This window comes from Lutra lutra, chromosome 5 (assembly GCF_902655055.1).
Source record: "Lutra lutra chromosome 5, mLutLut1.2, whole genome shotgun sequence".
Classification (NCBI taxonomy): domain Eukaryota; kingdom Metazoa; phylum Chordata; class Mammalia; order Carnivora; family Mustelidae; genus Lutra; species Lutra lutra.
The window spans coordinates 139,497,202-139,718,656 of NC_062282.1; the positions used below are offsets into that span (position 1 = coordinate 139,497,202).

General features: G+C 43.3%; 2 protein-coding genes across 5 annotated transcripts; one reads left to right on the forward strand and one right to left on the reverse strand.

Annotated features, from left to right (window-relative positions):
• The first annotated feature begins 24,482 nt into the window (after positions 1-24,482).
• Positions 24,483-41,679, forward strand: PPIC (peptidylprolyl isomerase C). The gene is made up of 5 exons (XM_047730884.1): positions 24,483-24,692; positions 33,536-33,649; positions 34,152-34,245; positions 36,779-36,963; positions 41,007-41,679. The coding sequence occupies exons 1-5, from the start codon at positions 24,576-24,578 to the stop codon at positions 41,133-41,135; spliced, it is 639 nt and encodes a 212-aa protein (XP_047586840.1). The 5' UTR covers positions 24,483-24,575; the 3' UTR covers positions 41,136-41,679.
• A 14,195-nt stretch (positions 41,680-55,874) lies between these two features.
• On the reverse strand, positions 55,875-213,417 carry SNX24 (sorting nexin 24). Of its 4 annotated transcripts, none has more exons than XM_047730771.1 (8): positions 213,302-213,417; positions 125,708-125,791; positions 111,740-111,844; positions 65,011-65,105; positions 63,351-63,383; positions 62,791-62,855; positions 57,338-57,401; positions 55,875-56,569 (listed from the first exon to the last, which is right to left on the reverse strand). In XM_047730771.1, exons 1-8 carry the CDS (start codon positions 213,359-213,361, stop codon positions 56,479-56,481), a joined length of 597 nt encoding a protein of 198 aa, XP_047586727.1. In that variant the 5' UTR covers positions 213,362-213,417; the 3' UTR covers positions 55,875-56,478. The 4 variants fall into 4 exon arrangements, with proteins under 4 accessions (XP_047586727.1, XP_047586728.1, XP_047586730.1 ...); XM_047730772.1 differs by having other exon boundaries at positions 55,875-56,909; XM_047730774.1 differs by having other exon boundaries at positions 55,875-56,909; positions 57,287-57,401.
• Positions 213,418-221,455: the final 8,038 nt, after the last annotated feature.

Sequence of the window (221,455 nt, forward strand, 5' to 3'; positions counted from 1 at the left end):
TGTATTTTCTCTATGTAATTGCACACTGATAGAATATGAAGGTAAACTTTCCAAGGGACCGAGTATGGAATTTTAATGGAGAAAGAATGCTTTTTTAAAGAGAAATACAGAAGTAACCCAAGTCAAAAATGGGCAAAGGACTTGATAAACTTTTCCCCACAAAAGATAGGCAAATGGCCAATAAGCATGTGAAAAGATGCTCCACATTATTAGTCAAGGAAAATGCAAATCAAAACTACAATGAGATGGGGCGCCTGGGTGGCTCAGTGGGTTAAAGCCTCTGCCTTCAGCTCAGGTTGTGATCCCAGGGTCCTGGGATCTAGCCCAGCGTTGGGCTCTCTGCTCAGCGGAGAGCCTGCTTCCCTTCCTCTCTCTGCCTGCCTCTCTGCCTACTTGTGATCTCTGTCAAATAAATGAATAAATAATCTTAAAAAAAAAACTAAACTAAAATGAGATACTACTAGGTCCTCATTTAGACCCGCTAGGACAGGTATAATTAACACACACACACACACACACACACACACACACACACAGAGTAACAAGTGTTAGTGAGAATGTGGATAAATTCAAATCTTCCCACGTTTCTGGTGGACATGTAAAATGGTACAGCAACCGAAGAATATGGTTTGGCAGCTGCTCAAAAAGTTAAACATAGAATGATCACAGCATTTCCACTCCTAGGTATGCACACAAAAGACGTGAAAATATATGCCCACACAAAAATCTGCCCACAAAAGTTCATAGCATTATTCATAACAGTCAAAACTTGGAAACAATCCAAACAGCCATTAGTAACGGTTAACATAATTTAAACAAATGTCCAAATGTTCTTAGCTCTATGGACAAAAACTAAAAAGTAGGGCAGCGCCTGGGTGGCTCGGTCAGTTAAGCATCTGCCTTCGGCTCAGGTCATGATCCCAGCATCCTCGGACTGAGTCCCACATCAGGCTCCCTGCTCAGCAGGGAGTTTGCTTCTCCCTCTCTCTCTGCCCCTCTCCCCCCTTGTGCTCACTCTCTTTTGCTTGCTCACTCTCTCAAATAAATGAATAAAATCTTTAAAAGAAAAAAAAACCTAAAAAATCAAAACAATCCAAACATGCATCAGGGAATCAAGAAACTAGAATAAACATCACATGGAACATTACTCATCCCTCAACAGGAATGGACTACTGATGCGTGCTGCAACGTGACCAAACCTTGGGAACATGCTCAGTGAAAGCCAGACACAAAAGGTCACATACTATATGATTTCATTTATATGAAATACCCAGAAGAGGTACACCCACAGAGACAGAAGGCAGGTGGGTGATTGGAAGAGGTTGAGCATGACTGCTTAATGGGTACAGAGTTTACTTTGGGGGTGATGAAAATGTTTTGAAACCAGATAGAAGTACTGATCGATTATTATGAATGTACTAAATGCTACTCAACCGTACTCTTTAAAGGTGTTAATTTCATGCTATTTGAATTTCACCTCATTTTAAAAAAAGATTTTATTTATTTGTCAGAGAGAGAGAGCACAAACAGGGAGAAAGGGAGAGGGAGACGCGGGCTCCCCGCTAAGCAGGAAGCCCAACAAAGGACTTGATCCCAGGACCCGGGATAGTATTTCCTGACTTCTCTAATAGATGGATGATTTTTTTATGCTATTTTGTATTTTTAAGTCAAATTTCATTTCAAATGATTCTGGTTTGAAATGACTGAAGCCAGAATGAAATTGGGGGGAGGACTTTTTTTTTTTTTTTATGAACAGAGGAAATAAAAATTAAGCCACTGCAACCACGAGATAAACCCTTATATGTGTTTTCTTAAACCAAAGATGTATTTACTGTCCCCTTCCCATATTTTTATCACTACTTTGCTGATACAATGAAAACCTGCCCCAAGGAAGACCATGTGTTGTTTGTGCCTGTTGGGCATATAAAGTGACTCACACTTCTGTCACCTGCCCCAAAAGAATGTGTGCCATGTGTTTTACCTTCCCCCTGAGGGTCAATTCCATGATGAGGCTTGATATCCCAGAGTAAATCTTGAAGATGTTGCCTGCTTATTTGGATAAAAACTGTCTCTTTTAATCTTTTGCTCACAGGATACAAAATAATTAAAAATAGCATGTTGTGAGTACAATTACCACAACTTGGATCTTGCAAAAGTATGAAAGGAAGCTCTCGATTTTCATACCGGTGTACATTTTAATGGCTAATATTTCAGTAATAATATCTAGCACCTCATAATACTGCTCTAAGATATTCATATGTCACAAATAATATCTCGTTTTATGGGGCGCCTGGGTGGCTCAGTGGGTTAAGCCGCTGCCTTCGGCTCAGGTCATGATCCCAGGTCCTGGGTTCGAGCCCCACATCGGGCTTTCTGCTCAGCAGGGAGCCTGCTTCCTCCTCTCTCTCTGCCTGCCTCTCTGCCTGCTTGTGATTTCTCTCTGTCAAATAAATAAATAAAAAATCTTAAAAAAAAAAATATCTCGTTTTATTCCCACAATAACCCCATGATGTAGGTGGTACAAATATGATGAGTGTCACATTACAGATGAGGAAACCATTGCTCAAAGGGAATTTAAGTTACGTGCCAGTAGTGAAATGACCAGTAGGTAGTAAATCCCAAGTCAGGCTCTGGTCCTCTTACTCGTCCTTTTGTATTTCTTTATCCTCTTTAGAAGAAAAAAAAAAAAAAGAGGTGAGGGGCAGTGCCTGGGTGGCTCTATCGGTTAAACGTCTGCCTTCATTCAGCTCAGGTCATGATCTCAGGGTCCTGGGATGGAGCCCCACGTTGTGCTCTTGCTCAGTGGGGAGTCTGCTTCTCCCTCTCCTTCTGCCCCATCCCCTGCTCACGTTCCTGCTCTCTTTATCTCTCAAATAAACAAAATCTTTTTTTAAAAAAATCTCTTCCTCCCTCTTTTGCTTTTTTTTTTCCCCATGCCATAAACAGTCCCATTGGAATTTGGTAATAAACAAGTAAACAGGTGAAGTCTGATGAAATCATTAGGATTTTTACAGAGTATTCAGGAGGCCGGTAAATAGTAACTCTTCTTTGATTTTATATCTTTATGCTATCTTCCCCCAAGTATTCTTGCTGGTAATTTCTAAAACATTTTAAAGAATAAAATGCAACAGAGTTGAGGGTTTTCCAGGATTGCACAAATAATCTGGACTATTTAAATATACTCTATTTTTCTTTAGAATGCCATAGTCATTTCATTCTGCTGTGAGATTCGGGCCATCTGATAATAAAAGCCTGTGGTAAAATGATTCATCATACACTATTAGTGATTTGAGATAAAATCCTCTAACAAAAATTAGACCTATGCAGTTGTTACGAGCTCTGGGCAAAATTATACTCGCTTCATCTAGTCAGAATATGTGTTCTTATTTTTGTAAAACTGGCTTAGTTTTATGACTAAATATTTTCAAAGTGAACACTTGGTCCCCCCAATTCTGTAAGTCCATTATAATTACAGAGTTAAAGCCAGGCCCAAAAAAATAGGTGGTTCTGAATAACCAAAGGTCCAAGTTCCAAGAACCAAGGATATTTCATAAATTTTGAGTTTTTATTCTTTTAAAGATTTTATCTTTTTATTTACTTTAGAGACAGAGCATGTGCATGCCCATCCATGCAAGTGGGTGGGGAGAGAGGATGAAGGAAGGGGAGAGAATCTCAAGCAAACTCTGCTGTGTGTGGAGCCAGATGTGGGGCTGGATCTCATGACCCTGAGATCATGACCTGAGCTGAAATCAAGAGTCAGATACTCAACTGGCTGAGCCACCCAGGCGTCCCAATTTTGAGCTTTTACATTCTAAGTTACATCTATGAATAGTTCATTTGTAATTAATCTGAGACATCTATGTACCAAGAAAGATTACCATGAGACAGTAAGTTGATACATTTTCCCTAAAAAGCATAACATTTTTGTTACTATCATAAGTCATTGTAACGAGTCTGTAAGTCTTTCTGAGCTATTAAAAAGTCTGCAGCCCCGTCTTACTACTTGTAAGTTCTACTGATCGGTTACCTGATCTGTGAACAGGAAAGATCTAGCATTATTGAGTACTTATGACGTACTAGATTCTATCCCAGACCATCCTAGATATATAATTTCACTAAACTCTCACCAAAATGTTGGGAAGGTTATCACCTCCTTTTTAGAGCTGAAGACACTGAAGCTGAGAGAGTTTAAGGAAATGGTCTGAGGTCCCAGAATTAATGGGTCAAGCTAGGGCTCAAACCCACAGAATTTTCGCTCCAGGGGCAAGGCTTCCAAACCCAAGTTAATGAGTTAACTAAGGAACCTAGGATCCTGACAACCAACAAGCCTCCTGGGTGATAGGAATACAAAGACAGATCCAAACCTGTTCCTCTAACAAGTATTTTTCCAGCACCTGCTAGGTGCCTTGTGAAGAGTAAATTAGCAGACATGGTCCCTGCCTTCATACTCTAGAGATGAGGTAAGCAACCTCTAGAGCCAGTGTGACTCAGTGACTCAAAAGAACTACATAAGTGGCCATGATAACATGACACAGGAGATGGACCTTCTGGTTCCCAAGCAGACTCACAGGATGAGGGGGAGGAGGTGAAAAGAAATAAATCTTTTAACTGTGTCAAATGTAGTAAGTCTAACATGAAACCTTCGATTGATTTAACAAGCATTTGCTGGAACACCCAACGGAGTCCAAGGCACCAAGTTAAGCCTTCCTTTTCACGAGGTATTCCAAAATTTCACGCATCTCTAGTTTCCCACCTACAGGCATCTCCGCAGAGAAGGCTGTGCTTCCACTGAAAGATCACCAGCACTTCTTAAAGATCTCATTGATTATCATAAAAGTGGTACGGTGCTAAGAGTCTCTGCCATGTGGGGAAACTGGTCAAACCCAAGGATACAAGGGCAGGGCGTTCCAGACCATATGACATGCAGATGACCAGAGAATTGAAGCATTCAGGTCGTGTCTCCCTCCAATGCATCCAACCGTGGAAACTCAATCAGGTCCAGAAATGAATCAATTTCCTTTGCCTGTGTCCTTAAATTTGATGAATAGAGCCTTTGCTTAGAGCTACTGAAGCTGCTATTCATCTCAGTTAGTTGCTAAATAAAACGTTGTTCTTGGATGTAATTCTGGCGAATATGACTTTGGAGATTTTTTCATTTAACTATGTAAGTCCAAATTATCCCCCGAGTGATTCTACATTTGAGCTATTTTTGTTCCACATGCTTCATATTTTTTTCCACGTTAAACACTGGGAATGTAGGAAGACCAGGTTTTCTTGTTGACGGTAAAGATGATCAACAGGTACAAGTGCCAATTTTTGTGACGAACAACTGAAGTCATCACTGTTGAGAATTACTTTTCAATTCAATGAGAATGGATAATTGGGAAAGAGTTTTGGACCTCTAGAAATACAAAATTTGAAGTAATGAAGAAAGACAACATTTAAATAAACAAACAAGCTGTAACTGATGAGAGTAGTGGCGGTTCTGACTTGAAGTAAGAGGCTAGTTGAACTTCACAGAACAGTTCAAAATGCTTCCGTCTTCTGCGGTTAAGGACTTGCCCAGTCATATAACTAGTAGTGGTAGAATGTAATTGGACTGTGAGTCCTTTTTTCCTTTAAAATTCTTATTTTTATCTAAGAGAAGCGTGCTCATCGTTCACAAGGTCAGAAAGTAATAACGAAAAGGGTTCTCACAGAAAAACCCTACTGGTCCCTAACTTACCCCTTTACCACACCTCTGGTCTCTGTCTTCAGAGACTACCACTTTAAGTTGTCACGTCCAGCATTTATACATCTTTTTCTATATCATATATTTTTATTTGTAAATTTTTATTATGAAAAAATTATAAAGTATACACATATGCATATAAAAGTATATAAAATTCTATATCTATCTATATATCTCCATGTAGTTACACTCATATTTTTGATGAATTCTTTAATAAGTTAAAACCATCATGATACCTCAGTCCTAAATACTATATGTAAATTATGCTATCTTTCCTTCCTCTTTTAGACATTATCATGCATCTTTATGTTTATGGGAATTGAGGATTGAGGTGTTCTGTTTTGTTTTGTTTTGCTTTACATCACCAACCATCTGTTTCACTTCCCCCCTCCTCCCAGTATCATTATAATACAATTTTTGGTTAAATACATTCAATGTTGTATACTCCTTGTTTTTACCGAAATTAATAATTGCCTTGATGTTTTTCATTTGCTTACTGCCTTTGCTTGGTTTTTATTAATCCTTCCCATACCATCATCAGCCTTTTAAAACACTTCAAACAGACCAATTTCAATGATATATACACATAAGTGCATATATTAAAGAAACCTATGTATATATATATATATATATATATATATATATATATATATATATACATATATATGTATGTGTGTGTGTGTGTATATCCTAGAAAAAAAAAATATATAGGAGATATATATAGATAGATAGACCTCTATCTATATATATCATAGAAAACTCTCTCCTTGGCTGCCATCCTTGAACTGCCTTTGCCTATCTCCAAGTTTAGATTCCTTGTCTCCTGATTCTCATGCTTGGTACACGCCCTTGTGTTGGCAGAACACTGCCTCTAATAGGTTCGTGAGGAGAAAAGGGAGCATCAGGGACTACGTCTATCTCTTGACTCACGCTGTTCCAGTCAGGACTGGTTGCCCTCCTCACCTGTTGTGCCACTGTCATCTGGCATTCTGCTCCCGGTTATGCTAGGACTGCTGTCACCGTGCTCCTGTGTTCCAGCTCCGCACACCGCATACTGTGTCTTCCTCTTTCATGGCTTATTTACTCCCTTGCCTTGGGAGGGCACAATCTCCAGGAGCTTCCTGAGAAAGGGTGCCCAGAAGGTAAGATTTTTCGAGCGTTCACATCTGAAAATGTTTTTATTCTACACTTGATTGACATTTCAGCTGGCAACGCATTCTAGGCTGGAAATAACTTCGCTTCAGAATTTGGAGTCATTCGCCTATTGCCTTCTGGCTTCCTGTGACACAGTTGAGAAATGTGAATTCTGATTCCTGCACCTTTGTATATGACTCTTTTTTCCCTTTTTTTTATAACTTGAAGATTCTTCCTCCTATTCTGATGTTTTAAAATGACACACTTTGCTGTGGATCACCTGCGTTCATGGTGCTGGATATCTATCTACTGGCTCCTTCAGTTGGGACACATGTTCCTCAGTTCTGGGAAACTTTTTATAAAACTTTAAAAAAATGGTTTTGTTTATTTTTAATTATTTATTTCTTTTCAGCGTAACAGTATTCATTGTTTTTGCACCACACCCAGTGTTCCAAGCGATACGTGCCCTCCTTAATACCCACCACCTGGTTCCCCCAACCTCCCACCCCCGCCCCTTCAAAACCCTCAGGTTGTTTTTCAGAGTCCATAGTCTCTCATGGTTCACCTCCCCTTCCAATTTCCTTCAACTCCCTTCTCTTCTCCATCTCCCCATGTCCTCCATGTTATTTGTTATGCTCCACAAATAAGTGAAACCATATGATAATTGACTCTCTCTGCTTGACTTATTTCACTCAGCATAATCTCTTCCAGTCCCGTCCATGTTGCTACAAAACTTGGGTATTCATCCTTTCTGATGGAGGCATCATACTCCATAGTGTATATGGACCACATCTTCTTTATCCATTCGTCCGTTGAAGGGCATCTTGGTTCTTTCCACAGTTTGGCGACCGTGGCCATTGCTGCTATGAACATTGGGGTACAGATGGCCCTTCTTTTCACTACATCTGTATCTTTGGGGTAAATACACAGTTTTGATGATTTTTTCCTTTTTTTTTTCTAGCTTTTCTCTCCTTTTACTGAAACGTTTATATTTGTTGACTAACTTTACTGTCTTTCATCTTTTAGCATCCACTTATCTTTTTTTTTCTCTGTTTCCTGGAAAATTTATTCAACTTTCTTTTTCAATGTTTTTTTTTTTTTTAAAGATTTTATTTATTTATTTGACAGACAGAGATCACAAGTAGGCAGAGAGGCAGGCAGAGAGAGAGGAAGGGAAGCAGGCTCCCCGCTGAGCAGAGAGCCCGACTCGGGGCTCCATCCCAGGACCCTGAGACCACGACCTGAGCCGAAGGCAGAGGCTTAACCCACTGAGCCACCCAGGCGCCCCTCTTTTTCAATGTTTCTAATCCCAACCCTATTATCTCTTGTTATTATGCTTTTAGTTTCTGAAAATTATTCCTTGTTCTTTGGAAGTCCTTGGGTTTTCATTTTATTGGGTTGTTTCACTTTTTGTTTTATTCTTTTGATCAATTGTTCTTTGGCATTTGTTCCCTAAATGCAGTACCTTCCCTTAAGTCTTTGAGGATAGTCATGACTTGGGGTGTGTTTTGTTGCCGTTTTCTTCTCTCCGCACTGCTTCTAATGTCTCCAAGTTGCTTTTCTCCCCATGGGTTGATTTTAGCTTCTATCTTCTGAGTTAGCAACATCCCTCGGATGTTTGGCAATCCTTGGCTGTCTGCTTACATTTAACATGGGGAACCCAAAAGCTGATTGGAAGTTTTGAGATGTTTGGTTTGGGCTTATCCATGTTGAGCTTCACCACTGAATGATCTGGTTTACTGTGTGTTGGGGGGACTCCTGATTTCCATAGCTGTATGTGTTTCCTCTAGGGCCAGTCAGTTTCCAGCTGGAATACTTTTCTTTCTCTCCCTCCTAGAACATAAAAGACTGGCTTCCTGTATTCAGAGAGCTAAAGAGCAGAAGAGGCCGAGAGGAAGTGCACAAACATTTGCTTAATTTTGCTGTTTTCATATGGTAGCTCCCTTCCCCGCCCTCTTGCTTAGCACCACTGGCATCTCCAAGTCCAGACTTCACAGGGACTAAACCTTCAGGGCTCTGCCAGACTGGAAAAGGGCTGATGCCCAGCATGAAGAGGGCAGCGATGAGGGGTCTGCTCACTGCCATAACAACTCATCAGGCATCCTGATTTTGCTCTGCATCCCAGTTCTCCCCCTCTGGTTCCAGAAGCCCCATGTGCTGCCAGTTCTTAGCCTCTGAGCATTATGCAGAGAAGGGAGTTTGTGTCTCAGCCTGCCTGGCTCCAGGTTGAGAGTCTGGTTTCCTGCATTTTGCTAAGATGCCTCCTGTCCGTTTTGCAGTTTACAATGTTATTATCTCCTTGCAGCGACCCTGCCCCTGGCAAGTTTATCTTTTATTTTAAATCTCTTTACTGTAGTTTTCATAGGGCTTCAGGAGGCAGCAAAATTAGACAAGAGTGTTCAATCTCTCATGTCATCTAGAAAGCTCTGTTACTTTTTTTTCCTACTCCATTATAAATATTTGTGCTAACTGTGTAAAGTGTGTAATCCAAGATTATATGATAAAGATAACTGTGATTCTTGTATGAATAACCATCTTCGCGAGCTAGAGTAACAGTATCAGATAAAACCATGAAGGAAGGACCAGAGTTTGTGAGTTTTAAAAGCAAGCAATAGTTGAAAAGGAGGAAGGAAGAGAAAGAATTTTAATGTATTATACATGATGTTTCAAGTTCCAACTTCCAACGGGGAAAATAGAAATGACTAGCTAAAAAAAAGATAAACGTAGACTAAATCCCCTTTAACCACTAAGGAGAGAGGAAGCTCCAGGAAAAAACCTGACAACTGATCAATGTTACCTTATTGAGTATTTGATATAAACAAACCCCAATCAGTCCCCATTCATGTATTTTACGTTAAAAAACAAAAGTCTTTATTACAATATTGGAATATTATAAAATTGCAATACTGAATTACAATATTGAAATAAAGTCACTATTATAATATTGAAATCTATAGCCCTGTGGTTAGCACAGATGTCTCCTCATGAGGACAACTGAAGGAAGATGGGCCATCAAAGCAACGATTTTTTCAGTACTTGTTCATTAAAATAGTAGGAATTTGTGTTGGAAGTGCCAAACAACTGGTATCTCCTATGATAGGTCACATTTCCTCTCACGTCTCCCCCTAAGTTTGGCAAAGACACCTGCCAGAAAGTCAGTGTCAGACACCTGGGCCACAGGGCCTGCCAGATGGAATCTCTAGAAGAATTTGGACAAGTGGAAAGAGTTTATGAAAAACTGTCAGTCAATATTATAATAGTGACTTTATTTCAATACTGTAATGGCATTAATACTCAATATTTAAGGGAAAAAAAAAACCCTTGGGGCATCTGGGCAGCTCAGTCAGTTAGGGGTCAGAATCTTGATTTCAGTTCGGGTCATGGTCTTGGGGTCATGGGATTGAGCCCCACGTCAGATTCTGCCCACAGCGGGGAGTCTGCTTGGGATTCTCTCTCCCTCTGCCCCTCCCTCTACTCGCAGTCTCTCAAATAAATAAATAAATCTTTAAAAAGGAAGGAAGGAAGGAAAACAACCTCAATGTATTCAGTGCATTGCTGGGGGCAAAAAGGATAAAGGCGAAGCCCTAAGGAATGACATTCTCCCGATGCCAGGCAGGATGGAGAGATCCTTTCCTGCTGGTTAGCTGCCTGGGCTTGTCCCAAGGTGGATGACGTGGAGACTGCAGCTGGGGCTCAAAGCGCCACCTAGACAAGCAAGCTGTGTTCTGCAGCACTACCCTCCTTCCCCTCATAAGGCTTCCTCCCCTCTAAAAGGGCCCCCCACCACCACCTGTCAGTCAGAGGAAGGGCTGGTTCTTCACACTTCCTCTGGACATGGTTTGCCTCATCGGAAGCAATATCTTCACTTTGGTTTGCTTTTGTTTCTTCCCATGGACTATACTTGATCTTACAAAGACAAATTAAAGAACGCTGGAAAACATTTTTTTGATGACACTCTGGCTGAGTCAAATCCCTTCTGATTCATTTGACATCTTAAACCAAAATATATTCACCATCTGATGTTAGCTTATTGAGTATGAAATTTCCTTCATTCATCCAAAGAATAATCTCTAAAAAAAAAAAATCTCTCTGATGTCTGGGTGGGAGATATCATTTCCTCTTTCCCTTATGCCACAGGGAAAATGGTCAGTAATTACACTTTAAGATGTATCCTATCTCTTATGCCACTAAGATTAATACATGCAAGCCTGTAATAGGGGGATTGGATTCTTCATAAAGGGCTCCTGACTCAGCCAAGGTCTGCCCATGAAACGATGTAGATCTGGTATCCTGGCTTTACTTCTCCAACCAACATGATCTTGCTCATTCTTTTGTCCATTTTTGCTAAGAGGTGCATCTCTTCTTCATCTTACTAAGTCCTGAGGTCTCTCTGGGTTTGATATCATCGCCTCAGCCTATTCCCAACCCAACATTTGCGATTTGAATCATTTTGTGGCCCCATTCCTGTTCTCCTCAGTATGGCCTCTGAATTTCCACCATTACAGTGGACCTGGCAGGTGGAAAGTGGACTCAAAAGGAAATGGCCTTGAAATTACTTATATGGACACTGGGCTACTGCATTTCAACAGGCTTCATTTGTAGGGCATATTCCTGTGGTTGGGGGTTTTGTATAACCTTATATTGGTCAGATCTTTTTTGATTGCAGGCAACAGATTTTATGTTAGTTTTAGCAGAGAAGAGTTTATTAAGAGGTATAAAGTAGTTTATAGAATTTCTGGAAAGGTTAGAGAACTGGGCTTGTGGGTGGCTCAGCCAGTTTCAAAGCAGCCACGGGAAATGGCCAACCGCTCTACTGGATTGTTCTAGTGAAACTTCCCTACTACTGCCATCGACCACACCCCAGACACTGGGGACAGACTCCAAGGACGGACTCCAACACAGGTGAACCAGAAAATCCAGGAGTCTTACTCCTGGCACTTGCCAGATCTGAGCTCTCCCTAAAGGGACTACAACTCAGGTTTGTCATCTCTGTCCTTAATCCTAAAAGGCGTGTCTTGTTGGCAAACGCCAGGTCACATGTGGACACTCGCCACAAGGAATTCTTGGGGAATGCAGTTTCAGCATTCCAGCCTTCTCAGCACCAGAAGGAAAATGGACAGGGATGCCAGCGAGGAAGAGAGTGAGGCATTTAGGTTATCCTGCCCGGGAGGGCAGGTATTCCCAACATCACTCAGCTGGGATGAAGACGCTCCCACTCTGGGGCCTGGGCTGCAGCAGGAGGGGAGCTCCTAGGTGGTGGAGGGCATGTCTGGCCAGGCAGACAGGCCGGGGCATAGCTAAGGAGCTAGTACAGAAGGAAATTCACTAGAGTGGGTGGTGTGCACCCCAGGGTACCCCAGAAAGCCAAGATAGGCATATCTAGGAGCCACCGCACAGGACCCCTTGCTGCCGTGGAGCATCGTGTTGTTGTTGGGGCGGGTGTTGGTGTCCAGTTTCCCCTGAGGAAGGGTCTGAATCCATGCCAGGCTGGTGATACTGAGACCAGAGAACAGGAACAGCCCTTCCTATAAGACAGTCTCTCCCTATTACTTAACCTGGGAAGGCTGGCGTATTCTTTTAGTGAGAAGTGAACAGGAGCACCTGGGGGGCTACGGATTAAGCATCCACCTTCGGCTGGGGGTCATGAGCCTGGGGTCCTGGAAGGGAGCCCGCCATGGGGCTTCCTGATCTGCCGGGAGTCTGCCTCTCCCCCCGCCCCCTTCCTCTCCCTGCCCCTCCCCCTGCCCATGCTCGCTCTCGCTCTCTCTCTCTCTCAAATAAATAAAATCTTTAAAAAAAAAAAAAGTAAGAAAGTTGAACAGGTTTCCTTACACAGAGTCTATCTCTCCGCCTGAGGAATAATGGAAGACTGCGCAGAAATGGCACAGGATTCTTTGAAACCAATCAGCTGTGATATGATCATCACAGATCCAAGGCTGTGACAGGGTGTAGCTCTTATCAATTGCTACAGGACACATGACCCCCCAAAACTTACCGTCTTCAAATAATGACAACTCACCGCGGTCTCACAGGACCAGCTGGGCAGCTCCATGGCGAGTTTGCGCTGCGCCTGCGCACTAGCTGCGGGTGCCGAGGCTGGGGGCGGGGCTAGAGCTCTCCGCTGGCTCCGCCCCTTCCCCCACCCCGCCCCCACCCGGCCCTTGGTTCTGGTGGTGGTGCCTGATTCTGCCCCACGTGGCCGCTCAGCGTCCTGTGGCAGTGTCTCTCGGTGCCCCCAGACAGGAGGGCAGAAGTAAGTGCAAGGCCACTTGAGCTCAAGCCTCGGGGGACCATCTCACTTCCACCACATTCCGCTGGAGAAAGCAAACAAGGCCAGCCCGCCTTCAAGAGACGCAGAAATGGACCCCGTGCCTGGAGGAGATGAGCCGCTGAGGGCCATTACGGACCGGGATGGGGGCTGGGATTTGTCCTCATTAAACTATCTGTCACACGTGGGTAAGTTAAACTGACCTGTTTCGGCATTCAGTGCCAGTACAGAAATTCCACCCTCCTCCTACCAAGGCAAATACACCCATCAGTGTGACTACTGATGTCCCACTGGTTGTTGAGGAGTTCAGAAGACTTGAAATACTATTTTTGTAATAATTGCCATGGAAGACAGGAATGTTAGTGACCTCTGAGGATGGAATTAACCACCTCCTTGGTTTCTTGTGAACTGGAGCTTAGAAGTCATCCGCTCCTATCAAGAAGGTCACAGAAAAAAGCTCCTCCAAGCCACAAGAGTCTAGAACTCCAGCACCTACATCGAGCCCTGAGGCACTTTATTGGGTCCTGTTATTGAAAATGTCATCATGTCCAAGTTTCTCTGGCACGTTCCCTCGGTGAATGGAAACTCGAGAGGCTCTTCAGAATCATTCCCAATAGCTTCCCATGTGCCCTTGGTAGAAAGAGAGTTAACAAGCCTCCTTCTCCCGGATTTCAAACTTTTTGTCTGGGCTGACTCCAGCAGACAGGCTGACTGTGGCCCCAAGTGCTGGGACATGGTCGATGGGGTCAGCCAGGGACTCAGAGCAGCTGTGGGGGGGGGGACACCCGACCCTGCAGTGGCAGAGCCAGCCCCTCACTGATGTCCTAGTCCAGACCTTACATTCTTATCTGTCAAACCCCAGGCAGAGATGAAAGGCTTTCCTGCTGTGATATGGGAAGACTCTAGGAGCCAGGCAGATGGGACAGGGCGTTTCCACCAGCCCCAGGCCACATTCCTCCCCCTGGCCTGGCTGGCTGGTGGTGGCACCACCATAGGAGGCACAGGAGGCTGGCCAGGGGCTGGTGTGGCCCTGGGAGCAGGTGGGGACCTGAGGCTCCAGAGACTTTCCTGGTTAGGCCTGGGTTCTTCCTGCTGCCTGCTCCCTTCTCCAATTCCATTTTCAGTTGCTACATTTGGAAAATACGGCACGATGTTGACAAGATTTGAACATCTTGTCTTTTGAAAAAAAAGAAAAAATTTTTTCTTATATTGCAGGAGAGACGATAGTTACTGCTTTGTCATTTCCGCAACCCATCTCACATTTTCCAAAAACGTTTTCAACATATCACTTATATATCAGAAAAGACATCCCAGGACATTGTGTTAACTGGATTCAATGGGGGAAAAAAAAAAAAAAAGCAAAGTTAGATGAGCAGAGGAACCAAAAGGCTGAAAGGAAAAACAGCAATATATTAAAAGTATTTATACTAGGACTTTTGAAAAATCTTTTTTTCCTTCATTTTCCTGAACCATAATAACCTTTTATATTTTTTTACATACAAGAAAAATTAATTTGCTCAAAATTATTTGTTAGAGTAGGCCCATACTGAGAGCCCCATATTTGAGTAATTAAGAATTTTGTTTTCACTCCTAAGATAATGCATGAGTGTGTTTGTTTGGATTGACATGAAAACAGTGGCCTGCAGTTTATCTTCTATTTGACTCTAATTTTATGGCCACGAATTAGCCCTATGACAGTGAGTACAGGCCAGATTTACAATATCGGTGTCTTTTCTCTCCCAGGAAAGCACGTTAAAATGCCACTCCGGTACCCGGGGCCTCATCACCTGAAAACTCTCTGCCCTTCAGACCTACCTTCCAACAGGAGTAAACAAACAAACAAATAGAGCAAGAGGAGAAGAACATTTTCTGTAACAATTTCAAATATGTCCCATTGGCTTGCTTTCTTGATCAGTGCTCTTGACCAGGAATCCTCACAGGGACTGGCTTATCAGCTGATGGAGGAAAGATACTGGAGGAGGAATCCACACAGATGTTGGTAGCCAGTGGCCTGCACTGAGTGCACAAAATGATAAGAATGCCAGTGTTTAAAAGAGCTGGAACTTTTTGAAACGGAGGAGTACATGGATTTTGTCAATCTGATGTTTTAACGAGGAGATAGATGCTGCCATTTTTACTTTGCCAACTTTTTTTTTTTTTTTTGGTGGGGGTGGGGGCTGTGTCTGAGGACACCAATTATATCTCAGATGGCACCCAAGGACTAGACTCCTGCTGCTACCAGAGCTTGGGTGCTTTTGCGAAACAGTCAAGCTGGAAGTCTTTTCATGCCTCTTTAAAAATACAAATCATTTGAGCTTTCCCAAATTTCCAGTTTTTAAAGAAAAATCATTCAGGCAATTTCTGTCTCCAGGAACGCAACCGACGTAAATGTATCTGAAGGGGGATTTCTCTCTTCTACAATTGTGTGGTTTTCTTAAACACAGTAACTCATTACCAGTAAATGAGTTAATTTGTATTTTCCCCTTTGAATTGTCTCATATATAACATGATGCAGTTCCACAGAACATGGTTGGAAGTACATAGATATGCTCATAGTAACTTCATAAACATCTCCTTGACTTTGGATTTATTATTTCAATTTATTATTTCAATTCAATTTATTATTTCAATTATTTCAATCTGGTGAGGGCATTTGTATGCTTAGAAACCTCTTCAGTTTCTTTTCGTGTTTTAGTGCTCGGTGTTAATGGACTTTGTAACTGTTGCATAAAACACATCTATCAACAAAGGTTTAGGAACACACATTTATACCAGGACTGTTTAAAAGTTGGGAGCCTTGGTGAAGAGTAAGTAACAGAGAAGAGGAGAGAACACAAATCTACAGATCAACCATATAACAGATGGTCTCTGGAGAATTTTGCAAAAGGTTGTCTGAACCGTTAGGGTAGACTCACCCAGCACTCAGATCAATGCAGCACGAAGGAGGAATCACCTGAGCTGATTGTAGTGCCCTCTCACAAATGACTCTCCCTAATTTTTGGAATATAATCAATATTTAATCAATCTCTGACATCACTCGAAATTGCAAGCACTATCATTCACTGGCTCGCCACTTCTCATGGCTTCCCAGTTCTCATACTCAAAGCCAACCAGGCTTCCGTCTCCCCTCCACTAAGCACTTCTGACCGCTGACTTGAAGTTAGAGATTTGTGAGGTCCCCGATGCTTGAAATTCACAGAAGCAGGACTGTTGAAGTTCCAGGTCCAGTTGAGTTCCTCAGTTTTATTTAACAGTAGCTGCCTCACAGGCTTAAAAGGGGTTGTGTGACCAAGGTGACTTGTCCACAGTAGGAACTGAGTGACCATGAGATTTCCCTTCTGCAATCTTTCTCACAGGGCAGAATGTCTCACCTCATACCCCTGGCCCATTGACTGACCTGCAACAAATGTGACTTTAGATCGTTTAAGCCCTTCCTGTGTCTGCATCTTACCTGAAGCTCCTTGTGGGCAGGAACCAGACATCCGTGCATTTTTGCCTTTGTACCCCAGTGCCGACCATGGGGATGTGCCAACAAATGTCAGTGGTACTGCTTCTTCTCTGGTTGGTGAAGGAGCTCAGGCAGGGAGAAAAGGGGGACACACCTGTTATTAAGAGTATTGGTCAGGGGCACCTGGGTGGCTCAGTGGGTTAAAGCTTCTGCCCTCGGCTTGGGTCATGGTCCCAGGGTCCTGGGATCGGGCCCCACATCGGGCTCTCTGCTCTGTGGGGAACCTGCTTCCCTTCCTCTCTCTCTGCCTGCCTCTCTGCCTACTTGTGATCTGTCTGTCAAATAAATAAAAAATAAAATCTTAAAAAAAAAAAAGTATTGGTCAGGCAAAAGGAGGTGGGTGGGAGGATGGGTGAAATAGGTGGCGGGGAGGAAGGAGAGCATCCGTTGTGATGAGCCCAGGATGACATGTGAAGTACAGAATCGCTATATTGTAAACCTGAAATTAATACTATACTGTACTTTAACTAACTGGAATTTAAATAAAAACTTAAAAAAAAAGTGTTGGTCACTTTTGTTCAGGTTAGCAAATAAAAGCAAGATTACTTTTTAATTCCTTGAGACTCAGTAAGTTTGGCAGGGCAGTCCCCAAAGGGGAAAATGCTTGGGAAAGTGACTAGCTCCAGAACGATATGCTGTGCACACGAAGACAAGAACAGTAGGAGAGCCCCAGGAACTTCACCCCAGTCCTGAGTTCCAGCCAGTAGACCCTACTGCCTTCTGATGAGCTAAGGTGACTCTTCCCTTCCTCATTTTAACACTTGAAAGAAATGCCCAGGCAAAAACTCACCATTCAGATAGCTAGTTATTGACAAAAGCTTTAGGCATTTATTTGCTAAGCACGAACTGAATCTAAGAAAGGTATTTGGCCACTATCATTATAGTTTGAAGATAAAGTAATACCTGACTCAACTAAGATGTTATTCATATAAATGAGGAAAAAATTAACAGTGCACAAAATACAAAGGGTTTTGGAAGACAATGAAATGTAGGTTTGAGAGCCACATTTATTTTAAAACTGGCAGAAAGCTAAAATTTGCTTCTTATATACCAGGACAGAAGCTACATATGATAAAACTGTACTCTCTCATACTCACAAATCATTAATAAATGGAACACAAGCAGTCCTTCTCAGTAATGAATGAAAACCAGAACAAAAGTGGTGAGCTCTAACAGGATTATTCTTCCATGGTTTATTTGGATATTATAGAAGATAACTGTCAACAGATTAGCTACTCCCTCTTATAATTCCTACAGGCAATATATTTGCATGAATTTAATATTAATCTTATATTTTATAATTTTAATTATGTAATTTACACTATGATTGCTTCAAATGTTTTTTGAAACATGTGAAAGAGACTACAAAGGAATGTACACAAAGAGATTGATTATAAGTGATTGTTGAGAGTTAATGACAGAATTTTCCCAAATTGGTAAAAGACATCAAGTCATAAGACTTACGAAGTCCTATTAATCCCAAGCAGGATAAATAAAAAGAAATCTACAGCTAAGCAAATTCTAGTGAAACTGCTTAAAAAAAAATATGGAGAGAAAATTACTAATATCAACAGGGTTTAAGAAACACAGATGGGGGGTACCTGGCTGGCTCAGTCAGTAGAGCATCTGCCTGTTGACTTCAGGGTTGTGAATTTGAGCCCCCACTGGGTGTAGAGATTACTTAAAAGTAAAATCTTAGAAAAGAAACACACATTATCTTTAAAGGGGTAACAATTAGAATAAGAGTGGTTTTCTCATTAGACATAATGGAAGCTCTAAGTTAAAAGAAATGACACATTCATATTTCTGGAAAAAAAAAACAACTAATTTTACACTGGCCAAAAACATCATTCACGAATGACATTTGCAGGGGACGCCTGGGTGGCTCAGTCGGTTAAGAGGCTGCCTCCAGCTCAGTTCATGATCTCAGGGTCCTAGGACTGAGCTCCGTGTTAGGCTCCCTGCTCAGTGAAGAGTCTGCTTCTCCCTCTGCCCCTCCCCTGCTTGTGCTCTCGCTCTCTCTCAAATGAATAAATAAAAAATCTTAAAAAAAAGAATGACAATTTCAGATAAACAAAAAATAATTTCTCACAAGCAAACTAGCACTTAAGGAAATACCAGATGGAGTTCTTTAGGCAGAAGGAAAATGACCACATGTGTGAAGTCAGAGATACAGAAGTAATAAAGAGTAATGATTATGTAAATTTCTGGCCAAATCTAAGTATATATGACTTTACTAGGCAATAGCGATTATGTTCTATGAGGATGTAAATAAAATAATATAATAAATGACAATAATTGTGTAAAGTTTCAGAGAGGACAAATGAAGGAAAAGTGTGCTGAGGTTTCAGATTAGTCAGAAAGAGAGTAAAAGTAACAGGTAAATATTAGGCTTTGGAAAATCAAGAACGAACATTGTAATTATTATTATAACTATTGAAAGAGTATTCAAAGGAAAGTGTAACTACTATACTGGTAGAGAAAGAATACAGAATATCAAAATCTTTCTCATCAAATAGGGATAAGGTAAGAGAAGAGGGAAAGAGGAACATAAAACAGGGCACTAAGAAAAAGGAAGCATTAGGATGTTAGACTTAAATCCAAATATATAAGTGAATACATTAAATGTAAACAGGTTACATTCTATTTAAGATAAAGATAACCAAACTGTATTTTAAAAATTATGCTATTTACAAGAGATATATTAAAACATAAGGACAGAAGGACCGGAAGTACAGTCATCGAAAAAGACAATCCATGTGTTCAGTAACCAAAAGGATGGTTATCAGACTTTAAGGCAAAAAGCATTACTGGCAATCAAGAATGACACTTCAAAATGACAAAAAATTCAATTCATCCGAAGATAATATTAGATTTGTTGGCACTCAGTAAAATTGCCTTAAAACATACAAAGAAAAAAAAACATAAAAAGCTTACAAACTTACAAGGAGAAATAGACTATGCACAGTCATAATGAGAGATTTTAATACACTTTTCTCAGTAACCCATAACAAGCAGATAAAGAGTCAAGTAAAGAGAGAGATATAAAATCCAGTATTGACAAACTCGATCCAATGGACAGATAGACACTAGAGAATCTAACAAGAGTAGAATAATACCCTTGAATACACAGAGAATAGTTTGGAAAAATTTGACCAGTCCTACATCATTAATCAAGTGTCCACATATTTTAAAAGAATAGAGGTAAGCTGGGAATCACTAACCAAAAGATTTTTTAAGCCATATTTTGGAAATAAACGCCTGTACTTTTAAGTAACATGTAGCTTTTTAAAAAGTGTAAATTACAGAACGCCTGGGTGGCTCAGTGGGTTAAACCCCTGCCTTCATTCAGCTCAGGTCATTATCTCAGGGTCCTGGGATCAAGCCCCACATCAGGCTCTCTGCTCGGCGGTGAGCCTGCTTCCCCCTCTCTCTCTGCCTGCCTCTCTGTCTACTTGTGGTCTCTGACTGTCAAATAAATAAATAAATAAATAATATATATAAATATCTATATATATATATATATATATATATATATATATATATAAAAATGAAATACAAAGATTCCTCAAAACATACTATATGTAAAAACTGATGGAAGAAGAGAACATTTAAATAATCCTTCAACTATTTAAAACAAATCAAACCTATAATTTAAAACTTTTCAATACAGAAAACTCCAGGCCCTGAGGGATTCTAAGAAATGTTCACAGAAGAAATGAAGGTAATCTTTCCCAAACCCACTCAGAACACAGGAAAAACAGCTTCCATTTGCCAACTCCTGTTAAGAGGTCCAGAATAACTCTGATATAAAAACTGGCAGGAAATTTCAAGAAAAGAAAATTTCAGGCTGGTCTGACTTATGAATAACAGACACCGATACCCTGAAAATAAGATTAGCAAACATCCTCATTAACATAAAGATGGAATGTTAAAGATCAGCTTGATATCAGCTTGAAAGCTAGAGCCACTTTACCCACTATTTTTTCCCCAAACCTCAGGAGAAATGCCATTTTTCCCAGTTTTCAATAAGTTTGTAAAAAAAAAAATAGCACACCATATTTAGCCATATATAAAAAGGCCAATACATGTGGACATATTCCAGAATGCAACTTTGGGTTAAGATTTAAAAATCAATGCAATTCACCACATTCAGAGACTGAGGGGGAATACTATTTCAGTTGATTTCAATAAAAGATGTTGATCAAATTCATCACAAAAAGTCCTAACAAACTAGGACTAGAAAGGAATTTTCATAAGCTGAAAAATGATATCCTTTCCCAAAAGAACCTCAGCAAATATCAAACTTACTGTTGAAGCTTTCTTCCTGGAATTGGGACCAAGACATGTTTATTTGCTGCCTAGGGCTCCTATAACAAAGTGCCACAAACTGGACAGCTCAAAACAGAAATTTATTATCTCATGATTCTGGAGGCTACAAGGGTGAAATCAAGGCATTGGCAGGGCTCCATTCTCTCTGAAGGGCTTAGGGGTGGATCCTTCCTTACCTCTTCCCAGCTTCTGGTGGCTGCCAATGATCCTTGGTATCCCTTGGCTTCTAGATGTATCCCTCCAATTTCTGTCTCTGCCTTCACATGGTGATTTGCTCTGTGTATGTCTTTATCTCACCTCTTTTTATGAGAACACCAGTCACAGTCATTTTGGAGTAGGGTATACCATGCTCTGGTATGACTTCATCATAACTCATTACATCTGCGAAGAACTTATTTCCAACTACAGTCACATTCACAGACTCTGGGGGTTAAGACTTCATCAAATCTTGTTGGGGAACTCAACTTAACTCACAAAACAATGACTCCCCCCACTGTTACCTCCTTTGGTACTGAGGGTCTTAGCCAATGCAATTAGGCAAGAAAAAGAAATGAAAGATATAAAGATGAAAAAGGAAAAAATAAAACTCTCATGGATGATACAGTTGTCTATGCAGAAAATCCTAAATAATTCACAGATAAATGATTCAAATTTTTAGTTTAACAACATTGGTCTATTCAAAATCAATGTACAAAATTAATTTTACCACAATAGTAACAAACAAGAGAATAAATGCTTAAAAAGGTGTAATTTACGGGGCACCTGGGTGGCTCAGTGGGTTAAACCTCTGCCTTCGGCTCAGGTCATGATCATGGGGTCCTGGGTTCGAGCCTTGCATCGGGCTCTCTGCTCAGCGGGGAGCCTGCTTCCCGCCCCCCTCTCTGCCTGCCTCTCTGCCTGCTTGTGATCTCTCTCTGTCAAATAAATAAATAAAATCTTTAAAAAAAGGTGTAATTTACAATAGTATACACACACACACACACAAAACCCACCTAAATACCTTGAAGTCAATCTAGCAAAATATGTATAAGACTTTTAGGAAGACAAGGATAAAATCTCATTGAAATTAAACAAGACCTAAGTGAATGGAGGAATATGTCACGCTCATGAATTGAAATAGTACAAACGTGCTAAGTGTTTTCAAAATGATCTATGGATACAATGCAATCCTCATCAAAATCCCAACTTACAGAAACTGACATGCTGATTCTCAAGATTATATGGACAAGGAAAGGGTCAAGAAGAGACAGAATCTGCTGAGCAAAGGGACAGTACTCGCATTACTAAATATGAAGACTTACTATCAAGCTATTTTCATTAAGACAATGTGGGACTGGCACAAAGTATGATGACAAAGATGTCAGTGGGACAGAAGAGACAGCCCACAAACAGATCCAGGCATGTAGGGGCCCTTGTTCCATGATAGAAATGTCATTATGGAGCCATCAGTAAAGAAGAGACTTCCCAATAAATTGTGCTGGGATAAATGGCTATCCCCCCAAAAGTTGAATTTGACCTCTACCTTCTGATATTTACCAAAACAGCTATTTGCAAAAACATAGATGCACTGCACAAGCATACATTTGAGCAAAAGAATATAGTCTGCAAAATTCCATATCTAGGAAGTTAAAAAACTAAACCACAATGTGAGAAGTCAGGATTATGGTTAATTTGTGGAAAAGAAAATGTTAATAATTGGGAGTGGGTACAAGAGGACTTTTCAGGGAATTCTTGAATATTCATTTCTTTGGGGGTGTGGTTTGGGGTGTGTGTTTGCTTTGTGATAATTCATTGATTTACATCCTGTGCACTTTTACTTGTATTAATCTTTCTAATAAAGTGGTTTTTAAAAGTACATAGACAGACCCATTCATTCATTGAACAAATATGTACTGAGAAATCACTATATAACAGACATTGTACAAGATCTGGCTCATCAGCAGTCATACAAACAGGTATGTGCCCTGCTCTGGTGGTGCTTACATTCTGGTAACACAGGCAAATAAAAACAATTACAGTAATGAATACAGAAAAATATATACCATCACTTAGTGGGATAAGTGCTTTGATACCCTTGGATTGCTACAAAAGGATGACTTTTTTTCCTCATACATATATATGTATACGTAACAGAGAAGACTCTTTCTTTATTGGGAGTGGTAGGTTATAAAGAAAGCCTTATATCTTTCAGGGAACTGAATTATCAAAGTAGTTTGGGTGTGTTCTACCCATTCCTCCAAAGTGGCAGTCATGCCTTTTATATATAAGAAATGGTTCTGGGGTGCCTGGGTGACTCAGTCAGTTGGGCAAGTTCCTTTGGCTCACATCATGATCTTGGGGTCCTGGGATTGAGCCCTGCCTGGGGTTCCTTGCTCAGCAAGGAATCTGCTTCTACCTCTTCTCTGCCCCTCCCCCCACTCATTCTCTCTGTCTCTCGCTCTCTCAAATAAATAAAATCTTTAAAAAGGGGGGGGGGGTTCCAGTGTAATATTTAGATCTACACTTACACGTAGGAATCCTATCTGCTTACCCAAGGAAAATCTTGGCTTGAAGGTCATGGCAGCCACTCAGAAAACCAAGAGAATACTATTATTAATTTGTAGTTAATTTTGGAGCTATGACTCTAAAATTAAAAAGTTTTAAGTCCAAATTTGGAAAGCACTGAGTTTTAAAATAACGCTTCCCTGATTATAAAATACTTACATGTTCAATATAGAACAACCCGGGAAATCAGAAAATTACAAAGAAAGCAAAAACCCATAATTCTATCACGACAGCTACTGTGAATGTTTTGTTACCTTTCTCTCCATTTTAAAAAAGGCTTTACATATACTTTTTCACAGTTGAGATCAGAATTTCCACATGATTTTGCAGCCTGAGTTTTCCATTAAAAAGTACGAGCTTTCCCCCCATATCATTAGTCTTCCTAAACCCAGTTCATAAGTTTGTAAAAATTGTATCTCCAACTTGAATCATCTCATGGGTCATTCATCACATGTAATCGAGTCAGCCCATCCAGGGCTCCCAAAGCACTGACAGGCATCGAAAACTTTAGGCTGAAGTCTTTGATGAGCTAACTAAGGTCTCCCAAGAATCTGACAGGTGCGGCGGGGGCTCCCCCAAGGGCAGCTGTGGTCACGGACACCAACGGGTCTGCAGAGCCTCTGACTGCGCAGCGCACAAGTTGCCAGGCGGACTTGGAGCGCGGAGAGTCCTGAACTTTCGGCCAGGTTTAACACGCGCCTACGCGGTGCATTGAGGGAGATGCCCCGCGCGCACCCTGCAGCTCCACCGCGCCTAGGGTCCGTGCCTCTCTGGGGCACCGCGCGGGAGCAGAGCTGGCTCGCTGCGGTCCCTGGCGTCCTGCGCCCCCGCCGCTGGAGCGTCCGTCAGCAGGGCGTCGCGCCCAGTCCCTAGCGGCTCCCGGGGCTGAACTTGGGAGGAGCGCGCCCCAGGTTCCCGCCCTGCCCCGACCGCCTCATCCTAGCCCCGCCACCTCCCCAAACCGGGAGCGCGCAGGCGCAGCGGCCGGGGAAGTCCAGCCACCCGTCCGGGAGGCTGCGGTGGCGCTGGAGCCGCTGCAGCCGCTCCCGGCGCTCGCCATGGGCCCGGGTCCCCAGCTGCTGCTACCTCTCGCGCTTTGCGTGGGGCTCGGCGCGCTCGTGACTTCTGCGGGGGCCTCGGGCGTCAGCAGGCGAGGCCCCACCGTGACGGCCAAGGTAACTGATTGGCGGGCAGCAAACTGCCCTCGCGCGGTCCAGGGGGACAGGGGAGCTTTGGGAACTGGGTCCTCGGTGTCCGCGGCGGCGAGGAGGGGACTTCCCGGGCGCCGGGGACGCGAGGCGGCCGCGGGGCTCAGTGCGAGGGCTCGGGGACCGCGCTGTCCGGGGCGACTTGGGGGCGCTAGGCCCAGCAGTTTGAACTTAGTCTCCGGGGCGGCGGTCCGACGTGACCTGCCCTGGGAACTGCGGGAAGCTTCCGGAACCACTGGGCTCTTTCTCCAGGAAGGAGGCGGCCCGAGTACTTCCTTTAGCGTGGCGAGGACTCTGGAATAGAAGCAGGAAGAATGCAGGCGGGGTGGCGAAGAGACTAGCTCTGAGCCGCGGGGGTGCAGTGGGAGGCGGCCACCGCTGTCACCCAGCCTGGAGGAGCCCGCTGGGGTGGGGGGTGTCCGGGAAAATTAGGAGCCTTGCTGTAGCGAGAGGCTGTCCCCCCCCCGCCCCCGCCCGGGGCGGGGGGTGGGGGTGAGGTGCGCCTTTAGCCTTTGACTGTTTCAGACTTTGCACCCAGAGCTTGGGAAACTGCTAGCACCCACAGCCTTTTAATCTCTATAGGGGATTGGGCGGTGTGCGGAGTGGGGGGGGATTGATGGGGGCGGGGATCTGCCTTGGACTCTCTCTCCAAGCACCACCGTGCTTTTTTCAGCATATTTATCCAGGCTAGAAGATAATGGAGGGTGTGGGGAGAGACAGAGCAAGGGAGGGAGGGAGGGAAGGGAATGATTTGGTGCCCTTGATCACTACTTCTAGAAAAAACCACTGGCAGCAGCAGTGTCTTGGAATCTGGGAGGAGGGGCAGCTGCAAGTTGTTTTTTTTTTTTTTTTTTTTTTTTTTTTTTTTTAGTTTTATTTTTTATAAACATATATTTTTATCCCCAGGGGTACAGGTCTGTGAATCGCCAGGTTTACACACTTCACAGCACTCACCATAGCACATACCCTCCCCAATGTCCATAATCCCACCCCCCCTCCCAACCTCCCTCCCCCCATCAACCCTCAGTTTGTTTTGTGAGATTAAGAGTCACTTATGGTTTGTCTCCCTCCCAATTCCATCTTGTTTCATTTACTCTTCTCCTACCCCCTTAACTCCCCATGTTGCATCTCCTCTCCCTCATATCAGGGAGATCATATGATAGTTGTCTTTCTCCGATTGACTTATTTCGCTAAGGATGATACCCTCTAGTTCCATCCACGTCGTCGCAAATGGCAAGATTTCATTTCTTTTGATGGCTGCATAGTATTCCATTGTGTATATATACCACATCTTCTTTATCCATTCGTCTGTTGATGGACATCTAGGTTCTTTCCATAGTTTGGCTATTGTAGACATGCTGCTATAAACATTCGGGTGCACGTGCCCCTTCAGATCACTATGTTTGTATCTTTAGGGTAAATACCCAGCAGTGCTATTGATGCTGAAAAGGCATTTGACAAAGTACAGCATCCCTTCCTGATCAAAACTCTTCAAAGTGTAGGGATAGAGGGCACATACCTCAATATTATCAAAGCCATCTATGAAAAACCCACCGCAAATATCATTCTCAATGGAGAAAAACTAAAAGCTTTTCCGCTAAGGTCAGGAACACGACAGGGATGTCTGTTATCACCACTGCTATTCAACATAGTACTAGAAGTCCTAGCCTCAGCAATCAGACAACAAAAGGAAATTAAAGGCATCCGAATCGGCAAAGAAGAAGTCAAACTATCACTCTTTGCAGATGATATGATACTATATGTGGAAAACCCAAAAGACTCCACTCCAAAACTGCTAGAACTTGTACAGGAATTCAGTAAAGTGTCAGGATATAAAATCAATGCACAGAAATCAGTTGCATTTCTCTACACCAACAACAATACAGAAGAAAGAGAAATTAAGGAGTCCATCCCATGTACAATTGCACCCAAAACTATAAGATACCTAGGAATAAACCTAACCAAAGAGACTAAGGATCTATACACAGAAAACTATAAAGTACTCATGAAAGAAATTGAGGAAGACACAAAGAAATGGAAAAATGTTCCATGCTCCTGGTTTGGAAGAATAAATATTGTGAAAATGTCTATCCTACCTAAAGCAATCTACACATTTAATGCAATTCCTATCAAAGTACCATCCATTTTTTTTCAAAGAAATGGAACAAATAATCCTAAAATTGATATGGAACCAGAAAAGACCTCGAATTGCAAGTTGTTTTAATAGTAAGTCGGGTGTTTGCCAGTGGGAATGATACTGTTGAACAAGTAGTAGACTGCTTAAGTCCTCTCCCACAGATCCCACCTGGGGTGGGGGTAGGGGAGAATGAGGGACGAGGGGAGAGGGAGGTCACCCAAACATCTGATGTAGCCTAAGAATGAACATTAAGGCCATACCGTGCTGCAGTCTCTGTGTGCGTGAAAGGGGGAAACTTAGCCCCACTGTTGTGAGCACTGATTCTCAGCCCTGCCCCTTGATATTTGAGGCGTATCTATTTTTGAGAAATGGCTTGTCCAAGGCCATAGAACTGAAAGGGTGGGGGAGAGGGAGTCTTTCAGTCTGCAGATGCAATTTGGGTCTTTCGGGATAACAACCGTAAAGGTAATGTTCATAAAATGAGGAAGAAAATATAGTAGTCCCCTCCTATCTGCAGGGGCCAAGTTCTAAGACTCCCAGTGGATACTGAAACCCGTACATTAGGTTTTGTCCTATATATAACATACATATTAAACATACATATATATTAAACAAGGGAATGTTTAATATATAAATTAGGCACAGAAAGAGATTAACAATCATAACTGATAATAAAATAGGACAGTTATAACAATATACCGTAAGAAGTTACGCAAATGCCGTCTTTCTCGAAATATCTTAAAGGCACTCACATTTCCTCTTGCGATGCTGGGAGATGATAAAGTGTCTACCTGATGAGATGAAGTAAGGTGACCTGACTGCGGTAGGCATTCCGAGCTGTTCCGCTCCTCCTCATCTTCTGACTGCAGCTCACAGGGTTGAGGGGAATAAGTGAACCTTGGGAAAATGGAAACCTCTAGTAAGGGGGCGGGGACTATTGTAAACCCTTTAATAGACCTGGTGATACTAAAAAATACCTGGAGGATAAGAAAAATCAGCCTGGCAAGCACTTGGGAGGCAAAGGGAGTTGTATGTGCAAAGGCCCCGTGCCAGGAAAGCCATCAGAGTTCGGAGGACAGGGAGAGGGGATAGGCTCCCACCCAGGGGTGAGGGGAATGTCTTGAGACAAGGCGGGAAGGGCCAGCAGCAGCAAAATCATGTAGGGTCTTGGAGTCCACAGTTAGGAGCGGGTTTTGAGGCAGTTTAATCTTCTTTTTTTTTTCTTTTTAACGATTTTATTTATCTGACAGTTATCACAGGTAGGCAGAGAGGCAGGCAGAGAGAGGAAGGGAAACAGACTCCCTGCTGAGCAGAGAGCCCTACACGGGGCTGGATCACAGGACCCTGGGATCATGATCCCAGCCAAAGGCAGAGGCTTTACCCCACTGAGCCACCCAGGCACCCCCAGTTTAATCTTCTAATTTGAGGTCTTAGTCTAAGTGCAGTTAGCCTCCGGGGTTTTAAGCATGGGATTGACATCATCTCATACATGCTTTTTTTTTTTTTTTTTCCCTTAAAGATTTTATTATTTATCCGACAGACAGAGATCACATGTAGGCAGAGAGGCAGGCAGGGGGGGGGGAAGCAGGCTCCCTGCTGAGGACACTGGGATCATGACCCGAGCCAAAGGCAGAGGCTTTAACCCACTGAGCCACCCAGGCGCCCCCTCATACATGCTTTTAAACAGAGACTGTGGTCGCTCCACGGACAGTGAAGTGGGAGGTCATTCAGTCTCCATGTCAGAGTCCAGATGGCCATGGCGTGGATTTGGGTGCCAACTGTGGAAATGGGGAGCAAAGGGGAGGGATGTGAAATAGATGTTTTGAAATGCAACTAATAGGACTTGCTGATGGTTTAGATGGGGGTAGGGGAAACGAAGTAGAATTGCCAGATAAAATATAAGGTTCCCAGTGAGGTGTGAATTTCAGATAAACATGAATCATTTCTTACCATGAGTCTCATCTGCAGGGTTTGGGAACAGACTTCACCAGGGAAGCTTTTAAACCTACCCAGTGCAGAAAGACCCAGCCTAGATCAAGTCAGTCACGCTCTGTGAGTCACCCAGGCTGGGAATGTCTAGGAGGGGTGCCAAGAGGAAGCTGGTGGCTGCTGGAGGGAAGGTTGGAGCATCTCTGCCCCTTGGCTAGGGTGCTGTCATTCAGCAAATTTTCCTGTACTCTGCTCTCAGCATTAGTAATGTATCTCCGTTCCCTTCCTACCAAATTTATCATGGTTTTTTTTTTGTTTTTTTTTTTTTAAGATTTTCATTTATTTATTTGACAGAGAGAGCACAATCAGGGATATAGGCAGAAGGAGAAGCAAACTCTCCGCTGAGCAGGAAGCCAGGTGCTGGGCTCAATCTGAGGACCCCAAGATCATGACCTGAGCTGAAGGCAGATGCTTAACCAACTGAGCCACCCAGGCGCCCCTATCATGAAGTTCTAAGAGCTAATTGTGTAGGCAAGTCTTCTACAGATTTGGCCCTGTCAAAGTGACTTTTTCAGTGGACTTTTTAAAACAACTCAATATATGGGAAAAGAGAGACATTAAAAATTATTTCCCCGAGGAATGCCTGGGTGGCTCAGTTGGTTAAACATCTGCCTTCGGCTCAGATCAGGATCCCAGGACCCTGGGATCGAGCCCTACATTGGGCTCCCAGCTCAGCGAGGAGGCCTGGTTCTCCCTCTGCCTCTGCCTGCCCCTCCCTTTGCTTGTGCTTCCTCTCTTTCTGTCAAATAAATAAATAAAACTTTTTTTTAAATTTAAAAAATTATTTCCCTGAGTTCAGAAAAGTAGATAAACTGGCCATCGCTCTAGTATTTCCCCCAACAGTCTCCTTTGTTTTCCCTCTGACTTCATTTAAAAAAACTAGGAATCTGGAATAAGAGAGGGGCTAGGCACTGCCCCCTTCAGTGGCACTCACCAGCACTCCCTCTGCTGCCTGCTCAGCCCTGGAGCCTCTGGTCCAGGCTGTGGCTGGTCTCAAAGTCCCTGGAACAGGCATCTGCCACCCTGTACTTCTGAGCAGATGCCAGAGGTTCTGCGCAAGGTCAGGCACCTAGATGAGAGAGAATAATGCTGCTGTCTTTCCAGCTGCACTCATGCCTGGCCTAACTTGCTGGCACTTTCCTAGAGCATGGCCTGGTGCCCTGGGGGCAGGTGATTTAATGTGTGAAGCTCCATTTCCTTCTCTGTTAGTGGAAACATAGATAATATCTACCTACTGGGGGTTTTGTGTGTTTGTTTTGCATATTAGATGTGATAAAGCAGGTAAAGTGCTTAGCCGAGATTTCTGAGGTCCATTGTTAGTGTTATTTATGTGACCTTATTAATGCAGCCCTGAAAGAGGTGAGGAACAGAAGCTCAGAGCTGAATTAAGTTGCCCAAGGACCCATGGCCAGTTAGCAGTGGAGCGGGGTGGTTGGCTCTTGTCCTTGGCATCTACCCTAGTTGCTCTGGAAGTGGAAGCAGGATTAACCCTTCAGGGGTTAAGATCAGGCTCTGTGAGTGCCTCTTTCCTGTTCCCTCTTTTCTCTACCTCCAGTGGCCCATCATTTGCAAAGGACTTTCAAAGGCAGCCCTCAGGGGGGAAACAAATGACTTGAGCTTGCTCCTGAAGTACAGTGTGGAATCCAGTTACCACCTCTGCCAGGAAGCCCACCCTGATCTCCACAGATAATTATCACCTCTACCCATGACATTTCATCAGTACTTATCTTGTTATAAAACCAGATTGTCCATTATACTACAGCTACTTACATATGTGTTTTCTGTGGGACCATAACGTCCATGTGGCCAGGGGCTTTGCAGCCTCACCCCATTTCCAAAAAGGGCCTGTCCCTTAGGGCACGCAAGCAGTCAGAGATGATCTCAGAGTGACACGGTGCAGAGGGAGAGTGTTTGCCTGTCAGCCACCTTGGGTCCCCTGCACCCTCTACTTAGGTAGTTTGCCCTGCTTCTCACGTCCCCTCTCACGGGGCATTGAAGTACTCACCATTTTTTGAGTACCTGTTTGAACGATGCTGTGCCAGGCACCGGGGATCTAAAAACACCATTTCTACCCCTTAGAGGGTTCCCTGCCTGGACTGCGAGCGCCATATTCAGGATAAATGACAGGACTGCATGGTTGGCTTTGACTCTCCCAGCTTAGGCAAAGCTCCCTGAGACTCCACGGACTAGGTCCTGTTCCTTTCCTTCCCTCCCTCCTCCTCCTCCTCCAGTTTCTTCTCCTTTATGCCAGTGCCTCTCCCCTGTCCTTAAATACCCTCAGCCGCCACCCCACCACAGGCCCTAGGACTTCCTCCTTGAACTGGTCTCAGGGCTCCCAGATTCTCCTTCCCTCAACACGAGTCATATTCCCCAAGTCTTCTGGGGCCCTGTTCTTTCCCCTCTCTCTGCTGCCCAGCAAAATACCCAGGTCTCCTAGCCAGCAGCCTTCCTCCGCCTTCTGGAACTGGTCAGAGCCTCCCTTCCCTGTCAATTGCAGTCAGAAGGGTAGTGTTACTTCCCTGCACAAAGAGCCCATTTCCTGCCCTGGTGTTTTGTCTCTAGAAGGAACTCTGCCCCACGGGGCTCAGGCCTATTCTTGTCCCTGGAGGCTGCTCCCCTCCCTCCAGGCCTGCCTCCCATCGCACCCTCTCCAGGACGCCTTCCCTCAGCCCTCAGCATCCCTCTGGGCCCGGGAGCCAGCGTTCTTGTGTACTTGGTGACAGAGAAGATGTGATTTTATCATTTCCACCGGACTCGGGAAAACCCTGCTGTATTTTCTTGCTGCCAGTCACAAAGTGGAAGGACCCTGCAGTTTGGAGAAAAATCCTATTAGTAAACGTGCAAGGCTGCACATCAGAACAGGCAGATTTTTACTGAAGAGTTTTCCTGGGTGGACAGGCCCTTTTCCTTCACCTTCTCCGGCTTGTTCTCCCACGTTTTATGCTCCTTGCTGTCCAGACACCCACAGGCTTTATTTTCTCTTCTGTACGTTAGAAGTCTGGCAGGCCTTTCTAGGGTCTTGTATGGTGTTCCTTTAAGATGAGGTCCCTAATTCTTCTCCGGGGGCTGCCTTGTCATTGCCTGTGCCTGAGTTTACTCCTGGGCTTAGAAATCGCTTTGGAGGGGCGCCTGGGTGGCTCAGTGGGTTAAGCCGCTGCCTTCGGCTCGGGTCATGATCTCGGAGTCCTGGGATCGAGCCCGCGTCGGGCTCTCTGCTCAGCGGGGAGCCTGCTTCCTCCTCTCTCTCTGCCTGCCTCTCTGCCTGCTTGTGATCTCTCTGTCAAATAAATAAATAAAATCTTAAAAAAAAAAAAAAAAGAAATCGCTTTGGAGAAGGTGTTTCTCTTTGACACCAGCTCTGGTGACCCCGGTCCTGGTGTGTCAGGGCTGAGGCCTGTCCCGGAGCCATGCCCCTGTCATCCTCAAGTGCACAGGTTCATCTCAAGGACATGGTCTTTGATACAGTCTATAAAGTCCTCCTGTATAAATAATAATACAGTTGCCGCTGCCGTGGCCATGGGAAAATTCTAAAATGCCACACGGAGCACTAAATATCACATCAGCCCGTGACAGACGTGCTGACGTATTGGCAGAAGCCCTTGTCTTGCACCAAAGCTTGACAGTCTTAACTTCACGATTTTTCTAAACTGCAAGACATCTTTTTTCTTTGACAACCCTTCTTATATTTTTTAGAGCCATCTCTCGAAGGTCTCTCTCTCTTTTTTTTAACGCATTCGAACAGTAAATTGCTTCATATAATCTAAACCCACTAATAGAATGCCCTTCGACTCCGTAGCCTTTTCAAGCATCCCATTGGCGTCATCCTAACATGGTGATTTGTGAAGCACAATGGGTATCATTTCATTTGGATGAAACAGGTTTTCAAAATTTGTTTCAGGGAAGGGAACCGGTGGGGTTCACATGCGTGCAACATGACTCATGCTCCTTTCTGGGGATGTGCTTTCTTTCATCTGTCCTGACATGTTGTGCCACAAAGAGAACCCAGCATCCCCGTGGGATTTTGTGGGCATGAGGACTAAGGTGGGTGTCCGAGTGTGCAGGGCCGATGGCCCTGTTGGGGCTCGGGACAAGGCTGGGGACCTGGAGCCTGACAGAGTCCGAAGTGAGTGGCCGGCCTTTCCGAGGACTGGCCGTGCATTTTGATGTCTTGCAGTTCCCTTGACGGCAGATGTCTGCTGAGCACTCCCCAGGAATCGGGCACTGGTCGAAGTTACAAAAAAATAAATCTGGATGGTTAGACAATTTCTCTTCTTACCTGTTGTTCTCTCCTGCCAAGATCAAGAGCATCACCCATCAGAAAAGCGCAAGGCTGGGAAAGGGGAGGGCACCGCAGGGCTGCCCGGACCGTGGGGTTCTCAGAGACCTCATCAGTGGACCCGGGACAGTGCTGAGTCAGTCTTCAAACCCAGGACCTTGTGCAGTGCTTGGCCCAGAGCGATGCTCATGAAATGTTGGTGGGATGAACGTGTTTTTTTGTTTGTTTGTTTTTTGTTTTTTTTTTTTTTTTGCAGGTGGAATGCAGCCACACTGGTGATTGGAGATGAATCTAGAGCTTCTTTGTCCACTGCTGTGGGGGGAAGGGCTTTCACTTGGGGACGCATTCTCAGACTGTACCTTTCTCTTCCTGTCGTAACCCTCTGCTCTGCCGTTCCCTCACACGCAGGTCTTCTTCGATGTGAGGATTGGAGACAAAGATGTTGGCAGAATCGTGATTGGCCTCTTCGGAAAGGTTGTGCCCAAGACTGTGGAAAATTTTGTCGCGCTCGCAACAGGGGAGGTCAGTCTCAGTCTGGGTTCCCTTAAATGCGCCCAGGAGGGGGTCTTCCTTCTTTTAAGCCCAGCATAAAGGTGTCTGCTGGGAAAATGAGCGTGGATTGAGCAGGTCTGACGAACCCGAGACATTCTCTCAATATTTTACTTTATTTTCCTACAAAATCTTACTCTCCTGGTGCTCAGTGTCCTTGGGGTCCTAGAAATCGAGGGGAAGCAGTTACCACATGAGAATACAGATGGGCAGTCTTTTGACTTATTCACATTAATACCCTACTTCCACAGTTGATTTATTTCTTTGTTTTGGGTCCATCGATGTGTTTCTACCAGTACATCATCACAGGGACCTAATTATATAGAGAGTTTGTGTCATTTTCTCATTGAGTCACATCCCGATAAACAGTGGGGTTCAGTGCTCACTACAGCAGCGCATATCCAAAAAACGGTAGGGTTCACCCTGCAGTATGGGTTCTATCTACTTGTATATTCAACTGACGTAATCTCTTTAGAAAGGATACGGCTATAAAGGAAGCAAATTTCATCGCGTCATCAAAGATTTCATGATTCAAGGAGGAGACTTCACGAGTGGGGACGGCACTGGCGGTAATCATGTCTTTTGTATTTCTCCCTTTCTCTTTACCACACTGAAACCCAAGATCAAGTCTGTGCATTCACCCCCCTGAACTGAATTCCCAGACGTAAGAAATGAACTACTTACGACCACCAAACAAATGCTTCAGAAGGATAGGGTGTGGCAGGGGGCCCTCAGCTCCTCAAATCTAGTCACAGGTACAAACGAGTGAGGCCCCCCTCACGGGAAACAGTAGTGCTCTGGCTCGTTATCTTTCCATAGTGGAGATACATTCATCCAGGAGATGGCTCTGCAGTTACTAACATGCTAGACTCCCAGTAGGCAGTGGTCGAGAAAGAGGCCCACAAGGGAAGGAAAGGTCAAATGGGAAAGCGTGCACACGCTGGTGTGGGGGAGGGGAGCAGCTGGCCCCAGACTTGGATGTGGTGCAGGAGGGCTGGGGGCAGCACGCCTGAAGGGAGAGACCGGGGTTGAGGTGGCGGGATTGCAGGGGGATTTGCCCCCCCCTTTTTTTCAAATTCTTTCACTTTATTATTGGCTTTTCCAATAATAATAAGTAATCAACGAATTGTCCATATTACGTGTTTTTTTTTAAAGATTTTATTTATTTGACAGAGAGATCACAAGTAGGCAGAGAGGCAGACAGAGAGAGAGATGGGGAAGCAGGCTCCCCGCTGAGCAGAAAGCCCGATGCAGGGCTCAATCCCAGGACCCTGAGATCATGACCTGAGCCAGAGGCAGAGGCTTAACCCACTGAGCTACCCAGGCGCCCCGTATTATATGTTTTTATAAGCCAAGGTAGAGTGCTGTGAAGCACAAATAATTAAATTTATGGACTGTCACATACACCTGAGCTGATTGTTCCTCCCTGGGGACTGCACGTACCCAAGCTCTCTGGGCTCAGAACTGTCATGAGTCCTTTTCCTGAACACACATAATAGAGCTAGCTACATTAGAATGTAAATTTACTTTAGGTTTAAGATTTTTAATTCAGCAAATATGTGTGCTGATAGGTATGAAATGGCTAACTTTTTGGAGAAACCCTTAGGCCCACTTTCATGCACTACTGCTAATTTTATGTTGATTACAATGATTTCTTTATAAGAAAATGGCTACCATTAAACCCTTGGATTTGCCAGGGTCTTCGGGAGCATTACTTTTAGTCCTTACAAAAATGCCGCAGGGTTCAGGGATGGAGATGGAGCAGAGAAACACGTTCAGGTTCCTTGGGTCAGTGGGGTGACCCTTGGGGTGACCCAAGAGGAGAGCAGCCCTCCCTCCCTCGCTGGTGCAGAGCTGGGTTTCCCTGGAAGAGTGTGCAGCTCTCTGTAGCAATGCCCTTGACATTGGTGTCCCACTCTCCCATCCTGGAGCCCAGCAGGAACAGGAGCTGAGCTTTACTGTGTCCTCTTTTCTGACTCGTCTCTCTCTCTTTGCCTTCCCTGCCGTGGGTGTGCGTGCGCACGCACGCGCCCCTGTGGAAGTGTGTGGACATTGGTCTTGAGTCGAAATTCTCTTGAGTTTTGGAGGAAGGACCTTTTGGATCACTTACATTTGGCCTAGACCTCTCCGTGAGCAGAGCTTTCCTTCCAGGCCACTGATCAATCAGCTCTAAAGTGCCTGCCTTGGATAGCCACTTCTGGTCCATGCAGCCGAGCCAGGATCTTGAGGTTGGCAGCTGATGGATGTAGAGCCCTGCAGAAAGGGAGGAGGTGGGCATGACATGCATTCAGGGTGTTGGAGGATAGAGCGGACACTTCTCATGGTCTGTACTCTTCTCTTAGGGGAGAAACGGGGTCTGCCCTCCTTGCTGCTGGGCTGGAGCTCAGTCCCCATGGCTGCTTCCAGCTCTTCCACTCAAGGTCAGATCACTGGGTGCTCCCGTTGCCACCCCTTCCATAGCCTGGTGAGCCTGGAAGGCGTTGTGCCTCATTACGTGCAGGCTGGCTGCCGTTGCTCCAGCACGGGGGCAGGCAAGAGCCACTGCTGGAGGGTCAGGAAGTTACGTGAGCACCGAGTTCTGCTAGGCAGTTTTCAAGCTCTGTAACCTCTGTTTCTTCATTTCAAGTGGGATTGAGAAGACCTGTTCTGTAGGGTCATGAGGATTAGCGGAGGGTGTATATTAAGTGCTAATTGTGCCAGGGTTGGGTGCTGAAGCCAGAGCGACCACGTGAAGCTCAGGACAGACATGGTGCCAGTAAGATGGCCCAGCTTTCCACATGGCGTAACAGTGTCATCCTGCCCTTCCTTCTCATTTCAGAGTGAAATCGTTGACTTGCTTGTTTGGGGTCTTGCTTTGAGGTCAGAGGATGGTGCCATCTTTAAGGTTTTTGTGTGTTTATCTGAGTCTCTGGTGCCCTGATTCCCAAAGGAGTGAATTCTACCACTTCCTTTATTTCTCCTTATGCTTGACCATCTTTTTCCCATCCCCATGTCCCCAGTTCTATTAAAACCTTATGGTTCCCTTTGAAGAATTTGCTTTCATATAACATCTGGTGATTCTCCTCTTTTTTTTTTTTTTTTTTTTAATTTTGTCTCACCCAGGTATAAGCATTTATGGTGAGACATTTCCAGATGAGAACTTCAAGCTGAAGCATTATGGCATTGGGTGGGTGAGCATGGCCAATGCTGGGCCTGATACCAACGGCTCTCAGTTCTTCATCACCTTGACCAAGCCCACCTGGCTGGATGGCAAACATGTGGTATTTGGAAAAGTCATTGATGGAATGGTAATGTGATATGTTATTATGCCCCATTCAGAGCTTTATATTTACAGCGAGAGTACTTTCAGTGATTTATTTTAATCTTAAAATGTGCTTGTTAGAGATCCATCATTCCATGCTGACTTGCCTCTTTAAAGGTGAATTGCATGTGGTATTTTAATTGTGAGGAGTACCAGGGCAGAAGATGGAGCCTTGACGTGGAAAAATTAAGGGCTTCATTTATCTTGCTAATTGATATAAATGGAAACTCTTTTTTAACATAACCAAGTAAAACCCGGGTCCCATATGTGCATATATTAGGTTTAATACCACCTTAAAAAGGAAGGAAATCCCATTACATGGTACAACATGGATGAACCTTGAATATGTTGAGTAAAATAAGCCAGTCACAAAAGACCATACGATTCCACTTTTAAGAAGACCATCAGAAAAAAAAAAAAAAAAAAGACCATCTGACTAACACTTTAAGGTAGTCAGATACATGTAAAATGAAGTAGAATGGTGGTTGCCAGGGGCCGGCAGGGAGGAAGAAATGGGGAGTGTTCAGTGGGTACACAGCTGAACTTCTGCAAGAGAAAAAAAGTTCTGCAGAAGAGTTGCACGGTAATGGGAATATACTTAAGACTATGGCACCATACACTTCGAAATAGATAAGGTGGTGCATTTTATGTTAGGTTTTTTTTACCACGGTTGAAAATAAAATATTTTTAAAAATCCCTTGAACACCACATGCTTCTGTGTAGAAACAAGTCCCTTCCAAAGACACAGTCAGTAGAACAATGACAGTTACTAGAGGGAATTCAGATTCCGGCAGGTTATGTCTCAAAGAGTATCTCAGGGGTCCAGCTCATAACCTAGAGAAACACTTCTTAAAAATCCTCATTCTCCTCCACTCCCAACATTTTTCCTCCTTAGCAGCTGCCCACAGAAGCTCTCCCAGCTCCTAAAATAGAATGTGGAAGGTCTGCCCAACCCAACCCTGGACCACTCCTGACCACCCCCCATCCTCTTCCGTATTTGATTTGGTTTCATTTTCTTTTGTTTTCCTTTCTTTTTTTGAAAGTGGTTTTATTTATTTATTTGAGGGAGAGAGAGGCAGAGAGAAACAGAATGAATGAGCATGAGCAGAGGGAGAGGGAGAGGGAGAAGCAGGCTTCCTGCTGAGCAAGGAGCCTAATGTGGGGCTCAATCCCAAGACCCTGAGATCACAACCTGAGCTGAAGGCAGACGGTTAACCAACTGAGCCACCCAGGCGCCCCGATTTTGTATCATTTTCACGTGAGCTGTTCTGTCTGTTTCATCCAAATGCAAGTGAACCAAGCTCACTTGTGAGAATTCTTCCACAGCTTCTACCCCCATCCTGATTCTACCCATCGAAAAGCCAGGAACCGAGCTGACCCATTCAGAACCTCTCTCACAAGGCAAGGAAGTGTTCAGCCTGAGCCGCCAAAGATAGGGTTCTCATTGGCAAGTGGGACTAGAGAAAGAGAGCAGACACATATCACTTCATAGACCACTTCCCGTCCTATCACAATAAAGGACAGACCTATATTCTCACGAGCCATAACTTCCTTTGAGGCATCTATTTATTTATTTATTTTAAAGATTTCATTTATGTATTTGACAGAGAGAGAGCACACAAGTAGGGGAGCAGCAGGCAGAGGGAGACAGAGAAGCAGACTCGTCGCTGAGCAGGGAGTCTGACATGGGGCTCAATCCCAAGACCCTGGGATCATGACCTGAGTGGAAGGCAGACGGTTAACAGACTGAGCCACCCAGGTGCCCCTCAAGGCATCTATTCTCACACAGTAATGAATGCCAGCACCCCTCAAGTCTCACACAGAATGATGCCCTTGAAGTGAGCTAAACGTCCATATGCCTGGGCTCCACCAGTTCGTTTTTGTTTTTTTTTAAGATTTTATTTATTTATTTGACAGACAGAGATCACAAGTAGGCAGAGAGGCAGGCACAGAGAGAGGAGGAAGCAGGCTCCCCGCTGAGCAGAGAGCCCGATGTGGGGGGCTTGATTCCAGGACCCTGGGACCACGACCTGAGCCGAAGGCAGAGGCCTTAACCCACTGAGCCACCCAGGCGCCCCCAGTTTGTGTTTTTGACCGGTGGGCCTAACCAGGGTTTAAAAAATTTTAAATGTAATGAAGTTCAAACATTCATGCATATATTTGCATATATGCATATATGTGAATATATCATGCTAACGTGTAAGAGAAATGAAGAGTGCAAGTGTTATGTTGTCTTCCAGTCATGGTTTTTCTTCTCGCTCTCTAGATGCTCTGTCTTAACGCCCTACCCGACTGTACCAACTTCCTTCCACCCGTTGGGGTGCGTCCTGGGAGACCCACTGCCTGGTCTTAGAGGAACAGTCCTTAACATGTTATGAGTCCTAGGTTTCTTTAAGATAGTAATGAAAACTATAGGTTTTCTCTCCAGGCAGAAAAAAAAATTCTGTGTGTGTATGTGTGTGTTTTATACCATTCCAAGGAATCTTCAGAATCTCCTGAATTCTAACCCAGAGATCATCTGGCTTGCTTTGTGAATGCTATACTTTTCTTGAGCTCCCCTCAGACTCACAGAATCACAGTGTCCACAGGTGACCCCACAAATAAGCATTTTTAAAAGCTGTGGGAAAATATACACAGAAATTTCCATTTTAACTCTAAATGAGCATTTTTTAAAATGTTCCACAAGTCATCAGATGGGAAGCCAGTGCTTGAGGCAGACATGTGTACACATGTTTGCATAGATACAATGTTTAGAAATATATATAATTATTATTAGAAGAATGCTGGTCTTTTATCTTAAGTTAACCTAAATTGGCCAGCAACTGGGTTAGGTGGCACCATGTCCATGGCAGTGAGTTGCTTTGTTGCTATTTTTGTCTCAGCCCCATTTGGGAAGCTGGTCAGAAGCCACCGTCCCTAGTCCTGGACCAGTCCTCCTTCCTTCCGTGTGAAGCTCAAGGTGGTTTCCTCATATGTGTAGTCTTCCAGGGTAGAGAACGGGTCTTCATATCACTGTGGGGTTGGGATCTCTCACTCCACTTGTTGGGCGTGGGTCAACTTTAAAATGGGCAAACCCAGGGGTGCCTGGGTGGTTCAGTGCCTACTTGTGATCTCTGTCTGTCAAATAAATAAATAAAATTTAAAAAAAGTAAGTAAGGGGCGCCTGGGTGGCTCAGTGGGTTAAGCCGCTGCCTTCGGCTCAGGTCATGATCCCAGGTCCTGGGTTCGAGCCCCGTATCGGGCTTTCTGCTCAGCAGGGAGCCTGCTTCCTCCTCTCTCTCTGCCTGCCTCTCTGCTTACTTGTGATTTCTCTCTGTCAAATAAATAAATAAAATCTTTAAAAAAAAAAAAAAAGTAAGTAAAATGAAATGGGCAAACGCAGAACTAGGTCCACTTCTAAATCTGCCTTCTGACCCAGTTTCTTATGCCCACACCATTTACAGGGTATTATTGAAACTGACTCATATTCCATGTTGACTGTTACACTGGGGTAGAAAGTGGGTAGAAATACATTTGATTAGAGCTCTGTGTTTATGAAAACATTATTTTTAGAATATAAAATGCTAATTTTTAAAAAAGATTTTATTTATTTGACAGAGATCATAAGTAGGCGGAGAGGCAGGCAGAGAGAGAGAGGAGGAAGCAGGCTCCCCACTGAGCAGAGTGTCCGATGTGGGGCTCGATCCCAGGACCCTGGGATCATGACCTGAGCTGAAGGCAGAGGCTTTAACCCACTGAGCCACCCAGGTGCCCCAGAATATAAAATGCTAATTAAAAGAAGTGAGAAAATACACAAGTATGTTCTTTCAGTAGCCAGGTAGTGGGTAAATTTTGTTCTGTTATATATACATTTCCTGAATATTTTAAGTTTTCCATAGTTGGCTTGCATGATTTTTGTACCATACCAACAACAACAACAGCCACAAACCCGGTTTTCTACCTGGGTTTTCAGAGTAGGCACTGATTTCACCTGCGATCACCATAGTTGCTGGCGAGATGTGAACCCAGAATCTGCTTTTCTCTCACCAGACGGTGGTCCACTCCATAGAACTTCAGGCAACTGATGAGCATGACCGTCCGCTCACCGACTGCTCCATTGTCAACAGCGGCAAGATAGACGTGAAGACCCCCTTTGTGGTTGAGGTCTCTGACTGGTGATACAACGGGAGGAAAACAAGAAACACACTGTGGCGGGGATGTGTGTGTGTGTGTGTGTGTGTGTGTGTGTGTGTGCATGCACATGTGTGTCTTTTGAGTTTCCAAAGTTACTGTTTTGCTCTGTTTTCTTACCTCTGTGCTTCACTCTCAATCACAGGAAAGTTCCAAACATCAACCACTCCCGTGATTAGTTTGCATGAATTTAGGTAAATCACTTGTTTAGGGACTTGGCACTTCAAAGACCTCGCCCCTTCCTCCAACGGTGCTGTTTTTAAACTAGAAAACTTTGTATTGTCTGTTTTTGTTTGGAGAACACAGTCATTATCTTGCTGAATTAATTGTAATCCCCAAGTTGAGCGAGGACGCTGAAGATTCGTCTGAAGAAGGTGGGGACAGTGACGTTTGTTATTTTGTACTCAGACAAATTCTTTGCAGGTAAAGGGAGATTTGATGAGTGTAATCTGTAATCTGAGATATGTCATAGGGACTTTTACCTGATAAAAGGTGCTTTTGTGTCCTATTAAATGCTTTTTATATAGGTCAACTCTCTTTTTGCAAGTCTTTTTTTTTGTTTTTTCCTTAAAGTTCTTAAAAAAATTGATGACAAAAATATATGTACTGTAATGCTAGCAATGAACAGATTAGAGAGGGTTCTGTAAATCAGAATGCTAACATAACTGGATAATTTGGGATAGGAAGGCACAGAAATGATGCCTAACCGTATCCCAAATACCTGAGCAGATTAATTTGCTAATTTTTACTCACTGTAACATTTATATCAAGTTCCCTTGAGTCTAGTCGCAACAAAAGGGCATCTTTTTTTTTTTTTTTTTTTACACAAGGAGCATGAAGATTTGGACCGTACTTAAACTAGATGGGAAAGTGGAACCCAACTGGGGCCTTGCTATAACATTCCTGGCCGGAACGGAGTGCCTGATCTCTGTTCAGTGGGAGTGATATCTTTGAAAGCAGCCCCGTTGCTTCTCCTCTAGGACCTGTGGAGTGAGTGAGGACCCCCAGAATTCCATCTCATCAATAAAAAAAGAAATAAGAAGTAAATCAAATTTGAGAACTACCTTTTAAAAAAAAAAATTCTTTCTCCATGGGGTACCCGGGTGGCTCAGTCAGTTGAGTGTCTGCCTTTGGCTCAGATCATGATCCCAGGGCCCTAGCATCGAGCCCCACATGGGGCTCCCCGCTCAGCAGGAAGTCTTTTTCTCCCTTTGCCCCCTCCCCCACTCATGAGCGCGTGCGCTCTCTCTCTCACTCACTCTCTCAAATCTTAAAAGGAAAATTCCATCTCTTGAGCTGTATTCTAAGAAAACTGTTTTAGCAGGAGATGAGATGAAATGGGCAGTCTCAGTTAATCACTACAACCTTCTTTTTTTTTTTTTATATTGTATTTATTTTTTTAACATAAAGAGATCACAAGTAGGCGGAGAGGCAGGCAGAGAGAGTTAGAGGGAAGCAGGCTCCCTGCCTAGCAGAGAGCCCGATTCGGGACTCGATCCCAGGACCCTGAGATCATGACCCAAGCCGAAGGCAGTGGCTTAAACCACCGAACCACCCAGGCGCCCCTCACTACAACCTTAGCAATTTTTGTTTCTAACAAAAATTTACTGAAGGCCTTAGATACACCGGGTACCAGTTTTTAATTTTGGAATCTGGCAGGGGACTGTGAGAAAAAGACCTGAGGGAACCTACATTCTAGATGTGGAGACAGAATAAATAAGGGGACAAAAAGCATGCCGATGGTGTGAAGAAGGCATGCCCACGTGTGCTGGGGCAGCTGGGAAAGGAATGCTGGGTGAGAGGTCTGGGCAGGCCTCCTGAGGGGCTGAGAGAGTAGAGAGCAGGAGGGCAGCACTGTGGGCCTTCCCGGCAGAGAGGGAAGCTGAAGTCATGAGGGTCCTGAGGTGAGAAGGAGTGGGTTCCAGGGCCTGCTGGTGCCTGAGAGGTCAGAGGGCCCAGGCTGAGATTAGACTGTTCTGGGCCTAGGTGCCAGGTTTGAGTTCTTCCTTGATGCACAGTACAGTGGGAACCTATCAGTGTTAAGCTGGGGAAGGGCATGAGTTGGTCCTCATTTAAGAAAGACTGCTTCGGGGGCGCCTGGGTGGCTCAGTGGGTTAAGCCTCTGCGTTCAGCTCAGGTCATGTTCTCAGGGTCCTGGGATCGAGCCCCACATCAAGCTCTCTGCTCAGCAGGGAGTCTGCTTCCCTCTCTCTCTCTCTGCCTGCCTCTCTGCCTACTTGTGATCTCTCCCTCTGTCAAATACATAAATAAAATCTTAAAAAAAAAAAAAAACACTGCTTCTTCTTCCACAGGGAGGATTTTTATAGGGGAGCTAGCATACACATCCAGAAACGCAAAATATTCACATCCTTTGAAGTCCTATTCCTGGGACATTGCTCTGGAAAGTGACGTCAAATTGTAAGGCTTCGCTGTTTGGTCAGTCCAGCATCCAGTCCCCATGGCCTGGGAGTGGCCACCCATTTTCTTCAGGCAACCAGAGCATTCCCTCAAGTACTTCTTATTGGTAGGGGAGGCAGACCCTATGGATGGGTACATACATGGCCTGGAAAACTCATTAGCTCACTTGATAATTATATATTGAGTGCTGGGTAGAGCTGCTAACGGGCAGCCATTGTGGTCCCCATGAAGGAAGACAAATGATTCAAACACCTACCACATGAATATGTAACAGGATATCATGTAGTAATAGTCTCTGAAGAGAAACAGCAGGGAGAGAGGACAGAGAGTCAAGAGGTGATCTGGGAAGTCCTGAGTGTAGGCTGAAGGAAGTGAGGGGGCACTTAGCCACAGGGACATGGAGCGAAGGGTATGTGAGGCCGTGGCCCTGGGTGATGGTCCGGCTGGTGTTTTCAAGAAAGATCAGGGTCCAGGTGTGCAGAGCAAGGGTGATGGGGAAGTGAGGTGGAAGAGGAATGTCCTGAAGGATGTCCTGGCCCTGGTGACTGGCTCAGAGAAAGGCATTTGACCTGAATCATGGTAGTGAGTCTTAATTGTGGGACTGTCAATGGAAATATTGGGAAAGAATTCCTATCTTGCTTCTCAGAGGCTGTAAAGGAGCAAGCCTGAGAATGAAACTCTCAAAGGGAAGCTGATCCAGGAAACAGAAAGCTGAATTCCGGAAGACTCCAATGAGCTCCTGAGTCCAGCCATGCCTGAAGCACATCTCTACCCTGAGCTCTTTAGCTCGGCAAGCTAATACATTCCCTTTTTTTCGCTTAAGCCAGGGCAAATTGAATGTTTATGACTTGGAACTGAAAGTCTTTGTTTAACAGAGCAATACTGAAAAGTTTTATGTACAAAAATGTGAATTGCAGGGACGCCTGGCTGATTCCATTGGTAAAGCATGTGACTCTTGATCTCGGGATCATGAGTTTGAGCCCCATGTTGGGAGTAGAGTTAACTTAAAAAAAAAAAAAAAAAAAAAGATGTGAATTGCAGAATTATTTATGCTAACAAGATACTGAGCAACTTGAATGTCCCCAAAATGGTTATAAGTCATACATCCCATAATAGACTAACATGCATTCATTAAGACGAATGATACAAAACTTAGAGCAACATGAGAAAATGGCCCTTTTCAAGAAAAAAGTAGGAATTCTGTGTGCGGCATGATCTCAAGTGAGTAAATACATTCTCACAAGACAAATGCAGCAAAATATAAATTATCATAAAGCAAATGCAAATGGGATTTTTAAGCTCTTAAGTGTATATATAAATACATACATGTACATATATTTTTGCTTGTTTTGGTCTTCCAATTCTCCTCTAAGCTGCGTTTCTTATTAATAATTAGAAGAAAAGTATTTAAAAATGTTTTTAAGGTAACATGGGAGGAAATTGGAAACAAAAATGTGTTAGACGCAACAAAGTACCACAAATCTCAGTATCAGAAAGTGGACACGTGAGCCGCTGCTCCCCGTGTGCATGGGGACACAGACTTTGGCCATGTAGTTCGGTTTTTTTTTTTTTTGTTGTTGTTGTTGTTGTTTTTTAATTAGTACGAGCATAATGACCTCCCCCCAGTGACAAAGCAAAAAGCGGTTCATTATCAAAGTGTGGAAACTCTGAGAGCACTTCGTGCCAGGGAGTAAAACGGCCAGGCTGTGTGTTCTAGCAGATGGCCAATAACCTCAACGACACACCTCCTGCTCAGAGCTGTTTGTTTCTCAAACACAGAGGGTCACACCTTAGACCAAAAGTATCCACAAACTCACAATTATCAACTACTGTTCTGTAAAAAGTCTATGCTTTCTGCAAAAGTTTTTGAAGCCAACAGTTCGCTCTTTGGGCAATCATGCTGTGAGAAGGACACGTAGTAGCAAAGGGCATGTGCAGAAGCAGAGGAAAATTATCCTGGCCACCACCACCACCGTGCCCCTATTATTAAAATTTGGTCCTGAATCGCTTCAATAAGCAATTGAAAATATTTTGGTATCCTGAGCCCTGAGTTGTTTTATTCCAAGTGCTGTTTAGCAATTCTGGGGATCGTCAAACAAGATAAACTTTAGTAACATTTATTCCTGGGACAGACTGATAATACTTGAAAAAGTACTAATTACTTCATTTCTGATGAGTTTTGGGGTTTTGAGCAGAACTCACCAAACTCCTTTTTTTAAAAGTTCAGCCGTTTTGAGTTACATAAAGACAAAAACATGGCAAGGATTTTATAGCAGGAAAAGGATTTGTTTTTGTTTTTTAACATTCCTATAATTCAGACAGCTGAAGAAATCTTTGATCTGGAAGGCTTGGAAATTCAAAGCCCCCCAAGGCATTTTTTTTTAATTAAGAAAGAGTAAAAACAGTATTTGTAATGGAAAATTTTTGTGCTGTTAAATACATAACGGCTTTTACTTAAGTCTGTCCTTCATCTTGTGGACTTGCCATTTCAGCCAAGCATAGGTTTTAGGTGTAATATAACATCACCTGCCTGAAGGTTTGCTGGTGTTACTGATATTCTTGAGTGATGGAAAAGCACTTGGCACTAACACAGAACAACAGTGACGAGTCACAGGAGTCCTGTCTGGAAGACAGAGAGGGAAAAAAAGGTCCATCTGACAAATACTCAAGCCAAGACCACATGCATCACAAAATCCATACATGGAATTTTCATCCCAGCACTAGTTCCCACAGAATGCTCAGGAGTCAGGATTTGGAGCATAGGGAGAGAACCCAACATGCCAATATCCCCCTGACACCCACTTCTGAGGTTTTCTTAGGAGTCATCTGTTCCCACATGCATTACTTTTTCAGAGGGTGGGAAGGACTTTCTTCTCCAAGCACACTGGGCACGTAAAGTGCTGTGAAAACTCTGGTCCCCTTCCGTCCCAGGTGCTAAGTAGCAGGTCCTGTAATTTGGATAGATACTTCCATTTGAAAACCTCAATCTTTTCTTACACGGGTCTGCTTCCTGAGCCTCTTCTGAGCACCGGGAGCTACACTGTGACAGGATATCATGAGGACAGGAATGAGGACCAACCAGCATGGAGCAGACAGAGTCAAGACTTCGTTTATCCCCACCAGCCGGGAAGGATAGCTCTCTTACAAAGATCTCAGAACTTCCGAGGTGCTTCCAAACCTTGTACATGCTCTGCCTTGCAAGTCTCCCTCACCTCTTCAGCTCCCTGTGACTCTTCAGGAGTCAGTATGAGGCTCCGTCTGTGAGCCTTCACTGGAAACTTCCTCAGCCGGGGTTCTAACTGCTTAGTTCTAGATGTCTCCCATCCCCTCTGGGACTGGAGGCTCCTCTAAGGCAAGGATGACATCTTCACTGTAACACCCACCCCCGGTGTTTTACCCATAATTGATGCTTAGTAAGTGTGTTCAGAACCAGTAACCAGAAACAATATGTCTACATTTATACCATGAGGTACTTAAAATCTCCCAGGACTATAAAGATCATTCAACATTGGCATTCACCTTTCGACTCATTCTGCTTTTTCAAAGACTGTTGCCTTTTAAAAAATACGTATCTTCTGAGTTGAGGTTTGAAGGGTAGGGTAGAAGTAGATTGACAAAGATGAGGTGGGCGCCCAGCAGTCAAAGGAAAGATCCAGGTGGTGGTAAGATTTAAGTGGCAGTGTTAGCTGACTTCCATGTCATTCCTTGGTTGAGAGCATGGCCGACTGTTGGCAGCTGGTGGAGGCTCAGCCTTGAGCCGAGCTGTTTGGGTTCGACCTGAGAAGCGATGAGAAACTACTCTCTCTAGTCCTAAATACTATGGAAGTCAGGTCGTCCACCCTAGAAAGGCTCCCGTTTGAACCCTCATCTGTTGGGGGATTCCTGTGGCCTGCCTGGTGCAGGGGGTGGGGATGGCCAATGAGAAAAGTGTATATGATCCCACCACACACCACCTGGAAACTCAGGCAGGTATCGATATCATGCCCTTGGCCATTAGCGTCACAGGTTTGCTCTCAGGGCTCTGCTCTGCTCCTGGGTACACAGCATCTTACAGACCCTAGTGCAAAAAGTGGGGAAGAATTCAGCACCCAACTATCACCACAATAGGAACAATCCAGATTAGTTTCCTTCTGCTGTGGCTCAGTGATGCACCTAGTCTCCTTTTCATGCTGCTGCAGCTATATGTCATGGAGGAGGGGTCACTGTTTATGCACTGGAGAAGAGACCAAGATGGAAAAGGGTTTATCCAAAAACCTGGAGCTCCCTGGGGATAGGGGTTCTGTTCTCATTCAGGCTGCTACAGCAAAGTACCACAGACTGAGTGGTTTGTAAACACCCTTTTGGAGGCTGGTGGCCAAAGAGGGTACTGGTGAGGGTCCTCTTCCTGTTTCATGGACTGACATGCTTTTGTGGTATCCTTGAATGGTGGACAGAGCAAGGGAATTCCCTGCTCACATGACCTAACCACCTCCTAAAAGCGCACTTCCAAATACCATCACACTGGGGAGTAGGTCTCAACATATGAATGTGGGCGAGGGGGGGGCAAATATTTAGTATAAAGCAGGTCCCAACCTCCCACTCCCAGCCCCAGTCAATGAATGGCACCACCATCCCACAGCTTCTCAAGCTCAAAACCCATCCGTGACTTCTTTCTCCCTTCCTTTTACGTACTACATCCAAATTCATCATTAAGATCATGGGTAAGCTGTGCGAAACATCTTGATATCCACATCTCATCCTCTTCACAGCACTACCCTCCCACAAAGGGTTATCGCTCACCCAGATTATTCAAGGGGTTCCCTAACAGTCTCTCTGCTTCAGATCCTGCAACTGGCCAGGCCATTCCTCATCAGCAGCCAGAGGGATCTTTTCAAGATTTTTATTTATTTATTTGACAGAGAGAGAGATCACAAGTAGGCAGCGAGGCAGGCAGAGAGAGAGGTGGAGCAGGCTCCCTGCCGAGCAGAGAGCCCAATGCGGGGCTCGATCCCAGGACCCTGAGATCATGATCTGAGCCGAAGGCAGGGGCTTTAACCCACTGAGCCCCCCAGGTGCCTCCCAGAGGGATTTTTTTTTTTTTTTAAGATTTTATTTATTTATTTGTCAGAGAGAGAGAGAGATCGCGAGAGTGAGCACAAGCAGATAGAGTGGCAGGCAGAGACAGAGGGAGAAGCAGGCTCCCTGCTGAGCAAGGAGCCCGATGTGGGACTCGATCCCAGGACGCTGGGATCATGACCTGAGCCGAAGGCAGCGGCTCAACCCACTGAGCCACCCAGGCGTCCCCCAGAGGGATCTTTTAAAAATAAATTGGCTCAAGTGTGATTCATCATGGGCATTACCCTAAGTGGTATATTGTTTGTTGATATTTACAATCTGTCTGAAGGATTTTTTTTTAAAGTTCATGGTTTAAAATGTCTCATGCTGGGGCAGCTGGCTGGCTCAGTGGGAGGAGAGTGAGACTCTCAATCTCTGGATCATGAGTTCAAGTTCCACGTGGGGAGTAGAGACAAACTAAATAATAAAAAAACTTAAAAAAAATTAAAGTGTCTCATGACTGATCAAAAATTAAATGAATGTAAAAAATAAGATTGTCCATTATACCTCAATAAAGCTGAATAAAGGAAAATAAAATAGATCATATTTCTTCTGTGTCAAACCCATCAATGGCTTCTGGTCACACATAGGCAGTCTTGAATGCCACCTCTCGAAGGGAGTGCTGTGGAATATGGCATTAGCCCCTCATTGTCCTCCACACTCACTGGCTTTCTGTGAAGACTTGATACAGTTCTCTCCTGATCAGGGAACCTGCTCATCTCTCTGCTATATACTCCCCTCCCCCTTTCTTTGCCTAATTCCTCCAGTACTCTTTAGGTCTCAAGTTCAATGCCACTTCCTCAGAGAAGTTTTCTGCCTTGCCCTGATCTAAATTAGGTATCTTCCTTGCAATTTAAGTCAATTTTCATTTTTCCTCATAGCAATGAACACACTTCATAATGACACATTTCAGGGATTTTTATCCATCCAATAGCATAATATTCTATAAGTCCCATGAAGTCACATTCAAATTCAGATTCAAATTTAGAAAGATACCAAGGATTTAGAAAAACATTTTGTTGCCCTCTATGAAGAAAAATTACCATGATAACAGATTAAAAAGTTCATATGACAGAAGATAATTTCGAAGTGTGAGAGCTCTTATCTTTTACTACATTTAAAATACCTTATCAGTTTTGTGGCAATGCTGTTGGGTTGGGCTGTTGTCCTAAAGGTATCATCAGCCTTCTGTTGTAGCCATCCTGACAATGTTTGACTCTGTGTCTGCTCCCCCTAGAAATAGCGAGGTTATTTTTTTTTATTAAAAAAAATTTTTTTTTAAAGTTTAAACATTTAAAAATAAAATATTTTTTAAAAAATAGAAGGCAACAAAAAAAATTACAAAAATAACTTGAAATGTCCTAGTGTGGTTCTCAGACTTCCTTGTGCCCGAGAATCACCTGAAGGTGATCTCCAAATCACCAGATCTCCAGGCGCCACACTCAGAGCAGTGACTGGAGTCCATATATCTGGGGCAGGACCTAAGAAATAATATTCCAACAAGTTCTTAGGTGATGCCAATCCTGCTGGTTCCAGGTCCAAACTTTGAAAATCACTGCCCCAGGGCATCTCCCAAACATGGCTTCTAACCACTGAATTAGCTTCATCATTTGTTAAGTAGGATAGTTTAAGAAATCACCCAAGTGTGTAGTTACCCAACCCAATCAAATTAGTGAGCAATTGTAGGAAATCATTGTTTTCAGATCAGGATGTAATGAAACGTTACAGGAATTGGGGAAGATGTTAGCAAATCCTCATTCATGGTCACTGACTCCACATGCATTTATGAAGTTTCTGCTGCCTTTGAGCTGGGCACTGGGAACACGGGCACTGGGCACCTGCTCCTTCAACAGTGTCTCCTGAGATCTACTGACCCCGCACTGAAGGAGAAGCAGAAACAAGTCAGGAGATGCCCCTGCTCTCATGGAGTTCAAGTCCTTTGCAGGGGAAAGACAGTCAACAAATAAACAAACAGGATAATTACAGATGATGAAAACTGCTATGAAGTAACAGTTTGCTCTGATGCACAAGAAGTCAGAGAGAGACAAACACCACATGATTTCACTTACATGTGCAACCAAAAAACAAATGAACAGACACACAAGGAGACTCACAGATACAAACTGGCGGTTGCCAGAGGGGAGGGGGTGGGGAGATGGGCTAAGTAGGTGATGGGGATTCAGAGATACAAACTTCCAGTTACACAATAAGTAAGTCACAGAGATGAAAAGTATAGCACAGGGCATAGAGTCAACAATGTTGTAATAAGGTTGTACGGTGGCAGATGGTGACTGCACTTACGGTGAGGACTGGGTAATGTACAGAATTGTTCAATCATGTTGCACACTGGAAACTAGTGTGTGTCAACTCTACTTCAGTGCTAGGGATGTTTAAAAATCATGGTGCAGACTGGCGTGACCAAAGAGGGGTTCTTTGTGGAGGGGAGGTACAAGCGGAGACCTAGCAGGTTTGAGAATGACCATCTTCCCAAGGGAGAATGGCTATTTCAGCCAGAGACCAGCAGGTCCTGAGGAAGGACCAGGGTTGGCAAGTCCTGGGGACGGAAACGCCAGTGTCACCATTGGATGCATATCTGCAGGAGGAACTTGGAGAGGGTGGCGGGAATTTCAGCTTTACGTGGGAATGGAAGCTCCTGGAAGACTGGGAGCAGGTGACATGATCTGATGGACACTTGAAAAAGACACCTGTGGCTCTGGTGTGCTGATCAGCCTGCAGTGACAGTGGACGCAGGGAGATGCGGGAGGAGGCTGCAGCCGGGCACACAGAGCCTGGTTTCATCACATGAAAGGGGAAAGCTCCCGGTAATTTGCAATGTCCTGTAGAAAGATCAGCAACCGCTATACGCCCGGCTCTTTCCTGCTGGAGTACTCACGTGTGGCTCAAATACGCACATAAATACAAACCATTGTACTGGGAAACTGATGGGGGAGTGCATGAGCCTAAATTTGGGGGATAAAAGTTTCAAAATCTGATCTCCTTTATTAACTGGTAGCCTTGGCCAAGGTCTTTTGTCTTTCTAGCTTTCATTTCTCTCTGTAAAAGTGGAATGGTAAGAATACAGACCTCATAAAGATGTCGTGAGTCTTCAGTGGGATAATCTATGGAAAGAATTTAGCCTAGTACCTCTCGGCACCCAAATTGGCACTCAGACGTATTAGCTACTTACCAATCCCTCTGAACTTTACTTTCTTTTTCAATGAAAGCTCATAAAAAGTTTGTGAAGTTATACTGGGATGAGGTCTGAAAAAAAACCCTATCCAACACTATGTAGCAGTCAGTAGGAGCTCAGCACACAGGAGTATCCAAATAGAGTGTCAAAGCTGGAGACACTGTTGCGGTCTCTCTGACTGATGACGGGAGAGTCCTGAAGACAGAAAACGTTTCACATTCTAGAGGTCAGACTTACAGTTCTACTCTTAGGATATAAAACCAGATTCTTCTCTACCTAATTCTAGGGACTTCAGAGGTCTACCATTTCAATGTACCCTGCTCTCCCTCACATGAAAATGAATGTCTCTTCATCCTCACCAGAGCTCAGACTTTCACTACACATGCTCCCGGGGCAGGAAACTATAAATGTTGCAGAAATATCAGTTTTGAGTTAGTGTCTGCTTCTTCCCTGGGTTTCCACTGTGGAATTCAAAATCTGTAATTATCATCAAGGATGAAAACCACAACAAAGCCCAGATGAAAAGGACGGCTTCAAAGTTGTGTCTATAGATTGGCTGGAGAGGAGAGCCTTACTCCCTGAACTTCATAACCAATTCAATTAAACGGAAAGACACTCTCTAGTAAATGGCCCCAAATTCCAAAAAAGCAATGATTCTGTCTCTGTTCTTTAGATGCCTGACACAGTGCCTTGATCTGGTGAGGGAGCTTGGAAGTATGGAGGAGGAACTGAATATATGTTCAACAAGGGCATCAATGAGACCATGGCTCACAGGGGTCTGTCGCTCTTGCTGCTTCTGCAGAGTCCTCCTGTCTGAATGTCGGTGTCCCTCCCACCAGCCCCAAATTCGTACGTTGAAACCTAATCCTCACTGTGGTGGTGTTTGGAGGTAGGACCTTTAGGAGATAATAAGTGATGGGTGCCTTTCTAAGAGGCTCCAGAGAATTCCTCACCCCTTTCCCACCAGGTGAGGACACAGGAAAGATCACCCCACACCAGATCCCCAATGTGCCTGGGTCCTAGCTTGGACTTCCCAGTCTCCAGAATCATGAGAAATGGATCAGGCCGTTCACAAGTCGCCCAGTTTGCGGTACGTGTGTTACATGCCCTGAAGGACTGTGAGGAGCACCTACCTCCCTGTGGCCTCCTGGGGGAGTCGGAGGGATGTTCTCTTCACAGTGGGTCCTGCAGGAGGTAGGAAAGTCAGTAGCCATGAAAGAAGAGTAGTTCGTAAAGCATCTTACCTCCTCACATCCCTCCAACAGGGGTTATCAGCATCAACTTGGCAGTTTTTTGAAGTACCCAAAGAAAGGCCCCTACGCAGTCCAGATTTAGTGATTCAGAGACCTGGCGATCCCGATGCGGACATGGCCCTGAGGGAGAACTGCTGTTTGAGAGGCTGTCGGGGAGAGGAGCATGGCACCGAGGTTGTGTGCCCAAATCCCTCCTGCTCCCCAGCAGATATCATTAGTTGGTTAGTGCATTACATCTGTACTCACTTAAAATCCTTTAAAAAATAAAACTTGAAGAACTTTTTGGTAAACATACATGACATGACATTTACCATTTTACCTGTTACAAGGAGTATAGTTCAGTGGCGTAAAGTACAGTCACACTATCAACCAAGTATCACCATCCCCCCATCTCCAGAACCTTCTCATCTTCCCCTGCTGAAACCCAATACACATTGATTCCTCATTTCCCCCTTCCTCCAGCCACTGACAACCACCGTTCTACTTTCTGTCTCTAGGAGCTGGACTATTGTAGGTATCTCATATTAGTAGAATCACACAGGAGTGGTCCTTTCACTTTCACCCAATCTATAGCATGTGTGAGAACTTCCTTCCTTTTGAGCACTGAATAACATCCTATTCCGTGCACAGAACACATTCTGCTTGGCCATTCATCTACGGATGGACACTTGTGTTGTTTCCACCTGTTGGTGTTCGTGAACGATGCTAAGACCTGGGGTGCGCAAAATAATCTGTTCAAGTCCCTTGACTTGGCTCCCTTCAGGTATATACCCAGAAGGGGGACCTGCTGGCTCACAGGGTCATCTTTGGAAGAACTGCTAGACCATTCTGCAGAGGACGCACCATTTTACACCGTTGCCAGCAAGGAGGGTTTCACGGCATCCGCATCCTCGCCGACACTTGTCATTGGCTGCTTTTGAGAGTTGCCACCCTAATGGCTGTGCCGGCATCCGGCATCCTCGGCCAAACACGTTGTGCGGCCATTACCATTACCATTACAAAGGAGATGAAAGCCATTTATTCTTTCTCAACTGTGATCATGAGATTTCTATGCTTTTCGAAGTGAAATGAGACCGCGAACGTACCAGGTCGGGATGTGGTCAGCATGATCGGGGTTGTAGAGATGGCCGGTGGTTTGAAACATTGGGGTGGGGGAGAAAGGACACCGGGGTGCTGGTCCGGAAATGGCTGTGTGGTGGAGGCGAGGCCAGAGAGGGGCTCTGCATGAAGCCCAGGGGGAATCGGAGACCAAGCCCAGGCACACCACCAAATGCACTAAGGAGGAACACAGCAGATATGCTGTCCCCACATCCTGCCTCCAGTGGCAGTGGGGTTTCTTTTCCTTCTCTTTATTCTGTTTATGTCCCTCTACCCTTTACTGCTCTATTGTCTATGAATCCTTGCTTTGGAAAATCCACGTTCTATTAAAAAAGGGCGGGGGGAAGGGGTTGGAACATGTACACTAAATGTCCATTATTTGTTTACATGTGGATGAACTCTCTCTGCAAACACACACCTAAACTAAGCACAGAGGCTGCTTGTGGCAGGAGCGGGAGTGGGAATACAGGAGACAGGGTGGGAGATTTTCCTTTATAGATCCTTTCATATGCTACTACATGTTCAACTGTGGAAATATAGTCCGTCGTCTTTCCAATGTCCATTCCTGAACTTCACCGACCAGGAAGTTCCAGCCCCTTCCAGACTCCCTTGAAGCTGGGCATTGATACAAGATTCTAATGGACGTGTGTTCATGAGATAAGTGTAGAAGATGGAAGTAGGTGAACACCATCTTCCCACTGCGTAGGGCTGTAGTTGTGGGCAAGCAAGGCCATGGGGGTTCAGAGGCAATGGTGGTGTAGGTGGAATCAGCTGGACACTGTTGCAGGCCCAGGCCCCAGCTACCTGGGTACTGCTATGAGGCATTTAAGGTGGTCCCAGTGACTTCCTGAATTCCTGAACTTGTTGGTAGCTGGATCATAGGTGCAGTGGTGTTTTTTTTTCTTTACCTCAGCAGCTCCAGGAGCAGCCTCCTAATTCGTCCTGAATCCAGCCTCCCTGAATTCCTGCTTAAGGCAGAGGCTGTAGCTCTCCTGGCAGGTAGAGTACCAGATGTTGCTGGAGGATTCCAGAAGTCACTCCTGAATTACCTCCTAGGAGTTTACTTTCCTCATCCTTCCAAAAGATTCTACAAGCATCCAGTTTCTTATAAGTCTATTCTGCTTGAAATACCTACTGTGGCCTCTATTTCCTATAATAGAATTGAAATGGAATACGAAATTACATATTAAAAATTATTAAATAATAAATAAAAGTCATCGTTAAAAAAAATTCTCAGAAGAGATTTCCTGAGCAGCGTGCCACCAGAAATGCTTGGTTTTTATATTTAAAAAAATTCCTGGGGTGCCTGGGTCCCTCAGTTGTTTGGAAAGCATCTGCCTTGAGCTCAGGTCATGATCTCTGGGTCCTGGGATCAAGTCCCTCCTCGGGCTCCCTGCTCAGCGGGGAGCCTGCTTCTCCCTGTGCCTGCTGCTCTCCCTGTTTGTGCTCTCTCTCTCCCTCTCTGTCAAATACATAAATAAAATCTTTTAAAAAATCCTGCCCTCTTTGTAAGTCATCGCCTATTGAATGAGTACCTATTGGCTTAAAGATGAGGTAACTTAATACTTAGATTAGAAATAAGCTCCTATGAGTATGTGAGAAGTTGTGTGTGTGTGTGTATAAAAAGACAAGACATAATTTGTGTTTCCAATAAAATCCTAGAAGACAAATTCAAACACTTCTTGTTCTTTGTTTTTATTTAACTCAAAATAGCTAACAACAAAACATTTAAAAAATATCTCCCACACATGAGTATTCAGTTATTTTTGGTTCATGACACTAGATTACAGAGTCCTTGCCTGCTTCTAGCATGAAGTAACATATCTATCATAAACGTTATCTCTCAAAGTCCGCAGCAGGCTTGAAACCTGTATATTTAGATCCTAACCAAAAACCATGATTTAGTTATTCATTTTGAACCCAAATATTTTTCTCCCACACAGATGCTTAGTAAAATGAATAACCATAAATAGGCTAGCTATTAATCAGTTTTCGATGAAATGCCCCCATACAGCACATACATAAAGTCTGTATATATGATTTTGCCCTTTACTACTGAAAATATGAATGTCAGTGAGATGTACAGTGGGGTCAGCTCATTCGTTGAACTTACATCAATTCCATATAGGAGGTCAGCAAAAAGGAAACAATAAGGAAAATAACAATGAATCCCATGAAAATCTCACCAGTTGAATGAAAGAGTAAACCCTGATGAGGGTGGAAGAACCTTGAGGAAACCAAGCGCTACCACTGTGGCGTCTCCTCAGGTAAAGTCAGTTCACGTCGGTCTCTCAGAAGACAAGCATCCTGGAGGGCGCAGGGTGACTGATTCTAGTGTTGAAAGGTATGCGGTTCTATGCAACATGGCCCTAAACGAACACTGACAACGTCAAATGGTCTTCAACGGAAGAAACTGTCCTTTCTTCCAACACCGGAGGAAAACCTGGTTGTGTTGGATGCGCAGATTTCCAATATGGTGTCTTTTGAAACGGCTGTCAAGGAGGCGCTCTCCACGTTCCATTTCATTTTAGGTCCTGACACTAGAAGCTAAGCCCCAGGAAGGAAGCAACTCCACTGCCGTGTGAATCGCAATGACAAGAGTCTTAAAAATGCCCTAACATCATCAGCATAGTTTAATTTCCAGTTTAGTTCCGTCCTCACACCGAGCACAGGCTGTTTCTGTGACCCTCCCATGGAATGTACCTATCACTGACAGAGAAAAATCTCATGATGAAAAGACCAGCGTCCTAAAAATCTGAACAACAAAAAAAGCTACCAAAGCAGATCGGTCTCAGCCAAGCTTCCCGATAAGATGTTCAATCAGCAAACAGTGCAACTAAAGCAGAGAGTAACTTCTGTTTTGTTACACTTGCCCCTCCCCGCCATCGCCTACAGTTTCGAAACTGGCAGTTACCTTCTGCGTCTCAAACACTTGGCCTTAACCTCAGCACCGCCCAGGTTCAGGTTCTATTTTTAAAAGCACCATTCTAATGGAAATGTCCCTGCCCTGCCTTAAGCTGGGGCTGTGAATTTGACTGTGAGCTAGAGCTGTTATGTCATAGAGTTTAGGTTAATTTGGCAGATACCTATTTCCGTGAAACCCGCTTCAGCTTCTTATAGCCATGGAGGATTTCTACCTGGGCTGTAGATGGGGGTAAAATACCCCATGGAGGACCCCTTCAATAACCACATTTGGAAAATCTGAAAAAAAAAAAAAAAAAAAAAAAGGAAAACAGCTTTTCTTAGGCACAGCAGTAAAACGCAACGACCGCATTCTGCAAACCAGTACAAGGCGAGGCCCCCAGCAACTCGGGGACCCGAGTCACCCTGCAGCCTGCTCTCGCTGAGGACACGCTATCTGTCATGTCGCCGCGGCCGAAAGCCGCTTGGGTGCGCGACCAGGCTCTGTAGGAATGCACGGCCAGATTTGTAGCTTATTGATTTAGGGGATGTTCTAATGGTTAATGCTGCTAGGTCCCAGCTCTTTATCTGAATGTTTTCTCACAAGGAAGATGGATTACACTGGCAATTCAATTTCTAACAAAATCTCAATATACTTGAAGGAATTCCAAGATTTCTACTGGGAATACTTGGCTGCAGTTTTTCCACTGTGGTTTACAGCAGCGTTCAGTCCAAGCTGTCCTGAGGATGGTCATTCCGTGGCGCACGCGTCCAGGGAGCAGGAGGAACGGGGGTGGTCTTCCTAACTGAAAAGGGCACACTTCTGAAGAAAGCCATCCCGTCAGGAAAAATATGAACGGATACTTTGCACGGGGGACCCCCAACCATCACATGACCCAGAGGTTCAATTTCTCAACTTCAATCTGCAGGTAATTAAGTCTATCTAGGATTTACATGAAAGCCTACCACTTTCAATAAATATCGTTATTATGCAAGGAAATTAGGTGGTCCAATATTTGCAGACAGAAACTAGGACACTCACTTAGGAACCCAACCTCTGTACAGTACCTACTACATAAAGCCATGTACAAAGGGAGGGCAGAAAGTTTCTCGGGGGAAGCAAGCCAGGTGGCGAGTCTGAGGGAGGAGGGAGCCAGGAAAGTTCAAAGACTGGAATGGAGGTTAGTGTTGATAAGAGAGTGAGGGAGGAAGCCTGAGGGCATGCAAACCCAGAAATTCTGGCTTTGTCTGAAAAGCAGGGAAACCACCAGCCCTTCCCCCCCCCACACACACCAGGATTTTAAGCAAAGTGACACAGAACTGAATCCTGTTTGGCAAAGATGGCTCTGGTTGCCACTCAGGATACATGGGGACAAGTCCAAAGTGGTGGTGGGTTCCCTGTAGGGAGTAAAGGGAAGTTTCCTAACAGTACCTGCCTGAAAGGTTGTTGTACAAATTGTAGGGTGAAGCAAAGCACTTGAACCTGTGCTGGGCACATGGTTAGTACTCGCTACCGTCACATACCAAGTACGGTCTAATCACTGGGAAGAGAAGTAAGTAATAGTGCCTGCCCATACCTTGGGCATACCGTGGAATTTCCACGCTAGGAGGGAGACAAGCAAATGAACACACCCACAAGATATGCCTAAAACATATCTTCAGTACACAAGCAGCTCAATGACTTCTGGGTGATGATGCTCGATTTCTTAATGTTTGCTTTAATCCAGCATGAAACAACATAATTTTCCATACAACATATCTTTAATAATCTGTAGTAGGACTTAAACCTATATATTTTTTTCAACCCAATTAAGAGCAATGATTTTCCGAAGTTCATTTTAATTTTAAAAGAATTCCTCCCCCACAGAAGTGTACTGAAACCAAGAGCTGTCAGTGGAGATATTGATCAATTTTCAATTAGATGGCCAAAGAGAACACGTCGACGTGTGGGTATTTATTCTCTGCCAGGCAAAACATAACAGTTTGTTTGAAGGTTAGTGTGATGACATCATCAGCATGTTCAGCTTAAAGGAATTTAAATAAGTTTGGGGGAAAAGGACGAAAAGGGGAAAATACCATTAATTACTCTGAGTAATGCTATACCATCTGAATAGGTCAAGCAGTGGTTTAAGCTCAAGGGGAGGGGTGCCGGGGTGGCTCAGGCGGTTAAGCGTCCGACTCTTGATGTCGGCTCAGGTCGCCATCCTGAGGTCGTGACATGAAGCCCTGCATCAGGGTCTACGCTCTGCACAGACTCTGCTTGAGATTCTCTCTCTGCCCCTCCCCCTGCTTGAGCCTGCTCTCTTTCCCTCTGTCTCCCAAATAAAGAAATAAGTCTTCAGAAGGATAAATAAAGGGGAAAACTGAAGCAGGGCACGAGGCTTGAGGGTGAGGAGACGGGAAGGTGAGGAAAGACCTCTGCGGGCAGATACCAGGGGAAGCAGGGTGCGGTGGCCATGCGCGAGGGTGTCTGGGCGAGGGGCATTCCCAGCAGAGGGAAGATGGCTGGCAAAGGTGCTGTGTTTACGGTCCAGCAAGTGCTGAGCAACTAGTAGAGGCCGGAGATTCAGAAGGTGAACATGACAGAGAGAGAATAAGGGAACTGTGTGGGTCAGCATGACAGTAAAGGAAGGAAATGATCCACGTGAATGGAACAGAGGTGTTTTATGACAAGGTCCACTGACTGGGAGCCAATGAGCAGATTATCAGAGGTCATTTTCTCCCTCATCTGTTCCACTCCATTCTACACTTTGGATTTTGGTTTTGTCATATGTATGATTTTAATTCCGTGTCCGCTGTTACTTGAATACTGCCCTGGCCTTTGTTTCCCATTGAGAGGGGATGACAAGGAATGTGATTCAGGAAAGATTTACTTGTCGTCTTTTGTTGGTTCTCATTTATGCTGGTAAACACTTACGTGGACCTTTTTAAAAAAAAAGGCAATGGGATTGGGGCGGGGGGACTCCTGAGAGCCCCCTGAGAGCAGAGCGGGCAAAGGCCCTCTCAAGCTGCTCCTGGAAGGTGCGGAGGCAGTGCCCATGTGGGGACGAGAAGAGGGCTCAAGGAGGTGGTGGGGGAAACAGCAGTGCCCTGAGGGGGAATGGAGTGCACACCTATGAGATGAGACCCTATGAGACCTATGGAGTGCACACCTATGAGACCCAGAAAGAAGTGGGCAGAGCGCAGGAGGGAGTCCTCTTAGAAGGGCCGTGAGAGCCTGGTAGAGTTAAACTCAGAGAGAAAGTGGGGCTGGAAACCCAAGACGGTGTCCCAGCTACACACACAAGGCCATCAAGACCACAAGCAAGGAGTTGATCTGAAAGAAAGCCAAGGAGAAGACAAGAGGGTCTATGATAGCCCACCAGTAGGCTGCCCGGGATGGGCAGAAAAGTAGGAGAGGGGAGAGAGCGGTCAAAAGTGGCCAAAGATGACGGGAGGTCTGATGAAAGCTGATGGAAAAATATCCGGAGTGTAGCCATGCCAGAGATGATGCTGGGGACCAGCGCGAGAGCTGTTCTGAATTCCCCTGAGAAATTAAAACTCAGGCCAAAGAGCCTATGTTCAGAGAAGACTGATTATTAACATTTTATAGGAGGATAGCGTCTGACTGTCAGTTCACCTGCGATGGTATTTCCACAATCAGAGTCCTCTGGAAGAGTACCCCCACGTTTTGTTAAGAGGCCTAAATAACCCAGAAATGCGATGCCAGTAAAACTGACCTCTCGATTAAATGCTTAAGATCTACAAGAGCCTATCAGCCGCCTCACGCTGGTAAGACAATGGGAATCCGATTCAGGAAGGTGGGTTAGCCAAACTGCACCAAAACCAGATCTGGTGCCCGGCCCTCCCCCGCCTGGGGCCATCCTGTCCATAAAACCCGTGATTCCTGTGTCCTCTCCGAACAGCTATCCCCCATTTGCGCGAGTCCTCCGTCCACGTCAACATTCTACCAACGATCCCTACTTTTGCCCTTTCTAGCTCCAGATATCTGCCCCTTGAGTTCCTTCTCCCCTAAGTGCCTCCTGTTCTTTGTTGCCCACCAGGGGCACAGCACATGCAGCTCAGTCAGAGGGATGATGTGGACTCAAGGATCATAAAACGCCTTCCTTGACCCCTGAGCACCTGGCCACTATGCTTCACAGCGATCGTCCCGTGCTCCCCACCTCCACAGGAGCGTGGGGTCAATGCCAGAAATTTCTGACCGTCCGTAATACCTGCACAGAGTACTGTACCGTACAGGGCACTGGTAGAACCATGCTCCGAAGAGAAACAGAATGCTTTACAGAACATCGCCCATTTCATCTAGCCTAGCTTACGTGAGGCAACATTTTGTTGACCTAAAGTCAACTGATAGAATATGCTTTTTTTTTTTTTTTAAAAAAACATGGGAAGCAAATGCTAGAGAAAGGCAATTATGTCTTATGGAAAGGGCTGTACAGGGAACATACTCTGAGAACATATTCCCATATTGCAAAGAAATGTCAGCTCTCTCAGATCAGGGCGCTAGGAATGGTCCCTTCATGGAGCTGGGCTGGGTCCTGGCCGGCCTTCTTCACGCTGCCAACTAAGTCACTGATCTACGTGCACGCGCCGTTGCCACAGATTGGTCCCATCTCTCTTACTGGTGATAGGGTTTTACTGTTAGAATCATTTATCTACTGCCATTGAGTTGCTCTGCTATTTAGTTACTCCCACGAATAAGGGCTGAATGTTCAATCAACGTAAAGAAATTAAGCACCAAGGAGGTCTGCCCATCAGCCATGTGACACCAGGCAAGTTGGGGACCTCCTGGGGTTCCAACTCTCTTATTAGCCAACGAGGATACCCACGTTGCCTAATTTATGAGGCTGTTAAAAAATTAAAGGAGTAACATCTGAGAAGGCACTCATGAAGAGGTGTAGAGCAGGACATTTTGAGAGGAACTCTGAAGAATTCAAAATTCTTGGCATAAAGAGAGGATCCAGGCTAAAATATTGATTACAAGGGCACCTGGGTGGCTCAGTGGGTTAAAGCCTCTGCCTTCGGCTCAGGTCATGATCCCATGATTCTGGGATTGAGCCCGCATTGGGCTCTCTGCTCAGCGGGGAGCCTGCTTCCCCCTCTCTCTCTGCCTGACTCTCTGCCTGCTTGTGATCTCTGTCTGTCAAATAAATAAATAAAATCTTTAAAAATAAAATATTGATTACCTGTGTGCATAAATTCATTATATTTAAGTATATAACTTCTAAAACTACACAGCTGACCATCTAAGATGCTATAACCTAAACAGAAGTAAAGATATACATGTAATATAGATACACCGCTTTGGGGAAAAAGCATAAAAAAAAAAAAAAAAAAGAACCAGAGCCTTAGACTCAAATCTTATCATCTGGATAAAAACAAGCAGAGACCAAAATATAACACCACCAAAAACAAAAACAAAAATAAAAGAAAAACCAATAAATATCTTTCCTCTTTATTACTCTCATTCAAAACTGCCTGGTAAGGTAGAAAGAAAAATCACATTTCGTGCGGAAAGGCCTGCCCCAATTAAAATTCTGAATGTCTCCTACACCAAGAGCGCTGGTTTATTGGCAGATTATTAAGCCCTGGACCAATGTCACTCTGTTAGACCTGTATTAAAAACGTGGTTTATGTGGTGCAGGGTCAGATCAGTAAAGAGCTGTTAGCAGATGACAGGTTTGATTACCGCTGGCTGCAGGCAAGACGAATGGATCCCTGAGGAACAGCAGCACCGGCTGGTGGGACAGTTTGCTGGAAAGGTCAAGAACAGGCATGTCAGCATCAGGGGACGACGGTAAACAGAAAACACTACAAACTAGCTTTGAGGGGATCAAACTGCTGTGTGGGGACATCTCAAGGTCTATGTATCTCACCGCGTGGGTGAATAATAGTGAGCAGAGTTACAGGGAACCAACCAGCCCTGCGTTCACCTTCTCAACATCTCTTTGTGGAATCTGGAACGGGTATACCATCTATTTGACAAATTACTGGTGAAAAGTGCACCATCTCAGAGCACAATTATTGATGAATTAGTATTCTTAGGACTGGCATAAAACAATGTAGGGTTCGATATAACTGGTTACTTCTCTCACTTTCTATCACATATTTGTAAATCAACTGCCTAACAAATATTATCAAGAAGATTGTGACGGGATACACTTACACCACAGTAATTCACCACTTAGCAGAACCACAGTCCTGTTTTTGGTTTTACGTAACTCTTGATTGACTAGTATTAGTTCTTACCTTGATTCTTCAGATTCCGTCTCATCAAAAGATCTAGAATTTTTTTTTTAAAAGAAGAAGAGGAAGACCATGTCAGTTGGGTAAAGGTTGTTGCAAACCAAGGAAAAAAGAGTCAGTAGTCTTAAAGCTCTAAATTGGGAAACATTAGGAAAAGAGAGGTGTCTTGACAAAGCCACAGCATGACTGATACCTCATTCTACACTTGACCTTAGCCAAAAGGCTGAGAAGCGATTGTGATGCCTCATTCTAAAGAATCTAAGACCGCCATATTCTTGAACTTCAGTTTTCTTGAGGATCACTTACAAACCCTATGGTTTTACTTTCGGGCTTCTATAATGGAGATAAGATTTCACTCAGTCATTCCTAAAATCTCTTCTTAAAAACATTCCCCGGGGCGCCTGGGTGGCTCAGTGGGTTGAGCCGCTGCCTTCGGCTCAGGTCATGATCCCAGGTCCTGGGTTTGAGCCCCACATCGGGCTTTCTGCTCAGCAGGGAGCCTGCTTCCTCCTCTCTCTCTGCCTGCCTCTCTGCCTACTTGTGATTTCTGTCAAATAAATAAATAGAATCTTAAAAAAAAAAAACAAAAACATTCCCCAAGGTCCTAGCAAATGCACTTCAAGTCAGAACAGGCCACGCGGACAATTCCTATTATTGGTGAGCTCAGTATATAATTCTCGCTGTGGGGCGAGTGGAAAGTGGCCTTGAGCAACACTGCCAGGGCGGGGGGCGGGTTGGGGGGCTGAGGGTCTGTAGCCTTTCCTCCCACAGACGGCCGGGTTTTAACCCGACAGTGGGTGTGGTCCCCATGACTGTCTTGTAGTTAGTGTGCGTCCTTCAGGGGGCCCTGGAGGCGGCAGGAGGATGAACAAAACCCCCTCCCCTGCGTGGGTTTGCAGAGTCTTTGTAATGATGTGTTTTCCTGTAAATGGATTTGATATGTCAGGGGTGATGCTGATGGCCTTCAGAGGCAAGCTCAACCTGAGCCAGGTGCCCAGAGCTGGGCAAGGGGCTTGTTTCAGAGTTCATTCTTTAGAAGAACACTTCCCAACTGATGGTGAGAGCAAATGTCTGGTTCCTGGGACACAGGGACTGGGATCTACAGCCCCACAGGAGAAGGTCCTGTGGGAGAGGCAGAAAGACAGCAGGGAAGAGAGCTCACGTGGGAAAGCCTGGGCTCTGCCAGCTACAAGATGAGAGATTTGGGGAAAGATACTTAATTCCTGTGTCTCAGCTTGCTCAGGTCAACAATAAGGGAGCTGGCTAACATCATCTCCAAGGTTATTCACAGCTCTTAGATGATGTAACTGCACATGCATGGGTACCCACAAAAAAATATATTAGTCCCTCCATAGGCTATCTAGATTCAAAATTCCCACCATGTAACATCACTCCAGGAAGCACCATATTTTAATAAGTCAATTCCTTAAGTCTAAACCTGAGCCTGCCATTTGGCCGCAATATACCGGTGAAGACCACAGAGGAATTCCTTTGACCACAGGCAGGGGGCGAGTGAGTGCTGTCCCAGCAGAGAGAACGGGCGTGACCAGGCTGGCCCTTCCAGCACCACCCAAGGGTCGGGGGCGGTGGTTATTGGTTAGGCCAACTAGCAACTGTAGAGTAGTTTCAGATACATGTCCGATAGGAGAACAACGCGTCTTACCCACAACTCTCTGCCTTCGGTAGCGAGGGCAAGTGTCGCACGTTTAGGAAATCGAGGAACAGTTTGGGAAGCTCTTCATTTTCCAAAATGACAGCCTGTGAAAGGAGAAAAGAGAATCTAGAAAGCGAAATTTACTAAGCAGCCAGTAAGCAAATGAACTATGTCAAAAGTCATGACCACCCATCTTAGTTCTTACCAGCATCATTATCACAGTCTGTAAGGGTTGGTGGGGAGCGGTCTCCATCTCACCCACCAAGAATTCAGGAGACAGCCACACTCTTCAGTGATCCCAAATACTCTTTTTTATCTATCCTCTCACCCAATCAGCATTTATGGATCATCTAGCACACATCAGATGCTGACTAGGAGGAAAGACAGGTGGCCACCAGGTAGACAGAATTCTTGCCTTCATGGAGATTCTGATGAGAGGATTTTAAAAACCTGGGAGCATCAATAATACTGCTAAGAAACGTACATCAAATTTTCCTTACTGGGTGATTAAGTGGTCTGGGGTGTGTGTGTGTGTGTGTGTGTCTACAAGAGACCACATTGTTTAAAAAATACTATGCATGGCTTTTTTAACTGGAAGATTTAGCCAAGATCCCTTGGCTATCACCGCTTTTGGCATTTGGATCAAGTGACATTTATGGCCATTTGGACAGCTCCACTTAAAGGGTCAGTAATAACTCTACCCCTAAGTGTAAATCAGCATATATACTTAAAAAAAAAAAATCTATACGGTTCGTCCATTTAGGGAGCTCTGTTAAAGCTCTGTTAAAGAGCTGGGACAATGGCATAACCATGCCTGCTCTTGGCTCTCCGAGTCACGCAAGTGCATTTTCATGGGTATCTGTTTTCAAAAAAGAGAGCCACAGTGTATGTTCTGATTAAACAGTCGCCCCTTTTTCCCACCACTCCCCCCCCACCTTTTTTTAATTATTATTTTTACGAAGACCATGGAAAAAAACATCGAAGATTGCATGATAGTCTCTGAAAGTAAGAGAATTATTTTCAGAGGTCATTTCTATCATTTACCGTGGTCCTCCTCCCACGTGTTGTTTAAAGAACGATGAGAAGGGATGCTGAGGCGTCACCCACACCGTGATCAGGCACAGCTATGCAGTGTGATGCATGAGGCACCAAGGACAAAAGGTCAAATTATACATATTCTGAAATATGCGATTCTATATAGCCTATTGCTTTCTGTCATAATTTACATACTGAGTGGTCCCATTTCTAGTGGAGTTATAAAATAGTTACCCAGTTCGGGACATGTGAATGGAATGAGGGAGGCAGGCTGAGCCCCAAGCTACACCAGCGCTCAAGCCTCCTGCTGTTCAGTTTCTGGAGAGGAGGCATCTGAAAACCCAGCTCTGTCTCAGTCTCTTCCTATTCCTTACCTAGCTGATTGTACCCACTGAGGCTTAAGGAAAGGCAATAGAAGGTAGGGAAACAAAAAAAGTTCATAAAATAGAAAAAAGCTCTTCTTCCTAGAGGTATGCTTTCATTACTATTTTCACTGACCTTCTGAATTTCCATCTACTCGGGGAAATTGGGAGGGTGCCCATAGGTCATCATTTCAGTGCCCACAACTCAAGGATTGTAAGAATCACTGTATATATGAAGCTCCAGGGAATTTTTGCCATAAAGTAAGTTGTAATGATTATCTCCATGTTTCTTGACATCCTTTACGAGAATGACACAACACCTATTTGAATAATAAAGCTTAATGTTGTAACAAAAACAGAGCTGTTCACCTAGGCAATAGTTTTAATTATGTGTATAAGTGGCAGCTTTCAGATTAAAAAAAAAAATGGGGGGGTAACACTCTTATCTCCACCCCCACCTTTTAAAATAAATTAAATCAATAACAAGTGTGGGACACTTTTAATGACCTGAACTACTTAATTTCCAGGATCCTTAGACATGTCATCCATCACTGCAGTATGGAGGAAGACATCTCTTGAGTGTTCAAGGGGTTAGTTTGGTTTTATTAATGCAAGATTTAGGGAATTTTAACAAGGTGAATTGTTTATTTGCCTTGACAGATTGGCTTACAATGCACTGGCTACATCTACAGCATGATCATTAATGACAAAAGACAGGCAAAAAGCTGTTTATACCGCAACACCAGGGCGGGAATTAATCCTGTCCAGCCTCCCCGAACAGAACACTCCAAAGAGATGATCACATTTTTTTAGGTAAGACATACTGGCAAAAAAAAAAAAAAAAAAAAAAAAAAAAGAATATAGAAAACTCCAGAAATTTGTGAGCATTTTCATTAAATGTTCCCTGAAATTCTCAAATATTTTTCATAAGAGAGTCACCAATATGGATCTCAGGATTTACAGTTCGACTGTACTTATTTATTTGAGAGAGAGAGAGAGACTGAGATAGAGAGAGCACAAGCTGTGTGGAGAGGGTAAAGCCGGATCCCTACTGAGCAGGGAGCCTGCCCTGGGGCTCCATCCCAGGAACCTGGGATCATGACCTGAGCTGATGGCGGACACTTAACTGACTGAGCCACCCAGGCGCCCCATCTTCTCCTGTTTCTTGAGAAGCGTTCCCTCAAGAAGATCCCTCCCTCTTAAAGCTGCACCCTGGTCCACTCCACCTTCTTGGGACCCCGGTCTGGTCTAACTGACCAACTTTATCCAACAGGTAAATAAATATAAACATATAATAAACAAACAAATAAAAATTTATATAAATAAATATAATAAATACAAATATATATAAATTATATTTTGAATATCAAATCCTATTTCCCCTTTGTCTTAGCTTGCGTACCGTGATTTTTTATTAACCTTCACTCGTTAGTCATTTCCATTTTTTAGAGGCAAGATGGTATGGTAGGAAGTACAGGGCTTTAGAGCCAGAGCTGGGTTCCCACACCCCCAGCCACCTCGTGGGGTCACTGTGAGGGTAAGACAATGTCCGCAAGAGTCTCTGGTGCACACTTAGCATTCAATAAATGTTCACTGTTTCCTTACAATCTCTTCCTTCTATCAATCCTCAACAGCCTATTTTATCGGTTTTGGAAGTTTGGATTATTGTCCATCCAGCAAACAGGGCTTCCTAATCCTCTATGATTCATGGATCCCTTTGGAAAATGGATAAAAGCTGAGAATCTTGCTGGCTGAAAAATATGCATCCATACATAATTGTGCTGACGGTGGCAGAGGATTCAAGAGCCCTGACAGCCCCACCAAGGACACCTGCTTTCAGCTCCAGTGCAGCAGCAACGCTGCTGGGCACCCTCTTTGCTTGGCCGGGCACCTGAAGCCCTCACTGCCGGGCCTGTGCTGGATGCCAGTCCCCCAAAGCCTTCCCGTTTTAGTTTTCTACCTCTCTGTCAATTACAACCCCACTGGAGTATGCGGTGCCTTGTGACTAGAATTCATTAGTGTTTTCAGCCCCGGGCTGTGGAGGGTACCCGGCTGCAGGATTCTTTCTGGTAGGTCAAAAATCTACTACTGCATTGAATTTAGACAGTCAATCATATTCATGGCCGCTGTGCCTTCCATATGAGATTCTAGAATTTAACAATTGGTAGGGTTGATGGTTCCCAAAGTTAGCAAAACATGGAGAAAATATTATTTAAACTCTATCACTGCCAGGGGGCCCCTGGGTGGCTCAGGTGGTTGAGCAACTGCCTTTGGCTCAGGTCATGATCCTGGAGTCCCGGGATTGAGTCCCACATCGGGCTTCCTGCTCAGTGGGGGGTCTGCTTCTCCCTCTGACCTTCACCCTCTCATTCTCTTTCTCTCTCTCTCAAACAAATAAAATCTTTAAAAAAAATAAAATAAACTCTATCACTGCCAGGTCAGAGTCCAGCCAAGGAGGCACAAGTACCCTACATTTATTAGAAGAGCATTCTCAAACACAGGGCAGTGATGGGTCCCACACTGTCTAATCAATTAACTAATGGTAGAGTTCCAACACTAGATCCAACTTTGGACCCATGGCTGGGCGACTAATTTATATAGTAAAACATCAGAATTCAAAATGAATATGACCAATTCGAGAAAAAAAATATCGGAAAAAAATCCCATTAAATTAAATTTTACAGGTGTTAAGTTCTGAGTCAAATACTACATGAGGCAGAATTAAGTACCCAGGCATGAGATGAAGAGTAGCTGTTTATATACAAGTGTTGTTGGTCTCAAGCGGTAGGTCAGCAAGAAGTGTTGCTTCCAGAAGGTATAGAAAAATGAGCTGAGCAATCCTCTTGCTCCACTTAATGCAATATTATCTGGCCCCCAAAGAAAGAGAAATAAGAATAAATGCAGTAAGGCCTACAGGGGAGCAATGAAAATGAAAAGAAAATTCAAAATCATTTCTGTTAGAAAAGGTCACCCCAACAGCAGGTACTGAGCATGGAATGAGGTGTTCCAGGGCCCAGGAGGTTGGTCTTTTAGTTAACTAATGTTTTTTAAGGAGAGTGGAGATTTTCCAAGCTGTTGGGACAGTAAGAAAGGAATGTCCTAGCCAGCAAAGAAGGTGTCTCTATCTAACTAAAGCCATTGCAAAAAACAAGAGAAAGTCTCCCATGTACGGGAAAACTTGCATTGCAAGAGCTTCTAGAAAAGCCTGGGTTCCGGGACGCCTGAGTGGCTCAGTCGTTAAGCCACTGCCTTCAGCTCAGGTCATGATCCCAGGGTCCTGGGATCGAGCCCGCATTGGGCTCTCTGCTCAGCTGGAAGCCTGCTTCTCCTTACTCCACTCCCCCTGCTTGTGTTTCCTCTCTTCCTGTTGTCTCTCTCTGTCAAATAAATACATAAAATCTTAAAAAAGGGAAAAAAAAAAAAAAGCTTAGGTTCTGAATGTCTTTTAGTTGCTCTTTGATACACATGCACATGGGAGAAGCGAGAGAATGAACAGAAGAATGCATCAAAGAAATTTCCATGTTTATGTAGACTAAAAACCAGGTTGTTGTTATTATTATTATTATTATTATTAAGATGCACATGAGAAATGGGGTTAAATAAAGAACTGCAACAAGTGTGTGATATACTATATAACAGACTGTTATTACTGTATCCAACTCTGATAAACATTAAAACTAGGAAACGGTACCTTGTACTAAGCAAAAAATAATTATTATTCTTCATATAGTGTTACTTGCTTTCAAGATAATAAATGACTTTCCTTAAAAACACACCAGATATTCCTTCAGAAACATCACTCTAAAAGAATGCTGAAAAAATCTCCTGGTCTACAACAACTTTTCCAAAAAAAAATTGCCTGGATGGGGGCAGAAAAACAAGAGCATTTCTACCGGCATCCCCTGCAAGCTCAATGTTTACTTGAGGAGAAATGTCTTTTTTATTGAAAAGGTGCAATTATCATCATGTAACACAAATCACAAAATCCCGATTTTTCTACCTTATCAGCTTTATAAAATCATGTTCCCAAAGGATACCATTGATTAGTTGCACATGTTCTTTCTGTGACATCCCAAATACTTAATTGTCAGTTATCTTTTCTTCTTCAGTAAGTAAAATGCAGTCACAAAATTACAGAGGGACCTGTTCTGCCTTAACCTTCGCTAGATGCCATCATGCAGTGGAAAACACTGGTAAAATATCACAGGATAACGCCATCCGACAAGGGAGACATATAAACACTGTAATGATTTCCCACGAGTTTCCATTTTAGAAAATTGTCACTAAGGCGAGCATAAACGGTGACACGTGTCCACCGAGGACACGGTGAAATCGAACGCTGGCATTCTAGTTAGGTCCAAACCTACCCAGCAGCCAATTATAACAGGAACGGAACATCTTGTTGGAAACTTGGACAAGACCACTTTGCTAACCTTCCCAGATTGCTGCACAAAGCTGCATTGTTTTCACCGATTTGATCCTTTTATTCTCTCCTCAAAACAGGAAAGAAGAAAAAAAAAAACCACACACACACACATTTCTGCCCCATTGTCTATCAAGGATTGTTGCAAACTGTGGGGAACCTCTGTGTCACAATGGCCCAGAATGCTGAACCACGTCGGGAGGTTTTTCAGGAGTCTTTAAAGCCTTGTTCCTCTTCTACCTAGTTGGGTTTGAAATGCCCGATTGTGGGGGTGACAAAGTTCATGACGGTTTTTCCTCTGCCCACCAGGAAAGTTGCTTCCTAGCACACCTGCTTCAGAGGTGCAGCGAAGAACAGAGAACGAGAAAAATCAATGCCTCCTCACTGAAGTAAGTGGGCGGTGGTGTCCCTGTCCTCAGGGACGGAAGCCTCCCGGTACACAGAGCCTTCACAGTCTGCAGGCTTCTGCTCACCCGCCGCCCCAGCCCTCACTCACAATACCAAATGAGCCACAGTAAGGTTACCAAAGGAATACTTTAAAAAAGTCAGATGGCCACCTAAAAGAAATCTAAATCATAGGTGGATCTGAAGAATGCCCCGTTCTTTCCTTCCGTGTGTAGGTGACACCATTGTTAAGATGCACCTAATTCTGGGGGCACCTGGGTGGCTCAGTGGGTTAAGGCCTCTGCCTTCAGCTCAGGTCATGATCCCACGGTCCTGGGATCGAGCCCCGCATCGGGCTCTCTGCTCGGTGGGGAGACTGCTTCCCTCCTCTTTCTCTGTCTCTCTGCCTACTGTGATCTCTGTCAAATAAATAAATAAAATCTTTAAAAAAAAAAAAAAAGATGCACCTAATTCTGTGCCTGGAAAAAAAAATGCACTATTCGATGAATTCAGCTGCTGTGGTTTCTTAGGGCTTTATGGTCTATCTTGCAAGGAATCTGAGGACCTGCACTAAAAGCTGAATGCTGACAAGGGCCTATATAAAATGGCAAAAAAAAAAAAAAAAAAAAAAAAAAAGTCTGTGCAAAGAAATACTGTAATACGGCTCAAGACAGATTTGAAAGAAGAAATACCATTTCTGATAATATAGCTAAAAGGACAAAACTAATTGTGGAATAAGAGAAACGGAAACATCAACCATCTTTTGAGCTACTTTAATATCAAAATTTATGTTCTGTGTATTTCTGGAACATTTATCTAACACCTCCTAGGCCCAACCACTGGCATGATGGTTGGCCAAAGAAACATGGTCCTGCCCACTCAGGATGTGCAGTCCAGTGAGGAAAATGAACGGTGTTCAAATAACCACAGTCATGAATGTGGGGTTACAAACTGAAACCAGGACTTTGCGGGGACGTAGCTAGTTGTTTTTTTAAACGTTCGTAAGGAAGCACTGTATGAACCCCTTGGGAGAAGGAATGCTTCCCTGGCAAGGTGATCCTGGAACTGGAGGACGAATGAGCTGATGCGTAGAGGGAATGGCATAGTTCAGATGCAAAGCCCAGGAAACTGAATGGTGGAACTATTGGTGGTATAAAGAATCCCACGGCCAGTGTGGCTGTGCCTGAGAAGACAACGAAGCAGAGCTGGAGAGGCTGGGCGGGGCTTCTGGGTCATGTCAAGGATTTGGCTCTTGGTCCTCCATGGATTTAGGGGCAGTGAGTGGTGTTAGTGGTAAGCGGTGGGGCGGGGGGACTGGGTATACGTGACATGATCTGAATGGTATGTTGACCACGACTGAAATAGCAATAGTGCCCCATTCCTCCCCATGACCAGTGACCACGTATTAAATCTGCTCTCTGGCTATGTCTAAACCACTTCTTAGTCAAGCCGTGGAGATAATGTCAATGACTGTTTTCATTTCTACTGGTACTTTTCCACGTCCGCCTCATCTGTTTTACTTTGATGCTAGCTCTTTCCCTATGCCTTCAATTATGTCACCATTTTAATTTTTGGTTTTCATCAAATTGTCCTTTCCTCCAAATTCTTGGGGTTTAGTCCTGCTGTTATGTGTGCGCTGACTCTCAGTCATAGCTGTTTATTTCCTTCTGTGTTCTGTAGTTTTGGTTCTTGAGCTCATCTGTGGGACAGGTCAGCCCAGGTTCGAGGTATATCCTTTCTGAGTAGTTCTGTTTCTGCTCCTAGGAAACAGATCCCCGACTGGGATCCCTGGGATATACTCAGCAAGGAACCAATGATTATGTTAACTTTTTAGAATGGAAGTTATGAGACCCAGCAGATACTGAAAATATAAACCTTAAACTCTTATAAAACATGATTGGGAAGCATGAGGAAAACTTGTGCCAATGCTCAGTATATTCTTCTTAGGCCAGCGGTCTCTAAAGTAGGTTAGAGGCATGTGTGAAATTAAGGAAGATCATCAACTATGGTCCAGGAAAACAGGTATCAGACTTTCTATTTATTTTCACTTAACAAATAAAGAGATTTGTCTTTTCTAATTTTTGACGTATGGATTCATAAAGGAGCACGGGTATATAAGTCATTATTAAATGTGCATATATGGGAGCATCGTGCTCAAATATATATTAAATGTGCATATATGGGAGCACTACGCTCAAATATATATTAAATGTGCATATATGGGAGCATTACGGTCAAATATATATTAAATGTGCATATATGGGAGCATTGCACTCAAATATATATTGAGCATTACGCTCAATATATATATATATATATGTTGTTGTTGTTGTTTATTTATTTGTCAGAGAGAGAGAGAGAGAGACAGGTGTAGGGAGAAGCAAGCTCCCTGTCATGCAGGGAGCCCGATACAGGGCTCAATCCCAGGACCCTGGGATCATGACCCAAGCCGAAGGCAGATGCTTAACAACTGAGCCACCCAGGCGCCCCTCAAATATTTTTCTGATAAGGATCCTGGGCCAGGGAACCCTGCCCCCAACTGTAGCAAGTAGAGCTTGTAAGAGAGGGTGAGAAATAATCTATCCAAGCAACACTTCTGAAGTAGTATACTGAGCTTATCTTTCCCTAAGGGTATGGCTCCATTACTGGAAATGCCCTTCCCACCTCTTTTCAACTGGGCAACTCCTACCTGGCCTTCAAGTCACAGCTCCAGCATTACCTCCCTTAGGAAACTTTCCCCAAACCCTGGGTATGGGCTAAGTTATCTTCGTGGAAAAAACAGAATCATTTCATGCGCTGTGATGATTAATAGTGGACTGAGTCATACTAACTTTCAAGAATTTTAACCTACCAAATAGGGAAATTTCCAAGGTGGTTTAAAACTACAATAATATTTATTTAATGCCTACTCTGTGCCAAGTTCCTTATCTTAGGTGATTTTCACAATACTGTGAGAGGCTATCATTGTCCAAATTCTATCAATGGAAAAATTGGGAGCTCGCAAAGGCTAACACCTGTGCAAATTTTCTCAGAGGGCAGAGGGGCAGTCAGGATCAGCTCTCTAGCTCCAAAACTACTGCTCAACTGATGTCTCCATTCATTCACTCACTCATTCATTCATTTATTCATTCCATAAGTATTTACTGACATTTACAGCATACGCAACAGCACTGTGCTGTTCTTTTCCTAGTGATTTTTTTCCTTTAGTGAATTCAACTAGAATCCTAGTTTTTCCCAATATATATTTTCCCACTGTATTTATAAATTTAATTTATCTCACAGATAAATTTAAAGGAGCCAATGAAATCGACTCCCTTAAAATACATTCCCGATTTTCCTTGGATTTTACGTGTATCTTAACATCTCAACTAAGTCTTACAAGTATACAAAAACTTGAAAGGCAATAAATTCCATCAAATCTCTTCCCTATATTTAAACAACAACAACAAAACCTGAAAAAAAAACAAAAGCATACTTCAAAAGGATCTGGCCTCATAACACTTCCAAATCTATTTGACAATCTCTGACCAACTCCATTCTTTTTTGACTGTTGAAAGACTTTAAAGCCACATTTTATGTACTTCTGATCCAACTACCTAGTTAAATGTTGAATAATAATGTGACTCAATAATAGATTACAGATAACAACAGAATTTTATCAGGCATTTCCCTGATGATCCAAAAAAACCAAAACAAAACAAACAAATAAAACAAATTCTAAAAGCCATTATAAACTAACTTCTTACCTCTAAGGCCAAAGTTAAGACCACAGAATTTATGAACACATTTGAACAAAACAGTGAATCACAAAGCAAACCAAAACGGATTTAGGAATTCAAATAATGGGGGCGCGGGGGGGGGGGGGGGGGGGGGGGTACAATACTCATTTAAATACAAATCAGAGGATATGCTTACGGAAAGGTGATCTTACTACTTTAAGGAAGAAGTAGTAATCAGAACTGGGCTTGTAAGATGTTGGCTGGAGACGGCCTCAGGAGACTGGTTTTTAATGAAAGATTTACAATTAGCATAGCCTCTGCATGTTGATGAATTGATGTTTTTAAAGTGTTTAAAGAGCTTGAAAACAATCCGCTCTCTCAAGTCCCGTCAATGTTCCTCCCACCACCTAGTTTATCCCTCTGATTTATTCAGCATTCTCCTTCATCACGTACTGTACACTCTGAGACGCTCCAGCACTGGGGTTTTCAGGTGGTGGAGTCAGATCAATGAGGGATTCCTAGGTCTCCACGTTCCTACGACACAGTAGTTCAGACATAGGGTACCGGGCAAGTATCTTTTTTTTTGGTTTGTATGTCTACATGAAGACTCCTAATCTGATTATGTATCTGTCAAATAGTATACTGCATTGAATCTCCTGCTTAAATGCTACAGTTACTGTGTTACACTGAGTGTTTAACGGGAATTTCAGACCCGTGGACGAGCACAGCATGTGGTACACGGGACTGAGCAGGAAGCCTGTGTGGAAGTGGCGAGAGCTTGAGCAGAGACTGCTCTGAGATGCAGGAACGGGTCCTCAGAGAACCGACACCAACAATGGAAAGTGGCCCTCGTGGACACAGCTCCAAGGTCCAAAGTTAAAAACACATCTAGGCAGCAAATAATAAAGACAGGGGGAAAGAGGCCCTTGACCTCTTGGCTACAACAACAAAAATTCAGTCAATAAAGCTGTTCACCTAAAACACACTGGTGGGTTAACAGAAGCCCAGTGGGACCACACCAAGGAAGACGGAATACAATAGCAAGAGCAGGAGAAAGGAGGCCTCTGTGGACATGGCTGTTAATCATTCATAGGACGTCCAAGTAACCCTGGTCTCAGCGTCCATGGAAAGAACTTCTCTATTCTAGCCCTTCTCCCAAATCTGACACCGAGAGAAATGTTCCCATATCTTGGAACTAAATTACAGATGTGCATTCAAGGACTCACACTCCACAACAAACACGGACCCTTTCCTGTAGATTTTCACATTACAGCAGGTGTTTTCTGATAAACTCCCAGGTATCCCCAGGAAGCAGGAACAGAATGATTGCATGGAAAGCTCCTCTCTACTTAGGCAGAAACACGAAATCTCTGCTCAGTCTTCTGCCCCTGGAGGCCGTGATTCAGACTGCCAGTTGCTACCCAAGATCCACTCTTCCCTTCTTCCTTATTAATGCACTGTCAGTTTTGGAGTGTGGGGGTGGGGAGGTGAAAATTAGCCAAGGTTAAAAAAGCAAACAACAATAACAAAAAACCATCACAACAGCCCTGCTCCCCAACATTTCCCAAAGTCCCTTGGCATGAGACAAAGACAGAGCCACGAAGATGCCAGTGGAAGTTGCTGGTTGGGAAAGATCCAAAAAGTTGCCCAAAAGTGAAGGGTCAGGCTCTGCTCATCTCTCCACCCGCTTTCTCCCTCTTCTTCTCCTGAAACATGAGCATGAGCTCTGAGCTCAGCTGCCCTCTGATTATCGTGAGGGAGACACCAAAAGAATCAAAGAGATCCAACCCCTGATAATCTTGAGCCACTGAACCCAAACCCACAATTATCTACCATGGGTAGTGCTTGAGAAATAATATGCTTGAGAAAGATAAACCCCACATTTAGCTCGGCCCTTTTATTTGGGCTGATATCTGAGGTAGAAGACAAGCTCTTGCTGATATAAACCTCTTGCTTCTACAGATCATAAAGTCCTATTTTTGGCCCAGAGAACAGAGTCCTGGGTAGAATACTTTAAAGGGAAGACAGAAGAAAAGAAAAAAACCAACTCTGCTCTGCTACCTTTAATTTATTACTTCAGTACTGAGTAGGAAAGGAAGGAAAGAAGAAAGAGAGGAGAAACAGCTAAGTGACCCCGATATTCTATTTTTAACTTACGCCTTTAGAGAAGTCTATACCATAAAGAACAGCCTATGAAAAATGAAAAAGCAATTAGGCTCACACGTATATTGCACAACCTATAAAGTGCAAGAAATGGACCAATATAGGAAAAACTTGTCTGCCTAACACAGCAGGTGCCGAGTACACATATGATGGAACAGGGAAGAAATCAAGCATATACCTAATGAGATGAAACTAAACAAAGAAAAACGTAAGCTGATTATCCAGAAAAATATCCTACCAAATTGGGTCTATTAAACAAATCATAGGCACCATCCCTGTGGAAATGGGAAGTGTTTCATTAAACTTATTTTACAAAGGACTGTCCAAATCACTGTAGAATGAGCCACAGGGAATAATTTAGCATCGGCTGGTGGAAGAAAAATACAATTCTACTTAAACAGGTCCTTTTAATCACAAATTTTATGATCTTTTAACAGCTTTCTATTAAGAGCAATTAAAGGGAGATATTAATGATTTACACTAATACTCTAGCAGGTTGAAATGACCATATACATCTTCAAGCAGTTGGTATCTTCCAGATCTTAGCTAAGTTTGAGGGAAGAAGAAGCTGACAGTTATTTCTCTGGTGTCCAAAGATAACACTTTTGCATTCGTTTCTTCTTGCTGCCCGTGGTTTGTCCCTGATACAGACGTGCCTGAGGAAGGAGGCAGACATCAGTGGGGTAGGTGGAAATGCAGGAGGAGAAATGCAACACGGGGTGGGGGGTGGCAAATACAACAGAGGGACTGATGGAGACAACCTAGATACCTTCTCTGTCCTAGGCACTAAAAGCACACTAGCCAAGTTGACCAGCCACCCCAGGCTGTGGTCTACTCCACAACCCTCACCCCCAGATTGTCCCATAGGTGCCCCGAAAAAGGAGCCAGGGAGGTATCCGGGAGCAGCTGACAGGAAAGCTCCCATTTTTCTGTAAAAAAATCTTTTGGGTATGTTTCCACAAGGTTCGGCTAGGTGTGATCACCTGGGGACAGCCGATGATTAAGGGAAAACTACACCCATGATTTAACAGATGCTCCTGAGAAGTGAGAATGAGGTAGTTTCAGTTTACGAGGACTGTATGCACTTCTAAACATGTATCTAAATTGTTTACAATTCAGATTAGGCAAGTTTTTTGGGTTCTCTGTGTTTCAAGAGGGTCAATAACAGTATCTGTCTCGGGGTGCCTGGGTGGCTCAGTGGGTTAAAACCTCTGCCTTCAGCTCAGGTCATGATCCCAGGGTCCTGGGATTGAGCCCCACATCGGGCTCTCTGCTCAGTGGGGAACCTGCTCCCTCCCCACCCCCCACCCCCACCACCTCTCTGCCTACTTGTGATCTCTCTCTGTCAAATAAATAAAATCTTAAAAAAAAAAAGCATCTGTCTCAACAAAGACTTAATCTCTTTGACCTCAGCCACAGCAACTTCTTCCTAGAAACATCACCAAAGGCAAGGGAAGCAAGGACAAAAATGAACTCCTGGGATTTTATCAAGATCAAAAGCTTTTGCACAGCAAAGGAAACAGTTAACAAAACCAAAGGACAACTGACAGAATGGGAGAAGATATTCGCAAATGACATATCAGATAAAGGGCTAGTATCCAAAATCTATGAGGAACTTATCAAACTCAACACCCAAAGAACAAATAATCCAACCAAGAAATGGGCAGAGGACATGAACAGACATTTCTGCAAAGACATCCAGATGGCCAACAGACACATGAAAAAGTGCTCCACATCACTTGCCATCAGGGAAATTACAAATCAAAACCACAATGAGATACCACCCCACACCAGTCAGAATGGCTAAAATTAACAAGTCAGGAAACAACAGATGTTGGCGAGGATGTGGAGAAAGGGGAACCCTCCTACACTGTTGCTGGGAATGCAAGCTGGTGCAACCACTCTGGAAAACAGCATGGAGGTTCCTCAAAATTTGAAAATAGAGCTACCCTATGACCCAGCAACTGCACTACTGGGTATTTACCCTAAAGTTACAAATGTAGTGATCTGAAGGGGCACATGCACCCGAATGTTTATAGCATCAATGTCCACAATAGCCAAACTATGGAAAGAACCTAGATGTCCATCAACAGATGAATGAATAAAGAAAATGTGGTATATATATATCCAATGGAATACTATGCAGCCATCAAAAGAAATGAAATCTTGCCATTTGCAACTATGTGGATGGAACTAGAGGGTATTATGCTAAGTGAAATAAGTCAATCAGAGAAAGATAATTATTGTATGATCTCACTGATATAAGGAATTTGAGAAATAAGACAGAGGATCATAGGGGAAGGGAGGGAAAAATGAAACAGGATGAAACCAGAGAGGGAGACAAACCATTAAGAGACTCTTAATCTCAGGAGACAAACTGAGGGTTGCTGGAGGGGAAGGGGGGTGGGAGGGATGGAGTGGCTGGGTGATGACACTGGGGAAGGCATGTGCTATGGGGAGTGCTGTGAATTGTGTAAGACTGATGATTCACAGACTTGTATCCCTGAAACAAATAATACCTTATATGTAATAAAATAAATAAAACAGGTTTGGAAACTAAAAAAAAAAACAAAACAAAAAAACCATCTGTCTCAGACCTTGTAGTCATGATGAAATAAGACTCATGCCCATAAAGAAACTGCTGCAGTACCTGATATACCATAATAAATAAAAATTAATATTTATTATTATTTTCCTTAGTAGTAGTAGGAGTATAAGATGAGCAAAACCAATTGGTGCTATAATGATTTATAAGAAATACAGATTTAATATATACATTATATCTACATTCATCTCATACTTCTACTTCAGAAGACCAAATATATATTTCTTAGATAATATTTGGTTTTTATTCATAGTTCCTGAAAATGCTTCAGAGCCATAAACATTAAGTTGAAATGGGTGTCTTGTTATTAATGAAGGTGAATTTTGGATCCACCCAAGGTCAGGGGCTGGTTGTGGGAAGACCAACCTTATGATCAGAGGGCTGGCACTTTCAGTTGCACCCCCCAACCTCCAGGGTGGGAAGAAAGGCTGGAGGCTGAACTGGTCAACAGCCAATGACTTAGTCCATTAAGACTATGTCATGAAGCCCTAAAAACCCAAGAGGACAGAAGCTTCTTTGAGACCTCACCCTACATCCCTCTTCATCTGACTGCTGATGGGTACACTTTATCATACTCTTCAATAAGCCAGGAACTGTTAAGTGTTTCCCTGAGTTCCCTGAACCACTCTAGCAAATTAAGTGAACTTAAGGGGAGGTCGCTGGAACCTCCAATCCATAGCCAGTCACTCCGAAGTACAGGTAAGAGCCTGAAGCTTTAACTGAGTCTGAAGTATGCGGTGGGGAGCCATCTTGTAGGATGGAATCCTTACCCTGTGGGATCTGACATATCCCCGCAGAAGTAATGTCAGAACTGAGCTGAACTATAGGGCGCCCTGCTGGTATCTGAGAATTCCTCAGTGTTGTGTGTGGCAAGAACCCCCACCCCCATGTTGGAACTCGACCTGGGAACTCTAAAAGACCCTCGCAGAAGCTAAATAATTGAAATCGTGGATTTAAAGAAAGGAAGCATTTTCTTACATGGTTTTATTTTAAAAAGCTTTTGCCTTGTATGTAATCCAGCTATGTTGTAATTTCCTGGCCTCTTAACGCAAGCACGCACATGGGCCAACTTTTGTTCTAAGGAATTTCTATGATTTCTATGCAGAACTCATTTAGTCAGATCTTCAAAGTATTACCTCCGTGGGCCAGGAAGCTCACACATGACCTTGAGCTGCTATGCAGAGCCCTTCCTGGCAATGGTGTTGCCCCTCTACTATGTATGAGACCTCTGATGCATGGATCTGGGGCTTTCTCACTTCCATCAGACCCCTCTGACTTTTCTGCCCTCCTCGTCCAGCTTAGGATTCCATGATCTACCATCATAATCAGTTCCCTAAAATACCTCCAACCCCAGGACTCCCCTTCCTTCTGTTGTACTTGGGACACCACAGTTGTGGCTGAATCCTAGCATCTCTTACCCATCCCTCAACCCAGGTGCTAAACACTGCAAGAAAAACCATTCAATACCAACAAGTTGTTTTCATTCTAAATTCAAGCTCTAACCAACAGAATATGATCTTGCTACCTTTCACTAGAACAGTGGTTCCCAAATTTCAGCCAGCAGCAGAATCCCCTCGAAGGCTTGTTAAAACACAGATTGCTGGGTCCCACTTCCAGACTGTCTGATCCAGTGGGTTTGGGGGCGAGCACTCAGAATTGGAATTTCAAAAAAGCTTCCATATTTCCGGGTGATGTGGACACTGCCAGCCAGAAACAGGACTTTGAGAACCACTGCTCTAGACGAACCACCTGTACCCATTTCATACCTTCTCTTCTCTTTGAATCTCCCTGAGCTCTTCCTCCACCCTCCCTCTCAGAGGTAGAGTCAAACTCTGCCATCAACTCTGATGGCTTCTGAATTGCCATCAAAGCTTGTGTGAAGAGTTGATGTGTCTTATCTTCACCACACCTACATTCCTCTTCCATCAATCTCTCTTTCTCCGTGTTTGTGGAAAAAGTGCCCCTTCTTAAATCAGAGGTCAATTCCTCTACTTATGCTCTGGCTCTCAATCCACTTCTTAATTTTCTCAAGCATTTGCTTCTTTAATTACAGCCCTTCTCTCCTCTGCATATTCGGGATCTAATTCCATCCATCCAACCAAACACCCATCCATCCATCCATCCATGAATCCATCCATCCTTCTATCATCTCTACTGAACCATTGCTATCTGCATAGAAACATACTCTAGTATCTCATTTTGAAACAACAGAACAAAACAAACCACAAATTCCCCCTCAGAGATTACAGCTTATTTCTCTGACTCTTTTCATGGCCAAAGTTCTCAAGAATGTTCTGCAGATGTTGCTTAAATTTCTTATCTCAGTCCATCCAGGACTCCACCCTCTACAAACTGGCTTTGGCTTCCACCACTCTCCGCTTGTCAAGATCACAGATCTCTTCCCCGTTGCTAAATCCAACCGCTGCTTTTATCCCGACCCCACTCAACTTCTGGGCAGCCAGCTCTCCACCAGACAACCACTCACCCACTTTTCTCTGTTTCTGCAACTCCTCCACGTTTCTCCTATCTTATTTTTACCCTTTTTTGTTGCTCCTTCCTTTTCTACCTGACCTTGAAATAGTGGGATGTTTCAGAGCTTAGCCAGCAGGCTCTGTTTTCCTCACACTCTCCCACGAACCGAGCAGTCCCAGCTGCCACGGATTTTAAGACCGTTATGGTGGTGAGGTACAAATTCACCGCTCCGGGCTAGCCCTCTCTTCTGGAACGAAATACCTTCTCGACATTTCTGCTTGAATTTCTTAACAGACATCCTCAACTCAAAAGGTCCAAAGCAGAAGTTGGTATTTCCTTTAATAAATAAATAACCAAAAAACCCCCAAACCCCCCAAAAAACCCACCCCCAGCTGCCACCCTCTCCTCCATCCCCTTCCTCATCTCAGTACATTGACAGCACCATCCACCCGGCTGCTGAAGCTGAAAGCTTCCTTTCCCCCAGCTCTATGTTCAGACTTTCATTAGCACCCTCTGGAGCTCCTGCGCCACTCACTTAGAAAGCTGCAGCCACCGGGGTCACCAGAGCCACAAATGTGCCTCTGCCCTCTCCTCCCACTGCCCCTCCCTGCACTGTTCCCTTGGCCTTCTCCGCATGCTCAACAAGATGAACGCGCCTCAGTCTCATCTTTTTTCTTTTCTTTTTTTAAAGATTTGTTTACTTGTTTTTGAGGGGAAAGGAAGAGGGAGAGAGTCTCAAGCAGACTGTGCACAACATGGGGCTCGGTCCTACCACTCTGAAATCACCAGGGCTTGCTTGAGCGACAGTGCCACCCAGGCGTCCCAACACTGCTCAGCCTGAAGCCCCCCTGGAGGGGTGCTCCCGGGGCCAAGCACTCCCTCTCAGTCTCTGATAACTTTCTTCTGGCTCCTTCCATGCATGGCACTCACAAGGATTTCATTTAAAGGTTTATTTGGCTTTTGCCCAATCCACTCCAGCTCCAAAGGGGCAGACTGGGTCTACCTCATTCATCCACCTTCTACCTCTCCGTCCAGGACCCGGCTTTGGCTGCATGAGGGTCATTCCACACGCCCAGTGTGAGTCAGCAAAGGTAGATACAGAGATGGCAAACTTTGGCTCAATATAAAGGAAAACTCTGCAGCTAAAACCAGCCGGGAACTGTGCCTGCTGGAGGTAACCAGCACCTCAGCAGCAACTCTGTCACCGAGAGCCGCTGGAGGTCCACTTGCTGCAGAAGGCTGCAGCGAGGATTTATCAATAGGTAGGGAAAGAAATAAGGCACTTGCTGAGAAAAAACAGCAAAATCTAATATTTGCATAAGGTTTTACGGCTTGCCAAGTGGCTCCACGTATCCAGGTCACTTAATCCTCACTATCACATCTGAGGTCCACAGATCGCAAGTATTTGGGGATAAGAAGGCTAACTGAGATGTTAAATGACTTGCTTCCCTTCTCAGCAGCACCTGCCCAGATCCTCCAAGGTGGACAGTCGGCCCCCCGGGGCTGGAGAGCTGAGGATCCAGGTCTTGCACTAACTCCCGGCTGCGTTCTCTTTTAAGGGTTCTTGGAGTTCTTCTACAACAGTCTGATCCTGCGGGGGTCAGCGGCTCCCCCTTCACCCTCTGGCTAGAGGTGGGCCCAGAGCCCCTCCCTTAAGCTCTGGAGCACAGCCACAGTGCGGCTGAATATATAAGCAATATTCAACCAAGGAGAATGACAGAAGGAACAAAAAAAAAAAACAAAGGATGTTCTCAAGACTGGATGAGATGCCTTATAAACTACCAACAAAATAAGCAACCGCTCACCTACGAAAAAGAAGCCAAACAGACCAGGGATGCTGCCATGGGGTGTTTCAGATTTACCCCACTACTCAAACGAGACCCTTTTTGACCCTTTATTACAGCTCATTATAAGCCAAACATCAATAGGGATAAAAAGGGAAATGGGCAACAGTCTTGTTCAGTACACGTTTTAATGGGAAAGGGCAGGTTGAAAATGAACAAGCTTAATGGGTCTTTAATTTTTTAATCTAGCAGACACGTGCAAAAAAGCTATCATTGTAATTCCTAATATTTTCTAATTTTCTTTTCTTTTCTTTCTTTCTTTTTTTTTTTTAAACACAGCCAACCATGTCCTCATTTTGGGAGAAGGAAAACAGCTTCTTGCTACAGCAATCTTGAGCACAATTTTGCAACCAGAAAATAACGGAGCCAGACAGCAAATAGGAATCTTTTAAAACATGCCCCCAAAAAACGAATGACGTGGTGCGAAGCAGCTTCCCAACTGTGCTAACTTTTCTTGTTTTGTCTCCCTGATATTTTCTTACAATGGTTTTCGGGTCAGAGTAAACTCCTGAGGACTGATCTGACATATTCCCTCTGAAACTAATTACATTAAACAGCAATTGCCCACTTCAAGTGTGAGCAGGAGAATGCGAGACATTCAGGGAATTCAGTGCACTCGGGGTTAATGCTCTCATTTTTTAGGATCCTCTTTAAACTCAGATATCCCCAATTCCACTAACTGTGTCATTTGTGTAGAGAGCAAAGAAGGATCAATCTGATACATTGAAATTAAAAAATGATAAAATGCAATTTTAGGGGGTATGCAGTAGCTGCTCTTAAAATACACTCTGATAGGTTTAAGGGCGTCAAAACAAATTGGCTAATTATATTTTCAGGGGAAAAAAACTACCTTTCAAGTTAAAGTCTTTCAACAGATTGCTGTGATGATCCTACAGACGTCACAGGGGAAGGGTGACAGAGAAGGGTGATACACTCACACCTGTGTGTAAAGTCTCCATAAGTAAACCCAGTTTTGATAAAACAGGCATTTCTTCACTAATTAATGCAGACAGGGATTACTCTGGAAAAACAAACAAACAAACAAACAAACAACAAAAACTAATTACACTGATGCCATTGCAAACCAATGGATCTCAATGATTTTTCAGTGGCCTTCTGTTATTAATATGATGAATGACTATCACAATTCATACGAATATTGTTCATATTAAAAATATGTACCCAAAAGTACCCCTTTCAAATATATCAACCTCACTAAACATAAAAACACAAGCGATATGAAAATAGTTGTCCCGTAATTGCTTGTTATTTTGCTGGCTTGTATTTGAAAGCTCTTGATGGATTTAAACCTGAGTAGCCAGTCATGCTAATGCTCTAAGCTAATTCCTGGTCTCGGCTTGAAAGTTTGCCCTAATCAGTGACTTAAGTGGATTTGACTGAGACAAACGGAATCTAAAGAAAATCATTTCTATTTTATGTATATGGTATATGGTAGAGCGAACATTCAAGAATGCTAGAAAGTCACAGGTTTTAGTTGCCCGAAGGGAGTCAAAGAAGAAGAGAAGATTAATTATAAGATGCCTTTTAGTTATGCAAAAGTCAAGAGGAGAGGCAAAATTTAATTACTATTCCATTTAAGAAGCTCTTGGGTGGCTCATTCCATTAAGTGTCCAACTCTGGATTTTGGCTCGGGTCTTGATCTCAGGGCTGTGAGATGGAGCCCTGAGTGGGCTCTGCACTGGGCACGGAGCCTGCTTAGGATTCTCTCTCTCCCTCTCCCCACCCTCCATTCTCTCTTTCTTTCTCTTCCTCAGATAAATAAATACTATTTCATTTAACAGGAAACAGGGAGGGAAAGTGAAAGAATGATCAAAATACAACCTAAATTGTTGCACTTGTAAACAATAACGTAACCAATGTTCACTTGAGCTCCTTATTGAGAACGGATATGAGTTTCTTTTATTTCTGTCTCTGGGACTCTTTTAAAGATGGAGAGGAAAATATTACTTATCGAAAATACATCCTTCCGGGGCGCCTGGGTGGCTCAGTGGGTTAAAGACTCTGCCTTCGGCTCAGGTCATGATCTCAGGGTCCTGGGATCGAGCCCCGCATCGGGTTCTCTGCTCAGCAGGGAGCCTGCTCCCACCCTCTCTTTCTCTGCCTGCCTCTCTGCCTATTTGTGATCTCTGTCTGTCAAATAAATACATAAAATCTTTCCAAGAAGAAAAAGAAAATACATCCTTCCTTTAGTCTGATTTCCTCAATTTCTAAGTGAAGCTGACAGGCAAATTTTAGAAGTAAATAATGAAAATTTTATTTGAGGAAGCAGATGAGTAACGAGTGATACCCTGTATCATCATCATCGAAACTACTGTTATTACTGAAATAGCTTAAAAAAAGTTAACAGTTTTCCAAGTTGACACATCTAATGAAGAGGCAAACACTTAATATATTACCCATTGTGGGTAATATAAGAAAATGTCCTGTGGATAGACTTAATCTTTTTAATCTTACTTTTATTATTTTTTTTTTAAAGATTTTATTTATTTGACAGAGATCACAAGTAGGCAGACGAGAGAGGAGGAAGCAGGCTCCCCGCTGAGCAGGGAGCCCGTTGTGGGGCTCAATCCCAGGACACTGGGATGAAGACCTGAGCTGAAGGCAGAGGCTTTAACCCACTGAGCCACCCAGGCGCCCCTTAATCTTACTTTTAAATCTAATACCAGTTTTTGCCTACTAAGATGCTTTGTTGAAAGCCAAGTAACTTTTCTGAACCACCCACAAAAGAAACCAAAATGATCTCCTTGTAGTATCTGTGTAGTACCGTACACATTTCCTGCAAAGACACATATTACATCTTGCTACCTGTTTAGCTATCCAAATGGCCAAGCCAAACTTCTCGAAGACAAGGATTTTGTGCTAATAATGTGCTCTGTGCCAAGCAGCTCCCACAATTGGCGCTCAATAAATATCTACTGACACTAGCAACTTCTTCCCAGTCGTTGACAATGTACTACCTAGTCTGATAACTACAAAATTCATGCCATGAGCAACATTTCTGTTATCAGTTCTATTGTAGAGGACCCTAGGTCTTCGTTCTTTTCAGAAGCACATATAATTAAGTTGCCTATAATTCTAAAGATCTGTCATACCTAAACCACTTTAACTTGCCGAACATGACATTAGGCACGTTAAAGATGATCAAAGATGAGCTAAAAGAATAGCTCAAAAGGAAGGAGACAGCAATCTTCACCAGAGGAGTAAGGAGCTGGGGGGCGGGTAGGAAACAAGGGCTCCTTCAGGTCAATCCCACATGTAGGAAGCTACTGGAGTCCTTGAAACACAGCAGAGGCTCACCCATTTTAAGTTCCTCTTCCCTTTCCTGCTCCAACCACTAGGCTGGGACTGGGCGAGGTGGGGGGACTTGGGGGAGTGAGGAATCAGGGATGAAATAAACATGGAAGAGATCTCTACTATCTACCAGCCATTCTTCCCTGGAAAACACATGTGTGTGCCACAGGAAATGACCAAGACACAAATAAAAGAAAAGCTCTACTATTTTCGTCCTGTCTTTCCTTTTCCCGATTTCCTACCTTCTGTCTCCAGAGTACAAGTTCCAACAACTGCATTCAAGATGCAGCTACAAACTTCCCACCTCCACTGTGAAGACAAGTCACATTCTGAACTTGAAGCAGACCACCGAGTGGAGATTTGGAGGACTGAATGAGAAAAGGTGGGCAGCACCAACTGTTAACATGCATTCGAATTTTCCAAATTTATAATAAAAGTTGCTCGAGTTGTGGAGGAAACAAAAAAGATTCTGTGGGCGTGAAGGAAATCTGGGGGTGAGAAAGGTGTCCTAAGAAATGGACTGTGCTAGCGGTTACACAATTCAGTCAGTTTACTAAAAAATGACTGTTCACATAAATTATGTGTGTTTCATAGTGTGCAGTGGATACCTCCCTCAGTAAAGTCATTAAAAAGTTCATGTTTTCTGTCTTTTCATTCTCCTGCAGGTGATATTCAAGAGTGTGCCAGTCAGTTGATTTGGCTAAAAAAGTACTGTATGCTAACCAAGTTTTTCTTGGGTCAGCAGAAAGATTGTTAAACATGGCGGATAGCTGTTGCGGAGAGAATAGGGAAGCACTTGTTTCTCCGATGAAAGACGAATCAAACACATCACTTTTTGTATACATAACTGTATGTCTGATAGAAAGAGTACTTACCTAATACAAATATACTAAATTGGTCCACATTACAGGTTTTCCTCAAATTAGGACAAGTCCAAAATGAGAAACTTGTAGCAGATTTTAATAACTTATTGTCTAACTGCCTAAGAGAGTCTATCAATCCTAAGCTTCATAATCTTTTTTTTTTTTTTTAAAGATTCATGTATTTATTTTAGAGAGAGTATGTGCAGGAGGGAGGGGCACAGGGAGAGGGAGAGAGAGAATCTCAAGTAGACTCCAGGCTGAACATGGAGCCCAAAGGCGTGGGATGCGATCTCATGACCTGAGATCATGACTACGGTATATTTTTCATGGAAGAAGCACCGAGTAAGTATTGTCTGCCTCACACTGGAGAGTGGAAGGGACTCGGAGTAAGTAAAATGTGCAGATGACACATCAGGACACACGACCCAGTCAACACACCAGCACGGCACAAACACCTCTCTCCCCCTAAACTCTCCTATTCTCCAGGGTGGCACTTCTCACACGAGAAAAAGAGGAGAGAAAGAAATGTAAAGAATAAATATTCTTTATTAGTACAGAAGCAAATAAAATTCACCTCCCCAAACCTTCATGCCCAAGGTAGAGGAGAGGCTGGAGGAGGGAGCTCGTGTTCACTCAAGACTCCCCTGGGACCATCGAGGTGAACTTCCCCTCTCCCCACAAACTAAATGAACTTGCCCTTCTCCCCACAAACAGCCCATAATCAAAGGTTTCCATGATACAGAATAACACTTATGGGAATGCTTTCAGAACTGTCATTTGTAATAACAATTTATTATGAGAAAGAACCCAGTAAAGTAAATCTGCAAAATCCTGCTTTTATGGGTGAGTAGCTTCGTTATAAATTTTTGTTGTGGGTATTTCACTTATTTTTAAAATTATAAATTGCAAAAAAAAATTAACTAATTTTTTTTTGCAATTTATAATTTTAGCTTGTCAGTCATCTGACATGTTTTATTCTGTAAACATATTTGCTATTGCTCATATTGTTTTTGACAAGTGGTTTTCAGTATTTCATAAGTCTGGAAGGGGAAAAAAATATGCCACCCTGGGTAGGTTCGCCTATCCCTAGTTTTTGAGACGTAAAGTCATTGTTGGATGCAGCTGCAACGAAAATATTTAGAAATTCAACATCTGTAACTACCTATTAGAGAAAGACATTTCAAAAGCAAATGAGATGGCTGACCCAGGCTCTGGGTGGACTCTGGCATAAAGAGAGACAAGCACAACTGGTCAAGAAGACATGGCCGGCCGGCACAACTTACTCGACGCGCCAGCTGTGGACATGACAGGACGTGATCTATCTGAAGATCACCTCGTTCTACCCCAAAGGCAGGAGGACAGATGTTATTCAGTTTTCTTGAGATACAAGCTGCTTACAATGAGCACTCTCTGATTATTCCCCAATTCGTTATCCGCTGTAGACATCTGCATAAGTGATGATCGCAAATGTTCTTTCTCTAAGGACACCGGCACACATCGGATTACATTAATTCAAGTTTCCCTTTAAGTGGCTATTCGTGGTTTTTCAAATACGATTTTTTTTTTCCTTCTGTAGGTTTTTAGGGAGGGCAAGTCAGTCCTTCTTGGCTTCCATCCTGGTCCCGGAATCGACACCCCTTTTCACGATGCGGTGGGCATGCAGGGTTGCAGGCTGCTCCTTAACTATGGGAGCAGATCAATAACAGCTGAATGCCATCTGCTTCGGGCCGCAGAACAGAACCAAAGCGTAAGCCATGCATCTTCCCTTATTGAAAGGTTATTTTATGCAAGTAAACAATTCATCGTCTTCTTGCACGCTTGATGCTCATTTACCACCGTGATCAATAAAATATGCAAAACAACAAAAAAATTGAATCCTAAGAGTAGTTCTGATGCCAGCGTGATAGTTAATCAATACCCGGCCTCTGTTCACTAGGGGCAAGCGGCCGGGGGCGGGGGGGGGGGGGGAACGACGCCTATTGTAACCTGTGAAATCCACAGCGGTAGACGGGGCTCTTTCTGAGAAGACGGTTTTCGGAAGGGAGATACGTTACATTTACCCTCTAGATTAAGCAGGAGAACGCAGCCTCGTGGAATTAAATCCAAACACTAACATCAACAGGCTTGAATGTTACTGATTCAAAGCCAGGCCTTCTCAAAGCTCAAGAAAAAGTGATGTGGGTTTGTACGTCTTTCAGGATCTGAGACAAATATTGGATGAGATCACTGACACGGACCTTTGGACAGCAACGCTTTCCACTCCTTCTTAAGGTCTGTCTTATTAAGTCTTGCTTTTCAATGTATTCATGTTTCCCCAGAGCTCAGTTTTTCTTCTAAAAACAAACTACCGTGGGAGTTTCTTGTGTGCGGTATTTCTTTTAGTCATACCACACGCTGCCTTATTATATGAAACCTCTTGACAATTGATTCAGGCAGAAGACTTTTCTCCCAACAAAGAAAACTATATCATCTCACAGATGCTACCGTGTAAATGCCCTCCATTCAAGACGGTTTGGTTGCAAAACACAAAGCACTAAAACAAAACAAAACAAAAAACTGGATTTGCATTTTTGCCATTTCCACCATGTCTCTCCAGCTGAATTATGAATATCAGCATAGCATGGGGGAGAAGAAAAAAATGAAGATAAATTAGACAGCTTTCCAGAAAGTCTAAAAAAGCAGTTTAAGAGACAGAAAAGCACTGTCATGTGAGTAAGAAATGCCCCGAGAAGGTGGCTTTGCTTTCACCATGTTTTCGGATTTTCTGTATACTGTACCATGAAAGTGACAAGCTACCCATCAGTCAAATGATGTCATCCAGATAACTACAGCAACAGTTTAAATACCTAACCCTTTTCTTACTTACTGTGATCTACTGAACTCATCACACTTTACACATAGCACTCTGATCACTGGAGAGAATGTGTGCGACCCAATAAACATAATTGTGTCCTATTTTCCCCATGTACACAGAAGCACACCGTTAAAAAATCTAAGTGATATATGAGGGAAATGACTAATGCTGTTTAATAGGTAGAAGGAAGGGAGACACATATCAAAAGCCTTAATGGCGTATCTTTCGCATGAAGAAAAGAACAAAGAGGGGCGCCTGGGTAGCTCAGTGGGTTAAAGCCTCTGCCTTCGGCTCAGGTCATGATCCCAGGGTCCTGGGATCGAGCCCCGCATCGGGCTCTCTGCTCAGCAGGGAGCCTGCTTCCTCCTCTCTCTCTCTCTGCCTGCCTCTCTGCCTACTTGTGATCTGTCTGTCAAATAAATAAATAAAATCTTTGAAAAGAAAAAGAAAAGAACAAAGAAAAATCCCACCAAATTTCTGTCGGTATGGGTTTGTCCTAGACCCACACTGAAGACTACTTGTTCACAAAGACTTTTCTTGACGAAGTATTTAGGTGAGGCTAACCTGTCCCCAAAGTTCTCCATTATGAGACAAACTAAGTTACGTGGCACCGATGGCAGGAAGTAATGTTCCTTGTCATGTCCCTCTCGTTTCATATCCCGGAACTATTTCTAGCCATTACTTTAAAATCATCATTCTAGAACTGTATCGAATACATCCACTCATTTTCCGAACACCTCGTATACAGAACCATTTAAATATTTATTTAAGTCAGATCACAGTGATGCAATTAATAACAACAGCATGACTCTAGAAGTATAGTAGCTCGAGTCAATGACCCAACCAGCGGCAAGGGTATAATTTAGAGGCAGAAATTTCCAGTGCATGCACCGTTAGCCACAGTGAACCTGTTACTGCTCTAAAGGGAATTGTTTGCCTCTTATTAGATTTTCTACAGCACAGCCATAAGTGATAAATGTACTGCTCTACTCACTGTCAGGTTAATCAATGCTGCCAAAGTTTTGTTGACCTAACAGTAATCCATAAAGTGAGCAGCATTTTCTCCATGCCTATGACATCTCAGTCCACAGAAGGGCTACGAATCCAAAAGGAGCAGCAGCCCACGAGAAGGACTTGGGCTGGGGGGAGACGGGAGCAGGAGTGGGTTGATGGGAGAGACTGGGTGGTTTTCAAAATTAGCAAGTATTCTGGGTCCCCTGCCCTGATAACAAAGCACACACCCAAAAATTCAATTGTGATGTTTAAAATCCTAACAGATGAACACATCTCCTAACGAACGATGATTTCTTTAACAGCAGCTCCCCATCCCGCAACACCCCCCACCCACCGCCCCCGACCCCCAGGCAAAATGAATCCACAAATAATAAAAGCACCCAAACCTTCAACAACCTCCCATCAAAAGAGCCATGTCTAGTGCATGGGCTGTCTGTCTGTCTACAGTTCAGTGCACGGATCAAATGCAGGGCTGGGCGCCGGTAATAAGAATGGTAATGCAGCCAAGGGGAAAAAAAAAAAGGGCCCCAAATTTTGCTTCACTGAAAATCAGAGCATGGGAGAGACCTGTCCATTAGATGAGGAAAGAAACAACAGGAGAGGCAAAGCTGCCTTGCAAACAAACCAGTGCCATGCCTTCACAAGCAATTATAGATGTATGAACTATGAATTGCAATTGATTTTTCTTCCTGGGGTCACTCCGCTCCATGTTCTACGCACTCTACGCATTTATTTGGGCAGCAAACTGACAAGTTCTGTAGAATGACCTGAACAGTGTCATCTTTGCTCCGTCTCGAGGACTTCATTGTGGCTTCTCATTCTTGACACTCGTCCCTCCCAAAAACTTACTGGCAAGGGATGCCTTGATAAAGACGTGGAACAATGCAATTACGGCCGCAGAGGAAGAGCCACCTCTTCTGTGCCAATGAAAAAGAAATAGCATCCATCCGAAGACGGACTGTCAGCCTCGCACGTCTACAGCAGATTTTCCTCTTTGGCTGGTGTATTACGGCAGGATACGAAGCTCACACGATCTGTCTTGCCGGTAAGAAGAACAAGAGAAACTGGTGGTTCTCAGAATAAATTAAGTATCATGATTTCTTACGCTTAACGAAGGCTTTTAAAAACTTCAACCATAAGAGGACAAGATCTTCCACTTGTCTGTTGTCTCTGACTCCCAGCAATGACAAGATCTCCCTGTGTTTTGGTCTTCACAGAGCTTTAAAGGGTGAATGTGACCCATCTTAAGACAAAGCATTAAAAAATTCCTGTCTCTGGAAACCCTTCCTTATTTCTTATCAGTAAGTCTTAGACATCTCCCCTGTCACTATATACAGACAGTTACAAGATGCTTTTGAACAGTTATGGAGTATTTTGTCTAGCTTTCTAACGTATGGATATGCCAATAGGTTTTTAAACAATTCCCACCTTCCTGGGCAATTTTTATAACTATGTTGCAGTGAAACACATGTCTTATATACAGCATAGCCCAATTAGGCAGGAATACTGTAGTATCAAGTCATAGAGAGGGAACTGCCAAACTGCTTTTCCAAAAGGCTGCCACAGCTGGCAGTCACCTTAAAGGTACATGGAAACGTTTATTCCTTACAAACGCTGACTACAAATGCTTTGTTTTAATCTTCGTGGTTCCATAAGTAAATATCTCATTTTAACTTACTGCTCTGTAACTAATAATGAGGTATCCTTTTCTCTTGTTTCCTGAGCATTTACAATTTTTTAAAATGAATGAATTCTGTCCATTGTCCTAGTGGATTATCTTCCTCTTAGTGATTTGTAAAAGCTCTTTGCATACTGTGGAAATTGGACTTTTGTCTTATGTACTGTGCCTATTTTTTCAGTCATTTTGTCTTATAATTTGAATTCGTGGTGACTTCTTTGCTGTATACAATTTAAAGTTTCCACACAGTCCAATTTTAAATGTTGCACATACCAAATAACACAGAAATACCACTATCAACCCAGAGAACATAATGCAATATAATACTGCATGAAGAAAGTGGGGACTACTTTTATTTCAATATAAGATTATCTTCCTATCAGAGAAAGAAAAAAAAAACCCCAAAAACCCCCAAAACAAAAGAAAGGATTAGAATAGTATCAGGTATCATTAAAACAAACTATCCCTCCAGCAGGCTCGGACAGCAGTCAGGGTGGACTGAGCTGAAGCTGGAAGATGCTGGGGGGAGCCCCGTTGGGAGGCAGACAGGCCTGGAAATCTGGGGGGTGGGGTAGTAAGACCAGTACCCTAGGAGCTGTAACAGAAGGTAAGATATGCTGGCATCTCGGTCAGCTAAGGTACCCCAGGAGAATTGAGAAAGGTCTCATGAAAGAGGGGGTGCTGTGAATGAGCTTTTCGGGGCGTTCTGGTAAACAGACACAAGAAAAAGGGATGTGCCAGGGGTATGAAAAACATGAGGGTCAAGACGAGGAGGCAGGCAAGTAAGCCAGTGTGGCTGGCACATTAGAGACAGGCAGAGTAAGGCTAGAATTCTGGACACCTGGCCCAGGAACAGCACAGTCTGGTCCCTGACCAGGAACCCTGGAACTATAGTTTGGCAGGCGGGAATCATGGCCAGAGATGAACTTGAGTAGGAATATCTACCTCGGGGTGAACTCAAGGAGCTCAAGCTAATGAGGAAACTACCATGACGATCTTGGAGAAAGGGAACAGAGCTGTGAACCGCGACAACGGCTTGGCAATGACAACCGAAGAAAGTACTTCTCTAATTCTGAGGAGCCTGCAGGACACAGTCATGGGACTATTACTAGTGATGAAAAGAATGATTTTTGCAAAGGAACCTATGAATGGCCCAGAATGGCCCAGATTTTTCCGTAACAGGACGAGAGAGGCTCTATAGAGAAAGTCTCCACCAAGGGGGTGACAAGGCAATGATGAGTAATATTGGAAATAAGCCAGATAATCCTGGGTATAATGGTGCCGAATTTGGCTGTGGATCTGGAATAGGAAAAAGGTCTCAGTAGAGTATGAGGCATCCATGGTGAGTCTCCTACAGTGAATGGTTTGGAACAGCGACAGAGACAGAGAGGGAGAGTTCTAACAACACATCGTCCACTCAGATGCCACTGACCTACCTTCCTGCCCAGGTGGATGAGGGAGGAAAAATCAATTTATTTTTGTATCTGCTACATAAAAGGCACTCCAGGGCAAGAGACAATGACAAGTCCTCTCCAACCACTACGAGGGTCAGGGAATACAGAAAACAGGATAAAAGCCACAATCCCCACCAAAGAAGAAACATCCTCTGTGGAAAAGGTAAAATTAAGAACAAAACAAGACATTGCCCCTTCTGTAAACAAGAACAAGAGGAGGCAAAGCCAGGGAATGATTTTGAAAGTATTAGACATTCTTTAGACTTGAACATATTGCCACGATGAAAATTCAGGATGCAGGGATGTGGCGGCAAGACTCTTCATCTAGCTTGAAAATAACCCACCGCTCATAGTCCAAAAGCAAGACGGGAGTTGGCCAAGCTCTGAATTGGGAAAGGCCTTTAAAAAAAAAATTTACTGTGGGAAACAGAGCACTTTGTTTAATAAATTACAAGTAAGTCCTACAGAAAGACTATACATATATTTTGAAAGTTCTAAACACACTGTAATGACATGCGTTTACTTACTTAAAACACTTTGGCATGGATGGAACAGAGGATGTGCTAAAGAGGGAGCAGTGTCTCCCAAACATTTTTCACCATATGCCTCCCAAATGAAGAAGAGCTCAGCCCTTACCCTGAAATGCACGTTGTTTACTTAATCACACACCATATAAAGCTATCACGGCTTTAATTATGTGCTATGTAGGGGCGCCTGGGAAGCTCAGTTGGTTAAGTGTCCGACTCTTGATCTCAGCTCAGGTCTTGATCTCAGGATCATGAGTTCAAGCCCCATGTTGGGCTCCAAGCTGGGTATGGAGCCTACTTAAAAAAAAAAAAAAAAAAGTGCTATATAAAACATATCCGAAAGGAAAATTTAAGGTAATATAAAGACGAAATAAGATTTAAAACAAATTTTATTTTATTGTTCTTATCCATGATAGAATGTTTTTTATATAAAATTATGAATAATGACACTTTAACAGGAGAGCAGCGTGACTGAGTATGCTGTTTAAAGGTGGCACACAGTAGCTGTACTCCATGGTATTCAAGAGTGACTGAGAAGTTTATTTCACAAATATTTGGTGTTAACAACTGCCTCTGTCAAAAACCGTTATCTCACAAAGACAGGTAGATCCAGCAGCTGCACTAACGAAGTTATAACACCAAATTTTCCAATTCCAACCTCCAGTAAAACAAAGACATTTTAACAAGGTTTGACCACGAAATTCCCTTCTTTCTTGATGTCACACAGTTGTTCTTGGAGAACAAGTGGAAAATGTTGCATTTAGAAAAATCTGGACCCAAGACCCACTGAAACTCTTCTTGTGGAAGATTTTTGAACAGGCTAGAAAATTCTGTTTCCAAGTTTTCAGGGAAGTAGAGAGTATTTTAGGTTACACACATTAATCCTGGCAACCAAATCCCATAATGACAGAAACTTTGTCAAACATCCACTTCCAGAATGTTCTCTCCCAAGCTTGTGTTCTCTCAAAAGCCACTGACTTTCTCTGCTTGGGGTTCTCAGGGCCTTCAGCGGGCGGGGGAGGGGGTGGGCCAGGCAGAGAGCTATAGCCAGGCTAGCTGGGGGGAGTCCGGGGTCAGGGGGAAGGCACAGACACCAAGGCTGCCCCCTTCCTGCTGTTCTCTGTACATCTGGGCAAGCACCTTCTGGTTTTGTCTTCAGTCCACAGTTCCTTTGCAAGGCATCTTTTTTTTTTTTTTTAAGATTTTATTTATTTATTTGACAGAGAGAAATCATAAGTAGGCAGAGAGGCAGGCAGAGAGAGAGGAGGAAGCAGGCTCCCTGCTGAGCAGAAAGCCCGATGTGGGGCTCGAACCCAGGACCTGGGATCATGACCTGAGTCGAAGGCAGCGGCTTAACCCACTGAGCCACCCAGGCGCCCCTGCAAGGCATCTTTTTAAGTGACTCGCACCTTCGGAGAGATCTCAGTGGAAGCATTGGGTTTAGTGGAAATCAGCTAATACCACCTCATCAGGCACCTCGGAGTACAAGAAGCTATCGTGAACACACACACCAGGGCACCCAAGGGAGGCCCCTGGTGCTGGACTCCAAGCTGTCTGACCTCTGGACTCGTGAAAGGGCAGGAAGTTGTATGAACAGCAATATTAATAAAGCCCACTTCACTTCCCTGCCATATAAAAAATAAAAAGAATTGCAAGTTTCACGACCGCTTTCCACATTCAAGTGGGGGTGACCATGCACACGTGGCCTTGGACACTTGCTGGGAAGAGGGCTGCATCCATGGGCCTCTCAGGGAGGAGACCCCTACACAGGCACTCTTCAAATTATCTCCTCTGACCAGTCGGTTGTGAAAAAGGTTCAAACCGATTAACCTGACTTGCTACTACTTGGTCTACACGGAGGAAATCAGAGGCGCTTTACACGCAGGCTTAGTGCATGTGAGCATATACAAAATGGTCCATATTTAGGCAGAACGACTTCAATACCCGAGGATGCTGTTGAGCTAGGTTGGTAGTGAGGACGTGGAAGGGATACATGCAAAGCGCCATGTAGAGTATGTGGCCAAGGACAGGTCCTTCAGAGCTGTTTATTTTATGAATCAATGAGTGAGTGAGTGAATGGATAAAAGACCTCCCCTAGAACTTCCTAGTGACAACACCCCATGTCGTCCTAAAGATGGTGCTATGTGTGTCTATTAGCTCATGTGGTCCTCTTGAACAACTCTACAAGGTCTGCCTTTTTAGGTGACCCATGACCAGAGAGGTTCAGTTACAATCCTAGATGAGGCAGGAGTGAGTGGCGATTTAGGACTCTGAACCCACATCCCCCTGATGCCAGGCCTTGCTCTTGCATTCCAGCCCTCTCCTGTTGGCCATGTGCCCCAATCTGCACTGGCCTCTAAAGGCATGGATCAACCACAGCCCAAGGGCCAAATGTGACGGGCTGCATGCTTCTCTAAATAAAGTTTTATTAGAACACAGGCCCTCTCCTTTGTTAAGTACCCTCTAGTAACATCTTATGGAGGCCTTTACACTACAATGACAGAGGTGGGTAGCTGTGACAAAGACTGTATGGCCCGAATAACTTAAAATATTTACCAGCTGGTCTTTCAAAGAAGAATTATGCTGACTTCCGCCTAGTGTAGACACTCTGGTGTTTACAACTCACTTCTTCCTGTCAGAGGGACAATATACATTTCTCTTTCAATGCGTTCACTAAATTCAAGGGTCAATTTTGATTTAGAACGTATCAAAAGTCTTTCTCACATAATTTGAGATTTGGGAAAGTAAACGGTTTTTGACACTAAAAATAGTAAACAATATGATAACATTTCATCAATTTCCTTTTTTGATTGGCTAGAAGGCGTGACACTGTTAACATACCCAAAATTGTCAAAAACCATTACTAACGCTGGTTCACATCCCCTGTTTTAAGGAATCCGGAACTAATTGCTCTCAATTAATCTCCTCCCCTATTTGATTGCTTATTTATCAGACTGGGAAAGATAGATTTAATAGTGCTTGCTTGAAACAGGTTCCTTAATTAGAAACATCACAGCATTTAGCTCACTTTGTACTCCGGCAATTAAGAACAATTTGGAAAAGGGTTGTTGATTTTTTTTTCCCCACTATTGTCTCCCTGATTAGTTTTCCAAAGATCCAGAGAAAACAAATGACAATTCTAGCAAGCACTATTGGTCCAAATGAAACCCCAACAGCCAGATTACTTACTATGAGAAATGTGGGCCATCCTTATCCATTTCGTCCGTGTCTTACATTTATTTCCCTGTACCCTTGTCTCTTGTGTAGGTAAGTGGCAATACCTCTTAGAAAAGGCATCATTTTGCACCTACCTTTACACAATTATCTTTTCTCCAAATAAGCCAAATCAACAGAAGAAATTATTTTTCTTGATTAAGCACCCACATTTCTCTTGGGAGGAACCAAAACAAACAATTAATCTTTCCTTATTTGTTCTCCGAAGTCCCTGCCTGCTTACATGCGGATATCCAGGAACCTGTGGCAGCCAGTCGGTCGCAATTAGGCCTGAGCAGAAAATGAATGGACTCCGGGCTGAGGGCCTAATCTGCTGAGAGTCTGTGGGAGAGGGCAAGGTTAGACCAGGAAAATTCCCTTGTTGTCGGAACACTGTTCAAAATTACTACCTGACTTCAGCATAATTAACCAGGCCTGGGAATTTATATGAACTAAGTAATTGGAAAGAATTAGCAAGAGATATGGACATTAATCTTTACCAGTTACACAGTGTTTAATGAAATTAAGGGTCTCGCGCTCATTCTTCCCTTGCTTAGTCTGCACACTTTCTACCTCACCTGTAGAACAAGGAGAATACGCCATATGGAGAGCTACAACAAACCCCAAACACTCCAGTTTGAAAATTAAAGACAATTCAAAAATTTAAGAGCTCGCTCTTAAACAAATTATAATGCATCCATAGGATGGAATATTATGGAGCCTTTATTAAAATAGTTTTTTTTTTTAAAGAAACTTTATCCCATCAGAGATACATACTGAAATATTTATAGATAAAAGACATCTGTGAGTTTTTTTCAAAATAATATGGGAAGGTGGGGTATGTTTGGGAATATATGTAAGACTGTCCCTGAGTTGATAATTATTAAAGACAGATGATGGGTATCTGGAATTTTATTATATTATTCTATTTTTTATATGTTGAGAATTTCAGTAATAAAAAAGTTAAGATATTTTTAAAAACCTTGTCTTAGGGGAATACTTAACACAGTTACGGTAAATGCCTATGATATGGTTTTATGTTTCTGTTTTTTTCTCAATGCAGATTTGTGACAGGTTTTTAAAAGAAGAACTTATCAAGCATTAGAGGTGACATACCAAATATATTAAAATATAGGCTTACAAATACACACAGAAAAAAGGCAAAGGAAGCACATTCTGATTTTGAGATGTTTCTATCAGGGCTTTTCAGCCATGCCACTATGAACGTTCTGAACCAAATGACTTATTTGTTGAGGGCTGTCCTTTGCATTGTAAGATTTCTAGCAGCATCCCTGACTCTACCCTCCAGAAGCTATGAGCACCCCATCCTCAAATTCTGACAACCAAAATTATCTGTACATATCATCTAATGTCCTCTGTGAGGAAAAACTGCCTCAGGTTCCTTAACAGTGGTCTGAGGAGAAGAACTACAGACAATTATTTCTATTTTTATTTATTTTTAAAGATTTTATTTATTTATTTGACAGACTGAGAGAGAGAGAGAGAGCACAAGCAGGGGAAGAAAGTGAGGGAGAGGGAGAAGCAAGCTGTCCACCAAGCAGGGAGCCCAATCCCAGGTCCCTGGGATCATGACCTGAGCAGAAGGCAGACACTTAGCCTACTGTGCCACCCAGGCATCCCTATTTTTATTTTTATTCTTTACATTTTTCCAAGTTTTTGAATAGGCACACATATATAAATCAGAACAATAACAAAAATACTGACATAGTAAAAATATATTCATCTGCAAGGGGAGAACTCTTGATGTCTATGAAGAAAAAGATGATTTATATCAGAAAATAAATTACTGTGGAACAGATAGGTAGTGATCTTTCTTTGATTAAGGTAGAGTCCTCAAGCTAAAAGTGAACCTCACTAAAAAAGCCAGTTCTTTTAAAACTCAGGAGTCCATCACACACACATTTGATAAAATACAAACCAGAAAAGTCTCAAAAATAATGTGAGCCTTCCCCAAACCTTCTCCGAATGAAAAACTGTAGTACCGAAGAGGGATTCAAGCCCACTGCAGCCATCTTAAAAGAACTAATACTCACAGAAACAGAATGCTAGCTCAGGGTGTTATTATTATTTTTTTATCAGAAAAAAAGCATCCGCATTTTCGTGGAAGTTTGAATGTGAAGAAAAAGCAGTATATGGCTTTGTGTCCATACACAGGAAATGACATCAGTGACTACGTGTTTGTAGAAGGTGCTTTGAGCTGGCTTTCCAGAAATGAGTCCAAGTCTGTGTGATAATACCCCCACATCTCCCCTGCCCCCTTTCTAGAAAAAACATGCAGCCATGAACCTGCCAAGAAGCCCAGACATCACTACTGAGGACTGAGCTGCAATCAGTCACCTTGTTAACCCAGGGCTCTAGGTTAGGGCACTAAACCTAACTTTAAGACTATTGAGACGTTGGATTTTAAAAAATATTTAATAAGTTTTAATTATATCATCTTTGTATTGTATTATATTTAATAATATTCAATAAAATATTTAATCAATATTTGATAATTCATAGTTTTAAACTTCCCAAAGTTTTAAGTTTTAAGCCTGATCAAGCTTTGGGTCCCCAGTACTGGAGTGCTTCATTTCCAATCCATTCCCTTCTACACAGATTCCTCTCCATGAAACATGGACGTTTCTGAGGTTCCAAGAGCTTCTTAAGTTGCCATTACTGACCTTAAGTCCAGTGACCTATATTACCTCTAAAGCTCATTATCCATAGCTCACTCAGAATGTGAAAGATCACACTTCTCTGCAGGCTTACCCACCCAAAGGAAGCAAGAATGCCTTATCTCAAATAAATAAAAATTTTTAAACATTTAATTAACTTTATTAAAAATAAAATATTTATTAAAAATTAATAAAAAATTTTAAAATAGCGGTTTAATTTATTCCATCAAATGTAAAGGGTACTGCTTTCTTTAAAGAATTAATATACATGGCTATTTCCAAAAATTTAAAAAATTTCTCTGTACTTAGAATTATTTTAAATGGAGTCTATGTCATTTTGAGATCAGGGGAAGCAAGCAAATCATGGAGAAAAATAAAACACAATGGAGAATAAGTACCAGAACTCTCTATAATTAAAATGCAAATCTTTAAATCATATGAGAAGAAATACCATATACTGTGCTAAGTATTTACAGCTTTCACAGTTTCTTCAGCTTAACACAAAAAAAGTCTTTTATTTTTTTATTTTATTTATTTATTTATTTATTTATTTATTTTAACACAAAAAAAGTCTTAAAAAACTATCACAAAGCCTAAGAATCTATAGGTCACTGTCGACAAAAAAGAAATTTAGGCAACAGACTTGCGAAGTTTTTTCTTCCCCCTGTTTTGTCTTTTATTTCACCAATTATGATGACAAACCTGTCTGCCACATTCTGGTTAGGGTTTTCCTGTACGAACAACCAACCGCTGAAACAGGGTTCCAGGATTTCTAAGCAGGCACCACAGAAACGTATGCGCAAGACAATCTAAAAACACTCTCTAGCAATGATGGATTTCAGTTATTAACAGATCAAAAAGAGATGGATGGTGGTTTGCTTTTCTTAATCTACATCATCATCTAGATCTATTTAAAGATATGTGGCGCACTAACAAACTTGGTTAAGGTTTCGATAAAATCAGTAAAAATAATCTGCCCCCGTTACATTGAGTCGGTATCGATCAATAAAATCACTTGTACAGGGAAAGTACTGTTAAGTACTGACAATCCCAGCCATTAATATTATTTAACACACCGCTCACAATCTTTAACGAGAACAAAGAACAGTGTGTCTCATGTTATAAGCAGGACCTTCATAGATACTGTTATTCCTATAGGCTTTTCCAGTGATTTTGCAAAATTCCAACTGTACATCCCTCTTTCACGAGTGCACCCCCCCTCCACACCAACAAGACGTAAGATCTTGTTCTTTACTTCAGTTGCATTTTAAAGGAACACCTTTGTAAGAACCCAAACTGCCATTATACCACTTCTTCATTTGTGAATGGAACTCAAAGCTCTAAGGACCTAAGCTCTAGGATGTGGGGTAGCCGTGGGCACAGCATAGGGTTTCTGTGCTACACTCTGACATTACACGCCTTCATTAAAACATTACCCTGTTGTCACGGGTAGATGAAAACAGCAATTTTCAATTACTCCTCAGTGTAATGGATGGCTAGGAAGAGATACATGTGAATAACTTAAAAGCACCAAAGTGGGGGAGCCTGGATGGCTCAGTTGGTTCAGCATCTGCCTTCGGCTCAGGTCATGGTCTCAGGGTCCTGGGATCAAGTTCCGCATCGGGCTCCCAGCTCAGTGGGGAGCCTGCTTCCCCTCTCTCTCAGCCTCACTCTCTGCCTATTTGTGATCTCTCTCTGTCAAATAAATAAATCCTTATTTTTTTTTAAAAAGATTTATTTATTTATTTATTTGACAGAGATCACAAGTAGGCAGAGAGGCAGGCAGAGAGAGAGGGGGAAGCGGGCTCCCCACTGAGCTGGGAGCCCGATGCGGGGCTCAATCCCGGGATCCTGGGATCATGACCTGAGCCAAAGGCAGAGGCTTTAACCCACTGAGCCAACCAGGCGCCCCATAGGAAAAAAAACCCTAAAAGTCGAAGGATAGACTTCTAGTTCTATTATGATGGAAGAGATACACTTTTCACACTTCTTCCTACCAAATACAACTCACACATTCTACTGGACGTTATATCTAAGGTTGAGGGAAGAAATGAAATCTGCAGCACCTAATGAATGACACAATGGTGAGTTTTTCTCTTTCCTGGGTTTTCCTTTTGCCTCATGTATCTCTACTTGGAGCAGAAAAAGCCGGAAGCCAGGCAATACCAAGAGAGGCAGAAAGGTCAAGCCCTGATAAGAGCCTGTTTCCTCTAGCGAAAAGACTGGAAAAGAAACAGCCTACCTAGCAAGGCAGAAAACCTTAAGACACTGACCACTCTACTCAACACAAGCACCAGAGAAAAGACTGTTTGTTGGTCCACTGCCACTCAAGCCAGGGGGTGCTGGGGTGGTTCAGTGGAACCAGTGGTTCGGTGGAAGCTGAAGCCCAGTGGGAAGCCCAGCTTGCCACCCTCATGAAGCTGCAACAAGGCACTCAATCCCAGGGTGGTATCGGAGATGTCAAGTAGGGAGCCAAGAAGCCAAGACTCTCATCTCCTGCCCAAGCCGGTGATGTGCTCTATCCAAGGGTCAGTGGATACACAGTGGGGAGCCAGAACTCCCGTCCTCTTCGCAGTCATGATGGACACCCCTCCCAGCCCAGAAGTCAACGATGGCCAAATGGGGAATCTGGTCATCCACCTTTACCTGGCCAAAAGAAGCCAGAGTCCTCCAGACCCCACCTTCTCTGGGCTGAGCAGTGTCATTAGAAGGGCAGCTAACACAGGAGGTTTAAATATTTTTTTTAAGATTTTATTTATGTGTCAGAGAGAGAGGGAGAGAGAACACAAGAAGGGGGAGGAGCAGAGGAAGAGGGAGAAGCAGGCTCCCTGATGAGCAGGGAAGCCCAGTGTGGGACTCGATCCCAGGTCGCTGAGATCGTAACCTGAGCCAAAGACAGATGCTTAACCAACTGAGCCACCCAGGAGCCCCAAGACAGGAGGTTTAAAGAAGAGCCGGAGTTCGTAACATAATGCAAAAATGTCCAGGAATCAAGTGAAACCATTCATCATATCAAAACCAGGAAGATCTCAAACTGAATGAAAAAGACAATCAAAAGATGCCAACACTGAGAAGACAAAGATGTTAGAACCATCTGATAGCGACTGTAGTAGAGAAGCTTTGGTAACAATGTTTCAGTGTGTAATTATGAACACGTCTGAAACAAAAGAAACAATATGAAAACTCAACAAAGAAACATAAAGGGGAGCACCTGGGTGGCTCAATCATTAAGCATCTGCCTTCGGCTCAGGTCATGATCCCAGGGGCCTGGGGTCAAGCCCCGTGTCGGGCTCCCTGCTCAACTGGTAGTCAGCTTCTCACCCTCCCTCTGCCCCGCCCACTGCTTGTGCATGCTCTGTCAAATAAATAAATAAAATCTTAAAAAAAAAAAAAAGAAATATAAAGGGTCAGCAAAGAAATAAAAGCTATAAAGAAGAATCGGTGGGTATTTTAGAACTGAAAAATACAGCGACCAAAATAAAAAGCCCCATGAACCAGGTTCAATAGCAGGATGGAAGGAGCAGAGGAAAAAGACAGCAAATGGAAAGACAGAAAAACATCAGTGACCTTATCTGACCAATGGAGAGAAAAAGTCTGAAACAAAACCATGGAGAAGACCCAGGTCTCTGTGGGATCAGAGCAAAAAACCATGTATTCCTATTATCGCAGTCCTGGAGGGAGAGGAGAAAGCAGGAAGGGAAAAGAAAGAAGAGAACTCCAAACAAGAAAAACCCAAAGCAATATGCACTGAGACACACCATAATTAAGCTTCCAATGACAAAGACAAAATCTTGAAAACAAACATCTTAAAACAGCATCTTACATAGAGAGGGGAAACAATAATATGACCGTGGATTTTTTTTTTTTTTTTTTTTAGAAGGCACAGAAACCAGAAGGGAGCAGCACAATATTTTCCAAGTGCTAAAGAAAAAAAAATAAAAAGGCTGTCAACCTAGCATCCCGTATCTAGAGTGATCAGACTTGAAACATCCCAAGGTCCTTGTCATGTTCAGGAGGAGACTAAAGAAAACAGGTAACTTCGACAAGAACAGATACAAACTAAAAGAGGAGAGAAAATGGAAAGAGAAAAAGGTGTGTGTGGGGGGTGGAATCTGCTACCAATCCAACAGCAGGCAAGAAAAGCAAAAACTCAGGAAGAGAGAGGCCAAGAGAAAGCAGGGACGGTAGCCCTTAGCTCTATCATAGGAGCAATCACAGAAATGTAAGTGGGACATTTTAACACACCTTTCTTCTTAGAGATCAGCAAGCCAAGTCTGATTGATTAGCGTGCTTAGCAAACTTCATATAGCCCACTTATATAGAACTTCTAGCTCACTGCCTCAAGAATTAGTAAGGACATACTGTCAAGCCCATAGCGTCAATTTTAATAAATGCTCCGTGTACTACTGGCCGAGTTAAAAAAAAAAAACAACAACAACACCACACCAAAACTCTGGTCCACGGCAGACTCCCGGCTCAACAGAACAACAGAACATGCAACCGTCTTGCATGACTTTAAAAACACATGAGGGGCAGGCTAGCTAGGTAGTCAGGTCTTCTGAAGACAGCAGTCTGCATGTACTAGATAACACGCCCCACACCAGCTGGGCAAATGTCTTCTTCCAGTGAATTTTAAGGCTTTTATTTTTTTTTAGCTTAGATCATCCTTAATCACAATTTCTATGAGCCACTTCACTCTACCTCCCAACACTTCCTGTGTGTATGTATATATATATATATATATATATATATATATATATATATATATATATTTAAATACATTATTTATTTGAGAGAGCAAGCATGAGTGGGGGAGGAGGGGGAGGGGGGAGGAAGAAGCAGAATTCCTGCTGAGCAGGGAGCCCCGACATAGAGCTCGATGCTAGGACTTGAGCCGAAGTCAGACGCTTTACTGACTGAACCACCCAGCTGCCCCTCCCTGTATATTTAACTGTGGCTCCCTCCTTAGGAAAAAGAGGAAAACATAAGCCTCTGCTGTTCTCAAGGAAGTGACCTACCACGTGGGTCCATTTCTCGGAAACGTAAATCTCTCAGTATTGCAACAGATGCAACAAGGTCTGAATGCAAACTTCCCACAGACCATGGCTGTCTAAAAACCAAGCCAGCTAGCAATTTCACGTTGCTACGGAAGAACAGAGAAGGACCCGCCTAGGAAGCCGGACTCAGATAAGGAAATGGATCCACCAATGAACCTCAACCTTGACCACACTTTGTTTTTCTTTCCTGGAAGAGTATGGATGGATCTTCATCTCCGACATACTGATATTTTGCCAATGTGTCTAAGCTTTGGTGGGTTTCCATCATTCTTTTTTTTTTTTTTAATTTATTTGACAGAAAGAGATCACAAGTAGACGGAGAGGCAGGCAGAGAGAGAGAGAGAGAGGGAAGCAGGCTCCCTGCTGAGCAGAGAGCCCGACGTGGGACTTGATCCCAGGGACCTGAGATCATGACCTGAGCCGAAGGCAGCGGCTTAACCCACTGAGCCACCCAGGCACCCTGGTTTCCATCATTCTTGATGCTCTGCACCTTGTCTCCGTTAAAAGCTCCCAGCCCCCAGCTTGGGGAAATGGTCAACTATTTTCCTTTGATTATCCCCTCCTCTACTTGGGTAATTTCCCCTCTTCTTTCTTTCTAGGACTCCAGACCTGGATAGATCTGCAGCGTCTTATCTTTTGATGGAGAGATTTTGTAGCTGTACTTTTGGGAACGGCTTCCCAAATGGAGAGCAGCTACGTAATAGTTCCAGTGGGAGTCCACAACAAATCCCAAGAACTCCTCTGTGTCCCTGACCGCTCAACTTATAATTTCCTAGTGTCACCTTTTGGATGTAAGGCTTTGGGGCAGCTCTCTAGATTTATTAAGCCAATTTTGGGGACATGATTTGTGTTGTGAATTATCTCTATGCTGACAAGCCAGTGGTTCAGTTCATCTCGGTCTTTTTTGTTCTTCAAAGGCCTGGTGATCCCTGGTTATCAGATCTCCCTGAAGAAAGCAGTGGGCAGAGGGGCGTGTGTGGGTTTTCCTCTGTGGCTCTGTCGGACCTCCTTCCACGTGGAAAGACAGTGTGGGTGGAGTGTGCAATGTGGTCAGCTGTCCTCCAGGCTCAGTTGGCAGGGGCAGGGTTGTGAATTGGGGGCTCTACTATCTATATGAGAAGCCTTAGCTCTCCATGGTCATTCTACTTAATATCTCGGTGTATTGTTTTGTTTTGCAGAGAAAAGTCTTTGAAAATATTTTTGGCCCAGTCACAAACATCAGGCTGCCTATATTCTATAGAGAACACGTGGCCGGGCCACCTGTCCCATGTGTGCACTCTGAATGGCCCAACTGATTCTCAGTTGCACCTGCCGATTCTGAATCCAGAAATTCTCCAGCAAAGCCACGGGCAGGTAGCCTCCTGCCTCTATCACAGGCTCGCGGGGTTGCTGCTTTCTGCTCTCTGCTGTATCCATTCACGCACTAGCAGAACATTCCATCTTCTCGAAAGAGAAATTCTTGTTAAAATTTTTTTGTCCTCTGATGATCCATTTCCCCCTCGCCTATCCATGCATGGACCTGTAGAGGTTCATTCCTTATGGAGTTTTTGTACTTTTATTTCAGAGGGGGTCTCAAGAAAAACAGGAAGTCATCTCAAAGCAGGATGTACTCTGGGATGGCTCGGCTGGTTAGGAATCAGCCTCATGTCATGATCCCAGGGGTCCCGGGATTGAGCCCCGCAATGGGCTCCTTGCTCGGCAGGAAGCTTGCTTCTCTCTCTCCCTCTGCCTGCCACTCCCCCTGCTTGTGCTCTCTCTCTCCGTCAAATAAATTAAATCTTAAAACAAAAAAACAAAAAACCAGGATGTATTCTATAAACCATGCCCGAGGGCCAAATCACTTTGGGACCGCCCCCCCCAATGTAATATATTCTTCTTAAGATGTGGGTTTCTCTGCAGATGACTTAACAGGAAAAACAGATGTATGCTGACACTTTTCACAGGATTCTACATATTCAAGTTACAGATTTAAAAAATAACCAATCAAAATAAAAACAAAACAAAACAGAAACAAAAACAAAATAAAAAAATCACCAATCTATCAAGGGAGTCGAGGGGCAGTTAATTAAATTGTGACCGTTTATGATTATAGGGCCTTTTCTTTTATGATTATTAATAAATATATCCTTACGTGAAACTATATCAAGGCTGAGACATTAGGAAATCCACAATGCAGAATGAAAAGAGCCTCCAGGGAGTTAAGAAACTAAAATTTCAGTCCAGGTCTTTAACTGATGAACTCCAGGGAGCGAGGCAGGTTTCATAACCACACCAGAGCTCAGTTTCTCTATCGCTAAAATAGAAGATCAGTGTGGGCAACCTTAGGGAATGCTGTCACACTCCCCCATGGTCCTGAAGGTACTAGCTGATCTTTGGACAAGGGGCACAGTTGTTTTCTGTGGCCCTCTCAAGTGCTAATCTGCCTGTTCTATCATTGGGAAACTGAGGCCAGAAAAATAATCCTGAGCACAACTGAGAGGCAAGAGGTGGACTGGACTAGAAAACATTCTAATGTCACCAGGAGCTTTAGGTGCTACGGCAGTGGGCTGTGAACACCTTCTCAGTTTTACCGGCCAGAACAGGGCCATCCTGTCCAGCGCACGCCGAGACTGTCTTACTCCTACAGACACTTGAACATCAAAAGGTATCCAAGACTGACATGTGACCCAGGGTTTTCGTTTCATTTGACATTGATAAAGCATTCCCAATCATCTTTGCAACTTCCATCCAACTCCCACTGCCTGCAAACGGAATCAGGAAGAGAAGGGAGATGAGAGAGCTCCTTGGACCTCCCTGGGGACCCAAGTGACAAAAAAATGAATATTAAATGCACGACAGGAAGCAAGCCCTTTCGGTCCCCAACCACATCTTTCAAGCCCTATTTCTGAGAATAGAAAATTCTAAGCTCAATTTGAGAGTCATTGTAAACTCCTCTCTGTGCCAGATGATTTTATCTGCATATTTACATCCAAAGTACAAACTTAAACCGTTTACACTGAGGGGTAATGGAAGTCATGTGTCAAATTCAGCGGGAGGAAAAAGAGGAGCACGCTTCACAGCGAAAGCCTGAAGATATACAATATCTGTGGAAAATGTGGCCTATAAGCATGCATTGTTTACCTATTTCGTTTAATTACAGAGAACATGAATTCTTACCCTTTGCATACAACGTCTAAAGTCTCGTGGTTTTTTTGGTTTGGTTTTGCCTGACAGTGTTGCCAGGATCTCTGGAAGTCTCACAGCCCTGTATACACAGCCTCAAAAATGCCGCCACACACGTTCCTGTCATCTGTGGCCCTGTCTCCTTTCATCTCCCACTTCCAGAGAGACACAGGGAAGGGTCTGTCCACAGTGCCGCAAAGCAGCACAAGAACAGTACAGACAACTCTCCTCAGATGCTCGCCAGGCCTTCAGCACGTCAGCTTTCCTTGCTGAACGCTGTCAAGACAGGAAGACTAGACAAGGCCACCAAGAGACTCCTGGCATCTTTGTACTGGGAGAGAGTCACCTGAATTGACCACCGAGTACAAGCCTGCGGGGCCAGCTTCTCCACAACTTCTAACCGAGAGCGATTCAGGCACAACCACCCAGAAAGTCTGTCACGCGCACAGTGTGCTGGCTTCCCAGAGCCAACAGTGACCCATCTACACAGCATCTATTCTGGCGTGAAAGCTTAAAGGGGTCGTTGGGTATTATTCGTGGAAAGCACAATATGAGCTGCTGTTTCTTCGACATCACATGTCTCAGAGGGAGAGATCATCATGGCTAAGCCATAACCCTTAGGTGAGGTCCAGCTCTTCTCTTCCTCATCCCCTCGGTCACACTCACTGGGTCATTCCCACGCATCTCTCTCAGGGGATCAGTGTCGTGGCTGAGCACCTGGCCTGAGCCATCCCAGCACCTGCCCTCTGTGGTGCTCTGTGGATCAACTAGGACATAGAATATTCATACTAAGCCTCTGCCCTTTGTATTTTAAAGCCGAGAAACTAACAGCCACCTGGGTGGCTTCATCAGTTAACCCTCTCTCTTAGGCTCAGGTCATGATCCCAGGGTCCTGGGATTGAGTCCCACATCAGGCTTCCTGCTTAGCAGGGAGCCTGCTTCTCCCTCTGCTTGCCACTGCCCCTGCCTGTGTTCCCCTTGTGCTTGCTCTTTCTCTCTTTCCATCAAATAAAGAAATAAAATCTTAAAAAAGAGAGAGAGAGAGAAAAGCAAAACAGAGAAGATGACATTGTTCCAACCTTCCTTTTGCTTTTCCTTTTTACTCCAGACAAGTTGTTGTCTTATCCTCCAACTTCCGTAATTCTGCTTGCTCCTCTCAGTGGCAGAAAAGAGCATGTGAACGCATTCTTTTAAAAGCACACATTCTGGGGCGCCTGGGTGGCTCAGTGGGTTAAGCCGCTGCCTTTGGCTCGGGTCATGATCTCAGGTCCCTGGGATCGAGTCCCGAGTCAGGCTCTCTGCTCAGCGGGGAGCCTGCTTCCCTCTCTCTACCTCCCTCTCTCTGCCTGCCTCTCCATCTACTTGTGATCTCTCTCTGTCAAATAAATAAAAATAAATAAATAAATAAATAAAAGCACACATTCTAATTTTCAAGGTTGGTCCTTCATCAGAGGCAATTTTTATACTCCAATTCTCAACATGATTCCACAGATGGACTAGCCAGACCCAACGAAAATTCAGTTTCTCTATGTCCCCAGCAACCCAAACCCCATAGCTCGGCAAATGCTAGGAGAAAGCAACAAATCTTGGAGAGAAAACAAAACAAAACAACAAAACAAAAACCCAAAGACACAGTAATGTGTAGAGTTGAACTGAAAAACTGGACAGACCTTCTCTCCATTGGTTTTTACAGTGACACGCAATTTTCACTTCCTCCATTCACATTATTACAAATAGGAGGTGATTAAAGCTGAAAGAACCAACAACATATTTATAATTTTAAACCTTTTTTATTTTAATCGAGAATGTTTGACTGCTTGATGTACTTTGCATCTCACCATAAGTTGTGAGAATAAAATATTGAGATACAAGTTTATTTAAGCTACATTATATTAACTGAAGATCTAAACACGTCTTACCTGTAAGTATGTTTCCAAACCTTGTCGCCGTTGTTCCAAGACCTTTGGGACCCAGTTCCTAACATGTTTAGAAGGGATTTCTGGAGTTTTTATGCATTTCTTCAGCTATAAAGACAGAAACAGGGGGAAAAAAAAGTCTCAGCTATAAACACATTCTTTGAGGGGGGAAAGCCAATAAAAGAAAATGAACCACTACTATCTCCAATAAAAAGACAGAAGAAAATGTAATTATATTTAAATTTTGTTAAAAAGTTCTCAGCAGCACCTGGGTGGCTCAGTTGGTTGAGGGTCTGACTCCTGGTTTCAGCTCAGGTCTTGATCTCAGGATCCAGGGATCAAGCTCTGTGTCATGCTCCCTGCTCAGCAGAGCCTGCCGGAGAGTCTCTCTCTCTCAAATAAATAAAATAAAATAAAATAAAATAAATCTTTAAAAAATTATTTAGCTATCCTAAATGTTCTGGTTTCAGAGTAAGAGTTTTGGGTTTCTGGTAGTAGTTATGGTTGGGTACCATCTAGTATTTCACACTAGAATTATTTTTTTCTGAAAAATTTTATGTTCGGTAAATACAAAAAAAAAAAGTTTAGTGAATGCATCATTATGGAGGTAGTTTAGGATTTCCAAAATCAATTAATAGAAAGAAATTTTGCTCAGAAGTACTTTTCTGATGAAAAAACTTTCTACATATTAGTTCATGTAAAAAGTCAAATAAAATGCAATGTTTATAACCATCCTGCTGGAAATGCCATGCAAACTAGACCACACCATTTGGAAAGTTTCTCAAAAGTCTGGAACAGAATCAACTTTAGCTTTTTAAAAGAGAAAGACTGATGCTTCCAATGCTCCTAAGAATTAGGTCCAAAATCTGTTCAAGAAAAATCATGGTTCTCTGCTAAGCCTTTCTGGGCAGCAGTCTGAAGGAACCACATAAAAAAAAAAAGGAAATTTCTTTTGGAACTTAAGTTAGAGCTGCCTGTGGTAGGCACAGCCTGTCTACGACATTGACACCCTAATCTGTGAATGTTACTTTATTTTACATGGCCAGCCGCTTCACAAAGGTGATTAAATTAGGAGTCTTAAAATGGAGTGACTCTCCTAGATGATCCAGGTGGGCTCAGTGTAATAGTAAGATTCCTTGTAAGGGGGAAGCAGGAGGGTCAGAGTCAGGGAGAGTCTGGAAGATGCTTATATGGTTGGCTTCCACCCCAGAGGAAGGGTCCAGAACCCAGGTGATCTCTAGAAGCTGGAAAGGAAGGGGAACGAATGCTTCCCTTTAGCCTCGTGATGCCTTGATTTTAGCCCAGTGAAACTCATTTCAGACTTTTGACCTCAAGAAGGGTAAACATCCTAACTTTGTATCAACATGCACAGGACTGGAGGAGATTATGCTGAGTGAAATAAGTCAAGCAGAGAGAGTCAGTCATCATATGGTTTCACTTATTTGTGGAGCATAAGGAATAACACGGAGGACATAGAGAGATGGAGAGGAGAAGGGAGTTGAGGGAAATTGGAGGGGGAGATGAACCATGAAAGACTATGGACTCTGAAAAACAATCTGAGGGTTTTGAAGGGGTGGGGGGTGGGAGGTTGGGTGAGCCTGGTGGTGGGTATTATGGAGGGCACGTAGTGCATGGAGCACTGGGTGTGGTGCATAAACAATGAATTCTGGTACACTGAAAAGTAAAAAATTAAAAATTAAAAAAAAGAAGAGTAGAAAAGCAAATCTGTCTTGTTTTAAGCCACTAAGATTATGTTAATATGTTACAGCAGCAATATTGAAACTGATACACTGACTAAAGCAGAATGAAGTTTAATGTTCTAATTAAAAACTTGGAAAACCTACTGAGACTGTAGTAGTGAGAAGCCAGAGCTGATTAAGAATATACAGATTAGGGATGCCTAAGTGGCTCAGTCGGTTAAGCCATTGCCTTCAGCTCAGGTCATGATCCCAGGGTTCTGGGATGGAGTCCCATATCAGGCTCTCTGCTCAGCAGGGACCCTACTTCTCTCTCTGCCTCTGCCTGCCTCTCTGTCTGCCTGTGCTTGCTCTCTCTCTTTCTCACACACATGCATAAATAAATAAAATCTTATTTAAAAAGAAAAGAAAAGAAAACCTTTAAAAAAAAAAAAAGAATATATAGCTTATGACCTGCTGAGGGAGGGGCACAAGCCCTGAGCATCTGAGCTCCCACACTGGGGAAATGAACCCCACAGGCTTATTTTGACTAAAGGTACAGTTTCATTATACCCACAGAAGGGACACAGAGTCACAAGATTTATTACAGGTCCCAGAAGCAAGGGAGGGGTACTGGTATTTGGACTTTCTGTTTTATGTACCTGAATTTAATTCTGATAGACTTCCAAAAAAGAAAGGAAAAAAAAAAAAAGGCAAAAAGCCAAAGGTAATGGGATATAGAAGAATGAAACCAAAGGGGCAGAGAAGAAGTAATTACCAGGAGATTAAGAACTTTCTACAAGACAGAAAGCAGGAGTATGTCAATGAAGAAAACAGAGAGGAGGAAGCCCCTGGCCAGGCCACCTCAAGAAAGGAATCACAAAGAGTGGAGACCCCCGTCTTCTCAGCAGACTTGAGAGATTTGTGCTCCGGACTGGTGTAAGAGGAGGGCAGAGCCAAGAAGAGGGATGACACAACATCATGGTTCGTGCCAATGGACACTCTACCCTTACCCTCCATAAGCAAGGGGCTAGCAACCAGGCTGCATCTCTAGCACTCATACCCCTACCCCATAAAAAAGGGTCAGTGTCCCTCAGGAAAATGAATGAAAGATATGGGCAGAACGATGGCATCCCATTCTACTCATCCTGTCGTGGGGACCCCATTCTAACAGCTGGCTCTCTTCTCTCACTCCCTATGATGACGCCCCTCCAGCTGACACACCCTACAGAGGGACCAGGCAAGCATACCCAAGGCAGAGGTACCAGTGACAAATACCATGAATAATTCCTTTAGTTGGATGGGCAACTGAGGCTAGCTATTTCAGCAAAGACAGCACTATAAAGAAGAAAGAACAAGAAAAACAAGTGGAACAATGAACTCCAAAGAAAACAAGTAACAGAGGAGATCTTTGATATCTACTTAGTACCTGCAGGGATATTTGAGAAGATATTGCTTCTTCTTCTTCTTTTTTTTTTTTTTTTTTTTTTGAGAAGATATTGCTTCTATAAAACAAGAAGAGGTTGCTATTACAAAAAAAAAAAAAAGAATGAGTTTTTTTAGAAAATAAAAAAACATGAGACGGACATAAAGTTAAAAGAGGTAGAACATACAATCATGGACGTCTCTCAAACTGTACAACTAAAGAGAGTGAGAGCAAAGTTAGGTGAAAAGAAAAACACCATGAGGATTAATCCAGGAAGTTTAATTTAAAAAAATCAATAAGCATTCCATAAAGGAGAAAAGAAATTCTCAAAGAAATAATGGAAGAATGATATGACTTCATACAGATCTTCAGATTAAGAACCCACTGGGCACCTTGACCTTCTATGGCTTCTTCTATACAAAGGAAGCTGAGGCTGTAACTCCAGAAAACAGCTGAAAGCAAAGAAGAGAAAGAAGACTCAAAGCTCTGCCCCATCCGTGTGAGGGAGGGAATCGCAGGACAGCAGATTTGGAGAGGGGACTTTCTGGGAGAAGGTTGCGTCCATGCAGTAGATAATACGGGGAAGACGAATGATCAAGGAGATAATCCTCTATTAGAAAAGATCAGTTCCAGGGGGGAGCAAGAGCCCCTGAAGGTGGTCATGGAGCAGAAGACACTGAGCCTCTCTTCCATGTCAGTCCAGTGCTAGAGATACTCCTGGTGCGTGTGGGGCTCACATACCAGGAAAAGACGAGAAACAATACATGAAGTAATAAAACAGGGTGGGCACAGATAGTAACAGAAAGGGGTGGGAGCTTGTGAGATGGGAATGTCTGAGGAGTGATGGGAATCACGCAGGTGGGGAGCCAGGTGAGGAGCTGGCAAAGGAACATTACAGCAGATGGAGCAATGGGGAGCAGGGGCCAAGCCTGGTGTTCGGGACACAGCCAGGAGGAGACGGGTTCAGGGAAGCGGCAGCACTGCACACTGTACGGCCTTGGAGGCTATGTAGGAAATTGTGTTCATCTTATATGGGAAGCTTTGTGAATGTCTTCAGCAAGGGAATGCCCTCATAGAAATTTACTTTGAGGAGGTCATTCTAGATTTCATAAGCAGGATGCACTATAAGAGGGCAGGAGTCAATACGAGGAGGCTGGTCAGAAGCTTCTGCAGAAGAAATCCAGGCAAAAGACCAGGGTGGCTTAGGCTATCTATGGTCCTGACAGTGGAAATAGGACAAGTAGAGGCTGTGGGGGTATGGAGAAAGAAGAGATGCTCAGAACAAAGAAAAGAAAAAAAGAAAAGAAAAAAGAAAATGGCCCTTCAACCTGACAGAAATGCAGAAACAAGGCTGGAGGGACAGCAGCTACATTATAACCAGAAGGATGCAAGGCAGGTGCAAAGGTTAAAAAAAAAAAAAAAAAAAAAGGAGCTTGGAACATGGATACTGCGGAATTACTACATCAACTTGACCTGCCCGCTTTTAGTTTTGTTGCTATATGAGAATCATCTCTCACTTGTTTAAGAAACCTAGTCAACTTTCTGTTACATCCAACCCAAAATAATCTTGACATCAAGGAATCCATTGTTTGCTTCTGTTGATTTTAACAGAAGGCCCATCGGGCACTCAAGTAGAGATAACTGGTAGGCAGGTAGATAGGGGTCATAGATCTGGGCATTGGATCTCTAAGTGGAATCCAGAACCATGGAACTAGATGACAGTGTGAATTTCTCCATTGGCACAGACAGAAAAAAAATTACAGCAATGGCAGAATACAAGAACAGCCCCCAGACCCCTGTCTCTTGGTCCATGTGCTACAGTATCCCTTCCCTTGGGTTCAGACAGCATTTGTGAATGTGGTGGGGGATAGTCACTCCCTTGAGCAGGTTACCTTTTATGAGACGCAGTCCTAGCAGACCTCAGGCTTTGCCATGTTATAGCCCCATGGCTTTGACTTGGGGGTCGCCTCAAAGAGCTGAGAGCTAATAGTCAGCCAATAGTCAGCAAGCAAAAAGGGACCTCAGTCCCACAACAGCAAGAAACAGAGTCTCCCCAAAATGAGCTTGGGAGAGGACCCTGAGTCCAGATGGGACCACAGCCTAGGCGACACCAGATGTCAGCATGATGAGACCCTAAGCAGAGAACCCAGTAAACCTGCGTTGCAGACTTATGACCCAAAGAAACTCTGAGTGGATACAGTCATCTTGTTTTATGCTGCTGAGTGTGTGGTGATCTGTTCCACTCCAATGGGGCGTTGATACAAGGGCTGAGAGCCCCCAACGCCGAGGGGCAGGGTGAAAAGCAGGCAGTCCCTCACTGAGCAGCGACGGAAACCACACGTTTGGGCAGCAAAATGTTCCAAGAAGTGGGCACGGTCAGACTGAGCCCAGCGAGGGTAAAGAGCGAGTAAGAAGTGGGAAACCAGAGCCTCCTCTGTCAAGGAATTCTGCCAAGAAAGGAGAGTAATGGGGGCAACATGGGAGAGAAGTGTGGAGTCAAAGGTGGGGTTTTCTATTTTTTTTTTTTTTTAAAGGTTTTATTTATTTATTTGACAGAGAGCGGTCACAAGTATGCAGAGAGGCAGGCAGAGAGAGAGGGGGAAGCAGGCTCCCTGCTGAGCAGAGAGCCCAATGCGGGGCTCCATTGCAGGACCCTGAGATCATGACCCGAGCTGAAGGCAGAGGCTTTAACCCAGTGAGCCACCCAGGCACCCCTCAAAGGCGGGTTTTGTTGTGTTAAATGGGAAATCCTATGCCATGTTCATTTACTGATGAGACTGATCCAATATTGAGGTAAGGGGGGAAGGTAGGGAGAAGGAGGGACAGAGAAGGAGAGAGAAACAATTTATGACTGTCTGTAAGGAAATAAATACTTATCTCACCTCTATACCATTTGAGGTATTTCTCAAACAGGAACAAAGCCCAAAATGCTCAATTATTCTGTGGTAATAAGCTTATCCAGTTCCAGTTTAAAGCTAAAAGAAACTGCCTTTAGAACTACTGAATCATGACATTGCTTACATTGTAAAATAGAAAATCAACGCCATTATCTATCTCTCACTCTCTCTCTCTCTCTCTCTTTTTTTTAATCTTGAAGATCCAGTCCTGAAAACACTTTTCCTTTTTATTTACGTCAGGAGTGTGCAGGAAGCCGATCATTGTAGCTGCGGGGACCTGTGACAGCATTTGTAGGTGAGTAATGAATGGCTTTAGATGAGGAGAGACAAACCCAAAACAATACGTTTCCAGCAGGGCTCAGCTGCTCACAAGATAAATACTCGTCTGCCGTTCCCTCCGATGATTTACTGTCCCGGCCAGGCTGCGCCCCGCCACGTGGCCTTTCTGGTCCACACTGACAGTCCCCACATCCCACGATACAGCAAGCTGTCACCTTTGCGTGGGGCGATCACTCCCTTTCCTCTGTATTTTTTATTTTGTGAAGATTTTATAAATTTATTTATTTTCAAGTCATCTCTACACCCGACGTGGGGCTTGAACTTACAGCCCGGGGATTAAGAGCTGTTGGCTCTACAGACTGAGCTGGTCAGCCAGGCATCCCTCTTTCTTTTTTATACCATGAGAAGAGTATACACAGAACTTACTCCACGCAGACGTGCCATTTACACACTGGTGATAGTGACCGTTTTCTTCTTTTCTTATTTTTTTAAAGATTTTATTTATTTATTCATTTGAGAAAGAGAGGGCATGAGCGTTGGGGAGCAGAAGAACAGGGAGGGCAAAGGAATCTCAAGCAGACTCTTGCTGAGCTCCAAGCCGGTCGTGCGGCTGGATCCCAGGACCTGAGATCATGATCTGAGCCAAAACCAAGAGTGGGATGTTCAACGGACTGGGCCACCCAGGCGCACCAATAGTGACCATTTTCCAGAAAGGAACACAGATACTTTCCAGAGCACATGAATAAAAAGATAGAAATGGAACAAAAAAGGGAAGAGTGGGGAGCCTTCAGGGTAAAAGTCAATCTTTCACTCCACCTTGGCCTCCCTCTACCCCTAGAGTTCCCTCTAGAAACACAAGCCATGGTGTCATGCTCCTGGTTTAACCCCATAAGGCAGCTCTGGGGTTCCTCTGAAATGTGTACTTCGTTAATTCGAATCCAAGAATGTAATCTTTTATTCAAGCCAAAAGGAGGCAGTAACAAGAATGAGGGCAGTTTATTTAGAAATGAACCAGCTCCCTATTTCCATGAGACCTCCGGGCTGGAACTGAGAGCCCACAGCCGGGGAGACACAGACTTAGCAGCTGACCCTGCCAGCGAGGCTGGTCTCCCCCATCCCGTGATCGTAGGCTTAGGGAGCTAAAGGAGATTGAGCTGTTCTCAAGGATCGCCACTCCAACTGCCTGTCCCTAGGGGATGTGGGCAGATGTCGCAGGGGCACAGGGGAAGCACATGCAAGCTGAAGGCTCTCCCTGTCACCAGGGTCTGGGCCTGAGCAGTGTGGAGGGAACCGTGTCACTTCATTTTTTAAAAGGATACTATGTGAGAAGTGAACAGAGAAGAACAGCATCGGGCCCCGCCTGGGTTTCAGTGTGGTGCGGGTTGTGGGTTTCCCATCTAGGAACGGAGAGCTCCAACAGACTTCCCAAGTGTAACGTGGGATGGAAATTACAGTGAGCTCAAACCCCATTTTTTTCACCCCAATTATTCCTCCAGTAATTCATAAATATGCCTAATATCCTCCAAACATCCCATTTGCCAAATACCGCCCACTAAGAGCCCAACACTAGCAGGCAGTGAGGAAGATACAAAAGATAAGATGTGGTTCCTTTTATATAAAATGTGTCTTCTAGTTGGACAAGACTTAGGGACAACCAAATTTTAATGACCTCTTTGCCACACGGCATAGCAAAGACAGAAAAAGTGATTTTCATACACTGGAGTGAATGGGGAGACTGACTTGGTGGCCATTGCTGTCTTCTTATGAGAAAGTGAGAAATAAGGTTGACCAGAAAACAGGATTGTGGTTGACACAATAATGGCTCTCCCCAAAGATGTCCACTCTGGGTCCTCAGAACCTGACACTGTGTCACAGTATCATGGCTGAAGGGTGGGATTAAATCAAGCCTCTTGAGATGGAGACATTATCTGGGATTAAGCAGGTGCGACCAATGTAACCTCAAGGGAGAGGCTGAAGTGTCCCTGTCAGAGAGGTGAGATGTGAGGACGGGACAGAAGACAGAAACAGAACCTGCAGGGGACTTACTGCTGGCTTTCGAGACGGAAGAGGCCACAAACCACAGACTGTGAGCAGCTTCCAGAAGCTGGAAAAGGCAGGGAAACGATTCTCTTCCAGAGCCTCCCAGGAGGAACTAATTAGGAAACTAATATAGAGAATCTAAGATTACTGGCCTTGAGGATCAAGGTCCATGATATGGTTGACAACACAGACCCACTGCAATGCATTTGGGAATGAAGAAGAAAAGAATGAAGAATGGAATGAAATGGTGCTTTAGAGAAACTGATCTGCACTAAAGTGTCAATCAGAAGACAAGGATCAGAAACAGAGCAATGCTTATAAAATGGTAAGACATTGGCTTGGGAGGGCAGAGGAGAAAGGGATAAGTTAAACGGTGCATAGTATACAAATTTTGAGGACTCAGGGGACTCAATCAATGGAACTTCATGACCCTGTGAATACGGGAGGTAAGAGAAAGGCATGAGAGACACCTCAGGGTTTCAGACCTTGTGGCTTCAGTGCCTGTGATGGGGAGAGGGTGGGTGGGGAGGGCTGTTGAAGAGAAGCGACTAAAAATAGAACCACACAATAGGCCCTGTCAGACTTCAAGAGGCACTGGGATGCCTCATCATGTGGGATGCTGGTTGAACAGGCAGATAACTGGGCTTGGCTGGGTAATACCCAGAATCTGCACATCCGTCAATGCTGTGCTGATTCCAGGGGTTCAAAGTGCACACTATGAAACACACCCACCAGGAAAAGCTAAAAGAGAAAGGAATCAAAAGACTCCTCATAGCTCTGGAAGAAATGACTGAAGTGATCCAAAATCACAGAGAGGGAGAACTGACCTAACAGATAGCATACCAATTTAAAGCTTTTGTAAATTAAAATAAATGTCATAGCCATGAGGTCCTGCATGAAAACTACTTTCAGCCAACGGCGAATGTTTTATTAACAAGCCACGCAAACTAATGGGCAAGAACAAATGAGACCACCGCAGAAAGACAATTCCAAAAAGAGGGCCTACAATGTCTAATAAACAAACTGAAGACCTACCAAGGAAAAGAGTAGCAAGGCCACATACATAAATATAATTTCGGGGGGGGGTGGGGAGGGTAATATTCAAACCTGGTAAGATTTTGTGATACTTTCAAATATGCCAGTTGCACTTTAAATCTGCTCTAACCATTCCGAAGCATCATTTGGCAATATACATCAGGGGCTATAAAAACATGCAAACCCTTTGATAGAGAATGCTTCTTTTTATCATTGAGTGTAAGGAAACCATCTCGAGTACAGAAAAGATTAGATCTTATGAAGGCTATCAATAATTGGAAATTTACCAGGGAGCCTGGGTGGCTCAGTCAGGTAAGTGTCTGCCTTTGGCTCAGGTCATCATCTCAGGGTCCTGGGATAGAGCCCCGCATCGGGCTCCCAACTTAGTGGGGAAGCCTGCTCTTCCCTCTGCCGCTCCCCCTGCTTGTGCTCTCTTACTCTCACTCTCTCTCTCTCTCTCTAATAAATATCTTTAAAAAATGATTGGAAATGAACCATGTGATGCAAACAATCTCCGTTAGTTCATAAAGTAACCCTATGAAATTAGTACTGCCATTATTCCTATCCTACACATGGAGAACCTGAGACTTAGGAAGACCATGCAATTTGCTCCAAGGACTTAAGATCCAGGAAGAGGTAAAGGCAGGCTCAGGAACATTCTGGCTCTAAAGAACTACACACTGAACTTCTGCATTAGAATTATCACCACGCCGGAACACGGTTAGCCCAGAAGCATTTGCTTTACTAAAAAAGGTTCAGGAAAAGAGGGGCATCTGGCTGGCTCAGTTGGCGGAGTAACTGACTGTTAATCTCAGGGTTGCAATTTTGAGCCTTAGGTTGGGTGTGGAGATTGCTTAAAAATAAAATCTTTTTTTTTTCCTTGTGATGATTTTCTTTTCTTTATTTTTTAATAATTTTTAAATTTTTTAATAAACATACAATGTATTATTATCCCCAGGGGTACAGGTCTATGAATCGCAGGTTTACACACTTCACAGCACTCACCATAGCACATACCCTCCCCAGTGTCCATAACCCCACTAACCTCTCCCTCCTCCCCTCCCCCCAGCAACCCTCAGTTTGTTTGGTGAGATTAAGAGTCTGTTATGGTTTGTCTCCCTCCTGATCCCATCTTGCTTCATTTATTCTTTTCCTCCCCCCAAACTCCCCATGTTGCATCTCCACTTCCTCATATCAGGGAGATCATGTGATAGTTGTCTTTCTCTGATTGACTTATTTCGCTAAGCATGATACCCTCTGGTTCTATCCACGTCGTCGCAAATGGCAAGATTTCATTTCTTTTGATGGCTGCATAGTATTCCATCGTGTATATATACCACATCTTTTTTATCCATTTGTCTGTAGATGGACATCTAGGTTCTTTCCATAGTTTGGCTATTGTAGACATTGCTGCTATAAACATTCGGGTGCACGTGCCCCTTCGGATCACTACGTTTGTATCTTTAGGGTAAATACCCAGTAGTGCAATTGCTGGGTCGTAGGGTAGCTCTATTTTCAAATTTTGAGGAACCTCCATGCTGTTTTCCAGAGTGGTTGCACTAGCTTGCATTCCCAGCAACAGTGTAGGAGGGTTCCCCTTTCTCCGCATCCTCGCCAGCATCTGTCATTCCCTGACTTGCTAATTTTAGCCTTAATAATAAAATCTTAAAAAAAATTTTCAAGAAACAAAGGAAAAGAGGAATTATATATAGTAGGATAGTAGAAATATGTGTCAGTAACAACGGATAACTTCCCTGACCCAAACTTTTTGCGAAGTTTAGGTTTATAGTCTAAAATTTATTGGAAAGGAAAAACAAAAAACCAAAAACCACCTCTTGAATGTTTTCAACAAATAGAAATAAATCCTAAGAAATGTGTAAACAACTGGGATATTATCTTTGTATTTTAATATCAACAATTATAAAAATCATGGGGAAGTAATAATCATTTAGAACTTTCCTTAGACGACTACACGAACTGTGAAATGGGTTAACGGTCTTAGTTTCTGCCTCAAAATTAGTCTGACAAGAAGCCAGGAGGCACACTTGTCTGCCTCTAGAGTATGGAGAAGAGCTATGTGCCATTATTCTAAAGATGCAAAGCGCTTGGTAAAGAACTCATGCATCATTTTCGAATTAACATGGGGACACAGGCCAAACACGCTTACCAAGTAAGAAATACAATGTAAAATGTCAGAAAGACCAGGACGCTGACCACACAGCAAATTGCACAGACTGCCGAAAAGGGTGAGTATTTCCGGAGGATTAAATAAGAGATCTGACTGAATGTAAAAGGGAAATATACATATATAAAAATATAACATAAACATATAAAAATATAACACTTAAAACACATCACAAAATTCAAATATGTAAACAGGGGTATCCAAATGGTCATAAAACAGTCAAACTATACAACATCGTGGTAGCAAGCAATAAAACCTGTGTGTTCTGAGCAAATTTTTTTGCTGATTTTCATCCGTAACACAGTTTTCCAGTCAAGGCTACAGATTTCTGCTTTTTTCACATCCTGCCATGATTTATGCTTAGCTATCTTCTATAGTCACCTTTAAGCCAGACCACATACAATTGCACTGGGGCAAGGAAAGGAGACATCTGGCAGCTGCTTTCTGTGCTACAATGTAGAAGTAAGTAAACACATAACTACAACTCTGCCTTATGAAGCTATTTTTATCTCTACATCTTTGTTGGGACGTTTTATTTTTATATTTTATGTTTTAATTTAATTTTATTTTTTCAGTGTTCCAGGACTCATTGTTTATGCACCACACTCAGTGCTCCATGGAATACGTGCCCTCCTTAATACCCACCACCAGGCTGTCAGGATGTTTTAAACATGCAAAATTGAGAAATTTGAGAATTTCTACTCTCAACTCTGGTAGGCCTACTGATATGATTACAGGAATAGCTAAAATTATTAACAGGAACTGCAGAATTTGAGGGAAGAGTCTGAGACAACCTAGAAATTTTTTCTGACTCTGATTTTCTGAGAACTGCCTATCAATCTTGGGCAGAAAATAAAATCCCGTTAGAGAGCAGGAGGAAGGACCCTGCAGGGGTGAGTGGCATGGGAGTCTCTCATGCACGGTGGGCCTAATTGGCAGTCACCTGCTGTGCAGGGTGTGGAGTTGGTGGAGGAGTATCTGGTGGGGACCACAAGGTTGTGTCAAGGTCATGGTGAGCTGGGAGGTGAGGAAGGGAGCCTGCCTTTGACAGGCCTCTCCGTCCATTCTTGGCTCTTGAAAGGCTGAGCAGGGGTTGCGGCTCTGGTTTTAATCTTAGTGTAGGAATTTATTTCATGCAGTACCCTGCGGAAATCTCCCTAGAATCTGTTTCCTTGAAACACAAGCAAGCAAAAACTATCCCTCAAGAAGGCATGGAGACCCAGATTCCAATTTTGTTCCTCTTTAAGACCCCCAGGTAGGAGTTTTAAAAAGGCTAACGGCAACATCTGGTCTAAATCCATATCCACCTGCACTGTTTCGTTTGGAAGCAAAGCTGGATTTAACAAAATTTTAACAGAAGAATGACATGTATATTATCCCTTGCCATCATAAGAGAAAAGTATACAGAGGTAAAGAGTTTCACTAATTTCTCTGTAATATCCTGTTAAAGTTTATACTCAATATTCCACTCTCCTGACTTAAAGAAAAAAAAAGTGGGAAATCGAATTTTTAAAGAAACACTAAGAAACTTTTAATACAGAATAAGCACATTGTTATGTCATTTATGTGCTAACAGTTCCCAGAAACTTTAAGAGGTCTTGCATGAAATTAAAAGAATAGACTATCTTTCTTAACATGTTTACTTAGTATCTTCCTATCTAACTTCTTACCTAATAAAGTGACAGAAGTGAAGAAAATGAATCAGGGCATATATACATGTGTGTGCATACACAAACACTTGTATATATGTTCACAGCTAGGTCCAGTTATCAAGATAATGTCAGCCCCTCAGTAATAATTCCGAAGCTGCAAAACATTAAATTTTGGCAGAAAACAAAAAAAATATTCACCCTTCTATTCTTTACTCTTTCTCCCCAAACTCAGCCACCCTTCCTGTATTCTTGTGTCTTTTCTCTAAGACTTGTAACAATATGAATCCAAGAACTCATAGCCCATCTTGTCAAGTGGCCTTTACAATGCAAAAGAATGATATGTGTTCTCCTTACACATGTTCACCAAAGAGTCCTTGAATATATGTGCCACATATGTTATCTTTTCCAGGAACGTGTAAGTGTCCATCGCTTTTAATGAATTTCTCCCCGTACAATCACCATCTGCTTCCTTCTCTCCTTCTTGTAAAGCACGTGAGGTCTACTTGATGGAAAGAGTCAGGTCTGAGTCTGATTCTCTGTGAACCTCTCAAATTCCTGCAAAAGCTTACAACTCCCATCTATTTATGTAAAAGATCTGAACAGAAAACCCACCTCCTCAGGAAGCACACTTTCAGGGGACTAAATAATTGGAAAGAAAACTTAATCCATGATCAAGGAAATCCTATTGTGCCAAGAACTATTCATGCTCTCAGAAAACACAGAAAGCAGTTTTAACCTTACAGCATCTACCGTATAAGGAAAAAGGGGGGGAAAAAGTTACCTTTTTGTGCAAGGCGTGAAATTCGCTGTACCTTTTTTCAACAAAGTGTTTTCTTCCATTCATTAGCACTTCTATCTTAAACACCTAAGGGAAAAAAAAAAATAAAAAAGATTAATTCCACCCATTCAAAACCCTCAATCGTCTGATGTGGTAAGTTTGTGACCATGATATATTTCATCCCTTTAATTACAGTAGCTGATCCCCCAAAACCCAGAAGGCTCAGGAGACCCTGGGCCAACAGCACTGATTAATGAGTGCTCAGGTCAAATGCTTTAGTTGGTACAAACTGAAATATCGCCTTAACGTGTCTAACAGAAACTGAAACGCGTTCACGGGCTCCTTAACTTTCTAATCAGAGCACATTCGTCCCTTAAGATTGTTTCACCAAATGGGTCATGATGGTATCAAAATAAGGCATTTGGACAAGAATGAGAGCCTGGGAGAAGGGACAGGCCCCAGCATCCCATTACAGGTATGAGGACGATGACGGCCGTGCTGTGTCATCTCTAAGACAATCAGGCAAATGGCAGTGCATTTTAGGTTAATTTCTTCCTAACCTGCATATTCATCTCTAGTCTCAGCTGGGCCTTATTCTGCTGTTTGCAAAACAGGGAAAATGTAGTAAAGGCTCATTTTCCCGGCATGATGCCCGTGACAGCCTGCGCTCCCACCTCCAGAAGGTTGAAAGGCCAGAAGAAAAGGCTCTCTGAGTGTGCTAATTAGTAGGCACTAACATGACATTTTCTTGATTCTTAGGTTAGCGGGTCAAGACTGGGAGCAAGGGATGAGAAACATTGTGAAATGCTGATGAAAACACAATGTTCCGCTGGGGTAAGGGCAGGACGCTGGGTGAGAATGGATGAGAAGGTGATCTGTTATTTTCAAGAGGGTGTCTTTGACTCCTGTTTTGCTGAGCAAGTCGTAGACAACGCCAAGATGATGGATATTGTTCAATGGGTTCGTAAGCCTAATTTCTTGTTTCAGTTGCTCTTCTGGAAAAAACCAGAGTTGAGATCACAGGACAGCAGAAAGTATTAGAAGCATGCTGACTTTAATTCTAAAGAAAACTTAAGTTAGGGACGCCTGGGTGGCTCAGTGGGTTAAAGCCTCTGCCTTTGGCCCAGGTCATGATCCCGGAGTCCTGGGATCGAGCCCCGCATCGGGCTCTCTGCTCGGCGGGGAGCCTGCTTCCCCCTCTCTCTCTGCCTGCCTCTCTGCCTGCTTGTGATCTCTGTCTGTCAAATAAATTAATAAAATCTTTTAAAAAAAAAAGAAAAAGAAAACTTAAGTTAGCTCATGAAACACAAGGGCACAAACTGTCATTATGAAAACACATTCCCTATGGCTCTACCTTGCTCCCTGACTCGTACGACTTTTCTTGAAAAGACAAAATTATATCATCAAACACATAATGTGTTTGTAGATTTGTACTTTTTTTGAATCAGAAACAAAATCTTGTGTCATATGACTCAGCTGAAGAAACCTGCTTTTATTAAAGAATTGGTAAATACCAGTTCAATCAGTATCTTATACTAACATTTGGTTTTTTCAAGAAACCTCCTTAAAAAATACTTTCCTTTGGTCAATTTGTGAAAATACTCTCTTCTAAAAACAGATCCATAGGCTTCCAAGTCTCGAATGTATGTCTACCGTTTTTAAGAAAAATATTCTGTTCACTAATTCACCAAAGAAAATTCCTCTCCTTCAAAGACGCTGCCAGGAAGAGGGGGAGGGAAACACCCTGAGAAACACGGACACGAGAAGATCAGCTTCAACACACGGGCTTGGTTAATAGGACACAGAGTGCCTTTTTAGCGTCAGGCCCCAGAGTTCAATCAGGACAATGTGGGAGCGGGAGAAGTACTTTCCATCTGCAGAACGGCAGGAAAGAAATGAAATTATGCTCCGAGTCCAGTTACGGGAGGCGTCATCATAAAGCCCACCACTTTAATTGGCACGTTTGCTGCAGAAGCCACAGAAGCAGAAAGCTGAAGACTCGGAAAGGCTCAACCTACTGGGTCACCCTCTTGAAGGCCGGGGATGAGACACATTACACAGCAGCTGCCTCATGGAATGTCATCCCTTCTATCGACCAGATGGCTCCATTACCATGTTCCTCAGTTACTCTTCAGTCACTCAGTTTATGGGGGGTGGGGGTGGGGAGGCGGTTTGGACACACACACACCACACATGTACCTGCGTGGTACGTTTTCATGCTAATATTTTTATTTTGTTGCTACTTCAAAAAGGTATACCTTATATTGTTCAGACTACTTTTACATTTAATATCTTGGGAAGGAAGTTGGTTAATCAGAATTTCCAGGACAAAGTGAAGGAAGAAATGGAACCAATGTAACAAATCTTATTTTCCTGAATTCCACAGCCGTAGTTTCTTTTTGTTGTTGTTGTTGGTTTTGTTTTTGTTTTTGTTTTAGTAAGTTTCTGATACATGTTGTCTCTGCTCCCTGGAAAATCTTTCTCCTGCTTTGTTCTTTTGGCAAACTCTGAGTAGCTATTACCTACCTCTAAGGTAGGGACAGCACAAGAAATGCTGGGAAAGCATGCAGCACAGCATCTGGTATTCATTCATTCATTCATTTGTTCATTTATTTAGCAGATACTTACTGAGGGGCTGCAAAGCACTCAGGGGTTGCTCTAGGCTCTGGGGATTCAGCAGTGAACAAAAGAGGCAAGAGCCCAGGCTTCCAGGTGCATCTTTCCCACCTGGTGAGGGAGGTCGACTATAAATATATGAATGAATACAATGAAGTCAGGAAATAAAAAGCCCTGTGGAGAACAAGGCAGCAGGGTAATGACACAGAGCTGAACGAGGGTGTTGTTTCAGACAGCATAGTGTCAGAGAAGGTCTCCTCAGGCAGAGTAGCAGTCAGAGGTGCAACACCTGGACACCAATGCCCGGAAAAGTTGAATGTAGCTTCCTCTGGAATTTCAGACTGGGAGTGGGTGGACAAGGACTTTTTTTTTTTTTTTTTTTTAATTTCTGTTTACAGATTTTTTTTGAAAATTAAAGCCTAGAGCAGGGTGATTTCCACGTCTGGTCAAGATGGTGTTACAGGGAGCAGATTCACTCTCCCACCAGAAACAACTCAAAATATATGGAAAAGATGGCTCTCAAGACATCAGACATGAGGAAATGAAGAAGAGTGAGAGACAAAAGAAACGAAGTTGAGCCCTATGGTTACGCAATCAGAGCCCTGAGGGGAAGTGAGGGGAAGCCAGTTCCGTGGACAGGGTACTGGGCCAGAGTGAGCTGCACACAGACAGGACTTCAGTGACCTGCCAGAGGTCTCCCTCCAGCATTTAGCTGAACCCTTGTCAACACATGGCATTGGGGAAACTTACCCAAGGACAAGAAGACCTTAGCGAGAAGGGTGCTCAGAGCTTACAGATAACTGGGCATACAGCCTGTTACCAAATGCCAGGGTAGAAAACCTCATAATTCATGAAACATTAGTTAGAGTTCTCAAAAAGGTCTTGCCTCAGTAGTAGGACAAAATTAACAGTAGACTAACAGCTCTTCCATTCATTCCTCCCTGGAGGTTCTGTCCCCTAGATGGGCTTCTGAGGAGCATAAGACACCTGGCAAGGCCAGGGCTCATGGTGTCATGAGGTCTTTATTCTCAAATCTTTGGAGGCTGTGCCCCTTTCAATGGAACCAGACCAATAATCTCTATAAAAAGCATACAACTCTGTAGAGTAGAAGGATACTTTTTTATATTACCTCCTCCTGTCAGGATCTGTGCCCACACTGCCCCCTCAATCTCCTTATAATGTGGTTCCAAATGTTAGCTTGTATGGCTTTCACTTAAAAAAAAAAGAAAATAGTATGTACTTATCAAAAGAGGTTTCAAAAATTCCAAAGACTGTAAACTTAAAAGTTTAAGTTTCTTACATAAGAGACTTGTGTAGTCCATGCCAACTCAAGAGGGATCTTAAGAATTCTTTCACAAATTGTCCCCAGACATATAAGCTCTGTATGTACACATGTATACAGAAGTTGTTGCTTTCTTACACTAACTGTAGCCATATCATAGGGTCCTACTACCTCACTTCTATGAATTTTATTTTTTACCTTTTTATTTTAGTACATGTTGAATAACTTATCAGCACATTTTGCAATGCCTAATTCTTTAATGGCTACCTAGTACTCCTATATATACTTGTTACCAAACTTTAATTAATTAGGACCCTAAGGTAGATATGAAGTCACTGTACTATTTTGTACCATACACACTCAAGTATATATGGATGTTTATATAGTTGATGCATGAACAACATGGGGGTTAGGGGCACCAACCCCCCATGCAATCGAAAACCCATGTATAACTTTTGACCCCCCCAAAACTTGGCTACCAATAGCCTACAGTTGACTGAAAGCCTTCCTGTTAACATAAACAGTTCACATTATTTATATGTTACATGTATTGTATACTGTATTCTTACGATAAAGTAAGCTAGAGAAAAGAATATGTTAAGAAAATCATAAAGAATACATTTAGAGTACTGTACTATACTTATTGAAAAAAAAAATCCACATAAAAGTAGACCCACACAGTTCAAACCCATACTGTTCAATGGCCAACTGTATATGTTTATGTGTTTTATTTATATATAAATATAGACATAATCCTTGTTTCTGTACACATACTTACACACACACACACACACACACACACACACACACAGGATAAATTACCAAAAACTTTGCCAATTTACCACCCCCCCCAATCCACAAAGTTACACAACAGCTAACAGGATATGGAATGTCTGGCCCATCCTAACCAACACTGGCTATTGGTCACTTTGGCAAGCTGGTGAGTGAAATGAGAATTAATTGGATGTGTTTTAACCAGTTTGTATAGTGGCACAAGTTTCCATTCCAACTATCTCACATAAAATCACACAGAGGTCCCACCTCCCTGTCTAACCCTCTGTTCTTGGAGATATCCTTGTCCTCAAAGACTTCCAGAAATCCCTCTGGATAAAGCAAGGAAGGCTTCATGTAACTAAAAAAACATATTAAGATTTCCATTTAGGTTTGCTTAAAAAAAACAACAACAACACATACACAAATTATATTGTTCAGGTGACTAAATTCTAGACACAGTCCTGGGAACATTATTAAGTCATTATATTTTAGTTGAAAAGGAAAATAGATACGTTAAAGACAAGATTTCCATTCCTAATTGTAGTTTTCATTAAACGTTAGAGCCAGTTTTTTTTTTTCCCCTTTGTGATAGTATCTCTGCGATCTGGAAGTCTATGATAAAATATTTCAAAATTTGGGTCTATACCCAATTTTCCAGGAATGTGTTTTAAGAGATGAAATAAACCTAAGCTAAGGAAGGATTTAACTCATATTCCAGGCAGAATAGCCTCCTGACTTCAGAAGCTCATACTTTACAAAGTTATTAACTTCTAAGCAAAGCAAAACCAAATTTTTTCCTGTAACAGGCTAAAAATATCTAATAAATAATTTAAATGCCTTCCAACTATAGGTGGGGATTCTATATACAAATAAAGCTTGGGGTGCCTGGGTGGCTCAGTCAGTTAAGCATCCCAGGGTCCTAGGATCAAGTCCCATGCCACGCTCCTTGCTCAGCGGGCAGTCTGCTTTTCCCTCTCCCTGCCACTCCCCCAGCTTAGGCTCTCTGTCTCTCTCTCTGTCAAATAAATAAATAAAATCTTCTTAAAAAGCACACACACACACAAAACAAATAAAGCTTAAAGTCCAGAGCTCCAAATGCTTTGGGTCACAAAATTGTTATGCTGAGAACATGAGATAACCACAAAGGACAACTACCAGCTTCAAATATGACTTTTCTTATTTATGGTTTAATATTTGCTCAATTAGAACAACATGCCCCAAATATTAACTGTAGGCTTAAAATCAACTCTGGGCTTGAAATACTCTCTTTCTTGACTTGGAATAAACAAGAAAGATAAAATAAAATTTAAATTTTTTTTTTAAGATTTTATTTATTTATTTGACAGACAGAGATTACAAGTAGGCAGAGAGGCAGGCAGAGAGAGAGGAGGAAGCAGGCTCCCTGCTGAGCAAAGAGCCGGATGTGGGGCTCGATCCCAGGACCCTGGAATCATGACCTGAGCTGAAGGCAGAGGCTTTAACCCACTGAGCCACCCAGGCGCCCCAGATAAAATAAAATTTAAAAGATTGTTATTTCACTTATAAAAAGCTACACCTCTAAAAGAGCCATTTACTGTGTGCCTGTTGGGAGCCAGGCTTTTTTTTTTTTTTTTTTTTTTTTTTTAAGATTTCATTTATTCATTTGAGAGAGAGAGAGAGAGAGAATGAGAGAAAGCATGAGAAGGGGGAGGGTCAGAGGGAGAAGCAGACTCCCTGCCGAGCAGGGAGCCTGATGTGAGACTCTATCCTGGGACTCGATCCCAGGACTCCAGGATCATGACCTGAGCCAAAGGCAGTCACTTAACCAACTGAGCCACCCAGGTGTCCCCAAGAGAGCTAGGCTCTTAACATGTATGAATTCATAGGACAGTTCTTTTATGAGGGAAACATGGTAAGAAATCCTCTAATTATAAATTATTACGATATTCAATAACTAGGTATACAGTTCAATAAAACATGTAAAAATTTAATTTGTTCTTATTCTGAGGCTTAAATCATATTTCTTCTAATCCAAGATGCCAAACGGATCAACTGAGAGGCATTATTAATTTTATTATATTTGGTTGCAGAGAAACTGCTAATAGCTTTCTTCATGCCTTAGAAAACATATAAATTTCATGAATTTTAAAATATTTTTTTTTAAAAAAGACTGTTTCAAATAAACCACTGCCTAAGGAAAAAGAACAGTTCTATAAGTAATCGTCACTAGAGAACAGCTCCGTAAGAACTGGGCACTAATAAATGTGTTTTTTTAAAAACGATGCCTCTTCGCAAAGAAAATTCATGACACCAAAAGGACCCTCCCCCCACCCAAATAAGAAAAATCTCTGACAAAAGAACAAAAACTAATTAAGAAAAACAAACTTAGAGCAAGAGGAAATATTAAGGACAAAAAAGAAATCTAAGTTTCCTAAGCTGGGAAGATCAAAAGTATTTACTGTATCACAGGGAAAAATAAGGTGTTCTGCCTACTCTGGAATTTTTTTTTTTAATTACAGTAATGAAGAAAAAAAAAAAAAACAGTGGCAAAATACAGATGAAAAAAAGCAGGAACAAAGATTAGGATGACCCCAAACTTATTCTCTGCCACACTAAATGCCTTCCCTACAAAATGTAGAACAGTATCAGCAAAGTTTTACTAGACTATTATCTCATAATCATCTAAATTTATTACTCACATAGAAAGGCACAAAATGGCCATTTCAGCTGTGAGCAAACTCAGAAAATGAATACCCCATACATACTTTTTTTAAAAAGATTTTTAATTTACTTATTTGAGAAAGAGCACGCATGTGCACATGATACACTCAAGTGGGGAGAGGGGCAGAAGAAGAGGGAGAATCCTTGAGCAGACTCCCTGCTGAGGGGGGAGCCCAAAGTGGGGCTTAATCCCAGGACCCTGAGATCATGACCTGCGCTGAATCCAAGAGTTGGCTGCTTAACCAACTGAGCCACCCAGGTGTTCCCAAATCCCCACATGCTTTTTGCAAAAAATAACTGAAGATGTAGAACTGTCAATGAATAGAAGAACTCAAAAATATATAAAAGTAATATGTTTTTATATATTTGATATACTCATTTTTATATATTTGTTTATATAGTTTTAAATATATTAAATATATTTTAATATTTTAAATGGATAGTTTATATTTGATATATAAAATATATAATATACAATAAAATAATAAATATATAAAAATATATACCAAAGTATCTATCAAAAAGTATATTTAACAATAATACAGAAGGCCAGCCACTGCTGTTGTCATCATCAAAGACTATGATGCTGGGACACCGTAAATGAATACAAAGGAAGGCAACATTATCCAGTGGCTGTTATTAGGAGGCAGCTGAGGCCATTCCCAGCAGGAAGCAGACAGGGGTTTCATGGTCACATGGACACAGCTTCCTCAGAGGCCACTCTGTTGCTCGTGTCTGCAAACTGAGGGCTGCTGGGCAGGGGGGTTGGGTGTCGGGGAATGGGGTGGCTGGGTGATAGACACTGGGGAGGGTATTGCTATGGTGAGTGCTGTGAATTGTGTAAGATGATGAATCACAGACCTGTGCCCCTGAATCAAGTAATATGTTTTATGTTAATAAAAAAAAATATTTAGGGCGCCTGGGTGGCTCAGTGGGTTAAGCCGCTGCCTTCGGCTCAGGTCATGATCCCAGGGTCCTGGGATGGAGCCCCACATCGGGCTCTCTGCTCAGCGGGGAGCCTGCTTCCCGCTCTCTCTCTACCTGCCTCTCTGCCTACTTGTGATCGTTGTCTGTAAAATACATAAATAAAATCTTGAAAAAAAAACACAAAAGAATGTAAAGAAGAAGCCAAAAAACTGTGCCCCTAACCTAGAATGAAAATGCTAGAAAAATCCTAAAATGGCAGCTTGGTAGCCTGAACAATATTCAAATTAGAATAAGAAGCCAGAGGGTTCCAAGAAGCATGCTGAAGAAAACTGATATGATTAATATCAATTATAGAAGTAGAATTATAGAAATTAATAGAAATAGGAATTATAGAAAATAAGCCTTTAGTGATGGTCTGTGAAGGAAAAAAAAAAAAGCTGCTTAAAGAGTCCAAGAAAACCAACCAAACAAAATGGATACAATTCCAAATACAAAGCAAAATAAATGAAACAATATTTGGTATGGTCCAGAGAAGAAAAAAAGAGTGGCTGTTTGAGATAATGCTGGGAACAGTTTCCACTGAGCAGATTTCATAATTTATAAGAAGACATTTCATCCTCCACATTTCCAAACATTTGATTACACAGTGAAAATATACTTAAACATACATACACAGACCTATAATTATAATATTGGGAACACCAACTATTGTACTTGGTTTTTAGAATCAATCCACACAACCTAAGACAATTCTTTTCACAGAACAGATTGTAAACATTTTTTTGTTGGTATAAAAGGTAATGAAGTAACTAGCAGAAAACAGGAGGTGAGTGGGGAAAGAAAAGCAAACGGGGTACAAATTGTTTTCATCTTATAGAACTGGAAGGCAAAGAAAGCCGCTAAAAATCGTTCAGGAAAGTGCTTCAAGTTACAGTGTACTAAATATAAAGCCATGATGTTCATTTTTAATGATGAAATTGAAATCATATGCATAGTGGGAACCGAGTATGGAGGGGAGGTAATACAGGGCAGAGGTGCATAAACTCAGTTTCTAATTCAAAGTTGAAGGACACTAAGGGTTTTCCAAGATTCAGACATCAAGAAACAGAGCTTTGGATGTACTATTTAGAGTCTGGGTGCTTAAATCAGCAATGTTTCAACTCACTTATGATTCTAGAAGGTGTTTGATATATTTTGTTTTCCCTTTTACATGTTTATGTAGTATTGGAAATTTTTCCATATATATATATATTTTTCCATATATATATATATTTTCATATATATATATATTCCATATATATATATAATTTTTCAGAAATCCTAATAATGGCATTGTCTCTGCTAAGTGTTTTAGTTTTAAATCTCTCTGGTTATAAAGGGAAAATTTTCCTGAGTTCAGTGATATTTATAAAATTACAGGTTTTCAGTCTAAACCCTAGTATTAATTTTAGCTGCAGCTCTCTGACTGACTATTTGATTATGAAGTCTTCATTTTTCTTTTCCTCTTAAGCTGCATCTATATGACACAAATTCAATCAATCAATTCAGGGTGAGGAGAAAAACGCACTCAAATACATCAGGTCATACATGTTGATGGGCTAACACAGTTTTTCATTAGTTTCAATATCATATAACTTTGACTCAGACTTTCTGTAGAAAGTGAATAGTGGTGGTTCTTTGCTTACCTGAATTGTTGTGACAATACATCAAACAGTATGTTAAACAATGAAGCATTCTGAAAGACAGATGTTTAATGAGCTTTATTATTCTCTTTTATATCCTGCTTTGAAAGCAGGAGAAGAGATAAATTTTTATCTGCACTACTTACTAATTTAGGCAAATCTCTAAACATCTCAGAGTCATAGTATCTCCATTCCTAAAATACAAATGATAAAAGCATGTCACATGATTTCAGTTTGTGGGATAATTAATGTCTTGGTGCATTCCGAGATGCTTTTTGAGTGCTTCCTACGTACTATGCGGTGTTCAAGGCACTTTCATTTTTTAAATGGCTTGACCCACATGAGACCCTATGAGGTAGGTACTATTATTACTCCCACTCAAAATGTGAGGAAATCAAACCATACAGAGGCCCATAACCTAGACACAGAACTAGGAGTGGATTTATAAACTCACATAGTCTGGTTCTGCAGTCCCCCATCAACTACTATAGAAATGGTGGTTAGCAAACCCATCATCCCAGCCTTTATGGTGCCTACACACTAGAAAGAGAGCAACTAATAAAGTAGCCAAGACAATGTATAATTCTGATGTATGATACAAATCATAAAGGCAATAAAAAGCTAAATGAGCTATATTCAATAAAAAACACATATTTTAAAAAATCTGTGTGCATTAAGGGAAAATAGGATTTGCTCTCCAGAATCTGGGAAGCTTTCTTTCAAGAGCCGATGTTTCTGAACAGACCTAGAGTGTAGGTAGGCAAAGATGAAGGGCATGCAAGTGCTAAGGGCCTGAGGTAGCAGATACAGGAGGGAGCAGCTGAGTGTTAAGTGCAGCCAACCTAGAAAGACAGCAACTCTGTAAGACACTAGATGGCAGACAAATAGCAAGCTCCATTCAGTGACTCAACAAGGATAATTACCAACCACATGCCAGGCTTCGTTCTAGTCCCTGGAGACGCAACAGTGATAGACCGTAAGATTCCATTTAAAACACTGAAGAGGGACACAGACAATCACACAGGTAAATGCAGGTTAGCTGGTAAGTGCTACCAAGGAAAACAGAACCGGGTAATGAGGACAGAGAGGGCCTGGATGAAAGCGTCATGTGGGGTGGTCAGGCAAGGTCTTACAGATCAAGTCCTATCTGCGCAGAGACCTTGTATTAGTTTTCTCTTCCTGCTGTACAAACATAATGCTCCATTTCTTCTCTCACATTTGTCGGGGTGAGGAGTCCTATGTGCCTGGCTGGTTTCTCTGCTTCAAGTCTCATGGGGCTAAAATTGAGGTACTGATGGGGCTGTGTTCCCTTTGGGGGTTCACTGGGAGAAAAGGTTTCCTTTCCTCGTGGTTACAGGACTGGGGGCCCCATTTCCTTGCTGGCTGTTAGCTGAGTACACAGCTCCCAGCTTTTAGAAGGTGCCTGCATTCTTTGTCTTGGGGCCCCCTTTCTCCATCTCCAAAGCCAGCAGCAGCAATCCTTCTAGATGTTCTCTGATCTGCTTGTGTGCGTCTTCTTCCACTTTGAAGGACTCCCATGATGATGCTGGACTCAGCCAGATCATCCAAAATAGGCTCTGTGACTCAAGGTCCTTAACCTTAACCGCATCTATGATGTCCCTTTTGCACAGAAGATGACAGATTCATAGGTCTGGGGACCAGGATGTAGACATTCTTGGAGGTTCGTTATTCCCTTTAGCATAGGCCTGAAGGAAGTGAGACTCTCTGGGGTGGGCAGAGGGGGTCCCTGTAAATGCCTGACATGTCTGCGTGCCTAGAATGATCAGGAGGGAGGAGAGTGAATTAGAGAGGTCTGAGTGGTGGTGCGGAGCACTGAGCGAAAGCAGACACAGGAGGACGGACTGATAACTGAACATGGAGTCTGTTTACCAAATGAGGAATCAAATATAACAGGGAGGTCTGGGGTCTGAGCAAGTGGACGGATGGTGGTGCCATCCTGAGCTGGGAAGACTGGGCATTAGCCAGTCTATGGCAGCAGAAGGGAGCTCAGTACTGGCCATGGTCAGTTCGAGATGCCTGTAAGACACCAAGGGAAGATGCAGAGCATCGATGAATGTAGAGCCTGAGTTTTAGTCAGAGATATAAATTTGGAAGTCATCAGAGTGTGAATGCAATTTATTTTTTATTTATTTTTTATTTTTTTTAAAGATTTTATTTATTTATCTGACAGACAGAGATCACAAGTAGCAGAGAGGCAGGCAGAGAGAGGGGTGGGGAAGCAGGCTCCCTGCTGAGCAGAGAGCCCGACTCGAGGCTCGATCCCAGGACCCTCGGATCATGACCTAAGCCGAAGGCAGAGGCTTAACCCACTGAGGCACCCAGGCGCCCCTGTGAATGCAATTTAAAGCCACAAGACCTGATCTGAACATGTAGGATGTTTATTTAGGGGTGTCAAGATCATAATGGGGTTTATGGTTTTACCATTTTAGCAATGAGAAAGCCTCTGGTGCATTTTAAAAGCCTTCCTCTTCCAAATTAAACTTCTCCAGCTCATGGAGCTGTCCTTCAGATGACATGCTGCTCAGGTCTGGCACCAGGACCACCTTTTGGACAAAACACAGTTTGGGGGCACCTGGGTGGCTCAGTGGGTTAAGCCTCTGCCTTCGGCTCATGTCATGATCTCAGGGTCCTGGGATGGAGCCTGCATCTTGCTCTCTGCTCAGCAGGGCGCCTGCTTCCCCCCTCCTCTCTCTGCCTGCCTCTCTACTACTTGTGATCTCTGTCTGTCAAATAAATAAAGTATTTTAAAAAAACACAGTTTGGCATTGTTTCTTCTAAAATGTTGAATCCAGGATGTAAGCAAATACAGGTATTCCCCCAATTTATGAATGGATTGCATCTCCAAGGTCCATAGTTGAAGTGGTATAAAACTCAGCAGGGTTTTTCTTATAGAATAAGTTCAAAAGACTCCAACCCATTAAAAACAAAAAACAAAAAACAAAAAACAAAAAAACCCTCCATAGGTAGCCAATAATTTGCATAAATTACAATACTAACATTATTATTTCGCTCATCAGATTCGCAGTATAACACAGTGGTTAAAGGTTCTAGGTCTTCAGTCAAACTGCCTGGGTTTGAATCCTGTGTTTTCTCTTGCTCTCCGCTGGGCTCTATGAACACTCTATGATTTGGGGAAAGTTATTTAACATGTCCCCATCTCAAGTTCCTCAGTTACAACACAGAGCTTCCAAAGGTACCTTTCAGACAGGTTTACTGTAAGGATGAAATGTGATGATCCATGAAAATAATTTGCCCCACTGTCTGGCATTCGGCAGGAATCCAAACAAGAACATCACCTACTGAAGTCAGTATCAACATCTAGTCACAGCTACAAGTGTTTCTCTATCTGCACGGGGAAGGGGAGACCTCTTGCAGGATGGAAAGAGGGAAAAGATGATCCTACCTGAGATCACCTTGCTGACCATATCCGTCCATCTCTACAGGTAAGAGGGGCTCTCCTCTCCTTCACCAGAGTTGGTTCACCCTGCGGTGTATACACGTGGTGGGCTTCCACGCCCTCCTTTGTCAACGCTCACTGAGAACCCACGGTACGAGGACGGCATAATTTTTCTGAAAACCGATTCTGTCATCCAAATTATGAGCCACTGTCTTCAGGAAGCTTTGGGTCATCTGCAAATGTGAAGTGCTTTCCTCCATCCCAGCCCGAGATCTCACCTCCCAACCTGCCAGCTGCTCTCTCCGCTCCACGCTTGCCCTCTAACAATGTGTTTCAGAGCAGTCAAAGCGGCCCTTGGCCATCCTCCATCAGACCACACTACTCCCCTGCTGACATCTTTCTGGTGGACATCCATCACTCCTAGAACAGAATTCAGATCCTTACCTTCGCACTGCCAGACTCCACACCACCCAGCTCCAGGGCCCATCCCTCTCCTCCATTTCTCTAGCACAAGCCCTCTTCCTCCCCCTGGTCCGGCTGTGCCAGCCTCCTTGTTGACTATCAGATGTATGGAGCACGTTCCCAACTCTAGGATCTGAAGTGCTTCTACCTGAAGGATGCCCCCTCACTTTTTCCAACTGCTGTTCCCGGTCATCTTCTTTGAGGGGTCTGTCTTATCTAACGACTCCATCTGAATCAGACACTCTAGTCCTGCCCCTCCCCATTCTTGATCCTCAGACCTGACTTCATTTTTCCACTTTGCACATACCATAGTTTAGTGCACGCACACATACACACACACACACACAAACACACACAATGTTGGGGTTGGTTTACTGTCTGTTCTTCCACAATAATCACAAGCTTTATAAGGACAGGCACCTCACCTGTTTTGTTCACTGTTAGAGCCCCACTGCCTTCAACAGCACCTGGCAACAGAACAGGTTGAGTTTACAATGTAAATGAGGAAGGAAAGAGAGAAAGAAAAAGGGAGCAAGTCATCCACAGGAGGACAACACACTGGGATGAACATGACTACACCTTAGGCCAGCTCAGCAGTCTTATTGCAAAAAAAGTAAGATGGGTTATTTTTGTTAGGAAGAACAATCAGTAAGTTAGACATGACAGAGTCAGACTGTGCAGAATAAGATGGTTTCTTACAGAAAATTGGTTGTAGATGGTCAAAAGAATACTGTTCATGAGGATCTGAAAGCGATGAAAATAGTTTTGAAATAGAACTCTTTTATTATAAGAAACTGGTAGCCTTTTTTTTCTAGTTTGTATTTCACTTAATACATTAATACATAATACATTAATAATGACTACCATTTGTAGAAGCTACACGATATGGCAGATAGAACAATCCGGAGTCAGACACACCTGACATCCAGACCTGCCACTTTCAGGGAAGTGGGAGGGAAAGCAAATTTTCATTTGGGAAAGCAAATATTCAAGTGCTAGCTGTGTTTCCTTATAGATGTTGCTTATCCACTTCAAGCCTTAATCTCTTCATCTGTAATATAAAGAAGATAATACCTACTGCTTGGGGCTGGTGATGGAGTAAATAAATAAGACAAAACATATAAAGCACTTAGCACCCAGCCTGGTATATGGTTGGTACCCCATACATTCTAGTATCTTCCTGAATATCATTAGGTTTCTTACAAATCTAAATGGAATTTGAGCCTATTAATTGCCTTTGTTTCTCCAACACACCGTGAAGTACCATGATGCACTAGGCTTCTTTCTTTCTTTCTTTTTTTTAAGATTTTATTTATTTATTTGACAGAGATCACGAGTAGGCAGAAAGGCAGGCAGAGAGGGGGAAGCAGGCTCCCTCCTGAGCAGAGAACCCGATGCAGGGCTCGATCTCAGGACCCTGAGATCATGACCTGAGCCGAAGGCAGAGGCTTTAACCCACTGAGCCACCCAGGCACCCTTAGGCTTATTTCTTAAAAAACATATTCTCAAAAAAAAACAAACAAAAAACTACATGATTCAAAAGATCAAAAACTTTAAAGCATTCTATATATATATGGAAAGAGAGAGAATTTTTTAACCAAAAAAGGTGTAAAGAGTAAGCTCGAGTGGTTGAGAATTACTGGTCTCATTCAAGATGAGTGGGGTTCCATAATTTTATAGGCACCAAGAAGATGAGATTCTCCTGAGTTCTCTCAATACTGCACGTATTTATTAGACCTCAGAAAGGGAAGGCTGCTTGGCCACAGGCAGTCTGCAATATGCGTGCCAGCTTCAAAGCTCTGCTGCTTGGCACTGAAATATGGGCGGAGAGCAGGTGGGAGACAGACGAGCTCTATGGCCATGAAAGGGTGCAGACCATTTTGTCAACTCTACAACTGAAGATCCTAAAAAGACACCCTGTTGTTCCTGTTGAGGGCAAAGAGGCTTCTGTTCTACCAACAGGTGTTAGAGAGGATCTGTCCATATTTTTAAAATGCCCTCCTACAAGAAGCAAGCAAGCTCTTAAAGATTTTAGAACTCTCAGCCTTCTTTCCAAGCTCAGAATTTCAGTTCTTCTTCTTCTTCTTTTTTTTTTTTTTTTTAGATTTTATTTATTTGACAGAGAGAGATCACAAGTGGGCAGAGAGGCAAGCAGAAAGAGAGAGAAGAGGAAACATGGCTCCCTGCAGAGCAGAGAGCCCGATGCAGGACTCGATCCCAGGACCCTGAGATCATGACCTGAGCTGAAGGCAGAGGCTTAACCCACTGAGCCACCCAGGTGCCCAGAATTTCAGTTCTTCTTAAGAAAAAAATATTTATCAAGTGTTTTATTGTCCAAATATAAGCTTGGTTTAAAACTATCACACTTGGGGTGCCTGGGTGGCTCAGTCAGTTACGCGTCGGCCATCAGCTCAAGTCATGATCCCAGGGTCCTGGGACAGCCCTGTGTCAGGCTCCTTGTTCAGTGGGGAGCCTGCTTCCCCCTCTCCCTGACCCCATTTGTGCTCTCTCTCTCTCTGAAATAAATAAAGCTTAAAAAATAAAGCTGTCACACTATAAAGACAATGATGATGGTGGTCTTCTTTATCCAAGTATTTATTGAGGACTTAGTGTGTGCTAAGCCCTGTTCAAGGTGTCTGAAGTCTATGAGTGAAGTAAAGTGACAAAGAGCTCTGCCCTCAAGAAACATTCGTTCCAGCAGGGGAGATGGATAACAAAAGATACAAAACAGATAACAGTGTGTTTTAGAAAGTGATTATCTGGTGTGGGAGGCGGTGGGGACAGAGCCAGGAAAAAGCACTGGGAATGCTGAATGAAATTTGCAGTGCTGGAGCGCCTGGGTGGCTCAGTGGGTTAAAGCCTCTGCCTTTGGCTCAGGTCATGATCCCAGGACCCTGGGATGCAGCCTGCATAGGGCTCTCTGTTCAGCGGGGAGCCTGCTACCCAGCCACCCCCCGCCACCTGCTTCTCTGCCTACTTGTGATCTCTGCCTGTCAAATAAATAAATAAAAGCTTTTTTTTAAAAAAAGTTGCAATGTTAAATAAAATGGTCAGACTTGGCATCACTGAGAAGATGGAAATCCAGACGCTGAAGTTGTATCAAAGCACTTAATTCAGTAGTATCTTTTATTTCTTGTTTATCTTTTTTTTTAAATTTCTTGTTTATCTTAAACTTAAATTAACCCACTTTTTAAAATGTACTGGCACACCAATGTTTACAAACTAAGTCTATCTCACAAAAAATGTACAGCTAAATTTCTGTATTATAAATCGCCATCTTTTCTAAATCTATAGAACACACACACACCAGTGCCAAAGACATTCCAGGAGAAGTCTGGAGTCTAACAAGTCTGTGCCTCTGCATGTATCATCATGGACATTCTTCATGAAGAATCAGCTTTTCTAAGCCCATACATAAGGAGCTGCTGAAGAGGAGGGGGTGGGGGAAGGCCATTCCAAGAGCTTCTCCTATTGATTTCATTTACCCGTAACAAAGAGATTCTTTGTTACAGGATATATCATATTCACTTAATTTGTCTGAGTCCTTTAAAGATGGAACAGTGGGGCACTTGGGTGGCTCAGTCCTTAAGCCTCTGCCTTCAGCTCAGGTCATAATCCCAAGGTCCTCAGATCAAGCCCCACATCGAGCTCCCTGCTTGGTGGGAAGCCTGCTTCTCCCTCTCCCACTCCCCCTGCTTGTGTTCCCTCTCTCGCTGTCTCTCTCTCTATCAAATAAATAAAAAGAATCTTTAAAAGAAAGAAAGAACAATGAATTGAAGAAAAAGTGTTGACTTGCCAAAAATATAATCATTTTGTAGGCTTTCTGTGGCCGGTATGGGTCATTTTCCCTTAGTAATACCACCTATGTGGTGTCTGTAGAGAATGAAAAAGGTTAACTCTTAATTCCCACTGTTCCCGACAGCCTGTGCTTAAATCTACACCTTAAGACTCTTAACACTCCTCCAAAGAGTAGCAAGGATAATGCATTTCTGCACACTTTACCTCTCCAAGGTTTAGTGCATTAGACATGCACTATGAAATCACCCACATCACCTAGACACGAGCAATTTTTCTCTCTCCACAGTCCTAGTTCGCATGCACACAGAGCCAGTGCAACCCCAAACCTTTTGCCAGGTATTTCCTACATGGCAGAACACACAGATTTGAAGACAACTTTTGGATGTTGGACAGAAAGAAAAAAAAGTGTACAAGATAGAGAACTAATACCACCAAAAATGATTAGTTCATTAGCTTCATTTCGGAAAGCAAATATTCACTTGCTACAAACCAAATAGTCATAAGTCTCCATTATTCCTTGCCATGGCTCTGCCAAGGTTACTCCTTTACAGACTAAAATTTATGAAAGCAATGAAATCTGAGCACGTGGAAACATTTCCAGACAGGTGAGCTGCTTGGCCATCAGAGATACATAGTACACCCAACTTAAATATTCTCGGCAGAAGGAAAGAAGAGTTATTTTAGTTCCATTAAGTAACTTTTCATGAGCTCTACTGCGAAAGTAAACTGATCTGAAAAGATACACATGGAGAATGGAAAGAGAATAAAAAAATGCACAAGGAAGATTATTTCTCAACAAATATATGAACACATACTGATATGAATTATTTGCTCAACATACCAGCACCAAACTGAAATTGGAATATGACTTTTATTTATTTTTTATTTTTTAAAAGATTTTATTTGTCAGAGAGAAAAAGAGAGAGAGAGAGGGCACAAGTAGGGGGAGAGGCAGGCAGAGGGAGAAGTAAGCTCCCCAGTGACCAAGGAGCCTGATGCAGCACTTGATCCCAGGACCCTGGGATTATAACCTGAGCAGAAAGCAGATACTTAATGACTGAGCCACCCAGGTGCCCCAAAATATGACTTTTAAAAGTGAAAAAGTAAGGGGCGCCTGGCTGGCTCAGTGGGTAGAGCATGTGACTCTCGATCTCAGGGTGGTGAGTTTGAACCCCATATTGGGTACAGAGATTACTTAAAAAAAAAAAGTGAAAAACGCATTATTTATAATTAAAAACAACTGTAACGACCTAGTATTTAAAAGGATGATACATGACAGCACATTCATATCATAGCTCAGATTGATTAACACAAAATGGTATTGATAACCTTGTTAAAAATTTTAAACAAGGGTAGGCTACATAAAGAGTACACTTTTAAAAAAATTTTTATTTTATTTAAATTCAATTAATTAACATAGCATGTATTATCAGTTTCAGAGGTAGAGTTCAGTGATTCATGAGTTGCCTATAAAAGAGTACAGTGTTTTGCATTTTGAAAGGCTCACCCAGCTGGCATAGTCAGAGGAGCATATGACTTGAACTAAGGGTTGTGAGTTCAAGCCCCACACTGGGTTGTAGGGATTACTTAAATAAAAAAACATAACAAACAAACAAAAAAAAGTAAATACATGATCATAACAGTGTATGTACATATATACCCAAAAAAGATGGGGAAAAAAATACCCAGATGTTTTCAAGGAGAAGATAAGATTTTTTTGTTCACTTTTCAGGGTTTTTTCCCCCAGCAATTTTTCCTCACTGAAGATGGGTATTTCACAGCCTTCTCTAAAATTCTGAGTGAAAATGTTTTAAACAAAAAACAAAAAATTATAAAACAGAGGTCTTGGGTTCCAAGTCCTTCTTTGGCATTGATTAGCCAAAGAGACAGGAAAGTCATTTCTCAGCTCAATCCCGTGCATACTATTTTTCTTATGTATGGCCCCTGCGTATTGCTTGCAGAGGTGTTTTTCTCCAAGTCTGCTCTGAGGCAGAGCCTGTGCAATGTGCACATTTCCATGCCATGCTTTACACTCTGATGAGGGCCCACAAATGGTAACTTATCTGCAACGAACCGGGCATGCTCACCTCACCATTCAAAACCACTATCTTCAGGATCAGATTCTGTTCAGTGAATTGCCTTCCATGGCCTCTCCCTTAACCAAACAGCAAATCAGTTCTCAAAGCAGACGACCCTGCTCCTCCCCTACTCCCCCTCCACCCTGTGCACAGTTTCTGCCTCTGAAATCAGAGGACTTTACGAAATGCAAGCTCCAGGTTGATCTGGACCAGATTGTGGTTTTCACAGAGACTAGACCACAGGCCTTCTAGTCAGTTTCAGGTTCCACCGGCTACCTTTCCTTCTACAAAATGCTCACCCGTCTCTCTTCCTTGGTCTGAAAGCAAATGTTATAATCTGTATATGACTATTTGCCTGGATTCCCTAGTTTCTAGAGGTTTCCTCTTAGGGTAGTGAGACACAACCCACTGCCACAGGTTGTGAGCAAACAAACACATGCATTCATTCTCAGGACAGGATGGACGTGACCATCAGTTCGTTATCAGAGGGACTCACCTACGATACCCATGATAGCGTGGCACGTAGCATCAAGCCCTTTTAAAGGCATTTTTCTAAGGCTCTCATAACTTCGTACCTCCACAGTACAGGGGCTCAATGACCTGCTGCCCGTGAAGTATGTGGCCATTCTGGTGCCAGGAGGGGAGCTGTAGCATCTGAGGCCACTGGGACCCTGTCTTGGCTACTGTGCAAAAACGTACTGTCTACCTCACAGCTGAAAAAGAGGTATCGATTTTGTTTTGCTTTTTTTAGTTAACATACTGTATCTCAGCTGTAATTTTTTTCCCTGATATCTAAACCACTCTGAGTTAATATCCTGTTGGGATCTCTTTAATATGGTTTCTCAGGGGCACCTTCGGCTCAGGTCATGATCCCAGGGTCCTGGGATCGAGCCCCACATCGGGCTCTCTGCTCCGCGGGGAGCCTGCTTCCTCCTCTCTCTCTCTCTCTCTGCCTGCCTCTCTGCCTACCTGTGATCTCTGTCTGTCAAATAAATAAATAAAATCTTTAATATGGTTTCTCAAATGCAGTAAAACTAAAATGTCTGGTTTTTCTGGCCACGAAGTCAAAACACGACACCAACCACCACAGAAGCAAACCATGGAAGCCCGTCCGCCATTTTCCTGTCCAGGTAATCTTCCTGATTGCAAGATAGGACCCCCAAGTGAGTTTTGTTTTTAGTTTGAAGGTATTTACTTGATTAACACGATTCTTCATTTTTTACTTCTTTGTTAGTACCAAGGGGAAATTCCAGGCTTTAAAGGATTCAAAAGACTTGTATCTAAATCAGACCTGGACACTCTCCTTGCAACATGCTGATTTACATGAGATCTCTTGGAGTTTCTCTGCTTCCATAAAATGCGGATGCCACTGCCCATCAGGCCTGGGTTTGCCGCTTTGCACAAACAGTCCAAAACAGTTTTCCTGATCTGTTTCAACTTGAAGTGTTGTCAATATATGGATTGTCTTGCTTTCTAATTCAGTGAAAAATCTAGTTTTCCATTAGTCTCTGCCTTTCTAATTTTCGATACAGCTTTACTAAATGTAATTATTACAGGCAGATTCAAGAAAGCAATTACTGAGCTACTAGTTTGTATCTCTGAAGTCTTAATAAGTGGCAAAAAGTTGTAACTGCATCTAGAGCATAAAATAAATTTTTCTACAGATTAGACATACACACCCTTGGATTTTTATGTGGAGAGACCTATTTAAAATAGCATATAAAGTGTGCTCTCTTAAAACGCACGTCTTCATCCTTGTTTAAACTTTATTCAAAGGCAGTGCGGTGAGTTCTAAAGAGGAAGAAATGACATTTCCGAAATGTCCCTCTGTTCTTTCTTCAGGACTCTGTGACTTTGGTAAACCACTTCATTTCCCGGATTTCCTTTTTCCCCTCCATCTGTAAATATGTGAGGATGTTAAACTAGATGGCCAACAAGGATTCTTTCAGCTCTATGAAATATTTATTAAATTTATTATTACGTTTATTAATTTAATTAGTATAATAATTATTAAATTTATTAAATTCCTAATTCCTGCTAAGTTCAGTAACACACACAGGACAGGACTTCTAAGGCTTAAAATTGATTCAAGAAGAAAGGTATAATTAATATAAACCAATATATGGAATTGTTAACCCAATGATATAAACCAAATTTTCCAAAATGCCTTAAGCAATAGCTGTAGATATAAATGGGGGATACAACTTCTTTGGGAGTCATCCAAATTGCAGACTTTGGCTTTCCATTTATCGGTAAATAATGCAGTTTTCACTACGGGGTCAGTTAACACTGGTCTTGGGCAAACAACAAATTCTGTGAATGGTACCACCATCCCCAAGCCAAAATGCCTCTGAGATATGGAACAGTCACGTACCAATCAGTTAATTGTCCTTATCTCAGTATGGTGATATTATTTAACAATTCATGAGTGGCACAAGGAACAGGTGAATGTCATCATTTTGCAGAAAAAAGACTAAGGATCAGAAAAATAAATGACTTTTCAAAAGCCTCATAACCATGCAGCAGTCTGCCCTCCACAATATGATCATGGGCAGCCTTTTTGCAAAATTAATTATTGAATAAAGCCATGGGAGTCCTTGTCCCTGTGACTTTTTCCACTTTCTGGAAAAATCTTCATTGCTCTTAACATTTGGTTTTCGGCATCATTCAAAATAGGGCTGATTATTTACCTCGAACACCATACAGCGGCAGCAACCATTCTACATTTTAGATCAATTTCGATGATACGTAAAGAACTTAACTTCATGATTTCTAGAATGTAGGCTGATGGATTTTGGACAGAATCCTTACATCAAGGGCTGGGAAGTGATGATGAGCGTTCTCACTACCACCATTATCTGCAAACTGAAAACCAGCCTGCAGTGGTTTCTTCAAATCCTCCTCCATTAAGGTGGGACAAGAAAGTGCAGAGTCAGGCGTCTGGGTAGCTCAGTGGGTTAAAGCCTCTGCCTTGGGCTCAGGTCGTGATCTCAGGGTCCTGGGATCGAGCCCCACATTGGGCTCTCTGCTCAGCACGGAGCCTGCTTCCCCCTCTCTCTCTGCCTGCCTCTCCCTCTACTTGTGATCTCTCTCTCTGTCAAATAAATAAATAAAATCTTAAAAAAAAAAAAAGAAAGAAAGAAAGTGTGGAGCCACTGGAAAAAACTAAAAACAGAAGCAAGCAAGCCAACAATCTGTTTCTTCCTTAATTCTATAATGAAATTGAAAACCTATATACCAGGTCCGTACTGAGTCACCCATCTAAAGGTGTACTGTGCTGGGTCTGGATGCCACATTTTCAGAATGTCATTGTCACATGAGACAGTCTTTTCTGTGGAGAAGCCACCACAAGACCTGAGGTCTATCCCTATGGCATCTGAGGAGCAAGGAGAGATGTTTACCCCAGGGGAGCGGTCTGTAAGTATTTGTAGAGCAAATGAGAAGGGATTGCTGTGAAGTTTTGTCGATCCCAATAACAAAATTAAGACCAGCCAGTAAATTTTCTGTACAGTCTAGGGCCGAGAAAAAGAATCATGACTTGGAGTTTGCCATGCAAGCATAATGACCCAGCATCCCAAATCACCCACCAGATAAGGCTGAACTGACAGTTTCCAGCAGCTTATGTAAGGCGGGATTACAATTCAACCCAGTTTCTGGCCAGAGATTGTATTTTGGGAAAACAGACGACATGCCACTGTTAAGTAAACAGCCTCTTTCTTTAAAGCGAGTCAACCAGGGCAGGCGTGTCATTAAGCCATAGGAATACCCAATGTAGAATCTGAGATGGATAGAGTCAAGGCCCCAGATCTATTATTCAAAACAAAAGCATTTTACAAGGAAGCACCGAGATTGGGACTCAGCGTAAAAGCTCCTAAGATACAAAAGCACGAGCAATTATAAACACAGAACCTGAAAGAGTCACTTGAGAGAATTAAGACAAATGGGTCAACATTAACTTCTAGCCTTAAAACACCAAGACAGCAGAGAAGGGCTTTGGATGATCCCTAAAAAAGGGCACGAGGAATGTGCCAGAAGGAACCAATCCCACAGAGGAGCAGGAGACAGAACACAGAGATCCAGGTCTCCTTGGAAGGAATGTCGGGAGCACATTTTCCTCAGGCAATCAGAATGAGCAAGTCACATGCGTGGACACAGACTACTAATAAAGAAACAAAACCCAGACAGTGGAAAGTTCTGTGAGTTTTGTCTTAATTCTGATATTAAGTAGCCATAGATAAGAGATACCTTACTTGCCTTCACTTCTGGCTACAGTTTACTTACTCAGTAAGAAAGTATGGATCACTTCTGCGTGTCACCATGGGTTAGATGATGGGGACACAGAACAGCACGACACGCAGTCTTACAAATGCTCCGAAGGCAAGGGCAGATGGCCAAGAGAGCGTCCAACAGCATAGCCAGATAGGGCTCAGTTTCTGAGAAAGCCATGAAGATCGGAGACCTAAGGGGGAGCTGAGTCTGAGGGGAAGGTTCATTTAACAAAAGCAGCAGATGCACTTGAGCAAGTGGGACCCGGACACTGCAGTTTAAGGGGAGGAAGGACCGAGAGCAGCCCGTAGGGAGGCAGAGGCCAGATCATGCTGGGCCTTTTGGGCCACATTAAGGACCCCCTGACCTTTACCAAATGAGCAGGGAGAGGCCCCTCAATGACTGTATGCAGGAGCTGCCTGGATGAGACGGCCACAAGAATCCCTCTGACTGCAAAATAATGGATTATAAGAAGTTCAGAGAGGATGGAGGAGATGGAGTATGAAGGTGTTGATGTCTTTTCCAAAGGTCCACATCAAAAAGTTCATGTTTCTTAACTTGTTCACGTAAGCACTTAGTAATTACACCATGGTGAATTAAAAATGGACTCAGTCATACAACAAGCTTAAAACTGGGCCCTTAGGGCACCTGGGTGGCTCAGTCGGTTAAGCAGCTGCATTTAGCTCAGGTCATGATCCCAGGGTCCCGGGATCAAGCGCCACATCAGGTTTCCTACTCAGTGGGGAACCTGCTTCTCCCACTGCCTGCAGCTTCCCCTGCTTGTGCTCGCTCTCTCAAATAAATAAATAAATCTTAAAAAAAATAAATACCCTGGGCTTTTAAAAGTTTGAAAAAAAAAAAAAAAACCCCAAAACTAGATACTAGACATTTTTAAAATGACGTCAGGAGGATGTTTTTTTTTTTTTTTTAAAGATTTTATTTATTTGACAGAGAGAGATCACAAGTAGACGGAGAGGAAGGCAGAGAGAGAGAGAGAGGGAAGCAGGCTTCCTGCCAAGCAGAGAGCCCGATGCGGGACTCGATCCCAGGACCCTGAGATCATGACCTGAGCCGAAGGCAGCGGCTTAACCCACTGAGCCACCCAGGCGCCCCCAGGAGGATGTTTTAAGAGCCTTCTCGTCAAAGGCTTCTCTCCCTTCCTCATCCATGAAAGACGGAGAGAAGGCTGCTCTGCAGTTACGAGGAGAGGACAGAGCAAACCACTCTAGGTCTGTGCACCCAGGTCTGAGGAGGGGAGGCAAGGGAGCTAGGGGTCCTCCAGCTCACCCACTAGGTGTGGAACCCCCTCCTGGGCAACAAAAGCAATGCAACTCAGCAGCCTGCAGGTGTTCACAGAGGAAACATCAAGAAAACGTAGGGGTACGAGAGCGGGAACAAGCAAGAGGAAAGACAGAGGGACGATAAAGGGCCTCATCAAAGCAAATGGACACGGCAATGCCAGAATCACCAGCGAGGTTAACCCACTGAGGGAGCAGAATTGTGAATGAGGGGAACTGTCTGAGTTGTCCCATGAAAGATACTGTGCGGGAGAACAGTGATGTCCCCAGATTAACTCCACAGGCTAATCTAATAATAGGGCTCTATATAGAGATGGGCCATAATCTATAATCTCCAAGTTAGGGTTCATCAGGCTAAAGCAATGTAATCTATGAGCGACAGGGATTACATGTTACAATGTTCAACTTTGGGTTCCAGTCAAAACTTTGTAATGACGAGGCTGATGACAGGCCCCCGGTGCCTAAGAAGGGAGTTCCAACCAAGGTCCCGGTTCCTACGCTGGGAGAAGGTGACGTGGTTGTGGAGATTCAGCAAACGTATCTGCAGCCTATTCATGCATTACAGAAACTGCCTCGAGCACAGAGAAGGTTCCAGAGGCCAGTCTTAGGAAAGGGGACCGGCAGGGAGCAGACTGAATATAACCAAAGCAGTTTCCCATGTATGTGTTAGCAGCTTTCTCCCCCCACCCCCCACTTCCACTGAAATCTGATTGAAGGGGGACATGGTCAGGACTGCCCACCCTGGCTCAATCCTTACTAGAGCTGCCCCTACCTAAACCCCTTACACCCACCCTCTTACTCATCAAAGCCTGTCGGATTCCAGGACGGAGAAGTAGTGAGGATGGCCCTAATTTGGAACCTCTTCCCACATTCTTACAACCTTGGTCTTGAAATTAAGAGGAAAAGAATCTCAAAAGTAAAAATGAAAATAAACAAGAGGAGAAATGGAGTGGACACAAACAGAACAGCCTGGCCTGTAGCCCAGAAGGGGAAGGTCTCAAGGCACTCAGACATTAGGCAGAGTATCTCAAATCCTGAACATCACAATGGCAGGATTAATGTCTTAAAGCAACTTTGTTCTGCTGGATTTTTTCAATTAAGTTTCCCATCGTCAAAGTAAACCTTATCTCTGGTGATTTTCTTAACTTCCTAATCTTTTGCCTTTACAGCTGTTACTCCTAAGAGTGAAGTGATGGTCGACTATTTATAGGATAAACTGATATCTTTTAGCCTTGAACCTACAAGCTCTCAATCCATTCTGGCCTCAATGCTGCATTCCTCATTAGGGAAAAAGGCATGCCCTAGAAAGAATTATTCCATTAGGTAGTTTGCACAAGATAACCACCCCAGTGTAATCTCATCACTAGTACAGAGTCTGCCTCTGAATATAAGTATTCCCCCCCCCTCCCCGCAAGTACAGTTGACCTTGGAACAACACAGGTTTGGTCTGCACATGTCCATGTCCACCTACCTGTGGATTTTTTTCAAATACAGTACAATAAATTTATTTGCTCTTCCTTATGATTTTCTTTAAAGTCTTCTCTAGCTTCCTTTATTGTAATAATATACTATGTCATACATAGAGCAGACAAAATATGTTAGTTGACTGTTACCGGTAAGGCTTTGGGTCTTCAACAGGCAATTGGGAGTTCAGTTCTGGGGAGTCGAAAGTTATAGATGGCTTTTCAACTGTGTGGGAGCAGCCGGGATCCCGAACCCCTGTGGTGTTCAAGACTCAACTATATTAAATATTTTTATGAGCCAGACTCTGAGCTGAACACAGTGGGAAGCAAAAGAGGCCTGGTCTCTCCACCATGGAATTCAGAGCAAACAAAGAGAGTAACCCATGGTAAGTACAAGACTAAGGTGGAAGTGGGAGCTGGAAGGAGTGTGCCCCATGTCAAAGTCATCTTAACAAGGAAACCAGACTATTGGGGACAGTGAAGGACACCCAGAGATTTCACACTGCACTCTACTGATGTGGGCAGGCACGAGCTTAAGGCAACCATCCCCATAGGATACACACAGCCCTGCGGTTTATAGCTCTCTCCACTCTGATACTCATGCCACACTTATCTCAAGAGACCAAAGACATGGGTTCAAATCCCACCTTTCCCATTTATTGGCCATGTGTCCACTGTAAATTATTTAAGCTCACTGTGCATCAGTTTTTCCACCTGTTAAATAGAGATAGCATTTTCCTTGTGAGGATTTGAATAAGATAATGTTCATAAAGTACTCAGTACCGTGTCTAGCACATGGTAAGCGCTCAGCAAATAACAGGTCATGACTTTCATCACCTGATTGTCCCTGAGTTTTAGTCAATGATATTAAAATGATATAAACTAGTATATAACAAGCTCTCATTCTAATATACCCGAATGCCTTTCTCTAGCTTTGTTAATGAAGAACTTACCCAGGGTGCTCTTTGAGTGTGCTTGGTTCATAGGGTAACGACTGCGTTTCTTTTGGAGCATTGAAGACAATTTTCAACGTGAAATAAATAAATGTCTTAGTAATTCAGTATCTCACACAGGTAATACATTCTTCTTATTTTAAAAGCGTAAAAAAAAAAAAAAAAAAAGATACGAAACGACAAACAGTGATGTCTCCCTTGAAACCCGGATCACGCTTCGACCAAATCACACGTGTCACTCTGTCTCTGGGTACCGACCGCGAACAGTCCTTCCAGCCCAGCTATGTGCGTTTGTGAACTGAGTCAATCTTACGTGCTTCCCTTCTACACAAAAGGCCCACATTCCACATTCATCTATCTCTTGCTTTTTAACTTAGCAGTGGTCCTTGGCAGTCTCTCCGTATGAGGACATACACTGTCCTTTCCCTCCTTCTCCTGCTCCATAATATCCCATTGCATGGGTACTGTTACAATAAATGTCTTTTTGGCTACATCTCTTTCTGGACTGACACAAAGTTTCCTAATCATAGTTTTGGCAGTAGGTGATGGTGAACATGGACAGAAATACCGTATTTTCACTTGACTTCATTGTTCTTAGTCAAAAACTAACAGCAACTAATTATTCTTGGTAGAACTCATATAAACAATCTACACAAGCACTATGCTATAGTTTACAATAATAATTTCTCCCTCCAATTATTTTAAAACATCTGTTCTGTATTTTACACGTCTCAGGATCATTTTCCTTCATGTTTATATGGGAAAAGGGCCTGCTGCTGGCGTCCAATCAGTTACCCCGAGATGTCAGCTGTCAACCACGTCTCGCACAGCAATTTCCCTCTCCTCTCTCCCTTCCCACTCCGGGTGAGCTGTCAAGTTTCTAGTTTCTGACGTGCATTTACATCACTCAATGACATCTGACAGCAGTGAAAGGCCACAGAAAACTGCTTATTGATCAGAGCAAAACTAGTTGACGGAACAGATGAGGTTGTATCACAGAAATGCAGCCACATTCAGGTGATGACATTTTGCCCCCCGTACACAAGAGCTTAATGGAATACAACTTCATTATATCCTGCCACTAGTACTTACGGCCCCAACCCCATCTCCTGACTGTTTTGTCTATGTGGTGATGAGGACAATCTATTTGTGCTGGTATCAATGGATTCCTAAGCTGATTTGTCCATGAACACTTGCAAACTAACTTGTGAATCTGTCCTGACAAATGCACCCACAGACACTGAAATCTCAATCTCACTAAAATCTAATTGTGCTGTCCTTTCCAAAAGAAAAATTGAATTACCACTTAGTGAGCTGTAACTGCTCAGTTGAAAACTTTTATGCCACTGGGTAAAGAAGTTTAAATGGGCATTTCTTTGATGCTTGTTACACTGTCGGGGGGGGAAAATGGGTAACTTGAAAACACTTAAAACTTATAAATCAGAAAATATAGAAATTTCTAAGAACTAAAATAACCAGATTAACACCCTCTGCATACAGATTATTCCTTTCAGTTCTGAAGAGAACAGTTTTAACTACCTGCTATTTCCACGGCACTGAAGACAGAGGATTGTGAAATTTAAATCAGTACATGTCTGGAATAGGGGTCATTAAGCCAAACTCCCAATATTTTGTCATACACACAGGAAAAGGAAAACACCACAAAGGACAAAATTACCAGTCCTCCTGGACTTCTAGGGTAAAAAAAAAGAAAAAAGAAAAAAGAAAATTTCACCCTGAGAGTTGTCTGGCCTTTATCTTTCCTTTTTAATTCCTCCTTTGAGTTGGGGGTGGTCTCCCAATATACGAATTCCCAGACACCGCGCGCCTCCCAACCAGGACACATCTGCATCCTCTTTGGACTTATTTTTCCATAAGTAGCTTTTCTAGTTCAGTAAAATGTAAAGATAACTTTAAGGTGAGTATGAAAAGAAATATATATTTTTTAAGATTTTATTTATTTATTTGACAGGCAGAGATCACAAGTAGGCAGAGAGGCAAGCAGAGGGGGGTGGGGAGCAGGCTCCCTGTTGAGCAGAGAGCCCAGTGTGGGGCTCGATCCCAGGACCCTGGGATCATGCCCCGAGCCAAAGGCATTGGCTGTAACCCACTGAGCCACCCAGGCGCCCCAAGAAACATTCATTTTTAAGGTGTATTTCTTGCTGAACGTTCTGAGGCTGAAGCCAGCTCTTTCCTTACAGAGAGACTGGCTGAAAGTGAAGCCAAGTTAAAGCTTCTGGAGAATTTTTTAGGGGACTAGAAGACACGGTATAGGATTAAAAGTCACATGAGAAGGAGTAACTTTCTTGCTTACGAATCAGTATGATTTAAAACACAGGCCCCACCGATCTCTGCCTGCAGCACCAGTGGCCTGTATCCAAGTGCTGGGAAGGCAGCTGTAGGACAAAGAATGGGCAGGTGCCCACGGCTGGCTGTAGGTTCGAATCCTGTCCATCCCACTTACTGTGTGACCCTAGCCAAGTTGTTTAACCTCCACAGACTACCCCACTTGCCTCTCATCTATAAAAGCAGATGCTGAGAGCAGATGAACCTTAAAGAATTGCTTTTGGAAGTAAATGAGATCATGCATATCAAGTACCTCCCATCTTTTCCCACCCTAAGAAAGTGGTTAATAAATGTTAAATCACTATGGTCTGTTCCTTCCCATCTCCTTACAGAGACTTGCAGTTAAAAACATTTTCTTAGGGATGCCTGGGTGGCTCAGTCGGTTAAGCCTCTGCCTTTGGCTCAGGTCATGATCTCAGGGTCCTGGGATGCAGTCCCACAATCGGGCTCTCTGCTCAGCAGGAAGCCGGTTTGTCTCTCTGCCTGCCACTCTCCTGGCTTGTGCTCTCTCCCTCTCTCTCTGACAAATAAATAAAATCTCTAAAAAAAAAACTTTTTTTCCCCCTTAGGGTAGAGAGCAGAAGAATCTCAAGGCATAGAGCACAGGAAGAAAAGAAAGAAGTGAAGAGAAAAGCAAAGAAAACCCCATAGACTAACAAAAAAATGGAGTCTGAGCAACAGGAGAGTCTTCAGACGTACTGCATCAGCTTCCCATTGTCCCCTTACCAAGCTCCCTCCCTCCCTCACTCCCTCTGGCCCTTCTCTTCCCCTTTCTCTCTCTTTCTTTCTTTCTCCCTTTCTTTCTCCCCCCCCCTTTCTTTCTCTCTTTTCTTTTTTCTTCCATCCTCCTTCCTTCCTTTTCCTCTTCTTTCCCCTCTCCCTTCCTTCTCTTTCTCCTTTTTCTTTGCTTTTCCTTTCTTTTTCTTCCTTCCTTCCTCCTCCTTCCTTTCTCCCTTCCCCTCTCCCTTCCCTTCGCTTCCTACCCTTCCCTTCCCTTCCTTCTCTCTTTTCTTTTTTCTTTTCTCCTTTTTCTTTCAGGCTAAGGCCACTGCTCTCCTCTGTGCTCCAGTAACACTCCACTCAAGCTGTGACCTGCTTTGTGCAGGGGTCTCCCCCTCAGACCTGAGCCTGGCTGGAGACACACTGCCCGGCCAGCATGCACAGAGCGGAGCTGGCTGGGTGACCGCGTACCGACCAATCCCCAGCCCAAACCTATGCCAGCACCGGCCAGGCCTCCGGCGGGGAAGTTACAGGGGTCTGGACAAGGGACTTTCCACTGCAGCTGACTTTGTACTTAGAGTATCAGCTTCCATCAGGAGAAACAGTCAACAGAAAAGCAGAAAAGGGTTAAGTGTGTTTATTTCAAACATGCTAGATTTTTCAAGAAATAGTCTAAGCTCTGCCATTTTATAAATCACACCATATAAAATGCTTCAGCTGCATTTTTCTGTACAGTGAGATCATGAGAAGAAAATCTTCCTTCTCAATCACCCACGCCAAAGCATATGCCTTAGGGCACGTGTAAACTCAGGGCTTCCGAACCACAGACCACGTGTTATTTTCCAAACACTCTCGCCTCACGCACACTGTGCCCTAAGCCTGAATGGAAACAAAAAACGGACTCAAATCAAATCCGCTTCACTGTACTCACAATGATTACGGTACAAAACAACTGGAGGATATAACCGTGTAAGGGGCATGATGACAGACGGTAGATATAGCAAGCATGGTGGAAGGCAGGGCAAGCCAGGCGTAGGGTGATAAGTGGGCAGAGTGACCATGTACCCCAACTTCCCCCCAGATTTACCACTACTAACCCAGCACAATGATCCACACTGCCACCTTTTACTTCCGTTTAGATGGTAAGTTCTGTGGTTACCTAACCACAGAGAAGAACGCCACCCCATGCACATTCTGTGGTCTTAGAGCGCTTCATAGATACATGCTGTCTTTGGGACTCCCTGCCTTACATGCACTTGACTTTATATACACATCCACTCCCTGATGCTTAACCATTATTCCGATTCTCTCTCCAGGGCATAACGGAGGCCTTGCCACAGAGTAGCTACTTAATTGTGGCTGAATGATTAATCCTGAGACATCTACAACTCTATGGACCAGATGTTGGGTCTGAGTTTAACAAGGAAAAAAAGAGGGGGCGCCTGGGTGGCTCAGTGGGTTAAAGCCTCTGCCTTCGGCTCAGGTCAGGATCCCAGGGTCCTGGGATGGAGCCCCACATCAGGCTCTCTGCTCAGCGGAGAGCCTGCTTTCCTTCCTCTCTCTCTCTCTCTGCATGCCTCTCTGCCTACTTGTGATCTCTGTTAAATAAATAAATAAAATCTTAAAAAAAAAAAAAAAAAACAAAGAAAAGAGAATGGTCAAGTGAAATTCATCTACATTTATTTGAAATCTGAAGGAATGTCCTGGAACCTGAAAACCATAATCATACAGACAGGAGTTACATCTGAGCTGGAAAGTGAGAACAGTAAACTTGTGCTCAGAAAACCTGGGCAGATCTCCAAACAGGTGTTTCCAGGGCCAAGCTGTGATGTTCTATTATAAAGATTTTTGGATGCAGTTAATCGCAAGTACCTGTATTTACCAAACTCCTGAATGAGTAGCTAATTCAGGGCAAACCCTAACCAACATAGTGAAGATCTAGAATCATGGGCTTCTCACGGGCACTGGCACCAGGAACCCAAATGTCAGGAACGAAGGCATTGACCTGCCAGTCCCCCACCTCCCTCCATTTTCCAGTCCTTGCAGATGCCCTCAAGATGAAATCAGGATTCTTACCTATTAAAACAAACCAACCAATCCTGAAATCGGACTCGCCTATGGTAGTCCTGTTTTACATCCATACGGCCGGAATGGGGTTATAAATACACTGTGTGTCCTAGCATACAGTTCCACAGAGGACATTCAGGACTTGGAAGAAGGTTTCTTAAACTGAAACATCTCTGTTCTTCCACACTTTCTTAAAATGCCTCCTGAGGGGGCACCTGGGTGGCTCAGTGGGCTAAAGCCTCTGCCTTCGGCTCGGGTCATGGTCCCAGGGTCCTGGGATCGAGCCCCACATCGGGCTCTCTGCTCACCAGGGAGCCTGCTTCCTCCTCTTTTTCTGCCTGCCTCTCTGTCTACTTGTGATCTCTGTCTGTCAAATAAATAAATAAAATCTTAAAAAAAAAAAAAAAAAGACTCCTGGGAGCTAACACCTTCCCCAGGCCTCTAGGAGCTGACGGTGTGACTGGTGAGAGTCGGGGGTGGGGGATGTAGTGTAGATGCTGACCGCCACTGGGAGTGTGCGGAGCACTGGGATGTCTTCAACATATACAAACCGCTGACGGTGTGACTGGTGAGAGTCGGGGGTGGGGGATGTAGTGTAGATGCTGAGGGCCACTGGGAGTGTGCGGAGCACTGGGATGTCTTCAACATATACAAACCGCTAAAGCAGAGGCATTTTTCCCAGTTAAACTCCAGGCAGTTTAAGTCAAAGTCAAACAAAACAAACCGCAGATTTATTATCGATGAAAAAACATTTAGCATTCTTAATTATGTTTCCTTGGCCACAAAGTATTGTTTTTCATTTCATTTTTTTTTTAAAGATTTATTTATTTATTTGACGGAGAGAGAGAAATCACAAGCAGGCAGAGAGGCAGGCAGCGGGGGGGGGGGGCGGGGGAAGCAGGCTCCTCGCTGAGCAGAGAGCCCGATGCGGGGCTCGATCCCAGGACCCTGAGATCATGACCTGAGCCGAAGGCAGAGGCTTAACCCACTGAGCCACCCAGGCGCCCCCATTTCATTTTTTTTTTAAAGTAAGTTCTATACTCAATGTGGGGCTCAGACTCATGACTGTGAGGGCAAGAGTTGCATGATATTCCAAGGGAGCCCGCTAGGCACCCTACAGAGTTCATTTTTTTTTTTTAATTTTTTAAAGTTTTAAAATATTTATTTATTTATTTATATGACATACAGAGATCACAAGTAGGCAGAGAGGCATGCAGAGAGAGAGGAGGAAGCAGGCTCCCTGCTCAGCAGAAAGCCCGATGAGGGGCTCGATCCCAGGACCCTGAGATCATGACTCAAGCCGAAGGCAGAGGCTTTAACCCACTGAGCCAGCCAGGTGCCCCCAGAGTTCATTTTAAACAGCATGTTGAATTGGATTAAATACATGAAGCTGGGTTATCTGATGACTATGTAAATCACTAATAATTTAAGAGTCTATAAAACAGAGACAAAAGTATAACTTTAAGATCATTTTTTCAAGCCAAGAAGCATATAATTTTAAATTTATAAAAAGGCATGAAAACATTTTATAACCTGGGGCACCTGGGTGGCTCAGTTGGTTGAGCGTTGGATCCTTGGTTTCCGCTCAGGTTGTGATCTCAAAGTCGTGGGACGGAACTGTATGTGGGGCTCTATGCTCAGCAGCGAGGCTATCTGAGATTCTCTCCTTCTGCCTACCCTCCAACCCTGAGCTCTCCCTCCCTCTCTCTCTCTCAAATAAAGAAATAAAGGAGCACCTGGGTGTCTCAGTCAGTTAAGCATCAGACTCTTGATTTTGGCTCAGGTCACGATCTCAGGGTCATGGGATTGACCCCTCGGTCAGCTCCTTGCTCAGCACCCAATCTGTTTCAGCTTCTCTCCATCTGTCCCTCCCCCAACTCAAGTGTGCACACTCTCTTTCTCTCAAATAAATAAACCTTTAAAAACATGTAATAACCTTAAATAATTAAGAAACAGACACATATTTTTTAATGATTGGATGGAATTTAATGATTCCATTTGGTAATTGTGTGATTTCAACAACCTATGATTCTCAAGCTTTTCTTGCTCTAGTTTTTAAAACCACGTTACACTTGGGACATCTGACTAACTCCATAAGGAGCATGTGACTCTTGATCTGAGAGGGGTGAGTTCAAGCCCCACACTGGAAACAAAACTTACTTAATTAAATTTAAAAAAAAAAGTTAAAACTATTTTAGATTTAACCCATGTAACTCAAGAATTTACGAAGGATGCAAAAACAAAACATAGTATTTCCTGCCCCTACTATACCATTTAACTCTAGGACCAACTAGATACAATACTCGTAAATTCTTGTTTTTAATTTTAATATACATTATATTTATACATCTTTTAATGTAGTTACTGGAAAGTACTGTATACCTAGGAAAAGAAGAGAACCAGAACATACCTGTAAAGAAAATGGAGCATTTTAATTATAAACAAGAGTGCACCAAAACGATTGATGCCACAAATGCAGGAGGTTATCAAAAGTATAAAAATTTAGAAACATTCTCTCTTCAAAAAGATTCACAGAAAAATTATGTTTTTAATTATAGAGCATGGGACAGATACGCTATGGTGCACCAAAATTTAAGGATCATTAAGAAATAAAATTTTAAAAAAAATTCAACATTAAACATATGGGCAAAAACTTCCCGGGTTTGAAAATTCTATTCAGGATAAAGAAGATGTGGTATATATATAAAATGGCATACTATGCAGCCATCAAAAGAAATGAAATCTAGCTATTTGCAACGACATGGATGGAACTAGAGGGTATTATGCTGAGTGAAATAAGTCAATCAGAGAAAGACAATTATCATATGATCTCCCTGATATGAGGAAGTTGAGAGGCAATGTGGGGGATTTGGGGAGTAGGAAAGAAATAAATGAAACAAGATGGGACTGGGAGGGAGACAAACTATAAGAGACTCTTAATCTCACAAAACAAACTGAGGGTTGCCGGGGGGAGGGGGTTAGGGAGAGGGTGGTTTGGTGATGGACAGTGGAGAGGGTATGTGATATGGTGAGTGCTGTGAAGTGTGTAAGCCTGATGATTCACAGACCTCTACCCCTGAGGCAAATAATACATTACACGTTAATAAAAATAGTTAAAAACAAAAATAAAAACAAAGAAAGAAAATTCCATTCAGTGTGGCTCTTGTCTTAACCCACAAGGATGAACTGTGTAGATGCCCAGTACACTGATCGCTGGATGCATAAAGCACAGTCTGCAGGTCCCAGCTCCCAGACCAGTGGCGGACAGGCTTGTTCAGTGACTGTCACAACAGTGCAAGAGTTGGAGGGAGAGAGACATAAGCAGGGAACATGAAAAGCACAGAGGTGAGTGCAACCAACTCCATCTGGGGGAGGGAGGCAGGAGATTCAGAGGAGCAAGTCTGTGAGCTGGACAATGGTTCTCCATATATAGGGCTCACATAGGCCCTATATGTGGCCCATGGAGCTGTTGAGGGACAGTCCGGGACTAGGGAACATGTACAAAGATGGAGAACCAGAATTGACATGATCCATCTGTGCGACATCAACAAGCTGATAGGAGCTGAATCTTGGCAGAGTCAGGAGAGGGAACGGAGGGAGGGAGACTGGTACAGAGGAAGTGGAAGAGGCAGAGTGGGACGAGACTGGGAAGGGGCTTTTCTTCACCGTACCTACAAGTCTGACCTTCGGACTGGAGATGGCCAGAAGGCAGCAGAAATATTCAGGAAGGCACATTCAAACTTCACCATTAAGTGGAGGGACCAAGCAAAGGAGAGCCCCCTACAGAAGAGGGAGGTGGCATGCCTCTGAGAGAGCACAGAAGAGGCGGAGGACACTGAAGCAGGGGCCAGCGGCCATAGACGTTTCTGGTCAACAGCCGAATGCCCAAATGAGGGAGAGACAATGATTATCCTCCTGTTTTATGCTGCGCCCGAGCTGGCGATGGTGCCTAGACTCAGAGATATAGAAAGCAAAAGAACATTTTGTTTGTTTTTGGAAGAGATAAAGAGAGAATGGACATAATGAAATGCATGGAGGACATCCTGAACGGAGACTTAAAAGAGAGCCAGAGGCAGGCAGTGAATAAGAGGAAGACAGGACAGGATGATTCCAAATGAGCCACTACAGGGGAGGGTCCTGGATCAGGCATCAGCTGGCCTCTGTCATTATCTCCAGAGGCTGAGGTCAGATAGAACAGGAGCCCAAGATGCTCCAAGGGAAAGGGCGGAGGGTCAAGATTCTGGAAGATAAATTTATGAACTCCAAAGAGCAATGACAGGAGACAAAGTCAAATGAGTCAGAGGTCAGGGAAACCTTGAGTGTGGAGTAAGAGTATGGGAAAGACACAGCGGGAGGGACGAGGCCAGGACTTGGACAGTAATGGGGCCAGAATGCCTAAACACCTACTTACTCCACGCCAGCCCCTCTGCCTCAGGCTGGTCTTCCCTAAATTCCAAGACCACGTATTATCTCTTCGTATTTTAGTCCCAACCATATGCTAGTTTTCATTGTTGCAACTGTAATCTCTTCAAACAGCCTATATGCCCGTGGGAAAGAAACTGCATTTTATGTACCTTTGACACCCCCCTCAGTGTCACCCACAGTACATGGCATACAGTGAGGACCTAAGAGAATCTCGCTCAATGAAAAGAAAACAAGCCCAATTTCAAGCAATCCAAAACTGAGGTAGCATGGAATAACCCCTCATAACACATATTAGCAGTATTTTGTCTTTGTAAAATATCTAGATCACTTCCCCCCGCCAAATAGAGGAGCAATATGGGATACCTATTGGTTAAGTGTCTGCCTTCGGCTCAAGTCATGATCCTGGGGTCCTAAGATGGAGTCCCATGTCCAGCTCCCTGCTCCGGGAGCCTGCTTCTCCCTCTGCTTGCCGCCCCTCCCCCCAGAATGTGCGCGCTCTCTCTCTCTCCTTCTGAGAAATAAATAAACAAAATCTTTAAAAAAAATAAAGGAGCAATACTTTTCTTAGTAAAGGAATAAAATCATGGCTCTCAGGTCTTTGACAGGTAAGATTTTACCTTTCTCCAGTTACACTTTCTAACACCACACAATACCCATTTCCATATGGCCACACAGAACTGAAATTTGAACATACTTTCTAATGCATATATTTGCATGTTCTCAGCTCTTAATTTTTTAAAAGATGGATTTATTTATCTCCCGAAAGAGAGCGAGTGCATGGAGGGGGGAGGGGTAGAGAAAGAGAGTCTCAACCAGACCCCTCCCCACTGAGCATGGATGCCCAATAAGGGCTCAACCTCATGACCCTGAGATCATGACTCGAGCCAAAACCGAGTAGGACACTTAATTGACTGAGCCACCCTGGCACCCCATGCTCTTAATTTTTAAAAGAAGGTCTTATGGGGTGCCTGGGTTGCTCAGTGTGGTAAGCCTCTGCCTTCGGCCCAGGTTATGATCTCAGGGTCCTGGGATCGAGCCCCATATCAGGCTCTCTGCTCAGCAGGGAGCCTGCTTCCCCCCCCGCCCCGCCCCGCCTCTGACTGCTGCTCTGTCTACTTGTGATCTCTCTCTAATAAATAAATAAAAATCTTTAAAAAAAAGTTCTTGTATTTCACAGTTTAAAAACTGCTTCTACTAAAGGCCAACGGTTTTTCTACCTGTGAGTGAATCATTGGTTTTAAGAAACCCCCACTGCGACCATGAGAATTATGCTAGGAGCATATGCTGTCCTTAAAACCGAGATCTCACTGAATTCCTTCATCACTCTAGGAAGCGCCTAGCAGAGTCAATGCCCAAGTAAGTGTTGAAGGAACTTTATACTATTCAACAGAAGCATCACAGACAGACACATTTTTTTCCGGTGCAAATGGTAAATTTCCATTCACTTTATGATAGCTACAAAAATAAGGTCCATCAAGCTACTGTTGCTACAGCTAGTGCCCACCCTCCGCTTAGAACCTCTGTTGCCAGGGATGGCAAGGGATTTACTCCTCTAGCTCCAAAGCGACACAACTCCCAGCCAGGTGGTTGTGAACACTAGCAGCAGGAGAGCAGAGAAGCCTGTGCTCCTTCCGGTGGGGCAGAGATGTCCAGGCGAGGGCTGGCAGCAGGTGGTGAAAGCTATTCCAGTGCAAATGGCAAAGAGCAAAGCTTTCAAGTCAAGGGCAACAGCATCAGGAGAAAGCAGCTCTCAAAAAATGGCTCCGACAGCCCCCCACCGGTGTATATACACGGCAAGCCTCTCGCCAACAAAGAATATGTGATGTTCACCAAAGGATGGGAAACACAGGTTCTTTGACTCCAGTTCGTGGACTCTGATGTGGAAATGGCTCCGTCAACCATGTCTGGCCTACCCGCTTATAATATGAAGCTCTGGACACCAACCGCTTCCCCTCCTGGCTGCACAATGGTTACCCGCAGAATGGTTGGAAGAGATCACTGTCCACATCCCCAACCAGACCGATTAGATCAGTCTGTGGGTAGAAAGCAGTACAAAGAGATACATCTACCCAGTATCAAGATTTAACAGATGTTTATATTTTTTCATATTTACTTTGATTTCACTTTGTCTTTTAAGAAATGATGTATCATTGATTCAGCTACAACCCACATTTTAAAAAAAAATATTTTATTCATTTATTTATCAGAGAGAGGGACAGAGCGCACAAGCAGGGGGTGTCAAAGGCAGAGGAAGAAGCAGGCTCCCTGCTGAGCAAGAGCCGGACATGGGGCTGGATCCCAGGAGTCTGGGATCATGACCTGAGCTGAAGGCAGACGCTTAACTGACTGAGCCACCCAGGTGTCCCACAACCCACATTTAACCTTCACAATACTTGTTCCCCTTTCTGCCCATCAACAGACAATGGGGAGCGCTTATAGACTGGCCTGAACTCCACGCCCCTGCCCCCAGCACACAGCTCCCTGCCCAGCACCACACTGCCTACAGAGACTCGGACTTTAATTATTAATTTATAAAATTATAAATGAAAAGGAATCTTGAATAAGCTGCACTGTGTTTTAAATGTGTATATATTATGTCTAGCAGTCAATTTCCCCCTTGCCTTCAGACAGAACACACCTCTATTTGTATTACGTACAAGGGGGAAAATCAGGCTGAAGATAATTTAAGACAGACACTACAGCAACACGCCTATGCCTTCAAGTTTCACACAGGTACCCTGAGTCACCATGAATCTTCTCTAAGACACTGCCTGAAAATAACACCAACTTTCTTCAGAATGCAAAAGTCACAGTGAAGTATTTCTGACAACGGACCCCAGTAAATTTACACACACATGTGCATATACACGCACACACCCCCACGTACCCCCCCACTCACACGCAGAACTTTCTAGAACACTTGTACAGTCTCAATTTGTAGGACTGAAATGAAGAATATATTCTATGATACTGCTGATCTTAACATCAAAGACTTATAAATGAATAACGAGTATCTTTCTTTTTCCCCCCCAAATCAACAGAAGACACAAAGTCAAATACTTTCTCTTTATTTGAAGGGATAAGTAGAAGAACAAGAGAGCCTCAAACATTTACATAAATAAGTTCCTCTAATATTATATGATACATCATCATGGAACAGGGTTTTTTGTTGTAGTTGTTGTTGTTGTGGAAAAATTAAGAAATCTGAAGAGAACCCCAATTAATCTGCACAGTATTAAAAGTAACTTGATAAGAAAATCTTCAGGTGGCAAACAAGATTTATCACCGCAGTTATTCACAGGATACTCTTATATGTTGACGATCAAATATTTGGAGGGAAGAAATCCTGCCCCTCCCCTGCCAAAAAAGTTCTTAGCGATAAAGCTCTATGAGTGACACACACATGTGCAAAACATTTCACTCTTTCCATTAATATGGCTATCTACTGTCATCTGAGTCTTTCAAATTCATCCCAACCAGGTATTTTTACCTGTATGCAAGGTTGTTAGGTAGCAGGACGGGGCAAAGAAAGAACATGGTCATGTTTTCTTAAAATAGCCTAAGAGGGCAATTTTCAAACATAAAAATAGGAAGGGGCAAAATATATCCTTGCTTAGTATTGAGCGCTCTCGGAAAGACCTGTAATGATACTTTTGGAATCTTCTCACTAATGACATCTTCGATTTCCATTTATTGTACACAGTGACACCTACTGGCATAATGATGAGGCAATGCAGACAAGATCTGAAAAGTCACACACAGGCAGGGGCCCCCGAGATACTATGTTGACACGTCTCCTGTTAAATGACACTGAGTTAAGTACAATATTCTGAAACACTGTATCGTAGTAAGATGGAAGTAAACTACAGGAAAGCCCACACTCCAGGTGTTCAGTTTCAGGCTGCTGAGCACCACGGGAAAAAGACACACAGGACTTGGAGGCTTTCCTTCACCATTCAGTTCAAATTTTCCAAAAGCCATAAGCAGTTATTTTTGGTGGTTGGAGTTAAACCTCAGACCTCACTAAAGTCGGTATGTTTGGTTGAGAGCAGTCACAGAACGTGATAATTTTTTAAAAATCATATAAACCAAGAAAGTCGTAGCTGGGAGGCATTAGCTGCTGTATAAACAAGGTGGGGCCCATGATAAATAAACGGTGTCCTTTTATAAATAAGCTATAGTCTATCACAGAAACAAGACCAGACTTATAAGACTTCCCCCCCCCCCCCCAGACTATAGAAGTGCAAGTGTTAGTTATAAGGAAAGCTCAAGAGAAATCAGGTAGAAAAAATATGGACAAGTGAGCAGAGTGCCCATCAATTATCTGGTAAACTATAGGTGGTCTAACTTTAAAACAGAAAGAGGAGGGTTTGGGGGCGCCTGGATGGCTCAGTGGGTTGGGTCTCTGCCTTCAGCTCAGGTCATGATCTCGGGGTCCTGGAGAGCTCTCTCCTCTCTCTCTGCCTGCCTCTCTACCTACTTGTGATCTCTCTCTGTCAAATAAATAAATAAAATCTTAAAAAAAAATCTTTAGGGGCACCTGGGTGGCTCAGTGGGTTAAAGCCTCTGCCTTCAGCTCCGGTCATGATCCTGGGGTCCTGGGATCGAGCCCCGCATCGGGCTCTCTGCTAAGCGGGGAGCCTGCTTCCTCCTCTCTCTCTCTCTCTCTCTCTTTCTGCCTGCCTCTCTGCCTACTTGTGATCTCTCTCTGTCAAATAAATAAATAAAATCTTTAAAAAAAAAAAAATCTTTAGAAAGAGAAGGGTTTGGGACAGGACAGGAGGTTGCCAAGAATACAGGACAGGTGGCTGTCCCGGAGACAACATGGTATGAGGGTAGACCCGGTGGAACCAGACAGAATGCCATGGATTTGGGCGGTTGAAGTTCCATGAAGTCGACTTGCTGACAGAATGTAACCATCTTAACAATAGGAGAAACACCCCTCGTGCCAAATCTGACTGACTTAGATCCAGTCCACAGTACTGCTAAGGTTTCTAAGGCTGAGTCACCAGAATGAGTGCTGGGATCAATCAGCCACATCTGTTGTGGGTAGGGAGAGGGGAAAGGACACCATGCGTGCCAAAGATCTGTAACCTCGTTATCCTAAGATTAAAAACAAAGAGCTGTGTTTCATAACCTCGGCCATTTCCATCCTGCTGCATTTTTTTGCTTGTGCATTTGGTCTTTCCCTTTGTTTCTCAGGGAAATTGATGTGAAAACAGCCCCCACCTGGGCTGAAATCGACAGGGGAGATTGTCCTTGGCTGGCTGGAGAGGCACAGGGAGGGTGGCAGGGACGAAGTGGGCACACTAACCAGGAGAGGGAGGGTCTGGGGGGTGCTCATGAGACCTACTCCACAGAAGTGTCCTCTACCAGAGTGACAGGTGGTCCCTCCGTGGAGGGCATTTAACGCAATACACAGCGTAGGCGAGGCTTTGTGTCCGGTCACCAGGACGAAAAGATGCCTGCACCCTGGTGCAGGACATGAGATGGCCAAAAGCTGCCTCAGCAGTATGGAGTCCTTCCTAAATCTCAAGGGCAATGAACTTGCCACCAGCACGTTTCTTGGCCTCTAAGCCTGCGTGCAAAATATCCATTGAGTTAGAGATGACGTCATGTTACAAGGAAAACATGTTTTACTTAAAATTAATGAAAATGGAATAAGTTAATCACGGATAAATTAGAAGCTAAACCTGTCCTCTAGGTTATTTTCTCCTCTGTATATTTCTGTTTTAGAGCCTTTCTATTATAAATATCTAGTGTTGTTTTTTTTTTTTTTAATAAAGTAAGTGGTATACATAGTAGCACACCAAATGTGTAGACCCAGCACTGTGAGGGAAAGCAAAAGCTCCCTACTCCAGCAAGAGACAACTTTTAAAGGTTTCTACTTTTAGGTCCTCTGGTAGTTACCTCTAGAGGTGGACCAAGAGGCATCTGGTTCTCCTTTTTGATTTGCCAACTTTAAAAAGCATCTAATGACCTCTATATGAAAGATGAGGACATGACATGACATGACATTACTCCCCACTTTGCTTATCCCTCCCCAGTACCAGAAAGTTCTTTTATTTCTAGTTCTTCTGATGGTTACTTTTGTAACTTTAAATAACTCCATCTGTACTCATCAGTACTTTCAAACTTTCCCCTGAACTTCTCCTTATCTGTCACCCACAGCTACTGTTTCACAGTCTCAGAAATTCTTAACATTGATATTTTACCACCACCAGCAAGTCTGCATTCATCCATACAGTGATTCTAAAAGCTGAAAACCAATCAGCAGGGTTTGCAATGTTTTGAAAGGAGATGTATGGAAAGCAGAGTAGCATGCCAGATTTAGGATTACACAAACCATTAAAAGATTAAGTACCAGGGTGGCGCCTGGGTGGCTCAGTGGGTTAAAGCCTCTGCCTTTGGCTCAGGTCATGATCCCAGGGTCCTGGGATCGAGCCCCGAGTCGGGCTCTCTGCTCAGCAGGGAGCCTGCTTCCTCCTCTCTCTCTGCTTGCCTCTCTGCCTACCTGTGATCTCTGTCTGTCAAATAAATAAATAAAATCTTTAAAAAAAATACTAAAAGATTAAGTACCATAAAGGCAAGACAGTATTACGAAAAGAATTACGAGAAAGCAGTGCAGGGAAAACATGAATATGTGATGAAACAAAAGATGACCATTTCTTGCACAATTTTTTTTTTTAAAGATTTTATTTATTTATTTGACAGAGAGATCACAAGCAGGCAGAGAGGCAGGCAGAGAGAGAGGAGGAAGCAGGCTCCCTGCTGAGCAGAGAGCCCGATGCGGGGCTCGATCCCAGGACTCTGAGATCATGACCTGAGCCGAAGGCAGCGGCTTAACCCACTGAGCCACCCAGGCGCCCCTCTTGCACAATTATTAAAAACTGTATAAACTCTTAGCTTTGTCATAATGTGGGGCTTGGGGGGGTTGTGGGATATTTTGGGGGGCTTACTTAGAATAAAATGTAAGCTATCCTTGAGACAAATTTTAAAAATTTACGAAACTGTCCTTTAGATATAGTAAGTATTCATCTGAAGCTTTCTCGGAAAATGACTACCTACAGGTTTTAGGGGGCTGACCACTGCAGAATGAACGTCAAGGTGGGAATATAGTCAATGGGCATTTCCAAAGCCGAACAAACCTACACAATGAGGCAGGGGATCGTAAAAAGAAAGAGGCCAAATGCTGCTCAATTCTGTTAGAAAATGGTCATCAAGGCCACGTGAGTCCCTGTGCTCAATCCTGAACCCAGATGTATATAGTTCAGGCATAACCACAAACCAAAACCCCAAAATTGTAATCATCATATACAGATAACACACATAATTTGCAATGAATGTAACAATGCCAACATATTCATTACAGGTTTCTACATCTACATTAAATATTCTACAATACCGTGCAATAAATGCAAGGAACAAAAAAGGAATCCTGATAGAGCACACATTAAACGTGGGGACTCTAAAACAAAATCAAACAAACCGTTTGAAAATCAGGGTAACTAGGTGCCCCAGAACCATGAATGGGTTGTGGAATGATATTTGTTTTTACTTTGCGGAAGTGAAAATTAGATATTAAAAAAAAAAAAAAAGATAAAATCAATAAAACACTTAGTATTTTAGCTAGATAATACCAGTAAGAGAAAAGTTCCCCTAACACTATTTACCTTTAGAAAGTGCTATTAAAATGAAATGACTTAATGAAACCTAGCAGTTAGAGCTATGAAACACTGATTTAGTGAAGACTATTTACCCTGCTTAAAAGGCTGCTTTATCAGAAATGTCCACAATAGTCAAACTATGGAAAGAACCTAGATGTCCATCAACAGATGAACAGATAAAGAAAAAGTCGTATATATACACAATGGAATACTATGCAGCCATCAAAAGAAAGAAATCTTGCCATTTGCGATGACATGGATGGAACTAGAGGGTATTATGCTGAGTGAAATATGTTAATCAGAGAAAGACAACTATCACATGATCTCCCTGATATGAAGAATTTGAGAGGAAATGTTGGGGGCTTATGGGGTAGGGAAGGAAAAAATGAAACAAGATGGGATTGGGAGGGAGACAAACCATAAGAGACTCTTAATCTCACAAAACAAACTGAGGGTTGCTGGGGGTGGGGGGGGTAGGGAGAGGGTGGTTTGGTGATGGACATTGGGGAGGGTATGTGCTATGGTGAGTGCTGTGAAGTGTGTAAACCTGGGGATTCACAGACCTGTACCCCTGGGGCTAATAATACATTATATGTTAATAAAAAAATTTTTAAAAGTCGGCTTTATAAGGACTACCTGGGTGGCTCAGTCAGTTAAGCATTCAACTCTTGATCTCAGCTCAGGTGTTGACTTCAGGATCATGAGTTCAAGCCCCATGTTGGGCTCCACACTGGCCATGGAGCCTACTTAAAAAAGGCTTCTTTTTATTTTTTCCTAGGAAGCCAGATTCCAGCATAGAATATACTCCCATGTATCTGTTTCATCCTGCTTTTATGAGCATGGGTAGGCAGAGACTCCAAATTACTGATAACATTTAAATCATATTCAGCTATTTTAAATATGGCCCATTCCTCCAGCTAGCATAATTAGGACAACTTCCCTCCACTAAGGCTGTGAGCATTTCCAGGGCAGAAAATATACCTCACTCTTCACTAATGTCACCAAGCCGTACACAGACAATGCCTTGTCTGCAGTAGTTGCTCCTAACACATTTGCTATGGAAGTATTATCTGTAAGAGCAAACCCCAAATCTGCAACCACAAGAGACCGGGTGGATCAAATATGGTACCCCACACAAGGAAGTACCGTGCAGCCATGATAAAGAAGGTTTTTTTTTTTTTTTAAAGATTTTTATTTATTTATTTATTTGACAGAGAGAGAGATCACAAGTAGACAGAGAGGCAGGCAGAGAGAGAGAGAGAGAGAGGGAAGCAGGCTCCCTGCTGAGCAGACAGCCCGATGTAGGACTCAATCCCAGGACCCTGAGATCATGACCTAAGCCGAAGGCAGCGGCTTAACCCACTGAGCCACCCAGGCTCCCATAAAGAAGGTTTCTTACAAACGCAGATGGAGTGTTTTCCAGGATATACGGACTAAAAAATAATCAAGAAAGAAAGATCATAATTAGCATGATACTAGCTGTTATGAAAGGGAAAATAAGGAACAGAGATATAACAAGAGGTGGAGATATTTAGGGATAAGTGTGTGAGTGTGTACAAAAGAGAAACACAGGATGTATAATAAATACCTTATAAAAATAGTACTGACCTAAACATAAAGGGAAATAGTCTATAAGACACAAAGATTTGCATCAAAGGCTTACATTTTATTAAGTTTACTGTTAGAAAAATGTTGGTCTTAAGAAGCCACAATTTTTAGGTATGAAGAAGAACCATACATAAAATGCAGTCCTAATTTAAAATGTATATATACTCACACGTTAATATATCTCTTTCCCACTTCTACCTACTGGAAGGATCCAGCAGCAACGATATACCACAGCACACTTAGCATCCAGACCTTGGTCCTGAATACCATTCCCTACTATAAGGAAGCAGGGTTCTTGGAAAAGTCCAGAATTGGGAAAGTAGGTACTGAACCCACATGTCTTGTTGGACAGAAAGAAATGTTGATCAAAGACAAACAGGGTCATGTCAAAAGGACATAAGAATCAAACTGAAGAGGGCGCCTGGGTGGCTCAGTGGGTTAAGCCGCTGCCTTCGGCTCAGGTCATGATCTCAGGGTCCTGGGATTAAGCCCCACATTGGGCTCTCTGCTCAGCAGGGAGCTTGCTTCTCTCCACCCCCCTGCCTGCCTCTCTGCCTACTTGTGATCTCTGTCTGTCAAATAAATAAATAAAGTCTTAAAAAAAAAAAAAGAATCAAACTGAAGGAGATTCCATGGGACAAATGTGTGACAATTTGAGCATTAAGAAGAATAATGACATTACCAAAAAAACCTTTTAATTAAAAAAAAGAAAAGCCATGAGTCTATAGAGATACAAGTGAGGAACCAGAAAGAGAAGAAGCTCTTCCTGACAAAAAAATGCCAAATAACAGATGTGGGAAAAAATGATAAAATTAGAAAACCACCATTTTGCAACTAACAACACAGTAGCTTCTTGAGGCAATGATCATTACTCTGGGTAACCAGTGAGTCAAAGGAGTGAAATGCTGTAATTTAAGGGTGAAAGTACTTTCAAAGGATTCATCCAAGAAAAATAAAGGGTGTGTGTGGAAAAAGAGACAAAGGGGCACAGAGAAAATATAAAGCACAAGTGACAAAAATGTGACAAGTGGTGAACTTGAGTGAATATGTGTACCCCTTGTATTTGGCTTTCAACAGTCCTGTAGATTGAAATTTTTTCAAAACTGATCACTGGGAAAAAACCAAGAGAAGTCTGCTGGAAGAACTAGCTAACAACGGCACACCTCTGACCTCGTGACACACCTCTATTCCTACACTTACCATTCCTAGCTCACCGACAGAAGTGCCATTTTGCTCACCGGACAGTCTCCGCCTTGCACAAGTCTGCTCTGAAGTCAATATGTAACACACAACACAGGCTTTTGCACAGAATCAATTTTCCAGGCTGGCCCAAAAAGGCTACTCAAAGAATAACACTGCTCAACGAAGCAACGCATGTTTAAAAAAAAAAAAAAAATCCGTTTATACAGAGATGACTCAGACCCAGTGTAATGTGATCAAACTTGAGTATACTCTTCCAGAATAATGAGAGGCATTTTTTGGGGAGATGCATTGTTGCTGGAATACCAATAAGGGTGGGAGGAGACAACGGTAAACTTCAGGTAATAATCCCAAACTTATGCTTTCAAAAAATAGACTGTATTTTTTTTTAAAGGTTTATTTATTCCAGACACAGAGCACGTTCGCACCAATGGGGGAGGGGTGGAGGGAGGAGGAGAGACTCTCAAGTGGACTCTGCGCTGAGCGTGGAGCCCAACATGTGCTCTATATCACGACCCCGAGATCATGACCTGAGCTGAGACCAAGAGTCAGATGCTCAATCAACTGAGCCACCCAGATGCCCCTGTATTTTTTTTTTTAATATGGATAAATTACCATTACAAAAACTGCAAACAAAACTACATTCAAATGTTCACATCTGGGGCGCCTGGGTGGCTCAGTGGGTTAAGCTGCTGCCTTCGGCTCAGGTCATGATCCCAGGTCCTGGGTTCGAGCCCCGCATCAGGCTTTCTGCTCAGCGGGGAGCCTGCTTCCTCCTCTCTCTCTGCCGGCCTCTCTGCTTACTTGTGATTTCTCTCTGTCAAATAAATAAATAAAATCTTAAAAAAAAAAATGCTCACATCTTCCTTCCCCTAAAAGAGGCAAACCTTCCCTAGAGGCAAACCTGACTGCCAACTTGGTGTGTGCGCACCCGCAGAGAGAAAGCTGATTTAGTACTTTTCCCCACGACTAGACTCACATGGTATACAGCATTTGGTAACTTGCTTTTTTTTTCTATTTAACACTTTGCCTTAGACAGTTGTTTTGTTTGAAGGTTTTTGTTTTTTTTTAATTTACTTGAGAGAAAAGGGCGGGGAAGCATAAGCAGGGCGAGCGGCAGAGAGAGAAGAGGGAATAAACGCAAGCAGGGGGAGCGGCAGAGAGAGAAGAGGGAATAAACGCAAGCAGGGGGAGCGGCAGAGAGAGAAGAGGGAATAAACGCAAGCAGGGGGAGCGGCAGAGAGAGAAGAGGGAATAAACGCAAGCAGGGGGAGCGGCAGAGAGAGAAGGGGGAATAAACACAAGCAGGGGAGCGGCAGAGAGAGAAGGGGGAATAAACACAAGCAGGGGAGCGGCAGAGAGAGAAGGGGGGAATAAACACAAGCAGGGGAGCGGCAGAGAGAGAAGGGGGGAATAAACACAAGCAGGGGAGCGGCAGAGAGAGAAGGGGGGAATAAACACAAGCAGGGGGAGCAGCAGAGAGAAAAGGGGGAATAAACACAAGCAGGGGAGCGGCAGAGAGAGAAGGGGGAGTAGCACAAGAAGGGGGAGCATCAGAGAGAGAAGGGGGGAATAAACACAAGCAGGGGAGCGGCAGAGAGAGAAGAGGGAGTAGCACGAGAAGGGGAGCAGCAGAGAGAGAAGGGGGAAATAGCACAAGTAGGGGAGCAGCAGAGAGAGAAGGGGGAAATAGCACAAGCAGGGGGAGCAGCAGAGAGAGACGAGGGAATAAACGCAAGCAGGGGGAGCGGCAGAGAGAGAAGGGGGAATAAACGCAAGCAGGGGGAGCAGCAGAGAGAGAAGGGGAAAAAAACACAAGCAGGGGAGTGGCAGAGAGAGAAGGGGGAGTAGCACAAGAAGGGGGAGGAGCAGAGAGAGAAGGGGGGAATAAACACAAGCAGGGGGAGCAGCAGAGAGAGAAGGGGGGAATAAACACAAGCAGGGGAGCGGCAGAGAGAGAAGGGGGAGTAGCACAAGAAGGGGGAGCAGCAGAGAGAGAAGGGGGGAATAAACACAAGCAGGGGAGCGGCAGAGAGAGAAGGGGGAAATAGCACAAGTAGGGGAGCAGCAGAGAGAAAAGGGGGGAATAAACACAAGCAGGGGGAGCTGCAGAGAGAGAAGAGGGAATAAATGCAAGCAGGGGGAGCGGCAGAGAGAGAAGGGGGAAATAGCACAAGTAGGGGAGCAGCAGAGAGAGAAGGGGGGAATAAACACAAGCAGGGGGAGCTGCAGAGAGAGAAGAGGGAATAAATGCAAGCAGGGGGAGCGGCAGAGAGAGAAGGGGGAATAAACACAAGCAGGGGAGCGGCAGAGAGAGAAGGGGGAGTAGCACAAGAAGGGGGAGGAGCAGAAAGAGAAGGGGGAATAAACACAAGCAGGGGAGCGGCAGAGAGAGAAGGGGGAGTAGCACAAGAAGGGGGAGGAGCAGAGAGAGAAGGGGGGAATAGCACAAGTAGGGGAGCAGCAGAGAGAGATGGGGTAATAAACACAAGCAGGGGAGTGGCAGAGAGAGAAAGGGGAGTAGCACAAGAAGGGGGAGCAGCAGAGAGAGAAGGGGGGAATAAACACAAGCAGGGGAGTGGCAGAGAGAGAAGGGGGAGTAGCACAAGAAGGGGGAGCAGCAGAGAGAGAAGGGGGGAATAAACACAAGCAGGGGAGCGGCAGAGAGAGAAGGGGGAGTATCACAAGAAGGGGGAGCAGCAGAGAGAGAAGGGGGAAATAGCACAAGCAGGGGCGCAAGCACGCTTCCCCCTGAGCAGGGAGCTCCACTCAGGACTGGATCCTGGGACGCTGAGATCATGACCTGAACGAAAGGCAGATGCTTAACCGACTGAGTCACCCAGGCACTCTGCCTTAGAGAGTTTTTGAAGTTACCTACCAATCAGTATTTTGACAAAAATATTAATATTAGAACAAATAAAATAAGCACTTCAAGTCAACACCCTAGAACAATTTTAACCAGGAAAAAATATCTAAGTCAAGATACGTGATACATCAATTCTCCATTTAAAAAATGGTTTATGGGGCGCCTGGGTGGTTCAGTCTATTAAGCATCTGCCTTCGGCTCAGGCCATGCTCTCAGGGTCCTGAGATCAAGCCCCACATCAGGCTCCCTGATCAGCAGGGAGTCTGCTTCTCCCTCTCCCTCTGTAGTCCCCCCCACACGAACCGCCCGCTTGCATTCTCACACTCTCACTCATACTCCCTCTCTTTCAAATAATTTTTTAATTAAAAAAAAAAACAACAATTTGCAGAATAGTAATTATGTCATGACTATACGTTTATCTGGAAGGGCATATACCCAACTATTATCCCAGAGAAATAAGAAAAGGGGAAGAAAAGAGGCTTTTAGTTTTAATTTCACAAACTTCCAAATTATTTAAATTTTATTTTCTCATTTTTACAGAAAGTTATTGAAGGGATAAAGGTTTCGACTGATAATGAATGTCTCTGATAGGTACAAAAAGGAACAGGATTAAACTCACTGCTCATCTAAGGCTCATTTCCTTAAAAATAAGCAATGATGGTCAAAGAAAGGGTCACCCTTGGGGGCTCAATGGCCAAGACCTGGCTGTAAACTCAGGCTTTTAAAATCCTCTCTGGGCAGGGTGAAAAAAAAAAAAAAAAAGCCCTCTCTGAAGTGAATCTTCCTTAACAGAAAAGGAGTGATAGAGTTCAAAAATCTCCACTTGGCCAGCATCACAGTAAAAACTTAGCAAGAATCATCAGTGGATGCTGAATCAAGGAGGAAACATTTAATGAGGAAGAGAGTATTTACATCATCCTACAGTGTCTCTCCAAATGTAACTTACAAATTACAAAAGGAAAAAAATAGTAGATATACAATAATGAAAACCACCCAAACTTAACCAAGGGGTCAAAATTAGCATCACCAATTACAGGCAAGCAGACAACCTCTGGATGAGATTCCCTAGGAGAACACAGTAACCCGAATGGAGTTTCCCAGCCCCAAACCCATGACCTGAATCTACCTATCAGGAACCACAGGAAAAAGCCAAATTGAAGGACAGTCTGAAATAAGTGCCCTATCTTTTACACCAAATCCCAATGTCACGGAAGGCAAAGAAAGAATGACAGTTCAGATTAAAGGGTGCTAAATTACCTCACAAACTACATGCAATGTGCCCCTGGGTCCTATACCAGGAGGGGGGGAAATGCCATAAAGAACATTATTGGGACAACTGACTAATCTGGGATATAAACTACAAAATGTTCAATTTCCAGTTTAGACCATTTTACTGTGGTGAGGAGAAGATTCTTGTCTCATACAGACTGAAATAATGAGGGGTAAAGAAGTACCATGTATAAAACCTGCTCTCAAATGGCTCAGAAAATAAATTACATACACACGACAGAGGGCTGAGGGAAGAAGGAAAAAGCAAAAGCAGCAGAACGTTAAAAACGATGAATCCGGTCACACAGAAATGATCATTCTTTGTATTATTCAGCAACCTTTTTGTACACTTGAAATTATTTCAGAATACAGTTAAAAGTATTTTCTGACTGGTCCCCTCAGACCTACGACTTGTTGAATGCCGAGAGTAGAGGCAGGTACATGGGGCTGATGGCTCCTTTCCTGTGATGTAATGGGGATCAAAAGCCCATAATGAGAAAACAGGGGAACGAGGATCACTCACTGCCGGAAACAGAAGATTATTACTACTACCACCCAGAGCTACAGCTTGAACAAAGCTCTATATCCAAAGTAGCAGGAGATAACAGGGGCAGTCAAGCAAACCACTGGGAAAAGTCCTGTTGGCTTTCTCTGGATACCCAATATTCCCAATACATGAGAACATTTACTGAGCATATACTATGTGTCAGATGCTCCTCTCAAGAGGACCGTTTTACATGGATACTGGCATTATCCTCATTTGACAGATGAGGAACTGAAGTACAGAAATGTTGAATAATATCCCCCAAGATAATACACGAGTAATCACCAGTACCGGGATTTGAATTCAGGATGTCAGGCTCCAGACAAGTGAAGCTCTAGCATGTTTCTGTGCTACACAGTTTCTCACTAAATGATAGCAGCCTGGAGTGAACTGGAAACCGAGATGACGGGGCAGGGCAGAGGGGATAGGAGTCCCCCAAACCATGACACTTGGATAGTAGAAGGGAAGGTGGGCCATCTCCCCAAGTAAGTTTGTGGACTGAACTCTAAAACATGTGAGGAAAACCAACAAACCATGACTGGGGGGAAATGCAAATAAAAGAACCCCCAAAATTTAAACAACACTTAATATGCTTAACGGGATAAATGAAGAAAGGGAGGAACAATATCCATTAGAAAAGATAAAAAATTTTTAACACAAAAGCACAATGGAATTAAAAAATAAAAGCACATCAAACCAAACGTACACAGGTAAGCAAGAAAAAGGACCAAATGTGAATTCCAGATATGAAAAATGTAGTCACTGAAATGAAGAACTCAGTGCATCAGCTTAACAACACATTAGGCAACAATGAAAAGAGAATGGGTGACCTCAGAGAGAAATCGGATCCCAGCCAGGAAGATAATGACATAAAAGTTTGAGAGAATAACGAAAGGGCGTGAAGGAGAGATTGAGAAGCCCTTACAGATATCTAAAAGTTGTTCCCAGGGCAAAACATTTTCCAGAATTCAATGAAGATATGAATGCTCAGAATGAAAAAAGTGCAAAGTCTAAGAAGAATATATAAAAATAAATTCTGTCTTGGACATACTGTAGTGAAAATGCTGAATAGCAAAGATAAAGTCTCACAAACCATTAGAGAGAAAATCAGATTTATAGCTAAATGACCATTAGGCTGACTGCAGACTTTATCAGCAACAAAAATGCAAAGATAACCAAGGAATATATCCCAGGTGCAGATAAAATAGAACAGCCACCTCAGACTTGTGAATGGAACTAAACTGTCATCAAAGAGTACAAGCAAAATTAAGACCTCTTTTTATTATTTTAGTTTTATTAATGTGTACCATCCAGAAATAAAATTAAATGAACTACACTTCAAAGCAAATAAAATGTAAACTCAGAGGGAAAAACTAGGATGCAAGAAAAAAGACTGAGTACAGAGATTGATAAAATGTTTGTTAAAATAATTTTGTTTAAAAATTGGAACAGACAGGTGCCTGGGTGGCTCAGTCGGTTAAGCCTCTGCTTTCGGTCCAAGTCAGTATCTCAGGGTCCTGGGATCGAGTCCTACATTGGGCTCTATGCTCAGCGGGGAGCCTGCTTCTCCCTCTCCTTCTGCCCCTCCCCCCGGCTCATACTTTTTTTTTTTCCTCTCTCTCTCTCAAATACATAAAATTCTAGAAAGGAAGGAAGGAAGGAAGGAAGGGAAAGAGAGAGAGAGAGAAAGAAAGAAAGAAAGAAAGAAAGAAAGAAAGAAAGAAAGAAAGAAAGATTGATTTAAAAAAAATTGGAACAAAAATTCTAGATTGTCTCCTCCCCCCTGCAATATAAAGGGAAATAGGATGGGGGGTACAGGTGTTCAGGATGCTGAAGTTTCTTCCCTTGCTCAGGAGAAAAATGAGGTATTTGTCTTTTGAAGATTTATTTCTTTTAGAGAGAAGAAGATTATGAGTCAGGGTAGGGGCAAAGGGAAACAGAATCTTCAGGCTGAGCGATGAGCCCAATGCAGGCTTGATCCTAGGACTCTCAGATCACGACCTGGGCTGAAATCAACCAAATGCGCCAACCAGGTGCCCCAATAATAGGAAATTTTTAATTTTATTAGAAATATGTAAGACACAGGATAAATGTTAACTTGTTAATATTAAATATTCTAAAACCTATAGTTTGCAAAATATCTGGGAGGTGCACATAAAGGAGAGAAAAAGAAAACTACCCATCCAATAAGAGACAGGAAAGGAGAGAAAGGGGCGGGAATGAAGCTTAATGAACAGAAAACACAAATTAAAAAGATGGAAATGTGTTAGTGATCAAAGTAAAGGGAGAACTCTATAAGTTGACTGAAATCAACTCAACGTTGATTTTCTTCTACAAAGGCGTTTGCAAATTAATTACTAAAAAGCAGTGCTATCCCCATGTCAATCATCAATGAACTCTCTTTAGTCTACTCTAAATCAAATCTAAGCTACCCACCATGAACTTCCAGCAGCTCCTTGCACTCTTCCTACCTACAACCACACTCCTGACACTTCTGAGGTCTACCTCTCGCTCAGTACCTCCCTTCCCGTTCTCTGGCACACACTACACCCAGTTCTACTACAACGCCTTTGCTCTTACTTTGCTCAAACCCAGAATCCTCCAAACACTCTGTCCTTAAATGCTACGGATTCCTTAACTGCCTGCTCATCCATGAACGTCAGGGCGCCAAGTGAAGGAGGACCTGCTCGGTACAGGGTTACATGGGTGGGCTCAGTGACTATAGGCTGTGGGCTCCGCCTCTGCCCTGAATTCCTGGAAATGACATTAGAGATGGATTTTAGAATGACAAATCCATACCCACGGTAGAAAACAAGAACGGGTACTCTCAACAGGCCAACATCTGTCACAGATAATAGCATTACAAAGAAGGGAAGGAGAAAACCATGATTCTCAGAGCATGCACAAAACAGGAGGATATAAAACTGGAGAGGGGTGGCAAGGGACTCAAAGGCCAGAGGCAGAAGACCCTGGAACAGGAGGGGGTCTGGGGCCGTGGACATCTTGGGCCAGGCTGTGAGCAACAGGTGTCTGCCCCAGCAGGCACACAGAGAATAAGCCTGAGAAGAGGAGGCAGGGGACAGTCAGGAAGGCAGTGACGCCCAAGAAAAATGGGGAGCCCCCACAGTACTGTGGGCTGGCTATTGGCACACCCCATCCAGCCCTGGAGCATCTTTTTCTTTTCTCCTCACAAAGGGAGACCCTCCCACTATTCAAAGCCAGCCCTTTGCTTGTGCCTTTTATTTTATTTTATTTATTTATTTATTTATTTATTTATTTATTTATTTATTTATTTAAGATTTTATTTATTTGTCAGAGAGAGAGAGAGGGAGAGCGAGCGAGCACAGGCAGACAGAATGGCAGGCAGAGGCAGAGGGAGAAGCAGGCTCCTGCTGAGCAAGGAGCCCGATGCGGGACTCGATCCCAGGATGCTGGAATCATGACCTGAGCCGAAGGCAGCTGCTAAACCAACTGAGCCACCCAGGCGTCCCTGCTTGTGCCTTTTAAAAACTGAACTCTTTGACCTGTTCACTTCTAAACTGTTGATACGACTCCCATTTCAAATATGTCCTTTTCCGGGGACGGGAGGAGGGGGGTAAAGCAGAAATGCTTCTGCAATGGCCAATGCAGTTGTAAGAAGATGTGTGTCACCTGCTACCATTGTCGGTAGCAGAAGGGTCAGAGCAAAAACAAATTCACTGTCTGCAGTGGATGTATTTTTCTGAGAGGCTAGGTGTAAACCTAAGCTCTCCATTCAGAGAGGCTCCGTCCCTTCCACTGGAACACAGACCCCTCAGCAGGGACATGCTCTTGGCTCCTGGTAACCATGCTGCTCCCTAACTCCTTGACATGGGTTCTTTAACCTCATACCTCCCCCGCCCCCTTCAGTCAGAACCTGCTTTTTAAACCCTCACCTGACAACCTCTACTGTCTCCATTGCATATTCTTTATTATTTAAGTTTAAGGTGAGTCAAGCACCGCTGGGGCTGTAATTACTGAATACAGACTTGACTGAGAGAGAGGAACTGTCTGACATATGTTTTGTCAGATAAAGAAAAAACGGAGGGTAATTCGATAGAGCAATAATAAGTAGAGAGACGATCCATAATTCATTCTACACCAACTTATTCCTACAGGAACCCAAGGAAAAGTTAGAAAATGTGTTTCCTATCTAACACATCCAAACTCTAATTTCATAAGTTAAAACAGACATTTATATATTCAGCTGAATAAATCAAGTACTGTTCATTAACGCTCTGACACTAAATTTGCTTCTTCTCCAGAACCAATGACATTACCACAGAAAATATTTATCAATCCATCCAAGCGAAGTCCGAACGTTAAGAATCAATGATGTGACATTCTTGAGTAATACATTTCTGACAGTTCTGAAAGCTTACTGGATGCATTAACACTTTAATGCAATGCATAAACATTAATAGAAGTTCACAGAGTAATGGCAGAAGCAAACCATCACTAAAGCAACCCATTAATCATAGTAGCTTAAAATCTCTAAAGAAAGAAATGTAATATTCAGGAATATATGCCTCTTGTTTAAGACACATCAGGAGATTTTGCCAGATACTAACCGATGAGCAAATACAGAAAGGTGTTACTACATTAGTAACAGTGCTTATCAAATAAGGAAATCCTTAAATACACAGAAATACAACTCAGAGAACAGTTTCATCTTTAACAGGAAGGTCATTCGCACCTGTGATTTGGACTAACTCTCAAACCTTCTTGGCGTTACAGATCTGATAATCTGGGATCTCCGTGGAAACATACATTCACGCGAAATTTCCCATGCAGACCACTCTGGAAAACCGTGTGGAGGTTCCTTAAAAAACTGAAAATAAAGCTACCCTATGACCCAACGATTGCGCTACTGGGTATATATCCTAAAGATACAAACGTGGTGCTCCGAAGGGGCGCGTGCACCCGAATGTTTATAGCAGCAATGTCTACAATAGCCAAACTATGGAAAGAACCTAGATGTCCATCAACAGATGAATGGATAAAGAAGATGTATATAGGGCGCCTGGGTGACTCAGTTGGTTGGGCGACTGCCTTCGGCTCGGGTCATGATCCTGGAGTCCCGGGATCGAGTCCCGCATCAGGCTCCCAGCTCCACGGGAGTCTGCTTCTCCCTCTGACCTTCTCCTCGCTCATGCTCTCTCTCACTGTCTCTCTCTTCTCTCAAATAAATAAATAAAATGTTTAAAAGGAAAAAAAAAGAAGATGTATATATACACAATGGAATACTATGCAGCCATCAAAAGAAATGAAATCTTGCCACTGGCGACGACGTGGATGGAACTAGAGGGTATTAAGCTTAGCGAAATAAGTCAATCGGAGAAAGACAACTCTCATATGATCTCCCTGATATGAAGAAGTAGAGATTCATGTGGGGGGGGGTTGGGGGGTAGGAAAAGAAAAAATGAAAGAAGGTGGGATTGGGAGGGAGACAAACCATAAAAGACTCAATCTCAAAAACCAGACTGAGGGTTGCTGGGGGGAGGGGGGACAAGAGAGGGTGGTGGGGATATGGACATTGGGGAGGGTATGTGCTATGATGAGTGCTGTGAAATGTGTAAACCTGGCGATTCACAGACCTGTGCCCCTGGGAATAAAAATACATTATATGTTTATTTAAAAAAATAAACAAATTTAATTAAAAAAAAAAAAAGATTTCCCATGCAGGGTGCCTGGGTGGCTCAGTCAGTTAAGCATCTGCCTTTGGCTTAGTTCATGATCCCAGGGTCCTGGGATCGAGTCCCATATTGGGCTCCCTGCTCTGTGGGGAGCTTGCTTCTTCCTCTGCCTCTGCCTCTCTCTGTGTCTCTTATGAATAAATAAATATTTTTAAAAATTAAAAATTAAAAAAAAAAGATTTCCCATGCAATCGTGAGATGAGGAACCTGTGTTGAAGAAGTTACCTCCTATCTTTGAAACACTGATGAGCTAGTTGATTCTTACGAACAAATCTTAGTAGCTGAGTTGATTCCTGTTCTCAGCCCGTACACTCCCAGGCTCTGGACTCCATTTCACCTTGTCCTGTTCCCCTTGACCTTGATCTGCAACCTCTATTCCTACTTCCCATCCCTCTGTTGCTCAGCCCCGCTTTTCCCAGTTCCTGGCCCACCCCCAGTTCTCTGTAGATATTCTCCCACTTCCAATTCCTTAACTGTTCCAGATATGGAAATAAATCCTATTTTTGAGTGGCTTAACAAACTGAATTTTCATGTTGTTATTCCTAATTTTATACGTCAGTAAGCTGAAAATTTTACATCTACAGACAGATATTAAGAGATTTATCATGAAGGGGTGCCTGGGGGTCTCAGTGCGTTAAGCATCTGCCTAGGCTCAGGTCATGATCCTGGAGTCCTGGGATCGGCCTCGCATCAGGCTCCCTGCTCAGCGGAGAGCCTGCTTCTTCCTTTCCTCCCTCTCATCCACTCTCTTACATAAATAAATAAAATCTTAAAAAAGAGAGAGATTTATGATGAGGAAAAAAAAGAGAGGAAAGAAGGGAAAAAGAGTGTTTTTTAAGAAAAAAAAAAAAGTCCCATTAAATCTTGTCTCTGTATTTCTCCCCTGAGGTCAAAACTAGGAAAAAGTGCCTGTGGCAATCAGGGGGTTTCGGGAACAGAGAGAGACCTGAGCACCCAGTGTGGGACCACAACACTGTACACGGGGACAAGGGCAGGAGTTTCTTCCATGGCCAGGGGAGGGCTCTAAAACCAGAACCCATGGATGCTGCGATGGTACTGAGCCCAGCCTCCAAGAGCTGGCAGGTGCATGTTACTCCTCTCCAGGCAGCAGGCACTGTCCATGGCTCTATTACATACTCTGATTGTGATGGGATGAGGCTGTGGGACAAAGGTTAACAAGATACGTGATAATGTGTGGAGGGCCACCGAATGTATCAATACTCAGCTACAGTTCGTCTGTAAAATTCACCATCCCTGTACTGTGGAAATTATCTGCAGGTGAATTATTTCACAAGTGAACAAAGTTTCATGTTCTTAAGGTAAAGTTCTGGGAGGTAGCATCATACCTCTTTCCCTTTATTGAATACTTTTCCCATGTCAACCTCTGTGTATATACAAATAGGTAGACGTGGACACCTGGGTGGCTCAGTCGGTTAGGTGTCTGCCTTCAGCTCAGGTCAGGATCCCAGGCCCCTGGGATCGAGCCCAGCATCCTGCTCCTTGGTCGGCAGGAAGCCTGCCTCTCCTTCTTCCCTCCCTCTGCTTGTGCTCTCTCTCATGCTCTCTCTCTCTCTCAAATAAATAAATAAAATCTTTAAAAAAAAATTGGGAGAGGTATAGGAAGAGATCTTTCTATCTCCATGTATCTATAGTTTAATCACCAAAGGAACTGTAGGATGTGGTCATGCAATCCCCACTCAGATGAGAACCAGCAATGGACAGAAAGTCAAACAAACATAACGAAGTCAGAAAGATGGGCTTTAATCTCGTGACAACACAGATTCCCAGATTCCGGTAGGTCTGGCCTGGGGCCTGCAAGCCTGCGTTCCAACAGGCTCCCAACACCACCTGCTCATCCTTGGACCTCGCTCTGAGGAGCAAGGGGCTCCGGCAACCATGATGTGCAATGGCTTCCACATGTACACCGTGACTTCTGAACATCGAGACGGATGCCAGCCTCCCATTCCTAAGGAGGGAACCGCTTTATGGATAAAAACATGCAGTATGGGGGCGCCTGGGTGGCTCAGTGGGTTAAAGCCTCTGCTTTCAGCTCGGGTCATGATCTCAGGGTCCTGGGATCAAGCCCTGCAACAGACTCTCTCCTCCTCTCCCTCTGCCTGCCTCTGCCTACTTGTGATCTATGTCTGTCAAATAAATAAATAAAATCTTTAAAAAAAATGCAGCATGGTCTTACAGTTATTCAACTGGGCAGGGAAATCACTTTTTTCTTTCTTTCTTTCTCTCCTTTTTTTTTTTTTTTAAAATTCCAATCACACCACCCTAAAACCAGTTCTTAACGAAAGAAAATGCATCTCCGGTTCTGCACACGCCCCTGTCGTCTTCAGCCAGCGGGAGTCTCTCCCACTGTCCCAGGCCCAAACCAGACGCACCCTGTGCTTCAACGAGGAAACCATCAGAATCTATTAAAATTACAGGACACTGATAGCAGCCGGGACATGACGAATCACAGGCCAAGAGTCAGATACCAGAGAATTCGTTCCGGGGCTTTGGGGGCAGGCCCATTTGCAACCAAATGATATTGTGTGAGGCTGACAAACTGAAGCAATTTCAGGGCTGTCCGAGGGCCGGGGGAGATCTCTCTGATGCAGGCCGCGCTTCGCTTGCAGAATCGTGCAGAGTTCCCAGATCTGAATCACTTGGGGCTTCAGAGGGCTTCACTTGACAAGCTACAAATAATTGCACTCCACTCTTTCCATTGTACTCTATTATTTTGCCCCCCTTATCTCCAGGAGTGGAGCTTGTGTGAACAAGCAAGGTCGGCTTCCATGTTGACCACGACACAACAAAACATTGTTCTTTCCTGATATAATAAATAAAACGAGGCTCTGCAGACTCAACATTTTTGTCAGGCCCATTTTCCACTTTTTTAGAGGCAAAAAGTCAGCTGTGGGCTCAGGTGGAAGGCTTGAGCTGGACATAAGCAGGCAGGTAGGCTCCTGCCTCCTCGCGTAGGGATGTGGTCCAGCCCTGCGGTTACTGGAAAAGCTCATCTGAGAAACAGAACATTGACTGACAGATAAAGGGCACACGGGCGGTGGCCCTGTAGGTTTCTGCAGTAATTCCTCCGTTCCCTTTCCCCTCGTCCCCAACTCCATTCTACCAGCCTCTTCCATCAGATATTCTTAATGAAAACGTTTTTCCAACCTAGGATGCCCTGAGAACCAAGCCACGTTGTTTCCGTGGCACGCTTCTCCGAAACCCCAGAGTCTCAGATTCAAGAGTGCTACTCCATTTGTGGAAGACTGTAAAGAACCTATCACCCACCCTAGGGCAGTTCCTAAGAATAACATGCCGATCATTGCTCCATGTATTTTAATTTGCTAGATGTGAAAGTGCATGTTTTCATATTTTTCCAAAGTAAAGTGCATGATTAAAGGAGGCAGTTTTTTGTTTAAAATCCAACCCCAGGTGCACCTGGGTGGCTCAGTGGTTGAGTGTCTGCCTTTGGCTCGGGTCATGATCCCAGGGTTCTGGTATCGAGCCCCACATCAGGCTCTCTGCTCCACGGGAAACCTGCTTCTTCCTCACCCACTCCCCCTGCTGTGTTCCCTCTCTCACTTTGTCTCTCTCTGTCGAATAAATAAATAAAAATCTTAAAAAAAAAAAAATCCAACCCCAGGGGCACCTGGGTGGCTCAGTCAGTTAAGCATCTGCCTTCAGCTCAGCTCATGATCCCAGGGTCCTGGGACAGAGTCCCCCATAGGGCTCCCTGCTCAGCGGGGAGTCTGCTTCTCCCTCTCTCTGTCCCACCTCCTGCTTGTGCTCTCTCTCTCCATAATAAGGGAATGGACTCTTTAAAAAAATGTGTATCATATGAAAAATATGGCTTTTTTAATCATATTTTTTAATATTTTTCATATCATATGAAAAAATAAATGGCTCATTTAAAAATAAAATAAAATAAAATCTAAACTCAAATAACACTTCATAAAGTTACGGTTCCTACACAAGATTTTTGTTTTTTGGGGGGGGGTTGGTTTTTGTTTTGATCTATAATGATGAGGAACACGACTCAGATAAACTAATCTGAACTAATCTAAACTTCTTCTTCTGAAATTTATTTGTTAAGCCTTAACTGGGTCAGCCCTCCACACAATTCTTGCAACAACCCTAACATAGGTATAGAATTTCCGATAAGGTGTGTTATTACTTTTAGAGACCAGGAAACTGAGGCACAGAAAAGAACCTAAGGTGCGCAGTGACTCATGGCTGGAAAATAGCGGGGCCGGGAATTGAACCCCCTTTAGTACTGCTTCCCAGTTCCACAGCCCCACCTACTTGTGTGCGGGTCAACCACACGCACAATATACCTCATCCGAGCTGAAATCAAGAGCCCTGAGTGTACTCAGGTTGACTGGATATACAAATCACAGTGAGATTACATGCTCACCGATAGCAGGCCAATAGCAGGGGGAGGGGGGCCCTGTTGGCTCAGTGGATAAAACAGGCAACTCTTGATTTTAGGGTTTTAAGTTCAAGCCCCACCTTTTCCTTAAAACAAAACAAAACAAAATTCTCACCAGCAGCTAAAGAAGCTAAAACTTGAGATTTCAGCTCCCCAGAGTGGACAGCTTTATTCCAGCTTCGTAGGAGGTTTTGCTGAGAGCTGGACCCTCTTTGTCCCTCAATCTGTCTTGTCCAATATGTTGGCAATGGTCACACAGCCCTTGGGCATCTGAGATGTGCCTGGTCCCAAGAGAGGTGTTCTGGTAAGTGTAAAAGACATGTCACATTTAAGGAATTACTACAAAAAAAAAAAAATAATAATGTAAAATATCTCATCAGTAATTTTTATACTGCTGACATGTAGAAATAATACTTTGGATTTGTTGGGCTAAATGAAATACATCACTACAGTTCATTTCACCTGTTTCTTTTTACTTTTTAAAATAACGTCTAACAGAGGACTCCTGGGAGGCTGCGAAGGTCTTCGGCTCAGGTTGTGATCCCAGGTTCCTGGGATCAGGCCCCCCACTCCTTGCTCAGCAGGGAGTCTGCTTCTCCCTCTCCCTCTGCCACTCCCCCATTCCTGCTCACTCTCTCTCTCAAATAAAATCTTCAAAAGAAAAAAAAAAACAATAAGACAAAACATGTCTACAAGAAAATATAAAATCCTTGTGTGGCTCACATTGTATTTCTGGACAATGCTGTTTGAAACTCATCCCTGAAACCCAAACTTGACATGGGCAGAATCCTCAACACAAAATCTGTACCAGGACACAAAAAGCAACTCCACAAGCTGCCATCGGCCCCTTCCTCCTCAGCCTCGTTCCCACTCCCTCCCTCTCCTTTCTCATACCCCTGCCTCTTCTTCATGACCTAGAAACACTGACTGCGTTCTTCTGAGAAAAAGACTTTACCTGACGGATTCCCTTCCTGTTGCTCCTCCAAGTTCCTGCTGCTCCTCCAAGGTCCCCCATCACCCCCACAGGTTCCTTTTTCACCTGGTTCCAATGCTCTGCCCTCTCAGGAACCCCCTGAGCACACAGGGGTCTCACCTACCCTGTGCCTCCCTGCACTGAGTATCACCCAGGCATCCAGAAGGGACACCCATTTCCCCACCCCATTCTCCCATCCCTGGTCCAGAGCAGGATGTTCTCTCATTATCTGGGAATTCCTGCTCCAGGCAGATGTGGCTCACTGCAGCTGTGCTGGTCACAGACCGTCCCTGCTCAGCCCTGCTTCTGCAGTGTGCTCTCCCTCCCCCCTTGCCCTTCCCGGCTAGGAAAAGGTGGACTTAGGAGGACGCTCAAGCACAGCCAGGGGCCTCTCTCGAAGAATTATGGCTCATTGGTTTATAGGCTTGAAGACAAGAAGTAAGAAGAAAGGTTCTGGGCAAAAGTGAAAATTGCAACACTGCCTGGAGGAAGTAAGAGAAACCAGAACTGGTTCTCGAAGGGAAAGCACAGCTAATCAAGGGCAGGACGGGGCCAGTGGGAGAGGCTTCTGGCCCTGGGGGGACAGGAATGGCCTGGACCTCCAGGAACTGAGGGGAGCGGGGAGCAGTTCAGCTGTGTGGGTGGGGAGTGAAGAGGTGAGACAGAGGCCACTACATTTTATTTTTCATTTATCCTTCTCTTTTAGCTGCCAATTCCAGACAGTTTCCTAAGCCCACTGGCATGCTGTTCAGAATCCTTCAGGTCCATCCTGTGCCACTGGCCCAGGCCAGCCCTCCATCCTGGTCATCTGTACCCACCCTCCCTCCAATCCCCAAGCCTAGCCTAGGCCACAGCAATAGTCCCCCAGGGGACAGCAACAACCCCCTTTGGAAACAGTCTGTACAGCAAGCTAAGTGTGATCAGCCTGATGGCCTCACTTCCGTCTGGCTTGGCTCTTCAGAAACGCGCCATGTAGTCCTGCTTATTTTTGCACAAAGTGCACAGATTTCAGAGTTTCTGACCCCACCCTCGTCTGATGCCAGGGACGGACATTCTCTCCTCTGCACCTCTCCCTTCAGAACAACACAGACACTTCTCCGACTAGAATGCGCCCTCCTCTCCCCACTCCTTATCATAAGTGGAAGGGATCTGGACACCTTCCACCCTGGTCAATGCCTAGCCTCCAGGAACACAGAGAACAAAACTAATCACCCACGGGGACTTCTGCATGTGGCTCTGTCCCATGTGTCCAAGAGACGTTCATTTTCTTCCCACAACCCCCCCCCTGCACACAGCACATGGCACCCTTCCCAACCCCCATCATATAATGTTCATTTATATTCTCCCACTGGGCAGGTGGAGGTGGGTGGTGCTCCTTCAAGCCTTATCCTTTCCAGCTGCTTATCTAAGTCCTACTCAACCTTCACAATGCAGCTTAAGCATGATTTCTTGAAGGTATTTACTCCTCTGATCTCATTCTCAAAAGCTCCATTCAACGCAGTTTACTATTTGGTATTTGTTACCAAAGAGCATTCATTCCTGCCTCATAACACTGTGTCTTTGGGTGCGAGTATCTAACTGCAAAGGCTTTGATGGGCTAGAATCAGGCCCTAAGGTTGTCTGCATACAGGTGTCCCGCCCCAAGCAGGCATTCAGATACTTGATCTAGTAAGTTACATTGTTAATTATCCTTCTTTATAACAGAGAAAGGCTTTGCTTCCCCCTGTATGTTGACACTAACAGCATAGAGTTTACGAGGCACTGATCATCCCTAATTCCCCATCCATCTCTTAGGGAACTCTTCCTTAAAATTTACTATCATACAACATGACAAATATATTAATTAAGGAAATGATCAGTTCAAAATACGTTACGGTGCTTTCAAAGACGAGTATTTCTTCATTTTTATAACCTGATGCTGTTATCAGTGGCCAACAAAAATGAATGCATCTATAACATAAAGCAAATGTTGCTTCAAAAAAAGAAAGAAAAAAAACCCCTCCAAACCTAAAACAAACAAACAAACAAAAACACATGTAAAATAAATATACACTTTCAGGGACGCCTGGGTGGCTCAGGTGGTTGAGTGTCTGACTCTCCTGATCTCTGTTGAGGCATTGATCTCAGGGTCATGAGTTCAAGCCCCGCATTGGGCTCCACATTGCACATGGAGCCTCGCTTAAAAAACGAAGAGGAAGGGACGCCTGGGTGGCTCAGTTGGTTAAGCGGCTGCCTTCGGCTCAGGTCATGATCCCAGCGTCCTGGGATCAAGTCCCACATCGGGCTCCTTGCTTGGCAGGGAGCCTGCTTCTCCCTCTGCCTCTGCCTGCCATTCTGTCTGCCTGTGCTCGCTCGCTCTCCTCTCTCTCTGACAAATAAATAAAATCTTTAAAAAAAAAAAAAACGAAGAGGAAAAGGAAGAGGAGGAGGAAGAGGCAGGGGAAGAAGAAGGCAATGATGACAACAGCACTATAGTCAACTTAAGAACCCAGTGTCCACCCACACTCATTTAATAACAGTCTGTACATCACTTGAAGAAAACCAGTGGAACTGTGTATGAAGGCTTCAATACAAAACAGTACACAGGAAGTTCAGAGCCAAGTTCGTAGTCCCACAGGGCTCCGTCATGCACGGAGCTGCTCTCGAACAGACCCAGGGCAGCCGAAGGAAGCAAAAATGGGGCAAATCAAACAAGAGAAGTGCTAAAGTCCATTTCAACATAAAATCCTTTTTGGCCATTATTACTTAATGAGCCAGTTCTTGGCATTTGGTTCTCTATCCATTTTTTCTATGAAAATGTTTCCTATATTTTAACTCTCTACATCATCGGACATTTCAGGTTGCAGAACACTTTGTCAAATTTCCCAAAACCACTGTACCATGGGTCAGCCTTCGGACTGAGTTTCTGGGTTAAGGTCCTCTCTAGAGCTTAATGACAAGACTGGAAAACTCTCTTTGATCGCCTAAGTTAACTCTTAATGAACCAGGTGGATGTTTCAAATCTGACCCCCGAATCAGTTTCTGGGCCACCTAGGGACACCCTCCATCAGGCGCTGGAACGACCTTCCCCTCAGAACCACACAGGCACCAGCTACACCGGAGCCCTCTAGACCCAGACAGCTCCAGCGGGATCCTGGTCTCTTCCATCCAGAGAAACCCTGTACAGCCCCAGAATCACAGCAATCTCCAGAGCACACAGTCCACCACGTGCAATCAGTCTAGCAGGCTCAACAGCGCCCCCTACAGCCCCCCCGCCCCGCCACCGGCCACGCAGTGTAAACTCATGAGACTTGGGAGCCCCAGAGCAGGTGGCTGGGAGCACAGCGGGGATGCCCAGGCCGGAGACAGCCGCCACCAGAGAAAGTGAAATGACCGGTCTCATGTTCTGCTTGCAGGAAGGAGAAACCACCATTCTCCTACCTGTTGCAGGTCTGGGACAGTAACAGCAATTACCTTTCTGTCCATGCCTCACCCTGTACGAGGAGCTTATCATTTGTTATCTGCACTCCTCTTTTATCCCCAAGGCTCTCCATGCTAGCAGCCCCCCCACCTCACGGACAAGGAGAATGAAGCATGAGAAGGGGAGCCAAGGTGAGAAGTCAGGTCAAGCCCAGGCACTTTCTGCTCTGCGGTTCTCCCAGTAGACGGCTTAAGCCTCAAGCAAGGGATGGCAAAAATTCAATGAGAAGACCTCTTTGCCTGGGCAAGCCAAAAGAGGTGTGCACTTTCCCCCCAATAAAAATGAAATCTTAATATGTGAGCTCCCTGATGTCCTCTGTAATCTCTTTCTATGTGCTGTGTATTTCATCTGTTATGACTCTTATCATTAATTGGTTTTGATAGGGTGTGTCTGCTGGACACAAGAAACAGTTCTACACAGTTTATGGATAAAATCAACATGGGCCATGGCACACCTGGGTGGCTCAGTCGGTTCAGCATCTGCCTTTAGCTCAGGTCAATGATCCCAGGGTCCTGGGTTCGAGCCTCGAGTCAGAGTCCTTGCTCAGTGGAGAGCACGCTTCTCCCCCGCTTGCTCTCTCTCTCTCTCTGGCAAATAAATAAATAAAATCTTAAAAAAAAAAAATCAAATTTTTTTGGTGTTTCTGTTTCACTTTGGTGGAAAAGCAAAGGAGCGGGAGATGAATTTACGGTTTCAGCGGTACTCAAGTCAGAAGTCCCACACAACCCTCACTGGGGCAACTTGCTATAGAAACCCAACATAAGGATTTCAGTTTTCAGAAATAAATGCCAACAAGAAGTACTACAGCACTAACCCTATGTGTTAAGGGCCTTACATCCACACAACCCACACAACCCTCACTGGGGCAACTTGCTATAGAAACCCAACATAAGGATTTCAGTTTTCAGAAATAAATGCCAACAAGAAGTACTACAGCACTAACCCTATGTGTTAAGGGCCTTACATCCATCATTTCATTTGCTTCAACATCCCCTATTGGTTACGAAGCAGGTATTATTTAAGGAATCCAGGATCGGCATTTGAGCAATGGTGACATTAAACACAGGGTTAGGGAGGGCTCAGGAGTGATCAGCTCCGAGGTGCACTTTTCAACCACAACGCTACTTCCCTTCCCAGAGAACAGCTTCCCCAAGAGCTGGTTCACCAGAGCTGGCTCCAAGGTCGTACGCTTCAGTAGCAGATGCAGCAAAACCCACTGAGGCTGAACAAGCTCTTCTACTTACTGCTCCAGCCCTGCTCTCCCAGTTTCCACACAGCTGTCCAGAGACCCCTCTCCCAGACGTCCTCCGGTCTTTCACACAGGTTTCCAGACTGTGTGTTAGTGCCTGGCCTGCAGGGAAAAAAGCTACCTGTCATCGGAGGCGGACCCCTTGCCGGGCATCTCACACGTGCTGCTTCATGTCACCTTGGCTATGACCCTGTGGGCACTCGGCAATGACCACGGGGTTAGGCAGTACTGTTAGCCCATTCTGAAGACAAGGAAATGAAGGTTGACCGTGTGTTCCTATTTAAGCCTGTTAACAGAACTGTATTCACACATTCAGCTCCTCATGGAGCAATACAGGACTCATTTACCCCAGCTCTAGCATATCCTGTGTTCAGAAATGGGAAGAATCCCTTTGAGGAAGAGTTTCAGAATGTCCTGAGGGTCTTGGAGAGAAAATGAGGGAGATGATGGCATCCCTAGGGCCCAGCACGGGGCTTGGGGGACTATAGGTCTTCAAGAGCCACAGGCTGAATAAATGAATGTTAGTAAATACTAAGATGGATAAAATTGTGTCCCACACCACATCACTGCCTCTCCCCAGCCCTCACCCACTGCCACCTCTTAACAGCTCCTGCTTGGCCTTTCTGCCTGGCTCCCCTGGGCAGTTCCCTCTTCAGACCACACACGGTACCCAGTGCTCAAATGTGCTCCCGGCAGGTCACATTGACTAGAACTCGACTTTCCATTAAAGAGACTGCTAACCTGCCCTGCTGTACATTTCAGAATCCTCTGGGCACCACAGAGAGTGGGCACCACAGAACTTTCCTAGACCCAGAGCTCACCCAAGAAGCAAATCCTGACTGCAAAACACAACTTCAAAAACAAAACTCCAGGTTAAAAGTGGCCTTACCTGAATCTGCCCCAAGCCAAACTCGGATGAGAGGGAAGACTAAAGTTCTATTTGCTGGGGCACCTGGGTGGCTCAGTCAGCTAAGCTTCTGCCATTGGCTCAGGTCATGATCCCAGGGTCCTGAGACAGAGTCCCTTAAGGGGCTCCCTGCTCAGTGGGAGGTCTGCTTCTCCCTCTCTCTCTCTGCCCCTCCCCTGCATGCTCTCTCTCTCTTTCTCATCAATAAGTAAAATCTTAAAAGAAAAAGTTCTACTTCCTGCTCAGAGCAAAGCACTAAGAATGGATCTGGGTAGGGACTGACCTCACTTCCATTACCAAACGGACGCCATATACTCAAACACTTACAAACAGAAGTTTGATTGTCTGGCCTCTTGTAAGAGAAGACTTTATATTTGAAGAATGTAGAAAACCACTTCAAAGTTTTACCTGAGAACACTGTTAAGCATTTAAAGCAAAGCAGAGTGGCTGGAATGTCACCTAGGGGTTCTGTGATGGAGACACAAAGGTTTTCAACAATTGGTCATTTCATCACATAATCAACGTCCTTCATGTGTTCTTCTAGACGAGGTGACCGGGACACTTCAGACGTCACTCCCTAATGTGAAAGCATTGCAAGGATCTGCTGATATTACTCTTTTAAAAAGAATGCATTTAAAGCGTTCAATGTGCAGTTTATTCAAAAGTGAGAAAGGGAAATTCTCCTATTAGATGAAAGGAAGGTAAAATACATCATGATGTATTAGTCTGTACTGGCAAAAACTTAATTACAAGTACCAGCAATCACGAGAGCTGTACATGTGGCGACTTCCTACCATGTGCCTGGAACAGGGGAGGCTTGAGAGAAAAATGAAGCATTTTAGAGAAATGAGACTGGGGGAGGTTTATGACTTGCATAAGTGCCCTCACTAGTGAGTAACAAACCCAGAATGTGGAACCAGGACTGTCTGGCTCCAAAGCTTAGTAATGACCCTCTTTAGAAGTTGCTCAAACTCGTTGAGGTCAGGAAAGTTAGACACGAGGCTAGCTCACTTGGTAGAGGATGTGACTCTAATCTTGGAGTTTGAGCCCCACATTGGGTGTAGAGATAGCTTTAAAAAAGAAATCTTCGGGGGGCGGGGGTTAGGGGGAGAAAAGCCTCAGTTCATTTGGTTTATGACTCCAAAGACTCAAGAGTGGTTCATAGTTCAGGTCCTAGGTCCTCGATGCTCTTCCACTGAATGAGAATGTGAACTAGTCCTTTAAAGCTTTAAAACAACACTGACATTCTCCTTCACACTAACTGTGCACTCTGTACGGTGCCTTTTTCAAAACAGGGTAAGTCACCTACTCTATAATTTGCAGGCTGGGCTACAAAGTAAAATCAACATGAGAACTTTCAAACCATCCCAGAGCATAAGCCCCAATGACATGAGAATCTTTGGGCTGAGAGCCTGAAAATTTGTATATTTAATCACTCCTAAGAACCAATGACTTATCTGATTAAGATGTATTGGGGCAAGTAACCTGCCTTAATGAGCTGAACAACCATCTTGGGGCCATTTTCAGGGCAAGGCTCTATTGCTGCTGCTCATTAGACTCACCCAGGGACCTTTTCAAAATTCTCATGCTCAACGCATAATCCAAACCATCAGACTCCCCAAGGGTGGGACCCAGACACTGGCACTTTGTGACGATCCCCAGCATGCAGCATGGGTCAGGCACCCGAGCCTTGGCAGCTGGGTATTTGCATCAGAAGCTACCCCTCCTCTGGATGGAGTTCCAATATCCCATCCACCAGGGGCACCATCTACCAATGGCATCAACACATTGACAACCTGTTTTCTCCAACTCCGCGCCTCCTCTCTCAGCATCAGGCTGACACCCAGAAGCCTTTCCGTTTGCCAATCGCTTCTTCAGTGGATGCCCACTTTTTTTTTTTTTTAAGATTTTATTTATTTATTTATTTGACAGAGAGAGAGAGAGAGATCACAAGTAGGCAGAGAGGCAGGTAGAGAGAGAAGGGGAAGCAGGCTCCCTGCTGAGCAGAGAGCCTGATGTGGGTCTTGATCCCGGGACCCTGGGATCACGATCCAAGCTGAAGGCAGAGGCTTTAACCCACTGAGCCTTGCAGGCGCCCCCAGTGCATGTCCACTTAAGAGGAATGCTACAGGACTCTCTCCCTCTGTCATTCAAAAGCATTCCTACTACTGAATAAATGATTCATTCCCTGTGCACAGGCAACATTTGTCATTCTCTCACCACTTTCAATTTTCTAATGTCCACTTCTTTGTCTCTCTTATTAGTATTTTCCACACTGTTACTGTTTTTGCCGTTCTGGATAAGCTGGGATTAATGCTGTTCTGGATACAAGAAACTGAGGGACAAAGCTCCAGGCTAAGGAACCACATTGTGGCTGGACGGATGCCATTAGCTGCAGGCAGGCTGAGATGATGTCCTTTCTGGCTTTGGAGGGGAGCTCTCTCCCTCTCTCTCTCTTTTTTTTTTTTTTTTAAGATTTTATCTATTTACTTGACAGAGAGATCACAAGTAGGCAGAGAGGCAGGCAGAGAGACAGAAGGGGAAGCAGGCCTTCTGCCGAGCAGAGAGCCCAATGCGGGCTCGATCGCAGGACCCTGAGATCATGACCCGAGCTGAAGGCAGAGGCTTTAACCCACTGAGCCACACAGGAGCCCATGGAGGGGAGCTCTCTTTACAAGAAAAAGTTCAGATGAATTCAAAGTTTTAAAGGAGAGGAGCTCTGTGCTGCCTTTTGATTACACACAGCTCCCCCAGAAACAAAGCTCAGAAGGTTATCTTAAATTCCCAAAACACACTTTTTGATTAACTATAAAGATCTTCATGACTAAAAAAAAAAAAAAAAAAAAAAGAACAAAAACCTTTGTGCATTTTGGTTCAAAACTTTTTAACTAGGAAAATCTTCCTGCATGGGTCACACATGAAATAAATTTTACACTAATAGCAAAATGCTTTTTAGCCAATAATATTTATGTGCAAAAGAAGTAACATTAATTGTGAAGATATTCTCTCAAAGGGCAAATGAGGTGTTGATTAAAGCTTCCCTAAAACATATACTACTTTGGACTACTAATGAGTGGCTGACAAAATTAATTCACACCTTCGCCCTGCAAAGCCTCCTCCTTCCACATACATAACAACAATATCAGTGAAAAAGTTCATAGCACTAAGAAAATGCATTCCTTTGATAAAGTACTTCCTGTACTAGGTAAGACTGCTGAGTATTTCACAAATTTGTTTCAGTACTATCTCGGGTTATTTCTGCTAAATTATCCATGGAAAACCCACAGATAATGAATTCAGAGTCTACGATGGAAAAAGCAGATCTGATTTCCTCACAAATCGTAAGATAAAAATGTAGCAATGATTTACTCCAATAATTTTTATGGGAAAGATCAAGATTATTGACTTTCAAAATAAGGTTTCTCTCTACTAAGTTAATTTCAGTCCTGTTCCTAATCATTTAGTTGGTATTTGAGAAGGAATTTTAGGATAATATTTAAAAGTTAATTAAAAACTGTGTAAGCATTCTTGTCAGTCAAGCATGACCTCTGAGCTACAATGCATTTAAATGCATGTCACCTTGACCTGTAACACAGCAATGTAAAAAATTTTGGTCAATATGAATCAAATGTACACTAATTTATTCAGCAGGTTCCTTGGTATCTGAATCAACATTAGAAATCTAACCAGTATTTGTTATTCTGTTATTGACAAAAGGAAGCATATTTAAATGATAACAAGGACTCATGGGTGTCATTTGGAAGTTAAATTGTTCCCCCAGGACTGCCTCCGTAAACATCTACATTTAAAGGTCATTTACCACCAAATTATGAACAACTGTTGCATTTATTAGCACAGGCTCAATAATTTGGAAGCTGCCGCCATCAATTATTACTGACAACGAGATCTAATTGTCCACTAATAATAAACAAGGAAAACAGACCTTTTCTGTAAACTTTTATTCCCTGCACTTTGATCACGTTGGCAAAACGGAAATGCAAACTTTCCATGGGCATGCATCTGAAGGAAAAAAACAAACAAACAAAACACTTCCAACTGCAAGGAGGACTAAATCTTGTTTACGATAAACAGTGGATACTAAAATAGAAAAACATATTTTCTCATGTTATCTACATCTGAACTAAAACAAAAGGGAGAGAAACGCCACAAGGTTGATTGAGGAATGAAGCGTGGGTTGCGATTTTAGAAGGAAGTATGTTGGTGAATTTTACAGTGGGGTGGCCAGATATTTGGTCAAATGTTGTTCTGGGTGTTTCTGTGAAGTGGTTTTGGGTGAGATTAATATTTAAACCTATCGATGGAGCAAAGCAGATTGCCCTCCATAATGTGGTGGTTCTCTTGATTCTGGAGGCAAATGGTCCAGGTATGTTATTCCCACCCTTTTACCAAAGGACCTAAAAAGCTATGACTTTTGAGTGGGGGCCAGACCAAGAGAAGGCTCTGCAATAGGTCCAAGCTGCCTTGCCACTTGGGTTATGATCCACCAGATCCAATAATGCATGAAGTGACAGAAACACATAGCGATGTTGTCTGAACCTTTGGCAGGCCTCCACGGGTGGAGGGCAGTGCAGGTCCTTAGGACCTCAGAGCAAAGCCCCACCATCCTCCGTGGATAGCTACTTTCCTTTTGAGAAAGAGTTCTTGGCTTGCTACTGCACCTTAGAAGGGCTGGAGACTTGATCAGAGACTATCAAGTTATCATGTGACCTGAGCTGCCCATCATGAACTAGGTGTTATCTGACCCACCAAGCTACACAGCTGGGTACAGCAACACTTGGTTACCAAATGGAATCGGTGTACATGTGATTGGGCCCAAGCAGGCCCTGAAGGCACAAGTAAGTTGCTTGAAGAAGTGGCCCAATCAAGGAGGGCATGTGATGTGATGAGCACTGGGTGTTATACGCAAAAACAGAATTTAAATTTTTAAAAAAGTTACATTCTAAAATAAAAGAAGTGGCCCAAATGCTCATGGTCCCCAGTCCTGCTATACTACTTACTCTCTCCAGCCTGCACCTGTGGCCTCATGAGGCGTTCCCTAGAATTAGCTGACAGAGGAAGGGAAGACTTGGACCTGGTTTGCAGATTGAGTCTGCAACATAAGCAAGCACCACCTGTGAGGGGGCACCTGTACCATGCTATTCTCTCTCTGGGACAGCTGTGAAAGACAACAGTCAACAGAAATCGTCTCTGGGTTCAGATTTCAAGCAATGCACCTTGTTCACTTTGCTTAAAAGGAGAAGTGGCCAGATGTGAGATTAGATACCAAGGCACCAGCTACGGTCCATGGTTTGGGTGGATGGTTGGGGAAATGGAAAAGAACATGGTTGGAAAATTGGCTCTGTGGAAAGGTGAAGATGAGGTACGTAAGTAGACCTCTCGGAATAGGCACAAGGAGGAGGAGGAGGAGAAAGAGAAGAAAGTGAAGCTATTTGTGTCTCATGTGAATGCTCATCAAAGAGTGACTGCAGCTAAAGGCAATATTACTAATCAAGTGGATAGGATGACCTGCTCAGCCTCTTTCCCCAGCCACTCCTGTCACCGCCCAGCAGGCTCACAAAGTGAACGCAGTGAGAGGGATGTAGGTAATGCCAGTGTTCAGCAACACAGATTTCCACTTACCGAGGCCCATCTGGCTATGACTAATATGATTGTTGGCCCAGTCGGCCAACAGCAGAGACCAATTCCGAATGCCCAATATGGCACCATTCTGTGAAGTGATTAGCCAGCTACCTGGTAGCAAGTGGATTACACTGGACCACTTCCATTGTGGAAGGGATAGTGTTTTGTTCTTACTAGAATAGACACGTACTCTGGATAGAGATTTGCCTTCCCTGCATGCTACATCCTTACAACTACCATTCATCGACTTACTGAATCCCTTCCCACTGCCACGGTATTCCACACAGCACTGATTCTAATCAAGTGTCTTCACGGTAAATGAAATGATGCAGTGGATCCACAAACATGGAATTCACTGGTCTCACCAAGCTCCCCACCATCCTCCAGCACCTAGATTGACAGAACGGTGGAACGGCCTTCTGTAGACTCAGGTACATGACCCGCTGGGGGGCAACATGATGCAACAGAATTCATAGGCCAAGTAATAAAGGGGTGGAAATGGGAGTGACATCATTCACCGTTACCTCTAGTGGCCCACCAGCCCAATTTTTTGTTTCCAGTCTCTGTGACTTGATGTTCTGTTGTTGGTCTAGAGGTCTTAGTTCCAAAAGGATGAACACTTCCAACAGGAGACACAGCAGGAATTTCACTGAACTCAAACTCAAGACTGTCACCTGGCCACTTTCAGCTCCTTGTGTCTCTGAATCCACACAGCTAGAAAGGGAATGAGTGTGCTGGCTGGCGTGATGGATCCTGACTAGCAAGTGTAAAGTGGACTACGAAAGCACAGAGGGGGCAAGGAAGATTGTCTACACCACAGAAGACCCCTGATGGTGTCTCTTAGTGTAAGATGCCCTGTGATAAAAGTCAACGGAAAGCTCCCACAACCCAATTCAAAGATTCTAACGGCTCGGGTCACCCTACATGGCAAAGATCCACAACCAGGGAAGTACTTGCTGAAGGCAAAGGGAATATAAGTAAATAGTAAAAGAAGGAAGTTATAAATACCAGCCTCGACCATGTGACAAGTTACAGAAGTGAGGACTGTAATTGTCCCAAGTATTCCCTTACTTTGTCTCTAGTATGTTTATGTGCATCTCTATTAACATATTCATGGTTTTTAAAAAAGATTTTATTTATTTATTTGACACAGAGAGAGAGATCACAAGCAGGCAGAGAGGGGTAAGCAGGCTCCCTGCTGAGCAGAGTCCGATGTGGGGCTCAATCCCAGAACCCCGAGATCATGACCTGAGCCAAAGGCAGAGGCTTAAACCACCGAGCCCAGGTGCCCCCATATATATGTTATATATGTTTTATAAATATAAGAGGAATATCCACCAGCAAGGTGGAGAGAAGGGTGAGGATGAAGAAGGAGAGAAGCTAATAGTTTCTAAAACAATTTCTAAACTCCTAAATTCATCTAAACTCAAAGAATTTAGGAAAGGTGGCCGGTAGGACCCCACTCACATATTGGTTCTTCTTTCGAGTAAGATTTGTAAGGTGAAAACCGATGTCATTTGCCTTTTTTTTTTTTCCACAAACAACGTGCCTTTATTGGAGTTCAAGGTGGAGTACAAGAGAAAGGCAAGAGGAGATTTCAATGGTGTGTTTGAATGTTACTAGGTCATAGGGCATGGCACGAAGGGGAACTTGGGGCAGGGAAAGGTCATCCGTATCACTCTGGTGCACTTGGTCACCTGGGCAGGGTGTGCAGAGTGAGGATGTTCAGTCAGCAGAAAAAAAAAAAAAAAGAAGTTTCAAAATTTACAAAATACTTTAAGACTCTTAAAGATCAGGAAGCGATGTTGTTCCATGAATGGCACATAGTGTGTCCAAGGTCCCCAAGACTATTCTCTGATTCAGTTGTTTCCTTTCAGAAAGTGGTCGATTTTCTGTTTCTAGAACTGCTGCTCTTCTTCTCTTCGATCTCCTGTTGGATCTGTAGGGGTTCAGAATGGTTTGATAACTATCTAGCTGAACTCCTGCTACCTGATGTCGCCTCAGCCTCTGCTCCTCCACCATCTTGACTCCCTCCCCTCCATCGTTTGCCTTTTTAATAAAAATCAACAAGCGGATACTCGCTTATTTCAAATACCCACCTACCCACTACCTACTTCAAAAAAAGAAGGAGGAGAAAAAGGAGGAGGAGGAGGGAAGAGAAGAAAAAAAAGAAAAGAAAAGCAATGCAACACAACTACAAGGGACACTAGCATGTTTCAAAAATGTCAAAGCTAGTCCTCAGAACTGAGCTAGCAAATTACAATGGATCTACAAGGAGACACCACTGTTCCCCTCATCAGATCGGCACAAAGCCTGACAACACGCTCAGTTGGCAAGCTTGTAAGGAAATACACACTCTCATAAACTGCTATGGGAATACAAAGTAGCACAATCCCAAAGGAAGGGGATCTGACAATATCTGGCAAAATTAAGCATGTATGCATGTACCTTTTGATCCAGTAACCCATGGCTAAGAATCTATTCTAAAGATACCCTGACAAAAATGCAAGAACCAGACGATCAAGGCTAGTGACTGCGGACAACAATGCAGAAGAATTAAGCTATAGGAAAGGAGTCTGCATCTGATATATATGCCGCTGGGAGTGAACTACAGGATGCACTGTAAAGTAAAAAAAAAATCTGAAAACAAACAAACAAAAAAAAAAACACAAAACAGGTGGAAGAAAATGTTTTCATATACTACTGTTTAATTTTAGACTACTGTTTAAGGGCACAAATGTACCTGTATTTGTTTCTTTTTGTTTTAAGTTTTCATTTAAATAATCTCTATGCGCAACGTGAGGAGGGGTTCAAACTCACAACCCCAAGATCAAGATTGCACGCTCCTCTGACTGAGCGTGCACCGGAGGGTGCACCGTGTTTCTATTTTTTTAATGGAAAGATAAACTACAACCTTTTTTTTTTAATGGTCATCAAGGGAAAGGGAAGAAAACAGAATGAAGGGAATATAAAAAGCAGCTAGATTTCAGCAAATAAACCTAACGCAGTATATACTTTACACAATATAAAACAAAATCAACTTCTAGAAAAATCCCTAAGTACACAAAAGAAAATGACACTGGGTAGCTCATTGGAGTTATAAGCAGGGAAGAACCAAACCAAGTGATTTTGAAAGTCATTTGATTAGCCACTTCTAGAGGGATGGATCAAAGAACAAAAGAACTTCTTAAAAAAAGTTTTAATCTGTATTCAGTAATCATGTTGTAGATGGTAGTACAGTTATTATAATGGAGACACACTGATGCGTATGATGGGAGATAAAGTAAACCGCTAATCATACAATGTTCCATCAATCTCAGCATCTAAAGTATTGAGATTTTCAAAGCAGGAGAAAGACACAGCTGAAGATAAAAGACCAAGACAAAAATTCCTGCTGTCCTCAACATAACCATGTATGTGGTCTGAAGAGAAACATTCCTCCACTGTAAGAATGGAAAAGATCTCAAAACCTTCACAAGTACCTTGTCTGTAGATCATAGTCTCTCTCATTTCCCACTAAAAGCAACCAGGGATCTTTAGAGAAAAACCTAATTCCAGATCTGGGGTGGGAAAGGTAAAAGATGTACCTTGTTATGCCAGGAAGCAAGGAGTTACCAAAGACCACTAAGGCTATGTCAAGGACAGAGCACCCAACTTGAAAACGCCAAATATGAAAATAGCCGAAGAAGGACAGAAAGTATCTAAGAATAATAAACGCAAGGGACCCAACTACATCAAATATGCTAATATCCACAGATCCCTAACAATACTGATTTTTTAAAAAAGATTTTAATTTATTTATTCGACAGAGAGAGAGAGAGAGAGAGAGAGATATCACAAGCCGGCAGAGAGAGAAGGGAAGCAGACTCCCCACCGAGCAGAGAGCCCGATGCGGTACTCAATCCCAGGACCCTGAGACCATGACCTGAGCCAAAGGCAGAGGCTTAACCCACTGAGCCACCCATGCGCCCCAATACTGATTTTTTTTTTAAAGAGCCTCTGTAATAATCTTTATCTTTGGAGACAGCCAACTCATTGTTTTGAAAAGCAAATAACCAAAGAAAGAATCAGACCCTTCTGCTTTTCCTATTAAAAACCTCACAGTAACTAATTTATGAGGCCAAGTTGCTTTGTATACATGTATCCAAGCCAATAAATGAAGAAAGAATGATAAAATTAAACTATCAATACTTAGCAACCACTAAGGAATGAAAAAAATCTAGGCAGTGTTCTTCAATGGTCGCTAGCACCACAAATCAAATCTGAAAATGATCAAGTCTCTACCTTTATACAAGGTAAGGAACTGAAAAAGGTATTAACAATGACATAGGGAGGGATGCCTGGGTGGCTCAGTCGGTCTCCATTGAGACCTGTGACCTGAGCCAAAATCAGGAGTCGGATGCTCAACTGACTGAGCCACCCAGGTGCCCCAAGAGCTCATCATTTTAAAAGCTGAGTAAAGGGGTCAGTCTCTCCACTTCTCCATATGTTGACATTTTTTGTAACAAAACACGTACTTTCAAAAGGGAAGGGGAGCAAGAAAACAGAAAACTGAAACAGAAAAGACACATATGAAGCAAAATAACAGATAATTCCATTAAAAATCTGAGTATGTGGGGGCACCTGGGTGAGTCAGTCAGTGAAACCTCTGCCTTCAGCTTGGGTCAAGATCTCAGGGTCCTGGGATGGAGCCCCATGTTGGGCTCCTGGCTTGGTGGGGAATCTGCTTCTCCCTCTCCCTCTGCCCCTCCATCCCACTCATGCTCTCTCTCTCAAATAAATAAAATCTATTCAAAAATTATTTTAAAAAATCTGAACGTACATCTGGAAAGCCATCGTAAGAATGCAAAGTATGAGCCTGATGGTCCCTGTGTTTTGGAGGGATGCTGGGGGATGGAAGAGATGGCAGGAGGTGAGAAGCAGGTGTCTCAGTGCTCTCTGTAATATATACCACTCACTTACGTAAATATAGTAGCCTTCAGCATCCTGAAGGAAAAAGAAAACACATGCAAGTAGTAAATAACGCTACAAAACTAAACCTGAACTGAATGAAAGTTGTTATAAGAGTACCAGTTGATTCCATGTGAATTACTTCTGAAATACTTCAAAGTATTTGTAAAGAATTTATTTTATATAGCATGAAGATTTCTCCTGGACTTTTGTTTACACTACTGTAAAAGCTTAAAAACTTTTTTTAAGCTCAAAAAGCTTAAAAAAGGGGGCACCTGGGTGGCTCAGTGGGTTAAAGTCTCTGCCTTCATGCTCCGGTCATGATCTCAGGGTCCTGGGATCTAGCCCCACATTAGGATCTCTGCTCAGTGGGGAGCCTGCTTCCTCCTCTCTCTCTCTCTCTCTACCTGCCTCTCTGTCTACTTGTGATCTGTCGGTCAAATAAATAAATAAATAATCTTAAAAAAAAAAAAAAAGCTTAAAAAAAAAAAAAGAACTTGAAGGCAATCCTTATTCAAAATAATAAAAATAAATCATGGGGCACCTGGGTGGCTCAGTCGTTAAGTGTCTGCCTTCAGCTCAGGTCATGATCTCAGGGTCCTGGGATAGAACCCCGCATTGGGCTCCCTGCTCAGCAAGAAGCCTGCTTCTCCCTCTCCCACTCCCCCCAGCATGTTTCCCCTCTCTTGCTGTGTCTCTGTCAAATGAATAAATAAAATCTTTAAAAAAAAAAATCACAAACCTCTTTCCTAGCACTTTGCAAGAATTATGTCATTTAATGACCCAACCAGTCTATAAGGTAGGTACTAGTATTCTCCTTTTTCACAGTTGAGAGGGGAAAAAAAACCATAGGAGATTGAGTGGCTTGTCCAAAGTCAGACTTCAAGCTAAATGTTGGAGGCAAAATTTGAATGCAGACAGCATGAATCTATAGCCTGAGCTTCTGCCCTTAGACTGTGCCAGCCTCTGTCATAAATGGGTAGAACAGTCTAAGGGGCTTTTGTCAAATGGCAAAAGTTACACATAAAGTATCTAAAATAGACAAAATCTAATTTGATCTGTATGGCTTTATTTCTAATGCCATTCCTGCCTCATTTTTGAGACACTGTGCTGTAATTTGGACTATTAACTTAGTTTCACATCAGGACAGACAAAACTAAATGCAACACAATATCCTGGATTGGACATTAGTAGAATCCAAATAAAGTCTGGAGCTAAGTCAACAGTAATGCACCAATGCTAGTTTCCTTGTTTTGACATTACCATGGTAATATATGATGTTAAAACAACAAGGGAAACTGGCTGGGGGGTATACAGGAATTCTCAGTTACTAACTTTGTAACTTTTCTGCAAATCTAAAATTACTGCACGATTAAAAGTTTATTTTAAAAAACAAATTGCAAAGTGCAAACTACTAAAAAAAAAGATTACAATGTATTTCTTGCTCAGTGAAAACAAACTTACTTCTGTCTCTAAATTTCTAAGCAAGGAACTTGGCAAAATTCAATTCCCTTGTACCTATTTTGATTCTTAAGTGAAGGTAGCATTCTATTGGCTAATGTTCAAGAATATTTTCACACTTCGGGAGCCTGGGTGGCTGGGTGGGCTAAGCCTGGGACTCTTGGTTTTGGCTCAGGTTCTAATCTCATCTCATGAGGCCTGAGAGGGAGCCCCTGGTGGGGCTCTGAGCTCAGTGGGGAGTCCGCTTGAGATTCTCTCCCTCTGCCCCTCCCCGTACTTGCACGGGGCCACAGCCCCCACGCATGCATTTTCTCATCCCCTCTCTCTTAAATAAATGAATTAAGAAGGATTTTAAGAATATTTCCACACTTGTGGGGCTCCTGGGTGGCTCAGCTGGTTAAGCGACTGCCTTCAGCTCAGGTCATGATCCCGGAGTCCTGGGATCGAGTCCCACATCGGGCTCCCAGCTCCATGGGGAGTCTGCTTCTCCCTCTGACTTCCCCTCTCATGTTCTCTCATTTTGTCTCTCTCTCAAATAAATAAATAAAAATTTAAAAAAATATATTTCCACACTTGTATTTCCTGTCCTTAAGGGTAAGGAACATACCTTACACGCGCTTGATTTCATTAGCGACACACATTTAATGTTTGCTTATGCTGTGAGTTTACCGTGAGTGAGGCCTGGGGCAGCTATGTCCTTGTCACACAAAGGCCTCCTTCATCATAGATGCTTATAATGGATGACTTGAAGACATCGTGGCGGACATTGTGGTCTCACTGTCATGCCTGCAGGGTTAGGTGGCAGGAAGAGGATGACCTCACTCCCGGCTCCAGAAAGGCCCATTATTTTAACTCCATCTAATTAATGTGTTCTTGCCACGGTGATTGGTTCAGACGGCCCAGCCTCAGCCAATCAGGACAGTGAATTCCCCTGGCAACAGGATTGGTTGAAAAACCCATAGGGGACAACAAGATACTAAACCGCATGGATTTGTTCAGAGCTTCTGGGGAAAAACAGGGCCAGTACTCTGAAGAAATGCCCTCTCTTCCTCTGCTAGCTGTAGCACACACATACACAAAGTTTTTCATTGCAACTTGCTCCAGATGGCAGCACTCTGAGGATGAAAGCACAGAGGAGGGCTACTCACCGGTAGAGAAGTGCCCTTACTCAACTGCTCATTCTCACAAGTACAAAATGGCAGTAAAAATACTTCCTGCAGATCACTGTTAATTCCAGGAAATGTCGACATTGTGGTCATGCTAAGAACAACAAAAACAAGTGAGAAGTGGGATGGTCTGAAGGCATGGCTAATTTTGTGACAAGACTGACATTTTGGTTATATATTTTTTAAAAGTCTGTACCTGTCAGGTATTCAAAGTGAAACAGTTACAGGTGAAATTATGTCCTGGGTTTGTTTCAAAATATTCCAGAATTTTTTTTTTCTAACGATTTTACTTATTTATTTGACAGGCAGAGATCACAAGTAGGCAGAGAGGCAGGGAAGAGAAAGGGAGAAAGAGGCAGGGGAGAGAGAGAGAAAGGGAAGCAGGCTCCCCACTGAGCAGAGAGCAGGACGCAGTGGGGCTTGATCCCAGGACTCTGGGATCATGGTCTGAGCTGAAGGCAGAGGCTTTTACCCACTGAGCCACCCAGGTGCCCCAAAATATTCCTAAAAAGTGGAAGAATAAGGGGTGATAAATGAAGTAATAATTTAAAAGACTGAAGATGAGGAATTGGTAAATGGTTCCTTGTATTGTTCTATTTTTGTATTTTAATCCATAAAATATTAAAGCAATGATCCCTGCATATGTCTCAGCATTATGATCATGTAAATATGAAGCTGCCCTACATCGTGAAAAGCATGATACATCAAGAAAATCAAAGAGACCGGAATACAAGAAAAAGACATATTTGTATAACCATAACAGAGTCACAGACAGTTAAAATGAACTTGAAAAACCATCTAATTCAATGCCTTGATTTTTACAGCTATAAAAGAGTGAAATCTAATACATTCAAACTTTTCTGTTGCAACCTAGGTAGTAATCCTATTTTTGTTATTTCCCAAAAATGTATCTGAAAATTGAAAATACTAGCCTATATTCACACCCCAGATCCGCTTACTCTCACATCCAACGGACTATTCTCCATCATCACCTTACAAGACCACTCAGCTACATCCAGCCCTTTCCTTACTGTAAAGCATCTACCATTCTGTCTTCCCACTTTTCACCCCTGCCCATCCTTCGTCCTTTGTCCTTCTCTCCTCTCCCTCAGCACGCAGTGCTGAGAATTCTTTGCTCAGGCAAAGTGTGGGATTTAGTCCATCATCTTTCTTCACTCTACATTCTCCTCCTGGGAATAGCATTAACTGCTACACTTTTCTCATCCTTTGTGCTGAAGGACCCTCTAGAGCCATATTCCTTCCCCAGACCTCTATCCTGAGCTTCAAAATCAAACAGCCTCACCAATCACGAAAAACACAACAGGTCCCCACATGAAATCTCCCCCTTGCATCAGTTCTGAGTCAGCCAATGGCGCTCGCACCCAGGGGAGTCACATTCCTGTCTCACGTCTGGTCACCAGATCCTAGAGATTCTTGTCATCTTCCTTTCACAGTTGCCTTAGTTCCAGCTCACACCTTCTCTCTCCTTCTGCTACCATCCCTTAAATGATTAAAACTCCAGGGTCATCTTTCTAAATGCAAAGCTCATCATGTTACTTCCTTCCTCAAATCCAATGTCTGTGGCTGAAGTTCATACTCCTTTCCAGCTCTTCAGGCTGGCGAGCTGATCTCTCTCCACCTCCCTCTGTCAAGTGTCTGCACAATCCTTCTGCTACTAGAAACTCCAGTCTGCACCCAGACCCCTTTCTACCCACCGAGCTGCTTCATGCTTCATAATCACTGCTCTTTGGGTTTCCTTCTCCTATTAGAAGACTCATGCATTCATTATTTATTCATCACACAAGTGCTGAATTCTTACTATGGGATAGACCCTTGCGCTGGAGTACAGCAGTAGAAACCGACACTGTGCCAGTCTCAAGGAGTTTAGAGCCTAGCTGGGAAACAGAGAGTAAACATCTAAGCTATGGGGACAGAGGGCAGGTAGAGAATAACCTTCCCATGAAGTACATCTGAGTTCATGTGAATTTCGGTAGCAGATCCTTTCCTGATTCTTTATAAATTAAGATGATTTAGAAGGGTTCCCCCCTCACCTTTCTTTCTTTCTTTTTTAGTTCTGATGAATCTGGGAGTTTAAAATGCCTTTACCCTGAGATGAGATCTTGTGTTACACTTCCTCCTTCTAGAATTCACAGTGCCAGCAAAAACCTAGCCAGATTTCAAAAGTCAGCATTCCTAAGCAACCCCCAACCCCACACCACACATGACCTCAAGGCAGTGCAGAAATGCCCTCTTCCTCCTCAAGATTGCCAGAAAACACCAGGGCACCCTAGCCCGTCCCTACCTTGCCCCAGCTGGCTGAGAATTCTAAGGACAGAAGCAACATCCATTTACCTTTCAATTCCACACCCGACATCCCACAAGCCCACAGTCAATGTTTAAGGGTTCAAAAGGCAAAAATTCACTCTTTAAAGGTAAATTACCTTATACATTGGGCATAACTTTGTATAAACTTCTTGAGTAACAACTGAGCATTACCCATGAAAACTTTAAAAGGCGCAGAAGCACCAATTCTAGTTAAGGCTCTACAAAAATCCTAGCCGTAGGCATTAAAAAAAAAAAAAAAAAAGCCATGTATAGGGATGTCTCATTTCAACATCTCTGACACAGTTGCTAAAAATTAGAAGTGTAGTGGCCAGCAACAAGATCTGGGGAAACAAATGATGGCATGTTCCTTATGAGGAAGATCCCCTTGCTAGTAGCTAGGAGACAGACCTATCCATATCAGTACAGAAAGATATTCATGTTGCAGGATGACAGTTATAGTCAAATCTTACAATTTATTCTAAGAAAGAAACCCATATGTTTTCATGGCATACAGAAAAGTCTCTAAGAATGCAACCCCATGTTTTATGCTTTGAGGGCATGGGACTAGAAGCAAGGAAGAACCACACTTCTTTACTATAAGCCTCCAATCACTGAATTTGCTCTAATGCAATATTCCTTACATATTCTTAAATACACATAATCACCTTAGAAAAAAGATGCTTTTTACTCTGAAGTATACATTATTTCACCAGTTTCTTGTTCAGAAAACTGAGATTATATTTGTAAATTCTAAGGGTTTTTTAAAAAGACGAAATGTTATTCACCGCTAAATTCCTAGGATCTAGAATACAGACACCAAGCAGGCACTTAGTTAATATTTACTAAATGAATAACTGCTGTGCAATTATAACAAGCTATAGTAATGATCCCTGAAAGAAAATGATCCCCAAAAGTAAAGTCTTCTGCTGTGCAATTACAAAACAGCTGCTCAAAGGGAACAAGGTATCCAACAGCTGCTTCATTGACTCACATAGGAAAAAAATCACTTGCAGAGGTATCTCAACAATATGGTTATCAATCTAAATGAGTTAGGATTTTTTTTTTAAAAAGTAAGCTTTTACAAAGCACACAAACTTTCATCATATAAGCAATCTCCAGACTGCCATGGTTGCCAAGAAAAGGGTTCCTTCCAAATCAATTTAACTCACAAGCCGGCACACGCCTGGTCGTAATACAAGTAATCAAAAGATACTGGAAAATAGTGTGGGAAAACACAGATCCTGTAAGAAAAGAATAACCAGTAACGGCCCAAAAGCCTTAATTCTGATCTACTTCAAAGTCCTTATTTGTGGAGGTAAGTAACTTTTAGTTTGGACTGAGACCACCTTCATCTAAACACATCATAAACAAGCTGGCTGTAATCTTCAGACCCTCGAGAATGCCCCAAAGACAGCAGGCCCTCCTAGGCTGCTGATGCTGATGGGGGGGGAGGGGTGGGGCTGACACACCTGGACTAATGAAAGACAAGCAAGGTTTCAAGGCTTTAAAGAAAAGGCCTCGCTCAGGTTCAAATTTAAGTTCAATTCTCCCTCTTTTTAAGGAAGATGCAGAATATTTAACCAACTATTAATTCATCGGGAAGAGTTATTTATATAAAACTTATATAAATAATGGCCAGACAGAGCTCAGCTGCCCGCCCCCCCACCACCACCGCCCCAGTCTCCACCCCAAAGGCAGGCATTCAGTACTTCTCTTAGGACACTTGAACACTTGAACCCAGAGGTCTACTTAATCCTAAAAATCCACATACTCCCTGGATTTTTTTTTTTTTTCAATCACCACTCTTAATTCTAAAAAATAGGGAGATTTAATTCTCCCTATGAAAACACGGAAGGTTCCAAACAGGCTGTCACCAAAACCCACGAATAGTTAGGGAAAAGAAAGGCTAAAATACTCTGCCCATCTAATAGAACTGCTGTTTAGCAAGTGAGTGAGTTCGAAATGAATATTCCATCAGTCCTTTCAGACTGCCCTCTGCAATCTTCTCCGCCTACCTGGTCTTTAACAACTGGAAACAGATTCTTCCGAGGTCGAGCCCGGGTGAGGCACTTCTCTCTCTGGCAATAACCGTCTAGATGAAGGTGTCTAAGTTCACTAGGAAACCAACCACCTACGGTTTACTTGCTAACTCATGCAAAGGTCTCAGGCCCTGGTCTTCACCCTCCCGACCATTTCTTCCACTCTGGAGATCAGGGGCCCTGTTTCTCAGTTCTCAGGGATCCCGCTTAGGTATGGAACAGGTGCGCAGTAAGTAGCTGATTATGTCCTTTCATGGCCCACCAGAACTAGGAAAAAAAAAAAAAAAACAAACTTTGGAAGCCATCTCAAAGCAACGCATGTGTTCACTCTGGCTAATAAAGAGCTGCAAATGATGTTTTTTTGTTTTTTTTTTTTTTTTTTTGATTAGCATGTTTTCCATCTGAATGAATCCCACAGAACTTGGAAGCCAACATCAATGCGCGGCGCGGCCACTCCTGCCTGGGCAGCGGGGGCAGCAGGGGCAGCTGGGCAAGACGCGGACGCAGCCCACCCCGGGCTGCAGAGGGCGGGCGGCGGGGAGAACGGCGAACGTTGCGAGCCGGGGCTTGAGTCCCGCCGCTGCTGCCCTGAGGCCGGGAGCGGGGCCGGGAGGGGGAAGGGAGCGAACCGGAGGAGCCCCGGGCGCCCGCGGCCGCCGAGCTCTGGCGAGGGGCAGATGGGGGGTGGGGGGCGTCTCCCTGACAACCGCGCCGGGGCGCAGCCCAGCCTCAGGCCCCGCGGAAGGGAGGGCAGCCAGGGGACACCCCGCGCAGGGCCGGCGGCGGCCGGGGACACCTCCGCGCTCAGCAGCCGCGGTCCCGCCTCGGAGGCCCTGTCCGGCCGCGGCTCGCGCCTACCGTGTATCCCCGCTCCAGGTCGCTCTCCTCGTAGCGAAAGGACGGGATGTAGACCTCCATGGCCGCTCCAGCCGGCCGGCGGAGGGCGAGCGGGGGGCGGGCTCGCGGCCGCAGCTCCGCCCCCGGCCGAGCGCCCCGCCTCCCTGCCCTGCGCCCCCGGGACCCAGACGCTGCGCCGCGCGGACCGGAGGCGCCGCCGCCGCCCCCGCCGCGCGCCGCGCTCCCGGGGGGCTTAGGGCGGGTGCCGGGGGCGCGGCGGCGGAGGGCGCGGGGCTACGGACCCCTGGGTCGGGGTCCACAGGGTGGCGGAGCGGAGCTGGGCCCGGAGGAGGCGGGGCCTGAAAACCTGTGAGTCTGCAGAAAAGGGGTGTGCGCGCCTCCGCGCCAGGCGCAGGGGGCCCGGCCGCACCCGGGCGCTCCATGGCCTTCAGGCGCCGGCGGGCGCTGCGTTTGCATTTCGCCAGACGCTAGCCTGAGCGATTTGCAGGATGGCGGGGAGCTGAAAAGCATGGAACGCCTTCTCTTCCCGAGATTAGGATTTTCGTCTTTTAACTCTCAGCTGGCATTAACAGCAGTGAACCCTCCAACTTGTACCAAGACTTTTCTATTTGCCTTTGAGTCCAAGGTCGGCGTCTCGTTCTCAGTTGACCGACAGAGCTGGGCACGGTGTTTGTAATACAGAACCCGAACGTCAGCGGGTCCCGGAGACGCACACTCTGGCTTGGGCTCCAGTTTTTTAAAATGCTGCTTCTGAGTAGCTGCGTGTTTTAACTGTATACTGTAATTAGAAGACTTTGTCCACATTTAAGGTTTTATAGCTTTAGTTTTTCACCGAGATTTTTACTATCTATGGAATTCATTTTTAAGACCTATTTTCTTTTTCTTCCAAATGTCAGGCCAGGACCAAATAACCCGAAAGTTAACCTAAAAGATGAAGTGTCCCAATTGAGGAAACTTGATCAGGTTACCTTTGTAAACTCTTCATTTTCTTCCTTAGGTCAGAGCTTAGAGCAGAACAGAAACTTGGAGGTGACTTGTGGGCCAGTGAGCTTTGGGGCTGCAGGCGCACAGCTGCTTCTCAGTTTGCTCTTGAGCCAGGGGACATTAGAACTTGGTCAACTCTAAAGTTGACGCTGAGCCCCTAAGTCCTGGAGAAGAGGAGGAATCCCGTCCTTTGCTTTAAGAACTTGCCTGATGCGGACCCGCAGAGCCTTCTTACCTTAGCCTCGTCTGAAGACCCATCCTCCTTGCCCACACACTTGCAACTCCAGGATCTGCCCCTCAGAAATCCCTGCCTCAGCAGAGAGCTGTGCTCTGTGACCAGACCGCCCCCCCTTCCTCTTTTCTACTGCTCAGAGTGTAGCTTAAAAAAAAAAAAAATTTTTTTTTAATCCCCTGCTTGGCCTGTTGCCTGCACATTTTTCTTGAAAGCTTTATAGAAGCATTAGAATATTCCATCTTTACAAAAACAGTAGAATGCAGCAGTTACTATAGCAGATACTGTTACAAGCATGTTTCAGTACTAAGCTTTCTAATAACCCCACGAGGAAGTGTTACCTGCAGTAGGACTGGAAAGGACTAAGGAGAAGTGCTCCTGTATTTTATTGTTAGAATAATAATGGAGGCTCCCGGCTGGCTGGGTCAGAAGAGGGCACAACTCTTGATCTCAGTGTCATCAGTTTGAGCCTCACACTGGGAGCAGAGATTACTTAAAAAAATAAAATAAAATTTAAAAATTAAAATTAAAATTAAAAAATAGTGAGTCTTAAAGTTTAAAAAGTAAATAAAATAGTAATGGCTGCTGATGGCAGAAGACCAAAAACAATTTCCAGATTGGTTGAAACAACTTGTTAGAAGTCTCAGTGGTTAGGTGTGCCTGGCTGGCTCTGTCAGTGGAGCATATGACTCTTGACCTTGGGATTGGAGCCCCATGTTGTGTGCAGAGATTAAAAATAAAGTCTTTAAAAAAAAAAGTCTCAGTGGGTAATGTAACACAGGACTATATAATCATAAAGTCCTCTCACTAGTGATTGCTGATTAGCTTTTATTTTTAATTTTTTAAAAAGATTTTATTTATTAGAGTGATCGAGAGAGAGAGAGAGAGACAGGGAGAGAGCAGGGGCAGGGAAAAGAGAGAAGCAGACTCCCCTCTGAGCAGGGAGCCCGATACAGGGCTCCATCCCAGGACCTTGGGATCATGACCTGAGCTGAAGGCAGGTGCTTCACTGACTGAGCCACCCAGCTGGCCCCTGACTGAGCTTTTATTTATTTTTTTTTTTTTAAGATTTTTTTTTTTTTTTTTTTTTTTTTTGACAGAGAGAGATCACAAGTAGACAGAGAGGCAGGCAGAGAGAAAGAGAGGGAAGCAGGCTCCCTGCCGAGCAGAGAGCCCGATGCGGGCCCAGGACCCTGAGATCATGACCTGAGCCGAAGGCAGCGGCTTAACCCACTGAGCCACCCAGGCGCCCCATGAGCTTTTAAAATGCTTTCTATACCTTCCTTTCCCCAAAGCCTGCTCATAGCTTGGCATATACCTTTTTGTCTGGCATGGCTCACCTTAAAAGGCAGAAATGTGTGGATCCTTGAAGATCTGACAGATGGTCCAAGTGAAGCCTATTTGTTGCATTCTACTAATTTTTGGATTCTACTAATATTAATTACATTATTATAAGATTATCTTATCACATAATATATAATTAAATGCATTAATGTGAATATTAATAACAATATTTGTTGTATTCTACTAATAGCAGTGTATACTTTAATTTTGCCTTGCTGAAAATCTATGTAAGCTCTCAATGTATGGGTGTGCTCTAGAGGGTCTATCATCTCAGCCATAAGTGGGACTGTTATTATTTCAATGATTACAGAGGCATAATTGAGACTCAGAGGAAATAAATACTATGAAATTACTAGCTGATAATTAGAAGAGCTAAATTTCTATCCAAGTTCTGTGAGTAATCCCTAAGAAGGGGAGAAAAGAATAGTGCTACAGAGACCGTGGCAAATGTATTATCGTGTTGTTCCTATACAACTTTTAGACTGAATCTACCCTCTGAGGCAAGCTAGCTAGATTTCTTCTCAGAACCTTAATAAAAATACATGGTGAATACCTATGTAAGACACTGAACAGTTAGTATCTGCTAATAGAAGCAAAAAATTTACATCAGCAAAATAATAAAATTCTGCTAGAATCTGGGTATAAAATCCTTATACTAAAAATGCCACATTTACCTAATATTGGGTACAAACGCATTTCAGCAAATTTAATGATAAATGGCTCTAAATACCAACTTATATTGGTTTTCAACTCCGAGATCAAAAGTTGCATGCTTTATGACTAAGCCAGCCAGGTGCCCCTATATTAGAAGTTTAGAGCAAAATCTGTCAGGAATGTATATTACATATTCAACATTCGATTGTAAGACTAGTACATCATGACCAAATAAATTTATCCCAGGAACATAAAGATGGCTAAACATTAGGAGATCTGTTCATGTACTTCTCAACATTCCCTATTAGAAAAATAAATGAATATCTCAGTGAATCCTAAAAAACCATTAGTACATCAGTATACCTCTTCCTAGCAATCCTTAGCAGGCTAGAAATAGCAAGAAACATTTTTAAGTTAATAAAGTTTAGCTACCATAATCCCAAAGCAAATATCCTACTTAGCGTCCTCTGAGGCAGCATCATTAATAGTGCCGATAATTTTATTACAACTATTTTTAAAAAATATTTATTTATTTCCTAGAGAGAGACTGAGCATGAGCAGGGGGCAGGGGAAGAGGGAGAGGGACAGAATCTCAAACAGACTCTGCACTGAGCCCAACGCGGGGCTCCATCTCACCACCCTGAGATCATGAGCTGAGCCAAAACCAAGAGTCTGATGCTTAGCCAGCTGAGCCACCCAGGCACCTCTTTACCACAACTATTCTCTCACATTTTGCTGGAGGCCCTCACCTGTGAAATAGGACAAGCAAAAGACCTAAGAGGTACAGATACTGGGTAGGAAGACAGAAAACTAAAGCTGTTTGTAGATGAAATGATCTACACAGAACTGAGTCAACTAGAAAATGATTAGAATTAATAAAAGAGTTTTGGAAGGTGCCATATACTAAATCAATGTATACTACTCAATAGATTTCCTATAAAACATACTTCTTACACACCAACATTCATCAGTTAAAAAAGTAACAGGGAAAACCGAAAGATTTCATTAACATTTAAACCTCATAATGTCTAAGGATAAACTTTATGACAAACATTCAAGACCTTCTGAAGAAACCTAAAAAACTTCATTAAGGGACATAAAAGAAGATCTGAAAATAGCTATATCACATTCCTGGATGGGAAGAATCAATATATTTTTTTAAAGATTTTATTTATTTGACAGAGAGAGAAAGAGAGATCACAAACAGGCAGAGAGGCAGGCAGAGAGAGAGGAAGGGAAGCAGGCTCCCTGCTGAGCAGAGAGCCCGATGTGGGGCTTGATTCCAGGACCCTGGGATCATGACCTGAGCCAAAGGCAGAGGCTTAACCCACTGAGCCACCCAGGCACCTCAAGAATCAATATTTTAAAGGTAGGGGTTTTCACCAACATGATTTATTAAGAGAATACAATTACAACCCCAAAAGGTTGAGAAAAGTGACAAGTATATTCTAAAATTCATTTGAAGAATGAAGTCAGGGCAAGTTTGAACAAGAAGAAAAATGAAAGAGGGGATAAGTTAATTTATACGACATCAAAATATATAAAGCCATAATACAGATGTTCCTTGGCTTATGATGGGGTTTTGTCCTGATAAACCCATTGTAAGTTGAAAATAACATGAAGTCAAAAATGGACTTAATTGGGGCACCTGGGTGGCTCAGTGGGTTAAAGCCTCTGCCTTCGGCTCAGGTCATGATCCCAGGGTCCTGGAATTGAGCCCCGCTTCGGGCTCTCTGCTTGGCAGGGAGCCTGCTTCCCCTCTCTCTCTGCCCACCTCTCTGCCTACTTGTGATCTCTCTCTCTGTCAAATAAATACATAAAAAATATTTTTTAAAAAATGGACTTAATAAGCCTAACCTACTGAACATCGTGGCTTAGCCTAGCCAACCTCAGACACGCTCAGAACACTTCTGTTCGTCTCCATTAGAGCAAAATCATCAAACACAAAGCCTGTTTTACAAAACAAGTGTTGAGTATCTCATGTAATTTATTGAATATTGTACTGAATGTAAAAAAAAAAAAAAAAAAAAGGGGGCACCTGGGTGGCTCAGTGGGTTAAAGCCTCTGCCTTCGGCTCAGGTCATGATCCCAGGATCCTGGGATCGAGCCCCACATCGGGCTCTCTGCTCGGCAGGGAGCCTGCTTCCTCCTCTCTCTCTGCCTGCCTCTCTGTCTACTTGTGATCTCTCTCTGTCAAATAAATAAATACAATCTTTAAAAAAAAAAAAAAGATTGTTGTAAGTGTATCAATTGTTTACCCTTCTGATTGCCTGCAACTACCCAGCGTCACCCAGGCTACTGGATGGCACATTACTGGAAAGAAGAGGCAAATTCAAAACTTAAAGAATAGTTTCTACTCAGTGGGAATCGCTTTTGCAGCATTGTAAGGTCCAAAAATCTTGAGTTAAACCACTGTAAGTCAGGGACAGTCTATAATGAAATCAGTGTGATCCTGGAACAGAATGAGACAAATGATCAAGGGAACCAACAACTCCAGAAGCGTAACCCTGAATATATGGCAACATAATACGGAATAACTGTGTTATTTCAAACTCATGGGGGTTTAAAAAAAAAGTATTCAATATATGGTGTTTACGTAGTTTTCATAAATGTTTAAATTGTAAAATTTTATTATATGTTAAAAATAAATGGTGTTTAAATAAAAGGTATAATATATAGTTTATGGATAACTGGCTATCCATTTGAAAGAAAAATAAAATAGGTTTTAAAAGTAAATTCCATATATAGTAAAAAATCTCTATGAAAAACTAAAGCTATAAAACCTTAATGTGGACAAAGTCTTCTAATTGCAATATACAAAATGTCAAAGGCATTAATGGAAAGATATTTTAGACTATATAAGGATTTAAAATTATACTTGACACTTGAATAAAAGTGGGGTCCGGGCACTGAACCCCTCCCCCTTGCAGTTGAAGACCCATGTATAACTTTTGACTCCCCCAAAACTTTACTATTAATAGCTTACAACTGACCAGAAGCATTACCTAGAACACGAACCTTCAATTAACACGTACTTTCTACGTTAGATGTATTATGTACTGCATTCCTACAATAAAGTAAGTTGCAGAAGAGAAAATATTGTTACAATCATAAAAGAAAATATACATACGGTACTGTACTGTATTTATAAGAAGAAAAAATCCACATGGTAGTGGACCCACACAGTTCAAACCCACGTTGTTCAAAGGTCAACTGAAATGTAAACCAAAGAACTCTAAGTTTAAAAAACATTTAATAAAATGAGAAAAATATTTCAACGTGTATAACAAAGGATTAATGTGTATTTTATATGAAAGAATACATATTTTTTTAAGGGAAGAATAAGAAATGGACACAATTTGAACAGGTATTTCCCAGAAGAATGCAAATGAACCCAAAAGTCTGCATGAATTATCTATGAACACGTAACAAATTACCCCCAAATTTAGCTTCTTAAAGCGATACATACTTATTCTCTCCCACCGTTTCTGTGGGTCAGGAATCTGGGAGCAGCTTAGGCCGTTGTCAAAATGTCCACCAAGGCTTAGTCATCTTCAGACTCTACTTACTAGGCCACAAGTTGGTTCACTCACATGCCTGGCAAGTTACCGCTGGTCATTGATGGGAGACCTCTTATCCCTGGCGACTTGTACCTCTCCATCAGTCTCTCTAAATGTCCTGAAGACAGGGAGGCTGGCTTCCCCCAAAGGCAAGAAATCTGCACGAGCTCGAGGGAGAGACCACCATGACTTTCTATTGCTTACCCTCAGAAGTCATACTCCATCGTTTCTGTAACATGCTACTGGTTACCCAGGTTGGCTCATTCCATGAGGGAAGAGACTATACAGCGGCTTAAGTCTCAGAAGGCAGGAATTAAATGGAACCATCCTGGAGGCTAGCCACCAGAGATGCTCAAATCCCTTGGTAATCAAGGCAATGCAGATTGAATCATGAGGTATCACTTTGCAACTTATAAATTGGCAAAATTTCAAAGGTTATTCCAGCATCGGAAAGGATGTGGGGAAGTAAGTACTATTAGATGTGGGGAAGTAAGTACTATTGGTAAGTCCATACACTGGGACCCTCTCGGAACAACAACAAGCTGACAGTAGCTGTTAGAGTTCCAAAGGGACACAGTCAGTCTAGAAATCTCACTTCTGTGTTAACAAACTAGAATTTAAGTAAAAACTTAAAAAAATAATTAAAAATAAAACAAAATATTATTTAAGTATTTATTTAAAGATTTTATTTGTTTATATTTAGAGACAGAGAGAGAGTGCACATGAGCCAGGAGAGGGGCCCACTGAGAGGGAAAAGGAAAGCATCTCAGACTCCCTGCTGAGTGTGTAGACTGCCCTGGGGCTCCATCTCACAACCTGGAGATCAGGACCTAAGCTGAAACCAAGTCAGACATTTAACTGACTGAGCCACAAGGTGCCCTGCATTATTTTAGCATTTAACATGACAACTACGATGATGTCGTTGATGACGATGATGACAACAACACAAAGAAAGAAAAAAAAGAAAAGAAATAAAGAAATTTCACTTCTAAAAGTGCAGGGGTTTTTTTGTTTTGTTTTGTTTTGATGTGCAGGTTAGGAAAGGTATGTACAAGAACTTGATGGCAAAAATTTGGAAACACATTCTTTCATGTTATGGATTTAAAAAATGTCAGTGTATCTATACTATGAATATAATGTTGCTGTTAAAAAAACCCCATGTAGAGATTTCTGAGTTAGAATAGCAAACTGAACATCCATGACTAATTTCACTTCTTCCTCCAGCCTCAATATAAGACAAGGAACTTTTCCTTTTTTTTTTTAAACCCATAAAAATAGGGAAAACAGGAAGAGAGGGAACAGCAACAAGATTTTTGTAAGCTAGAAAGCAGATGGATGAGAAGTAACTGTTTTAGCAAACAAGAAAAAGCCAAATTTAAA

Excerpts from the sequence above, each read along its gene's own strand:
- SNX24 (XM_047730771.1), bottom strand. The coding sequence starts at position 213,361 with ATGGAGGTCTACATCCCGTCCTTTCGCTACGAGGAGAGCGACCTGGAG. Across the intron at positions 125,792-213,301 it reads ACCTGGAGCGGGGATACACG|GTGTTTAAGATAGAAGTGCT; the intron begins GTAGGCGCGAGC and ends TTTTTCCCTTAG. Across the intron at positions 65,106-111,739 it reads GTTTGGAAACATACTTACAG|GCTGTCATTTTGGAAAATGA; the intron begins GTAAGACGTGTT and ends CTCCTTTCACAG.
- PPIC (XM_047730884.1), top strand. The coding sequence starts at position 24,576 with ATGGGCCCGGGTCCCCAGCTGCTGCTACCTCTCGCGCTTTGCGTGGGG. Across the intron at positions 24,693-33,535 it reads GCCCCACCGTGACGGCCAAG|GTCTTCTTCGATGTGAGGAT; the intron begins GTAACTGATTGG and ends CCTCACACGCAG. Across the intron at positions 36,964-41,006 it reads GAAAAGTCATTGATGGAATG|ACGGTGGTCCACTCCATAGA; the intron begins GTAATGTGATAT and ends TTCTCTCACCAG.